Source organism: Pan paniscus, chromosome 16, assembly GCF_029289425.2.
Source record: "Pan paniscus chromosome 16, NHGRI_mPanPan1-v2.0_pri, whole genome shotgun sequence".
In the NCBI taxonomy this organism is placed as follows: domain Eukaryota; kingdom Metazoa; phylum Chordata; class Mammalia; order Primates; family Hominidae; genus Pan; species Pan paniscus.
Window position 1 is genome coordinate 79885604 of NC_073265.2, and position 288358 is coordinate 80173961.

Genomic DNA, 288358 nt, shown 5'->3' on the forward strand with positions numbered 1-288358 from the left:
GTACAGTCATGTGATCTCGTCTCACTGCAACCTCCGCCTCCCTGGTTCAAGTGATTCTCCCACCTCAGCCTCCTGAATAGCTGGGATTACAGGTGCCCGTCACTATGCCCGGCTAATTTTTGTATTTTTAGTAGAGGCAGGGTTTCACCATGTTAGCCAGGCTGGTTTCGAACTCCTGACCTCAGGTGATCCGCCCATCTCGGCCTCCCAAAGTGCTGGGATTACAGGCGTGAGCCACCATGCCCAGCCATTTTATTACCTTTTAACATCATTGAAATCAGGATTTATCTCACAATTGACAGAATGTCAGAGTTTAATAGGCAGTTTTGTTCCCTTTCTTGGTGGTACATAAGTGGCCTTCTAGATGAAATAAGGTAATGTATTTAGGCTGATGTGTACCAACGTGTCTCTTGATATCCTTGGCCCAGAAATGTTCTCACAAAAGAGGCACTGCCCATCTTCTATGAGAAAGACCCACAATGAGGAAGAGCAATTGGCAAATTCATAAGCCAGGGACGTTAGATTCCCATTGTCTGTAACAAGCATTCATTACAATTACCATTAATATGACTATTTGTTGCTTATAGATATTGGTGTTGAAATGTTTGCTAACGTCAAGCCCAGGCTGTGAAACAAAAGTTCATTCATGTGCTCATGATGAGCAATGGCTTTGGTTAGGTCAGAATTCAATGCTAAAAATCAGTACCTCATTAGTCTTGATAAAGGAAGTGTAATGGAGTGTTTCAGCAGAGCCCAGGCTGGGAATCAGTTGGTTGTATTTCGATCTGATGGGTCATGATGCTTTTGTGGATTTGTTTGCATGAATCATTATGTTCATAAATATGGTTAAGTTACAGAAGCAAGTTACTAAATAATATCAACAGCATGAGTTCATTATTGCTTGTTTGAAAAAACAAGTGTGTATATGTATGAGTGTGTTTAACCAGTGTGTTCCAGGTTCATGTCTACATTGATATCTTAAATCACTGTGCTCTAAAATGTAGACTTTGGTGTCTAAATCTTCACTACTCAAGGTGTTGTCCTTGAACCAGCAGTATCTCAAGCAACACCTGGGAAGTTACTAGAAATGCACAATCTCAAGCCCCATCCTAGACCGGCTGAATCGGAATACGGATTTAAAAATGCAAGCTCCCACATTAACTGACGAATGGATAAACAAAAATGGTACATTCAGCTGGATGTAGTGGCTCATGCCTGTGGTCCCAGCTACTCCAGAGATGGAGGCAAGAGGATCGCCTGACCCCAGAAGTTTGAGACCAGTCTGGGCAACATGGTGAGGCCTCACCTCTACTTAAAAAATGCAAAAATTAGCCAGGTGTGGTGGCGCGTGCCTCTGGAGTCCCAGCTACTTGGGAGGTTGAGGTGGGAGGATCGCTTGAGCCCTGCAGGTTGAAACTGTACATGATACAACATGGAGAAAGCTTGAAACATTACACTAAGTGAAAGAAGCCAGACACAAAAGGCCACATGTTGTGTGATTTCATTTGTGTAAAATGTCCAGAATAGGCAAAACTATACAGACAGAAAGTAGAGTAGTGTTTGCCAGGGGCTGGGAGAAGGGGGTAATTGGGAGGCACTGATAATGGGTACAGAGTTTCCTTTTGGGGTGATGGAAGTGTTGTGGAATTAGATGCTGGTGATGATTGCACAACATTAGGAATAAATTTAAAGACACTGGGCTGGGCGTGGTGGCTTATGCTTGTAATCCCAGCACTTTGGGAGGCCGAGGCAGGTGGATCACTTGAGGTCATGGGTTTGAGACCAGCCTGGCCAACATGGTGAAACTCTGTTTCTACCAAAAATACAAAAATTAGCCAGGCATCGTGGCACCTGCCTGTAATCCCAGCTACTCCGGAGGCTGAGGCAGGAGAATGGCTTGAACCCAGGAGGCAGAGGTTGCAGTGAGCCGAGATTGTGCCATTGCACTCTAGCCTGGGCGACGGAGTGAGACTCCACCTCAAAAAATAATAATAATAAATAACACACTGAACTGTACACTTCAAAAATGTGAATTTTATCTTGTGAATTTTTTCTCAAAAAAATTAAAAAACAAAACCAACTTAGCATATTGCCTGCAAACTTTTAAAAATAGCATATTGCTTTCTTTCGTTCCCACAAAGGAGGAAAAGAAAATGCTGTGAAAGCCATCATATTCCAAAAAATTGCCATATGATATTTAATGTTCCCTGGCCACTCAAAAATACTGTGGATTTATTTTGGATCACCTATGTAAGTGTAATGTACAAGGTTTCCTGAAAATACAATGCTGCTGCTAACGTCATTAAAAGTAAAAATGATCAAAGTAATAAAAGGCGTTTAAAAGTTTTTGGTTTTTTTTTAAATGCAAGCTCCCCAGGTGTTTGAGAAGCAATTTGAGAAACACCATCTCCTTAACTACATGGCCTCAGTGTTCTTTCTCACCCTCATTCGGAAAATCCTTCCCTTTTCGTTTGGGAATCTCTACAGGTGGCACTATTTCGCACATTAAGTACATCCCCTGCAGCCTCCACCTGCAGCCTCCTCCACCTCCCGGCTGCCTGCACTGCAGCAGCCCTGCTTAGGGGCGTGGCGCTACCATGGGGAACCACAGTCAGCAACTGATTAGGACATGGTGTCACCTGGGACCAAGGTCTCACTCCTTTGTTCTCAGTTGCTGTTATGGGCTGGCAGAAGAAACCAGCTGACACCAGACTGTTCACCAAAGTGTCCTTCTCTCTGCCTCCCTAGGCACCGCTGTACCAAAAATCTCCCCTCTCTTTAAACATAAAAGGGTTTACATTACAGGTTCATGCCTGTAATTCCTGTGCTATGGGAGGCCGAGGCAGGAGGATCTCTTGAGCTCGGGAGTTGAAGGCTGCAACGAGCCGTGATCAGTTTAAAAAGAAAAAAAACACCAGATGTCAACACACATAGAGGATCCAAATGGAGTAGGGAAAGAAAGGGAGTCTCTCCCTCTCTCCAGAGATGTCTGAACTCTAGCTTCTGCTCAGAGAAAATTTTCTATTGCACAGACTTGAAAGATATGTAACAATTTTTTTTTCTTGAGATGGAGTCTCACTCTGTCGCCCAGGCTGGAATGCAGTGGCAAGATCTCAGCTCACTGCAAACCTCCATCTGCCGGGTCCAAGCAATTCTCTTGCCTCAGCCTCCCGAGTAGCTGGGATTACAGGTGTGTGCCACCACACTAGGCTAATTTTTGTATTTTTATTTATTTATTTATTTATTTTCTTGAAACAGAGTCTCACTCTGTCTCCCAGGCTGGAGTGCAATGGCACGATCTCGGCCACTGCAACCTCCGCCTCCCAGGTTCAAGTGATTCTCCAGCCTCGGCCTCCTGAGTAGCTGGGATTATAGGCGCCCGCCATCACACTTGGCTAAGTTTTTTGTGTTTTTAGTAGAAATGGGGTTTCACCATGTCGGCCAGGCTGGTCTTGAACTTCTTACCTCAAATGATCTGCCCACCTCAGCCTCCCAAAGTGCTGGGATTACAGGGGTGAGCCACTGCACCCGGCCGTTACGTAACAAAATATTAATAGTGTTTTTGTACTGGACGGTAGGAATTTTCTCTTTATGTATATTTCTAGTTTTCTTTAAAAAAAGAATGTATATTATATAATCATAAAAATAAAGAAAAGTGTTAGAGGAAATGAGAAACTCCCCATGGTGATGGAATACGTGATTTCAACATGCATCTTTATTTTTTTTATTTTTATTTTTAAAATTCCTCCTACTTAGGAGGAAGGTAGGGTTTAGCAATGTGTTTTATTTTATTATTTATTTATTTATTTTTTGAGACAGAGTCTTGCTCTGTCATCTAGGCTGGAGTGCAGTGGCGTAATCCCAGCTCACCGCAAGCTCCGCCTCCCAGGTTCACGCCATTCTCCCGCCCCAGCCTCCCGAGTAGCTGGAACTACAGGCGCCTGTCACCATGCCCGGCTAATTTTTTCTTGTATTTTTAGTAGAGATGGGGTTTCACCATGTTAGCCAGGATGGTCTCGATCTCCTGACCTCGTGACCCACCCGCCTCGGCCTCCCAAAGTGCTGGGATTACAGGCGTGAGCCACCGCGTCCGGCTATTTTTTATTTTTTGAGAGGGAGTCTCACTCTGTCGCCCAAGCTGGAGTGCAGTGGCGCTATCCTGGCTCACTGCAACCTCCACCTCCTGGATTCAAGCAATTCTCCTGCCTCAACCTCCCGAGTACCTGGGATTATGAGAGCCCACCACCACGCTGGGCTAATTTTGTTTTGTTTTGAGATGAAGTCTAGCTCTGTCGCCCAGACTGGAGTGCAGTGACCTGATCTTGGTTCACTGCAACCTCTGCCTCCCAGGTTCAAGCGATTCTCTTGCCTCAGCCTCCTGAGTAGCTGGGATTACAGGCACCTGCCACCACGCCTGGCTAATTTTTGTATTTTTAGTAGAGACGGGGCTTCACTGTGTTGGCCATGCTGGTCTCAAATTCCTCACCTCGTGATCGCCCTGCCTTGTTCTCCCAAAGTGCTGGGATTACAAGCGTGAGCCACCGCACCTGTCCTGATTTTTGTATTTTAGTAGAGACGGGGTTTCACCATGTTGGTCAGGCTGGTCTTGAACTTCTGACCTCAAATGATCCAACTGCCTCGGCCTCCCAAAGTTCTGGGATTACAGGCGTGAGCCTTCAACATGCATCTTTAAATAGAGAATTTCTGTCTTGCAAAAATTAGTGTATGAAGGTCACAAAGCCTTCCTCATACGGTTCACAGCACACAGAACAGTCTTTTTATAAAGGATGTGGGGTTGCAGAAACAGGAAATGAAGTTGGTTCCCAGATCTTGGCAGGCATAGATGGGGAGTCCCTCCAGAAATCTACTCAGGCCTCCCTCCTGCAAATGTGGGCATGCTGACCCCTTGTTATCTGTAAAGAGGGAGCTCTTAAGATAACTGTCCATTATCAAACCAATTGGTGATAATCCCTGCCTCAGCCTTTTAAATCACTTAGACCTAGACATTAAGTACTTTGTTGTGAATTTCCACCAAGGAGTTGAATTGGTTAACTATCCTGGAAGTGGTTCAGCTTAAAAGGGTTTGAGATAATTTTGCTACTTTGTTATTATTAGCAAAGATGAAAACTGCTCATTTTGTTTCTAATTTTATTCACTTTTGGGTGAATTATCTGGATCCTTTACAATGAATAATTTTAAATGGGTAATTCTAAAAATTGGTATTAAAAATTAATGTGTTCTTTAAGGAAGATTTAAAATACAGATAAGAAAAATGTATTTCTGTACTGTATTTATGTACATATATGTGTATATGTGTGTACATATGCATGAAACAGAAATGATGGTGCATTAGTGGGAAATGTTTGAATTGCAAGTGCCTGGACTTTACCATTCACACTATCTTAGGCAAGATGGGAATATTTATTGACTCATAAAACAAACATAAGGAAAATTCAGAGTTATTTCTGGCCTCAGTGACCCAGGATTCAAAATGCTCTCAAAAGTTTTCCAGCTTCTGCCCTCTGCTTCCCTCTCTCTGCCTTCGTCTCATTCTCTTGGAATGCGGTCCAGCTGGCAGGAAATATGGCTGCCATGGCCTACACACTCACGTCTTCCCATCTTTACTTCTGGAAAGCATCAGGTCCTTTTCCTTTGGTTCCAGCTTACAAAGTCCCAGGAGAGGTCCCTGATAGGCTCAGCATGAGTCATCTGTGCTCTTCTTGACAAATCATCTTGGGCAAGATAGCACAGTTCTGCGGTAGGCTCAGTTTGGGTTGAGTGCTCACCTCCAAACCAGACCCTGTGATGGAGAGGAGGGATCAGGTAAGCAGATGGCAGCTCCCATCTGAACTATGCATGGGGTGCTGTTCTGTAAAGAAAAATCAGTTGCTATTTCCCCTAGAAGGATAGTGTGCTGGTAGACAAGTGACAGATATTCACCAGATGCAAATGGAATCATATTTCACATGTGTTTTGCCACACACTTTGTTACATCTTTCATTTGTCTGTGTTCCATGACATAATTTCAGTGACAATAACATTTAATGGCAGAGCATTCTATTGCTCTGGCAGAATATTCTATTCCGGAATACAGCCATGATGACTGGAAGTGACCATGAGGACAAGAGCCACCCATCAGGGTTGACAGAGCAGGAAGACAGAGAACACCCAGGTCCTTGACAGCATCCTGGAGTTACTTTACTAGCCAAGTATTACCAATCTCTAGACTTTTTTTTTTTTTTTTTTTTTTTTTGAGACAGAGTCTCTCTCTGTCATCCAGACTGGAGTGCAGTGGTGCAATCTCGGCTCACTGCAATCTCTAACTCCCAGGCTCAAGCGATTCTCTTGCCTCAGCCTCCTGAGTAGCTGGGATTACAGGCATGCACCACTATGGCCAGCTAACTTTTTTGTATTTTTAGTAGAGACAGGGTTTTGCCATGTTGGCCAGGCTGGTCTCAATCTCCTGGCCTCAAGTGACCCACCCACTTCAGCCTCCCAGATTGCTGGGATTACAGGTGTGAGCCACTGCAACCAGCCTTTTTAGACTTCTTGATACATGAGAAAAATAATCCCTGATTTGGATAAACCACAGTAGTCAGGGTTCTCTTGCATATGGACAAGTGCAGTTCCTAATAAATACACTTCTTGACAGCCTTCCATGATTAAAGGTAGGCCAGGGAAATTAACATCAATGGGAAAGGTACGGAAGGGTAATAATAGGAACCCCAGAGAGGTTGAGGGGAAGCTGAAATAAAGGAACTTGTAGCCTACTTCTTTTTTGAAGTGTTGAAGGAAACTGACCCATAGAGCATTCTGGAGCCAACATTCTATGGTTGCAACAGAGTAGAACTGGCAGTCATAGCTGAATTGAGTAGCAAGAAGGTAAGAGGTAGTACCCAAGACTTTGATCTTATGTAGCATGAAGGGTTGCAGAAGTCTCTAAGGCTCCTAGTTTGAGTAATGGGATCGTCTCCCCAGTTCCCCATACATAGAGATCTTTACTGTAAGTTTCCTTAAAGAGCTGTCATAGGAGCATGATGGAGTACATCACAAGGACAATGTCCTAAAGTCCTCTGTAGTCCCTGTGGTAGTCAGCCTCTAAGGTGGCCCACTATGATGGTTAATTTTAGGTGTCAGCTGGGTGTGGTGGTTCAAGCCTGTAATCCCAGCACTTTGGGAGACTGAGGCAGGGGGCTCACTTGAGCCCAGGAGTTCAAGACCAGCCTCAGCAACACAGCAAGACCCCCTCTCTACAAAAAATTTTAAAATTAGCCAAGTGCAGTAGCACATGCCTATAGTCCTAGCTGCTTGGGAGGCTGAGGTGGGAGGATCACTTGAACCTGGGAGTTTGAGGCTGCAATGAACTATGATCACACCACTGCATGGAAGCCTGGGTAAGAGAGTGAGACCCTATCTCTAAAAAAAAGTTTCAGGTGTCAACTTGACTAGATTAAGGAATACCCAGATAGCTGAGAAAGCTTTATAGTTATGTCTGTAAGTGTGTTTGGAAGAGACTGGCATTTAAATCAGTAGACTGATAAGGAAGATCTGCCCTCACCCAGGGTGGATGGTAGCATCCACTCAGCTGAGGGCCCAGATAGTGCAAAAGGGCAGAGGAAAGGTGAATTTTCTCTCTCTCTCTTCTGAGCTGGGACACCCTTCTCCTGATGTTAGACATCAGAACTCCAGGTTCTTCAGCCTTCAGACTTCAGGACTTGCACCAGCGGCCCCTCAAGTTCTTGGGCCTTTGAACTTAAACTGACTCACACTACTGGCTTCCCTCGTTCTCTATATCTATATATCCTATTGGTTCTTTCTCTCTGGAGAACCCAGACTAATACACTCACTGTGATCCTTGCCTCCAAGTATTCATACCTTTGTGTAGTCCCCTCCCACACTGTACCAGGGTTGGTCTGTGTGACCAAAGGAGTATGGCAGAAATGATGGTCTATCACTTCCAAGGTTAGATTGCAGCTTCTGTTTCTTTCTCTCAATCACTCACCCTGGGGAAGCCAGCTGACACGTTGTGAGGAGAAGCTACACGTGAGGAAACAGTCACATGAGGGAGCTTGGGAGCAAGCTGATCGTCCAGCCCCAGTCAATCCTACAGATAACTGTAGTCCCAGCCAGTGTCTAGACTGCAACCTTGTGAGAGACCTTCAATTAGAGATACTCACCTAGGCTGTTCCAGATTCCTAATCAACAGAAATAAAATAATTTTTTTTGAGACAGGGTTTCACTCTGTCTTCCAGGCCAGAGTGCAGTGGTGCCATCCTGGCTCACTGCAGCCTCAATCTCCCCAGGCTCAAGTGATCCTCTTACCTCAGCTTCCCAGGTAGCTGAGACTACACGTACGCATCACCAAACCCAGCTGATTTTTTTATTTTTAGTAGAGACGAGGCCTTGCCATGTTGCCCAGGCTGGTCTTGAACTCCTGGGCTCAAGCAATCCTCCTGCCTCAGCTTCCCAAAGTGCTGGGATTACAGGCATAAGCCACTGCACCTGGCAAATGTTTTGTTTTGTTTTTTAAGGTAAGCAATTATTTTATTTCCTTGGTGAAGGGGTGGCCTGCCCCTCCACACCTGTGGGTATTTCTAGTCGGGTGGGACAAGAGACTGAGAAAACAAATAAGACACAGAGACAAAGTATAGAGAAACAACAGTGGGCCCAGGGGACCGGCACTCAACACACCAAGGACCTGCACTGGCACTGGCCTCTGAGTTCCCTCAGTTTTTACTGATTATTATTTTCATTATTTCAGCAAAAAGGAATGTAGTAGGAGAGCAGGGTGATAATAAGGAGAAGGTCAGCAAAAAACATGTGAGCAAAGGACTCTATGTCATAATTAAGTTCAAGGGAAGGTACTATGGCTGGATGTGCACGTAGGCCAGATTTATGTTTCTCTCCACCCAAACATCTCAGTGGAGTAAAGAATAACAAGGCAGCATTACTGCAAACATATCTCGCCTCCCACCATAGGGCGGTTTTTCTCCTATCTCAGAACTGAACAAATGTACAATCGGGTTTTATACTGAGACATTCAGTTCCCAGGGGCAGGCAGGAGACAGTGGCCTTCCTCTATCTCAACTGCAAGAGGCTTTCCTCTTTTATTAATCCACCTCAGCACAGACCCTTTACGGGTGTCGGGCTGGGGGACAGTCAGGTCTTTCTCATCCCACGAGGCCATATTTCAGACTATCACATGGGGAGAAAACTTGGAAAATACCCCGCTTTCAAGGGCAGAGGTCCCTGCAGCTTTCCACAGTACATTGTGCCCATGGCTTATTGAGACTAGAGAATGGCGATGACTTTCACCAAGTATACTGCTTGTAAACATTTTGTTAACAAGGCACGTCCTGCACAGCCCTGGATCACTTAAACCTTGATTTTATACAACACATGTTTTTGTGAGCTCCAAGTTGGGTCAAAGTGGTTGGGTCAAAGTGGCTGGGGCAAAGCTACAAATTAACAACATCTCAGCAAAGCAATTGTTTAAAGTACAGGTCTTTTTCAAAATGGAGTCTCTTATGTCTTTCCTTTCTACATAGACACAGTAACAGTCTGATCTCTCTTTCTTTTCCCTTCACTTGGCCTGACAGCATTGACTTCATTACACAAGAACTTGCAGCTGACAGAACTGACACACAGATTTCCCCCAAGAGGAAGAACCCTTTTCATTTGCAGAGATGAATTGAAATGTCATGTCTGAGTGCAATTCCTGCTCCCCACTCCCACCCCACAAAATCCTATGTGATAATAAATCAATAAAATCCCCATGATTTACTAAAAGTCATCCCTGCAAACCTTTCTAACTAGCAGCTGCAGTGGATAACCAAGAAGGGAAGCAGCTGGCCATCACATAGCATTCCTGTGAGTGTGAGACTGAAGGGACAGCAGCTTGGGAGCGAGAATCCTGAATGAGTGAGAGGTATAGATAATCTACCTCACTTCATACCTGCCCCTTCCCTACATAAGACATCTCTGTCCTGATACATGGAAAATACTAGAGGAGATGGTAGAAGTGGTTTTAGTCTGCAATTGGAAATGCCTGAAGCTTATTAAATTCCAAGGTAGGGGTGAGATGAGGAGCACCAGAGAGAAAGAGCAGGTTAGACAGAGATGCTCAACTCACTCTGTCAATTCCAGTTTAATGCTATTTAACAACAAAATTATCTTCTTAATCATAACCACCCTCATGCCTAACCCCTATTTTCCAAAGATAAGAGATCCCTGTCTAAATTTCTGGGTTGGTGTCTACTGCCGCCCCTGGGGTGGCACTGTGATGTTTGTGAGTGAGATTGCAACTGGGATGGGAGAAAAGAAGTGTGGGACACGGAAGATCGGGGGCCACGATGCATCAATTACAGTGGGTCTCTTTTCGTCCCCAGGTATGGCCCACTACCACAAGTCCCCTTTCCCTACCTGTCTTGTGCAACTGTCAAAAACAGAATCTCTGCCCAAAGAGAAGGGAGCACAGGGAGTTGCTGCTGGACTGCCATCATCTCTGACCCCAACTTGTCCACCTCCTGACCGACCCTTCTATGAAACTGCACAAAAATTAAATCTCAGGAATGCCATAAAATTACATCATCCCCATTCCTCTATCAAAGCCAATCCAACAGCTCTGTCCTGACATGCTTTCTCCCTGGGCCAAGGAAGCAACAAAAAATATCAGTTGAGCATGTGAAAATGTGTTGACGGTGTGTGCGGTGTAAAGTTTCTATATGTCTTCACCTTCTGTCTCCTCGCGGTGGGAGCCGCCCTCTCTTTCCCCAAGTCACACACACACCCCTCCCCTACCCCTAAGTCCAGGGGCTTCCATCTGCTGGGCTTCCAACCACTCATTTCCCATAGACACTCTCATTACTGTAGGCCACATACAGAAAATCATCTTCCTCATGACTGTCCTCATATAGTTGGCCCATGGTAGCACTAGTGGGAGGGATAGTGTTGTTGACAAAGAAGAATAAGGCGTCCTCAGGTCTCAGGTGGATTCTCTTCCGGATTAAAAAGTAGAACTGGCCATCGGTAAGGTCGGAGGGCACTAGGTACTTCCTCTTGTCCAGATCAGGTACCCTTGCTTTTGGAGCCTTCTCTACAATCAAGGGGACCCTGTCCGGATATTTCTTCCGTATCTTTTCTCCTTCCTTTTTCCGATACTCAAAGGGATGGACCTCCTTGTACTGGAACTTCATGGTGAATCACAGGGCTTCTGTGATCCCCGCGCAGGGCCTGCCTCCTTCGCCGCTGACCGCTGGCCACGTCCCGCTCCCTCCGCCGACGTGTGCTTAGAATAGCTGCAGAAATGTCCGCTTCCGGGTCAACAGCGCTGGTCCAAGTGTGCGGGAGGGCAGAAGGTGGGGTGGGAGGGGGACCTCGGGTGCGCCTGCCTGGAGGTAGAGGAGAGCCAGGTGGAGAAATACCGGCGGCTTTTCCAAACAGCTGGGAGCACAAAAACCAAATATTTGGTTTTTTAAACCAATAAATTTTGGGGTAATTTGTTACATAGCAATAGATAATGATAGACTCTCTCTTTAAAAAAATCAGTTCTGGCAGGGTGCGATGGCTCACGCCTGTAGTTCCAGCACTATGGGAGGCCAAGGCGGGTGGATCACCTGAGGTCAGGAGTTCGAGACCAGCCTGGCCAACATGGTGAAACCCCCGTCTCTACTAAAGATACAAAAAATTAGCCGGGCGTGGTGGTGCACGCCTGTAATCCTAGCTACTTGGGAGGCTGAGGCAGGAGAATCGCTTGAAGCCAGGAGGCAGAGGTTGCAGTGAGCTGTGATGGTGCCATTGCACTCCAGCCTGGGCGACAGGGCAAGACTCTGTCTCAAAATAAATAAATAAATAAATAAATAAATAAATAAATAAATAAATAAATTCAGTTATAGCAACTGCTGAAGTCTTTCTGTCTTTTCATGCTCCTTGAAGTCCTTTCACAGTTTTTCCTGGCTCTTCTACGCCTCCTCTCGGCCACGCCCTTTAGCACCCAACCCCTCAACAGGTCATGATCCTCTCTTCACGTGGCCATTGCGGGTACATGATTGGTTTCCTGTACTGACTGCTCTTGTCGTGAGACCAAGCTTCCTTTCCCCTACTCCCCACACACCTGATCATTGTGAACAAACCGCCGAGAGAACAAGGTAAGGCAGAAGGAACAGAAGCTGGAGAGAGCGGCAGGGGATAGCCACCAGCCAGATTCTGTGACTCTTCATTCATCTCCCCACTCCAGTCCCAGATTGAAGAATAATCTTCATGATCTCCTTAATGGCAAAATGCTAGAAAGACTTACCAAGGGGTCTGAAGATGCCTTCGGTTCTCCAGGTCCTGAACTCTGTTCCAGTTACAGGAGGACTGGCAATCCCTAGGTTTCCTGGGTGTTACTTTGTTACTGACCTCCTCTGAGATTTCCATTTTCCTCAATTTCATCTAACTAAATCTAACTACGTCTAACTACCTCTGCTAACCAGACATTTGTTCATAGTCGACAGAGTTTCTGAAAATGCAATGTAGTTACCTTGCAGATGACTATAATTGTGTAGCAAAATAACTAAGATGCCACTGGCTATATGAAAAAAAAAATTACTTAGGATTTTGATACCTTTTATGGTTTATTTCCCCTTTTGGCCTGTGAACTTCATGAAGGTAATGGTTATGTATGATTCCCGAGTAATCACAGTTCCCAGAACGATCTTTTTTTTTCTTTCTTTCTTTCTTTCTTTTTTGAGACGGAGTCTTGCTCTGTCGCTCAGGATGGAGTCCAGTGGTGCGATCTCGGCTCACTGCAAGCTCCACCTCCCGGGTTCACATCATTCTCCTGCCTCAGCCTCCCGAGTAGCTGGGACTACAGGCGCCCGCCACCACGCCCGGCTAATTTTTTCTATATTTAGTAGAGACGGGGTTTCACCATGTTAGCCAGGATGGTCTCGATCTCCTGACCTCGTGATCCTCCCGCCTCGGCCTCCCAAGGTGCTGGGATTACAGGCGTGAGCCACCACGCCCTGCCCCCAGGACGATCTTGAGAATAGAATGTTCCCAATAAATATCCACTGGAAAATGCACCCTATTTTTGTTGAAGGAATGGTGGAATTAGCATCAAAGGGATCTTCAACATTAACTCGGGCCGGGCACGGTGGCTCACACCTGTAATCCCAGCACTTTAGGAAGCCGAGGCGGGCGGATCACGAGGTCAGGAGATGGAGACCATCCTGGCTAACATGGTGAAACCCCGTCTCTACTAAAAATACAAAAAATTAGCCGGGCGTGGTGGCGGGCGCCTGTAGTCCCAGCTACTCGGGAGGCTAAGGCAGGAGAATGGCGTGAACCTGGGAGGCGGAGCTTGCAGTGAGCCGAGATCGTGCCACTGCACTCCAGCCTGGGCGACAGAGCAAGACTCCGTCTAAAAAAAAAAAAAAAAAAAAAAAAACTCTATGGCTGGTAATTCTAAGCGTTTTATAATACATCACAAAATGTTCTTTTCTTTTTCTAAATTGCACTGAATCAACAAACGGAGTAGACAGGCACATTTTCTTCACTTTAAGGAAAGACTTTGTTGTTTTTTAGCTAGGGGCCGACCCAAAGTGATCACTGGCTCTCACATGAGACCCAGGAGCCTCCCCAGTTTGAAGCCCGATATCACATTTCCCAGAATACTTGATGCCCTCGCCCGCCTCCTCTGGCTATCAACCAGACGGAAAGGGGATGTGCCTGGGAGTTTGATGCCAAGGGAAGGATGCGGAATGTCTGTTTTCTACTAAGGGCTTCTGCTGGGCCTTTCTAATGTCCAGTTTGAGTTGGTCTGGGACCTGGCCTCCGCAAACACCCTGCAGGCTCCGGCCGCCGGGGATGAGGTGGAAGACTGGGCAGAAGAGAGGCCGCAAAGGCCCGAGGGCTGAGCTGCTCTGCGCTGGGGAGGGGCGAAGTGCCAGAGCGCGGGAGACCTCATGGTGGGCACCAGGCTGCTCTGCGGTAGGTGGGTGAGGCCAGGAGATTCACATCTGCAGATGCCACAGTGAGGATACAGCATTTAGATCCCTCGGCTCCAAACAGGCGGTTCCGGGGGACCGGTAGCTGGGGAATTGGGTTTAGCACTTTCCAACGCTTGGAACTGGACATCCACGGCTCCGAGTCCTTTGAGGTCTTGCTCGGGACTACGTTTCCCAGAAGGCTAGGCGATAATTGACAGCTCTGTCAGCCTATGGACAGAGAAAAATTCTAGCCATGGAAACTGAAAAGCCAATAGCAAGAGGACGGGGGCGGTACCTTCCGGCCGCTGGCTGTCGAAGCCGGAGTCCCACCTGTGTCCCCACAGCCCTGTCACGAATCTCGGTCGGGTTCTGGGAGGCACCGCCTCGGGGTTGCGGGCCGGGTGCGGCTCGGCGGTGGAGGACTCACTTCCTGCTCCATCCCCGGCTGGGCCCTGGGGCGGTGAGTGATTCAAGGAGGGAGACCGCGGCGGCAGCGGCGCGCTGCTGAGGGGCGTGGAGGGGGCTTGCCCGCCACCCAGACGTTTTCTCAGCGGGGTTCCCGCGCTGGCCTTTGGGAGCCCCCGGGTCTTGCTGGGGTGTGGGAGACGTAGCTGTGGTCTCTATACCGTCGGCGGGATAAGTCATTCTCTTAATCAGTTTTCTTGCTTCTCGATGGTGGTCCCAGGGTTTCAGCTGATCTGTGACCCTCTGACCGCCGCACCCCGGTTAGGGCGCGAGCACCGAGAAGAAGAACGGGGTTCGGCCCCACGCGTGCAGTCATGTTCCTATTAATAAACCCGGTGAACGCACTGGAGCTTCTCACAATGGCACTTAGTCACAGCCCCTCAGCGCTGTGGGGCCTTTGAGGTCACCTGTGCATGGGGAAAGGGACGGGCTGGGAAACAGGGTTTCTATAACCGTGGCTAAGACGTCTCCCCTCCTCAGTGGCGCTGTCTCCAGCAAGTGGGCCCTGCAGCTGTGTTTTGTAATGAATGTAGAAATAAAAATTATACTCAAAACTCTTTTTTTTTTTTTTTTTTTAGACGGAATTTCGCTCTTGTTGCCCAGGCTGGAATGCAATGGCGCTATCTCCTTTCACTGCAGTCTCCACCTCCCGGGTTCAGGCGATTCTCCTGCCTCAGCCTCCCAAGTAGTTGGGATTACAGGCGTGTGCCACCACACCCGGCTAATTTTGTATTCTTAGTAGAGACAGGGTTTCACCATGTTGGCCAGGCTGATCTCGAACTCCTGACCCCAGGTGATCCGCCCGTCTCGTCTTCCCAAAGTGCTGGGATTACAGTCATGAGCCACAGCACCTGGCCAATACTGAAAACTCTTATTACAATTTTTACTTTCTAATTACATTATTGTTGTTTGTTAAAGTTTTAAACCAGAGAGATGGTTTTTAGATCCTTAAAAACTCAATACTTTATAAATGACCAATAATAATGTCTGTAAATACAAAAATATTTCCCCCAAAAGTGTGTGTGTGTGTGTGTGTGTGTGTGTGTGTGTGTGTGTGTTCCAGTAGTAAATAGGTGATTTGTAGTGGGACAAAAGATGTGAAAGAGTAAAACTTCTTCACCCCAGTCTGGTCCTTCCTCCCTTGAAATGCAATATTCTTTGTAGTGGGTGGTCATGCTGGCTGCATTTTTTATTTTTTTTTAAGGGAGAGACAGGGGCTCACTCTGTTGCTAGGCTGGAGTGCAGTGGCGCCATCATAGCTCACTGCAGCCTGGAACTCCTGGGCTGAAGTGATCCTCCCACTTCAGCCTCCTGAGTAGCTGGGACCACAAGTGCATGCCACCATGCCTGGCTGATTTTTAAAAGTTCTTTGTAGAGAAAGAGGTCTCAATATGTTGCTGAGGCTGGTTTATTGGAAACTTTTTAAGGGAAAAAACATTATCTTGATTTCTATGTGACTCCTATGCCTGGCAACATATTAATTGTTGAATAAATGACTGATCCATCCAGTAATTCACTCTGACTATCCTCCAAAAAGTAATGTTTTTCATGATATTGCTGTCAATTTATTAATATATTAATGATTGGTTTCAGCCCCTAAGAGTTGGGTTTTGTGCTTATTCCCACTTTCACTTATTTTTACAACCTATCCATGTCTTCTTTTTTTTTAAAAAAAAATGTCTTTTTCAGTCTTATTTCTGACTCCATTAAGATCTTGAAATAGAATGGTATCCAACACAGTTCCCTTTGGGGTTCTGTATAATCTGTCCCTTGACGTTGACACCAAATCTGCAAGCCAAGAAGTTAGCTGTTCCCATAACTAATATGAGTATAGTTAAGGCCACAATTTCCTTGCTTGCTGAGGAAAATGAAGTTGGGGAGAATCAAAAGCTTTCCAGAAATCAAATTATACCTGCCAACTCTCTCCTTTGTTTACCTTGTTCATCGTGGACAATTTGTTCCTCAAAAAGTCAATGTGTCTAAAAGACTGGGTTCTGTCGATGTGTTTGGGAGGCCTAGGCCTCTCTTAGTAATGGGAAAGTTGGCCAGGAGAAGACGTATGTAAAAGCAGACTTAGAAAAGCACCCCTCTGTGGTTGACAGAATTTACCTCAGGACCATTCTGGTCAGGTGTGGGGGGTTGTTTGTGTACACTGGTGGCCATTTTTTGGCTTTCAGACAATGGTGAGAATATCTACGGAGCTACTGATGCACATTGAGGTCTCTTGCTTTAGGAACTGATGTCCCTTGATAATGTGGCTGGGGACTTCAGGGAAGAGTGGGTTACCTGGACACTGCTTAGAGAATCCTCTTCAGGAATGCCACCCAGCACAGTTAGAAGAATGGGCTCTCAAAGGGTAAGAATGCTACTCTCCTTTATTTTATTTATTTATCTTGTTTTTTTTGAGACGGGGTCTCGCTCTGTCATCCAGGCTGGAGTGCAGTGGCGCAATCTCGATTCACTGCAATCTGTGCCTCCTGGGCTCAAGCGATTCTCCCACCTCAACCTCCTGAGTAGCTGGGATCACAGGCATGTGCCACCATGCCTAGCTAATTTTTTGTGTTTTTAGTAGAGACAGGATTTTGCTATGTTGGCCAGGCTGGTCTCAAACTCCTGAGCTCAAGCAATCCACTGGCCTCCGCCTTCCAAAGTGCTGGGATTATGGGCGCCACCATGTCTGACCACTGCTCTCCTTTAATTTGAGACTTAGATATTTGGAGAGGGCCCAGGTCTGAGGAGTTTCTGGTATATTGGCATCTTAGAGCTCCAGACCTCTGTAAGATTAATTGTTGCCTCCTTGGGAGAAAAACAATTACTTCCTTATGCATTTTATGGTTTGCAAATGTCTTTGCTATTTATTGTCTTTTTAATATCTCATCATAACTTTTTGACTTATGTATTACTATTCCCCTTTTCCAGCCTGGGTTGGACTCTCACCTCTGCCACTTAACTTCTGAGACTTCTGAGGTCTTTGTGGAAAAGGAGGTAATTTTTTCTGTCACTTAAAAACAGGCTGGGGGCAGTGGCTCACGCCTGTAATCCCAGCACTTTGGTAGGCTGAGGTGGGCGGATCATAAGGTCAGGAGTTCGAGACCAGCCTGGCCAACATGATGAAACCCTGTCTCTACTAAAAATAAAAAAATTAGCTGGGTGTGATAGCGGGCGCCTGTAATCCCAGCTACTCTGGAGGTTGAGGCAGGAGAATTGCTTGAACCTGGGAGGCGGAGGTTGCAGTGAGCTGAGACCATGCCATTGCACTCCAGCCTGGGCAATAGAGCAAGACTCTGTCTCAAAAAAAAAAAAAAAACAACAACAAAAAACAAGGCTGGGCACGGTGGCTCATGCCTGTAATCCCAGCACTTTGGGAGGCCAAGGCAGGGAGATCACAAGGTCAGGAGATCAAGACCATCCTGGCTAACATGGTGAAACCCCGTCTTACTAAAAATACAAAAAATTAGCCAGGCATGGTGGTGGGCACCTGTAGTCCCAGCTACTCGGGAGGCTGAGGCAGGAGAACAGCGTGAACTGGGAGGCAGAGCTTGCAGTGAGCCAAGATCATGCCACTGCACTCCATCCTGGGTGACAGAGCAAGACTCCATCTCAAAAAAAAAAAAAAAAAAAACAACCCAAAAACACCTCCAATGCTCTTTCTCAAATATCATGGCTACCCTTCCTCCTGCTTTACTTCTTTCTTTCTTTTTTTTTTTTGTGGCAGAGTCTCGCTGTGTCGCCCAGGCTGGAGTGCCATGGCATGATCTCGGCTCACTACAACCTCTGCCTCCTAGGTTCAAGCGATTCCTGGATAATTTTTTGTATTTTTAGTAGAGATGGGTTATCTCCATGTGGTCAGGCTGGTCTCAAACTACTGACCTCAAGTGATCCGCTCACTTCGGCCTCCCAAAGTGCTGGGATTATAGGAGTGGGCCCAGCTCTAATTTTTGTATTTTTAGTGGAGTCAAGGTTTCACCATGTTGGCCAGGCTGGTCTCGAACTCCTGACCTCAAGTGATCCGCTGGCCTTGGCCTCCCAAAGTGCTGAGATTAGAGGTGTGAGCCACTGCGCCTGGCCTCCTTCATCTATTATACAAGTAATGTATACTCATTAAATAAAAAGTCAAGCAAAATGAAAACAAACATCATCCCTAATCCCACCAATGAAGAGTTACTATCCTACCAGCATTTTTCTAAGCATATATACAATTTTAAAAGAAGCACAAAAGAATAATATTGGGATTATGCTGTATATTCAGCTGTACATTCTTTCTTCCATGTTGTATTGTGAGTATATCTTTCTTTACATCACTTAAAATAACCACCTAGTATTTTGTTTTATGGAATACAATATTATTTTGTTGATGAAGTCAAACATTAGATTGAACCATATATCTGACCTTTTTTTAACCTATAAAAATAGCAATTGCCTGAGCTACTTGGGAGGCTGAGGCAGGAGGATCCCTTCAGCACAGGAGTTCGAGGCTGCAGTGAGCTATATAATTATTCCTTTGTTGTAGGACATTTAGGTCATTTCTAAACTTTCACCAGGTTGTGATAAACATCTTTTAGCTCGTTTTTTAAAAAGTATTTTTTATTGAAGTATAATTTTATCATTTTCTTAGAATTCTCAGAATTAGAATTGGTGGGTCAAAGAACAGATACATTTCTAAGGTATTTAATACTTTGTAAAATGCCTTCTAAGAAGATTGAATCAATTGATTTATTCCCACAAACATATGAAAGTGCGCATTTCTTTATATTCTACCTTTCACAGTGGGTATTATAATTTAAAGAGTCTGGGCCTGGGTGTGGCAGCTCATGTCTATAATCCCAGCATTTTGGGAGGCTGAGGCAGGAGGACCACTTGAGCTCTGGAGTTCCAGACCAGCCCGGGCAACATAATGAGACCCTGTCTCTACAAAAAGTTACATTAACCAGGTGTAGGGGCTTGTGCCTCTGGTCCCAGCTACTTGGGAGGCTGAGGTGAGAGAATCGCTTGAGCCAGGAGCTCGAGGATGCAGTTAACTGTGATTGTACCAGTGCTCTCCAGCCTGGGTGACAGAGCAAGAGCCTGTCTCAAAAACAAACAAACACACACACAAAACACAAAAAAAGAGTCTGGAAAAATAGCAATAATAGTTAACATTTATTGAAGTTTTTTTTGGAGATGGAGTCTCAATGTGTTGCCCAGGCTGGAATGCAGTGGTGCAATCTCAGCTCACTGCAACGTCCGCCTCCCAGGCTCAAGCAATTCCCATGCCTCAGCCTCCCAAGTAGCTGGGATTACAGGTGTGCACCACCACACGTGGCTAATTTTTGTATTTTTAGTAGAGACAGGATTTCTCCATGTTGGACAGGCTGGTCTTAAACTCCTGGCCTCACAAGTGATCCAACTGCCTTGGACTCCCAAAGTGCTGGGATTACAGGTGTGAGCTACTGCACCTGGCCAATGGATCTTATTCTTATCCCAATTTTTTTTTTTTTTTTTTTTTTTTGAGATGGAGTCTCTCTCTGTCGTCCAGGCTGGAGTGCAGTGGTGTGACCTCGATTCACCATAACCTCTGCCTCCCGGGTTCAAGCGATTCTCCTGCCTCAGCCTCCCGAGTAACTGGGACTACAGGCCTGTGCCACCATGCCTGGCTAATTTTTAGTAGAGACGGGGTTTCACTATGTTGGCCAGGCTGGTCTCAAACTCCTGACCTCGTAATCCGCCTGCCTCGGCCTCCCAAAGTTCTGGGATTATAGGTGTGAGCCACTGCGCCTGGCCTCTTATCCCTATTTTATTGATGAAGACATTGAGACACAGAGTTTAAGTAACTTTCTTAAGGCCACACAGCTTGTAAGAGGCAGGATGATGACTCAGACCCAGGCAGTGTGACTCTTGAGTTTGCACTCATTACCTCTACACTATATTGCCTCAGTGTATCATTGTTATAATGGAATTTCTTTGATTATAGTGAGGTTAAACATTTTTCGTATATTTACAGGCTACTTAACAAGTGTTTGTCTTTTTCTCATGGCTTTTTTGACTGCTGCCATTCTGGGAAAATTTTAAAGCCCAACATTATAGTTAACTTCCTTCATTGTTTCTAAGGGTGAGGTCATGGAGGCTTGGTTTCTGATAAAATCCTCTCCATATTTAGCTTTAGCTTTGTACCTTCAGAAATGGTTATTGTATTTACTTCAGAGTTTCTGTCACCTGAGTCTGGTTTTTTTTCTTTATGGGAGGAAAAGGGCTTTTTTTTCTTAACATTTTGGGGAAATCACCGTGTTTTATCACTGTACCATGGCTGCACTTTTTTAATGACACCAAATACACGTTAGAGCTCCCCAGGTGTTCTTCCATACCTAGGCAGGGAGTAGGGCTTGGATTTTGCACAGGCCTTGTGTGATTGGCTCAGACTCACATCCTATGTTTACATTCCTGTGTAGAATTTCCAGGCCTAGTGTAATCTCCCAGCTGGAGCAGAAAGAAGAGCAATGGGTCCTACCACTCCAAAACTTTGAGGCGAGGAAGATCCTGAGGGAAAGCCACACAGGTGAGATGTGAGTGCTCCCCAGTGGAAGGAAATCTAGCATTTCAGCCTTGTTTAGATGAAGAATTTGGAATGCTGCCCTAGAATTTTGTTCTTACTAGCAGACATTTAAATTTGACTTAATGGTCAGTAGTTGACTAAATAAAGTCTTCATTTTGATTAAGCATTTCACTTTTGTCTAACCTATGTTTTTTTTGAGATGGAGTCTCCCTCTGTCTCCCAGCCTGGAGTGCAGTGACACAATCTCTGCTCACTGCAACCTCCGCCTCCCGGGTTCAAGTGATTGTCCTGCCTCAGCCTCCCAAGTAGCTGGGACTATAGGCACCCGCCACCTCGCCCAGCTAATTTTCATATTTTTAGTAGGGATGGAGTTTCACCACGTTGGCCAGGCTGGTCTCGAACTCCCAACCTCAAGTGATCTGCCTGCCTCGGCCTCCCGAAGTGCTGAGATTATAGGCGTGAGCCACCACGCCTGGCCTAAACCTATAATATCTTCTAAAGAAACCGCACAATATTGACAATATGTGGTCTCCGCTTGAAGGATATCAAGATTCATCTGGCCATCTTAAAATTTAAAAAGTTTAGGAATTCATGTGTTCTGACAGCTCAATGAACCTCAATAAACTTTTCACAAAGTGAAAACAGAGCGGTTGAATTAAGTGCAGTCTGCTGCAGAAACAGGGATTTTAATCTTTTTCACTGCTTTCTGATATTCCTTCCTGATAACTGATAACTTTATTCTCTGTTACTTACATTAATTTTTCAGACTGTGAGCATCAGGTGGCAAAGCTCAATCAGGACAGTTCTGAAACAGCAGAACAATGTGGAACATCCTCAGAAAGGACCAATAAAGATCTTTCTCATACTCTTAGTTGGGGAGGAAACTGGGAGCAAGGCCTAGAATTAGAAGGGCAACATGGAACCCTTCCAGGAGAGGGCCAGCTGGAGTCCTTTTCACAGGAGAGGGATTTAAACAAGCTCCTGGATGGATATGTAGGAGAGAAGCCTATGTGTGCAGAATGCGGGAAAAGCTTTAACCAGAGTTCCTATCTCATAAGACACCTAAGAACCCACACTGGTGAGAGGCCCTATACGTGCATTGAGTGTGGGAAAGGCTTCAAACAGAGCTCAGACCTTGTCACCCATCGCAGAACACACACAGGAGAGAAGCCCTACCAATGCAAGGGGTGTGAGAAAAAATTCAGCGACAGCTCAACACTCATCAAACATCAGAGAACCCACACAGGGGAGAGACCCTATGAGTGCCCAGAGTGTGGAAAGACTTTTGGGCGGAAGCCACACCTCATAATGCACCAAAGAACCCACACAGGCGAGAAGCCCTACGCGTGCCTGGAATGTCACAAAAGCTTCAGTCGAAGCTCAAATTTCATCACTCACCAGAGGACCCACACAGGGGTGAAGCCTTACAGGTGTAATGACTGTGGGGACAGTTTTAGCCAGAGCTCGGATTTGATTAAGCACCAACGAACCCACACGGGAGAACGGCCCTTCAAATGCCCGGAGTGCGGGAAGGGCTTCAGAGATAGTTCTCATTTTGTAGCTCACATGAGCACTCATTCAGGAGAAAGGCCTTTCAGTTGTCCTGACTGCCACAAAAGCTTCAGTCAGAGCTCACATTTGGTCACGCACCAAAGAACACACACCGGTGAGAGACCTTTTAAGTGCGAAGACTGTGGGAAAGGATTCGCCGACAGCTCCGCCCTCATTAAGCACCAACGAATCCACACCGGAGAAAGACCCTACAAATGTGGAGAGTGTGGGAAGAGCTTCAGTCAGAGCTCCCACTTTATTACCCATCAGCGAATCCACTTAGGAGACAGGCCCTATCGATGTCCTGAGTGTGGCAAGACCTTCAATCAGCGTTCCCATTTCCTCACACACCAGAGAACGCATACAGGAGAAAAACCTTTCCACTGTAGTAAATGTAACAAGAGCTTCCGTCAGAAAGCGCATCTTTTATGCCATCAAAACACCCATTTGATTTAGGAAGTAGTCTTTGGTGTTCTGCTGCTCCCTTGCACATTTTCATTGCTACTGTCTTCAAGCACCCCAAATAGAGAAAACCTGGGCGTCAGTGGCTCAATTTGGGCCCTGATCTATTCTCCCTCTTTCTTGTCTATGTTATAACAGAGAGGATAAACTTAAAGGGTCCAAATAACGGTCCGAATACAAAAGGCATTCCTTCAGTGTGTGACTGACTCTTAGGGAAATGTGAGTTTAATAGTTGATGCCCGCCAGGCGTGGTGGCTCACCCCTGTAATCCCAGCACTTTTGGGAGGCCAAGGCGGGTGGATCACTTGAGGTCAGGAGTTGAGACCAGCCTGGTGAACATGGTGAAACCTCATCTCTACTAAAAATGCAAAAATTAGCTGGGCATGGTGGCACGTGCCTGTAGTCCCAGCTACTCGGGAGGCCGAGGCAGAAGAATCATTTGAACTCAGAAGGTGCAGGTTGCAGTGAGTTGAGATCACGCCACTGCACTCCAGCCTGGGCAACAGAGAGAGACTCTGTCTCCAAAAAAATTAAAAAGTCGATGCCTAGTTACTAAATGAGAAGTGAGAAAAATGTGGCCTAGAGATCACATGTTCACCACCTAGTACAGTGCCTGGCACAACATAGATGCTCAATAACTAAATGGTCCCATCATTATTAATGATTAATAGTTGAGGTCTTATATAAAGGCTTTAATGCAATACCTGGCCCTTAAAAGACACTCAGTACAAGATTGGTGGCTTTTATCAGTCTTATTACTCAATTAGAAATTTATTAGTGTAGTCCCCCCACCCCAAACTCAGAACGTGAAAGAAATTAGATTGGAACTAGAAGGTTTGGGGTTGGAATACACAAATTGAATAAAATGGAAATGCACTCCCAGTTCAGTGTTGTGCAGGCATTAGTCACCAGAGGTCTCACTGCCATGACAAGGCCAAATTATCGTAGAGGATGTTTGCGGTCTTGTGACTTGGAGGCTGAAAAAATTTCAGAAGCTCTTTGAAATGGCAGTGTATGGCAGTGTATCTACCGGAGGTTTGCTGTCATCTGACACAGAGAAAATATCCTACAATGAACAAGCCAGAGGGACCTGGTAGAGGACTATAAAATTGTGGAAGCAAAATTGCTGAGAATGTCAAATGATATTACAGGGATCCTCCCTGGCATTTAGCTGAAGGAAGCAACTCTTGTTTTCTAATTTGCTGGGTCATTGGCCATTTAGTTTTAGGTTAATATAATTCTCTGATCCTTTTAGGGCCATCCAGGTTATGCACTAGTACATTCCTACATTCAATTGAAATAAATTGAGGGACGGCAGTGTGTTGGAAAGAACACCGACTTCATTGAGAAGGTAAAGTATTTGAGTCCTGGCCCTGACGCTTAATTTGGCCGGACTTTCATCTTCTCCCAGCCTCAAGTTTTACCTACCTCACAAGGTTGTTGTGAGGATCTAAAAATACACACACACACACATACACACACACACACACACTTTGTTGGTTAACTATAAATGTAATATCTCTATGTTATAATTCTGTTGCTAACGTCTTTTTTCCAAGAAAGTTTTGGCTAATATTTCTTTAGGTATTCCTTTTTCTCTCATAGTGATGGATTTAAAAAAAACAAACTGTTGAAAAATTAGGGCGTAAAAATGCTAAATGACATGACTCATCATGGGCCACGTAGTTAACAGAAGAGCCAGATTTGGCTGCAAGTCACTAGATTTCCAGCCTGCAGTCCTCCTCTGCAACAACAGACCAGCTCTGGGATTTGTTACAGTGCCTGTGAGACACTACAGGACTGGAGGACCCATATTATATCCATTAAACCAGTCTGAATTTGGAAATGATGGAGGGTGTAGTCTAAGTTGTAGGGAGCTTTGCAAGATCCTGTGCTGGGGTCCTTGATCCTGGTGGAATGGGAGTGGAGGAGTAAGCGCAAATGCAAGGGGTTAAGGAGGGAGCTGGGTAGTTATCACTTTTTAGAGAGCAAAGTGGTGGGTTAAAGGTTTCTTTTCTTTCATTCTCTTCCATTATATGGAATGCCATCTGAGTGCTGTGGCTCATGAAGGATAGAACTCAGCTGATAACCTTACCTCAGTTTTTGAAAGCATCATTAGATAATTGACCAGAAAATCTTTTTTAGTTAATCCAGTGCAGTGGTTCTCAAACTGTGAGCCCAGTCCAGTAGCATCAGCATTATCTGGGAACTTTTTAGAAATGCAGATTCAGGCCGGGTGCAGTGGCTCACACCTGTAATCCCAGCATTCTGGGAGGCCGAGGCGGGTGGACCACCTGAGGTCAGGAGTTTGAGACCAGCCTGGCCAACATGGCAAAACCCCACCTATACTAAAAATACAAAAATTATCCAGGTGTGGTGGCATGTGCCTGTAATCCCACCAATTTCGGAGGCTGAGGCAGGAGAATCACTTGAACCCAGGAAATGGAGGCTGCAGTGAGCTGAGATCACACCTAGTCTCGAACTCCTCACCTCAGGTGATCTGCCTGCCTCAGCCTCCCAAAGTGCTGGGATTACAGGTGTGAGCCACCGTGCCTGGCCACCTATCATTTTGTTTGTTTTTCATGTTGTTCAGCTATTGTAAGATGTGAGGTTTTTTTTGTTTTTGTTTTTTTTTTGAGGTGAAGTCTTGCTCTGTTGCCCATGCTGGAGTGCAATGGCATGATCTTGGCTCACTGCAACCTCTGCCTCCCAGGTTCAAGCGATTCTCCTGCCTCAGCCTCCGGAGTAGCTGGGATTACAGATGCATGTCACCATGCCCAGCTAATTTTATATGTTAAGTAGAGACGGGGTTTCACCATGTTGGCCAGGCGGGTCTTGACCTCCTGACCTCAGGTGATCCACCTGCCTTGGCCTCCCAAAGTGCTGGGATTACAGGCGAGAGCCACCTCACCTGGCCACCTATCACTTTGATTTTCATGTTGTTTGGCTATGGTAAAATGTGAGCTCTCGAAGGGCAATGTGAGATTTGCTTTGTGGCCCTGCCAATCCCCTCCCTCCTCCCTGTCTTCCTGCCCACCCCCCCCCCAACTCCCCCGCCAGCCATGAGCAGGGAATATTTCAATGCTATTGCTGAGAGTGGAGGTAACCCTTTCTATAGTTTTCTTTTGTTTCTACCTCATGACTAGATGATTCACTGCTTGAACATGCTCCACACATCCGTTCTTTCTCACTCCAAAATTGAGGTCATCACCAAGCCCCATTAATTTTACCTCCCAGATTCCTCTCGAACCTATCTGTCAAATCTGTCCATCTTCACTGCCACCCTTCAGTACCAAATGACCAGTCTCTTACCTGAATTCCTGTAGCAGCCTCCAAACTGATCTTCCTGATATGATTTTTGCTCTGAAAAAACTGGTTTCACTCACAGAAACCAGAGTGAACTTTTAAAATCCTAAATCGAATCACATCACTTCTCAGCAGCTTTCCATTGCTTTTAGAATGAAGACCCAAATCCTTACCCAGGCCTAAGAGGCCCTTGTGGTTTTGTCCCCTCCCCCTCCATCCTCTTGTGATGTCCCCTTCCCTCTCCCTTGCCTCACCTCAGCACTCTTGAGTTCTCTGCTCCTTGGTCATGCCAAGGTTGTGTGCTCTTTAGACCCTTGGTACTAACTGTTCCCTCTGCCCAGAATGTTCCTCGCCCAGTCCTTTGTGTTGCCTCCTATTTGTCAACCAGGTTTCAGCCTAAACCTATCTCCTTAGGAAGACTTTCCCTAACTATCCCATCTAAATTAGTCACCCTCCATCACATTATCCTCTTTTTTCATCAAAGTCCTTACACCTGTCTGGTAATTTCTTATTAATTGATTTGTTTTTGGTAAACTCCACGAAAGGTGGGAGTCATTTCTCTTGTTTCCATTCTTCCCACAGCACTTAGAACAGTGCCTGGCACATGGTAGGTGCTCAATATGTGTTTACTGGATGAATTAATGAGTGCATGCTCATGGGCAAGGATCTCATTGTGCTAGAAAAGCAGCAGAGTGAGACAAAACTGGACAGGTGAGTGAAGGTCACACCAAGAAGGTTCTTAGCTGCCAAACTAAAGGGTTTGGATCTTACTGTCTGGAGAAAAGGGTGTAGCTAGTGGTTTTATAGGAGAGGAGAGGCGCGATCCGCACTTGAGAAGGTCAATTTGGCCGCTGCGTGTAGGTCATATTACGGAGAAAAAAACTAAAGGCTTTGAGACAATCCACGATGTCGAGGGCTTAGCACAGTGCCCAGCACGCAGTAGGTCTCCAGCGAGTCGTTATCACCAAGCACCAGGGCAGGCACCACAACAAAAAGATAAGATCCCTAACCCTTCTTTTACCTCGAAATAATTCCTCCTAGACCCTATCATCGCATTCCTTCTCTTCCCCTTTTGTCAAACTTCCACTCACATGTAGATATTCTCAGGGTTATCATGCCTAGGCCTTTTTAATAGGGCCACTTACCCTAGCATGCTTCTACAACTGGACCCTCAAAGGTCTTTTAGGGCTGAGTGTGGTGGCTCACACCTGTAATGCCAGCACTTTGGGAGGCCGAAGCCAGAGGACTGCTTGAGCCCAGAGGTTCAAGACCAGCCTGGGCACCATAGCCAGACCCTGTCTCTACAAAAAATAGTTTCAACAAATTAGCCAGGCATGGTGATGTGCGCCTGTCATCCCAAGTACTTGGGAGGCTGAGGTGGGAGGATTGCGGATTGCCTGAGCCCAGGAGTTCAAGGCTGCAGTGAGCTGTGATCATACCACCGTACTCCAGATTGCGTGACAGAGCTAGAACTTGTCTCTTAAAAAAAAAAAAAGACTTAATTTCCACATCTGAAGGCCTCTTGTTAGTCTTCTTCTGATTCAACAACTCTTTACTGTTTGATGCCATTTACATATGTTTATTATTTTTTAGAGATGGGGTCTCATTCTTTTGCTGAGGCTGGAGCGCAGTGGTGTGATCATGGCTCACTGCAGCCTCAACCTCCCAGACTCAAGCAATCCTCCTGTCTCAGCCTCCTGAGTAACAGCTAGGACTACAGGGACATGCCACCAAGCCCAGCCTTTTAAAATTTTTGGTAGAGGCCAGGTGTGGTGGCTCATGCTTGTAATCCCAGCACTTTGGGAGGCCAAGGCGAGTGGATCACCTGAGGTCAGGAGTTTGAGACCAGCATGGCTAATATGGTGAAACCCCGTCTCTAGTAAAAGTACAAAAATTAGCCGGGCATGGTGGTGGGCGCCTGTAATCCCAGCTACTCGGGAGACTGAGGCAGGAGAATCACTTGAACCTGGGAGGCGGAGGTTGCAGTGAGCTGAGATCGTGTCATTGCACTCCAGCCTAGGTGACAAGAGCGAAACTCCATCTCCAATAATAATAATAATAATAATAATAACTTTGCTAGAGACAGGGTTCCCCTATGTTGCCCAGGCTGGTCTTGAACTCCTGACCTCAAGCAACTCTCCCACCTTGGCCTCCCAAAGCGCTGGGATTACAGGTGTGAGCTACTGCACCAGGCCCATATGCCTTTTTAAAAAAATTATCTTTTCCATTGGTGACTATGAGGTTGTGAGATGATTCTCCTACATTTCTGGCTGCTCCTCTTCAAGTACCTTCCCTGGCTCCTCTGGATTTTTTTGTTTTGTTTTGTTTTGTTTTTGAGACAAAGTCTTGCTTTGTTGCCCAGGCTGGAGTGCAGTGGCAGGATCTTGGCTCACCAGCTCACTGCAACCTCCACCTCCCAGGTTCAAGGGATTCTGGTGCCTCAGCCTCCAGAGTAGCTGGGACTACAGGCCCAGCTAATTTTTGTACTTTTGGTAGAGATGGGGGTTTCACCAGGCTGGTCTTGAACTCCTGCCTCAGGTGATCTGCCCGCCTTGGCCTCCCAAAGTGCTGGGATTCTAGGCATGAGCCACCGCGCCCGGCCTGGCTCCTCTTCTTCTTCCACTCAGATATGTCTGACCCTGTCAACACTTTGGTTGAGGTCTTCTTTCTTCTTTCTTTTTTGCTCTGCACATTTAGCTTATGACTTCAACCATCATTTCTCAGAGCATGGGTCTGGCTCAACCTCTCTCCTGAATTTCAGACCTACAAGTCTAGCTACTTGGTGGAGACCTCCCCAGGATGACCTGCTGCTTCCCAAACGCAGACTCTCCAAATTACAGTCAGTATCTCCCCCAGAAGCATTCCCCCAGGCATTTCTCTTTCTGCCTTCAATTCCCCATTCTCCTACATTGCCTTGCCAGAAGCCTGCTGGTCAGCTTGGATTTCTTTTTGTCCTTTTTTTTCTATATTTTGCTGGTGCCTAGTCATGTAGTTGCTGCCTCTACACTTTCTCTTCTTTAAAAAAATTATAAAAGCACCACGTGCTTGTTGTAAACATTTCCAGAAAATACAGAAGTGCTCAAAGTGAAAAAATGGAAATGCCTTGTCCCTTCCTCATTCCCTGCCCTAACCTCACGCCCCAGATTCAGCTATGTAATAGTCTGTCATGCCAAGTCTTATTTCCAGCTCCTCTTTTCCATCCCCACTGCCATCATCTGAACTAAACGGATTGTTTTCCATCTGGTCTCCTTGGCTTTTCCTTTCAGTGCAGCTCAACAGACATTAATCAAGTGCCTTCCACACACCAAAGTCCTACCCTAGATCCTAGAGGTTCAAAGACAAGTAAGATAGTTAAAGAGATCCACATTCCAGAGCTGTTTAACTTTGGGCAAGTTACATAATCTCTCTGACCCTTACTTCCTTATCTGTAAAATGATGCTAATCCCAGCACCTTTTTCATGGGTTTGGACGAGCATTAATGAGATGATCCATGTAAAACTCTTTGTACTAACTACCTGGTACACTGTATCTGCTCCATAAATGTCAGTGACAACAATGATAATAATGATAATGTTTGGAGGAGTTTATAGCTTAATGGAGAGACTTAAAGCATAAGAATTATCTAGGTGAAGAATGATGAGAAAATATTTTTGGAAAAGGAAAACAAACAGTTCTACTAAAATTAAAAGGCTGATGTAGAGACTTGGGAAACTGGGAGGTAAGAGCTCGGACTGTGTCCTCTAAGACAGTAATTCCCAAAGTGTGAGCAAAAGTCCACCTGCATCAGTCTTACTTGGGGTGATTGCTCAAAATGAGGATTTAATGGCTGCACCTCCGAGCAAGTTGGTAATTTACATATCGGAATGCTATCCATCAAGGAAAATGGGCAGACTACAGTTACATGCATCAACACAGACAAGCTTCAAACAATATTGAGTGTAAAAAGCAAGACATAGAAATATATATTTAGTAAGAGTGAAAATACAGTAAAGGTAAAAAAGAGGCAAAACTAAACAATATGTTGCTTAAGCAATAAGGATACACAAACTAATGAAAATCAAAGGATTTACTAATACAAACTTCAGTATAGTAATTAATTGGAATGGGAGAGAAAGATGCAAAGTTTCTATTTCTTTTTTTGTTTTGTTTTGAGACAGTGTCTCATTCTGTTGCCAAGGCAGGAGTGCAGTGGCAGGATCTCAGATCACTGCAAGCTCCGCCTCCTGGGTTCAAGTGATTCTTCTGCCTCAGCCTCCCAAGTAGCTGGGATTACAAGCATGCACCACCACACCCAGCTAATTTTTGTAATTTTAGTAGAGATGGAGTTTCACCATGTTGGCCAGGCTGGTCTCGAACTCCTGGTCTTAAGTAATCTGCCCACCTCTGCCATCAAAGTTTCTGTTTCTTAAGTTGGCTGCTGAGTACACAGGTTTTCTTTGTAAAATAATTATTTAAATTGTTAATATGCATTACTTATATGCTTTTCATTTACAATGTATTTCACAAGAAAAATAAAACAAAGCAAATAAGAAAACAGAACACTTCTCCAGAGATTGATCTTTTTCACTCAAATCTCATTGAGTTATACTGAGGGGGAAAAAGAGTAATCTGAGTGCCTAGGCCCTGAACAGACACTAGATCAGTTCCTTCATTCCCAGTCAAACACATGCACACACACACATTTTCTTATATTTCCTTCAGCAAACCCCCCGCCCCGCCAACCAACCCCAAAACACCCTCTGCTCCTTTATGTATATAAATTAGAGCAGATAAATGTCCAGAAGAGTATAGGCCATCTTTCTATAAACAGCCAATCTTGGACCTGGTGTCTGAATGGGGGATGCCCTGCTGCATTAAAGATGCTCATGTGAACATTTTGTTGTTCCCCAGAAAAAAAGTTTCCACATTTTAGATTATTTTCACAGGGTGAGAACAATTTTACACCTCCCTTACTTGCTGCAGAATCTTTTTTTTTTTTTTTTTTTTTTTGAGACAGGTCTTGCTCTATCACTCAAGCTGGAGTGCAGTGGCACGATCTCGGCTCACTGCAACCTCCGCCTCCCAGGTTCAAGCAATTCTTCTGCCTCAGCCTCTCGAGTAGCTGGGATTACAGGTGTGCACCACCATGCCCAGCTAATTATTTGTATTTTTAGTAGAGATGGGGTTTCACCATGATGGCCAAGCTGGTTTCAAACTCCTGACCACAAGTGATCCGCCCACTTCGGCCTCCCAAAGGGCTAGGATTACAGGTGTGAGCCACCACGCCTGGCCGCTGTGGAATCATTTTTAAAGTGATTGTATCAATTTACAGTGTTCCGAACAGTAAATGGCTACTAGTCTCATCACACCCTCATCTTTAAAAAAGTTTTGCTAATTTAATAGACGTGAGTCTTACATATTGTCTTAATTTGCATTTCTTTGCTTACCAGTGAGGTTGAACATTTCTTTCTATGTTAGAATCTTTCTTGTATTTCTTCTGTTGTTTTCATTAGAGTAACTCAGAGCAGGATTGGGAATCTGAAAACGTGAACATTTGATTTTGAGGAAATCATTGTTTCCTGTTGTCTTCCTTCCCCCTCTCTGCTTTATTATTTTTTACTTCAGGTTCATTTATAGAAATATCAGAAAATACAATTAAGCAAACAGAGTAAATTCCACTTCCCAGAGATAACCACTACCGTTTGTTGTATATCCTTTTAAGCTTTTTCTCTGCCAAAAATATTCACAAATATATCGCTTATTCTTTCTGAGCCTGTTTCCTCATCTATCAAATGGAATACTTGTTCTTCAAGTTGATAATTAACTGGTGGGAGCACATGAAAGTATTTTATAAAGTGCACAAATGCAAGTTGCTGCTCTTATGACAAAGAAAAAATGTATTTTATTCTGCCAAGCAGAATGATGACACTTTGTTTCCTGAACACAGCCTGCTCTCTCCAGTACAATTTCTTCTCTCTAGAATAGCTTCTTGCTTCAATTCCTCCTGCTGAACTACTATCTACTCTTTTTTTAAAAAAATCAATATTAAAATATACAAAAATTAGTGTAAAGAGCAACCACGTACCCACTATACAGCTTAGGAAAAGAGTCTGGCATTTCTCACTCCTATGCCTTTATATATACTTGCTTTATTTCCTGTCTCTCTCTATATACATACATATATATTTAGTAAGAGCAAAAATACAGTAAAGATCAGGGAAGGTGTGGTGGCTCATGCCTGTAATCCCAGCACTTTGGGAGGCCGAGGCGGGCAGATCACGAGGTCAGGAGTTGGAAATCAGCTTGACCAACATGGTGAAACCATGTCTCTACTAAAAATACAAAAATTAGCCAGGCGTGGTGGCTCATGCGTGTAGTCCCAGCTACTCAGGAGGCTGAAGCAGAAAAATCCCCTGAACCTGGGAGGTGGAGGTTGCCGTGAGCCAAGATTGTGCCACTCACTCCAGCCTGGGAGACAGAGTGAGACTCCATGTCAGGGAAAAAAAAAATACAGTAAAGGTAAAAAACAGGCAAAACTAAATATATTGCTTAAGCAATAATGATACTCATACAAACTAATGAAAATCAAAGGATTTACTAATACAAACTTATAGTAGTTAATTGGAAGCATATGTATTATATACATATACATGTATTATACATATATGTATATATATAGAAAAAAGCAAATATATGTATATATACATATATATCTATGTATGTAAAATTTTTATTTATAAAATGTTTTTGAGCATGAAATGATATATCATTGTGGTGTTAATATGCGTCTTAGCTGGGCATAGTAGGTCACACCTGTAATCCCAACATTTTGGGAGGCTGAGGCAGGAGGATTTCTTGAGCTCAGGAGTTCAAGACCAGCCTGGACAGCATAGTGAGACCCCATCTCTAAAAAAAAATTAAAAATTATCTGGCCGTGGTGGCTGATGTCTGTAGTTCCAGCTACTCAGGAGGCTGAGGTGGGAGGATCACCTGAGCACTGGAGGTCAAGGCTGCAGTGAGCTATGATCATGCCACTGCACTCCAGCCTGGATGACAGAGCCAGATCCTGTTCCAAATAAATAAATTAAATTAAGTTAAAAAGTATCTCCCTGATTAGTGGGGAAGTTACCCAACTTTTTTTCTTTTTTTTAGACAGAGTCTCACTCTGTCTCCCAGGCTGGCATGCAGTGGCACGATCTTGTCTCACCGCAACCTCCACCTCCTGGGTTCAAGCAATTCTCCTGCCTCAGTCTCCCGAGTAGCTAGGATTACAGGCATGCGCCACCATACCCAGCTAATTTTTTGTATTTAGTCGAGATGGGGTTTCGCCATGTTGGGCAGACTGGTCTCGAACTCCCGACCTCAGGTGATCCTCCCACCTGGGCCTCCCAAAGTGCTGGGATTACAGGCGTGTGCCACCGTGCCCAGCAGTTACACAACTTTTACAAGTTTATTGTTGTTCATGTTGCCTCTTCAGGGAATTTTGTTTATAAAGTACCTATTCTTCAAGGCCCCATTAAAACACCTCCCTCTCCATAAAGTATTTGCAGATCTCCTCTATCAAGCAGATAGGATTTCCTTTGGACTTCTATAATCCTTTCTTTCTACATCTTGGGTTTCATTCACTTCTTATTTCATCTTGCATTAAAGTCACTTGTGTACTTGTCTAAAGGGCAGTGACTATGTTTAACTCAACTTTATGCCCTTGTTCATACTAGTACAAAAGTAAACATTTCATAAATCTTTGTTGAATCAAATCCTACTCCTCCCCTGCTTATAAAATCTTAAATCATTTCCTCTTGTCTACAGACGAAAGTGGAATCTCGTTTAATGTAGAATTTAAGACCCTTCCACGGGCTCTAGCATCAACCTTCCTTTCTTGCTCTTCTCCTGGGAGGACCTTGCTTTCCGCCCCAGATACTAGATTCTTCATCCACAGTAAGGTCCCAGTCCACTAATGTTTGGCTTTTCTCTCTGTAGCTGGGATGGCAGGTTGGTCCCACCCATTTTAGTTGCCTATAAAATTCTTTTTTTTTTTTTTTTTGAGATGGAGTCTTGCTCTGTTGCCCAGGCTGGTATGCAGTGGCATGATCTTGGCTCACTGCAACCTCCGCCTCCTGTATTCAGGCAATTCTCCTGCCTCAGCCTCCCGAGTAGCTGGGATTACAGGCAACTGCCACCATGCCCGGCTAATTTTTGTATTTTTAGAAGAGACGGGGTTTCACCATGTTGGCCAGGCTGGTCTCGAACTCCTGACCTCAGATGATCCGCCCTCCTCGGCCTCCCAAAGTGCTGGGATTACAGGCGTGAGCCACCGCGCCCAGTCTGAGCCATCACACCCGGTCTAATTTTTGTATTTTTAGTAGAGGTGGGGTTTCACCATTTTGGCCAGGCTGGTTTTGAACTCCTGACCTCGTGATCTGCCCGCCTCGGCCTCCCAAAGTGCTGGGATTACAGGCTTGAGCCACCACGTCCAGCCCAAACTCTTTAAGAGAAAATCTCTTGGGATCTTGAAGCCAGAAGCTTGCTTTTATTACTGAGTTTGCCCTGAATCTGTCACTTATGTACTAAAAATACATACATTTCCTTATCCAGGTGGCTTGGGCTCAACTGAAGGAAACCTGAAGCATCTAAGTGTTAGCACCTAAGCCTGAGTCTAGGTGCCAGCATAGCCTGTCTTCCCTCTCCAGAGTCAGAGGCATGTTACAAACAGAATATATGGACACACGTCGAACCCCACATTGTATGTCACTAATTTATTCAATTTAATTCAGTAAACACTCATTACCTCTTATATCCAGGCCTAGTTGAGGGTGCTGGGGATACAGATATAAACATGACAATTCTCTTGAGGAGCACAGAGTGGTTGTGGGAAACAGACATACAGACACACAGTTTCTTTCTTTCTTTTTTCTTTTTTTTTTTTTTTTGAGACAGAGTCTCACTCTGTCCTTCAGGCTGGAATGCAGTGAGGTATCTCAGCTCACCACAACCTCCACCTCCTGGGTTCAAGCGATTCTCCTGCCTCTGACTCCCCAGTAGCTGGGATTACAGTCATGCGCCACCACACCCACCTAATTTTTGTATTTTTAGTGGAGACAGGCTTTTGCCATGTTGGCCAGGCTGGTCTCAAACTCCTGAACTCAGGTGATCCGCCTGCCTCGGCCTCCCAAAGTGCTGGGATTACAGGTGTGAGCCACCATGCCCGGCCCAGACACATAGTTTCAATACAAGAAGTATATGTCAGCCAGAGAAGGGCTATCTTGAGAGTTAAGGAAGGCTCCCTGGAGGAGGTATCACTTATGCCAGTTGGTACATGAATGAGTAAATGCATACAAGCCATGATACTGAAATAAAGCTTTGTTTAATTAACCTTCACATGTAAATTCAGCCACAGAAGACATTCTGATACATGGGGGCATTGCCAGTGATTCCACGAAACTGGATAATGTCATTGATGCTTGTGGTTGAGAGAGCTTGTTTCTGTATTGTAAGGAAGGTGGTAGAACCTGGCCTTTCTTTTTTTAAAAAAAAAAATTCAAACTGGACATGTGTCAATGAACTGACTGGAGTCTTAGGGAGGAACATTGCTCCATAGCTATATGTCTCTCCCGTTTTTTCCTGTGTTAGTCTTTTTTTTTAATTTTTTTAAATTTTTTTGAGACAGAGTCTTGCTCTGTTGCCCAGGCTGGAGTGCAGTGGTGTGATCTTGGCTCGCTGCAAGCTCCGCCTCCCGGGTTCAAGCAATTCTCCTGCCTCAGCTTCCCAAATAGCTGGGACTACAGATGCATGCCACCATGCCTGGCTAATTTTTGTATTTTTAGTAGAGACAGAATTTCACCATGTTGGCTAGACTGGTCTGGACCTCCTGACCTGAGGGGTTCCACCTGCCTCGACCTCTCAAAGTGCTGAGATTACAGGAGTGAGCCACCTTGTCTAGCTCTTTTTTTTTTTTTTTTGAGACAAGTTCTTGCTCTGTCTCCCAGGCTGGAACGCAGTGGTGCAATCACAGCTCCCTGCAGCCTCGACCTCCCCAGCTCAAGTGATCTTCCCACCTCAGCCTCCCCAGTAGCTGGGGCCACAGGCATGCACCACTACGCCCAGCTAATTTTTTAAATTTTTTGTAGAGATGGTGTCTCACCATGTTGCACAGGCTGGTATCCAACTGCTGGGCTCAAGCAATCTTCCTGCCATGGCCTCCCAAAGTGCTAGGATTACAGGCGTGAGCCACTTTGCCCACGTGTTAGTCTTTACATAACTGAATAGTGACTGAAGTCTTGCAGTTTCTACCTTGCCCTGCACTGGCATTATAAGTTGTAGTAGAAATGTCACTCATTGCTTGTAATCTCATGAGAGGCCTAGTTAGATTTTTCTGTACTCTACTTCCAGAGGAGCTTATAGGAAGGTGACTTTCCATAAAGGATGTGAGCTTTCTACCACCCAAATATCAGTCGTAAAGAAAATGAGGAGTGATAAAGAAAGAAGGTATTGAGAGGTGAAGCCAGCTGGGCTTCTAGGTTGGGTGGGGACTTGGAGAACTTTTCTGTCTAGCTAGAGGATTAAAAACGCACCAATCAGCACTCTTTGTCTAGCTAAAGTATTGTAAATGCACCAATCAGCACACTGTAAAAACGCACCAATCAGCACTCTGTGTCTAGCTAAAGGACTGTAAACGCACCAGTCAGCACTCTGTAAAATGGACCAATCAGCAGGATGTGGGTGGGGCCAAATAAGGCAATAAAAGCTGGCCAGCGAAGCCAGCAGCAGGCAACCCACTCGGGTGCCCTTCCATGCTGTGGAAGCTTTGTTCTTTCGCTCTTCACAGTAAATCTTGCTGCTGCTCACTCTGGGTCCGCACTACCTTTATGAGCTGTAACACTCAACGCGAGGGTCTGCGGCTGCATTCCTGAAGTCAGCAAGACCACAAACCCACCGGGAGGAACAAACAACTCCAGATGAGCCACCTTTAAGAGCTGTAACACTCACTGCGAAGGTGTGCGGCTTCACTCCTGAAGTCAGCGAGACCACGAACCCACTGGAAGGAAGAAACTCCGGACACATCTGAACATCTGAAGGAACAAACTGTGGACACACCATCTTTAAGAGCTGTAACGCTCACCGTGAAGGTCCGTGGTTTCATTCTTGAAGTCAGCGAGACCAAGCATCCACCAAAAGGAATAAATTCCAGACGCAGTATTTACAGCCCAGTGTCCACCCATTCCCCATGTAGCAACCCCTGGTACCTGAGGAAAAAGGTCACAGCCTCTGCCAATGGTGGGGCATCTTTCCGAAGAGGTTCCACTTGGACTTTTTGAAACATCATGTGGCTGTGCTGTTTGAGAAGCTTGGGGTGAAATTAACTATACAAGAATCAGGGCATGATCACACACGCACACACCTTTGCAATTTTTCTGGCTTTGTTTACACTGTTACTGCAACTTGTGCCCTTTCTCACCCTTTCCATAGGTCTTCCCTGCAAAGTCTTTTTTTTTTTTTTTTTCTTGAGACGGAGTCTGGCTCTGTCGTTCAAGCTGGAGTGCAGTGGCGTGATCTCGGCTCACTGCAACCTCCGCCTCCTGGATTCACGCCATTCTCCCGCCTCAGCCTCCCAAAGTGTTAGGATTACAGGCCTGAGCCCCCGCACCCGACCCATCAACTGTTCTCTTATCTGTGCTCCTAGATCTCTATCTTGATGTCTGAAAGCTTCTTGAGAGTGCTTTGTCAGGTCCATGTCCATCACATTCTTTGGTGGATGTGGCCTCACAGATCTTTCAACTCAGCCCTCTAGGTCCTCATGTGCATTAGTGGAGAATAGCGTTCACATATGTGGGCTTTGCGTCCAATGCAGTTTGAATCCTGAGTATGTCACTAACTAGTTGTGTAATTTTTGGAACATTGTTAACCTTTCTGATTTCAGTTTCCTTATCCTTAAATTGAAAATTCTAGTAGTTCCTACCTCATAGGATTGTTGTGAAGGTCAAATGAGATCAAATACTTACAACTGGACCTAAGGGGCACTCATTATGAGTTAGCTGTTGTTACTAGTAACCCATTGTCATCCCTGTAGATGTTTCAGGGGTTTGCCGTGGGGAACCCTGCCATGCAGGCTTGTCTCAGGTTCTAACCCTGTGATGGGGTCTGGTGTTCCATGCCTCGTTTACCGCTCTTTCCCCATACTTTGGTCTGACTCTCCAATGAGCTCATGATTCCTATGAGCGATTTCTGTCTCTTGATGAGTCCTTAGATTTGTCCTTTGTCTTAGGCCTTGAGACTGCAGTAGAACCTTGTGGCCTATTCTAACCCCAGCCCGGAAACCAATGCCCCAACTCCATTCTGGGCTGACTTCCTGGCTTCCTCCCACAACTTCCGGGTCTCTGTTTTTGTATATTGTTCCTAGACTAGGATATGGGTGTTCACAAATGTTTGTTGAAAGGTTTTCAGAGGCAATTAGGCATATTTAAGAAGTGAATGAACACCTGCTCATTGATATGCTGTCCATAAACTAGGACACGGTGTTGAATGATGATTTGACAGAGATTTTAGAATCAGAGAGATGGAAGCTTGATCCTAACTCTGAATCTTATGGCCTTAAGCAAAATATCTAACCTCTTTGGGTCTGTTTTCTCATTTGTAAAATGAGGATAATTATATTTCCTCATAGGGTTATTGTGAAGATTAAATGAGACAATATAAATAAAGCACCTAGCATTTTCTGGAACATGGTAAGCAGTTGGTAAATAGCTGCAACTACCAACAGGTAGTTCAAAACTTTTCCTCCATCTGAAAAACCAAGAGTTGAAGAAATGGCTGAAGTTGGAATATCTGGCAGGAGCTGTGCTTAAACACAAGATCCGGAATATCTGAATATCTTTAGGACAAGATGAAATAGGTTTCTCTCAAATGAGTTGGTTAAGGAGTTAAGCAGTGATAGGTAACACTTGAAGTTTCACAAAGATGAAAACTGGTACTTGACAGACAGCCACTTGATGGTATTCTGAAGTTTACTGACCCTTTGTTCTATTTCTAGAACAAGGTGTTCTATCTCTTTGCCCAAGGTGTTCAAAGTATAGAGAAACAAAGAAGATCAGTAATTACATAGACCAAATGGAGTATCGGATTTATTACAGGCTACATCTGCTCAAAAGACTCATGAACTATATGGAGTTAGTCCTATCAGAGAGAAGCAGGGTGTCCAGCTAGCTCATAGGCCTTTTTATACAAAATTTTACCATTAACATGTTTGGCAACATTACTTGTAAGCCACCCCAACCCCCTCCCCACACACTCAAGTTTCCTTAAGTGTATGTATTAGTTTTCTATTGAAGTACAGGCAAGCTTGACTGGGTTCTTTGCTCAGAGTCTTACAAGGTCAAGATTAAAATATCCACTAGATTAAGGACTTATCTTGAGACTGTGAGGAGAATCTGCTTCCAGGCTCATTTAGGCTATAGGTAGAATCAAGTTCCTTGCAGTTATAGGTCTGAGGTCCCTGTTTCCTTGCTGACTATCAGTCAGGGGCCACTCTTAGCTTCTCGAGGCTGCTCTCAAGTCCTTTCCATGTGGACCCCTCCATATTCAATACCAGCAATGGCCCATTGAACCATCCCATGCTTTGAGTCTCTGACTTCTTTTACCAGCTAAAGGAATCTCTCTACTTATAAATGGCTCATGTGATGACCAGGATAATTTCCCCATCTTAAGATCAACTGTTTAGTGCCTTAATTGCATCTGCAAAATCCCTTCAAAATAGTGCCTAGATTAGTGTTTGATTGAATAGCCAAGGATTGGGAATCTTGGGCAGTCATCTCAGAATTCTGCCTACACAGCATGGTTACAATTTCCTGAAAAGCTATCCTGTGAGGCCTGACAGTTATAGTACAAGCATTGGATAAACATTCCCATTTCAAAATGGAGAAATCAGCCAACAAGAAAGGGGCTACAGGCCCCATGCAAGTTTGAAAGCTGGAAGGGCAGTCATTAAATCTTAAAGCTCTAACATAATCTTTGACTCCATGTCCCATATGCTGGGCATACTGGTGCAGTGGATGGGCTCCCAAGGCGTGGAGCAGCTCTGCCCCTGTGGCTTTGCAGGATTCATCACCCATGACTGCTCTCATGGGCTCGAGTTGAGTGCCTGTGGCTTTGCCAGGCACAGGGTGCAAGCTGCTGTTGGATCTACCATTCTTGGATCTGGAGGATGGTGGCCCTCTTCTCACAGCTCCACTAGGCAGTGTGCCCCATTGGGAACTCTGTGTGGGGAATGTGTATTAATCTGTTCTCACACTGCTAATAAAGACATACCCAAGACTGGGTAATTTATAAAGGAAAGGGGTTTAATTGACTCACAGTTCCACCCTGGGGTGGGGCTCACAACCATGGCAGAAGGCAAATGAGGGGCAAAGTCAAATCTTATATAGCAGCAGACAAGAGACCTTGTGCAGTGCAACTTCCATTTATAAAACCATCAGATCTCAGGGAACTTATTCACTACCACTAGAATAGTATGAGGGAAACCACTGCCACGATTTAATTATCTCCACCTGGCCCCACCCTTGACATGTGGAGATTGTTACAAGTCAAGGTGAGATTTGTGTGGGGACACAGCCAAACCATATCAGTGTGCCAACCTTACAATTCCCCTTAGCATTGACCTAGTAGAGGTTCTCTGTGAGGGCTCCACCCCTGCAGCAGTCTTCTGCCTGGACACCCAGACTTGTCCATACGTCCTCTGAAATCAAGATGGAGGGTGGCAAGCCTCAAGTCTTGTGCTCTGTACACCGCAGGCTTAACACTACATGGAAGCCACCAAGGCTTTTGGCTTCCACCATCTGGAACTGCAGCCCAAGCTGTACTTGGGCCCCTTTGAGCTGTGGGTAGAGGTGGAGCAGCCTGGATGTGGGAAGCAGTGTCCCAAGGCTGTGCAGGGCAGCAGGGCCCTGGGCTTGGTCCAGGAAACCATTCTTCCCTCCTAGGCCACTGGGCATATAATGGGAGAGGCTGCCATGAAGGTCTCTAAAATGCCTTTGAGGTCTTTTTCCCATTGTCTTTGGAATTAGTTCTTGGGTCCTTTTTAGTCAAGCAAATTTGTCTAGCAAATGGTGGCTCCACAGCCTGCTTGAATTCCTCTCCTGAAAAAGCTTTTTCTTTCTTTGCCACATAGCCAGGCTGCAAATTTTTCAAACTTTTATGCTGTGCTTCCTGTTTAAATATAAATTCCAACTTTAAGTCATTTCTTTGCTCCCACATTTAAGTTAGGCTGTCAGAAGCAGCCATGCCACAACTTCAATGCTTTGCTGCTGAGAAATTTCTTCTGCTGGCCAGGCGTGGTGGCTTACGCCTGTAATCCCAGCACTTTGGGAGGCTGAGGTGGGTGGATCACCTGAGGTTAGGAGTTCGAGACCAGCCTGGTCAACATGGTGAAATCTCATCTCTATTAAAAATACAAAAATTAGCTGGGCATGGTGGTGGGTGCCTGTAATCCCAGCTACTCAGGAGGCTGAGGCATGAGAATTGCTTGAACCCGGGAGGCAGAGGTTGCAGTGAGCCAAGATGCGCCACTGCACTCCAGCCTGGGTGACAGAGCGAGACTCAGTCTCAAAAAAAAAAAAAAATTCTTCTGTCAGACACTTAGATCATCACTCTTTAGTTAAAAGTTCCACAGATCCCTAGGGCGTGGACAGAACACAGCCAAGCTCTTTGCTAAGACACAACAAATGTGACCTTTGTTTTAGTTCTCAAGAAGTTTCTCACTTCCATCTGAGACCTTGTCAGCCTGGCCTTCATTGTCCATATCACTATCAGCATTTTGGTTGAAACCATTTAACCAATCTCTAAGAAGTTCCAAACTTTCCCTCACCTTCCTGTCTTCTTCTGAGCCCTCCAAACTCTTCCAACCTATACTTGTTACCCAGTTGCAAAGTCGGTTCCACATTTTCAGGTATCTTTATGGCAGTGCCCTACTCCTTGGTACCAATTTTCTGTGTTAGTCCATTTTTGCATTGCTAGAAAGAAATGCCTGAGACTGGGTAATTCCTTTTCTTTTTTCTGAGACAGAGTCTTGCTCTGTTACCCAGGCTGGAGTGCAGTGGTGCAGTCTTGGCTCACTGCAACTTCCACTTCCTGGGTTCAAGTGATCCTCCTGCCTCAGCCTCCCGAGTAGCTGGGATTATAGGCACACACCATCACACCTCGCTATTTTTTTTTCTTTTTTTAGTAGAGATGGGGTTTCATTGTGTTGATCAGGCTGGTCTTGAACTCCTGACCTCAAGACCTCAAGTGATCCACCCACCTCTGCCTCCCAAAGTGCTGGGATTATAGGTGTGAGCCACTGTGCCTGGCTGAGACTGGGTAATTTATAAGAAAAGAAATTTAATTGGCTCATGGTTCTGAAGACTGTACAGGAAGCATAGTGGCATCTGCTTCTGGGGAGGCCTCAGGAAGCTTCCAATCATGGTGGAAGGTGAATGGGGAGGAGGCGCATCACATGGTGAAATCAAGAGTGGGAGACAGAGTGCCACACACTTTTAAATGACCAGATCTCATGAAAACTCACTCACTATCACAAGAACAGCACCAAGGGGATGGTGCTAAACCATTCAAGAGAAAACCGCCCCCATGATCAAATCACTTCCCACCAGGCCCCATCTCCAACACTGGGGATTATAGTTCAACATGAGATTTGGATGGGGACAAATATCCAAACTATGTCAACAATTATGTTACTTCTCCATCTACTTTTCTCCTGGTAGCTGGCTAGTTTCTCTTAACACTGATTGTAAGACCTATCCTGATTTCAGAGGCATTTAAATATAAAAAAAATTGGGACTTATTTCTTGAAAATGTTGTACTTACTAGACAGTAAGACTTATTTCTGAAGATACCTGGTTTCTAAAGTACTACTGGGAAATATAATAAATGAGGAAGTGATTAATTTTGCCTGGGGAGTAGGTGACATTTGAATTGGGTCTGGGAAGTTGAGTAGGAGTTTCCCAGGCAGATAATAGGCTAAAAGGTATTCCAAGCAAGGGAAACTTCTATTATGGTGCTTATCTCAAGATATCCTGTTAATATTGCTTGACGACTCCTGGCTTGTAAATTCTTTGTGGTCATTAACCAATTTTGACTCCCAAAATGACCATTTACCTCATTATTTTGCCGTTTATTCATTTCATATTTACTAATTTTATTCATATTTATATTTGCTGACAAAATAGTATTTCCAGCAGCTCATTTTAAATACAGACAAGCAAGCAAGCAAACCCCACACAAATCCAGTGTAATAGCACTGCCTGGAGAAGCCACTGTTAATATATTGGTGTATATACTTCAAGGCTTTATCTATTCATATGCACACATCCATCAATGTATCTATCTATCTAGCTACATTTAAAACAAAATGGTATCATATTTATTAGTCATAATTTGATATTTTAACTTAACCACAATATTAAAATATTGTACTGCCAGCCTGTACATTTTTTGCCTGCCCAGCCTCCCACTGAAGGAAATAATGCCCAGCTCATAGTTCTCTATGCTTAATTATCTGTATCTCCTAATCATAGTTGTTTGAAGTAAAGGATCAGCATCCAATCTAAGGGCAGCCTGCCTGTGGGTGGTCAGAGATTTACCCACAGGGTGGAAAGCTGAGCTGGGTCAATCATATGCCACTCTATGGGTTATGGAGTTAGGCAATTGAGATGATCCTCAATGGAGCTGATGATGTAAGGATACCATGACCTTCAGTCAAAGCCATGGCAAGGCAAGCAGAAACAAGAGTTGTGAGGGAACAGAAAAAATTAAATGGAGTAAGCTGGTTAGCAAAGAGTGGAGAGTAGAGCCATCCTGTGGAAAAGCAGAGATGCCCAGAGGAATGAAACCATGACTTCAAGCTTTCATTAGTCCTGTTTTTTTTTTGTTTAGTGTAGTTTTGTTTTTGGTGCAGTTCCAGTCCATATAGGTCTTTATAAGAAAGGCCTCCCTTCCAGCCTTTTTTCCTCTAGAAGTAAAACTGTGCATGTCTGTTTCCTGTAGCCAGTCAAGCCTGACCAGACCACAGATCATCACTGTTCATGGCTATATGGCATTCTATTGTGTATAGCTGCCATCACTGATTTAAACACCTACTGATGGACATTTGAGTAATTTCCAAGGAGCATCTTCATGGATAATTTTTGCACATTTAATAAAAGCACGATATCCTTATGATACATTCCAAGAAGTGAAGTTTTTTGGTTGAAGAATAGATGCATAATGATAAGCTGGTCTTTAGAAAGACTATATTAATTTATTGCCTACTAACATTGCATAAGAGTGGTTGCTTTTTCACCCCCTTGCCAATAATATCAATTAAAAAGACAAACCAAAATGTTGCTACATATGATAGGCAAGAAGTGATATGTGGCATGTTATCTTTTCTTTTTTTTTTTTTTTTTTTTTTTTTTTTGGTGATGGGTCTCACTCTGTCTACCTGGGCAGGAGCACAGTGGCGGGATCACAGCTCACTGCAGCCTCAACTCCCAGGCTCAAGCGATCCTCCCACCTCAGCCTTTTGGGTAGCATGCCACCACGCTGGGCTAATTTTTTGTATTTTCTGTAGAGACGGGGTTTTTCATTTTGCCCAGGCTGGTCTTGAACTCCTGGCCTCAAGCAATCCTCTCTCCTCTGCTTCCCAAAGTGCTGGGGGGTATAGGTGTGAGCTGTTGTGCCTGGCCAGCATGTTATTATCTTAATGTCTATTTCTCTGAATCTTGAGTTTATTGACTAGGAATTGGGCTTTGTCATTAGACAGGCCTGGGTTTGAGTTCCAGCTCTGCCTCTTGCTGTGTGGCTTCAGGTAAGTAACCGAGTTCTCCATTTTCCCAAGTGTAAAATGGACATAATGGGATTATTACAAGGATCAGCTGAGAAAATAAATGTGCAACACTTAGTATAGTAAGGTATCAGTGCAGTTGGTAACTGTCTTAACATCTCTGTGGCTTTCACCTCAGACAAACTTTGTAATTAAGTAAAGAAAGCCTTTATGGAATAAACAATTGGATTAATATGTTGGAGTTAAGAAGAAATATTTCGGCTGGGCATGGTGGCTCACACCTATAACCCCAGCACATTGGGAGGCCAAGGTGGGCAGATCACTTGAGGTCAAGAGTTCGAGACCAGCCTGGCCAACATGGCAAAACCTCACCTCCAGTAAAAATACAAAAATTAGCCGGGTGTGGTCGTGTGCGCCTGTAAGCCCGGCTACTCAGGAGGCTGAGGCAGGATAATCACTTGAACTTGGGAGGCTGAGGTTGCAGTGAGCCGAAATCACGCCACTGCACTCCAGCCTGGGTGACAGAGTGAAACTCTGTCTCAAAAAAAAAAAAAAGAAGAAGAAGAAATATTTCACATTTTATGTATTCGCAATGTTTAAGAAAATTTGGCCGACTTGAATGATAGCTTTTTTGTAAATCATTTTAAATGTGTAATTGAGTTAGTTTTAGACTTAGGTTTTTGAGTTGAAAGCTTACTAAGTTTATACATGGAATCAGGCCATCTAAGAGAATGTTAGCTTTGTTATGCTTGTATGTTTATTTATAGGAATTACTAAGTTTTGAAAAAGTTTTAAACAATTGAATGAATTAAAAAGAAAATCTAGGCCAGGCACAGTGGTTCACGCCTGTAATCCAAGCAGTTTGGGAGGCAGAGGTGGGTGGATCACCTGAGGTCAGGAGTTCAAGACCAGCCTGGGCAACATGGTGAAATCCCGTCTCTACTAAAAATACAAAAATTAGCTGGGCGCGGTGGTGCGTGCCTGTAATCCCAGCTACTCAGGATGCTGAGGCAGGAGAATCGCTTGAGCCCAGGAGGCAGAGGTTGCAATGAGCCAAGATTGTGCCATTACACTCCAGCCTGTGCGACAGAGTGAGACTCCGTCTCAAAAAAAAAAAACAGTTTTGAAAAAGTTTTATACGATTGAATGAACTAAAAAGAAAATCTAGGCCGGGTGCGGTGGCTCATGCCTGTAATCTTAGCACTTTGGGAGGCCGAGGCCAGTGGATCACAAGGTCAGGAGTTTGAGACCAGCCTGGCCAACATAGTGAAACCCCATCTCTAATAAAAATATATATATATAAAAAAAATTAGCCAGGTGTGGTGGTGGGTGCCTGTAATTCCAGCCACTTGGGAGGCTGAGGCAGAAGAATCCCTTGAACCCGGGAGGCGGAGGTTGCAGTAAGCTGAGATTGCACCATTGCACTCCAGCCTGGGTGACAAGAGTGAAACTCCATCTCAAAAGAAAAGAAAAAAAGAAAATGTAATAGGAAATCTAATATAGACAATATAATAGGCACAATTTATTCTTTATTATTATTTTTTATTTTTATTTATTTATTTTTTTGAGATGGAGTCTCGCTCTATTGCCTAGGCTGGAGTGCAGCGGCATGATCTTGGCTCACTGCAAGCTCCGCCTCCAGGGTTCACGCCATTCTCCTGCCTCAGCCTCCCGAGTAGCTGGAATACAGGTGCCCGCCACCATGCCCGGCTAATTTTTTTTTTTTTTTTTTTGTATTTTTAATAGAGCTGGGGTTTCACCGTGTTAGCCTGGATGGTCTCAATATCCTGACCTCGTGATTCGCCCACCTCGGCCTCCGAAAGTGCTAGGATTACAGGCGTGAGCCACCGTGCCCGGCAATTATTATTATTATTTTTTAAAAGACAGTCTCGCTCCGTCAACCAGGCTGGATTGCAGGAGCACAATCTCGGCTCACTGCAACCTCTGCCTCCTGGGTTCAAGTGATTCTCCTGCCTTAGCCGCCTGAGTAGCTGGGACTACAGGCGTGTGTCACCATACTAAGCTAATTTTTTTGTATTTTAGTAGAGACGGGGGTTTCACCATGTTGGCCAGGCTGCTCTCGAACTCCTGACCTAAGGTGATCCACCCACCTTGACCTCCCAAAGTGCTCAGATTACAGGTGTGAGCCACTGTGCCTGCCCTAGTAGGCATAATTTTAAATATTTGAAGATGTTGAATTAACTGAGTGAAACTTAAAAAAAAAAATTTCAGGAAATTTCAGAATGCTCTATGTCCTCGTTGCCATTGCGGCTGCCTTTCTCAAGAATGCCTGGCCTAAGGAGCGGGTGCTGGTCCTGTTCCTCACCATCAGGGGCCTAGCTATAAATCTGACCCCAGTCTGCCCCTATACCATGTACTCCACCAGGATCAACCAGGCCACGCCCCACAACAACCCAGTGCCCCTCCGAGATGATGGGAACATGCTGGACATGCCCAGCCACCCCCAAGGCCCAAGCATGGAGTGGTTGAAGAAACTGCAAGCACTTCCATTGACATGGAGAAGACCATGTCCCCTGTGGCCCCCAATAAAAATGTGACCCCCCGCCTCCGAAATAAATAAATCATTCAGTTTCTGAAAAGTGTTTGGTAAAATGTGCTAGACTTATAAATAGAATAATACAATTTGTAAAGTGAACTTAAAAGCTTAAGAATGAAATAACTTTTTACTTTGTAGGCTTAATAAATGAAACCCTTGCCCATTTTTCTACAGGGGTGTTTTGTTCTTACAGGTTTTCAAGTATCTTTAATAGTTTGAAGGAAGAGTGAATACATTGAAAATAGCTGGAGCAAAACATCTGGAGTCAGGCTATGATTTGGCATGCTAAATCATGCTGAACTTGGCCCATTATCTTGAAGGGAGTAATAGAAAAAAAAATTTTTAAAGAGAAACACAATTGCATTTGCACTTTAGAGAGAACACCTTGATAACTGTGAGGATCTAGTTGGCAGAAGGGCGACTACAGTGTAATCACAACAGGGATGGAGACAAAAGTAGACATCTCAGAAATAAACACAGATTGGATGTAGGGTGCGAGGCAAGGAGCCTGGGGTATTCCCACTGGGAATTGAGTACTTCTGTGAATAGAGAATATAGCAGGAGCAGGGTCAGTATTTGACACGTGGGATTTGAAGTGTCTGCCCTATACACAGGTGAAAGTGTTCATTAGCTGAAAATACTGAGGGACTTCCAGACGATCTGGTCTGGTGATACATATCGAGGGGTCCTCAGCAGTTATAGGCGAGTGTAGAAAAGATTACTGAGTAGGCAAAGAATAAACGGCCGGGCGCAGTGGCTCACACCTGTACTCTCAGCACTTTGGGAGGCAGAAGCGGGTGGATTACCTGAGGTCAGGAGTTCGAGACCAGCCTGATCAACATGGTGAAACCCTGTCTCTACTAAAAATACAAAAAAAGTAGTTGGGCGTGGTGGCGGGCACCTATAATCCCAGCTACTTGGGAGGCTGAGGCGGGAGAGTCGCTTGAACCCGGGAGGCGGAGGTTGCAGTGAGCCGAGATCGCGCCACTGCACTCCAGCCTGAACGACTGAACAAAACTCCGTCTCAAAAAAAAAAAAAAAAAAAAAAAAAGGCCGGGCGCGGTGGCTCACGCCTGTAATCCCAGCACTGTGGGAGGCCGAGGCGGGCGGATCACGAGGTCAGGAAATCGAGACCATCCTGGCTAACACGGTGAAACCCCGTCTCTACTAAAAATACAAAAACTTAGCCGGGCGCGGTGGCGGGTGCCTGTAGACTCAGCTACTCGGGAGGCTGAGGCAGGAGAATGGCGCGAACCCGGGAGGCGGAGCTTGCAGTGAGCCGGGATCGCGCCACTGCACTCCAGCCTGGGCGACAGAGCGAGACTCCGTCTCAAAAAAAAAAAGAAAATAAAACAAAAGAAAGAAAAGAAAAAAGAATAAACAGAAGAGGGCTGCGGACAGAATACCGTTGAATACCAATATCTGAAGGGCAAGCCACAAGGTGCAGGGGGCAGAGGCATCCCTGATACGGGAAAAGAGTTATTTTAAAAAGAACTTGCAAAGAACAATGTCAAGGGATCTAAAGGTAGGGAATTTGGACAGAGTTCGGCTTTAGCATCCGCATCTCAAATACCTGGGTACCTGGGTAATCTGGTGACTGCTGCCGAATCTAAGAGGACTGAGGCCAGGTTGCCAAACTGCGGAGAGTGGGGTTGGAGGGCTTTCATGGCAGTTTGGGGCCTGCTTGTGTCCAACAAGACAACCTGGGTCACCTCAAAGGGTGCCTTCTCCAAATATTGGTGCAGAGGTTAGCTGGGCCGGCAAGAGAAGGGAGATGACCCACTATTTTGATTTCAGGCAGCAGACACCGGCAGCCTTTCGGTTAGAGTTGCGGATAGGGCAGTGGCCCTGGGGGCGGGGCTATAAACCTGGGCGGGCATTCCCGGCAGGGCAAGCTCAGCGTGAGCCCGATTGGAGGATGGGCTCTACCTTCTTCCTTCCGCCTACGGAGACCATAGCGGGATGCAGGGCGGGGCCGGGTTGAGGGGGCGGAGCTAGGGGCGGGGCATGGTGACTCTGGCCCCGCCTCTTTCCGGCCGCTCAGGGCGGTGTCGCTGGGGCGGTGCCGCTGGGGCGGTGCCTGCGGGGTGGGGCTGACGGCATGGGGCGGGGCCTGCGGGGTGGGGCTGACGGCATGGGGCGGGGCCTGCGGGGTGGGGCTGACGGCATGGGGCGGGGCCTCGGGGACCCCAGCAAGCCCGCGCACTTGGCAGGAGCTGTAGCTGCCGCCGTCCGCGCCTCCAAGGTTTCACGGCTTCCTCAGCAGAGACTCGGGCTCGTCCGCCATGTCCGCCGCAGACGAGGTTGACGGGCTGGGCGTGGCCCGGCCGCACTATGGCTGTGAGTGTGGGGCTCCGCGGCGCGGGGGCTTCGGGCTGGGCTAATTGCAGACGAGGCGCGATTTTCCTGGGGGCTCGGCCGGGCGGGTGGGGCAGGGCGGCTGCCGGCAGCTCGGACCCGGAAGAGCTGTCCCGGTGGGGCGGCGGGCGGCGGGCGGGGAGGCCCCTGGTTCGCGCCCCCTCGGGGTCCGAGGCGGCGGAGAGGACCCCCGAGGCCTCCCGCCTTAGCTGGGGCCGCGGTAGGGGGAGCCCCACCCAGCGCCTCTCGCCGCCCAGGCTCGGCCGAGATTGGGGAAGACGGCCTAGAGTGAGGTGGCAGGATGACCGCGCAGGGCGTGTCCCGGGGACTGGGGTCTGGGTACGCGGGCTCTGCCCGTTTCGTGGAAAGGCGCTGCCCTAGTGTTGCCTGCGGGGTAGACCCAAGGGATAGACCAGGGTCCAGACCTGTCCGGTCCCAGGCTAGCTACGAGGTGCCGTCCTGGGCAAGTCACTTCAGTTTTCTCGGGCTTAGTTCCCTCCTCAAGATTTCAAAAGTAAAATAGTAATAAAGAAAAAAAAGAAGCAGAAAATCCTCTGACTTCCTCATTTTCTGTTGTCGGCCCTGGACGTCATTGAACTGCAGGCAGGATTGGCTAAAGGAGGACCCTTTGGGATTTTGAGGTTTTCGGTTTTATTTTATATTCTGGGAATAATGTTCTTTTTTAAAGGATCAACATTTCACGCATCAACAGTTATACGTGAGGTATTGTGCCACGTTTGTGAAATTAAAGATGAGTAAGATCAGGCCCTGCCTCCAAAGAGCGTTTTAATCAGAGTCAGACAGGTGTGCAAGCTAATGATTATAAGGTGCAATAATGATAAAAGATGCTGAACTTACTAGCCATACAGAGTAATGTAGGTAAGGAGAAGGGGCCTGGGGAAGACAGTATGAGAACGGGAGGTGACTTTTTTTTTTTTTTTTTTTTTTTTTGGAGACAGGGTCTTGCTCTGGTCGCCCAGCCTGGAGTTCAGTGGTGCAATCTCAGCTCACTGCAAACTCCACCTCCCAGGTTCAAGCGATTCTCCTGCAGTCTCCCGAGTACAGGCGTCGGCCACCACACTGGCTGATTTTTGTATTTTTAGTAGAGACAGGGTTTCACTGTGTTGGTCAGGCTGGTCTCAAACTCCTGATCTCAAATGATCCCCACGCCTCCACCTCCCAAAGTGTGAGCCACTGCACCTGGCCTGAAGGTGACATTTGAACAGAGCCTTGAAGAATGCTGTGTAGAAAGTTTGACAGGTGGCCAGGCATAGTGACTCCTGCGTGTAATCCCAGCACTTTGGGAGTCCGAGGTGAGAGGATCGTTTGAGGCCTTGAGTTTGAGACCAGCCTGGGCAGCACAGTGAGACTCCATCTCTTAAAAAAAAAAAAATTAGCCAGGCGTGGTGGCCCATGCCTGTGGTCCCAGCTGCTTGGGGCTGAGGTAGGAGGATCATTTGAGCCCAGAAAGTCGAGGCTGCAATAAGCCATGATTGTGCCACTGCACTCGAGCCGGAGTGACAGAACAAGACCCTGTCTCAAAAAAAAAAAAAAAAAAAAGTTTGATAGGGCATGTGGAACAAGAGACAGGACCTGAGGGAAGAGCATAAACAAAGGTATTGAAAGTAGAGGGATACTGTGTTGGGAACTGAGTGGTGTGGACTGCACAGTGGTGGGAGGAAGGGAAGAGGAGAGTTTCCAAAAATAGTTGGGACCAGACTGGGAAAGGCCTTGAATGCCTTCCCAAGGAGTTAGGAATTTATTCCATACCTGGTGCCCATGAAGGAAGCAGATTGCTTCAAGGTTAAGCTCAGGCTTTGGAGACAGACTCTCCAGGTTTGGATTCAGGCCCTGTCACTTATTTGCCATGGGGCTGAGTTCAGCCAGCCTCAATTTCTTCGTCTGTAAAATAGGAGTGATAATCACAGGATTGTTGTGGGGTTTCAATGAGAGAATGCGTGTAAAATGCTTCATACAATTACTGCCACTTATTTCTCAATAATTGCTGGCTTTGGTCATTAATAAAAGAGGGAAACAACATTATCAGATCTGTATTTAGAAGGAGTTCTGGCAGATAGGGACAGATTTGGGCCAAAATCTCAAGCCAGTATTTTTCAAGGGTACACTGAAACTTAGTACATATTTATATTATCATACATTTTTAAAAAGGTCAAGATGATTATAGTTGAAACCACATAGTTCTTTTTTTAAGAAAGTCATTGTAGTACACCTGGCTGGCTACACACTCATTAGTTATCCTGACTTTCTAGGTGAGTGGCAGGAAATTGATTCTGTGGCAATCTTTTATCACTCAGGAAGGCTACAGATCCTGGTGTTTACATTCTTTCTTTTATGTTGTAGCTGTCCTGGATAATGAAAGACTTACTGCAGAGGAGATGGATGAAAGGAGACGGCAGAACGTGGCTTATGAGTACCTTTGTCATTTGGAAGAAGCGAAGAGGTAAAGATTGGCTGGCTGGAGAGAAGATTAAGAGAAGGGAACTGACAATAGTGTGAATACAAATAAAGATTGCTTTGAGGCTGAGCACAGTGGTCCATGCCTGTAATCCCAACACGTTGGGAGGCTGAGGTGGGGGGGAATCACTTGAACCCAGCTGTTTGAGACCAGATTGGGCAACATAGTGACACCCCATCTCTACAAAAAAATTTTAAAAATTAGCCAGGCATGGTGGTGCATGCCAGTAGTCCTAGCTACTCGGGAGACTGAGGAGGGAGGATCACTTGAGTCCGGGAGGTCGAGGCAGCAGTGAGCCGTGCTCTCACCACTGTGCTCTAGCCTGGGTGACAAAACTCCTGTTTTTGGTGGGGGGAAAAAAAAGAAAAGATTTATTTGAGTATGTTATAGATGTAACTGGGAAGCTGGTGGTTGAGGGAATAAGTATAGGTAGGGTATTTATTTATGGCAATAAGTAGCCTTGATGAGAGTTTATCATGAATCACTGTGATGGGCGTTTAAGTGTACTGAACGGTTTTCCAGGTTTCTATTGTTCAGTCTTATGCTTATTGTGCATGTTTTGGGCGTTACCAACTGTGGGTTGGAAATAGCATTTTTAGGGTTTGAAGTTATTGGCTTTAATGTTTCACTTATTCTTCGTGAATTTTGATTTATATATGAATTGAGTCTCCTCCTCCTATGACCTGCGGAGTGGCTGCTTGGTTTGGGAGGCTTAGAACCGTGGTGCTGTTGGTGTAGGTCCATCTGTTTGGCAATATTCAGAGTCAGCATCCTCTGCATTCTTTGTGAAGTGAATGTAAAGCTGCTCTTTTCCTTTTTCAGATGCCCCACAACCTTGTGGTCTTAATTTTAGAGTGTCATTTTGTTATCAGTGATTCATTTCTTTTGTTCTGGTGCTTGTGTTCTTTTGCAGAGTCCCAGGGTAGATGTAATTATAGATCATGTATTCTATAAGTGAGCTTTGGTGGAAAAGTCAAGTGAGGGATAATGAAATATTTGTAATTAACGTTTAATAAAAAGGGTGTTTGAAGTGGTGCTAATAAACAAGTGTGTGTGTATGTGTGTATTTTAATTCTGAAAATCTTAAAATTCTGCAAGAAAGTCCAGAGAACAGTACAACAAACATCAGTGTATTCCAGAACTAACAAATGTTAACATTTGAGATATTTCCCTTTCCTCTAAAAACAAAACAAAACAAAACCAACATCGCTACATTTAAAGTCTTTTTTGTGCCCCTCTGGTCCCATTCTTCCTTCTCCTGGGGCAAACACTAACCTGTATTTTGCATGCCCTCTTGTGTCTAGGCTTCTTTTCTGAGCTTAAAACTTCCAGGAAACTGGAGCTTGGGTTTCAGTGATGACTTAAGTGAGGAGGATAACACTTGTCTTTCTAAATAATAGAAGATGACATAGCAAGGCATGCTATATCACTAGAAAAGGGGGCATTTTCTCATATGAAGTTTATAAGAAAACAAAAACTGTAAGATCTCTGCCATTTAAATTGTGGATTTCAAGGTTTGGAAAGTCAAAGAATTTGGAAGCTGCAGCTGTTCTGAGAGACCATCTTGTGCTCTGTGGAGCTTTGGTGATTCCACTGAGGTGACCTGGGGGTGAGAGGGAAGAGCTTCAACACACCTTCCTTCCCCCATCCAAAGTAGCTCTGCTTTTGTTTTACTGTTGAATTTCTTGAATAAAATTCACTTGTTACAGAGGGTGTTTTGGCTAACACCTCCCCTCCCCCAAACACTACCACTAACTAGTTCAACTGCTAATCTAGTTCAACCATCTCATTTAATGAAGAAACTGAAGCCTGAGTTTTTTGGTCTACTTGTAGTTTTCTTGATTGAAGAATAGTTTCTATCTTTTTTTTTTTTTTTTTTGGTACAGCCTCGCTCTGTTGCCCAGGCTGGAGGGCAGTGGCGCAATCTTGGCTCATTGCAACCTCCACCTCCCGGGTTCAAGCGATTCTCCTGCCTCAGCCTCCTGAGTAGCTGGAATTACAGGCATCTGCCACTACGCCTGGCTAATTTTTGTATCTTTAGTAGAGACTGGGTTTCACCATAATGGCCAGGCTGGTCTCAAACTCCTGACCTCAGGTGATCCGCCCGCCTCAGCCTCCCAAAGTGCTAGAATTACAAACCTGAGCTGCTGCGCCTGGCCTCATCATTTTTTTAACTATGGTTGTTAACCAGGTGTGTGCATTAGAATCACCTGGGGAACTTAAAAAAAAAATACAGCTATCTGGGCCCTACCATAGAGATTGTGGTTCAGTAGGTCTGGGTGGGAGATCCAGACACATATAGTAGTCCCTTGGTATCTGTGGGGGTTTGGTTCCAGGACACCTGCAGATATCAGAATCCACAGTTGCTCAACTTCCTTATGTAAAATGGCATAGTATTTGCATATAACCTTAGCACATTGCATAATATATACTTGAAAACATCTCTAGATTACTTATCATACCTCTAGATTACTCTAGATATATCTCTAGATTACTTATCATACCTGATCCAATGTAAATGCTACATAAATAGTTGTTACACTATATTGTTTTATTTATATCTTTCTTTATTTTTTTCTGACTATTTTTGATCCATAGTTTGTTGAATCCATGGATGCAGAACCCATGGATAAGGAGGGCCGACTGTATTTTAAATGTCTCTAGTGATTCCGATGCTCCTTCCTTGGCCCCCACTCCTCCCCCTGTTGAGAAACAAGATTTAAAACTCTGCCTTATGCTGGGATATCATGACCTCAGTAAAATGTTACGCTTCATCCTATTTCTTCATCAGGTTCTGCATTAGCAAGGCATTTTATTTTCAGCTACTCTAGAGCATCTTTTTTTCTGTCAGGTGTTTTTTCCAGTATAGGAAAGTAGCCCATTTCCTTTAAAGACCACCCAGCAGGCATGATCCCCTGAGGTGTTTTTTAGTTGAGTGCTTTTGCATACTTAAGGAGTAACTGACCTGGCCCGGTGGCTCACGCCTGTAATCCCAGCACTTTGGAAAGCTGAGGTGGGCGGATCACCTGGAGGTCGGGAGTTCGAGACCAGACTGACCAACATGGAGAAACCCCCGTCTCTACTAAAAATACAAAATTAGTCGGGCGTGGTGGCGGGTGCCTGTAATCCCAGCTACTCGGGAGGCTGAGGCAGGAGAATTGCTTGAACCTGGGAGGCAGAGCTTGCGGTAAGCTGAGACAGTGCCATTGCACTCCAGCCTGGGCATCAAGAGTGAATCTCTGTCTCAAAAAGAAAAAAGGCAGTGGAGACATTTGTGATGATCTTCAGGTTTTTTTTTTTTTTTTTTTTAAGGGAGGGCATAATAGTGGCATATTACCCTAGCACACCCTGCCCATTGGCCTGGCATCGTGGAAAGGTGCCTGGTCTATTTTATGGAGGCAATCATAAAACTGGGTGTAGTGATTTTTGTTGTTGTTTAAGACTTTGATTTTAAAAAATCAAGGTTGGAAGCACCTATTTAGATTGTAAACTAGAGAGGACAAAGGAAAGAAGCCTGGGAATGTTATGGTGAGAAAAGAGGACTAGAATCCCTGTCAGCCACCTATGTGGCTGCTGCCACCCCTAAAAAGTGTTATGAGTGCACCAAGGACAAATGGCATGCTCTTCGTTATTAGTGAGCTATTAACCTCTTCCAGTTCTTTCTCCTACCTTGGTGAACCGGCCTGTATCTTGTGTGTTCCTAGGGCCCCTCTTTCCCCTCTAGCACTAGACCCAGTTTGCCTTTTTGGTTTGGTTCCATCCTGTTTCCTCCATAACCTCCACCCCTCCCAAGTTGGAGGAGCCCCAATATCTGGGATTTACAGTAACTCTAAGGCCAGGAATAAAGATCATAGAGATTGGAGGGAGAAAAGGTTCCCCTCTTCAGTTCTATTTATAATACCTCTACTCCTCCTACTAAAAGCTCCACCTTTTAGTACAGTGGCCCCATTGTGTATCCTAGGGCACTCCATTTTCTCCTCTGCCTGTAACAGAGCTCTTTCTTGGGAAAAGAGAGGAGTGTGTAGAGAGTGAATATGACTGTGTAGAGGCAGTGAGTATAAGTAAGAGAGTATAAGTGTAGAGAGACGAGAGTTTTCTGTGGCTGTGGGTTTGTGTTTCCCTGAAAGGTTAAGTGGGAAAATTTAGGGGTGATTCCTATAAATGAGCACTGGGAGTGGTTGAGAAATAGAAAATGTAGAGATTTCTGCTTTTCTTCATTGTTTGGAGAGCAGCTTCAATATTGAAATTAAGCCGCTGTTCTAATGAGATATCACTTAACGATTCAAGGCTTTTTGCTGAGGGCTGCACGATAGATCAAGGATACATCTTAAATTATTATTTATGCTTAAATTGAAGCTTATTTTTATCCTTTTGCCTGTTCTTATTGAGTTTTACATTTGTTTAGGCTAAGGAGCAGGGTTTTTTTTTGCTTTTTTGTTTTTTTTTGAAACGGAGTCTCGCTCTGTCGCCCGGGCCAGAGTGCAATGACGCTATCTCGGCTCACTGCAAGCTCCGCCTCCCAGGTTAACGCCATTCTCCTGGCTCAGCCTCCCGAGTAGCTGGGACTACAGGCGCCCACCACCACGCTTGGCTAATTTTTTGTATTTTTAGTAGAGACGGGGTTTCACCGTGTTAGCCAGGATAGTCTCGATCTCCTGACCTCGTGATCCGCCCGCCTTGGCCTCCCAAAGTGCTGGGATTACAGGCGTGAGCCACCGCGCCCGGCCGGCTAAAGAGCAGTTGTATAGGAGCAATGAATACCATTTCACTCAGTTGAAGGAGGTAACATTTAAATATGTGAGGTATGTTCAGTGCTTAGGTCTTGGACAGGAGGAAGTAACAGATCAGAATAAGGTTCAGGTGAAAAGAACCAAGAAGAGAACGTGTCAGGCAGGACAGAACAGGGAATTCTGCAAGTGAGAAGAAAGTACGATTAGTACTGGAAATGGAAGAAAATTCAGCTAGGTTAAAGGTCACAGGAAGAAAGTTAATTCCAGCATTCTCTGAGTTTCAGACAATTCCTGGTGTGCACTTTCAAGTCTGTCATGGGCCACCTTTCTGCTGCTGAGTGCCCGTACCCTAGCTCAAGGAATAGGGCACACCCCTCTTGTAGAAGGGAAGGTAGGAACGCTGGCTGGTTGGAGACTGTCAGCAACTCCACGGTGATAAGTCGAGCTTAGCACTAAGTAGAAGTATGTCACTTTCTGTAATTTAGAGGAATTGAAAAGGTATCTTGGAAAGAAATTAGTTCTTGGGAACAAAGTCTTTTTTGTGCATATGTCTTTACTGTTGGCATAGAGCATTTTCTGGGATGGGCTCTTCAGATCTCCTCTCCCTGTAAGTGATATCAGAATTCCATGAATGTTGGGATATGTCCAGGCTGGCACCCTGTGATCATGAAAATAGAAGTTAAGACATTTAAGAAGCAAGAAAACAAAATGGGTAGGTGAGGTGACTAGGAAGAATATCATGCCCAGCACTTCTAGAATTCTCAAAATGAGGAGCATCACTTAAATTTTGAGGGGGATCATTTTTAGGATGGTGATCCAAGCTCTCTTTGTACAGATGAGAAGTCTAGTTATCTCATGAGACCCAGTGTGACTAAAGGACCATAGCATATAGCTGCGTAATGGCACGGTGGCACTAGGAGCTGATCCATTCTTTTATTTATAATTACCAAGGGGAAGTATGGGGTGAGATTTATTCGTAACTCTTAAAATGGTGACATACACTATTTTAAGAATAAACCTCCATTCTTTTTTCGGATATTAATTTAGTGCAACGGCCTTGGACAGGCTCCACCATAAGAAGTGGGTTGCATTTAAAAGTGTATTTATTAAAAGTGGTTGAAGCTGAGTGCTTTTCTGTATTGTAACACTGTTGCAAATGGGGAGTATTCATTCCTAATGTGGCTGCCGAAAGCTTTTTATCCTACCATGTAGCTGAAAATTTAGCAAAAAAAAAATTTTTTTTTTTTTGGAGACAGAGTCTCGCTCTGTTGCCCAGGCTGGAGTGCAGTGGTGCGATCTGGGCTCACCACAACCTCTGCCTCCCGGGTTCAAACGATTCTCCTTCCTCAACCTCCCGAGTAGCTGGGATTACAGGTGCCCACTGCCATGCCTGGCTAATTTTTGTATTTTTAGTAGAGATGGAGTTTGACCATGTTGGCCAGGCTGGTCTCCAACTCCTGACCTCAAGTAATCCACCCGCCTCGGCCCCCGCAAAGTGCTGGGATTATAGGCGTGAGCCACTGCACCCAGCCTAGCAAAATTTAAAATTAAGAAATGTAAAGAGTTGAACTAGTTAGTACCCATTATTATTACTAAGAAAAGTCATGTGGCTCTATATTCTCATAGTACGAATAATTAAGTAAAATAGAAATTCAAAAGTATGAATAAAATTTCTTTGAAAATCTTGAATGTTGAGATATCTTGCCGCAGTGAAAAGAATCAGACTTTCTGTTTTGGCAGGTGTGAGTTCTGATTCTGGTTTTGCAAGTTGCTTAACGTCAGGGAGTGAGCCCAAATTTGTCCTTTGCAGAATGGGAACGCTATGCATCTTACAGAGCTGCTGTGATGGTTAATTGCTTGGCACAGTGAAATACAGTAGGCACTCAACAAACTTTTTTTTTTTTTTTTTTTTGAGACGGAGTCTTGCTCTGTCGCCCAGGCTGGAGTGCAGTGGTACAATCTCGGCTCACTGCAACCTCCGCCTCCCAGGTTCTCACCATTCTCCTGCCTCAGCCTCCCGAGTAGCTGGGACTACAGGCGCCTGCCACCACACCTGGCTATTTTTTTACATTTTTAGTAGAGATGGGGTTTCACTGTGTTAGCCAGGATGATCTCGATCTCCTGACCTCGTGATCCACCTGCCTCGGCCTCCCAAAGTGCTGGGATTATAGGCGTGAGCCACCACGCCCGGCCTGAACTCAATAAACTTTTATCCAAGCACCTGGATAAAGGATATCCTGAATTTTTTCTTTTCTTTTCTTTTTCTTTTTTTTTTTTTTTTTTTTTTTTGAGATGGAGTCTCACTCTTGTTGCCCAGGCTGGAGTGCAGTGGCACTATCTTGGCTCACTGTAACCTCCGCCTTCTGGGTTCAAACGATTCTCCTGCCTCAGCCTCCCAAGTAGCTGGGATTACAGGTGCCTACCACCATACCCAGCTAATTTTTGTATTTTTTAGTGGAGACGGGGGTTTCACCATGTTGGCCAGGCTGGTCTCGAACTCCTGACCTCAGGTGATCCACCCGCCTTGGCCTCCTAAAGTGCTGGGATTACAGACATGAGCCACTGTGCCCGGCCTCCTGAATTTTCACATTAAATCTGCAAAAGGAAAAGCAGATTTAATGTGAAGATGATAGGAATTTTCTGGGCACTTTCAAGGTCCTAAGGTTGGTAGCCCTAGTTTTTTCACTTCAGACCTTAGCTTTTATCTGAAGGAAAACACCAGAAACAGAAGATACTTCTAGGGAGTGGAATGGGGGTAGAGGGTGTGAGATTTCCTTTTTACTTAATACTGTACTATATATTTAAAATGCTTTTTACAGTGATAATTTTATAATAAAGGAAAAGAAGGGATTAAGTAAAAGGAAAAACTGTGTATATAATTTTTAGATATAATCACAAATTCAGATTTTTAAGTTACTACACAGATGTTCCTCGATTTAGGAGGGGGTTATATCCCAATATTGTAAGTCAAAATGCATTTAATACACCTAACCTACTGAGTATCATAGCCCAGTCCACCTTAATTGTGCTGAGAATACTGATGTTAGCTTACAGTTGGACAAAATTATCTAGCACAAAGCCTATATTACAATAAAGTATTAAGTATCTTGGCTGGGCGCGGTGGCTCACACCTGTAATCTCAGCACTTTGGGAGGCCAAGGCAGGTGGATCACTTGATGCCAGCAGTTCGAGACTAGCCTGGCCAACATGGTGAAACCTCATGTGTACTAAAAATACAAAAAACATTAGTTGGGTATGGTGGCGTGTGCTTGTAATCCCAGCTAGTCTGGAAGCTGAGGCACAAGAATCACTGGAACTGGAAGGTGGAGGTTGCAGTGAGCCGAGATCACGCCACTGTACTGCAGCCTGGGTGATAGAACCAGACGTTGTCTCAAAAAAAAAAAAAAAAAAAGTGAATATAGGAAATTTTCCTTGAAAAAACAAAGATACTCCTACCTCAGCTTCTCAAGTACCTGGGACTATAGGCCCACTTCACCTCACCTAACTAATAAAAAAAATTTTTTTTTTTTGTAGAGATGGGGTTTCTCTATGTTGCCAGGCTGGTCTTCATCTCCTGGGGCTCAGGCTATCCTTCGCTAAAGTGCTGGGATACAGGCGTGAGCAGCCACACCTGGCCTGTATTGTCTTAATTTACTATTTTCAGTGGCCATCTAATGTTCATAATTTATTTAGGTTTATTCCTGTTTAAAGTTCTATTGCTCTGATTGCTGGAGAGTTTAAACATTTTCTTACATATTTGTTTATCAGTATTATTTTCTTATGCAAATTTTCTGTTTTTGTTATGTGCCTGGCTTCTAGGGTCATGATGTTAACTTTTGTGAGCTCTTTTATAACATGGACTTGACTTTCTCTCGTATTTGCTGCAAACATTTTCCCTTGATGTTTCATTGTATTTGTTTTCTTCATTGTAGTTTTAAGTTTTATTGAGTTTAAATGTCAGTCTTTCGATTTGTAATTTCTTCTATCAACTCGAAGTCTAGATAGTTTAATTTCTCTAAAACCTTGCCAAAATTTTCAGTTTAATAATCGGTTGGCTTACTTTTTATATATTTGTAGAGATGGGGTCTTGTAATGTTGATTGTAAGGGGAACTTAGCCCGAACTTCTGGCCTTAGGTGATCCTCCTGCCTCAGCCTCCCAAAGTGATGGAATTACAGGCCTCTAATATCCTTTAAAAACCAGCTGTTTATTACCTATTAGCAATTCATGTCTGTTTTGTCAAATATTATGTATATATATATTTCTAGTTCTGGACTTTTAAATTATGGTGAACCATATTTCATTTTTTTGAGAAAAATATATATGACTTTGTTATACTTCTTATCATTGAGAAACAACATCTGAAGCTAGCTTAATTTTAACTCTATGACAAGTAACTTGATTTTTTTTTCCTTTTTTCGTGACTTGAAATTTGTAGAATTGTTGTTCCTTGAGGTATAAACATTTCCCCAGTTAACATGTTAGGGTTGCTATTGGCTTAGCAATTTTGCCTGCAATGTGGAGACTTTTCTTGGTTTATAATGTCTCTTGTTTGTTTATTTTAGCTTTAGGAAATTGTCCATTATGCCTGTGGTGATTAGTTAGATCTGTGTAGTCTATTTTATGACTCTTCTTCATTTTGTTTACGTTAAATAAGCGTTCTAGGTATGTGTCTCACATACATCTTTTGTTGCACTGACTTGATTTTCTACAGTCTTGATATTTTTTCCTTGGTTCTGTTAATGGTAGTTGCTTTGTCCTATTGTAGTTTATATTTTTAATTAATTCCTTTTCCATCTCCATTCTTGTTAATAGCTTAAATGATCTCTTTTTAGTTCATGAAGAAGAGTGTGGCACAAAAGATCCTTTCAAGGTGAAAAAAAGGAGCAGGTAGCCAAGAGAGTTGGGTTGCGTAGTTTACCACTTCCCCTTATAATCCGTAGGTGTTGAAATAGATGTGGCCATGAAAAACCAGTGTTAATCAGGCAGCTGAGTGTATGGATTGTCCACCAGTCAAGGTTGGGGAAAAAATCTGGCTGGGCTAAGTGTGGCCCGTTAGTTTGACCTCATTTGGCATGTATTTCTTCTGGTCTTACAGGTCAGAGCAACTGTTTTTATATATTTTAATGTCCCTAATGACAAAATAGTAAAAATACATTTGAGGACCCAAGTTGGCATGTTCTAGGAATTTCATTTTCCGGCTTAGTGTGGTGACCTGCCTCTGATTGCTGTACAATTCCTTCTGCTTCACAGTGTCACATCTGGGGATACCAGTTGGTAGTGGAACCTGTTTTGGACATTTTTAAGCCTTGTGGTATCTGATGGACTCTTGGTTGTTTCTAGCTGGTGCTAAATAAACCCCTTGACAAGAAGTATTTGTGTAAGAAAGCGCTGGTAGGCAAAGTGAGAACATCCGGAAGTGATTCATATTACTGTGGTTGTTTGCTTAATTCAGGACTTGGTTGCCTAGAGACCATATCTTTGAGCTAGCTGAGTGAAGTGCCAGTGGAACCTGGAGGGCCTGTGGCCTACCGGATCAAATCAGGGCTCTGCTCCTTAATTTTTCTCCTGAAGTCTCCTAGCAATCTGATTGATCTCTGTGGTTTGACAGTGCGTGAATTAAAAAAATCTTAAACATATTAATGTTTAAGAAAGATCTGGTTAATGGTTTATTTTGAAGAGTAAGAGTTTACTTGCTTAAGTTTGAATGTTGGGTTAAAATTTTTTAAAAAAATAGTTGTATGTTGGGAAGAATTAGTTATTTCAATAAGGCATTTTATTCTAGAAACCTCAGTACTTTAAGGCAGCTAAAGGAAAGCCAAAATAATCCCCCAAAACAAAAAACCAAAAACCTGCAATTTGCAAGGCAGTCATAATCTAAAATATTTTCTGTCTGTCCCAAAGTCAGTGTATTCCCCTTGCCTCTCCCCCTCTTCCTCATTGTCGTGATTAGTACCGTTTATTGCATACTTTCTACATGCAAGGCACTGTGCTAAGCACTTTATATGCTTTATCTAATTAGCTATTCTTGAAGCCCTGTGAGGTGCTTATTATCTACATTTAACAGATAAGAAAGCAAAGCTCAGAGAGGTTAACTCATTCATCTAATAAGTGGTTGATCCAGATTTCAGGTTTGGCAAGAACTCTGAAGTCCTTTCTCTTAACTGCCATGTTAGTCTGCTGCTGCTAAACTTCTGGTTCTAAAAATAATGACAACAGTAGTAACTACTGTTAGTTAAGCAGAATGATGATGAAATTTACATATTACATTATTGTGAGATAGGCATTATTTTTATTTTAAAGAGGGAAAAAAATAGAGTTGATAACACTTTTCCCAAGGTCATATATTGGAATTCAAGCCCAGGTTTGTGACACCAAAGCTGGTGCTCTTAACTTCTGCAGATGCTGAAGTGGCAACATTTAAGTCTAACCTCTTTAACTGGTGCCCAGAGACATTAAGTAACTTGTGTAGTTTTCAAGTCAGTGAGGGAACTCCATCAATTTCCTGCCACTTATTTTGGAGTCTCTTCCACCTGCCACCTGAGGGAAAGTCTCCAGTTGTCTTATGTATTTTTGTGTCTAACTAGCTTGTTGGACCCTTCCTAATTGCTTCCCTTCTTCATAACCTGGTATCTGCTTTGAATTCAGCTTAGAAAGGTGTTCCTTCCTACCACTTTCTTGTTTGTTAAAGAGTTACCTCATACAGACAGGAGTGGCAAATTGGATTGGAAATTGCCTTGGATCATTTGGCAAGAACTGTATTTTTGGGGTTGTGGGAGGAGGAGAGGCCTGTCTAAAAGCTCTATTTCTTCTTTACTCAGAATACCTTCCTGTTGACTCATTGGAAATCATAACAAAAAGCAGAAGGAACATTGGAGAGGCAGCTGCCAGCCCAGGGCTTGGCTTCTGTTGGGGCAGCTGTTTGGGGATTTAGACACACTGGGCTCTAAGAACTGTGAGGTTTCTGCAGCAGAAGGAAATAGTATTACTCTGATAGGTATTTATTCATAAGGTTAAAAAGTGTCAGACTATTGCTTGGGATTATTGATGAGCAACATAAGAAACTAAAAATATTTTCTCAAATAGAATTAACTGGTGATCCTAAAAACAGAATGAATTGAGGAATACAAGAGGGAATGGGGCAAAATTAGAAAAGGAAAAGTTGAAAAGAAGAGAAAAAAAAACTTACAATCATTAAAAACAGGAAAAAGATAACATTTAAATAGAAAAAGTCTCACAGATATGCATGCAGTAGGCATTAATCAGCAGGTCATTTTACTGTAAGTAACATACATCTCAGATGACCTTTAAAACAGCTAAAAGTAAACAAAATTTGTCTTTTATTTAAATGACTATTATAACAAAATGTTTTTTGGGGCTGGGCCCTGTGATTCACACCAGTAATCCCAACACTTACGGAGGCCGAGGAGGGAGGATAGCATCAGGCCGGGAGTTCATGACCAGCCTGGGCAACATATTAAGACCCTGTCTCTACAAAATATAAGAAATAAAAAAAAGCCAAACGTGGTGGCACACACCTGTAGTTCCAGCTACTCGGGAGGCTGAGGTGGGAGGATCACTTGAGCCCAAGAGTTCGAGGCTGCAGTGAGCTACGATCACACTGCTGCACAAAAATGTGTTTCTTCCCTGAAGACATGCTATGTCATTAGTTTGGGCAATACCTTTTCATAATTGATAGTTTAAAAAGGTAGTGTTTGACAATGGCTTGACTTTTGGGGTTTTCCTTAAAAATTTGAGAATTCCCATAGAAATGTTTTTTAGATAGATTTGGTCTTAATTTAAAATTTTTAAATTTAAAACATTTTTTTCTTAGAAATAGGTAATACACAGACATGATACATAATTCAGAGACTATGCAAGTATATAACACAAAAAAAGTCTATATCCTTAGTCTTCTTTCTCTAACTATTCAGTTATTTTCCCCACATGGAACTGCTATCATGATTGTGTCTCTTTCCAGAGATATTCTGTGCATGTAAATACAAATCACTTTGATTTGTTTAGAAGTGGTAGCACACTGTACATTTTGCTTTGCATCTTTTTGTTGTTGTTTTTTGAGATGGAGTCTTGCTCTGTTGCCCAGGCTGGAGTGCAGTGGTGTGATCTCGGCTCATTACAACCTCCACCTCCAGGGTTCAAGCGATTGTCCCGCCTCAGCCTCCCAAGTAGATGGGACCATCAGGCCTGGCTAATTTTTGTATTTTTAGTAGAGACAGGGTTTCACCATGTTGGCGAGGCTGGTCTTGAACTCCTGACCTCAGGTTATCTGCCCGCCTTGGCCTCCCTAAGTGTTGGGCTTACAGACATGAGCCACCGTTTTGCTTTGCATCTTAAAATTCATTCCATATGAGTGAGTGTGGAATGAAGTGCCTCTTTTTTTCCTTCACAGTTTTAGTTTTCGGTTTTGAAGTTAACCTGTCAACGGACATTTTCTCCTCAGCTTTTGCTGTTATAAAAAGTCACTTTGTAGGTATGCCATTGTGCATGTATGAGTATTCTTGCAGGATAAATTTCTAAAAGTGTAATTTCTGGGTCAAAGGGAATATGCATATTTAGTTCTCAAAAATATTGCCAATTTGCTCTCGTAAGAGGTTGTACCAGTTTGCACATCTGCCTGTCAATAATGTACATATAAGAAGGCTGTTTCCGCTTTAATTTTACCAACCCAGAGTATTACAGATTTTTTACATTTGCCAGTTTCATAGGTGAAAATGGTATTTCATTGTAGCTATTTTGGATTATCTAATTATGAGTGAAGATGAGCATCTTTACATGTGTTTAAAAGCCATTTGTATGTTCTTTTCTGTGAACTTTTTCGGTAGAATCCTTTGCTCATTTTTCTATTGGATTATTCATCTTTTTCTTATTCATTGTGGTAAGAGCTCTTTATATATTGAGGAAATTGGCTCGTTGTACACCGTGGGTGTTATAAATATTCATTCCACTTTGTCCTTTAATTTTTTTTTTTTTTGAGAAAGTCTCATTCTGTTGCCCAGCCTGGCGTGCAGTGGCCCGATCTCGGCCAGGTTCAAGCGATTCTTGTGCCTCATCCTCCCGAGGAACTGGGATTACAGGCGCGTATCACCACACTCGGCTAATTTTTGTATTTTTTAGTAGAGACAGGGTTTTGCCATGTTGGCCAGGCTGGTCTTGAACTCCTGATCTCGGGTGATCCACCCGCCTCGACCTCCCAAAGTGCTGGGATTACAGGCAAGAGCCACCTCACCTGGCCATTGTCCTTTAAATTTTGACTTTGTATTTCAAATAAAGTTTTAAAACATATTTGAACTTACTAATATTTTACTTTTAGCTTTTGAATTTTTTGCATGATTTTTAAAGAGTCTTATCTATACTGAGATTATATAAAAACATTCTCCCATGTTTTCCTCTAGTATGTTTAGGATGTAAAGTGTTTTAATATTTAACTCTTTGATCCATTTGGAATTTATTTTGGTGTGAGGAGTAAGATAGATCCTGCTTTTTTGACTTTTGAATCGTATTTTACATTTTGAGTCTTAGCAGTGTCTTAGGAAATGTGCTCTGGAGGGTGTCTTGTGCTCTAGTTTATGAACTGATATCTTAATTTTTTTCAGAACAAGGCAGCTTCAACTGTTGAGCTTTTTGAAACATATGGCTTAACTATCCTTTTAGGGAATTTGGTTAGGATTTTCCAGAGTGCTTTCAAGCAAGTTATATTGTAATGCTAAACAGATTAATATCGTGTAGTAAAGTTGGCATTGAGAAAACAGGTTTTGAATTAACAGCTTTGACATAAAGACTGTGAAGAGATTGCTAGACTTGCCAAACTAACATAATTTATTCTTTGTGTAAAGGAGAGTGCAAATTTGGAGTTTGAAAAACTGTGTGGCTGACTTTCTAGATCAGTATTTTTTGAGGTATATTGTGCTGTGACATTAAAGAAAGGGTTTAGTGGTGAAATAAGTTTCAGAAATACTGAGTTAAGCCAAGCCAAATATTATTCAAGTGGCAAATTATTTGGAATCTTTGTCATAGACTTGTAAATTCTGAGTCTCCAAGGCAAAGGATAGTGTATGCAATATTCCTCAAACCTACTTTATCAATAGTGTTCCAGGTTTTTTTTTTTTTTTTCTGGTTTGCGAACACTTTTTTTTCTATCAGAGTTACGGATTTGAGGGACTATTTTTTCTCTCTTTTACTTTATTTTTTATTTTTGGACTCTAAGACTTTCTTCAGAGACTATTTCAAATAAGAATTTGGGAGATGTTCATGGTCACTTCTCAGCTATTTTGTGTTTTATGATAGTTAGTTTACATTCTCCGTTGAGTTATCCTGTTCTTGGCTTATAGAGCTTAAATTAAAGCCATAATTGTACTAATTGGATAGGTATAATTGCTCGGTGATCTTTAAGGCATTGCGAAGGACGGGAGTGTGGTTTTTAAAAATGAGGGGTGCAAATGTACTAATTATTAAAAAGGAAAAGATAAATATGACAAATTCTGGTCTAGTAAACTAGTTTCTGGCAAAACATTGGACCAGAAAAATTCCAGAGCACATTGTCAGATGGATAACTTATGAACACTTAGCGAGAAAAGTGATGCTTGGGAGCCAACATGGGCTCCCTAAAAAAAGCCCTGTCACATTAACATCATTTCCTTTTGGACAGGGTCACCAGATTGGTGAATCAGAGAAAAACACACGCCTGGCAATTTTTTGTATTTTTAGTAGAGACGGGGTTTCACCGTGTTAACCAGGATAGTCTTGATCTCCTGACCTGGTGATCCACCCGCCTCAGCCTCCCAAAGTGCTGGGATTAGAGGCGTGAGCCACCGTGCCCGGCCGGGGTTTGTTTTTGGTTGATGAAAGTGTTCTGGAATTAGATAGTGATGACGGTTGTACAACATTGTGAATATTCTAAAAGCAACTGAATTGTATATTTTAAATGAGTTTACGTTACGAATCGTATCTCAGCAAAAACAGCTGCAGATTTTTAGTTCAGAGAAAGCACTTTTAGGGCATGTTATTTGTAAACATTTTTATTGGGACTTACTAGGGCGTCAGTGATGTGTCAGTGAAGTTAGGATTTTACTTGTTTCTGGAGAGATAGTTAATATATTGTAAGACACATTTTGCTTTCAATGTACCGTGAATCTAATAATGAAATTCAATAGTAATAAGTGTGATGTCCTACATTGGAGTTCAAACAGTGTATAGGATAAGGGAGAGAAGTAGCGTTAGTGGGAATAACGTTGGTGGGAAACGAAAACAAAATGAAAGAAACCTGAGAAGTTCATTAACTCATTAGTAGATATATGGTATATGCAGCCAAGGAAAAGATGGTTCCGCTATCCTCTGGACTAATCGGAGGCTTTCTGAAATTGGTGTTTAGCTCTGGAGGCCATACTTTAAGATGGATCTCGTAGTCTAGAGCAAGGATGTTAGATTTGTGGTAGGTTATTTTACACCCACAGCAAGCACTGCTGATAGATCAGAATCCTTTTCAACATAGAAGCTGAGGAACCACTCCCAATCAGGGGGTGTTGGTTGTCCATTAGTTGAGACTTAGTTGTTGCTCCGGGATGAGAGCGTGTTCGATGAGTATGACCAGGATGATAAAGGGTCTACCAATTATGATCTATGAAGAATAATTGAGAATACTGAGGCTATATAAAATGGAAACAAGATTTAGAAGAAATATAAGATCAGAATCTCAGAAGCTCAACCTTTCATCTGGTTTAGGAATTCAGTCAACTGTTATATTAACATTTTACCTACTTTACTAAAAAATTCCTGAGAGATCGGAGGGGAGTTCATTTTGTCAGATGTGGTGCCAGGGGAACAGAACTAGACAATGGAAATCTGCTTAATAGGAGGATAGTTTCTTATATAACAATAAGAAATTTCCAAACGGTGTCTGAGCTGCTTTGGGAAAACCCATGTTGCAGATTTTCAGGTTTAGACTGTGTAACAGTTTAATGGAAGATTGTTATGTTCTAACCTAAGTATTTTCTCATTATTTAAAAACAATTTTTATTTCATTTCCTGTGTTATTAAAAACTATTTTTATTTTGAATGACTTGATACTATTCCATTGCTCATTTTTTCTAACATGGCTAAGAAGTTGGGAAAATTCCTCCAATAAAATAATTACTTTAAAGCAAGTAAAACACGTTTTTAGCTCCTCCATTGTTCAGGACACTCTGGGAGAACTGAAGAAGATGCGAAAGTATAAAACAGTCCTGCCCTTAGGAGCTTACGGATTAATTGAAGACAGGGCATAAACATTTGAAAAGTTACCCAACATCAGAGAATGAGAGGTCTCAGTGTCACAAGGCAATATGTAATTGCTGAGGAAATGATGCAAATAGTTAATGTGTGAGAGTTTAGACAGGGAAAGATTATTTTATGGCTGGGTTTTGCAGGATAAGCTGACATTGTATGGTCAGTGAGCGTTTCCCTTTCAAGGGAAAGCATAACACTATGTATACTTGTCTTGTTCTCTGTGCTCCTTTAGAGTTGAAGCTCTTTCTACTTCCTGGTACCCAATGGCACCTCTCACCACAGTGCTTTTTACAAAGTAGGTGCTTGGGGATATTGTTAAGTTGAATGAGTACAGAGTTGTGTGGGATGTGGGAATTGTGGTAGGAAAAAGAATTTCAGTGTTATGGTGATAAGAGCTTGGGGTAATTTTCTGTTTTGGTTTTTGTTTTTCTTTTATTATTTGGTTATAATTGAGACCAGGAGTAATACGGTCCCTAAGTAAGAGAGAAAGAGCAGTGTGTGTCTTTTCAGTAGAGTCTTTCTAATTTATTCAAAGATAAATTAGAAAAGGATTCTACCCTTATGTACATAAATATTAGGCGATAAAGAGATATAAAGTGCCATAAGAAAGTTTAGAGGAAGTTTGGAACGAGAAGAGATTATTTCTGATGGTAGGTCATGAAAAGGTTCGTGGAGGAGAGGTGACTTTTGAAGGTAACATTTGAATTGGCAGGGATGGTTGGGGCTGATCACCTAAAAGTTATACTAAACCTTTTATTCTTTGTGGGCATCCCTGTCTCTACCTTCCTGCATCATGGCATGATGACATCTATTTTCTCTCAGAACTTCTTCACATTTTGGCCCTAACAAATTTACCCCATCTCATTTAACATGCTATCTCTTAAAAAATTAATTAATTAATTTTTAGAGAAAGGGTCTTGTCCTCTTGCCCAGGTTGGAGTGCAGGGGTGCAATCATAGCTCATGGCAGCCGGGAACTCTTGGGCTCCAGCCATCCCCAGACCTCAGCCTTGTGAGTAGCTGGGACTGCAGATGCATGCCACCATGCTGGCTTAACATGCCATCTTGACCTCTTTCCCTGTAGCAGTGGGAAAAACATATTTTTCTCCTAACACTTAACCTTCTATCTGTGATCTAGATCCTATCCCTTCTTGTCTTCTAGGGTTCTTATTCCAATGTTATTTTCCCAACTATAACTTGCACTTTTTTTCCTGCTGCTTCTTTCTCTTTAACACATGAACATCCTCACCCATTCAAGATACACTTCCTTACTCCTAGATACCCTGATTGTTTTCCCCTCTTTGTTCTTTCAAGGAAAATTTCCTATATTCACTTTTTTTTTTTTTTTTAGATAAGGTCTGGCTCTATCACTCAGGCTGGAGTGCAGTGGCACGATCTCGGTTCATTGCAACCTCCACCTCCCGGGTTCAAGCGATTCTCCTGCCTCAGCCTCCTGAGTAGCTGAGATTATGGGTGCCCGCCACAACAGCCAGCTAATTTTTGTATTTTTAGTAGAGATGGGGTCTTACCATGTTGGCCAGGCTGGTCTCGAACTCCTGACCTCAAATGATCCACCCGCCTTGGCCTCCCAAAGTGCTGGGATTACAGACGTGAGCCACTGCGCCAGGACTTAATTTTTACATTTTTTTGTAGAAACAGGTTTCACTGGGTTGCCCAGCCTGGCCTCGAACTCACGAACTCAAGTGTTCTACTCACCTTGGCTTCCCAAAATGCTGGGATTGCAAGTGTGAGCCACTGTGCCCTGCCCCTATATTCACTTCCTTATCTTAACTCATTTGGATGTAATTCCTGTGCCTTCCTTTTCCCCATTGAAATTTCTCTTGCTCAGTCCCACCAACAGTGTAAAAGTGTTCCTATTTCTCCACATCCTCTCCAGCACCTGTTGTTTCCTGACTTTTTAATGATCGGCATTCTAACTGGTGTGAGATGGCATCTCATTGTGGTTTTGATTTGCATTTCTCTGATGGCCAGTGATGAGGAGCATTTTTTCATGTGTCTCTTGCCTGCATAAATGTCTTCTTTTGAGAAGTGTCTGTTCATATCCTTTGCCCACTTTTTGATAGGGTTGTTTGTTTTTTTCTTGTAAATTTGTTTGAGTTCTTTGTAGGTTCTGGATATTAGCCCTTTGTCAGATGAGCAGATTGCAAAAATTTTCTCCCATTCTGTAGGTTGCCTGTTCACTGTGATGGTAGTTTCTTTTGCTGTGCAGAAGCTCTAGTTTAATTAGATCCCATTTGTCAATTTTGGCTTTTGTTGCCATTGCTTTTGGTGTTTTAGACATGAAGTCCTTGCCCATGCCTATGTCCTGAATGGTATTTCCTAGTTCAACCATTGTGGAAGACAGTGTGGCAATTCCTCAAGGATCTAGAACTAGAAATACCATTTGACCCAGCCATCCCATTACTGGGTATGTACCCAAAGGATTATAAATCATGCTGCTATAAAGACACATGCGCACGTATGTTTACTGCGGCACTATTCATGATAGCAAACACTTGGAACCAACCCAAATGTCCATCAATGATAGACTGGATTAAGAAAATGTGGCACATATACACCATGGAATACTATGAAGCCATAAAAAAGGATGAGTTCATGTCCTTTGTAGGGACATGGATGAAGCTGGAAACTATCATTCTCAGCAAACTATCACAAGGACAGAAAACCAAACACCGCATGTTCTCACTCATAGGTGGGAATTGAACAATGAAAACACATGGACACAGGGTGGGGAACATGACACACCGGGGCCTGTTGTGGGGTAGGGGGAGGGGGGAGGGACAGCATTAGGAGATATACCTAATGCTAAATGATGAGTTAATGGGTGCAGCACACCAACGTGGCACGTGTATACATCTGTAACAAACCTGCATGTTGTGCACATGTACCCTAGAACTTAAAGTATAATAAAAAAAAAAGAAAGAAAAAACATTCCCAAGATCCCCTCAAAAAAAAAAAAAAAAAAGAAAAAGAAAAAGAAATTTCTCTTGCTCATATCACCAATGGCCTAATTGCTATGTCCCATGGAAATTTTTCTAGTACTTAATCTCTGCAGCATATGTCACTCTTTCCTGTTCACTTCATGGAGTTTTCTTCCTTTTAATTGGGTATCTTTTTTATGCTTTTTGAATTTCGAACTGTGTATTGAAGTATTGACCTGTGTAAAAAATATATTGCCTATCTAAGAAAATCAGTTAGCATTCCTCTGGGAAACTCACTTGGCCATCCATCCTTACCCCAGGTCTAAGTTAGATGTTCCTCTCTCATGTATCTTTATTATAACTTTTCTCTTTCCTAATGCACTGTTAGCCTTAGAAGGCAAGTACTACATTCTTTCTTTCTTTCTTTTCTTTTCTTTTTTTTTGGAGACAGGGTCTCACTCTGTTACCCAGGCTGGAATGCAGTGGTGTGATCTGGGCTCACTGCTGCCACAACACCCCCAGGCTCAGATGATCCTCCTTGTCTCAGCCTCCCAAAGTGCTGGGATTATAGGCGTGAGCCACCTCACCTGGCAGTACTGTGTTCTTAATGCATATCATAATTAACCCCCACTCCCTTATTTTCTTACTAAATAATAGGTGTGAAATTTTCACCTATTTTTGACATATATGGCTCTAGCAGAGGATTGCTTTTACAGAGAAATAGGTACCTGTCTTCTACTTTGTAGAGGACTCTTACCTGTTGTTTTCTTCTCAAGAGCTGCTCACAGGTTAGTAATGATTAGGCTGTAGAGCTGCTCACAGCTTAGTAATGATTAGGCTGTAGCTTCTGAGACTTAGCTATCATCTAGATTTAACTCAGTTTTGGAATTTCATTTCATTTCATTTAAGATTAAAAGGTCTTTCATGCTCCATGATAAGTGGTAAACTAGGGATGGATGGATAGATAGACAGCTGACCATGGTAATGTTTCACCAGACTCTGGATCTGAAGACTTGATCAAGGAGTAAGTAATCTATTAGCCGAGACTTAAACAAACAAAAAACTTTATTGGAGTTTAATACACATCCCACAAAATCCACCTGTTTTTTTAATGTACAATTCAATAATATTTAGTAAATTTGCTGAGTCGTGCAACCCATCACTATGATCTAGTTTCCATTTCTCCAATAAGACCAGGGACTCTATTGAAATAAAACAATTAGACATGTAATTTTGACAAGTAGACTTGACCTATTCTATCTGATTATGCTAAGAATGAAGTGATTTGCTCAGGGGTCTGTATTAGATATAAATACACACAGAAGTTAAATATATAACTTGAAGCAAAAACATTTCCCTGTTTTTCACTTATTCCTATAGCTTTTCAGATTGGCCTAATTTATACTCAAGTTTCCTTTAAAACAGATACTATCAAGATTTCTCATTTTGCTTGTATGGTTTGAAAAACAAGCCTTTTTTGTTCCTTGGCTGGATTACTGCAATACTTTCTTTAGTGTCTCCTCACTTCTCTCTAGCCCTTTCTCCTACAACTGCTCAGAATGGTCTTTTGAATTAAATCTTATTCTTTAATTCCTGTGTAAATCCTTCCAAGGGTCTGCACATTCTCTGCCCTTGGCCTGACATATTCTCCCTTATCAGCACATACCACAAGTCTTTCAAGACCTATACAATCAGTACCATTTTCTCTGGGAAGTCATCCTGATTCCCCTCTTTCTGCGTATGGTGAAGAATGCTTTATGGAATACTCTGCATTCCTTTCTCTCAAGACTTAGATTTACCATTACCATATGGAAATTTCTAGGCTGTTTCCAATGCCTAGGTGGTGCTCAGAAGTGTTAGTGGTTTAGTAGAATCCTAATTGGGGAGAAAGCCAAATTTGGGAGGTTTTTTAGCATAGAGTAACCCTGGCATTTGGGGATGTTTGCTGTGCAAGATGGGTGTGGTACCAGAGGAGCAGTTCCTGGAGGAACTGAATCTCAATGGCTTGAAGTGGTCAGTTCCGGCATTGCTATGTTCCCCTTCTGTATTGCACAGAGCTGGGAAACCACTGAAGTCATGTGCTCTGCAGAACTTGTTCAACTGGTTTCCTCTCCACAGACCCCTAATTCAGATTTCCACCCTTATTCTTTTCTGCATATGCTCTTAGTCTGGGCTTGTTTTAAGGTTTACCACAGTAGAGTTCTCAGTATAGTTATTTATTTGTCTTGCTGAGTGTAGAGTGGGTAGGGCCAAGTATTTACTCCCTTTGAAAAGTGTTATCAGTAAGACAAGATAGACAGGTATTATGTAAATCATGGAGTGTCAGACTCCATTAGCAGGTTTATTTCTGTGGATCTAACCATTTCACCCCCACACTCATGTGTACATACACATATACATAGCTATCATTATTTAGAGCCTACTGCTAGTTGCTGGGTGAGGTGTCAGAGCCCCGGCATTGGAAAGTAGTCAACTCACAGGTTGGTAGGAAGAATTTACTGACAGCAGTATAGGTTTGAAAAAGGAAAGTTTTATTAGAAAGAAGGAACTCTGCAGAAGAATGCCTCAGCAAGAGAGAACTGAGCTCGCGGTGGATTTTTCCTTAGGGTATTTATGGAACTTAAAGCAGGAGCTTAAGGGTAGTTTGGACCATATTAGCCAATAGGTCATGATAAATGATTACATTTTTAGACGTAATGTCAGCAAGGGTTGCACAGTGAGTTTCGGCATGGCATTCCAGAGATGTATAGAAAGTCTAGTTGCTTACAAATTTTAGGTTGAAAAGAGAGCTGGAACCAGGTGCCGATTTTAGATAATAGGGAAGTTAATTACTTCTAAATTCCTCAGATAAGAAGTTTTGCCTCTGAATGGTCTCCTTAGTGGACTCCAGGTGATCACTAGTATTTGGTATATATCATCTCATTTAATCCTTACAACAACCTTATGAAGTTTGGTGTGTTGCTAATCCTGCTTTATATATGGGAAATGGAAGCTCAGAGAAGTTAGCGGGATAACATGTCATTCTTGGTTTTTCTTATGTCCTTCCCTCTTATCTCAGGGAGGAAGTGGGGTATATTCCTTTCTGTAGCTGGCTGCCGCCTCTGCTCTTCAGAACCTTGCTTTCTTTTGTTCTTATTCCTGTATCTTTAGCCCCTCCTTCACGTGTTCTTTTCTTGCAGACTATAAAAATATACTTTTTCCACAATCATTTAAAAAAAATAAAAAGACACTTTCCCAGGACATGTCACCATCTCAGACTAACTCCTTCTCCGTTCCCCCTAGTTTTTCCTCTTCCTTTCTTACACTTCTAGAAAAAGAAGTTGGCTGGGTGCAGTGACTCATGCCTGTAATCCCAGTACTTTGGGAGATGGAGAAGGGGGCGGGGGGGGAGTTGGGGGTTGGAAGTCAAGAATCTCTTGAGTTCAGGAGTTCCATACCAGCCTGGACAACATAGTGAAACCTTGTCTCCGTTATAAAAAAAGTAATAATAATAAAATAAAAATTAGAAAAAGAAGCCTACATTTGCTGCCTCTCCTTCCTACTTTTAGTTACTTTTCTAGTTATTTTAAATGGACTCCTGTGTCACCACTCCACTGAGACTCCCCTTACAGGAGCCAAAGATGACCTTCTTGCTTGTGTGCCACATTCTTTTCTCTTCACCACCTGCCTCTCTGCAGCATTGAAAGCTGGTGACCTCTACCAGTTTGCTGATTTTTTCCTTCCTTGACTGCCATTGTGTGATTCTCTCCTGGTTCTTAACTTGATCACAGACGCTATCTTTGTCTCTTTCACCTCTTAAGTGTTGGTGTTCTCTGAGGCACAGTGCTTCAGCTTTTACATTTTTCTCCACAGCCTCTTTCTCTGTGGGCTTATCTACTCTTGTGGTGCCATTTTCCAGATTTAGGTCTTCAGCAACAGGTCTCCCTCCTGAGACCTGTGTTTCCAACTGCCTACAAGATGCCACTGTCTGGATGTCCCGTTGACATTTCAGGCTGAACATGTTTCAACCATGAATTGCTCATCCTCTCCGGCTTTTGTGGGTGTCCCCAGTCTTGTTTAATGGCATCATCTTTTATGTAGTCATCCATGCCGCAAGTCACCAAATCATCTTTTAAAAAATAAGAAAAGAACCTTCTCTTTTCGTTTTATAGAAGTGTTTGTAAGTTTGCTGTAGATGGTATATGGTGCCAGATTTTCTCCTAGAATTGTGTGTCAGAATGTGGGGCTTCTCGACACACTGGACAACAATGTTATTTTAAAAAATCTTTGCTAGTCTGATAGCTGAAGATGGTGATATTGTTACTTTACTTTGCATTTCTTTGGTTAGTAGTAAGATTGAGAAATTTTCTTATAAATTACTGGCTATATGTATATTTTATGAATTTTTAAATTTGTGTTTCTAGCATATTTTTCTAGGGAAATGTTTGCCATTTTATTTCAAGTGTTTAAAATGTATATACATATAAAGATTATGGAATATTGTTAGCTCTTTGTTATATGTTGTGATTTTTTTCCTCCAGTAGCCTTTCCTGTTAAAGTTTTATTTAGTTTTTTAAAAATGGCCTTACAGAAGTTTAAATACTAGCCAATTTATCTTTTCCTTTCTGATTTCTGCTTCTGTAGTAGTGTTTGTAAACTTCTTTCTCATTTTAAGAGTATATAACTATTTTTTCTTTTTTAAAAGATTCTCTAATCCATTTGGTGTTTAATGTTAGTTGTGAACCGTGAGGTCTGGAGCTAACTGCTTCCCCACCCTCCGTGCCCCCTGCCTTTTCAGTCATCTGTGAGATTTCACATCTTTCCCACTGCCCTTCTAATCCCCATCCCTCATCTAACAGATTGTCAAATGGGGTCAATTCTACCTTTGTAATTGTTAATCATTCTCTTTCCACCATTGTCCCAGTTAAAGACTGTATTACCACTCACCTGGATTACCGAAATGTTTGCCTGATACTTCTCCCTTGAATCTGTCGTCCACGCTGCTGTCCAAGTTCTCCTTCTAAGTCTACTTGAAAACCTCCCATGGCTCCCATTCCTGCAGGTTAGATTACTAATCCAGATACTTTTACACCTACTTCTCTATCACAGTGACTTACCGTTCCCTGAATGTGCCATTTGTTTTCAGCCTTTTTTTTGTCCTTTGTATTATGCTGTTCCTTTTTTTTTTTTTAATTTTTTTATTTATTATACTTTAAGTTCCAGGGTACATGTGCACAACGTGCAGGTTTGTTACATAATGTATACAGGTGCCATGTTGATGTGCTGCACCCATTAACTCGTCATTTACATTAGGTATGTCTCCTAATGCTATCCCTCCCGCCTCCCCCTACCCCACAACAGGCCCCAGTGTGTGATGTTCCCATGTCCCTACAAAGGACATGAACTCATCCTTTTTTATGGCTTCATAGTATTCCATGGTGTATATGTGCCACATTTTCTTAATCCATTCTATCATTGATGGACATTTGGGTTGGTTCCAAGTCTTTGCTATTGTGAATAGTGCTGCAGTAAACATACGTGCGCATGTGTCTTTATAGCAGCATGATTTACAATCCTTTGGGTACATACCCAGTAATGGGATGGCTGGGTCAAATGGTATTTCTAGTTCTAGATCCTTGAGGAACTGCCACACTGTCTTCCCCAATGGTTGAAGCAGTTTACAGTCCCTCCAGCAGTGTAAAAGTGTTCCTATTTCTCCACATCCTCTCCAGCACCTGTTGTTTCCTGACTTTTTTTTTTTTTTTTTTTTTTTTTGAGACAGAGTCTTGCTCTGTCGCCCAGGCTGGAGTGCAGTGGCACAATCTTGGCTCACTGCAGGCTTCACCTCCCGTGTTCACGCCATTCTCCTGCCTCAGCCTCCCGAGTAGCTGGGATTACAGGCGCCCGCCACCACGCCCAGCTAATTTTTTGTATTTTTAGTAGAGATGGGATTTCTCCGTGTTAGCCAGGATGGTCTCGATCTCCTGACCTCATGATCCACCTGCCTTGGCCTCCCAAAGTGCTGGGATTACAGACGTGAGCCGCTGTGCCCAGCCTGTTTCCTAACTTTTTAATGATCACTATTCTAACTGGTGTGAGATGGTATCTCGTTGTGATTTTGATTTGCATTTCTCTGATGGCCAGTGATGACCATTTTTTCATGTGTCTGTTGGCTGCATAAATGTCTTCTTTTGCAAAGTATCTGTTCATATCCTTCCCCTACTTTGTGATGGGGTTGTTTGTTTCTTTTAAATTTGTTTGAGTTCTTTGTAGATTCTGGATATTAGCCCTTTGTCAGATAAGTATATTGCAAAAATTTTCTCCCATTCTGTAGGTTGCCTGTTCACTCTGATGGTAGTTTCTTTTGCTGTGCAGAAGCTCTTTCGTTTAATTAGATCCCATTTGTCAATTTTGGCTTTTGTTGCCATTGCTTTTGGTGTTTCAGACATGAAGTCCTTGCCCATGTCTGTGTCCTGAATGGTATTGCCTAGGTTTTCTTCTAGGGTTTTTATGGTTTTAGGTCTAACATTTAAGTCTTTAATCCATCTCGAATTAATTTTTGTATAAGGTGTAAGGAAGGGATCCAGTTTCAGCTTTCTACGTATGGCTAGCCAGTTTTCCCAGCACCATTTATTAAATAGGGAATCGTTTCCCCATTTCTTGTTTTGGTCAGGTTTGTCAAAGATCAGATGGTTGTGGATATGTGGTATTATTTCTGAGGGCTCTGTTCTGTTCCATTGGTCTATATCTCTGTTTTGGTACCAGTACCATACCATGCTGTTTTGGTTATTGTAGCCTTGTAGTATAGTTTGAAGTCAGGTAGCATGATGCTTCCAGCTTTGTTCTTTTGGCTTAGGATTGTCTTGGCAATGCGGGCTCTTTTTGGGTTCCATATGAACTTTAAAGTAGTTTTTTCCAATTCTGTGAAGAAAGTCATTGGTAGCTTGATGGGGATGGCATTAAATCTATAAATTACCTTGCTCAGTATGGCCATTTTCACGATATTGATTCTTCCTATCCATGAGCATGGAATGTTCTTCCATTTGTTTGTATCCTCTTTTATTTCCTTGAGCAGTGGTTTGTAGTTCTCCTTGAAGAGGTCCTTCACATCCCTTGTAAGTTGGATTCCTAAGTATTTTTATGCTGTTCCTTTATGTTACATGTCTCCTTTTCCCATTTTTCACTATTGTAAATAGAATTTATTTGAGCAAAGCCTAGTTCAAATATCATCTCCTATTGTAGCTAGCTGTTAAAGCATAACTGTTACCAGAGAGTAATTCCCTTGAAGGTGCTGACTGGTATTCAGCACAATGTTATACCACTGATAAGTGTTCCACAGAGTAGTCAGTTCGAAATGTTTCCTGAATGAATACGTGGGTGTCAGAATAGACACCTTTTTTTTTTTTTGAGGAATTGACTTAAAATACTTAGGAAAAAAACTTTAAAAAATAGAATAAATATGAAAGGGTATAAGAATTACTATGTAGGCTGAGCAGAGTGGCTCAAGCCTATAATCCTTGCACTTTGGGAGGCTGAGGTGGAAGGATCCCTTGAGCCCAGGAGTTGGAGACCAGCCTGAGTAACATAGGGAGTTGCTGTCTCTACAAATAATTTTAAAAATTAGCCTCGTGTGGTGGTACACACCTGTGGTCCCAGCTATCCCAGCTACTCAGGAGGCTGAGGTGGGAGCATCACTGATCCCAGGAGGTTGAGGCCACAGTGAGCCGTGATTGGGCCACTGAACTCCAGACTGGGTGGCAGAGCGAGACGCTGTCTCAAAAAAAAATTAAAAGACTGTAATTAAAGATAGCCTTTTGTATAAGCATTCATTTTTGTACTAATTGTATCAGCTTCACCAATATGTAATACTAGGCCTCTCCCTTAGTGCTTGATAGAAGTAAGGGTTGTTAATGAGGTTATATATTGTGGTGTGGGATACTTCAGGAAGCCCAATTTCAGAACTTGAGCATTTGTAAGGGAATGTTCAGTAGGTGGTAACTGTTGTTATTGTTGAAGGAGGAAGTATCCTGTAGCAATTAAGAGTATCAGCTTCAGGCTGGTTGGTGGCTCACGCCTGTAATCCCAGCACTTTGGGAGGGTAAGGCAGGTGGATGGCTTGAGCCCAGGAGTTTGGACCACCCTGGGTAACATGGTGAAACCCTTTCTCTACAAAAAAAGGCAAAAATTAGCCGGGTTTTGTGGCACATGCTTGTGACCCCAGCTTCTTGAGAGGCTAGGTAGGAGGATCCAGAGGATCGCTTGAACCCTGAAAGTCAAGGCTGCAGTGAGCCATGATCACACCACTACATAGACTCTGTCTCAAAAAAGAAAAAAAAAAAGCCAGAGTATGGGCTTCAGAATCACACCAACTTGGGTTCAAGTGAGAGCTTACTTGCCAGATAATCTTGGAATATACTTTTTGGAACCCACAGTTTATCTGTAAAATAATTACAATAATACTTCAGAGGTTGTTGCAAAGATTGAGATAATAATGCATGTAAAGTATTTGGCTTCATGTCTGCCACATGGTGTGAAGATTATTTTTTAAGTGTCATTTATATTGAAAATGAGTCATTTTATGTTACTTCTTTCCTGTTTAGTACTTGTGTTTCAGATCTGACATCACCTTTTTAAAAATTTTGCATTTGAGTGAGATTTGCTAAAGCAGTTCTGGGGTTAAACTTGAAGAGAAAATATTGAATATTTATATTTAATATTCCATGTGAGAGGAGAGATTAAGAACCCTGTTGTCTGCTTGTTACATCTCTTGTGAAAAACATAAAAAATATAAGAGTTTTGTTACTGAACTCTACTTGTGGTTTTGGTCGAGTCTATCATGAAGGTATGTTGTGGAGATTAGTGCAAATAATGATTTAAATATGGAATTATAAAGTTTAGCAGCTCTATATTCGCGGAAAAACGAGTCTCTGTTGATTGAAAAAGCATAATAAAATAATTTATTCTGAGGCTTTGTGGTTATGCAGTGTCAGAATGAAAAAGATGATACTCCTGTTCCATTTCAGGCTGGTCAGACCATACCTGGAACACAGTGTTCAGTTGGAGAAAGTTCAGAGATGAGCAAAAGACGTGAGGGGGCAGAGATGATGTCTAACACTGGTAATATAATACCTGGTAACGTTTTGAGTGCTTACTCTGTGCCAGGCACTGTTCTTAGTATGTTATATGTACTGTCATCTCTTTAATCCTCATAAACATTCTGTGGGTAGGTGCTATTATTATTCTGTTTTTATGACTAGTGCTTGAAGGAGCTGGAATCATTTTACTTATGGAATTGTCAGCATGTGACTCATCATGAGGGGATAGGAGGAAAGGCACAAATATTTTTTTCAATACCCAGCCAAGCACTGTGCTAGCTCTATTTCACTTGCAATCTTATTTAATCCTCAATGACAAACCTTGGAAGATCCTGTTAGCCTTTTTTAACAAATGAAAGAACTGGTTAAGTGGCTTGCTGTCTTTCTCGGTAAGTGCCAGAGACAGGACATAGAACCAGATCTTTCCAAGTCCATGGCCAGTGCTACTCACATTATGCTTTTATTTTTACGTTCTCTTGCTCCAGGAGGCAGCTTAGGGTGCCAGTAGAGAATTGATGCCGGCTTAGCAAAAACTTTCTGACTACTGGAGTCCAGAAATGAACTAGGTTACCTTGAATGTTTGATTCTCTGTCAGTATTCAGGCTCAGCCTGCTTCCTGATTTGGCTGAGATGTTTTGGGAACATCAAATTGGGGATGGAGTAGAACATGTGAGGGGAGTGGAGGAATTGAGATGGGCTGAAAGATCTTTAATGAGCCTTCCATCCTTGAGATTCTATGATTATTGCTAGGACAGGATTAAATATGAGAATTGGTAGAAAGTTGTGTTGGCCAGTGATTTTTCTTTTGTGCATAGATTGATTGATTTTGAGACAAGAGTTTCACTGTCGCCCAGGCTGGGAATGCAGTGGTATGATCACTGCTCACTGCCTCCTCAAACTCTCAGACTCAGGCAACCCTCCCACCTCAGCCATAGTTTTATTTTTAAATGTCTTTATAGGCCGGGCACAGTGGCTCACGCCTATAATCCCAGCACTTTGGGAGGCCAAGGTGGGCGGATCACTTGAGGTCAGGAGTTCAAGGCCAGCCTGGCCAACATGGTGAAACCCCGTCTCTACTAAGATATACAAAAACTAGCCAGGTGTGCTGATCCCAGCTACCCAGAGGAGACAGGAGAATTGCTTGAACCCGGAAGCCAGAGGTTGCAGTGAGCTGAGATCGTGCCATTGCACTCTAGCCTGGGCGACAAAGCGAGACTCCATCTCAAAGAAAAATTTTTTTTAATAAAGTCTTCATAAAGCTAAATTTATAAAAAAGCTAGAGGCCGGGCGTGGTGGCTCATGCCTGTAATCCCAGCACTTTGGGAGGCTGAGGCTGGTGGATCACCTGAGGTCAGGCGTTCAGGACCAACCTGGCCAACATGGTGAAACCCCATCTCTACTAAAAATATAAAAATTAGCCGGTTGTGGTGGCACAAGCCTGTAATCCCAGCCACTTGGGAGGCTGAGGCAGGAGAATTGCTTGAACTTGGGAGACGGAGGTTGCAGTGAGCTGAGATCATGCCACTGCACTTCAGCCTGGGCAACAGAGCGAGACTCCGTTTCAAAAAAAAAAAAAAAAGCTGGAGATATGGTTTAGCAGCTCTATATTTGGGGAAAAAAGGAGTCTCTTTTGATTGAAAAAGTGTAATAAAATAATTTAAGCTGAGGCTTTGTGGTTATGGAGTGTCATAATGAAGAAGGTGATAGTCCTGTTCCATTTCAGGCTGGTCAGACCATACTTGGAACACAGTATTCAGTAGGAGAATGAATTCAGCCAGGTTTGTTTGTTTGTCTTTTAAGACAGAGACTTGCTCTGCTGTTGCCCAGGCTGGAGTGCAGTGATGCAATCTCAGCTCATGCCTCAGTTTTCCAAGTAGTGGCTGGGATTACAGGCATACTCCACCACACTTGGCTAATTTTTGTATTTTTTGTAGAGACGGGGTCTCACCCTGTTGGCCAGGTTTTTCTCCAATTCCTGACCTCAAGTGATCCACCCGCGTTGGCCTCCCAAAGTGCTGGGATTACAGGCGTGAACCACTGCACCCTGCCAAACTTAACTGGTTCTAAATATTTAAGTTTTATAAGAAAAGTTTTGTGTCTAAGTTGAGAATCACTGGTGGATTTAGTTAAGCTAAAATACCTTTAATTATTAAAAAGTAGGCAGAATGTAGAGAGATACCAGCCTTTTTCCTTCTTGGTATTTCTGCGATTTTTCCCTTTTTAGACAGCCTGTGGAGCTCAACCCCTTTTGGCTTTTCAGGTGATATAGTGAGAGCAAGAGTGATACTGTGAGGAGGATTCTAAACCTAGCAATCAGTCTTGTTGTTCCATCTTTGCCACTAGCTATTGGATGACCTTGGATCAGCCTCATTCTTATTTGTAAATGGGAGGAAGTGCAAATAGATTATCAGCCTCTGAGCAGGCTTGTGGCCAGTTAGATTCTTTTTCAATGTTTATATTTTTAATTTTGGAGTTGTACTTCTAAGGACCTTTCCTGAGGAATTAATTCTAAATAAAGAAGAACACTGTGCACAAAGATATTCCTTGCACTATTATTTAATGGTTGAAAACATTTAGAAATGACACAAATGTCTAAGATAGGTGACTTATTAAGGACTTGGTTAAATTTTTATGTAAACTTAAAGTCTTCAGAAACTATATAATAACATGGAAAATATAAACATTTCAGAAATGTTTAATAATTGTCTCATTCATATATATATATATATATATATATATATATATATATATATAATTTTTGAGACAGAGTTTTGCTCTGTTGCCCAGGTTGGAGTATGGTGGCACGATCATAACTCACTGCAGCCTTGACCTCCTGGGCTCAAACGGTCCTCCTGCTGCAGCCTCTCAAGTAGCTAGGACTACAGGCACGTGCCACCACGCCTGGCTAATTTTTAAATTTTTTGTAGAGACAGGGTCTGGCTGTGTTGCCAGGCTGGTCCTGAACTCTTGGGCTCAAGCAATCCTCCTGCCTTGGCCTCCCAAAGTGCTGGGATTACAGGCGTGAGCTACTGTGCCTGGCCATTTTTAGATATATATTATATTTAAAACAAACAAAGGGATTTTCCCTAGAAGTGCATTTGCTTCCTGGCTCTCATGTTTTCTGATTCTGTGATTTAGTAGAAGAAGGGGAAATCTCATGTGAGCTGTAGAGAAAGACTGAAAGAAGTGTTTGTTGTGTCATCTTGGAATTCGAGTAGAATCCAAATTTCTGCTAACATTAAAAATGTTAACATGGCACTTTACTTTTCAAAGCAGTTGGGTCCTGATTTGTTCGTTTGTGACAGGGTTTCACTTTGTCACCCCAGTTAGAGTGCAGTGCCACCATCTCAACTCACTGCAGCTTCTACCTCCCAGGTTAAAGTGATCCTCCTGTCTTAGCCTCCCAAGTATCTGAGACTATAGGTGCACACCACCACACTGGCAAATTTTTGTATTTTTAGTAGAGATGGGGTTTCGCCATGTTGTCCAGGCTGGTCTGGAACTCCTGACCTCAAGTGTTCGGCCTGCCTTGCCCTTCCAAAGTGCTGGGATTACAGGTGTGAGCCACTGCATCCTACCTAGTCCTGATTTATTTTATAAACAAACCAGGTGATACTCCATTGTGAAATAGCTCAGATTGGTGGGCAAGCCACATATGTGGTGAGGTGACTTGGAAGGCAGCTTCAGGTTTGAGCAGTTGTTTAGAAACAAAGTATTTTGCCTCCCTGTTTATTCTAGCTCATTCTTTCTATTTAATAACTTTCACCAAATCACTGTTGGCCTTTCTTCTCTGACCTGACACCTGTGTTATATGAAGAGCATTCTACCCAGCTATAGGAAACATCTAAGTCAGGACTGTTTTATAGCAGTTGGACTAGGGAAAGGAAATATAAAGAATGCTGGGAGATGTTACCATGGGCTATCCTTTTATTTTTGTCTAGAAATCTCAGAAAAGAGGAAAACCTAAATACCTCTGGTAACTGGCTCTGATTCAAGGCAAAAGTATCTACTGTGCTCTTTATCCATAGTTTTCCCTGTGTGTTTACTTCATTTTAAAAAGAAAAATAAGTAACTTTTTTTTTTTTTTGGTATTGTTACGTGCTTGAGGGCCATTTTTGGCTTAGGCTGAGGTTGTTAGGTTTTTACTGTTAATGAGAACCCAAGTTAGATTGTCCCCTGAGAGCTGGAGTTGCCAGTAGTTGTTTGCCAGAATGATTTTATCAGCATCCTTTTTAGCAGTAAAAAGATGAGATGTGTCCTTGAACTACACTATTTTCCGTACCGACAACTGCCAATCTTTTCTACATTGCCCTTTGCATCTTTAGGCTCAATAGAGGTATAGTTTAGATTTTTGTAGCCATTTCAAATTGGTATCTCATTTATTATGACAACTCTTCTGGAAAACTCATTTGTTTCATTTTTCCCCTTTCTGACAATTTAAGTTCTACTATTTGAAAGAAAGAAAAGACAGCAGAGAAGCTTATCATCGAGTATAGGAAACAACCAGAAAATTATCTGGCCCATTCGTATACCCATCAGGCTTCATGTGTTAGAGAGTACGCTGGCTAATTTAAAGGTAGAGTAGATTTAAAAGCAAGACTGAGCTGGGAACGGTGGCTGACGCCTGTAATCCCAGCACTTTGGAAGGCCGAGGTGGGTGGATCACCTGAGGTCAGGAGTTCAAGACCAGCCTGACCAATATGGTGAAACCCCATCTCTACTAAAAATACCAAAAAATTAGCCAGGTGTGGTGGCACAGGCCTATAATCCCAGCAACTCGGGAGGCTGAGGCAGGAGAATTGCTTGAACCCAGGAGGCAGAGGTTGTAGTGAGCTGAGATTGTACCATTGCACTCCAGCCTGGGCAACAGAGTGAGACTCCAACTTAAAAAAAAAAAAAATTGAGTGAAATAATTTTAAATTAGGAGTTTTAAATCTAGGGTTCCTAGAGTCAATGAAGTCTCTGAAATTACATGTAAAATTTAAGTATATGTATATTTTTCCAGGGGAAGGTTCTATAGCTTTCCTTCGATATTCACAGGATTCTGTGGCTCAGTGGTTGGAAACTGTTGCCATGGTCCGGGTCCAGTGGCTCACACCTGTAATCCCAGCACTTTGGGAGGCTGAGGTGGGCGGATCACTTGAGGTCAGGAGTTTGAGACCAGCCTGGTCAATATGACGAAGCCCCGTCTCTACTAAAAATACAAAAATTAGCTGGGCATGGTGGTGCATGCCTGGAGTCCCAGCTACTCAGGAAGCTGAGGCAGGAGAATTGCTTGAACCCGGGAGGCGGAGGTTGCAGTGAGCTGAGATCATGCCACTGCACTCCAGCCTGGGCAATAGAGTGAGACTTTGTCTCAAAAGAAAAAAGAAGAAAAGGAAAAGAAAACCATTGCCATAAATGACCTTTAGTTACCTATGTTTCCGTTGGTAGAAAATACATGTAACTAAACTTTCCTTTGTTTTATCTTAGGCTTTCTTGAAATTTACTAAGATATTTGAAGGGGGAAATACAGTTTTCTTTTTTTCTTTGTTTTATTCTTTTTCTTTTTGGAAAATAGTTTTCTTTTCCTATCCTTTTTACAACCTCCTCCCTGCCTCCAAAAATCTGAGAATTCATTATTTACTGCTTCCATAGGAGTTTCTTTTAATATTTTAGCTGAAATAATTGAGTCTGTTTTGATAACCCCCAAGCAACCTTAAAACTTGGACCTAGAAATTCACTGTGGATTCTGAGTTCTGAAACTGGAAGAGAATGTCAGCAACAAATTAAAGCTTCTGAACAGTTGAAACGGTGGCTTCAGTTACAAATGGCTTTTCTTAGGATTTGTTAAAGAGCAACTTAAGGACTGAGGGAAAGGGTCTGAGGTTCTGGGAGCAGTCAGGATCTGGGGAGCCAGCTGGCTGTGTTGCTGCAGCAGAGGAAAGTGGGGTGGAGAAGAAAGTGGCATTCATGCTCAGGAATTTTCCTAAGTTCCCCGCCTCTGAGATCTGACTGGGCCAGGCAGGGTAAGGATGTGTGTGGAACTGATTGTAAAAGAGTGCTATTATGTTCAGTTTAAGCTTCTCCAAGGAGAATGGAAATTAAGCTTAAAATCTCTAAGGAAAAGTTCTGACCTTCCCTTTCTTTTTTTGCATCCTCTCTCCTTTTGTGCAGGTGGATGGAAGCATGCCTAGGGGAAGATCTGCCTCCCACCACAGAACTGGAGGAGGGGCTTAGGAATGGGGTCTACCTTGCCAAACTGGGGAACTTCTTCTCTCCCAAAGTAGTGTCCCTGAAAAAAATCTATGATCGAGAACAGACCAGATACAAGGTGAGTCCTTTCTTGCTTTGTGCTTAGATTTCTGTCAACTTGAGAAAGTTAGCATGTTTTATTTTGTGTAAGAGTTATTGAGAAGTATGTGTAAGGTGTGTTTGTTGCAACAAATTATAGCCTTGAAAATGCCTGGCAGAATGGAGAAATTTGTGCAAAGGCAATATGTACTAGGCAAATATTATTACATCTCTTTTAGAATTTATCTGGAAAGCCCGCCTCCCCCTTACCCTGTCCCCCCACAAAAAAATATGTACTAGGAAAAGAACTTTAGCTGTCTTTGTTTCTGGTAGAATTCTTATGATGTTATATATCTAGAAATTTTCCTACTTGTAGATGAATTTTTTAATTCTTTAGAAGGTAGAAGAAATAACTAGGGGAATTACTACTTTAAATCTAGTTTTGGGGCCGGGCGCGGTGGCTCACGCCGGTAATCCCAGCACTTTGGGAGGCTGAGGTGGGCGGATCACAAGGTCAGGAGTTCGAGACCAGCCTGACCAACATGGTGAAACCCCGTCTCTACCAAAAATACAAAAATTAGCCGGGCGTGGTGGTGCATGCCTGTAATCCCAGCTACTCAGGAGGCTGAGGCAGGAGAATCGCTTGAACCCGGGAGGCAGAGGTTGCAGTGAGCCGAGATCATGCCACTGCACTCCAGCCCTGGGTGTCAGAGTGAGACTCCATCTCAAAAAAAAAAAAAAAAAAAGAAAACCTAATTTTAGGCTGGGCACACTGATTCTCACCTGTAATCCCAGTACTTGGAAGGCCAAGGTGGTAGGATCACTTAAGACCAGGAGTTTGAGAGTAGCCTGGGCAATATAATGAGACCCTGTCTTACAAAAAAAAAAAATTAGCCAGACATGGTCACGCATGCTGTAGTCCTGGCTACTTGGGAGACTGAGGCAAGAGGATTGCTTGAGCCTAGGAGGTTGAGGCTGTAGGGAGTTAATATTGTGCCACTGCACTCCCACCTGTCTCTTAAAAAAAGAAATGAATTTTAAGCACTGAGATTTGTTGGCAAATTGAATGCAAAAGTAACTTCATGAAAAAACATCACCCTGTGTTGCTGGAGTTCAAGGTACAATGGGAAAGTGATTCAGTTTCAGAAAATTGAGATGAGAGGGTTTGATTCCTGTGTCTCAAGGTGCTATAAAAAAGAAGACTGACTGCTTAATTAAGTTGGAATGTTGGGCCAGGCCCAGTAGTTCATGCTTGTAATCCCAGCACTTTGGGAGGTTGAGGCGGGCGGATCACTTGAGGTCAGGAGTTCAAGACAAACCCGGCCAACTTGGTGAAACCCCATCTCTACTAAAAATATAAAAATCAGCCAGGCTTGGTGGCGCACACCTGTAATCCCAGCCACTCAGGAGGCTGAGGCAGGAGAATCACTTGAACCCAGGAGGCGGGGGTTACAGTGAGCTGAGATAGCACCACTGCACTCCAGCCTGGGCAACAGAGCAAGACTCTGTCTCCCAAAAAAAAAATGGGGATGTTGACAAGGACCAAATTTTCTTGTCTACAGAGGTTACCTGTGAACCCTTATTTGAAAAATGATGACTATGAAAGATAGTGGAGAATTGCATTACCAAGACCAAATGTAAGGGTGGTCAGCTGTAATAACTGGGCCCAGACTCAGAATGAGTAAGGCTACAATGTCAAAGAGATTTTTTATGTTTTATGTTTAAATTCAAGGGAAAACAAGGAACGGTATAGGTACTCAGCCAAAATTAACATCATAAACAGAAACTTTCCTTAATCAAAAAGACTTATATGTTCAGTGGGTTTTTTTGTTGTTGGTTGGTTGGTTGGTTTTTGTTTTGAGACAGGGTCTTGCTGTGTCACCCAGGCTAGAGTGCAGTAATGCCATCATGGCTCACTGCAGCCCTGACCTCCCTAGGCTCAAGCAATCCTCCCACCTCAGCCTCCCTAGTAGTTGGGACTATGGGAGCATGCTACTACACCAGGCTAATTTAAACAAATTTTAGTGTAGAGATGGGGGTCTCACTATGTTGCCCAGGTTGGTCTCCAACTCCTGGGCTTAAGTTATCCTCCCACCTTGGCCTCTCAAAGTGCCAGGATTACAGGCATGAGCCACTGTGCCCAGCCCTTTGCTCAGTTTTGAATACACAGTTATTCTGAAGACAACTCTGGAGCTATTCTGTAGGCAGAATGGGAAGATAGCGTAAAAGGAGAGTGGAGACTTTGCAGATAGTGTAAAAGGAGAGCGGAGACTGCGGCAACAATAAAAAAAAAAATGGCTGGGTGCAGTGGCTCATGCCTGTAATCCCAGCACTTTGGGAGGCTGAGGTGGGAGTCCTCACTTGAGTCTAGGAGTTTGAGATCAGCCTGGGCAACAAGGTGAAACCTCCGCTCTACAAAAAATAGAAAAACAATTAGATGGGCATGGTGACATGCACTCGTAGTCCCAGCCACTCAGGAGGCAAAGGTGAGAATATCGCTTGAGCCCAGGAGGTGAGGCTGCAGTGAGCCGATTGTGCCAGTGAGCCGATTGTGCCAGTGCACTGCAGCCTAGACAACAAAGTGGAGCCGTGTTTCAAAAAAAAGCAGACATTGAAGTTTAGAGGGGATATCTATATATATAGAATGAAAGCCCTGATTGATTTTTTTTAAGACAGAGTCTCGTTCTGTCGCCTAGGCTGGAGTGTAGTGGTGCCGTCTTGGCTCTCACTGCAACCTCTGCCTCCCAGGTTCAATGATTCTCCTGCCTCAGCCTCCCGAGTAGCTGGGATTACAGGTGTGCACCACCACACCTGGCTAATTTTTGTATTTTTAGTAGAGATGGGATTTCACCATGTTGGCCAGGCTGATCTCAAACTCCTGACCTCAGGTGATCTGTCCACCTCGGCCTCCCAATGTGCTGGGATTACAGGAATGAGCCACCGTCCCAGCGTGGTATTTTTATACAGCATTTTGTGAACATCTATGTATTCAGACACCATACTAATTTGTTTATGTGCATTATCTCACTTAGTTTTTATACATGCAAAGCAGCTGTTCTGGATGGTAAAACTCTGTCCCTAAAGGATGAAGTGGCTTTTCCAGTGTCACCAGTAGATTACTAAGCCAGTAATTGAATCGAAGATAATTTAACTCCAAAGACCACATGTTCTGTTGAGCACACTATACACAAGAAGGCTCTCCAGGTAGTTCCTAAGTGAGAGGAGCTGAGATGTGGATTTGGCTTTTTGGTATTGGAATGTGAGCATAATGACATCAAAATTAAGGAAAATTTGTCAAATCTCTTGAGGAAACTTTTGCGAAGAGAGTTTTTATTTAATATTTGCTTCAATACAGCCAATGATACCTAATTTTCTTTTTTTTTCTAGGCGACTGGCCTCCACTTTAGACACACTGATAATGTGATTCAGTGGTTGAATGCCATGGATGAGATTGGATTGCCTAAGGTAACTTACCTGAGATAATAGTTTAGGCTTTGTTCCAGCTGTTGTGGCATAACCCCCAAACAACCTGTTCTCATTCTACCTGTAAAATTATTCTCAGAATCTTTGGTGTTTTTTTAAATACTAAAAGATGTCTTTCTTTTTGACTTAGGAAATAGTTTTGTTCTTTTTCTTTTATAATCCTCATACCTGTTTCATCTTACCCTAGAGAAATTCCCTGTGATGATATCTACTTTTACTACATCAAATTGTAGACTTACATTTTACTATTTTTCCTTAGATAGAATTCACATGCTGTGAGATTCACCATTTTAAAGAATACCAAATCAGTGGTTTTTATTTATTCACAAAGTTGTTAACATTAAAATTTGACCTTTGGAAATATAAGGAAATATTTTAGAAATCTGTAGGGAGTATGAAGGGTCATTTTTTATTTTAAATTGTAGAGGTGGTAGAATGACGTTTACTTCCTGGATCTGTTTTTGGTCATGGCTGCAGTTTTGATTGGAGTGTACATCTTCTGGGTGTTCTGCTCAGGAGTTTATTTAATGTTGCTTTCAGTGAAATTGCCATCCCAGTCCTGTCTGAATCTATAACTGCCACACTGTATGGTCACTCTTGGAGACATGAATGGATTGATTGATTTCGTTCTTTCTTTTGTTCTCATTTTTTTCTGTTTATATCCTTTGACGTAAGAATTCCGCTTCTGGGAAGTTATCCCAAATAAATAATCAGAAAGCACCAAAAAAATGTATACAGAAGGATTTTTTAGCATTGATTATGATAGAAAAAATTGATAGCAAAGTACATGTTTCTTTACAAGGGGTATTAATTGTGTTACAGCCAAATACTAGTGCCATTTAAAAGGATATCAACCCAAGTAAAGGGCCTTTGATGTATTAAGTGGGGAAAAACGGTTGAAGGTTATAGGAGTTTGTGTTCAATCTAAGATCAGATCACTATTTTTGTGTAAAAATAAAGTGAGTGTTCTTGGGAAAAATTTGTAAGGAGATAAAATGGTTTTCATTTCTGTGTGATGGGATTAAGGGTGGTTTTAATTTTCCTTATACTTTCCTGTAGAGTTCAAATTTTTGTAACCAAAGGAAAATTTATTTTAAAAAAGTGAGGTGTAGGGTATCAGAAGGTGGCTAAAACCATTTTATATTTTGTATTTTGTTCAATATAGAAATATTGTATACATTTTATATTTTGTATTTTGTGCAATATATAAATATTGTATACAAATATGTATATTGTATAGATAAATATATGACTTATACAATATATTACAATATAGAATATATTGTAATATAATTTTACAATATTATATAATATACAATATATAATTACATATTGTAATATATAATCATATATACAATATATTATATATTATATATACACAATATATTACAATATGTAATTATATATTACGTATATAGTATATTGATATGTATACAATATACAACAGATATGCATTGTTGCATACATACCTGTCGAATTGTGTTAAATCAGAACTGAGTCTTTGCAGAAGACTAGCTTTTCTCCTCTTTTTTTCAGAGAAAGTTCTGAAGTTCTCTTCCTTGCCACTGGTATGTTTGAGAATTAGGCCCCACAATTGTTAGGAAATGCAGTACGTCAAGTTCTTACAGCTACGTGGCCTGTCTGTGCACCTGTAATTTCCTTTCCCTGTTTTTTAATATAGTATAAAATACTGTGCTGTATAGTGTAAAATATTACACTGTGCACCTGTAACTTCCTGTTTCTGTTTTTTATATAGTATATTGCCAGTGGGCAATGACAATAACCTCATTTGAATGATACTAAGAGCTTTGTTAATATTTGCAATTGCTAGTAGCATTGTTACTACGAGATGCTTTTTTAATGATGTAATTTTATTACCTTTTTTGGTTTACTAACAGTAGTATATTGTCCTGGACTACAGTTGCAACAAACACAGAATGTATTAAAGGCTTTCAGGAACAACTTGATAATCATGGCTGTAAGCCTTGAATTGTCCACCCTACATTTAGGCCCAGAAGACTTCTGAGTAATAAGAACTAATGATAACCTAAAAATGTATTGTTGTTCTTAATATAATGTATAATACGTAATTGACAATACATATATGGTGTTTATTGGGATGTCTTTTCTAATCTCTTTATATGGTACATGCTGGCCTATTATAGAAAATTCATGCAGTCATTTTTTGGTTCTTATCCTTTTTGACTCTTTATTATAATTGGTACTGTTGGCTGCCTTTTCCCTGAGATATTTCTTAGTTTGATTTTTAAAATTGTTTTTAATCTGCTCAACTAGTCCTGTTTTCTTTAATTATTCTACCTTCCATGTCCTAGTGATGGACATACTTTAAGATGCAATCCTTGTTAGATACATTTTCCCATTTTCATGGTTTCATTTATTCTCAAGACTTGCTGACATAAGATAAACACAGTATCTTCAGTTGGCTGCTGGACATTTCTCCTTGGATAGCTTTCTGTCACCTAGAATTTTTCATATCTAAAATTAAATCTACCTTTTCCCCAACTGAACTTCCCTTCCTCTATAATAAATGGTACCATGTCATCATTTTCCCAGTCATCCAGTCTCAAAACCTTGGAGATACCTTGAACTTCTAAATCTGGTCATTCCCTAAGCCTTCTCCATTTATTTGAAATATCTCTTTTATCCATCTACTGTTACAACAGCCTCCCAGCATACCTCCCCAGCTCCCATCTCCCATTATTCAACATATGCTGTGTCCTGTCTCCAGTCAGATCTCCCCAGGGCTCTATTTTTATCCTTAGCTCCAAAGCTAGGCTACTTCTTTATGTCCTGCTTATCAAGTTCAGACTTGTCTGACTTTCAAGTTGCTTATAATAATCTGATTTTATCCTACCTATCCAACCTTATTTTTCTGTTATTTTCTAGAACGTATTCTGTAGATTTTAAAAAACAATAGGGTATATTGCCTTACTGTCTCACAAACACATCATGATTATTTTTGCTTTATTTATTCTGGCTATTTCTCTTATTTGGAAGGCCTTTTGCTCTCTATCATGATTCACTCATTTCTTTAGTTTATGATTTCACAGTCTTAATATAGGCCTTTATTGCTTATCCAAATTCTTCTCACCTCATTATTCAGTCTTTTGCTTCTCCAAACCACTGTCACCCCTTATTTCCCTAAATTACAGATTGAATTGTATGGTGCCACATGACTGTGAGAATAGGTCTTGAAGTTCAAGGCTATTCCCAGTCTAAATCTACTCTGTTCCTATCCTACCTCATTCACTAACTCATCGAATGTAGAGCTTCCATGACCCTGGCTCTGGGCTTGATATCAAAGATATGGCAGTTAATAAATAACATAGATCTAGCCCTGCCTTCATGTGGCTTATAGTCTGTTGGAGTAGCCAAACAGATAAACACAAATGATCGATTTTGGTAAGTGCTACCATGGAAAAGTACTTGTCTTCCAAATTCCCTCATACATGCTCTATTCTAGCTACTTCATCTGTGTAGCTTCCCATTTCTCCTAAGCATTAAACACATTTTAATATTTTATAGTTTTTTTCAATGTCTAAATGTAGCAGGTTGCACAAACTAAAGCACTTAGTAAATGTTCATTGTTGAGTTGTTTCTCCATCTAGGCATGGTAGATAGTAACTAGGAGCATTGTAGTTCTGAAAGCCTCATACTTAGATCAGTCCAGTGATTTAAACTGGACTAGAACTTGGTCTTCATATGCCTGTGTCTGGGTCTGAAATAAGTAAATCACCTTCTCACACCTAATGAAATTCAGTGGGTTGTCCAAATAGAGATTTTCCAAGTAGTACTTTTTATTCTGTATTATAGCATTTTATTCCTTGCAATTCTTATGATGAAATGTCTGTTCACCCTAATGAAGTTATTTGCTGAATGCCACCGATGTTTTCTAAGAATGCCACTGATGTTTTCTAACTGTCCATAGTTTGATTTGTATTATTGATGATTGGTGAATGTCAGATGAACACAGGGAATGGATATCTTACTCTGTTTCTTTTATTTCTCCCTAGATTTTTTACCCAGAAACTACAGATATCTATGATCGAAAGAACATGCCAAGATGTATCTACTGTATCCATGCACTCAGGTAATCAAATTTTCTTGGCAAAATAAGGAAATTATGAATAACATCTGAATTGAGTGTGTAGTTTTTTATCCTTGAGGTAAGAATGAAAAAGTTTTTTGATTAGTTTCAAAAGTTCCAAATAGGATAAAATACTGTTATCCGAACAAAATGGTGAGAAACAGCTGTGTTTTTCTAGGGAGTTTGGAGAAGGGATTTATTTATTTAATAGCAGGTAATTTTCTTCTAAAAACATGGTATCTTTCATAATTGATCTAGTATTTCTGTGAACTATGCATTCACTTGGGGTGCAGTCTCTTGTTTAGTTATGTAGGTCCTTGCCATTGTTAAGCCATTTGTTCATTCATTCAATAATTTTTATAAGCCGGATGTGGTGGCTCACGCCTGTAATCCCAGCACTTTGGGAGGCCAAGGCGGGTGGATCACCTGAGGTCAGGAGTTCAAGACCAGCCTGGCCAACATAGTGAAACCCTGTCTCTACTAAAAATACAAAAAATTAGCTGGGCATGGTGGCGGGTGCCTGTAATCCCAGCTACTCGGGAGGCTGAGGCAGGAGAATTGCTTGAACCCAGAAGGCAGAGGTTGCAGTGAGCCAAGATTGCACCATTGCACTCCAGCCTGGGCAACAAGAACGAAACTCCATCTCAAAAAAAAAAAAAAAATAATAATAATAATAATAATAATTTTTGTACCAACACAAACATGATAGTAAGAAATGATACAAAATATATTTTTTTCCCATAATGTCATGGTAAATTTGGAATGTGACTTAATTTTCAGGTCCCCAGAACACTAAATTAAATAGGAAGGAAAAGATACAAGTCTGGAAGGATGGTGGGATGGCATATTAGTAGATGCTTATACAGGTTGAATATCCCTTATCTGAAATGCTTGGGACCAGAAGTGTTTTGGATTTTGAAGTATTTGCATTATACTTACCAGTTGAGCATGCCAAATCTGAAATGCAGAATGCTCCAATTATAGCATTGAGGGTCATGTTGGTGCTTAAAAATTTTTAGATTTTGGAGCATTTTGGATTTTGGATTTTCAGATTTGGTATACTCAGCCTGTGGTACAGTAGTATAGTGTTTTAGCAGATTTACTTGATGGCCACAGGACTAAAGAAGATGGCAGAGCAAGTGGGACATGAGTGAGATATTTGCTTGGGCTGCACTTCTTATATGGCATCCTCTATATGTGCTTGCTAAGTGTTAATTACATTGGAGTAGGTATATAATACTGATCTATAAGAAGACTATTGTCTCCAGTTTCTTGAGCAAACATGTACTAGATCTGTGGTATCATTGGAATCAGTGTGAAACATATGAAAGAATGAATATAGCTGAGAACTTGAGGATCTCGTGTTGAGAATGTAGCAATTTCAAATATGTGTCTGAGGCTGGGTAGGTACAGTGGCTCACACCTGTAATCCCAGTGCTTTGGGAGACCAAGGCGGGAGGATTGCTTGAAGCCAGGAGTTAGAGACCATCCTGGGCAACGTAGCGAGACCCCATTTCTACAAGAAATAAAAAATTAGCTGGGCATGGTGGCATACACCTGTAGTCCTAGCTACTCTGGAGGCTGAGGTGGGAGGATCACTTAAGCCGAGGAGTTTGAGACTGCAGTGAGCTATGATTGTGCTACTGCACTTCAGCCTGGATGACAGAGCGAGACTCTGTCTCTAAAAAACAAAACAAAACATTACCAAATATGTGTGTCTGAGTCCAGATCAGATTAATTCTGAGTATTTTGTTTGGCTTAGTGTTGCATGAGATTTGTCCATGTTGATAATCTTGTGAAGGCCTTACCTGCAATGGATATCTGAACGTGGAAGCAGAATTCCTCTCTGCTAGTTGTGTAGCCACTACTCTGCAGTGTAACCTGGGTTCCAGGCCCTCAAATTCTCTGTAGTAGAGCCTAAAGAATTAACTATGCCTTCCTAGTGGTAGAGTCAGAATGAGAAAGAGAGGAAGTCTGCTATTGTTTTCCATTTCTCTTGAATATGTAGTCTGTGCTTAGAAAGTATATATAGAGCAGTGTGTTTCGTGATTTATGGTTTCTTTTTTATGGTGTTTTTCCTGAAGGGTGGATTGGCAACATTTGATAATATGTAGGAAGTATTTATAATTGCTGAAAGTGCCTTCTTTTACCACAAAACACAGCCATGTTCAAAGCAGGTTCCTCACCTTGCTATATTGGATAAGGCTCCATCTCCCTTTGGATCAACAGTGACAGAAAAGTACTACCTCTCTGTCTCCTCCCTGCTTGCCTTTTTTTTTTTTTCCTCTAAAGTCTTGATTGGCATTATTCTAGAGATAGTCACTGTACTTTAATCATACTAAATTACTTTTGTAGATAACATTCCACTCTCAGATAAGACCCCAGTTTTCCATTCTCAAAATACTTGTATACTTTCTTCCTGTTTCCCCTGTTTTGTTATTCTAATAACTGATTTTGGGGTTAAACAGGTCCATAATCTCTTACCCTAAATTAAAACCCTAAACTATCTGAAATTTGATTTTAAGTTTGGTGTAAGCTCATTTGTCTCCTTAGTATGATTATGTTTGTGTGTTTCTCTGCAGAAAGTAATGGATTGGATTGAGGATGCTGCCCCAGGGCTTGCTGGGGATACTTTATGATACCATATACACTGTAAATAGAAATATACTTTCTAATATCTGAGAAATTCAACATTCAGACATATCTGGCTCCAAGAATTTGGATAAGGGACTGTGGACCTGTAGTAGATTCTGTTTCCTAATCACCTGCTGTGTTTCAGGGTCTTTATTAATAATCTTTGAGATTGGCATAGTGATTTCTAGGTTACTCACCATTCACAGAAAAGATAATTAGAATCCAGATAGGTTAACATAACTTCCTTCTGCCCATTGCTACAAAGTACAGCTTAAGTAGGAAATAAGAAAAATAAATCTAAGTGCAGTTACAGGCTGACGCATTATAGTGCCTAACAGTATATTTGTAGAAGTAGGCATGGGAGAGCAGGAGCAAAGATTGGAAAGTGCTGTTCACCATTAGGGTTTATAAGTTTCAGTGTGAAGCTAAGTACTTTTGATTGTGGGTAAGAGGACTTAACTGGCCGTTTTGAATCCTTTCATAGCTCCAGTGTCTCCATAAAATACTCGTAATAATTAAAGAGAGTTAAAAGAAAGATGGTGCCCATGTCTACTTTTTATATTAGCCAGTGATACGGTTGTAGCACCTTTAATTTACCATTGAAAGACATTAAAAGCTAAGTCAGTGTTCCTGGTACTGTGAAAGCAACTGTATTAGTCCGTTCTTGTACTGCTATAAAGAAATACCTGAGACTGGGTAATTCATAAAGAAAAGAGGTTTAATTGGCTTAAGGTTCCACAGCCTGTACAAGAAGCATGGCTGGGGAGACCTCAGGAAACTTACAATCATGGTAGAAGACAAAGAGGAAGCAGTCACGTCTCACATGGCAGGAACAAGAGGAAGAGAGAGGTGGGGAGGTGCTTACATACTTTTAAAAAACCAAATCTAGCGATAACTCACTCACTGTTAGGAGAACAGCACCAAGGGGGAAACCTGCCCCCATTGATCCAATCACCTCTCACCAGGCCCCCACCTGGGGATTACAATTTGACATGAGATTTGGACAGGGACACAGACCCAAACCATATCAGCAACATTCTTGAACTTTCTTAAAATTTCTTGTTCGCTATTTCCAAGTAGGAATAAATGAGAAAGAAATTCTTGGAGAAAAATATTCTCTTAATTAAGAATGCAGATGTGATGTATTAGTGAGAAAAATATATATAAAAATGTATAAAAATATATAGAAAGTTATTAGTTATTTTGCTTTGGAATTTCTTTTTTAAAGAGGCAGGGTCTTACTCTTTTGCCTAGGCTGGAACGCAGAGGTGTGATCTTGACTCATTGTAACAACCTCCCAGGCACAAGCTATCCTCCTGCCTTAGCCTCCCAAATGGCTAGGACTACAGGCATGCACCACCATACCTGGCTAATTAAAAAATTTTTTTTGTAGAGACAAGTCTTGCTATGTTGCTCAAGCTGTTTTGAATTCCTGACCTCAAGCTATCCTCCTGCCTCTCCTTCTCAAAGTACTGGAATTACAGGTGTGAGCCACTACACCCAGTCTGGAGAATTTTTTGAATACATTTAAAATCTTCTGAGACAGTCGCTTTATATATCCATCTTGAGTCTTTTACCTGAAAGAAAAGCATTTAATCATATACACATGACTTATACTTGCACTTCTCTGAGAAAATGATTAGCTTCTGTGGATGTATAAATTCTAGTGTGTTTTGAGAATACTTGATTTTTGTTTTTCTATTATACATTTGGGTTTATTATATACAATTTAAATTTTGATCAGTTCTGTGATTGCAGTGTACATGATGCGTGTTTGTATTTAGATGATATTGAGGTTTATAGATTATTTACAAAAACTGTATACCACTTTAAGTTTCTATGATTTATTTCTTATATATTTCTTATTTCCCTGCTTACTTTAAACTGTCAATATCTTGCTTTTGTCAGTATCTGTAAAGTACCCTTCTGATCTTTTCTAATTTATTGATTCTGATCAGTTAGGGCTTTAGAATCCACTTAATAACACAGGCTTATGGACATTAATTTATCCGTCCATCCATCTGTCAAATATTGATTAATGTTTATTAATATATGCTAGGCTCTGGGTAGACATTAGTGAATGAGCCCTGTATTGTCCCTGCTTTCATGAAGCTTAGAGTCTAGTTGATTTTTTTTTAAGTTTAAAAAGTAAAAATAATTTTCACCAACCTGATAATTAAAAAGTAAAAATATATGAAATATTCTTTATCTAAAACTGTTAAATTACCTGGATTAAACTTTTCCATCAGTAATATGAATTCAGTTTAAGTAAGATTTGCCATCTGAATCATTTTTATGAAGCTTTTCTAAAATGTCTTGTTATTTAAAACTTATTGATTACAGGAAGGCAAACAAATGAAGAGACACTTCACATTATATTAACATTAATGTTAACATCTTTTTTTTTTTTGAAACGGAGTCTCACACTGTTGCCCAGGCTGGAGTACAGTGGTGTGATCTCGGCTCACTGCAGCCTTTGCCTCCCAGGTTCAAGCAATTCTCCTGCCTCAGCCTCCTGAATAGCTGGGATTACAGGCACATGCCACCACGCCTGGCTAATTTTTGTATTTTTAGTAGAGACAGGGTTTTGTCATGTTGGCCAGGCTGGTCTCGAGCTCCTGATGTCAGGTGATCTGCCCACCTCAGCCTCCCAAAGTGCTGGGATTACAGGCATGAGCCACTGTGCCTGGCCATTAACATCTAATTATGCATTGAGTTTGTGCCAGAACCAGGACTTTAATTTGTGCCTACTGATTTCTCCCAGTCCAGTGCTCTTTGCATTGTGTTATGTGACTTTTTAGGGCAATGTTGTCATGTAAACTAAAAGAAAAAACTCTGAGGTAAATAGCTTATTGTAACTACAAAGGAGACTGTCGTAGGTACTGGGAGTCTCAGTGTTCAGAATGCTTCTATTTTATTCTTCATGCTGATTTTCCCCTTTTAAGGGTGGCAGCTAGGCACAGCTGGGAGGCCTAACCTTTTGCATATTGTATCTTCTAGTTTGTACCTGTTCAAGCTAGGACTGGCCCCTCAGATTCAAGACCTATATGGAAAGGTTGACTTCACAGGTAAGGAGTTAGATACTTGGCAGGAAATGCTTGAATTATGTGGAAATAGCCTGGAGAGCCAGCAGTACCAATTTTGAAGACCTAGGGCTTTAAAAATACACTGGCAGTGGAGGTGAAAAAAATATGAATAACTTGCTTCTCTAATGTGGGGTAAAGAACACTAAACTTGAAATTTCAAGCTCTGTTCTCTCACTTATAATGTGAACATGATTAGTGAGTCTCAGTTTTCTTATATGTAAATTGGGGATAACATTAACATATATAAAACATAATAATGTTAACACATAACATTAAATGTTCGGGTATGTTGAAAAATGCTTTATAACTATCTTTCCCTTTCCATTCCAGCAAGCATCTGTTGTGGGCAAAGCAAGAGGGAGAGTGGGGAGTGAGATGACACAAAGATGCCAATTTAGTAATTTTAAAATTTAAGCTTATTTGGGTGGGTGTTTCTATGTGTATTTGCTATAGCCAGATGCTTGAAGAGATGAGGGGTTGGGGAGAAAAAGGGCAGTGGTAATACTGTTTAAGGGTAAGATAGATTCAAGTCTTTCAAAGTGGTGATTATTTTGTAGGCTTGAAAGTTTAAAAATTGGTAAGAAAGTTTTTGTCCATGGTATTTTTCCTTCCAGGGAAGTTATTCACCAGACCTGGGGAAAGGACCAGACCTTACATGTTTTCTTTATCATTTGGCTTTCTGCCTTAGAAGTGAAATTGTTGAATAGCAGCTAATGATTGTAAAGACTGAGATAACTGACTTAGTTTGTGATTCACTTATTGTTGAGCTCACATTAAAGCTGTTCCATTTATAAGTTCATTGTAGGAAATGCCGTAAGTAGCAATTTTGAAAAACTATTTCCTGTAGGACCTTCTCACTTTATAGTTATTTTTGATGCCCTTGATAATAATAATGTTTGACTACATTTTATATACTAGTTACTGTGTTAAGTGCTTTCCATACATTGTATCTTTATATCCTTATAAAACCCTAAAAGTTAAATGCCATTTTATCCCATTGCATAGTTGAGGAATATGTTTCCTTCTCTTGGTTATGGAAGGGTGCTTAGCTTGATTGACTAATTATTAATTCCCTCCTGTAGAAGAAGAAATCAACAACATGAAGACTGAGTTGGAGAAGTATGGCATCCAGATGCCTGCCTTTAGCAAGATTGGGGGCATCTTGGCTAATGAACTGTCAGTGGATGAAGCCGCATGTAAGAAGAGAGAAATTTTGTGGGTTCAACTGGGATTGTTGCCACTATTTCCAATAATTAATTCTATAGTGATGATCTAGGACAGTATGAATCTTGCCAGCAAGTTTAAGTCCACAGATGTAGTTGTAAACACATAGTCTTCCATGCTGTTATTATTTGGAAATACATGATTAATTCTGATTAAAGTGAAAGCATTTAGAAAGGAAGTCCTGGCTGGGCGTGGTGGCTCACGCCTGTAATCCCAACACTTCGGGAGGCCAAGGCGGGTGGATCACCTGAGGTCAGGAGTTCAAGACCAGCCTGGCCATGGTGAAACCCCGTCTCTACTAAAAATACAAAAATTTAGCCGGGCATGGTGGTGTGCGCCTGTAATCCCAGCTACTCGGGAGGCTGAGGCAGGAGAATCACTTGAACCCAAGAGGCAGAGGTTGCAGTGAGCCGAGATCATGCCATTGCACTCCAGACTGGGCAACAAGAGTGAAACTCTGTCTCAAAAAAAAAGAAAAAAAAAGAAAGGAAGTCCTACATTTCCGTGGCTCATTGAGTTTCTTATTGTTTTATGGTGTTTACTTGGTAATTAAGGCAGATATCTCCAGAGCAAGTGTTCCTTGCAAGGCTCTCTTATGAGTGTTTCTCTGTGAGATTCCAAATTCACCATCCCAAACATGGATCACAGATGGAGCTGTGGCTTTGCATACTGTAAGGAAGAGGCTAGGCTCATAGCCTGGCCCAGGGAGCCAGTCTTCGAACCCCAGTTGTTATTTCTCTGTGAAAAGGAGCCTCTGTCTCTAATGGGGGGTGCAATGTTGCTTTCTGTTGTGATATACATCCTGTAATCTATATAATCTCAGTGTTTTTGTTGGTTTGTTTTTTTGTTTTTTTTTTTTAGTACATGCTGCTGTTATTGCTATTAATGAAGCTATTGACCGTAGAATTCCAGCTGACACATTTGCAGCTTTGAAAAATCCCAATGCCATGCTTGTAAATCTTGAAGAGCCCTTGGCATCCACTTACCAGGATATACTTTACCAGGCTAAGCAGGACAAAATGACAAATGCTAAAAACAGGGTAAAAATGCAACATCTATTCTTTCTAATTAATTTATATTATTCCATCATTTGATATGGCTCCAGTTTAAACATTAGTTTTATTGAGATGCAGTTTACATACAACAAAATTCACCGAATTTTAAATGTACAGTTTGAGTTTTGAAAAATATATGTGATTATTTAACCATCACCCCCAAAAAGTTCCTTAGTGCACTTTTGCAGTCAGTTTCCACCTTACCCACACCCCTGAGCCCAGGCAACTACCAGTCTATTTTCTATTGCTGCCATTGACCTTTTTAAGAATTTTATACAAATGGAATGATACAGTATCTAATCTTTTGGTGTGAGGCTCCATTTTGACCTCTGCTTCTTGAATTTTATAGAAATAAAATTCTAGAGCGTAGCCATTAAAATTAATAGTGCCCTTTGGAAAGATTATCTCTAAATATTAACATAGTCTTTCCTCTTTCCCAGATTCTCTGGGGTAAAATGTTTGTGTACAATTGTTATGGGTATGTGGAAGTTAGTTAAATGATTCTGACTTGAAAAAACTGAATCTGAGGATCTCATTTCCTGAGGTCAGGAGTTTGAGACCAGCCTGGCCAACATGGCGAAATCCCATCTATACTAAAAGTCAAAAATTAGCCCAGCGTTGTGTTGGGCTCCTGTAATCCCAGGTACTTGGGAGGCTGAGGCAGGAGAATCTATTGAACCTGGGAGGTGGAGGCTGCAGTGAGCCAGGATTGCACCAGCCAGGAGACAGAGCGAGACTCCGTCTCGGGGGGGAAAAAAAAAAACTTCACACAAATTTATCCACCCCTTGTTAAAATTAGTGGTTGATGACAAAACGAAGACAATCCTGCTCTCAGAACATTCTTTGTATCTCTTATCATAGAGCAGGGATTTCAGTTTCCCAGTTAGGTGCCAAACTGGCCTGCAGGCAAGTAGCTGCTGCCCTGCCTCTGCCTATGTCACCAGTGAGACTCCAAGATTGTGGATCTGTATGTGCCCGTTCTGTTCAGATCTGAGGCAAGGATGTGCTGCCCCTAATCCCAGCACTTTGGGAGGCCAAGGCGGGCAGATCACTTGAGGTTAGGAGTTCGAGACCAGCCTGGCCAATATGGTGAAACCCTATCTCTACTAAAAATACCAAAAAAATTAACTGGGCATGATGGTGCACGCCTGTAGTCCCAGCTACTCAGGAGGCTGAAGCAAGAGAATCACGTGAACCCAGGAGGCAGAGTTTTTAATAAGCCAAGATGGTGCCATTGCACTGCAGCCTGGGTGACAGAGTGAGACTCTGTCTCAAAAAAAAGACAGAATCTCGCTCAGTCACCTAGGCTGGAGTGCAGTGGCATGGTCATAACTCATTGCAGCCTTGAACTTCTGGGGAAAGCAATCTTACTGTCACAGCCTCCTGAGTAGCTGGGACTACAGGCATGTGCCACCACATTGGGCTAATAAAAAAAATTTTTTTGTAGAGATGGGGTCTCGCTATGTTGCCCAGGCTGATCTCAAACTCTTGGCTTCAAGCCATCTTCCCACCTTGGCCTTCCAAAGCACTGGGATTACAGGCATGAGTTACTGTGCCTGCTTTGTTCTTTATAAAGGGTCTTAAGCTACACCCATATTCTTGGTAGTGTTATGGTGCAGGAGGAGCACACGTGTATTTATGTGGTCTTCTTAGACACCTTAAGCTAACTTAATTACGCTTTTTACTCATCCTCAGACAGAAAACTCAGAGAGAGAAAGAGATGTTTATGAGGAGCTGCTCACGCAAGCTGAAATTCAAGGCAATATAAACAAAGTCAATAGTAAGTATGTTCCTGAATCAGGCACTTAAAGGGATATAATATAATGTGAATGTTGATCTATTCTGGGACTTACAACATAGTTTGATTTACTTACTTTAGACATTCATGGATTTGTTTAGCAATAATTGCTTATTAACAATCTTTTGTGTTTCTATGCCTCCGTTTTAATTATTTATCTTCAGTCAGCCGCTTGTTCCTACACTGACAGTAGCATCATAGTAGTCTTTTTGGCTACAGTTTCACTCTTTCACCCTATTACATGCTTTTAAATATTATTTTCCTGGCCAGGCACAGTGGCTGATTAATCCCAGCACTTACATATCTGTAATCCCAGGACTTTGGGAGGCTAAGGCGGGTGGATCACCTGAGGTCAGAAGTTCGAGACCAGCCTAGCCAATATGGTAAAACCCCATCTCTACTAAAAATACAAAAATTAGCCGGGCATGGTGGCGTGCTCTTGTAGTCCCAGCTACTTGGGAGGCTGAGGCAGGAGAATTGCTTGAACCTGGGAGGCATAGGTTGCAGTGAGCTGAGATGGTGCCACTGTACTCCAGACTGGGCAACAGTGAGACTCTGTCTCAAAAAAAAAAATTATTTTTCTATTTTTTTAAAGTAACATTATATTTTTGTTTTTCCTTTAAAGAATAATGCAAGCTGTCTAGAAATAAAAAATAAACCACAAAAATTAGACTCCTTCACTTAGAAATAATCATCACTTAGGAATAATCATTACTGGCATTTTTTTGTATGTCCTTCAAAACTGTGTGTGTGTGTGTGTGTGTGTGTGTGTGTGTGTGTATTTTTTTTTTTTCTTTAAGAGACAGAGTTACACTTTGTTGTTTAGGCTGCAGTTGCGATTATGGTTTACTGCAGCCTCAAACTCTTGGGCTCAAACCATCCTTCTGTTTCAAATTCTCTAGTAGCTAGGACTACAGTCATGCGCTGCCACACCCAGCTGATTTTTAAAATTTTTTTGAAGAGACAGGGTCTCGCCCTGTTGCCCAGGTTGGTGTCAAACTCCTGATCTCAAGTGATCCTGCCACCTTGGCCTCCCAAATTGCTGGGATTACAGGCATGAGCCACCTTGCCCAGCCTCCAAAACATATTTAAAGAAAAATGAGATTATACTTTTAATACTGACTTTTATATATGTGTTACTTTTGGGAAATTAATTTATTGAAATTATCATTTTGTCACTACTCTGCTAAAGAACTCACCATGACTACTTCATACTTGCCAGACAAAATGCAGATCCCTAGCCTAGTGCAGTTCTTTATGCAATATTTCATGCATACAGCTCTTTGTAGAAGCTCATTTGCCTAATTACCTCCCATACTCATTCTGTACATTTTATGACTTAAAAGGAATCTGGGCCAGGCAATTCCAGTATTTTGGAAGGCCAAGGCAGGTGGACTGCCTGAGCTTAGGTTTGAGACCAGCCTGGGCAATGTGGCGAAACCCTGTCTCTACAAAAAATACAAAAACTAGCTGGACGTGGTGACATGCGCCTGTAGTCCCAGCTACTTGGGGGCTGAAGCAGGAGGATTGCTTGAGCCCAGGTGGTTGAGACTACAGTGAGCTGTGTTCGCACCACTGCACTGTAGCCTGGGCAACAGAGTGAGACCCTGCCTCAAAAAATTAATTAATTAATTTTTTTTTTTTTTTTTAAAGAATCTGGCTCTGAAGTGGTACTGACCTGGTATTTGATCTCTTGTTCCTCTGTTAAAAGCTGTGTAACATTGGGCACCTGCAGTAGCGTTGTTAGACATATAATACGAGATAGTGTATGTAAATTGCCTGCTATTTAGTAAGTACTCAATGAACATTACTATTATCGCTTTGTCATGTAATCTCCCTACTGTAATGCCTTCATGCCTCATCTCTTCCTAATCCAAATTGTGCCCATCATTCAAGATCCAGTTCAATTTTCACTTCAGTGCCTGTCACAGTTCAATATGGTTGACTTTCAAATCTCCTGTGTTGTACACAGGCTCATCCCTATAAATTTGCACTTAATTATATATTGTCTTGTATTGCTTGATCTTTATTTCTGACATCTTTGTAAACTCCTTAAAGTAGAGATTACATATTCTGCTTCTTTTGAAGTCCTCCTAATTCCTAGCATAGGTTTAGACTCACCAAAAAAACTAAAAGGTTTGATTTCAACCAACTAGGTCAGGCTTAATCTTGTTTTGCTCAAGATACTCATAACAATAATAATAGTAATTGTTCTCATTGTTCATTTGGAGGGCCAAATTTCTCATTTGAACTAATACTAATAACTAGAGAGGATTTAGAAGATTTTACCAATTCCATAGGATTGGAGTTTTAAGTCCTGACCAGCATTCTTTTTTTTAGGGTTTTTTTTTTGGAGACAGAGCCCAGGCTGGAGTGTAGTGGCACGATCTCGGCTCACTGCAACCTCCGCCTCCTGGGTTCAAGAGATTTCTTCTGCCTCAACCTCCTGAGTGGATGACCAGCATTCTTTGTATTCTGCTACCTTCTGGTTCATTTAGGATAATGACCTTCCTAGCAGAATAATCCATTCAAGTGTGGATGGTATCTTGTGCTGAATCTGTATTAATCCTTAAGTCAGCAAATATAAACTGGAGTGTCCTTATGGTTGGTTCTCTGTGAGAAGAAAGTCCAGGATGTTTCCTGTTGCATAGAGTACATAAAATATTTTTTGTTTTACTGAGGGATTTTTCTCTACCTTACTGTTTGGTGTTTATAACCTTTATAGTTTTACCTTGCTAATTGTATAAGAATCAGTTGTGAGCACATGTAAGGAAATAATAATATGTTCTTAAAATGTCCTATTCATATTATTATTATGTAGTCAGAGGAGCAAAATAATAAAAATTCCCTCAAATACCTTTCAGTATAGTGGGGAAGATAGACATACAAATGAGTACTTTTAGGGCAGCTTGATTAGAGCAAGATGCCAAGAGCGCATGTGGTGCAGTCATAGAATAAAGAAGGGAATGATGACTTCTGCTTAGAAGTTTGAGCAGGTTTTCAGTGTACATGGATCTTCACAGGGATCCTTAGGATAGATAAGAGGGTGAGGATAAGGCAGAATTCCCTATAAAAGGACAGTCTTTTCCTAATTGTAGAGAAAGTCTTGAGGCAAAGGAAAGTTAGATGCCAGGAGGATATAGGGACTTCGGGTTCCAGGAATTAATGTAATTATAGATAAGATTCTTTGCCCAGAGCATTCGAAACAGCAATGAGGCCATTGATGCTGCCCCAGGAGAAAGCTGCAGGCCAAGCAGTTGAAAATTAGAAAAAGTTTTTATTTTATTTTTTGTTAAGTAGACTAAGGAAAATTAGAGTTATATAACTAAAGTTCAGTGAGAGAAAGTATTTAAGTAATGTTCCACACTTTATTATGTTTGCAATATAAATGTTTATAGATATTCATTCAATATTTACATATTTAAGTAGTATGTGTACACTTCTAGAAAAAGCAAAATTTACTAGATGCTTTTGTAGATAGATAATCTAAGATTCTATGCTATATACCTAGAGAAAGTCTAGTTTGTTATCTACATTGATTTTATTTTCTGTCCCTAGCTACTATGAAAGCTCCTTGAGGACAGGATATTTGTTTTTTTCACAATTATATTTGCAGCATATAGCAGATCCTCAGTAAATATCATTGAAGGAATGGATGATTAGTTGGCTAACAGCCACATATACCTGCAGACATGACTTGAGAAGCCACCACCTTGGTATGGTGCTCAGTTGAACGGCAGGTATGAATATTAGGAAGAAATAAACAGTATCTTAGGAGCCTACAGTGAGACCTCACATCCATACCAGTGTTTTAACCTTTTCTTCCGCCCTTTTTTTTAATAGTTCTAGTCTCCTCATTGCCCCTACTTCCCATTTTCTAGTTTGAGACTTTATTTTCCCTTGGGCTGTTTTGATTTTCTTTATAACAGCTTATTAATTTTATTTTGTTTTTTACTAATGAAAACATTTGCAATTGATAAGTACTATTATGCCCCAGATATTTTTATTTTTGGTATTTTATTGATTTCTTTTTGCTACTTTGATAAAATCAGATGTTTATCTGTGAGTGGTGGTAGGGACAGGCATTTTCTCTTCAAAAAATAAGGAAACGGAAAGTAAAAAAGTAATTATGATTCCTTAGTGGCTATCATTTCTGAAATCAGAAATTATCTTATTCTGTCTTTCAGGCTAAGAATACCTTTTTGGTTTTTTGTTTTTTTTTTTTACAATATATAAAGTGCTTTTATGTATATGATTTTATTTAATCTTAAAAATATTCCTATGACGGAAGGTATCTTCATTATCATTTTCAGATGAAGGAACATCTGGGTTTTCATTGTCATGTATTGTATTATAGAGCTTGTGTGACCTCAGGTTCTATGATTAGAAGAGAGAATGTGGAAAGGGGAAGATGACCCCTTTCACTCTGCACAGGTTGGACCACCCTTGATAGCTGGGCACTGACTGTTGTGGGTGGAGTGTGTTCAGGAAGTATCAGGGTAATGAGAGGATTCAAAATGGTGCTATGTAAGACATGGTTAAAGGAAATAAGGCTGCTAGTAAGGCATTTGCTGTCATAGGGAGGGGCAGTGGAATGTATTCAGTGTGAACTTTAGGGTTGGAGCTTTAAAAATATTTTTGAAACAAAATTGTCCAAAGATGTAGTAAGTGGCCATGGGAGATACTTTCTCCTGTTTGGTAGTCTGTAAGTATAATCTGGACAACTACTTGGCATTTTAAGGGAATTTAAGCGTCATGTTGGTCTGGATTGGTGGCTCCATATTGGTGCTGAGCTGTCTACATTTGGAAGTTTTTAAGTAGGCTGGGAGTGTGGCCCAGGAATCTGTATGAAATCTGATGAATAGCTTGTTGGGAACCCCTGGACTTGATGACTCTAAGGTTCTTTTCAAATCCCAAGATCTTATGCTTCTGAGAATCACAGAGTAAAGGCTCTCTGAGTTATATTTCCTTATCTGGAACTGAGATTGGTTTTGGGGAAGGAAAACTATTCTAGGCTCTTCTGTTAACATAGTCCTTTCACAAGCTTTTGCCTTTTTTCCTCAGCATTTTCTGCATTAGCAAATATCGACCTGGCTTTAGAACAAGGAGATGCACTGGCCTTGTTCAGGGCTCTGCAGTCACCAGCCCTGGGGCTTCGAGGACTGCAGCAACAGAATAGCGACTGGTACTTGAAGCAGCTCCTGAGTGATAAACAGCAGAAGAGACAGGTAAACATAGTGCAAGAGTTTGTATATATCCATTCGAATCCCATGCTGTCATTTAAAGATATATATGCTGCCTTTGTTTTTCCCCCAATACGACTTTTTCCTCTGCATATAAATTAGTTTAAAAAAAAATCCTCAGGTAAAATACACATTGTCTTCAGCTCACTTTTGCTTTTAGAGCTATGAATCCTCTTTTAAAATAAACAGACAATACCCACCCATCCCCAGTCTAATCACTCCTTCACTTCAGCTGTCTCTCTCTCCAACTAAAAGACATTGGGGAAAACCTGAATATTTTTGCATTCTTACGTCAGGAATTTGCACTTTAAAAAAAAACTGCACCTTATTAGTTTGCTCTGGCCAAAGCTGGAAAAGTACTTACTGTGCAGTCAGGGTAGCTTGTGTGGGATTGTATTTCGTGGGGTTTTTTTTTTAGAACAAACATGAGGGGCTTTCTTTTTTGTCTAAATAAGGGCAAGTATACATTTTACAAATATCCAGCGTACGTTGGTCAAAGTAAGTAGCATTAACGTGCTTAAGATTCTACAAACACTTTTTCCTTAGAACTTTTTGAGGCTTTTCATGTAATATGTTTAAGAATGTACTGGTATCTGTAAAGTCACTCTACCCCAGCTTTGGCAAAGGCATTTGGCTCTACCTGGGGCTGCCACCTTGGCTGCATGTAGCCTGAGCTGTCACTTTTGACTATGGCTCTCTGTCCCTAGTGACTGCTTTTGAGAGATGAGAACCTTAAGGCCTGGAGTCGTAGGAATGAGTAATCTTTACATAATTTTCTTTGCTTTGCTCAGAGTGGTCAGACTGACCCCCTGCAGAAGGAGGAGCTGCAGTCTGGAGTGGATGCTGCAAACAGTGCTGCCCAGCAATATCAGAGAAGTAAGAGTCCATTGAAATTGTATGGGAGGAAAGTTGTGGCTTTGTGTTATTGAAGGGTGTGAGGTTAGCTTCTGTCATCGTCATCCCCCACTCTGAGCCTACTAGCGATAACCAACTGCCAGGTACTTTTGGTGGCAGGAGGGTTCCTCCAGTTTGTTGTTGTGGTGGTTTTAATTGCTGTGTAATCGTTGTACATATTTTGAGGGTACATGTGTTTTGTTTTTTAAACCAACCAAGAAGCACTGACACCAACCAAGAAGCACTGACGTATGATATTTTGATACATGCATACAATGTGTTATGATCAAATCAGGGTAATTGGAATATTTGTCACCTAACACATTTATCTTTTGTTGGTGTTGGGAACATTCCAGTTCTTCTGTTTTGAACTATACATTATTGTTAACTATCATCATCCTACTGTGCTGTCTAACACTAGACCTATTCCTTGTATCTAATGGTAATTTTGTACCCATTAGCCAACCTCTCTATGTCCTCCTTCCCACTACCCTTCCCAGCTTCTGGGAACCACCAGTCAACTCTACCTCTGTGAGATCCACTTTTTTAGCTTCCATATATGAGTGAGATCAGGAGGTATTTGCCTTTCTGTGTCTGGCTTATTTCACTTAACATAATGACCTTCAGTTTTTATGGCTGAATAATATTCCATTATGTGTATACACTATTTTTTTTTTTTTTTTTTAACCATTTATTCATTGATGGACGCTTAGATTGATTTCATATCTTGGCTATTGTGAATACAGCTGCAATAAACTTGGGAGTGCTGATTTCCTTTCTTTTGGCCATATACCTAGCAATGGGATTGCTGAATCATATGTAGTTTTATTTTAATTTTTTGAGGACTCTCCATCCTGTTTTCCGTAGCGGCTATAGTAATTTACATTCCCATCAACAGTGTATGAGCCCTTTCTCTGCAGCCTTCCCAGCATTTGTTATTTTTTGTCTTTGATAAAAGCCATTTTAATTGGGGTGAGAAAGTATCTCATTGTGGTTTTGATGTGTATTTCCCTGATGATTAATGATGTTGAGCATTTTTTCATATACCTGTTGGCCATTTGTGTGTCTTCTTTTGATAAAAATCTATTCAGCTTATTTGCCCACGTAAAAATTGGATTATTTGTGGGGTTTTTTTTTTGGTTTTTTTTTTTTGGCTGTTGTTTGAATTTCTTATATATTCTGGTTATTGTTCTCTTCTCAGATGGATCGTTTGCAAATGTTTTCTCCTGTTCTATATGTTGTCTCTTCACTTTGTTGTTGGTTTCCTTTGCTGTGCAGAAGCTTTTTAGCTTGACATAGTCCTGTTTGTCTATTTTTGCTTTCGTTGCTTATGCTTTTAAGGTCTTAGCTAAATGGCTTTGCTTAGACCAGTGTCCTGAAGCATTTCCCCAATGTTTTCTTCCAGTCGCTTCATAGTTTCAGGTCTTAGATTTAAGTCTTTAATCTATTTTGATTTATTTTTGTATATTATGAGAGATAGGGATCTAGCTTTATTCTTCTGCATATGGTTATCCAGTTTTCTCAACACCATTTATTGAAGAGACTGTCTGTCTCAGCCCATTTTACGTGGCTATAAAGGAATACTTGAAGCGGGGTAATTTATTAGCTCACAGCTCTGCAGGCTGTGCAAGAAGCAAGGCACCAGCATCTGCTCAGCTTCTGGTGAGGGCTTTTGTGCTGCATCAAAATATGAAGGAGAAGATCAAAGGGCAAGTGGGCTCATGTGAAGAGAGACCGATCCCCGGGGTAGTGAGTAGGGGTCCTGGCTTTATAACAACCCATTCTAATGAGAACTAATCCATTCTCCCCAAGAACCAATCCAATCTTGCAAGAGCTCACTACCATGAGAATGGCACAAAGCCATTGATGAGACATTTGCTCCTATGACCCACACAGCTCCTACTAGGCCCTGCCTCCCAACACCACCACACTGGGGATCAAGTTTCTTCTTTTTTTTTTTTCATACCCTTAGGGTGATGTCAGGTATCAAATTTCAATGTGAGATTTGGTAGGGACAAATAAACCAATCCAAACCATAGCACTGTCTTTTCCCTGATGTGTGTTCTTGGTGCCTTTGTCAAAAAATGTTCTCCTCATGGCTGTAAATGTGTGGCTTTGTTTCTGAGTTCTCTATGGTGTTCTGTTGGTCTGTGTGCCCCCTTTTTTTTTTTTTTTTTGAGACGGAGTCTCACTCTGTTGCCAGGCTGGAGTGCAGTGGCACAATTTCAGCTCACTGCAACCTCTGACTCCCTGGTTCAAGCGATTCTCCTCTCTCAGCCTCCCGAGGAGCTGGGATTACAGGCACGTGCCACCACACCTAGCTCATTTTTGTATTTTTAGTAGAGACGGGGTTTCACCGTGTTGACCAGGATGGTCTCGATCTCCTGACCTCGTGATCCACCTGCCTTGGCCTCCCAAAGTGCTGGGATTACAAGCGTGAGCCACCGTGCCTGGCCAAGTTACTCCAGTTTTAAAGGTAGAACTGGAGTCAATATAGCCTCACTTTGGCTCGCACACACTTCATGATTTGTTAGGGAAATATCTGGAGGAGGTGAGACTTAAGGGATTGCTAAGATTTGGATGGTGAAAGAGGTGAGAAAAGAACGTCCTAGTGCAGGACAATGAGGGAAAAAGGAGGTGGGAGCCGAAGTACAGGTAGTGAAAGATGTCTTTGAGGAATGGTGGTTAGAATACAAATTTTGTAAATGTTTTGGGCTGAGTTGTGTAAGATCAAGGGGTGGAAAGATTGTAGAAAGCTTTGAATGGTAGCTTAAGAAGCCAGGCAGTAGGAGAAGGAAGAGGTGGTTTAGGTGGGAAGTAGTGGTAGCATATAGGATGAATTGAACGGGAAGAAAATAGGGATGAGGAGAACAGTTAGGAGGCTGCTTTTTGAAGAAAACATCTTGATTGAGACATGGTTCACATACCGTACAGTTCACCCTTCTTCATACAAAGGAGGCTGCTTTTTTAAAGACGAAAGTTCCACTTCAAACTTCATGGCTGATAGCCACAGAATGTGATATTTTTCCCGTGAAGATTGGCACCTTCTTCCCCCTGAGGGCTCTCTAAGCCCACTGCGTTTCTGACTCCTGTTTTTTACACAGGATTGGCAGCAGTAGCACTGATTAATGCTGCAATCCAGAAGGGTGTTGCTGAGAAGACTGTTTTGGAACTGATGAATCCCGAAGCCCAGCTGCCCCAGGTGTATCCATTTGCTGCCGATCTCTATCAGAAGGAGCTGGCTACCCTGCAGCGACAAAGTCCTGAAGTGAGTTCACTAAACCTGTCCTGTTTGTGAGCAAAGTTGGGTGGACGTGAGTGTAATACCCACTTCTTCCTGTGGTTAGGTAGAACTTTTTTGCATAAACTTGGTTTTCTTACGGTTTTATTAAACTTATAACTCCCTGGGTCTTGGAGAATGTCTTTCCTCACTGTTTTCCCTTCTGTCCCTTTCTGTACAGCATAATCTCACCCACCCAGAGCTCTCTGTCGCAGTGGAGATGTTGTCATCGGTGGCCCTGATCAACAGGGCATTGGAATCAGGAGATGTGAATACAGTGTGGAAGCAATTGAGCAGTTCAGTTACTGGTCTTACCAATATTGAGGAAGAAAACTGTCAGAGGTGGGTGTCCAGAGTGAAGGGAATAAATCCATTACGTAGCTGTTAACCTTGTCTTTTGTATGTCAGTGCTCCGATTTTCTTTGCAGGCATTATTACTTTATCATGGTCATACTTTTGTTTGGTTCTACTTTGATTCATTTAATTCTTTGTTATGCTGAAAAATATGACATTCCGTTCCTAAATATATAAGTAGGCTTATTGAAATATGTTACATAGTCAAAATAACACTATCTCTGACAAAGTTAAATAATACTTTTTAAATATCATCTAACCCTAGCTAGTTCATTTTCATTCTTCTTCAGTTGTTCCCAAACTGTCCTTTATAGCTGTTTTGTTGAAAACAAGTTCTAGCCTAGGAACATGTTTTATATCTGGCTGTTGTGTCCCTTGAGTATCTTTTAATCTAGAATTGTCCCTTTCTTCATGAGACTGACTTGTTAAAGGGATGGGACCAATTGCCTATTTTATGGATAGTTCTAGTTGCTTTCTCATATTTGCCTTATTCCTGTAAATTGGAAATTAAATTTCTAGGCTTGTCACGATTCAGTTCAACATTTTTGATGATGTGTATTTCATATTGCCTCATGTCAATAGGCATATAAAACCCACTTTTCCCACCATCCCACCATTAGAGATACTAAGATTGATCCCTGGATTAGGGAGACCACTTATACTTCCATTGCGTATTTACGTTTTTCCCTCATCACTAGAACATCATCTCTTTTGCACCGTCAAAATATCTAGTTTTCCATTAAGCATTCACCTGATATTTTTAACCCAATTGATAATCTTTCCTAAATCAGTACCTTCAGTAAAAGTTGCTGAATGATGATTTGTTGCTCTGTCATTCCTCCTGCATTTATTAGCTCATATGTAGCCTTTTTTTCTTGTCTATGGAGGAATTGCTTGAACTGCTGCCTTTAATTCTAGAGTTAGTCTTAACATGGAATTTAGAATATGTAACAGGATATTGAGAATAAGTGATTTCTGTTGCATTTTTGCACTTTGTTTAAAGTAACTATGCAGTTCCAAAACTGGTCTTGAGAATATATCAAATGGTTGGGATACCCTAGCAATCTTTGTTCCTTGAATATTTAAACATGCTGTGCTTAATGCTCTTTTTACTTGGGGGTCTGGGGCAGGTATCTCGATGAGTTGATGAAACTGAAGGCTCAGGCACATGCAGAGAATAATGAATTCATTACATGGAATGATATCCAAGCTTGCGTGGACCATGTGAACCTGGTGGTGCAAGAGGAACATGAGAGTGAGTTATCTTCCTGTCCTCCCCAAATAATGTCACCATTAATGATGATGTGATTCCATGAAGTGGTTCAAAATACTACTCCTAGAAGGATTTTTGGGTGAGAGATTGAAAATATCTATATAACACAAAAGGCTAAAGTTGGATATTGTTTTGAGAACACCAGGCAATTGCTATAATTAGGTATATGTCCAGTAAGAACTAAATTTTGGGGGAGGTGAATTGAACATGATCTGTTATTTTTAAATGCTGTTATAACAAGTAGTCCTGACACTACATGGAATTAGGTCAAATTGCACAGGTTGTAGGCATGGTCTTCCGCAAGACTCCTCTCACTTCAGACACAAGCTGAAAGCTGCAGGGTTCCCAGGCCACTGTACTTCTGAACAACTGGCTGCAAATTTGGAGGATCCTTCTACCCGCTCAGGTTTAATAATTTGCTAGAATGACTCACAGAACTCAAGAAAATGCTAGACTTACGATTAAAATTTTATTACAAAATATGTAAATCAGGATCAGCTGAAAGAAGAGAATCATCAGGCAATATCTGTGAGAGTCCCCAATATGAAGCTTCTGTGTTCTCAGGATGTGTCACTCTCCTGGCACATTGACGTGTATCACCAACCAGGGAAACTCACCTGAGTTTTGGGTGTCCAGAGTTTTTATTTGGGTTCGTTACATATGCGTGATTGATAGTATTGGCTTTGCGATTAAACTCAATTTTCATTTGGCCTCTGCTCCCTGGAGAATGGGAGGCCAGGCTGGTATCACGTGACTCTATACCTCAGTGGTTGATCTTTCCAGCATGGCCAGCCTCCATCCTTAAACTCTCATGAGGCCAACCAGGAGTCATTGGTTGGCATAAATTCAGGTGTGGGCGGAGGGGCCCACCATGAATCACAGAAACATACCTATCACTCAGGATATCCCAAGGGTCTTAGACGCTCCCCCAGAGACAAAGACCAGCCAGACTTTTTATTATACAGCAGAGTCCTTACAAAAGCAGTACGGCTGCCTAAGATACCTGGGGAGTGAACGTTTCTAATTTTAATTTGTATTTCCTGGGAGAAATATTCAACTGACTTGGTGGGAAGAGCCTTGCTTCGCATTAGGGAGCCCTGCGCTTGGATCTTTCTTCTGCCATTTGTTTGCTGTGTAATCTTGGAGAAGAGATTGCTAAGCCTTGTTATTCCTTCTATAAAAGTGTTGAATTAGATGACTTTTTAAGAACCCTTGAACCTTTTTAAGACTCTTCGTGAATCCTTTGTGACTCAAGAATGTTTTTGATTACACATTCCAGTGTACCTGAAAGCTATACAGTAAGGCCAGTTTCATAAAAATCCTCATCGCTTTTAAGTTAGAGCAATTAAAAATGAAACAAAAGGACTTGAGCATTCAATAGGAATATGAATACAAGCGAGTTTAGTTGAAATAAATACTAATTAAAAAATGAAAACAGTGCTGCTTAATGGATGGTAAGTTGCAGTTTGAATCATGGTTACTCTTAGGTGGATTTATGATTAGTTAGCATGTTCCATGATTGATTTGTTTATATACTTCCTTAATTAGAAAAAAAAAAACTTTCTGTCTCTTTATATTTAGGGATTTTAGCCATTGGTTTAATTAATGAAGCCCTGGATGAAGGTGATGCCCAAAGGACTCTGCAGGCCCTACAGATTCCTGCAGCTAAACTTGAGGGAGTCCTTGCAGAAGTGGCCCAGCATTACCAAGACACGCTGATTAGAGCGAAGAGAGAGAAAGCCCAGGTGAGTGGCATCGGAATTGTTCTTTATGTTGAGAGCACCTCAGCCCTCCTAGAACAAAGGTAGAGGTAGGAATATCTTCCTTGATTCATTCAGTGAATGCCTTCTGGGCACCCTTAGATTCAAAGCACTGGAGGGACACAAAAATGTGAGAGACATAGGCTCCACCTTCTAGGAGCTCATGCTGTTCTACACATTTGGGTTTTTGTTCTTTTGTTTGTTGTTGACAGTCTTTTGTGTCTCTTTCAGTAAATTCTTTACTGAAATATAAGATCCAGGGCTTGGTGCAGTGGCTCACGCCTTGTAATCCCACAGCACTTTGAGAGGCCAAGGCAGGCAGATCCCTTGAGGCCAGGAGTTCAAGACCAGCCTGGTCAACATGGTGAAACCTCATCTCTACTAAAAAAAAAAAAAAAAAATACAAAAATTAGCTGGGCGTGGTGGTGCATGCCTGTAATCCCAGCTACTTGGTAGGCTGAGGCACAGGAATTACTTGAGCCTGAGAGGTGGAGGTTGCAGTGAGCCGAGATTGCGCCACTGCACTCCAGTCTGGGGGACAGAGTAAGACTCCGTCTCAAAAAAATATATATATATATATGTGTGTGTGTGTGTGTGTATATATATACGTGTATATATATATATATATATACACGTATATATACATATATATGATCCAGAAAAAAAAAATATATATATATGATCCAGAAAAATGAACAAGGTAGATGGGTATGCAATTGCATAAATTTTCAAAAGGAGGCACACCTGTGTATTTGGCAGTCAGATTGTAGAACCCATTACCAGCACCACAGAGACCTTCCTCATATCCCCTTCCACCCTTAGCCACCCTCCATTTGGTGGTAAGCACTATTCTGATTTCTATTAATAACACCACAGTTCATTTCCGTCCACTTTTGAGCTGTATTTAAGTGGGATCATACCTTATGTGCTCTTTTGTGTCTGGCTTCTGTTGCCCTAAATAATGTTAATGATATGCATCCATGTGGTTGCATGGAGCCATCCTTTGCTCATTCTCATTGTTGTGTACTATTTCATTGTGTGGTTATATATTATTGGTGAAGTTTTTTGTTGTTTTGTTTGTTTTTTCAGACTGTTGTAAATAGGGCTTCTTTGTTTTTTTTTGAGACGGAGTCTTGCTCTGTCACCCAGGCTAGAGTGCAATGACGCAATCTCAGCTCACTGCAACTTCTGCCTCCCAGGTTCAAGCAATTCTCCTGCCTCTGCCTCCCCAGTACCTAGGATTACAGGCGAGAGCCACCATGCCCGGCTAAAATTTTTTTTTTTTTTTTTTGTATTTTTTGTATTTTTTGTAGAGATGGGGTTTCACCATGTTGGCCAGTTTGGTCTCGAACTCCTGACCTCAAGTGATCTGCCCGCCTCAGCCTCCCAAAGTGTTGGGAATTACAGGCATGAGCCACCGCCCATGGCCTGTAAATAGTGCTTCTATGAATTTTTAATTTTGGTTAAAAACATATATGTGCATTTCTGTTAGGTATACATTTTGGAGAGGAGTTATGGCCATAGGGAACACATATATGAAGCTTTAATAGATAATGTCATGAAGGTTTTTTGTGACAACTTAATTGAAACGTAATTCACATATCATGTAATTCAGCGTCAGTAGACTTTAGTACGTTGATAGAATTGTGCAGTCATCACCACAGTCAATTTTTGAACATTTCATCACCCCAAGAGAAACTCAGTACCCATTAGTAGTCACTCATTTTCCCTTAATCTCCCCCAGCCCTGGGCAACCATCAGACTGCTGGTTTGTCTATGGGTTTGTCTATTCTGAACATTTCATATAAATGGAGTTATGCAATGTATGGTCGTTTGTGACTGGCTTCTTTTAGCTTAGTTTATCCAAGCTGTAGCAGCAGCACTTCATTTCTTTTTGTTGCTGAATAATATTCCATTGTGTGACTGTACCACATTTTATTTATTCATGAGTTGATGACACATGGATTATTTCCACTTTACCACATTTTATTTATCCATTCATGAGTTGATGACATATGAATTATTTGCACTTTATTCGTGATTTGATAGACACTTAGCATGAGTGACAGCTATATAAGTTGTATCTTCAATGTACTTCCCTTTTTAGATACAGAAGCCGACCTAGCTTATTCTCCGAAACCCCACTCCTCTGACAGTCAGATATAAGGCTCCCTTTGGACTTTCTTAGCAGCAAAAACAAACATTACTACCACTAGCATACATAGAATCATTGCAGCCTGACACATTAGAGATTCTGAATCAGTAGAATTAGACTTTAAGCTTAGGAATCTGTATTTTAAAAATGACTTTTTCATTGTTCTGATGACCAGCCAAGTTTGGGAAACACTAATCTAATAAAATGAATCAAAGACAGAGACTTCCATTTCTAGCTTCCCTAGAGCCAACTACTTCTTATCCGAGTAAGTAAAATCAGTTGATCTCAATTTCCTGGCTATGAAATAGCAGTTGTGATTCAACCCTCTCCACAGCATCAAGTGACATTCTGCATAATTATATCTCTTAAATGAAACCTGGTAGTAACTATCAGATACTACGCTTACATGATTAGGACATGGTAATGTCAACTACTGCCATGCCAGTGTAATCAAAGGAGATCAGTCAACATCATAATATTACCAACATATAAAATTACCCACTCCTCTACCCTTCACCAAAACTTACAGAGCCCACATGAGTGTCAGTGTGCAAAAAGCTCCAGTACACTAAAGCCTTGGTCTGTTTTTATACGTCTGGCTACTCAGAATTAAAAATTTCTTTTAGCCCTTCCGCTTGCTGCCTCACTTCAGGAGTCTTCTGAAGGCTATCGTTCTATCCAGTTGTTGTTACTTAGTAAGCACTGAAAAGGAGATCAATCACAATTAGAAAACAGATGTTAATTATGCTTTAATCAACAATTATTTGAGGGCCTACTACATACAAGGCAACTTCCTAGACAGCAACAGCATAAAAAGAGGCATAAACCTTGTCAATTTCCTCAGCAAACTAGGTAGCGGGTAAGACAAACATTTTAAAAGATGAGTTTATGTTACAATTACTTTAACAACTTTATCTTCATAGTAGCATTATTCCTGATAGCCACAGTGGAAAAAAAACAGTATGTCTATCAAGTCAGGAATAGATAAAGTGTAAATAATTCAAAAGGCTGTGTGTGCGTTTTGTTTGGGTCATCGGAGTAAAACTTTTTGAGGATGTGACTATAGAGTTTGAAGCATTTCCTTTGCTGTGGAATAACTTTTCAGACTTCATCAAAGGCGGAGGAAGTCGGGGGAGTTAAAGGAAAAATTGCTTAACATTGCCAGGCCCAGCTGGGTGAACTACACATTGGGTGGAATTGTTTTTTGTTTGTTTGTTTTTGGTTTGGGTTTTTTTGTTTTGTTTTGTTTTGTTTTTTGTTTTTGGCATCACCTGAGCATCTAAGTCTCCATCAGCCATTTGGGAGTGTTTTTAAAAATGTTTATCACTGAGTTACAAATTTAGCGAGCAAAAGATCTTAATTTAAATTTGGTCTGTAGTTTTATTTTCTTCTGATATCTTTGTGTTTGGTTTTGGTATCAGGGTAATACTGGCCTCATGACTTGAAGTGTTCCTTTTATATTTTCAAAGAGTTTGTAAAGGATTAGCTAGTTCTTTAAACATTTGTTACAAGTCACCAGTGAGGCCACATGGTCCGGAGTTTTTTGTGTGGGGGATATTTTGTGTTTTGTTTTGAGCTGCAGTACTGTGTAGGAAAGGGGTCCCGATCCAGACCCCAAGAGATGGTTCTTGGATCTCACACAAGAAAGAATTCAGAGAGAGTCCATAGAGTGAAGTGGAAGCAAGTTTATTAAGAAAGTAAAGGAATAAAAGAATGGCTTCTCCATAGACAGAGCAGCCCTGAGGGCCGCTGGTTGCCCATTTTATATTTCATGATGATATGCTAAACAAGAGCTTTATCAGATCTTTTCTGAGCATGTGCACAGCCCACACATGCACTGTGGCCTCCTAGATCCCATCCAGGAATATGTCAAGTTGTCAGAGCTCTCCATGAACATCTCATTCTCCAGCTTTTCCTTATAAGGTTTTTAGTTAGTCTCTTGTTTGCCTAAACTGTTATCCTTAATGTTTTTGACAATTGCTTTTGGAGAAAAGGCTGTTTGCACTGGATGAGCTCTTGGTCAGGTCAAATAAAGACAGCCATGCGAGTGTGACCTCTGAACAGGTCAGCTAATGAGAGTTCTTTGGGAATGGGGCTTTGAAGGGATGGTAGGAGGGGCAGATTGGAATAGGGGAGTTTAAAGCACCACAGAACTCACTGTTCTTACTGAGTTTCAGCTGTTTTTCTTGAATGCATTCTCCAATTTCTGCAAGCCTTTGGTTAATTTCTACCGTATTGAAAAAACTGGCCGAGTGCAGTGGCTCATGCTTGTAATCCCAGCACGTTGGGATGCCAAGGCGGGTGGATAATTTGAGCCCAGGAATTTGAGACCAGGCTGGGCAAGATGGTAAAACCCTGTCTTAACGAAAAATAAAAATATTAGCTGGACATGGTGGTGTGCACCTGTGGTCCCAGGCACTTGGGAGGTTGAGATGGAAGGATCACTTGGGCCTAGGGGGCTGAGGTTGCAGTGAGCCAAGATTGCACCACTGCACTCCAGCCTGAGTGACAAAGCAAGACCCTGTCTTTAAAAAAAAAAAAAAGGGGCTGGGCGCAGTGCCTCATCCCTGTAATCCCAGCACGTTGGGAGTCCCAGGTGGGCAGATCACCTGTGGTCAGGAGTTCGAGACCAGCCTGGCCAACATGGTGAAACCCCATCTCTACTGAAAATACAAAAAATTAGCCAGGCGTGGTGGCAGGCACCTGTAATCGCAGCTACCCGGGAGGCTGAGGCAGGAGAATCACTTGAACCCAGGAGGTGGAGGTTGCAGTGAGCACCACTGCATTCCAGCTTGGGTGGCAAGAGTGAAACTCCATCTCAAAAAAAGAAAAACTGATGCTGGTGATTGTTTGCCAGTGTACCAATGTTTTTTGTTTGTTTTTCATGGTGGAGAGGATTTTCAGAGGTCTTTACCATTTTCACTAATGTCACGTCTCTCTTCATTAAATTTAGTGTTTGTGGGACTCTTGATAAAAGCGGATTACTAGTCATGAGTAGTACAGTCTGAATGCAAGACATGGATATCAGGGCTCCTCAAGAACTCATTTTATAATTAAGAATATGAATGACTTAGGCCGTATGTGGTGGCTTACGCCTATAATCCCGACACTTTGGGAGGTCAAGGCAGGCGGATCACTTGAGGTCAGGAGTTTGAGACCAGCCTGGCTGACATGGCGAAACTCCATCTCTACTAAAAATACAGGTGTGGTGTACACCCCTGTAGTCCCAGCTACTCAGGAGGCTGAGGCAGGAGGATTGCTTGAACCCGGGAGTAGGAGGTTGCAGTAAGCTGAGATCATACCACTGCACTCCAGCCTGGGTGACAGCGAAGCTGCATCTCAAAAAGGAAGAAAGAATAAGAATGACTTAAATCGGCTGGGTGCGGTGGCTTACACCTGCAATCTTTGTACTTTGGGAGGCCGAGGCAGGTGGATCACGAGGTCAGGAGATCAAGACCATCTTGGCTAACACAGTGAAACCCCATCTCTACTAAAAATACAAAAAAAAAAAAGAAAAAGAAAAAAAAAAATTAGCCCGGCATGGTGGTAGGCGCCTGCGCCTTTAGTCCCAGCTACTCGGGAGGCTGAGGCAGGAGAATGGCATGAACCCAGGAGGTGGAGCTTGCAGTGAGCCAAGATCGGGCCACTGCACTCCAGCCTGGGCGACAGAGCGAGACTCTGTCTCAAAAAAAAAGAATGACTTAAATCTCACTCTGACCTCCATGTGTGTATATGCACTTATGCACACATGCTTATATACATGTAGCTAGTAATCAGCTGGTTCACACCAGCACAGCTGTACCAGTTGTTAGGACATTGAAATTCTTTTATTTTGTTTGGTACATTGTTACTGTCCCAACCCTCCCATATCTGTGCCATCACTCCCCAACTCTAATTGAAATCCCACTATATGGCAACTAAACCAGCAGTGACCATAAGGACTCTGCTCCATCCTGATTGGTCAGTGCTTATGTTGTGTAGTTGATAAACGTGTTGTACAGATTTGTGTATGTGTGTTTATGTGTGTATGTGGTATATATGTGGTTATATATTTATATATGTAATATTGGGTCTATCATCACACATGCAAACCAAGCCACATAGTAAGTAAAGTCTTTTTAAAAAGTTTTGAGTGATGAGAAGTGCCCTTTAGAGGGGTGTGTGAGTGTGTGCTTTCCATATATACATGTACATAACATAGTCATTCCTTTGCCTCTTCCCCCTTTTCCTGTGTTTGTGGCTTCTTCACCTCTTCTACCTCCAATCATTGCCCACTCTTTTTTTAAATTCTGACTTCTGGTCCCTATCTCTTTACCTCTTCTGAAATGCAATCAGTGTGTTTCTAAGTGTCAGAGTTGTTAGGGAGCTGTGCTTGAATATATCTTAGATAGCATTTTTACAGCAAATCTGTTTTCTCTCCATAATATCTAGCCTGGGCTTTAACACTCTGCTCAGTCATTTGAGTTAATCTTTAGGTAATCTCTTTAAAACAAATTTTACCAGAAGGATTTGGGTTTTGTCATTTTATTCAGTCTAATTGGAGCAGAAAGAACCTGTTCTTTCTTCTTACACTGGGATGAGGTAGTGTATGCTGTCTCTCTTTCCTTCTTCATTCTGGTGAGGGGCTTTTCTGTATTAATGTTTCCCTGAAACACCTGACACACCCATCCATTCACTTTTTCTTGCCTTTCATACTATTGCTCTATTGCTTATTTCTTAAGGAGTATGTATGAAAGGTTTTACTTTAATCTGCATGGGGCAGGGAAGAAAGAATTCTGAATGCTTAGAAAGGTTCTGCCTTTCTCAATGCAAGGGAGGTTGTGCTAAGTCTCACAACTTTGCTTACAGCAGATTCTGCTCAGATATCTGTTGTATGATTATCCCAGAAGTGAACCAAAAATGGCTTGTTTCTGTGGAAATGCTTCTGTTTTTATGATACGAGGATTTTTCTGCTGCTTCTCTTGGAGACTAGACCATCAGCCCTCTCGCTTATGACTTCACAATTTAAGTTGTCACAAGCCTGCAGCTGACTCATTCATTGTATTGTCTCACATTGGAACTATTGTCTAGTATTTCCAGCAGTTATTCTTAGGACTCTAGGGGATAGTGTGTGGTCATTTTCTATTTTCAGTAATAGAAAGCGACTAGTGGTAGGAAGGTACTAGGTTCTGCAGCTTTTAAGTGATTTATTTGTTCTTGCATTCTATTTATCTGTTTACTCTTTCCCTTTCCCAAGACTGTGAGCTTCTTAAAATTGGGACAGTGCCTCTTAGAATTGTAAGGCCAGCACCTACCATAATTAGGTTAAATGATCTTTCTAAAAGACTGCATTTAAGAGAAATCACTGCTTTCAATTTCAGATGCTTTCCTTTGGCCTTATCCTGTCACCTGCACTCTTTATAAATTGCAGGGATTGTGGCTGCTTCACTATATGGAGTGAAATGTTGTGTCTTTCTCTAATAAAACAGGAGGAAAGCCAAGCCTTCCCTAAGGTTTTGTGACTTCAACTGTTGGGCAGTGAAACGTTTCACTTTGCGTCAAAGCTCAGACCCTGCCTCATTTGGGCACATAGTTATGGTGATTTACCAAGTTCTTTATTCTGCCTCATTCATGCCTTGGCAAATTATATTCACATCAAGCAATCTAAATGAATTTTTGAGCTGCTATTTATACCAACTGCTGTTAGCTCAAGCCTCAGGAGTATGTTAATTTTGTTGGGTCTGCGTAGATCACCACAAACATGACTCTCACAACCTGGCCACTTTAAAACCTGAAGTGCCTTGTCTTTTCTAGAGAAGATTGCCCCAGTAATCTGCTGAATTGATGCTTTCTGTAAAGACCTTACAGGCATCTTAATAAAGAACCCCCACTCTTTTGAGATCGTTGAAACCTACATAACCTCAGTATGACCATGGAAATCTAATGGGGTATCAGCAGTGGTTTCTGATTCTGACTATCACACTGAGAGTAGGTAGAAGTAGAATCCTATTGTGCTAACTCTCAGTAACAGTAGTGACTACCTGGGGCTAATCCATAAGCTACTTCCCCAAATTGAAATATGGCAGCCACATTCTTGAAAATTGGAAGATACGGCCAGGCGCAGTGGCTCACACCTGTAATCCCAGCACTATGGGAGGCCGGGACGTGCAGATCACAAGGTCGGGAGATTGAGACCATCCTGGCTAACATGGTGAAACCCCGTCTCTACTAAAAAAATACAAAAAATTAGCTGGGCGTGGTGGCGGGTGCACGTAGTCCCAGCTACTCGGGAGGCTGAGGCAGGAGAATGGCGTGAACCTGGAAGGCAGAGCTTGCAGTGAGCTGAGATCACGCCACTGCACTCCAGTCTGCGTGACAGAGCGAGACTCTGTCTCAAAAAAAAAAAAAAAATTGGAAGATATTAGAGGAAGGTATTTCTACTAATCTAATTCTGTTTAAAATGCCATTCAGAGCAAATGGTCACCAATAAGCGCCTTTAAAAAAGAAACTTGTCTTAACGAATTTAGGAAGAGGAAAGTAAGTCACCTCCACTACATCATACATCATCTCTATCCACAATAGTCAACTCAGACTATGCTGTGAGGCTTTTGTTAGCTGTACTAAGGAAAGTAATCACAACATTCATTATATTTCTGTGTGAAAATTTGCTTTTAAATTCACAGCAACTGATTTAACATTCAAGTTTTAGGATATCAGCTAGTGAGAAATGTAGATTGCCTGTAGTGACTTCTGGCTTTAAATGTGATAAGTCAAAGATTCTGGTTAAAGTAAGACTTGACAGTCTTAAAAACATTAGTAGTCATAGAGAACGTTAACTTCCTCTGAACATTGTTGGCAAAGGAGGCTTTCAAATAAGTACTGCATATTCATATATATACCCTGGCCCTTGTCACCCTGTTAAAGTCTCTGGACCCCTTCCCAGTCTGTCTGGGCCTCTTGCCCCTTCTAGCTGTTCACAACTTCCTGAACCACTTAAATTCATCTTTATATAATCTTCACCTACATGTGAGCCATTTCCCTTATCTTATGACCTTTACCAGTTTGTTTGTTTTTGGAGACCGGTCTATACTCTGACTGGAGTGCAGTGGTAAGAACACGGCTCACTGCAGCCTAACCTCCTGGGCTCAAGCAATCCTGCCTCAGCCTCCCTAGTAGCTGGGACTATAGGCATGCACCGCCATGCCTGGCCAAGTTATGTTTGTTTGTTTGTTTGTTTGTTTTTAGAGAGACGGGGTCTCACTATGTTGCCCAGGCTGGTCTCGAACTCCTGGGCTCAAGCATTCCTTCTGCCTCAGCGCCCCCAAAGTGTTGGATTACAGGTGTGAGTCACTGCATCCAACTTTTTACCAGTTTTTTGATGCCTCCTTCTTCCATTTGACTAACCCACGTGTCTCATATTTTTTAAGCCTGTTCTTCCATATTTAATTGAGTCTAGGAAGCCCCCTTCTTCACGTGTATGTTACATGTACCCCGATTTCATGACTTTAATATTTTGCTTTTAATGATATGTAGGAAATCCAGGATGAGTCAGCTGTGTTATGGTTGGATGAAATTCAAGGTGGAATCTGGCAGTCCAACAAAGACACCCAAGAAGCACAGAAGTGTATGTATCACCTGTTTTATTTCTGTTTTGGTGGAGGCTGGGGGTGACAAGGTGCTCCATACAGCTTGACCAAGATAGGTATGGGGGAACAATTTGCCAGTAGATATAGTTAGGTGAAGCAGTATGTGAATTTAGACACTCTCTAAACTATTCTGGTAACAATTCTTTCCCGAAATAGTTGCCTTAGGAATCTTTGCCATTAATGAGGCAGTAGAAAGTGGTGATGTTGGCAAAACACTGAGTGCCCTTCGTTCCCCTGATGTTGGCTTATATGGAGTTATCCCTGAATGTGGTGAAACTTACCAGAGTGACCTTGCTGAAGCCAAGAAGAAAAAACTGGCAGTAGGTGAGTTCTGGGATAATACATATGTGCCCTGAAGCTAACCCTTGAGTATATGAGGGGACAGATGTAGAGGAAAGGGATAAGCTATAGGGAAAGACCTTTTAGCATAGATGTACAGTACTTAGGCTCATTTTAATGGAGATAAAATCCCTATTTTTGCAAATATCCTCCCCCCCCCCCCCCGCTTGTGGACAGCTGTGTTAATAAGGCCAATTTTCTGAGAATGTGGGAAAGATTAAAATATTTAACTGTTTATCTTTCACAGAGTAGCAGTAGCTCTGATTAAGCCTATAGGCAATTAAAAGTAGTTTGTCTGTAAAAAGAGGGAAAGAAATAAGATTTCTTACCCCATTTTATGGACTTTTAAAAATTAAAAAACTGGGCCGGGTGCGGTGGCGCACGCCTGTAATCCCAGCACTTTGGGAGGCTGAGGCGGGCAGATCGCCTGAGGTCAGGAGTTCAAGACTAGCCTGGCCAACATGGTAAAACCCTGTCTCTACTAAAAATACAAAACTTAGCTGAGTGTGGTGGCGTGTGCCTGTAATCCCAGCTACCCGGGAGGCTGAGGCCGGAGAATCACCTGAACCCGGGAGGCAGAGGCTGCCGTGAGCCAAGATCATGCCACTGCACTCCAGCCTGGGCAACAGAGCAAGACTCTGTCTGAAAATAATAATAATAATAATAAATTGAAAAACTGGAGAGGCTGAATGGTTGTACATTTTTTAAGACAGACAGGCCTTAAACTTTGGCTTTGGAGTGAACAAAGTTAATCATGGTTAATTCCATAATTGGACTTCATAGGTATTTTCTTCTTATAGACATAAATGAGCTAAATTAGTCATTACAAAGCCATAATTTAATGGGAGCTTAGCATGCCCCTTTACTCTCACAGATCCAAGGAGCAGCTTTTGGAGTGGTCTTCATTTAGACTGTGAGACTAACTAATAATCCTGCAGTTCTGGATGTACAGCTGGGGAGTGTGGCTCTGGATGTCTTCTATCTTTCCTTTATTTTCTGCCAGGAGATAATAACAGCAAGTGGGTGAAGCACTGGGTAAAAGGTGGATATTATTATTACCACAATCTGGAGACCCAGGAAGGAGGATGGGATGAACCCCCAAATTTTGTGCAAAATTCTATGCAGCTTTCTCGGGAGGAGATCCAGGTAGGTCACCTTTCTTCACGTAAGAAGAAGCTGAGAGAAAGTGTTTTCAAGCTATAATATTAATTAAGAGGAACAGGGCATGTGGTCAGAAGCCCTAGACTAAAATTGAGGTTATGTAATGAGCTGTTTTGTGGTAATTTTTTTGTAGTAGTTGGGGGAGTGACTGAGGCCTGAATTTGTAAAACATCTGAATTATAGAATTAAGTGATATAAACCATATGCTAAGAAAAGTTAGATGATCTATAAAAGAAAAATGAAAAGTTGCTGACTCCATTAAATGCAACTATTTTAATCTCTCCCAGTTTATATTTTCAGTCTCTCTTCTAACTGTTCCACAAATTATATTAGCTACAACCTGCACTTTCAAATAAAGTTAGCATTTTCATAGAGCTTTTAAAGTACTTTTTCATCTTCTGTGTCTTCGTGTCTTTGCTTATGCTGTTCCATTCAACAGTTTTTGTTTGTTTGTTTGTTTTTTGTTTTTTTTTTAAACAGAGTCTCACTGTGTCACCTAGGCTGGAGTGCAGTGGTGCATTCTCGGCTCACTGCAACCTCCACCTCCCTGGGTTCAAGCGATTCTTCTGCCTCAGCCTCCCGAATACCTGGGATTACAGGCATGCACCACACCTGGCTAATTTTGTAATTTTAGTAGAGACGAGGTTTTGCCCTGTTGGCCAGGCTGGTCTTGAACTCCTGACCTCAAGTGATCCACCCGCCTCAGCCTCCCAAAGTACTGGGATTACAGGCGTGAGCCAGCACACCCAGCCCATTCAACAGTTATTTGTTGAATACCTCAAATGTGGCAGGTACTCTTCTAAGGAATGGGGATATAGTCATGAACCAAACAAAGTCTCTGTGTCATGAGATGTCTCTCCCCTGCCATCTATATCTGTCAAAATTCTTTCCTTCCCTTTGTACTGATTGTTGGTATCATAAAAGAAAAAAATTCAGGCTGGGCATGGTGGCTCACACCTGTAATCCCAGCACTTTGAGAGGCTAAGGCAAAAAGACTGCTTGAGCCCAGGAGTTCAAGACAAGCCTGGGCAACATGGTGAAACCTCATCTCTGCAAAAAATACAAAAATTAGCTGGGCATAGTGGTGTGTGTCTGTGATTCCAGCTACTTGGGAGGATGAGGCAGAAGGATCACTTGAGCCCGGGAGGTGAAGGCTGTAACGAGCCATGATCACAGCAGTGCACTCCAGCCTGGGCAACAGAGCAAGACCCTGTCTCAAAAAAAGGAATATTTAATTTAAAAATTCAGTCCTCCAAGCACACCCATCTCAAGTCACCTCCTCTATGAATCTTTTTAAAATTTACTTTCCTTACCCCCTTCATCTTCCTTTGAAGCTCCCAAAGAACTTGGTATTCATTCAGAATTTAATGTACTTGGATTCGAATTTTAGTGACATTTGTGCTTGTCTGTGCCCCCTAGTAGTTTTTAAGGTGAGCTGCTAAGTTTGCAGTACTTTCTCAAAGGGGAAGTTACATTGTCATTGATGGACTGTTGAGGACTTTTAAGTTTTAACTTGGTGCTGCACTCCTGTTACTTAAACCAGAGTTGTTTAATGAATGTTAAAGGGGAGGAATATATACTGGGGGAAGATGCTCAGTAAGCTCCTGTAGGTCATTAGACATATTACTAACAGACATTCAGGATTCCTAGAGAAAAACGACAGTAAAAGATTTTCAAAAGGTCATTTACTTCCCTTTGGCAATATTTCCCAAATCGTGTGTGGAACAAGTCAAAAATACACCTGTGGAAAAACTGAAATAGTCCCTTTATTTAGGAGTTAACATCAGATGGGTGATTTCTACCTTGTGGTTAAAGTTCTCTTTATATGGTGGGTTACAGTCTCTTACCCTTCCAGTGTTTCATCTTCATTGCTAATGATTTCACAGGTGATGAAATTTAAATTCATTGAACTCTGTTCTGGGCATTGAGAAGATAGAAATATGTATCAGAGAGTCTCTACCTTCCATTGTTTGACAGTGTTGTGAAAACAGCAGACACAAAACCGAGTACTGTAATGTAAGGCAGAGAGAAGTGGTGCTGTAATCACAGCACAATAAGGGAAGTCTTAAGGGAATTTTTCATTTTGTCCTGGAGTAACATATTTTAGCAGCTGAGGAAAAAAAGAAAAGGCTGTTCTAGACAGAAAGGGAAAGTTAAGGATGAGCTTGCTGAAATTATAAAAAGGAAGTAGGAGAGAAAATAGAAAAGGAAAAAGCACAGAGTACTGAAAGGACATGGACCACTGAAGGAGAGACGAATGGTGTATTACCTGGCACGTGGTAGGAGTGGCAGGACAAGAGGCCCAGGTTGAAGCTTGAGGGCCTAATGTGCTGTGCTAAGGAATTCAGGGTACAACTTCTAGCAGAGTGATTTTTAACTCTTGTTAGTTCAGGGACACCTTTGAGAATCTTATTAACCTCCACAGAAACACTCATGTTTGAATAGTGTTTTGCATATATGGACCTAAGAATTTAAACAGGGAAGGGATGCTACCTCATTTTCAGCATGTGACCTGACCTCTTACCTCCCCTGCCAACAATAGTGGCGATCACATATAGATCCTCCCACTCTACTCACCACTCTGTACTTTGAACTTACTTGGATTTTCACTGATTCCTTCTTCATTTTCTCTCTGGAGGAAACAGCTATCCTTTCTAAAGCTCATTATTGATCTTACTGCTTGATTTCATCCTCTCCCAGTTCCTTGCAGACCTTGTACTTTTCGTGCTCTTCCTCCAGTGCTTGTCAGGATTTAATGTCTGTCTGAATCACCTGGGATCTTGTTAAAATGAAGGCTCTGATTCTAGTGCGAGGTCTGAGAAAATCTATGTTTCTGACAAGCTTTCAGGTGATGTTGATGCTGCTGGCCCAAGGACTGTATTTTAAGTAGCAGCCTACATACTTAAGCACGTTTATTTCCCACATCTTTGAAAAAATAATAATACAAAATTATTTTAAAGCCCATGGAATTTCCCTGATCTGGCCTCACCTACATTCATACTCTTGCTAAGGGCCTTGAAAGTTAGTCTACTCGTCACTAATTCACTCTCTGTTACCATCCACTTTTTGGCTCACAGCAGTGTGGTTTCCTGTCCAGCTTTTACTTAGTAAAACTCTTATTTTAGAATTCATCAATAACCTTTTAATTGCCAAATTCAATTCTGAGCACTCATCATATTTGACTTGTCAAAAGTCTCTTCCTCAAACCCTCAATTCCTTTGGCTTCTGCCATACAACTCTCTTCTAATTTTCCTACTTCTAAATGTTCCTTCTTAATCTCTCTTGCTACCTTCCTTTCTCGACCTCTGCTTGAATTATACAAAGAGTCCATTGGCCGCCTTCTCCTACACATTCTTCCTGAGTGATCTCTTTCAAGCCTGTGGCTCCAGCCCTTACCCTTGTGCTTGTGACTCCTAAATCTGTACCTCCAGACGTTAGCCCTTTTCCCCACCACCAGGTTTTTGCCCTTCATTTTGCAGTCCAGAAGTCCAGCAGACACCTCAAACACAGTTTAACAGGAAAAAACCAGAGGCTGCAATAGTGTATAAGGTTGTATTTTTATCTCACATGAAATGATTCTGCAGTTCAGCAGTCCAGGGAAAATGTGGCTTGATGGTATCATCTGTCCCAGGATCCTTCATCTTTGTGCTCTGTCATTCTTAGCATGTGGCTTCCATTCTCAAGGTCACCTTGTCACCTATAATGACAGTTTGGAGCTTTGACCATCAAGTTAGCAGTCCAAGCAGGAAGTAGGAAGAAGGGGAAGGAGAGCAAAAAAGGTGTACTGTCAGCTGTCTGTTTCTCTCAAGGAGCTTTCTCAAAGGTCTTGCCATACTACTACTGCTCACAGCGCATGACCTCGCTCTACCTCATGAAGTCTTTTTTTTTTTTTTTTTTTGAGGCAGAGTTTCGCTCTTGTTGCCCAGGCTGGAATGCAATGGCGCGATCTTGGCTCACCACAACTTCCGCCTCCCAGGTTCAAGCGATTCTCCTGCCTCAGCCTCCCCAGTAGCTGGGATTACAGGCATGCGCCACCACACCTGGCTAATTTTTGTATTTTTAGTAGAGATGGGGTTTCTCCATGTTGGTCAGGCTGGTCTCGAACTCCTGACCTCAGGTGATCCACCCACCTCAGCCTCCCAAAGTGCTGGGATTACAGGCGTGAGCCACCACGCCTGGCCACTCGTGGAGTCTTTTAAGTGCATACAGTGTTGCCCAGAAAAAAAAAAAATCGAGGCTCTGGTACCAAGGAGAAAGGAGAAGGTAGATGTTGGATAAGTAACTAGATGTTCCTAACCATTCTTACTGCTGCTGCCCTTGTTCAAGCCCAGGCCATCTGTCACTTGGATCACAATAGCAGCATTGTAATTCACCCACTTGGTTGAAGTCTCTTCTCACTCTAATCTGTCAGCTGCTTTCCTAACAGTATTGTTTTTCTAAAAATAATCTCCACCCTGGGCAATATAATGAGGACTCACCTCTACAAAAAATATTTTTTAAAAAATTAAAATTAGCCAGGTGTGGTGGTACACTTGTAGCCCCAGCTACTCAGGAGGTGAGGTGGGAGGATTGCTTGAGCCCAGGAGTTTGAGGCTGCAGTGAGCTGAGATTGTACCACTGCACTCCAGCCTGGATGACAGAATGAAATCTTGTCTCTAAAATAAATAATAAACATCTGATTGTTTTATTCCTTTGCTTGACAAAGTTTCCTGGCTCTCCAGTATCTTTAGTAACAGTCCAAACCCTCTAGGCTACTTTTCAAGACCATTTGCAATCTGCCTGGAGAAGCAATTTTCAGTCGTCACCTCTGGTCTCTCCCCCTGAGATGTCCTGCATTGTGACATTCTAGGGGTCCCTCGGTACGTGGCACACAGCCCTGTTGGGTACCTGTCACTCTGTTCTTGTCTACAGTGACCCCAGATCAGCCAGCACAGTGCCCAGCCTAGTGAGTGTTGGATAGGTAGATAAGTGAGATGACATATGAAGTAAAAGAAGATCAAGTTTTTGTTTATGAAATGTTTTCTAGCTGGGAGGACGTGTGTGAGAACAACCTAGTCCTAAAGAACAGACCTGAGGGCTTTATTCCTGTTGTGTAGCTAATGATCTAGTGTAGACTTAGGAAGCAGGAGGTGTTAGCTTGTGTGCTGTGGATGAGACTTCGTGAAAACCTGCATCCATTCTTGCCTGTGAATGTCTTTGAATGTGACCACTGCTTTTTCAGAGTTCTATCTCTGGGGTGACTGCCGCATATAACCGAGAACAGCTGTGGCTGGCCAATGAAGGCCTGATCACCAGGCTGCAGGCTCGCTGCCGTGGATACTTAGTTCGACAGGAATTCCGATCCAGGATGAATTTCCTGAAGAAACAAATCCCTGCCATCACCTGCATTCAGGTATTTCAGAATCTATCACACAGACAGCAAGCGGGCATCTAGAGCAGGGGTAATAAACGGTCAGCTGTCACCATTGACTGTCTGAGTGTGTTTTTTGAGTGCTGGACTCTTAGTCTTCTCTTTCCTTTGACAGGTACCTCCTCTTTACTACCATATAACTGTAGTGTGCCTACAGGTGTTTAATGCTGGCACAGTGGCAGTTCTTGGGTACCTCTTCCTCTCTTCTTCTAAGACTGTACCTTTCTGTAAGATTTGAACCTTGAGGGAAACAACTGTGGTTTGGCTTCAATGATAAGGTAGCACAATGTCCTGGAAAGAATTCTGAGTTAGGAATGATGGCTGCACTGCTGCCAGACAGTGGTGAATCTCCAAGTCTGTGTCCCCATCTGTAAAAGGGGAATGCCCCATTGTATCTTATCTTCCTCACCTGGTTTGTTGTAAGAAGCCAGTAAATGAATCTGTATGGCTGCACTGTAAAAGGTGTGCAGGGCTGTGCTGACGTTGGGGACGTAGAATGTAGCCATCGTGTTCTTCCAGTGGAGGGATGGCCCGTGCCCTTGTTCCCCTGTCACTGCTGGAAGTGGTCCTTCCTAAAACTTCATCATGAAATTGCACTTGGATCATGTATCAAGATGAAAGTTTTTTTTTAACTTCCATTGATGCTTGGGAAGTAATATGTCTTCTGTAACATTTGATTGTTTCAGTCACAGTGGAGAGGATACAAGCAGAAGAAGGCATATCAAGATCGGTTAGCTTACCTGCGCTCCCACAAAGATGAAGTTGTAAAGGTATGGTAGCCTGAACAGGGTTTCTCCATGAGGGGCACAGGTATAACACGTGTTGAGATGAAGGACTCTTCTAATTTCCAGGATCCCTTTTCCACAGATTCAGTCCCTGGCAAGGATGCACCAAGCTCGAAAGCGCTATCGAGATCGCCTGCAGTACTTCCGGGACCATGTAAGCACCCTTGGATCATACAGGCCATTAGGAGCAATTTTGCCATATTTTTGGTAGACAGATGAACAGAGAAATTTCTTCTTCTTTTTTGTTCCTTAGATAAATGACATTATCAAAATCCAGGCTTTTATTCGGGCAAACAAAGCTCGGGATGACTACAAGACTCTCAGTGAGTAACTGGCTCCGCGTGAAGAGTTGAGGCAGTGGCTGGGAGCCACCAAGTTCAGGGTATTCTCCACAGACCTCTTTTGTTATCCTGAAGGCAAGGCTTGGGGGAGAGGGTGTGACCTGTGACATAAGCCCCTTTGCTAACATGTGGCTAGGTGTCTTGTTAGCTTGTTGCATTAACCTTTATCATAACATAGCAATAGCCTGACACAGAAGACTGCACCTGATAGTTGTCTTAGCACATCTCAAAATTAAATGTGTATGAATAGACTACTTTTTCAAGACAATGCTATTTCCTGAGACGTAGTACTTTTTCTGCTAACTCCATTCTTTGATGCATACTTTCTGTCAGTCAATGCTGAGGATCCTCCTATGGTTGTGGTCCGAAAATTTGTCCACCTGCTGGACCAAAGTGACCAGGATTTTCAGGAGGAGCTTGACCTTATGAAGATGCGGGAAGAGGTTATCACCCTCATTCGTTCTAACCAGCAGCTGGAGAATGACCTCAATCTCATGGATATCAAAATTGGACTGCTAGTGAAAAATAAGATTACGTTGCAGGTATGGCCCAGTGCCAGCGGGGGCCTTGGAACGGTTCATCCTGCTTTGTAACCCCTGCATTCCCCTTTCTGACTGGTGAGGAGGGTGGAGGCTGACTTTCTTCTCAGCTACTGCCATAAGAGCTTTTTTTTTTTCTTTTGACTGAGTCTCACTCTGTTGCCCAGGTTGTAGTGCGATGTGATCTCAGCTCACTGCAACCTCTGCCTCCCAGGTTCAAGCAATTCTCCTCCCTCAGCCTCCTAAGTATCTGGGGTTACAGGCACGTGACACTATACTTGGCTAATGTTTTTTGGTTTTTGGCTTTTTTTTTTTTTTTTTTTTTTGCTGATGGAGTTTCCCTCTTGTCGCTCAGGCTGGAGTGCAGTGGCGTGATCTCGGCTCACTGCAACCTCTGCCTCGCAGGTTCAGCGATTCTCCTGCCTCAGCCTCCCAAGTAGCTGGGATTACAGGCGCATGCCACTACACCCTGGTAATTTTTGTATTTTTACTGGAGATGGCGTTTCGCCATGTTGACCAGGCTGGTCTTGAAGTCCTGACCTCGGGTGATCCACCCGCCTCAGCCTCCCAAAGTGCTGGGATTACAGGCGTGAGCCACGACACCCGGCTTTTTTGCATTTTTAGTAGAGACGGGGGTTTCACCATGTTGGCCAGGCTGGTCTGGAGCTCCTGGCCTCAAGTGATTGATCCACTCACCTTGGCTTCCCAAAGTGCTGGGATTACAAACATGAGCCACCATGCCCGGCCATCATAAGCTTTTAAAAAAGTTATGTAAGACAGGTCAGGCATGATGGCTCACACCTATAATCCCAGCACTTTGGGAGGCCGAGAAGGGCGGATCACTTGAAGCCAGGAGTTTGAGACCAGCCAGGCCAACATGGTGAAACCCTGTCTCTACTAAAAATTTAAAAAAATTAGCTGGACATGGTAGTACATGCCTGTAATTTTAGCTACTCAGGAGGCTGAGGTGGAAGAATCGCTTGAACCTGGGAGGCAGAGGTTGCAGTGAGCCAAGATTGCATGACTGCACTCCGGACTGGGTGACAGAGTGAAACTCTATCTCCAAAAAAATAAAAATAAAAATAAAAATTATTTAAGACATAAAACAACTTAATTGACAAAATTTTGATAGAGAAAAGAAGATAAATGTCTTTTCCTAATTTCACCTACCCCAGTCATTTTGTATCTTACATTCTTACTTCATATTAAAGGATAAGACTCTTTCCCTATGATAAGTAGTCATAATTTTTTTTTATTTTTTATTTTTTTGAAACAGAGTTTCCCTCTGTACCCCAGGCTGGAGTGCAGTGGCATGATCATGACTCACTGCAACCTCGACCTCCTAGGCTCAAGTGATTCTCCCACTTCAGCCTCTCAAGTAGCTAGGACGACAGGTGCATGCCACCACGTCTGGCAAATTATATTTTTATAAGAGATAGAGTATCTTTGTATTGCCCAGGCTGGTCTCAAACTCCTGGGCTCAGGTGATCCTCCTGCCTCAGCCTCCCAAAGTGCTGGGATTACAGGTGTAAGCCGCTGCACCCAGCCATAAATATTATTTTTAACAGTAGCATAATAGATTTTTAGAAGATATACTATGATTTACCTCTTTTTCCCCTAGTATTTGACATTTAGGTTGTTTTCCAAGCGTTTATTATAAATAACATTGCAATTAATGTTTCAATATATATGTAGCTTTTATTGTATTTAAGACTTATTTTTATAATAGACTGCTGGAAGTTGGTTTCCCAATTCAGTGGACATTCTTATGGCTCAGATTCTTTGTTGGAACATAGGAATGGATTTGACTGGTGTACTGAAAACAGGATAAAGTGTAGTGGTTTTTAAATATTCAGTGGGAATCTGCCAGTGCAGTAGACCTTCATGTGAGTTTGCACGTGCTACAAAACCTTTCCTCAATGCCCAGAGGTTCATCTTTGAAAGCTTTCTGATCTATTTATTGGTTTTTGTTTATAGGATGTGGTTTCCCACAGTAAAAAACTTACCAAAAAAAATAAGGAACAGTTGTCTGATATGATGATGATAAATAAACAGAAGGGAGGTCTCAAGGCTTTGAGCAAGGAGAAGAGAGAGAAGTTGGAAGCTTACCAGCACCTGTTTTATTTATTGCAAGTAAGTGGCTCCTGGAATCCGTGTTATAAAAATTTAGTGAATTTATTTTTCCACAAGAAAGCTTTACCATCGATCTCTCTGGAAGTATTTTTGACTTCCACCGAGGGGTGAGTGACGGGCACTTTAACATGTTAATTTATTAATCTTTTTTCTCATATGTATTGTAGTCCTTCAATTTTAAATAATTGAATATATCTTGCCAGCCTTTATATTACCTACAAATGACTTATCCCTTGGTTTTATTTCAGACCAATCCCACCTATCTGGCCAAGCTAATTTTTCAGATGCCCCAGAACAAGTCCACCAAGTTCATGGACTCTGTAATCTTCACACTCTACAACTACGCGTCCAACCAGCGAGAGGAGTACCTGCTCCTGCGGCTCTTTAAGACAGCACTCCAAGAGGAAATCAAGTATGAACAGATTTCCTCAGGGCACAGGCCCCTTCCCACTATCAGAGGGGCTCCCAGTTTGAGATTCATGCCTTCCTGATCTTTTCTTGATCTCAATTAATTTATGAAAAATACTTACTCTAAAGAAGCATCTAATTTTTAAATAACTGATATAAAATCGTGCTGCTTCTAGGGAAGGGATAAATTAACTTTAGGAACATTCTGTATTAAGGTATAATTTCAAAAAGTAATCTGAACAGAAAGATTTCACATTTTTATCTAGTAGCAGACCCAATCATGACCACGATTGAGCGTGCAGCTGCAGGAACGTTCTGTGAGTGCCGGGGAATGTTTCGAGAGAAACTGTTTCAGGGAGATAGGATCTTTAAGCAGGAAGGATCTTTTAAGTTGATGGGTTTTGTGACAAGTTTAAATTTTTATCTGATGTTTTATAGGTCGAAGGTAGATCAGATTCAAGAGATTGTGACAGGAAATCCTACGGTTATTAAAATGGTTGTAAGTTTCAACCGTGGTGCCCGTGGCCAGAATGCCCTGAGACAGATCTTGGCCCCAGTCGTGAAGGAAATTATGGATGACAAATCTCTCAACATCAAAACTGACCCTGTGGATATTTACAAATCTTGGGTTAATCAGATGGAGTCTCAGACAGGAGAGGCAAGGTATGTTAACCATAATGACACTTTTCTTTCATGTTGTTATAGTCTTTCCCTCTTTTTTCCCCTCTCTTTATTTATAAACTAATATTAGTTCAAATAGTTTTTCTTTTCTTTTTTTTTTTTTTTTTTTTTTTTAGACAGAGTTTCACTCTTGTCGTCCAGGCTGGAGTACAGTGGCATAATCTCAGCTCACTGCAGCCTCCACCTCCCAGGTCTAAGCGATTCTCATGTCCCAGCCTCCCGAGTAGCTGGGATTACAGTTGCACGCTACCACACCTGTCTGATTTTTGTATTTTTAGTAAGACAGGGTTTCACCATGTTGGCCAGACTGGTCTCGAACTCCTGACCTCAGGCAATCCATCTACCTCGGCCTCCCAAAGTGCTGTGATTACAGCTGTGAGCCACCACACCCAGCCTCAAATAGTTTTTCTTTAGAAAACTGTGCTTTCTAAGTTGTTGACCTAGTAATAAATTCACTTATTTAGCAAATATTTATTGAGTATTAACTATGTGCCAGGCATTGTGTTAGAGATGTGTACAGTAATGCAATAATGAGTGAAACAGACATGCTTCCTGCCCTCTCTTCATAGTTCATTGGGTGGAAGAGACACCAACCAGGTACATAAAAATAAAAGCATAATTGAACATTGAAGAAAGTTTTATGAAGTTTTATGTACGGTTCTTTAATGGAGACTTTATAAGAGGGAGCTAACATAAGGTGGTTAGGGAAAGCCTATCCCTGGAGATAAAATTTCATTTAGCTGAGGCCCTAAAGCTAAGATGAACCCAGCCTTACTAAGAGCTAGGTGCAGAGTGTTTATGTCTGAACACTCTAAGCTGGAGGGTGTAGGACTTAAATGGACCCTGGCATAACTAGGGATACAGTTGAATGAGAAGGTTCATATAGATTGGGTGAGATCACTGTGTTTCATTAAAGGAAAAAGAAAATGGTGTGGAGTGAGCTTCCCTGAAATATCGTGAGTTGGGCTAATTAAATTAACGTATTACAGGAGATAGCTGAGCCAGGGCCATAGCGTAACCACCAACATTCATTTATCTAAAGCAAAAGTGTGCCAATCAAATATTGGTAATGCTGGGAAAAGGGAGTTCAGAATGCCAAAACGTTTCTGGTTTTATTTGTCTTGGGTGAGGACCCAGAGGGGTGGGAGATGGAGGTGTGAGCAGCATGGTCTGTTGTGGTTTTTTCTTGTTGTGGAGTAGAGTTAGATCATACATGAAGCTCTCTGGGCATAGGTGGAGTAGCAGCTGTCCACACCATTGCTATTCAAAGTGTGGTTTGCACACCAGTAATGGAAAATCATCTGTGCACACTGTTTAGTTCAACTGATACTTTTTTTTTCATAGCAAGATTTTCTTAATGAAGGAAGCAATGTATTGATTTACATTCTGACTCATTGTCTTTATCTTGTCTTTGATCAGTTTGTAGACTGGCACTGGTCCACACTTTGAATAACACTATTCTTCATTCTACTTTCCATGTACCCGGATGCCAGGCAAACAGGGAGTTTTACGCTGGGTGGAGAACGGAACATTCTGCTGACTCCTTGAAAGGGCTTATCTCACCAGGCATGGTAGCTTACGCCTGTAATCCCAGCTCTTTGGGAGGCTGAGGTGGGAGGATTGCTTGAGCTCAGGAGTTTGAGACCAGCCTGGGCAACATAGGGATACCTTGTCCCTACTTAAAAAAAAAAAAAAAAAAATTAGCTGGGTGTGGTTGTGCACACCTGTAGTTCCAGCTATTCCAGAGGCTGAGGCAGGAGGATCGGTTGAGCATGGGAGGTTGAGGCTGCAGTGTGCCTTGATGGCGCCACTGCACTCCATCCTGGTTGACAAAAAAAGAAAGAAAGGGCGTTTCCTTATTAGGAATCATTTGGCATCTGATTGGTTCTCAGTACCATGTAGGTCTGTTATCAGGACTCAGATCATTGCAAAAGTCTTTTTAATTTTTTTGCCTGCATACCTGAGGCCCACATCCAGGAATGTGGTCGGCCAAGTGCAATACTTGTCTGGGAAGTTTTGCCTGCAACCCAGGGCATTCCTTGCCGATAGCCCCATGTACACTGGCTCCGGGCTTCTCAGTTATTTCCTCTGATGGTCCATGAGTCAGTCATTTTCAGATCCAAAGCCCGCTGGACATTTCAGGATTGGTTTTCTTGTGGGTACCTATAAGAAACTGGTGTCTTATTTTGCCTTTCATAAAATGGAAATTGAGCCAGGCATGGTGGCATGCACCGGTAGTCCCAGTTGCTCAGGAGGCCAAGACAGGAAGATTGCTTGAGCCCAGGAGTTTGAGCACTGCCTGGGCAACGTAGACCCCATATCTAAAAAAAAAAAAAAAAAAAAAAAAGGAAATTGATTTGAACTCTTTTTAAGATACCAGTGACTGTGAGGGATGGTGGTGTGGTGGGGATCTGTCCTGCAGGTAAGCATCACAGGTCCCTTAGCTTTCTTCTTTTACTTCAGCCACCATACACGTAGCAAACTGGAATCTTGTCACCTCTTGGGAATGTTCTTTCCTAAAATCTCAAAGTTAATGTTCTGTTCTATCACCAACGTTTTTTAGCATATTGATTCCCTTGCTGGTTACTACTTTTAAAACTCATATAAATAATAAAATATACAATATTCTTTATTGTTAAGTTCCATGTATTTATTTATTTCTCATAGAATGTTTCTGTTGATTTTTGCAGAATTTTTGTGTTCATAGTCTACCAATTTTAATTTAGCCATGCTATGACAAATGAAGAGGGGTATCCCTATCTACTTGTATTTTTCTTTTTGTTGTTGTGGTTGAGACAGAGTCTCGTTCTGTTGGTCAGGCTGGAGTGCAATGGTGTAATCTCAGCTCACTGCAACCTCTGCCTCCCTGGTTCAAGCGATTCTGCTGCCTCAGCCTCCCGAATAGCTGGGATTACAGGCATGCGCCACAACGCCTGGCTAATTTTTGTATTTATAGTAAAGATGGGGTTTCTCCATGTTGGCCAGGCTGGTCTCAAACTCCTGACCTCAGGTGATCCACCCGCCTCGGCCTCCCAAAGTGCTAGGATGACAGGCGTGAGCCACCACACCCAGCCTCTACTTGTATTTTCTAAGGCTGCCATAACAAATCACCTCAAATTGGGTGGCTTAAAACAACCGAAAGTCATGGTCTCACAATTGTGGAGGCCAGAAATTTGAAACCATTATCATGAAGTCGAGGTGCTGGAAGAGCCACGCTCCCTGCAGAGGCTCTAGTGGAAACTCTGTTTCTTGACTCTTAGAGCTTGTGGTGACTGTTGACATCCCTCACCTTGTGGCTGTGTGGTTCCAGCCTCTGCCTTTGTGGTCACATTGCCTTCTCTTCCCCTTCTGTGTGTACCAAAGCTCTCTCTGCCTCTTTTTTTTTTTTTTTAAAGACAAGGTCTTGCTCAAGCAGTCCTCCCACCTCAGCCTTCCTAGTAGCTGGGAATGCTAGCATGTGCTGCTGTGCCTGGCATAGCACTCCTATCTTTGAAGACCTCCTTCTGGTTTCTAACAAAGTCCAGATTTGTCAGTATCATATACGGGGTCTGTCATGGCCTGCTCCCTGTCTGCTTTTCCACTGTCATTTCTCCTGTCTCCCCTTCCTTCCTAGAAGACTCTTCCTCTCCTTTTTTCCTGAGTTCAAGCATCCCTTCCTTTTGGAAGCTTTCCTTGCTTTTTCCATTCTGAGTTGAAGCCCTTTCCCTATGGTCCTGTAGCACTTTTGGTGAACTGATTTACAGCACAATAGGTTTATAATCATCTGTTTGTGTGTCGCTCCCACCAGACTGTAAAAGACTGAAGAGAAGGTGTCATGTCTTGTATAACTTTTATTCCCAAGTGCCTGTTATTGTGCCTGGCACACAATTCAGGCACCTGATTCACAGTTAAAAACCTGCGTTCAGATTCTAGACTTATCACTTACCAGCCCTGTGAGGATGAGCTTAAGCTATCTAATATTTCTGGGTCTTATAGTTTATGAAAGATAAGACACTTGCTTCAGGCTGTTCCTGGCTGTTAGTCTAACATAGTTGGGTATAATTTCTGTCTTCCCAGCAAACTGCCCTATGATGTGACCCCTGAGCAGGCGCTAGCTCATGAAGAAGTGAAGACACGGCTAGACAGCTCCATCAGGAACATGCGGGCTGTGACAGACAAGTTTCTCTCAGCCATTGTCAGCTCTGTGGACAAAATCCCGTGAGTGCCATCAGATGTCATGACCCCCAGTAGAACCCAGCACTAAGTGCCTTTCTGCTCCTTGGCCCTTCTCACTAAGTTTTGTCCATCCCGCAGTTATGGGATGCGCTTCATTGCCAAAGTGCTGAAGGACTCGTTGCATGAGAAGTTCCCTGATGCTGGTGAGGATGAGCTGCTGAAGGTAAGAATCTCATAGCCGGCAGACTCCTGCCCTTTGAGGACAAAGCAATAAAACCAGGGCTGACCATAGATCATTACTAACTGCCTAAGTGTAGGTTCTGGCAGTAGCTTACCATTGATTGTGAGCTTTTGAAAGCAATTGTAATTGGTAAATGGTACCTCTCTTAGGATGAAACACTTCCTATAGTTTGGCACACAAACATCAAACAAGTAGAAAGATGGATTTTTCCTGTTTTCAGATGAGTTTCTTTGAGTCCTATCTTTTCGCTGTAGTATTGTTCCCTCTGCTGGTGACCTGGCGAATAGTAGCAGGCACAATTGTTTCTGCTAAGGCTGTTGCTGATAACTCTTTCTTACTCAGCTATGCTCTTCTCTTTTCTTTTTTTTTTAATCTGAATGCTTTTTTCTTCTCTCTCCTAGTTCTGTGCTTTCCTACAGTGAGGCCTCGATTCTAGACTTTCTGTTCAGGTGAATTAATTTTATTTCTTCTGAATGAAACTCTAGGGGAAATGCTGTGACTGTCCCTGAATTCTTCTGTGGAAGAGATGTGTGTTAAGTGAATTTAATTTCAGAGGCATGAACTTGGCCTTTGAAGTCTGCAGCATGAGAATGTTGGGAGGTGGGGTTACTCTGTGCTGATTGGGTCATGTTAAGGAATTTAGCTATGTTTGTTAGCTTTTTATAAGGAAAGCCCATCTACATGAAAGTACAAAGTGCATGTGGGTGACAGCAGCCTTATTTGCTACCATGATATGTGAACAAAAGATGCCCTGAAATACTTAATAACAGACTTTAAGTGTGTCATTTTTACCTTCTGAATCTGCTCTTTCATTAACTACTGGCAGTAGTTTTCAGTTCTGTTCTCATTGTTTTCCTGTATTGAACAAAGGGATATTTCATTTAGTTCCAGGCCATGAGAGAGAGTGTGTATATGTGCATGCATGCATGTGTATATGTATTTTTTATTTATTTTTTCCTCATAGGACTGCATTTTCTGCTTTTCTTTGCTAGCAAAGTCATTTATGGCTTCCTTGGCGGTATGTCTTTTAATACCCATCTTTCTGTTTCGTCTGTTCCAGATTATTGGTAACTTGCTTTATTATCGATACATGAATCCAGCCATTGTTGCTCCTGATGCCTTTGACATCATTGACCTGTCAGCAGGAGGCCAGCTTACCACAGACCAACGCCGAAATCTGGGCTCCATTGCAAAAATGCTTCAGCATGCTGCTTCCAATAAGATGTTTCTGGGAGATAATGCCCACTTAAGCATCATTAATGAATATCTTTCCCAGTCCTACCAGAAATTCAGGTAAGGGGAAAGGCACAAGTGCTTAAGAGAGTCTGTGGATGTATTTTTATTGTTGAGGGGAAAAATAAGATTAAAAACCACCTCTCACTTTCCCCGGACTGCCATATTGTAGAAGACATGTTTGATGTGCCCAGGATTCCAGAAGATGATCCATTTACTTTGAAGAGAATTTTCATATGAAATAGATAGTAGTTAACACTTATGAAATAGATAGTAGTTAACATAAAAATAATGATGATTATGCATTTAGTACATGTTACCTTGTAATCAGAGAAGAATTGGAGAATGCTTTTAATTTTTGTAAATTAACATCTAGTTTTGAATTCAGTGCTTCAGAGCACTGTCTTAGAGATAGAATTTGTTCTCCTAATGGTGTCTGGAAACTTTTAAGTCATGGTGCAATGGTTCTTATGGGTAAAACTAAAACTACAAACTAGGTGGAGAAAGAAGTTATTCGAACCACTATCCCAAGGTTGTCAAGCACAGCAAACACACAGCACTTTCTCTTGAAGTAACTGTTGACTGGCTTCTGTTTGCACTCATTGTGTGAGAGGTTTGTGAAATGTCCTCTTGCCAACTTCATGTGTATGTCCCTTTTTCGGGGGCTGCCTCCTGTGCTTATTTCAGACGGTTTTTCCAAACTGCTTGTGATGTCCCAGAGCTTCAGGATAAATTTAATGTGGATGAGTACTCTGATTTAGTAACCCTCACCAAACCAGTAATCTACATTTCCATTGGTGAAATCATCAACACCCACACTGTAAGTATTTTTCTTTAATTACTTAATTTCATTGTCCTTAATTATTATCCCTGGCTGCTGCTTATCATCTCTGGTAGCCAGGTGTCTAACCTTCCTGTAATCTAACTGACAATGCATCTCCTTGATGTCTCTTTTTTTGCTTGTTATTCTTTTTTGTTTATTTATTTATTTTTTGAGACAGAGTCTCACTGTGTCGCCCAGGCTGGAGTGCAGTGGCGCGATCTCGGCTCACTGCAAGCTCCACCTCCTGGGTTCACACCATTCTCCTGCCTCAGCCTCCCGAGTAGCTGGGACTACAGGCACCCGCCACCGTGCCTGGCTAAATTTTTTGAACTTTTGGTAGAGACGGGGTTTCACTGTGTTAGCCAGCATGGTGTCGATATCCTGACCTCATGATCTGCCCACCTCGGCCCCCAAAAGTGCTGGGATTACAGGCGTGAGCCACCACGCCTGGCCTTTTGCTTGTTATTCTTAACAGTATCTACTGCTAAGTTTCTAAAAGGTCTTCCCAGGCCACCTGCATCAGAATCCTATGGGCTGATAGTTAAAAATGAAGTTTCCTGGACACCGCCCCAGGCCTACTGAATCAAAATCCCACTAAATTTATCTATTGCCTTAATAAAATAGTGCTTTTACTCTGCTTTCTTTTTACCCTAGCTCTCTGCGTTATTTTTCTAACATGATCTAGAATACTAGCTTTCTCTGTGTAGCCTTGGAGTGGATTTTTCCCTTGGAAGCTGGAGCTCCATGTTTCTTCAGATTTTTCAAATCATTTTTTCCCCTCTGGGGACATGGACATGTAAAACAGGAACAAGGACATATGTAAAAATGTAAATGAAATTTCAGGTTACTGTCATTTCTGAGGGCATCACTGGGGATAATGGCACCTTGAAGACTTTGTTGAGTGCCCCTACAATAATTATAACATTGATTTGGTATACTTTTCTCTGAATTAAATCATGTCATACACTGGAAACATTAAGTAAAAGCGTGCACGTGACTTATTTGAACTGGCAGTAGGGTACATTGATGACTTTGGGTATTGAACTTTGAGTTTCAATGTTTTGTGGGTTTTTTGTGTTTGTTTGTTTTGTTTTGTTTTTTGAGATGGAGTCTTGCTCTGTCACTCAGGCTGGAGTGCAATGGCGCAATCTTGGCTCACTGCAACCTCCACCTACTGGGTTCAAGCAATTCTTCTGCATCAGCCTCCCTAGTAGCTGGGATTACAGGCATGCACCAGCACGCCCAGCTAATTTTTGTATTTTTAGTAGAGACAGGGTTTCATCATGTTGTCCAGGCTGGTCTTGAACTCCTGACCTCAGGTGATCCACCCGCCTTGGCTTCCCAAAATGCTAGAATTACAGACGTGAGCCACTGCACCCAGCCAGTGTTCTTTCTCAAACAGGGCACATTTGAATCCTTTATGGCCATGAGGTTAAGAGAATACCAGCATTTCCTCTTCTTATATCATAACATAAGTCATTCAACAGAGCCTGGTGTGGTGCCTTATATATCATATTGTTTATTTGGGTTAGTTTGCTGAGGATTTGCTTGTTGTTTCTTTGAATATAGGAACTTTGTTGGAACCTCTTTGTGCAGATCATTGTTAGACATTCTAGGGAGGGACGGGCTGAAGAGTTGAATGTATAAATGGAGTTGATCATTGGTGTTTGCAGCTCCTGTTGGATCACCAGGATGCCATTGCTCCGGAGCACAATGATCCAATCCACGAGCTGCTGGACGACCTCGGCGAGGTGCCCACCATCGAGTCCCTGATAGGTAGAGTTCTAACTTTTGCCTGGAAGATCAAAAGGGAATGTGACAGAAAAGTGTTGTAATTGTCACCTCCTCTGTTTTTTGCACTATACCAAACTCTGGATATACATTGAGAAATAAAATAGATGTGATCCTGATAGTTTCATAAGAGAGAAAACAACAACAACAACAACAAAAGCCCAGATGTGATCAATATCTATAAGGAACTGGAGTCAGAGGAAAAGATCATTTTAAACGCAGATACATACTGCCAGCTTGTGTTTTTTTTTAAAAAAAATTGCAGATACATAAATTAAAAGTCCTCTAAAGGAAAGAATTTTTTTGTTTGTTTGTTATGAGACAGGGTCTCCCTCTGTTGCCCAGGCTGAAGTACAGTGGTGCAGTCATAGCTCACTGCAGCCTCAAATTCCTAGGCTCAAGTGATCCTCCTGAGTTTTTTTTTTTTTTTTTAATAGAGATGGGGGTCTCACTATGTTGCCCAGGCTGGTCTCGAACTCCTGGCCTCAAGCCATCCTCCTCCTTTAGCCTTCCAAAGTGCTGGGATTGCAGGACTGAGCCACTGCACCCAGCCAGAAAGAATGTTTTCAGAGAGAATTGTGATATTGTAGTGTTGAAATGATTTCTCAAACATTATGGAGTTGTTATGGATCCCTTGCCTTTATCATTTGGCATAACATTTTATTTCTCAGTAAAAGTTGTTCTCGTCACACTGTATGTGTTAGGTGATTCAAGTATTATCTTAGACTTGCATCATCTTATATTTGTATTATTTCCCCCCAATATCTCCTCTCTTTATTACGCTGACTCTTTCCACCCTCCCAAAACTTCAGGGGAAAGCTCTGGCAATTTAAATGACCCAAATAAGGAGGCACTGGCTAAGACGGAAGTGTCTCTCACCCTGACCAACAAGTTCGACGTGCCTGGAGATGAGAATGCAGAAATGGATGCTCGAACCATCTTACTGAAGTGAGTATCAAAAGAAGGAAGAATGAAATGAATGTAATCTAAAGGTTTCTTGGCCTTTGGAGAGGAACCTGCTGGGTCCTACCTGAAATGACCATCCTGACCTCTCATACTTGTCATAATCCCAGTCACCAATCACCTCGCATATTGTACTTGGTACAGGACTTATCTGCCTTATTTTGCTAATATGCTACAGTGAAATGTAAATCTTGGAAATCCTAACCCTCGTACCTACTTATGGAATGGCTGGGTAAATAAGCCTTGTGCCTTGAGTACTGTGTACTGGCAGCTGCCACTTGGGACTTCTGTGAGGTACTGTTTGTGCTGCTGCTGCTGCTGCTTCGGTCCACTTGAGAGGAACTAGAACACTGGTAATATTTAAATGCTTCCCCCATCTCGTTTCAGTACAAAACGTTTAATTGTGGATGTCATCCGGTTCCAGCCAGGAGAGACCTTGACTGAAATCCTAGAAACACCAGCCACCAGTGAACAGGTAAAATTTAGGGTCTAACATACTCCTTTGTTTGGTAGATAAGCTCTCCCTATAGGCGCATGTCAGAGAAAGGAGGGGAGACACAAATAACAGTTGGTAGCCTAGGGGTGAGCATGAATGTAACTGGGGGACAGTGGTAGTTATGGCTCGTCTGAGAAAGTTTTTGCTTCCTGAGTCCAGGTGATGTCCTTTGGACAGGAAGCTCACTGGCACTTGCACGCAGAATCATTGTGTCCGTCCCGTATATCCATCCCTTGGTATCCACAGGGGATTCTTTCCAGCACCCATTCTCCCCACCCCCGGCCAATACCAAAATCCATAGATGTTGAAGTCCCTTATATAAAATGGTGTAGTATTTGGCCGGGCATGGTGGCTCACGCCTGTAATCCCAGCACTTTGGGAGGCTGAGGTGGGTAGATCACGAGGTCAGGAGATTGTGACCATCCTGGCTAACACGTGAAACCCCGTCTCTACTAAAAATACAAAAAATTAGCCAGGCTAGGTGGTGGATGCCTGTAGTCCCAGCTACTCTGGAGGCTGAGGCAGGAGAATGGCATGTACCCGGGAGGCGGAGCTTGCAGTGAGCCAAGATCGCACCACTGCACTCCAGCCTGGGCGACAGAGCGAGACTCCGTCTCAAAAAATAATAAATAAATAAATAAATAAATAAAATGTTGTAGTATTTGCATATACTTACATTCTCCCATATACTTTAAATCATCTCTAGACTACTTATAATACCTACTACAATATAAATGCTGTGTAAATAGTTGTTACTGTATTTTTAAAATTTGTATTATTTTGTATTGTTGTATTTTTTTTTCAAACAGTTTCAGGGTTGGTTGAAACCATGAATGTGTAGGGTTCACTGCAATTTATTGAATATTATATATTTTGAATTCTGTTACATGCCTTGGTGGATAGAAGAAAAGTACAGAATGTGTCTCCTAAACTCAGTGAACCCATGGGCTTGTTGGGGAAATGTGACATATATACCTGAAACCGTGATGAACTGTTTCAAAATTAACTATGTTACTGACTGAAAAATAAGAGAAGTTTCAGGAAAGAGGCCAGTGAAGCAGTGCATTAGGAAGCTTCCTAAAAGAAGTGGAACCGGAGCCAGATGTATAAAGGTGGAAAGGATTTGGGTGTGCATGTAAGACAAGAGAGGGCATTCGAGGCAGGAGAGCGATGTGAACAAAGGTACAAAGGAGGGAAGAGCATGATGCGACTAGACTACATGTCTAGAATGGAGCTGTGGGTGGAGGTGAGTAGTGAGAAATAAAACATGAGACCAAATTATTTAGAACTCACAAACTAGATGGGAATTTGTCACTGCAGAGATAAGGAATAAAGAGCCTCTGTGAGGTTGAAGACCATTTAATAAAAGTTAATTAATTCAGCAGTGCTATTAGAGCAGATGTAGTTGAGTCATATAGGTGTGTGATAAGGTCCAGTGGGGTGGGCAGATGGTTGGGTCCTGGCATTTTGTAGGGTTGGATGAGTCATGTCGTATCTAAGACCCTTGTTTCTTTTTTTTTTTTTTTTTTAATTTGAGACAGAGTCTCACTCTCACTCAGGCTGGACTGGAGTGGCATGATCTTGGCTCACTGCAACCTCCGCCTCCTGGGTTCACGCGATTCTCCTGCCTCAGCCTCCCGAGTAGCTGGACTACAGGTGTGAACCACCACACCTGGCTAATTTTTGTATTTTTAGTAGAGATAGGGTTTCACGATGTTGGCCAGGCTGGTCTCAAACTCTTGACCTCAAATGACCCACCCACTGTGGCCTCTCAAAGTGCTGGGATTACAGGTGTGAGCCACTCCGCCCGGCCATAGACCTCTGTTCTCATTTGTCAAGTAAGGAAAGTAGGTCAAGTCATTCATTTTCAAATTTTAAGCATGGTAATCTGTTTCATTAAATGACAACTTAGCTAAAAGCCCAGTATATAGAGCAGGTACTCTGCTACTCTGGAGCTACTCTGATAGCCAGCAATAGGGCATCTGAAATCCAGCCCTATAGGACTCTGTAATGCCTCTGGCAAACTCTTGAGGCTGCACAGAGAACTATTTGGAAACCATTGTTTTCAGTGAAGTCTCAGCTGTCAGTTGCTATGACTGATTACTGATTAGATATGTGTGAAAGGCAAGTAAGGACATGTAAACCAATACTTGAAACATGTTGAACCTAGAAAGAAATTTGAAATAAGGAAGGAGGAGCCAGTCTTTATTGAGAACCTAGTATGTGTTTGGTGCTCTCACCTCTGTTCTTTAATTTAATCCTTAAAATATTCCCATGAGTCGAGTCTTTTCATCCTTATTTTGCAGATGAGGAAACCAAGACCCTTACAGGTTAACTGGCTAAGATCATCAGCTTGCAGTGACAGAACCAGAGGTGGATCCAGTTCTGTCTGCCTCCAAAGCTTATGCTGTTTACATTATGTGATGCAGAGTAGTCTTGACATTAGAAAAAAGGGGACTATTGGGAAAGGGAATTGCTCCAGTTAGGGGGAATTACAAGTTTGAACTATGAGCCATCCCGAATGTAAACATCCCAGTACAAACAGCTCAGAATATGGCACCAGAGCCATGGTCACAAAGATTTAGGATCTGTGAACACAGAGGCAGTCAATGAAGTATTGAGAGTAAACAGAGAGAAATGGTCACAGATCACATAGAAGTACCAAACCATGCATAGAGCAAGAAGACAGTGCAGAGAAGATGAGCAAGGTGACAGAAAAGGCTTTGGATTTTGGACAGGGGAATGGTAATTGGTGATAAGAGCAGTAAAGAAGAAAGTGCTGAAAGAACGAAACAGTGAGTGTAGATCATATGTTGGACAGGGACAGACAATGGACGGTGACTATGAAGGATGGCGACTATGAAGGATGGCAGTATCAAGGGAAGGTGTTTCCCTGTTAGATTGTGGTGTCTGCAGCATGTTTGAAAGCAGAGGCAAGGCTCGAGCATGATTCCACCTTGTGACAAAGTGACACAAAGAATTAGCAAGGATTTACTAAGCACTGGTCTTGTTGTATTAGTATAGTTATAACATTTATACAGCTATGTTTTTAATAAAATTAAATGGCTTCCATGTCTCAAAATGTGGTAGAGAAAAATGACTTTGTAGCCAGTAGAGTCCAGTCTCGGTGATTGTACCTGGAGTCCAGGAAAGAAGCCCTAAGCACCTAAGCAGTTGTGTGATTTGTTTGTTTGCTTGTTTTTTGTTTTTTTGAGACGGAGTCTCGCTCTGTCGCCCAGACTGGAGTGCAGTGGCGCGATCTTGGCTCACTGCAAGCTCCACCTCCTGGGTTCACGCCATTCTCCTGCCTCAGCCTCCTGAGTAGCTGGGACTACAGGCACTCGCCCCATGCTCGGCTAATTTTGTTTTTGTACTTTTAGTAGAGACGGTTTCACCGTGTTAGTCAGGATGGTCTTGAACTCCTGACCTCATGATCCGCCTACCTTGGCCTCCCAAAGTGCTGGGATTACAGGCGTGAGCCACCGCGCCTAGCCCAGTTGTGTGATTTTGTAGATATCGTCTCTTCTAGGTGGAAAGAGATGTGCCTCTGCTTCATGCAATTTTTCATCTATCATTTGGCAGGGGGCAGAATTTGTTCCCTTCTGTTTCGAGGTTGGAGTTTAAGAACTGTATAAGTTCAGGTGCAAATGTGCTATATAAATTCAAGTTTAGGATTAGTGTGGTAAACTTGCTAAGAACTTCTTTTTCCCATCTGTAGGAAGCAGAACATCAGAGAGCCATGCAGAGACGTGCTATCCGTGATGCCAAAACACCTGACAAGATGAAAAAGTCAAAATCTGTAAAGGAAGACAGCAACCTCACTCTTCAAGAGAAGAAAGAGAAGATCCAGACAGGTTTAAAGAAGCTAACAGAGCTTGGAACCGTGGACCCAAAGAACAAATACCAGGAACTGATCAACGACATTGCCAGGGTACTGCATTCGGGGGACAGAGGGGACCCGGCCTTGTTCAAAGCTGAGAGGCTCGAGAGACAGTAGCTGTTCACATAACAGCATAGCTTCAGTTCATGGGCAAATTAGTGCCCTCCTCTATGAGAAACCATATCTGACTCTCCAGCATGAGGGCCTTGCCCGACCTGAGGTGGCTTATTCCATGGCCTAAATTACTAGGGAGAGGACCTTAACTGGAGCCGCCTATGACCTTAAAGAATTTGTCTTCAGCCTTAAAGAATTCTTCCAGATCTTTTTCATGATTACTGTGAAATATAAATTCACATCAAGCTGATTAAATCGTTGATTTGTATGAATCATCTCAAGCGAGGGGCTTTGGTGAGGACTAAGAGTTTAGGTGTTCTGTGCTGTTGCACTAAGATAATATTATGCACACCTGAGAACTGGTAGTTGATGTATTATAGTTCTCTTTTTCTCCCTTTCCCAACAAAATATTTAAGAGGTCCAAACCAGCTTTGCAAGTAAATTCTAAAAATGTGTAAGTCTAAATGTAACACATTTCCCTGCTAGAAGATACAAATGGGGGAAGAAAATTTGAGATCTGAATTTCTCTGTTAATTTGTGAAAACAAATTACTGCCTGTTGAATGTATGGTTAGGTCAGGCACCGTGGCTCACATCTGGAATCTCAGCACTTTCTGAGTCCAAGGCAGGAGGATCGCTTGAGACCCTATCTCTACAAAAAAAAGTTTTTTAATTAGCCAGATATGGTGGCATGTGCCTGTAAGTCCTGGCTACTCTGGAGGCTGAGGTGGGAGGATCATTTTAGCCTGGGAGGCTGAGGCTACAAGAAGCCATCAACATCACTGCACACTCGAGCCTGGGCAACAGAGTGTCTAAAAAAAAAAAAAAAAAAGTAGGTAGTCATATTTAAGGCAGAGTTAAGCATTGCTGGGTTGTAGTGTGAAATGATAATGATAACTGTCGTTATTTTTCTAACTTTAATAATTATGTCTCAGGATATTCGGAATCAGCGGAGGTACCGACAGAGGAGAAAGGCCGAACTAGTGAAACTGCAACAGACATACGCTGCTCTGAACTCTAAGGCCACCTTTTATGGGGAGCAGGTGGATTACTATAAAAGCTATATCAAAACCTGCTTGGATAACTTAGCCAGCAAGGGCAAGTGAGTATTTTTTCTTTTTAAAGAATCACTGTCAGAATTAGAGTGAGGAAAAAGCAGAGGCAACTGAAATGACACTGGAAATTTTTACTTAAAATACACTGGATCTATTTATTGCATTAGTCTTTTATTTTACCTCTAATCATTTGTGTAATTGCCTAATTCCATTTTAAGTGTATGATGTGAATAGTGGGTGGGGGATTTCATGGATGCTTATCGCTAAGTATTCCTTTTGCAAAATATCTTCTTGGGGCCTGTCAAGGTGGCTCACACCTATAATCCCAGCACTTTGGGAGGCCGAGGCGGGTGTGTCACTTGAGGTCAGGAGTTCAAGACCAGCCTGGTCAACATGGTGATACCCCATCTCTACTAAAAATATACAAATTAGCTGGGTGTGGTGGCACGCACCTATAGTCCCAGCTACTTGGGAGGCTGAGGCAGGAGAATTACCTGAACCTGGGAGATGGAGGTTGCAGTGAGCCACGATTGCATCACTACACTCCAGCCTGGGCGACAGAGCAAGACTCTGGAAAAAACAAAAAAAAATCTTCTTGGCCTTAGAAATTAAAATCATGAAAGGAGATCATCTACTGGTCCCAGAATCACTTAAGGAATATTATACAAATTTGGATCCCCTTGCTCCTCTCTATACTTCCTGGGGACAAGATCACAGGCTCTGATTTTTTTTCCTGGGTGCTGAGGAAAGTCTGATCCAGCCTTCTTGGCACTGGCCACAAACTATCAGCATGCCCATGTTACAGGGAGGGAATTGAAAACCCAGAGAGGTGGGTGATAAGAGCAGGTTTTACTTGCAGGGTAGTTTATTATTTATTCCTAACTTTTTATTTTAAGAGTTTTCAAATCTCAGATCGAATGAATAGAACAATAAGCACCCATGTGCCCTTCACCTAGATTCACCCATTTTTAATATTTTGCCATATCTGCTTCCCATTTCCCTGGCTCGTGCATGTCCTCTGTTTCTCTCTTTCCATGGAAGACTCTCTGGGGTCAGGCATGGGTGATGGAAGGGATGAAAAACAGGCCCACCTAACCCTGCTTGCAGATCTGACTCCTGTGAGCTTTTGACGTGTTTTCATTGTTCTTTGTGCACTTCCTGACTTTCTGACACAAGATGTTTCATGTTCAACCTGTAGTTTCCCCTCCCCAGGACCAGAATGAACTGTTTCTCCAAGCATGCCTGGTTTCTTTGAATGAAGAATGGTATTTAGCAACCAAGATCTAGAACTAGGTGTGTTCACTGCCAGATTTGTCATGGCCTCCAGGCCTTCTAAGCAGACAGACCTAGATTCTCATTTTTTTTTAATGCTGCATATTATTCCATTATGCAGATAGATATAACAATTGACTTCAGCAGTTCTCCATTGATGGACATTTAAGTTGTTTCCAGTTGTTTGTTATTATTTTTTAAATTCTGCAGCAAATAACCTCTTGTACATATGTTATTTTGCAAATGTGGGCATATTTCTGAAGTTAGCACTTCTTGCCTTGATTATCCTAATAGCCTCCTAACCTGTTTCTTTTTCCTTATTCTCATTCATCTGTAATTGCTGTGCTGGCTTAAACGCTTTTAAAAAGTATTTATTTGATGACATTTTAATTTTTTCCCTACACAGCTGAGGGGCGTAGAGTAACTCCTTCACTCCTGGGATTCAGTACCATTCCCTCAGCTGGCATACGAAGCTCTCGTAGTTACTTGTTAGGTACTTAAGTTCCCAGAAGGACATGGGAGGATTAAGACACTGTTAAATTCATGGGAGTGTTCTCAAATATAATTTAAACTAAAAATAGAAGCAATTTAGTAATATTTCCCCTGTTTTGCAGAGATATTGCTTAGGCTAATTCTATCATTTGTTTGCCATTTTAGAGTTGGTATGTTACTTATGCTTATGTCTGGAAGTTTGGTTTCTGACATGTTTCCTTCAGTTACCAATGATGAAGATTCAGAGTAGATGGTTACTTATAGAAAGTGACATGATGTGATTTTTACAGAGTCTCCAAAAAGCCTAGGGAAATGAAAGGAAAGAAAAGCAAAAAGATTTCTCTGAAATATACAGCAGCAAGACTACATGAAAAAGGAGTTCTTCTGGAAATTGAGGACCTGCAAGTGAATCAGTGAGTCTTTGCTTTTTGTTTTATAAGTTGATTTTTATTTCTACATTTATCACATCTTTGCCTTTTTGTCTTCATTTCTCTTTTCTGGATGGTTACTTTTAGTATTTTTTATGTATTTATTTATTTTTATGTGTAGAATTAGGCCTCATACTCAGAGTTAATTTGTCATAAAAGAGTTTTTCTTTTCCTTGTTTGTAGAACATTTGTCTCAGGTCATGTTCACTTCTTTGGGTCTGATCTTAATTTTTCCTCATTAAAGCAGGAAGCCATTCCTTGGATTTCTTCTGTTTCTGAACCAAGAATAAATTAAGAGTAACAATAAGAGGAGTTTGCTTTATTCCACTTATAGCTAGGAACCAGGCACTTATCTTCATTTGCTTTTCTGGGAAGTATCAGCTTGCTTTGCACGTGGTTCATGGACCTGACACGTCATCCTCCCACAGGTCCTGGGCCCAGCGTCATTAGCAAGCATTTATTGAGCATCTGCTCAGTCAGCCCTGTGACCTCAGGCTACTGATCTTTCTCTTCTTTTGTCTGTTTGGGGGGGAAAAAAAACAACTTTTAAAAAAAGAACCTTTTACATTTTTCTAATTCTAAAATAATATGTATTCGTTATTAAACTTTGAAAATACAGTAAAGCATAAAAAAGAAAACACCTGTAATTCCACAAGCCAGAGATAACCACTGAAATCGTTTTAATGTATTTTTTTCTATTCACATAAAGATTATACACGACTCACCCACTTATGTATTTAACTACTTTATATATAAATACATATATATTTTTTTCTTCTTCTTTTTTTTCTTCTTCTTCTTTTTTTTTTTTTCACGGGGTCTCTCTGTCACCCAAGAGTACAGTGGCGCGATCTCAGCTCACTGCAGCCTTGGCCTCCCAGGTTCAAGCAATTCTCCCACCTCAGCCTCCCAATTAGGTGGGACTACAGGCATGCACCACCACACCCCGCTAAGTTTTTGTATTTTTAGTAGAGATGGGGTTTCACCATGTTGGCCAGGCTAATCTCAAACTCCTGACCTCATGTGATTCACCCACCTCAGCCTCCTTTGGGATTACAGGCCTTTATTATTATTTTATTATTTTTGTTATTATTATTTATTATTATAGGTCATTATTTTCCACTACTGTTCAAGTGCCTACCTCTATTTGCCTTTCTGTCTTCTTTTTAATTTGCTCCTATGGGCTTAGAAACTAAATAGCCAACTAAATCTGGTAAAATTATTTATCACTTAAGATAAATATGTTTAAGGAATAACCCGTGAGGCGTTCCAGTTGAATAAGATGCACGTGTGTTTCAGTGCGTGGGTTTTTGTGACTTCTTTAACTCTCAGTGACCTTTTTGCATCTTTCATGGTTCCAGCCCTGTTCGTAATAGGTAAGGCAGCTCCATAGTTGAGTTCTGGAAATCTGGGGTGCTGTACTTTGATCATCCAGAGAATAGCATAATCCCTTTTTTTTTTTTTTTTTTTTTTTTGAGACGGAGTCTCGCCCTGTCACCAGACTGGACTGCAGTGGCACTATCTCAGCTCACTACAACCTCTGCCTCCCGGGTTCAATCAATTCTCCTGCCTCAGCCTTCCGAGTAGCTGGGACTGCAGGTGCATGCCACTATGCCCAGCTAATTTTGGTATTTTTAATAGAGATGGGGTTTCACCATGTTGGCCAGGATGGCCTCGATCTGACCTCGTGATCCGCCCGCCTCGGTCTCCCAAACTGCTGGGATTACAGATGTGAGCCACTGTGCCCGGCTGCATAATACCTTTTCCTTTTGGCCCCCCAAAATTTCCTGGCACGTAACATGTTGTGAATGAGCGATAACTTAAATACGTTTAATAATAACAATTGATCTTTGGTAGTACTGAGTGTGCTTATATACACAGCACCCACTCTTCCTAGAAAACCTCCTCCCTTGGTGCTTTTTATACGGACCCCCTTTTGTTTATTTACTTCTCCCAGTCCTCAAACATGCATGTATTCAAACACGCACACCCTCTCCTTCCCCAGTGTCCTCCGTTTTCTCCTTTTATCATTAGGTTTCCTTTTTGGCCATGTGGAAGTGAAGAGAATTCCTATGATGTCATCCCTTCACACGCCACTTGTGGAACTCCTCAGTGGTTCCTCTTTGATAGGATGTAAGTGCTGCAGGCAGAGAGAGGTTGCCATTCCTCTCTCCAAGTCCCAGAGCAGATGGTACTTGGGCTTGGCAATCTGTGCTGCTTCAGCTGCAGAAGTACTTTTGACCTGTATTTTCTGCAGCCCTTTTCACTCTTGAAGACTTGGTTCATCTCCTTTCCCCATTTCACAGAATAGTTTTATATGAGAATATAAAAACCACACCCTTACGATGTTATCTTTCAACAGGTTTAAAAATGTTATATTTGAAATCAGTCCAACAGAAGAAGTTGGAGACTTCGAAGTGAAAGCCAAATTCATGGGAGTTCAAATGGAGACTTTTATGTTACATTATCAGGTGGGTATGCACCAGCAGGAACCAAAAACTTTCTGGATGAGATTCTTGTCCAAGTAGGAGAAATAGATAAAGAGGAGACTCATCTGAGGAAAACTGTCTACATTCAGCAGTGAGCTAGGCTCCACACTGGGGGGAAAGAAGCTGAGGGTTTCAGCATGTCTGGTTTGGTGTGTGCGCTCTGGAGAGCTTTTGCAGATGTCAATCTTCAGAAAACATTTAGCTGAAGCTTCCACTTAGTGCTGCCACTAAATCGAGCTGACACCTTGGACTTGAACAAAATGCAGAAGTACACATGCTGACACTGCAGAATTCTAAGCCCACTCAGTAGCTTGAAAACTTTTTTGTCATTTTGATTTGATATAGGTACTTAAAAGTTAGATGCATTCTGACAAGGTGTGTGTAAAGTTTATGTTTGTAAACTGAATTCTATCTTAAATCCAAAAAGAACTCGGGAGTAATTCATTTTTGTAACATAAAGATTCCTAAGTTTTATTTTGAAATATCTGATTTTTACGCGTTAAAAAATAACAGGGCATCGAGAGGATTCCTAGGTGACATCCAGACTCCTTTAGCTTTGTGTGTGTGGCACCGGTTAGTCTGCTTCTCTCTCCTTTCTTGCACTGCTTCACACAGCCATGCCCTGCCAGCCCGGGCAGGTGCCTTCCTGTGAATGTACATTTGGGCTTCTGCTCATGCTGCCCTCCCTCCCCTCCCCTGCCTCCCAACCCCACCCCTTTTGTTCCTCCATGGAGTACTTCCATGGGTGTGCCTCCCCCAGCCAAGCCATAATAGGTGGTTTCCCCTTCGCTTCTGTAGCCCTTGCAGACATCCTCTGTTTACAGTAGGTGTTGACTTACTTCCCCTCTCCCCGCTAAAGCCATAAACTCCTTAAGGACAGGTAGCATTTCTTAGTCATCTTCGTTTCCTTCTCAATGACCGGTAGACCATTAAAACATGTTAGCTAAACAAATGTGAAATGATTTTGTGATGCACACAGCTAACTAAAGTACTTCCATCAAAAAAAAAAAAAGAAAAGGAACCTCTTATTCCCTCAGTTTCACCAAATTATTTTTTTAATTTAAAATTTTTTATTTACGTGGAGTTATCACAACGTATTTTTATTTTTAAATTTTTTAACCAAATCATGTTAGGCCAACCAGTCTGCCTGTGGTAATTTATTAATTTATGTACAAATTCATTAAATGTGGGGTAACTGCCAGGTGTGGGGTATTCTGTTAGGCACAGGTCCCAGCAGCCCTCATGGAGCTGCTAGGATTTTTCCAACAGATAATTGAACTTGTGGGGTCCTTTCTTTTTTTGGAGGTGGGGGGCAGAGTCTCGCCCTGTCTCCCAGACTGGAGTGTAGTGGCGTGTTCTCCATTCACTGCAACCTCCACCTCATGGGTTCAAGTGATTCTCCTGCCTCAGCCTCCTGAGTGGCTGGGATTACAGGCACACACCATCACGCCCGGCTAATTTTTTTTTTTTTTTTTTGAGACAGTTTCGCTCTTATTGCCCAAGCTGCAGTGCAATGGCACAATCTCGGCTCACTGCAACCTCCGCCTCCCGGGTTCAAGTGATTCTCCTGCCTCAGCCTCCTGAGTAGCTGAGAATATAGGCGTGCACCACCACGCCCAACGCCCAGCTAATTTTTGTATTTTTAGTAGAAACAGGGTTTCACCATGTTGGCCAGGCTGGTCTCTAACTCCTGACTTCATGATTCGCCTGCCTCGGCCTCCCAAAGTGCTGGGATGACAGGCGTGAGCCACCACACCCGGCCTTGTGGGGTCCTTTCAAGCCTTTTGACCCTTGCTTTCTCATCACCACTCTTCTAAAGTTCAGAAGTGAGACCACTCAGATTTCTTAAACTTGTTCAGGACAATGGTGAAAGTAGCAGGAAAAGCGGGAGCATTGCAGTCAGATCTGGATTTACCGCCTCCATCTCTGTCCTGTTGTGCAAGTCATTTAACATCTGAGTCTCAGTAGCTCATCTTTAAAGTTAGAATAATCGCACCTCATAAAAATTTTTGTGAGGACTTTAAAAGATACTATGTAATGTGCTTACACAATGCCAAGCACATGGCAGACACCTAATAAAACATCAAGTTCTCTCTTTTCCCCTTGCCTTCGGGATAGAAAGTGTTCTCATGTGGAATAGAAATTAAGAATCTAGCAGATAGTATTAAGGTGACATTACTAGCCTTATCTCATTTCCCCGTGCTTAGTATATTTCATCATAGGTTTAAATGCTTCACCTTTTCCAGATTTATTAAAACTAGTGACCCATAACATGGATGAAATGGGAAAATGTCATTGTGACTTCTGAAATAAAAAGCTTAGATGTGTGTGGCAATTGAACATGTTTCTTTTTCTTTCCATGTATGATGAATTTTGATATGAACAACATGACTTCCTAACTCCAAATCAACCAGAAGCCTCCCTTGGCCAATGTGCCCTATTGCTCCAGCTCTCAGGCTGGTTGTGCAGTGGGTAGCTGCCTAGCGTGGAACTTTTCTTTCGCCCCAGTTCACATCTGGCACACAAGGCAGGCCTCAGTCCATCTGGATCCCTCCCTACATTGTGTCCTTTTTCCTTGTTCCACAGACTTGATTAACTGTCAAAATGTTTTGTTTTGTTGTGTTTTGTTTTGTTAATAGGACCTGCTGCAGCTACAGTATGAAGGAGTTGCAGTCATGAAATTATTTGATAGAGCTAAAGTAAATGTCAACCTCCTGATCTTCCTTCTCAACAAAAAGTTCTACGGGAAGTAATTGATCGTTTGCTGCCAGCCCAGAAGGATGAAGGAAAGAAGCACCTCACAGCTCCTTTCTAGGTCCTTCTTTACTCATTGGAAGCAAAGACCTAGCCAACAACAGCGCCTCAATCTGATACACTCCCGATGCCACATTTTTAACTCCTCTCGCTCTGATGGGACATTTGTTACCCTTTTTTCATAGTGAAATTGTGTTTCAGGCTTAGTCTGACCTTTCTGGTTTCTTCATTTTCTTCCATTACTTAGGAAAGAGTGGAAACTCCACTAAAATTTCTCTGTGTTGTTACAGTCTTAGAGGTTGCGTTACTATATTGCAAGCTTTGGTGTTTGTTTAATTAGCAATAGGGATGGTAGGATTCAAATGTGTGTCATTTAGAAGTGGAAGCTATTAGCACCAATGACATATAAATACATACAAGACACACAACTAAAATGTCATGTTATTAACAGTTATTAGGTTGTCATTTAAAAATAAAGTTCCTTTATATTTCTGTCCCATCAGGAAAACTGAAGGATATGGGGAATCATTGGTTATCTTCCATTGTGTTTTTCTTTATGGACAGGAGCTAATGGAAGTAACAGTCATGTTCAAAGGAAGCATTTCTAGAAAAAAGGAGATAATGTTTTTAAATTTCATTATCAAACTTGGGCAATTCTGTTTGTGTAACTCCCCGACTAGTGGATGGGAGATTCCCATTGCTAAAATTCAGCTACTCAGATAAATTCAGAATGGGTCAAGGCACCTGCCTGTTTGTGTTGGTGCACAGAGATTGACTTGATTCAGAGAGACAATTCACTCCATCCCTATGGCAGAGGAATGGGTTAGCCCTAATGTAGAATGTCATTGTTTTTAAAACTGTTTTATATCTTGAGTGCCTTATTAAAGTATAGATGTATGTCTTAAAATGTGGGTGATAGGAATTTTAAAGATTTATATAATGCATCAAAAGCCTTAGAATAAAAGCTTTTTTTAAATTGGTTTATCTGTATATCTGAACTCTTGAAACTTATAGCTAAAACACTAGGATTTATCTGCAGTGTTGCAGGGAGATAATTCTGCCTTAAATTGTCTAAAACAAAAACAAAACCAGCCAACCTATGTTACACGTGAGATTAAAACCAATTTTTTTCCCATTTTTTCTCTTGCTGCCCACATTGTGCCTTTATTTTATGAGCCCCAGTTTTCTGGGCTTAGTTTAAAAAAAAAAGTCTAAACATTGCATTTAGAAAGCTTTTGTTCTTGGATAAAAAGTCATACACTTTAAAAAAAAAAAAAAAAAAACTTTTTCCAGGAAAATATATTGAAATCATGCTGCTGAGCCTCTATTTTCTTTCTTTGATGTTTTGATTCGGTATTCTTTTATCATAAATTTTTAGCATTTAAAAATTCACTGATGTACATTAAGCCAATAAACTGCTTTAATGAATAACAAACTATGTAGTGTGTCCCTATTATAAATGCATTGGAGAAGTATTTTTATGAGACTCTTTACTCAGGTGCATGGTTACAGCCCACAGGGAGGCATGGAGTGCCATGGAAGGATTCGCCACTACCCAGACCTTGTTTTTTGTTGTATTTTGGAAGACAGGTTTTTTAAAATAAACATTTTCCTCAGATTAAAAGATGATGCTATTACAACTAGCATTGCCTCAAAAACTGGGACCAACCAAAGTGTGTCAACCCTGTTTCCTTAAAAGAGGCTATGAATCCCAAAGGCCACATCCAAGACAGGCAATAATGAGCAGAGTTTACAGCTCCTTTAATAAAATGTGTCAGTAATTTTAAGGTTTATAGTTCCCTCAACACAATTGCTAATGCAGAATAGTGTAAAATGCGCTTCAAGAATGTTGATGATGATGATATAGAATTATGGCTTTAGTAGCATAGAGGATGCCCCAACAAACTCATGGCGTTGAAACCACACAGTTCTCATCACTGTTATTTATTAGCTGTAGCATTCTCTGTCTCCTCTCTCTCCTTTGACCTTCTCCTCGACCAGCCATCATGACATTTACCATGAATTTACTTCCTCCCAAGAGTTTGAACTGCCCATCAGATTGTTGCTGCACACAGTTGCCTTTGTATCTCTGTATGAAATAAAAGGTCATTTGTTCATGTTTGTGTTTTTCTCAGTTTCATTGTTAACAGTTCCTGCTAAACACCTTGACTAGAGTGAGATGTAACAGTTAAAATCACAACAGCAGACAACCCCTTCCTTTTAAAGGAGAAAACGTAAGTCCACCATCAGATCACTGAATGTCTCAAAGTGACTTTTAATGTGTGAATGTGTGACTTTAGCCTTTTTAATGAATATGCTTAAGTTATCTTCACCATAAAAAGAAGGGTGTTGCGGGAAGCAAACATTATATGTCACTTAATTCTGATTGATGAACGGTGGAAAGTTTAAAATTGCAACAGCATTTAACCTTTTTTGACCAGCATACTGTTGTTGAGCACATAGACTGTGCCCCTCAGGGGGTTCCTATGTTACATGCAAGTCACCAGAAAAGACTAGGGGATGTTGAATGTGGAAAAAGTAAATCACAGCAGTAAAAAAAGAAGAAAAGGGGCCGGCGTAGTGGCTCACACCTGTAATCCCAACACTTTAGGAGGCCGAGGCGGGCCGGATCACCTGAGATCAGGAGTTTTAAGACCAGCCTGGCCAACATGACGAAACCCCTACTAAAAATACAAAAATTAGCTGGGTGTGGTGGCACACGCCTGTAATCCCAGCTACTCAGGAGGCTGAGGTAGGAGAATCACTTGAAGCTGGAGGCGGAGGTTGCAGTGAGCCAAGATCACACCACTGCTGTCCAGCCTGGGAGACAGAGCGAGACTCCATCTCAAAAAGAAAAGAAAAGGCTTCCTTGTCAGAGGGCAGCCTTACTTAAAAATACAAACATGTACATAAGCATCCTGTTGTGTTGGTAAACTGTGGCCAGACTATATTGGAAAATTAGTGACAGGTTGAAATAAGGGGGGAAACGGAATAATTCTAAAATAGGGAAAATGAAAAATTGGAGGTGATGGTTTGTGCGAGTGGTTGGAGATGACTGCATGCTCCTCTGAGGAAGAGTGAGGGGAAGAGCATGGCTCTCCTGGTGGGACTCTGGAAGGTACCCTTCTGAGCCCCAGGTTTCTCGTTCTGAAATGGAAAGGATGCTGTCTGGTAGCTTTGTTACTGAAACCTGAAATATTTTAATAATATGCTCTATATTGTCCTGCAAAGAAATCAAGGGAGTTAGAAAAGTGCTTATCAGGACTGGGTGCAGTGGCTCATGCCTGTAATCCCAGCACTTTGGGAGGCCAAGGCGGGTGGATCACAAGGTCTGGAGATCGAGACCATCCTGGCCAACATGGTGAAACCCTGTCTCTACTAAAAACTACAAAAAAAATTAGCTGGGCGTGGTGGCGCATGCCTGTAGTCCCAGCTACTCAGGAGACTGAGGCAGGAGAATCGCTTGAACCTGGGAGACAGAGGCTGCAGTGAGCCGAGATCATGCCACTGCACTCCAGCCTGGGGGACAGAGCGAGACTCTGTCTCAAAAAAAAAAAAAAAGAAAGAAAAGTGCTTATCGGCCGGGCACGGTGGCTCACACCTGTAATCCCAGCACTTTGGGAGGCCGAGGCAGGGAGATCACGAGGTCAAGAGATCGAGACCATCCTGGGTAACACGGTGAAACCCCATCTCTACTAAAAATGCAAAAAATCAGCTGGGCTTGGTAATGGGTGCCTGTAGTCGCAGCTACTCAGGAGGCTGAGGCAGAAGAATGGCATGAACCCGGGAGGTGGAGCTTGCAGTAAGCTGAGATCGTGCCACTGCACTCCAACCTGGGCAACAGAGTGAGACTCCATCTCAAAAAAAAAAGCTTATCAAGGTATAGCAACATTAAATAAGAAAAATAAGAGGGAAAATCAGAGTAGGGGCTGGACGTGGTGGCTCACACCTGTAATCCCAGCGCTTTGGGAAGCCAAGGCGGGTGGATCGCTTGAGATCAGAAGTTGGAGACAAGCCTGGCCAACATGTTGAAACCCTGTTTCTACCAAAGATACAAAAATTAGCCCGCGTGGTGGTGCGCACCTGTAGTCCCAACTACTTAAGAGGCTGAGGCAGAAGGATTGCTTGAGCCTAGGAGGTTGAGGCTTGTGGTAAGCCATGATTGCACCACTGCACTCCATCCTGAGTAACAGCAACACCCTGTCTCACAAAAAACAAAAAGAAAAAAAGTAGGAAAGTAAGATGGAACCCAGAGCAATGGCAGAGTGAATGCCATGGAGTCCCAGCTGCTGCTGGTGGTGCCACTGCACCAACGGGGAGGGAGACGGGGTTGTCACAGCCCTGCTGCTCATTCTTTTGCCTGTGTATCCCTGAAAATAATTTGGGAAAACGTATACATCCCTTCACACATTTTAAGTTTGCCAAATACACTTTTAATGTTTAAATCAAGAGTACCTGCTAGCATGTGAATTTTAATATAAAAATGACCTCATAAAAATATCGAATGGAACCCACCTTCATTCATTTTTAAAGGTACATGAACAAAGCTCTTAGTTGGAAATTTCTTTTTTATTTCTTTTTTATTTTATTTATTTTTGTTTGAGACAGAAGTCTTGCTCTGTCGCCCAGGCTGGAGTGCAGTGGCGTGTTCTCGGCTCACTGCAACCTCCACTTCCCAGGTTCAAGCAATTCTCCTGCCTCAGCCTCCTGAGTAGCTGGGACTACAGGCGGCTGCCACCACGCCTGGCTAATTTTTTGTGTTTTTAGTAGAGACGGAATTTCACCATGTTAGGCAGATCTCAAACTCCTGACCTCAAGTGATCCGCCCACCTCGGCCTCCCAAAGTGCTGGGATTACAGGTGTGAACCACTATGCCTGCCCCTGGAAATTTTAAATCTTTACAAATTTAACGTTTTTTTTCTCTACTCTGCTTCCTTCAGAATTTTACCCTAGTGAAATATTTTAAAGGACATCTTATTTTTGGTCATCTGTAACAAAAATAAAAATTTGTTTTCGTGACCATAAGCCTATTAACCCAATCTAGAAAAACATTTTGCATAGTTACAGTTATTAGTGCATATTTGATTGCAGTAATTTTTTTTTTTTTTTTTTTTTTTTTGAGTTGGAGTCTTGCTCTGTCGCCCAGGCTGGAGTACAATCTTGGCTCACCACAACCTCCACCTCCCAGGTTCAAGCAATTGTCCTGCCTCAGCCACCCGAGTAGCTGGGATTACAGGAGCCCTCCACCACGCCTGGCTAATTTTTGTATTTTTAGTAGAGATGAGGTTTCACCGTACTGGCCAGGCTGGTCTCTTGGCTAGGCTGGTCTCGAACTCCTGACCTCGTGATCCGCCCACCTCGGCCTCCCAAAGTGCTGTGATTACAGGCGTGAGCCACCGCACCCGGCCCAGTAATGTAATATTTTATCTTGACAATTCTAAAAGATATTTGAAATGCATTTTTTTATTTTGTCATTGGTATCTAATGAAGTGCATTTATTGATGAGATAAATGAAAGTCTTTTAAAATGAAGGTTTAAAAACATGGTAGACAAATATTCTTGCTAGAATGAGATGGGGCTCATGACCAATTCTATTTCTATTTTTCATTTTTATAACTGTAAGCTCCGAGAAACATTGGGGTGTTTCATTACAGCAGTGTCACACATTTCTCAGGACTCCTTAGTAACTAATCCAAAAGACTCAATGATTTATAATAAGTTATAACATGAATAGGTTCTCCAATTTTGTTGAAAGCAAAAGTTAAAAAAAGATAATTACCTAATTTGGAGAATTTATTATGCATGCAAACATTATTCACTTTCTCAGGACTTGGGAAGTAGACAAGGGGCTTTACCAAGACTTTTAAAGTAACACAATTATAACTCTTTTTTTCTTTTTTTTTTTTTTTGAGACGGAGTCTCGCTCTGTCGCCAGGCGGGAGTGCAGTGGCGTGATCTCGGCTCACTGCAATGTCTGCCTCCCGGGTTCAAGCCATTCTCCTGCCTCAGCCTCCAGAGTTGCTGGGATTACAGACGCCCGCCACCACGCCCAGCTAATTTTTGTATTTTTAGTAGAGATGGTGTTTCACCATGTTGGCCAGGATGGTCTCTATCTCCTGACCTCGTGATCTGCCCGCCTCGGCCTCCCAAAGTGCTGGGATTACAGGCATGAGCCGCGGCGCCAGCCTATACTCATAACTCTTTAACTTAAAGATAGCTTATTTAATCCAATATGTTGATACGCTTGGGAAAACAGAAATATTTTAATACTCCTTTGTACTATAATTTTTTAACTTTTATTGCAGGGAACTTTCAACATATAAACGGGGAATAATGTAATGAGCACGCATGTGTCCACCATGCAGCCCAGCAATTATCAACACACAGTTAAGCTTATTTCACCTGTACCTCTGCCCAAACCCTCTTGGGTTATTTTGACAAAACCCAGGTATAGTATCATTTCAACCATAGATACTGCAGTACATGTCTCTAACACAGTTTTTTTTTTTTAATCACAGAAGATATTTGGCTGTTTGGAAATATTTTTAATTGGCCTGACGAAAGAGGTGCTACTGGCATCTAGTGGGTAGAGGTGAGGGATGCCACTTGACATCTTTCAGTGCAACAGGACAGCCCACTGCAACCAAGAATGATCCAGCCTCAAATATTAATAATGCCTGGGGCGAGACGCTGCTCTTACAGATAAGGACTTAAAAAAAATCCCCATCCCATCATCACACCTAACAAATTATTTTAAAATATCAAATTATTTTAAAATATCACACCGTTTAAATATCGCCATTTACATTTTTAATTTAAATTTTTAAATTTTAAAATATCACCGTTTAAATTTCCCCATTCATCTTATCATTGTTCAGTTTGTATTTTTGAATCAGGTGCCAGACAAGATCCACGCATTACATTTAGTTGATAGGTCTCTTAAATATCTTTTCCTTTTCTTTTTTTTTGAGACAGAATCTCACTCTGTTGCCCAGGCTGGAGGGCAGTGGCTTGATCTCAGCTCACTGCAACCTCAGCCTCCCAGGTTCAAGTGATTCTCCTGCCTCAGCCTCCCGAGTACCTGGGATTACAGGTGACTGCCACCACACCCGGCTAATTTTTTATTATTTTTAGTACAGACGGGGTTTTGCCATATTGGCCAAGCTGGTCTCAAATTCCTGACCTCAAATGATCCGCCTGCCTTGGCCTCCCAAAGTGCTGGGATTTTACAGGTGTGAGCCACCACGCCCGGCCATATATAATTTTTTGAATGCTCAAATTGTCCCCTCTTTGACCAATAAATTTCCTTCACGGTGACTGTTGAGTACTTTTGACGTGACCCTAGTAATCTTTGATAGTTTCCTTGATTTCTAGCATAAGACGTTCCAGGCTCATCTTATTGCATTTCTCAACCCCAGACCTGGAATCCACCATTTTTCTGTGGAGCCCTGGTTACTGTTAGCGGGTAATGGTATTTCAAGGATGCAGTCTGGGTGGGTGCTAGGGGTGTTCCTCACCGTTAGATTGGTCATTGTGTCCTTTTTTTTTTTTTTTCTTGAGACAGGGTATCGTTCTGTCACCCAGGCTGGAGTTCAGTGGCGTGATCTTGGCTCACTGCTACTTCCACCTCCTGGGTTCAAGCAATTTTTCTGCCTCAGACTCCTCAGTAGCTGGGATACAGGCATGTGCCGCCATGTCCAGCTAATTTTTGTATTTTTTAGTAGAGATGGGGTTTCACTAAGTTGTCCAGGCTGATCTCAAACTCCTGACCTCAAGTGATCTCCCTGCCTCAGCCTCCCAAAGTGTTGGGATTATGGGTGTGAGCCACCGCACCCAGCCTTTTTTTTTTTTCCTTGCAATGTATTTGATGCTAATCCTGTAGAATCACATTCTGGGTTTCTCATGTCATCCTGTGGATCAGACTCAGTTTCAATCTTGTGGCAAGAATACTTTGGTTTTCCTATTACATCATGTCAGGGCTTATGTTTTTATGATGTAAAGGCTGATCTTTGGATTCAGATGTTGCCAGCTTGACCCATTCATTATAATTTCCCATCGGCTTTCACCACGTATCACATGGATTCAGCAGCCACTGGTAATGGCTGCCTACATTTATTTATTTATTTATTTTACTTTTTTTTTTTTTTTTTTTTGAGACAAAGTCTTGCTCTGTTGCCAGGCTGGAGTGCAGTGGCATGAGCTCAGCTAAGAGGCAGGTTCAAGTGATCCTCCTGCCTCAGCCTCCTGAGTAGCTGGAACTACAGGCACGTGCCACCATGCCCAGCTAATTTTTTGTATTTTTATTAGAAACAGGGTTTCACCACATTGGCCAGGATGGTTTCAATCTCTTGACCTCATGGTCCGCCCGACTTGGCCTCCCAAAGTGCTGGGATTACAGGCATAAGCCACTGCACCTGGCCTATTTTTTTTACTATTTTTTTACTTTTTTTAGAGACAAAGTCTCACTATGTTGCCCAGGCTAGTCTCAGACTCCTGTGCTCAAGTGGTCCTCCTGTCTTGGCCTCCCAAAGTCCTGGGATTACAGGCGTGAACCACCATGCCCAGCCTCTTATTTCATTGGGGGTTGCAAAATGGTGATATGCTATTAATATCATTCCTTCTTTATTTAACAGAATTCTCCTTAAAAAAAAAAAAAACTTCCTCTCTTCAACTATTTTGTTGCCTTGTAGAACATTCATTCAGGAACAGATGATGAGTGCTTGATTCTCTCCCTTTGTTTACTAGTTTTCAGAATGAGCTGCTTCCCTAGTGGGCTCTAAATGACCAGGGAGCCTTTGTTTCTCAAAAATCATAATGAACCCCTGGCTTTTTAATATATTCCATGTCTTTCAATCCATTGTATGTATATCGATATACATATTCATAAAAATTCTTTTTTTTCTTGAGATGGAGTCTCACTCTGTCTCCCAGGCTGGAGTGCAATGGCACGATCTCAGCTCACTGCAACCTCTGCCTCCCAAGTTCAGGTGATTTCTCCTGCCTCAGCCACCCGAGTAACTGGGATACAGGCATGTGCCACCAAGCCCAGCTAATTTTGTATTTTTAGTAGAGATGGGGTTTCACCATGTTGGCCAGGCTGGTCTCAAACTCCTGACCTCAGATGATCTTGGGATTGCTGGGATTATAGCCGTGAGCCACTGCACCTGGCCTCTAGCTTTTTCTTCTTTTTTTAAATTTTTATTTATTTATTTATTTATTTATTTATTTTTGAGACAGAGTTTCACTCTTGTTGCCCACAGCTGGAGTGCAATGGCACGATCTCGACTCACAGCAACCTCCGCCTCCCGGGTTCAAGCAATCCCGAGTAGCTGGGATTACAGACATGCGCCATCACGCCCGGCTACTTTTTTTTTTTTTTTAGTAGAGATGGGGGTTTCTCCATGTTGGTCAGGCTGGTCTCGAACCCCCCACCTCAGGTGATCCGCCCGCCTCGGCCTCCTAAAGTTCTGGGATTACAGGCATGAGCCACCTAAGCTTTTTCAATGGAAAATTTTTAAAAGAGAAAAACACTTCGTGAGTTTATGACAAAACAATTTTTTAATATAAAATACTTTTACCTAATATATGTGAGCTCAGTGAAAGGAAAAAGTGCCTTGAGTAGTAGCATTTGCCAATTCTGTGGTATAAATACTTCCCCAAAGCTGATTTCAAGCTACCAACTTGATGTTGTTGGTCACAGAAAGTAGAGCTGAGAAGAGACGCTTGCAATCAGCTCCCATGAGCTAGTATCAATTTTTTTTTTTTTTCTTTTTTTTGAGATGGAGTTTTGCTGTTGTCACCCAGGCTGGAGTGCAGTGGCACAATCTTGGCTCACTGCAACCTCTGCCTCCCAGGTTCAACAGATTCTCCTGCCTCAGCCTCCTGAGTAGCTGGAATTACAGGTGACTGCCACCACACCAAGCTAATTGTATTTCTAGTAGAGACTGGGTTTCACCATGTTGGCCAGGCTGGTCTCGAACTCCTGAACTCAGGTGATCCACCAGCCTTGGCCTCTCAAAGTGCTGAGATTACAGGCATGAGCCACCGCGCCTGGCCGAGTACCAACTTTTATTCCAAGGACGTGGGGCAGGGGGGCAATTGATGGATTTGAAGAAGAGCAAGAAGAGGTCAGAGATGTGCAGGATGGATGAGGGCGGGGAGGCTAGGTGCGAGGTTGTGCTGGATATCTCCTTTTTGTCCGTTGAGATCCATTCTCCACCCCTCACCCTCCCCTGTGCCCTGGGAAGCTGGCCACATGGACGGCATCACTGTCTCTCTCCAGCTTCTGCGTGGGTTTGGCCAACAGGAAGCACTACCAGGAGACCGGAGGTCTGGAAGAAACAATTCTGCCAGGTAACTAGGAATCAGCTGCCTCTCTCTACCAAAGGCCAGAGCTCCCGTCAGGCAGCTCCCTTCAGACAACCACCTCTCCCCACTGCAGTAAGCAATCCCCCACCCATCTCCCTTCAGGCCTAGAAAGCTAATGATTCCTGCTGTAACTAGCCTCAGGGGGTCCTGCCATATCGCTAAACCCCGCCCTGTCTCTTTATTAACTTCTCTTCAAATTACTCAATTGGATTATGCCACCTGTATTCTGCTGGGTCCCTGACTGATACACAAGAATGAGAGGTGACAGCGTGCTGGCAGTCCTCACAGCCCTTGCTCGCTCTCGGCACCTCCTCTGCCTGGGCTCCCACTTTGGCGGCACTTGAGGAGCCCTTCAGCCTGCTGCTGCACTGTGGGAGCCCCTTTCTGGGCTGGCCAAGGCCGGAGCCGGCTCCCTTAGCTTGCGGCGAGGTGTGGAGGGAGAGGCGCCTGCGGGAACCGGGGCTGCGTGCGGTGCTTGCCGGCCAGCGTGAGTTCTGGGTGGGCGTGAGCTCGGCGGACCCTGCGCTTGGAGCGGCCGGCTGGCCCCACCGCCCCGGGCAGTGAGGGGCTTAGCACCTGGGCCAGCAGCTTTGTGAATACACCAATCGACACTCTGTATCTAGCTACTCTGGTGGGGACTTGGAGAACCTTCGTGTAGACACTCTGTATCTAGCTAATCTAGTGGGGACATGGAGAACCTTTGTGTCTAGCTCAGGGATTGTAAACTCACCAATCAGCACCTTGTCAAAACAGACCACTGGGCTCTACCAATCAACAGGATGTGGGTGGGGCCAGATAAGAGAATAAAAGCAGGCTGCTGGAGCCAGCAGTGGCAACCCGTTCGGGTCTCCTTCCACACTGTGGAAGGTTTGTTCTTTTGCTCTTTGGGTCCCCACTGCTTTTATGAGCTGTAACACTCACCGCGAAGGTCTGCAGCTTCACTCCTGAAGACAGCGAGACCACGAGCCCACCGGCAGGAACGAACAACTCCATACGCGCCACCTTAAGAGATGTAACACTCACCGTGAAGGTCTGCAGCTTCACTCCTGAGCCAGCGAGACCACGAACCCACCAGAAGGAAGAAACTCCAAACACATCCGAACATCAGAAAGAACAAACTCCAGACGCGCCACTTTAAGAGCTGTAACGCTCACCGCGAGGGTCTGCGGCTTCATTCTTGAAGTCAGTGAGACCAAGAACCCACCAATTCCTGACACAAGAGGACCGATTAAGGCCTCAATTAGTGAGGGATTTGGTGGCCTGAATTAGACAGTGGTTGTTAGGATGGAAGAGGTGGTGGGAGAATTCTAGAGGTATTTAGGAAGTAGAATGGATTCACTGAACATTGGGGGAAGGAATAGTGGGGCATGGGGCCGGCAGGTGCTCCTGAAGGAGTATTTTGTGATCAAGGAAGTTTGGGAAATGCTGTATTCTGTCATATTTGGAAGTCACAACACATATGTAAAAGCCCTTAGGGCTGGGTATGGTGGCTCACGCCTGTAATTCCAACACTTTGGGAGGCTGAGGCAAGTGGATCACCTGAGGTCAAGAGTTTGAGAACAGCTTGGCCAACATGGTGAGACCTTGGCTCTACTAAAAATACAAAAAAATTAGCTGGGCATGGTAGCACGTGCCTGTAGTCTAAGCTACTCAGGAGGCTGAGGTAGGAGAATCTCTTGAACTCAGGAGGCAGATGTTGCAGTGAGCCAAGATCGTGCCATTGCACTCCAGCCTGGGCGAAAGAGTGAGACTCTGTCCAAAAAAAAAGAAAAGCTCTGAGAAGTTCTACAGCCAAGAAACTTGCTTAGCTTTGTGTAGCATAGCTTTCCCCAAATGTATCTGACCACACAATCCCCTCCCTCTTACCCTTTAGGAAGCTCCTATTAGCCATCAGTGAAACTCATGTTCCGTGGAACACATTCTTCGAAATCCTGGAGAAAAGAGGAAGCTAGAACAGAATCCGACTTTAAGCTTTCAACAAATGGTAAATATTACCTAGGAAACAGAAAAGCAAAAATGTGCATTTGTATGTCACATTTGTCAAAGAATTTTGGACTCCATTCTACATTTCTATTTTGGTAAGTTTGTTTAAAACTTTTGTTCTAAAATCGCAGATACTTGTTCTGTGTAAATTTTGCCCCCACTTGTCTAGAAAATAATTTTGATGTGATGTATAAGAATGTGCACTTGATAAACTTATGATAGTTGCTCATAGCCACTGGCCTTTGTTTCTGGAGAAAAATTTTCCCAATGCCTATGGGGACGGAGGTACAGAGACCTTTATGGTGGGAGCTGAAAAGGCACATGACAGAAAAAATAATGTGACAAGAATTAAAGTCGAACTCCTCCTGTTTACCGCTAACTGAGAGGCCGGGCACGGTGGCTCACGCCTGTAATCCCAGCACTTTGGGACATCAAGGCAGGTGGATCACCTGAGGTCAGGAGTTTGAGACCAGCCTGGCCAACATAATGAAACCCCGTCTGTACTAAAAATACAAAAACTTAGCTGGGTGTGGCAGTGCATGCCTGTAGTTCTAGCTACTCCGTAGGCTGAGGCAGGAGAATCACTTGAACCTGGGAGGGAGAGGTTGCAGTGAGCCGAGACCATGCCACTGCACTCCAGCCTGGGTGACAGTGAGACTCCGCCTCAGAAAAAAAAAAAAAGCAAAGCCAAAAAAAAAAGCTAACTCAGAACTAGCTCCCAGAAAAAAGGAGAACCAGCACCCAAACACCCTTCTCCACTAAAAGGAACCAGGGCTCCGTGGAGAAATGGCTGATTCTGGGGCCAAGCAGACAAAGTACAACATGAGCCTAAAATATTGGGCGCCTAGACAGGAAGAAATACTAAAAAAAAGAATGGAAACATGGTAAAAGGATGCAGACGGTAAATCTGGGGTAATTTTAAGTACTAAAATAATAACAGTAATTGCAGGGGTCTGTCCCACAGACCCAACAACAGATGAATAAAGTACACTGACACAGATATTCTGCTTTGCCAGTCCAGCTGAGCATCTGGGCCACTTTACAGACTCCAAGAAGAGTGCTATAAAGAGTAGCAGCTGTGGCCTCCACCATCCAGGGAGACTCACATTTGTTCAGTAAAGATTAATTGACAAAGGCTTGAGTCAACACTGCTAGAGGGTAATTGACATTGCCAACCTCCTGAGTAGAAAGAAATTAAGCACCCACAGTAGATAAAAGGTTAGTCTTAGGACCACATGAGTAAACAAGCTAGTTAGATAAACTCCCCCACATTTCTTTGTATCTACTTTAATCTATTTAAAGGTAAAGGGACTAGGCTGCCTTCAGCCAGATCTATTACCGAAATTATGCAAACTCTCAGGCCTTCCAAGAGGGTTTGTGGCTATTATAACTAAAATTTTTCCCACCAGCCTGACTGAACCCCAACCAGTAATGAATTATAACCCATTAAAATTAGAACTCATGAGTCCATTGTGATATAAACAAATAAATGGGAAAGGGGCAATAATTATCAATGGATACTAAAACTAGTGGGTACAAGCTTGTGGAATAACAGGATTTTTAATTTAATTTTATTTATTTATTTATTTTTGAGACAGGATCTAGCTCTGTCACCCAGGCTGGAGTGCAGTGGTGTGATCTCACCTCACTATAACCTCTACCTCCCAGGCTCAAACAATCCTCCCACCTCAGCCTCTTGAGTAGCTGGGACCACAGGCACATGCCACTGTGCCTGGATAATTTTTGTATTTTTTGTAGAGACGGGGTTTTGCCATCTTGCCCAGCCTGGTCTTGAACTGCTGAGCTCAAACAATCCTCCTGCCTCAGCCCGAATAACAGGATGTTTATATCATCTCAGATTATCCCCCTTCAAGATACTTACTGATTACAAAAAGAAATAATAGAAATTTTATAGTGGGCCGGGCGTGGGGGCTCACACCTCTAATCCTAGCACTTTGAGAGGCCGAGGTAGGTGGATCACGAGGTCAGGAGTTCAAGACCAGCCTGGCCAAGATGGTGAAACTCTGTCTCTACTAAAAATACAAAAAAATTGGCCAGGCGTGATGGCACGCACCTATATTCCCAGCTACTCAAGAGGCTGAGGCAGGAGAATTGCTTGAACCCGGAAGGTGGAGGTTGCAGTGAGCCGAGATCATGCCACTGTGCTCCAGCCAGGGCAACAGACAGACCAAGACTCTGTCTCAAAAAAAAAAAAAAAAAAAAAGAAATTCTATATTGGAGAAACCTGGCAGACATCACCTTAACCAAATGGTCTAAGTTTAATATCAGTAATGGGACACCTTGACATCGTGTCCCTCCTGATATGGCTAAAGTGAGAACACAGCGTTGCTCCTGTGTGATTCCTGCTAAAAGTGCATAATCTGAAAAGAATCATGAACAAACATAAGACAAACCCTAATTAAGGAATATTCTACAAAATAACTGACCTGTCACTTCAGAAATTTTTGGTCATAAAAGACAAATAGACTGAACAACTGTTCCAGATTAAAGTTTCCTAAAGAGACATGATACCTGAATATAATGAGTTGTCCTAGAGTGTCGTTTGCCATAAAGGATATTATTGGGGTGGGGCACAGTGGCTCATGCCTGTAACCCCAGCACTTTCGGAGGCTGAGGCTGGCAGATCACTTGAGGTTAGGAGTTTGAAACCAGCCTGGTCAACATGGTGAAACCCCGTCTCTACTAAAAATACAAAAATTAGTTGGGCATGGTGGCAGGCACCTGTAATCCCAGCTACTCGGGAGGCTGAGGCAGGAGAATTGTTTGAATCCAGGAGGCAAAGGTTGCAGTGAGCTGAGATCGTGCCACTGCACTCCAGCCTGGGTGACGGAGACTCCGTCTCAAGAAAAAAAAAAAAATATATATATATATATATTATTGGGAATTGAGACACTGAGCCAAAATTTTAATAATATCTATAAATTAGATAATACTATTATACAATGTTAATAATTTCCTGACTTTGATAATTATGCTGTGATTATGTAAGAGAATATTCTTGTTTTTATGAAATAAAGTAGGAGTAAAGGAGCATCGTATCAACTTACTCTTAAATGGTTTAGAAAAATGAACATATAGAGAGAGAAATGATAAAACTGGTACAGTAAAATGTTAACATTTGGAGGACGTGGGTGAAGAGTATATAGGAATTCTTTGTGTTATTGCAACTTTTCTTTAAGTCTGAAATTACATAAAAATAAAAAGTTTTGTTTTTGATTTTGTTTTTGTTTTGAGACGGAGTCTTGCTCTGTCATCCAGGCTGGAGTGCAGTGGCATAATCTCGGCTCCCTGCAACCTCTGCCTACTGGGTTCAAGTGATTCTCCTGCCTCAGCCTCCCGAGTAGCTGGAATTACAGGCACATGCCACCAAGCCCGGCTTATTTTTGTATTTTTAGTAGAGACGGAGTTTCATCATGTTGGCCAGTCTGGCGTCGAACTCCTGACCACAAGTGATCTGCCGGCTTCAGCCTCCCAAAGAGCTGGGATTACAAGTATGAACCACTGCGCCCAGCCAAATAAAAAGTTTTTAAAAGAAATGAGGATCTTTACCTAACCATATCAGGAATAGTTTGGCTACAAGAAATGCAAAAACCAGTGGGGCGTGGTCATGCACACCAGCTACTTGGGAGGCTGAGGCAGAACAATTGCTTGAGCCCAGGAGTTCAAGGCTGTGGTGCACTATGATCGTGCCTGTGGATAGCCACTGCTCTCCAGCCTGGGCTATGTAGTAAGATCTATCAGAAAGAAAGAAAAAGGAAGGAAGAAAGGAAGGAGGAAGGGGAGAAAGGGAGGGGGGTGGGAGAGAGAGAGAAAGAGAAGGAAGGAAGGAAAGAAGAAAAGGAAAACTCAGCAGTTTAAACAAACAGGGTTATCTTTATTTTACATAATAAGTTTACAAGAAAACAGTTACAAGTTGATTTAGCTACTCAAAATGTGAACACTGATCGAGCTTGTTTTCTATCATTCTGAATATTGAATGTTTTTATGCTCTCTCTTTTCATGGTTGCAAGGTGGCTCCATTGCTCCAGGCATCATATTTGCATTCAAGATAGAAAGCAGAAAGGGGCTGGTTGCAGCTGGATATGTTCCTTTTGTTTTGTTTTTTGTTTTTTGTTTTTTTTTGAGATGGAGCCTCGTTCTGTCACCCAGGCTGGAGTGCAATGGCGCGATCTCAGCTCACTGTAAGCTCCGCCTTCCGGGTTCATGCCATTCTCCTGCCTCAGCCTCCCGAATAGCTGGGACTACAGGCACCCGCCACCATGTCCGGCTAATTTTTTGTATTTTTTAGGAGAGACTGGGTTTCACCATGTTAGCCAGAATGGTCTCGATCTCCTGACCTTGTGATCCGCCTGCCTCAGCCTCCCAAAGTGCTGGGATTATAGGCGTGAGCCACCACGCCCGGCCGGATATGCTCCTTTTATCTGAAAACCAAAAGTTTCCTAGAAGCTTTCCAATGGGCTTTCCCCTAAGTCTCAATAACTATGCTGGTCACACTACCTACTCTGTGAGGTGAGGCTGAGAAGTGGTGTCTGCCTTTATGGTGGCTGCAACAGATTACAGGGAGTATTTGCATATCAAGAAGCTGATTATTTTCAATTTCAAAAGTACAGGCCATATTAGTTATTTAACCCAGTCTGTGATTCCATTCTTTTTCCTTTTTTTTTTTTTTTTTTTTTGAGACAGAGTATCACTCTGTTGCCCAGGCTGGAGTGCAGTGGCGTGATCTCCGCTCACTGCAACTTCTGCCTCCAGGGTTCAAACAATTCTCGTGCCTCAGCCTCCCAAGTAGCTCGGATTACAGGCGCCCACCACCTTGCCTGGCTAATTTTTGTATTTTTAGTAGAGATGGGGTTTCACCATGTTGGCCAGGCTGGTCTCAAACTCCTGACCTCAGTTGATCCACCCCTCTCAGCTTGGATTACAGGTGTGAGCCACTGCACCCATCCTCTATGATTCCTTTTTTTTTTTTTTTTTTTTTGAGACGGAGTCTCGCTCTTGTTGCCCAGGTTGGAATGCAATGGCACGATCTGGGCTCACCACAACCTCTGCCTCCCAGGTTCAAGCGATTCTTCTGCCTCGGCCTCTGGAGTAGCTAGGATTACAGGCATGCACCACGACGGCTGGCTAATTTGTTTTATTTATTTCTAGTAGAGACGGAGTTTCTCCATGTTGGTCAGGCTGGTCTCAAACTCCCGACCTCAGTTGATCCACCCACCTTGGCCTCCCAAAGTGTTGAGATTATAGGTGTGGGCCATCACGCCTGACTGATACCATTCTTAACAGCAGTATTTCCTAATGTTTGACCCATAGACCACCTATATCAGAATCATTTGTTATAAAGGCACAATCCTGTGCCCTAGATCAGTAAATCACGGTCTTTGGGTTTGGGAACTAGGAATACAAAATTTAAACAAACACCTGTATTCCAACAAGGTCATAGACCAAGGTAAAAGGAAACACCTAGAAATGCAGATCCAACATAATGCTGGTTCCAACACAATAGAAATGCACAGTTGAGGCTGGGCGTGGTGGCTCACGCCTGTAATCCCAGCACTTTGGGAGGCTGAGGCAGGTGGATCACCTGAGGTCAGGAGTTTGAGACCAGCCTGGCCAACATGGTGAAACCCTGTCTCTACTAAAAAGCAAAACCTAGCTGGGCGTGGCAGTGGGTGCCTGTAATCCCCGCTACTTGGGAGGCTGAGGCAGGAGAATCACTTGAACTTGGGAGGCGGAGGTTGCATTGAGCTGAGATCACGCCACTGCACTCTAGCCTGGGTGACAAAAGTGAAACTCTGTCTCAAAAGAAAAAAAAAAACTGCATAGTTGAGTTCACAAGGAAACCCTCAAGTGACTGAAAATCAAATGGTAAATATATGGTTATCTATCCAACAACCCGGGAACTTTAGGTTTTTGCTTGTTTGCTCGTTTTAAATGGACTAAAATCCATACGTTGTTCAGATTTCCCTAGTTTTTACCTTTTTCTCTTCTAGGATCCCACTCAGGATACATTACATTTAGTCATCATGTCATCTTAGGCCCCTCTTTGCTGTGACAGTTGGCGTTCAGTTTTTGACACCCACTTGGTAAAAGGAGATGATGGACTTGCATGAGTCAGGGAGTTAGACCTGGAACCCAAGCCAGGACCCTCAAAAGGTTATACTCAAGGAAAATGTGTGTTTGGGGAGGCAATCCTCTATGGCCCTTGAGAATTCCTGGGCATTCTTGCTAGTTATCCACAAATACAAAGCTCTGATCACACTTCACTGGGCCATTTATCAGAGTTGTGTTTGCAGTGAGCAACTTTGGGTAATGAGGTTATGTCTTCTTCTGGGACAAAAAGTAGGTTATTCCTCTCCCATAACAGAACAGAACCCATTGTATGTGTAGGCATCCATCTGTATCATTTCTGTGGGACTTGGTGGGCAAGAGGAATTGACACAAAAATGATCCTCATGCTACTTTGTAGTGAGTAATAAAGTCTTTGTCTCCGACCCAGGAATATCATGCCTCCTGCAATCATCCATGAAAATAGGAACAGGTGTAGGCTAAGTGCTGTGGCTCACACCTATAATCCCAGCACTTTGGGAGGCTGAGAGGGGGCTGATTGCTTGAGCCCAGGAGTTCAAGACCAGCCTGGGTGACATGTGAAACCCCATCTCTACAAAAAGCTACAAAAATTAGCCAGGCATGGTGGTGTGCACCTCTAGTCCCAGCTACTTGGGAGGCTGAGGTGGAAGGATCAGTTGTGCCTGGGAGGTTGAGGCTGCAATGAGCCATCATTGCACCACTGCACTTCAGCCTGGGTGATACAGCAAGAGACATAGCTATCTAAAAAAAAAAAAAAAAAAAAGTAACAGGTAATGTATTAGTTTGTAAGTAGAGTAAAATTCCAGATCCGAAAAGGTAAAAATCTATCCACTGGCAAAGTTAACATGGGAGCTTGACTGTCTCTGGCTGGGCTGTGGGAGGGAAAAAAATAAAAAGCCCCTTGAGAAATCAAAAATCTGCTGTGTATGGTGGCTCACACCTGTAATCTCAACACTTTGGGAAGCTGAGGTGGGAGGACTGCTTGAGCCCAGGAGTTCAAGACCAGCCTGGGCAGCATGGCACGATCCTGTCTCTACAAAAAATAAAAATAAATGAATTGAGAGTGGTGGTACATGTCTGTGCCCCCAGCTACTTGGGAGGCTGAGGTGGGAGGATTGCTTGATCCCAGAAGGTTGAGGCTGCAGTGAGCCATGTTCACACCACTGCATTCCAGCCTGGGTGACAGACAGACTCCACCTTTTAAAAAAATGGGTTTTTAGGTATGAATTTATAGGATCCACGTAATAAAATTCCTTTGTCTAGTAACTGATATCCTGTGACTCACGAAACAGAAACAAAACTATACTTGAGTCATATTCCTACTACCCAGGATTCTCACAAGAAAAAAAATTTAAGCCCCCTTAAAGATAGAAGCATAGTTAAAAACATTAGAAAACAATCCACCAGAAGCAACAGCCAGCAGATACAACAAATAGGTTTAGAGCTCCCAAATCCTGAGATAATAGAACTAGATGCTGAGAGAAAATTATAAAAATTAGTATAACTAAAAGCATAGAAGAATTTAAAAATAAGAACAGAGAAGCATTCTAAATAAAAAGGAGGCGGATTTGAAAAGGAATTAAATAGAATTTTCAGATGGGAAAACAGTCTGTGAAGAAGAAAAAATGGTTAAATGTGAACCTGAACATGGTTCACTGCAACCTTGAACTCCTGGGCTCAATAATCCTCCATCCTCAGCCCCCGAGTAGCTGGCACTATAGACATGCACCACCACACTCAGCTAATTATGTTTATTTTTTATTTTGTAGAAATGGGGTCTTGCTAGGTCCAGGCTGGTTTCAAACTCCTGGCCTCAAGTGATCCTCCTGCCTCAGCGTCCCAAAGTGCTGAGATTATAGGCTTGAGCCACTGTGCCCGGCCTGCCTTGACTTTTAACTTCTGTCCAGGTAGGGGCTTTCCAGGGGCAGGCCTAGCCATGGCCCGCCACACAAGGATCAATGGTAATCAACAAAGCAGAACATAGCAAGCTGACACCAAAGTGCCTGAGAACCAAAGTGAAGGGGAAAAGCTAATAAGAAGCAAGCTGATTTCCACTCGAGAACTTCAGAAGGACCAGAGGCACCAAAAGTGGGGAGCGACAGGGCTGAAAGCACAAAGATTGATGGAAACTGTGCAAGGAACAGTTAGATGCCCAGATCCACTCCCCAACTGCTCAAAGCTAGGTGACTACTTCTCCTCTCCCTAACTGTACACAAGATGTGAACTCTGGGGCAATTGAGCCAGAAAGTTTCTGCACTTAGGGTGAGACAGGGCAAAAGCTGGGATGGAGGTACCATCTGAAAACAGGGGGATTAAGAGAAAGTCTACACATCAAACACTGAGTCCTGCAGCTTCTCTTTTCTCTCTTCCCATTTAGCTCCCAGAACACTAGCAGCCAGGCTTACATACCTGGACAGAAGAATGGATGATTCTTCAGGCAGAAGAAAATTGACCTGTCTGAGAGAAAAATAAACAGAAAAACCCACATATAAACAAAAGAAAACCCAGACCAAACCCTAGAGATACCGATATTTGGGGGACATACGGTGCAAATAGGGCTGGGCGCAGTGGCTCATGCCTGTAATCCCAGCACTTTGTGAGGCCAAAGCAGGCAGATCATGAGGTCAGGAGTTCAAGACCAGCCTGGCCGACATGGTGGAAACCCGTCTCTACTAAAAATACAAAAATTAGCCGGGCATGGTGGCACGTGCAGGTGGTCCCAGCTGCTCGAGAGGCTGAGGCAGGAGAATCGCTTGAACCTGGGAGGTGGAGGTTGTGGTAAGCTGAGATCACGCCACTGCACTCCATCCTGGGTAACGGAGCGAGACTCCACCTCAAAAGAAAAAAAAAAAAAAAGCAAATAATTTAGAAATGTATAAAATAGAAGATAAAAGTTGCCCAGGAGTCCCTACATTCCCAAAGGCAACTATTGTGAGCCACATCTTGATATGTTTATAACAATTTTTCTATTTAAGTATAATGGGTCCGAGTTAAGTTCCTGTAACAAAGGCTAAAATAACAGGGCTTTAAACAAAATTGATGTTTATCTCTCAGTCACGTAACAGTCCAGAGGCAGCCCAGAGCTAATATTGTGGTTCCCCAGTGCTGGGGACCCAGGCTACTTTGCTACCATTGTGCTGGCATTCTCAACACATAGTTTTCATCTCATGGTCTAAGATGGCTGCTCTGTCTGTCAGTCTTTAGAGATGGGGTCTTGCTCTGTCACCCAGGCTAGAATACAGCGGCATAATCATAACTCACTGCAGCCTCAAACTCCTAGGCTCAAACCATCATCATTGCACAAACAGCAAAGCAATGCATTCAAAGATCTAAATGGAAAGCATTTCCAGGGAGGCTCTCTTCTTAGCCAAACTAACAATCAAATAGGAGGGTGAAATAAAACCGTCTTCACCAAAACCAGCCTCCTGGGTAGCTGGGACTACAGGTATGTGCCACCACCCCTGGCTAATTTTTATTTTGTAGAGATGGGGTCTCTCTTTGTTGCCCAGGATGGTCCCGAACTCCTGGGCTCAAGTGATCCTCCTGCCTCAGTCTCCCAAAGTGCTGGGATTATAGGCGTGAGCCACTGTGCCCAGCTGCTGCTCCCAATCCTGTCACAATATCCACATGGCAGTCAGTGAGAAGACAGAAGAGAAAAAAGAAGGCCATTTTTTCTTTCATATAAGGACAGAATCCCAGAGTTGTCCATATTACTTCTGCTCACACCCCAGTGGGCAGAACATAGTCGCATGACCATAGCTATTTGCAAGGGAGGATGGGAAATGTAGTCTTCAGCTGGCTTTAGTTGGGCCTAGATGTGCTCAGCTAAAGCTCAGGATTTCTTTTAAAAAAGGAAGAAGGGGCCGGGTGCAGTGGCTCACACCTGTAATCCCAGCACTTTGGGAGGCCGAAGCTGGTGGATCACCTGAGGTCAGAAGTTCGAGACCAGCCTGGCCGACATGGTGAAACCCCGTCTCTACTGAAAATACAAAAAATTGGCTGGGTGTGGTGGTGCACACCTGTAATCCCAGCTACTAGGGAGGCTGAGGAAGAAGAATCGCTTGAACTGAGGAGGCAGAGGTTGCAGTGAGCCAAGATCGTGCCACTGCACTCCAGCCTGGGTGACAGAGCAAGAATCCGTCTCAAAAAAAAAAAAAAAAAAAAAAAAAAGGAAGAAGGGGAGACAATCAGTGATCTTTGCTACAAAACAGACACACACACACACACACACACACACACACACACACGCACACACACACATATATTTGAGATGGAGTCCTGCTCTGTCGCCCAGGTTGGAGTGCAGTGGCACAACCATGACTCATTGCAACCTCCTCCTCCAGGATTCAAGCGATTCTCCTGCCTCAGCTTCCTGAGTAGCTGGGACTACAGCTGCTCGCCACCAGGCCCGGCTAATTTTTGTATTTTTAATAGAGAGAGGGTTTTGTCACGTCGGCCAGGCTGGTCTTGAACTCCTGACCTCAAGTGATCCACCCACCTCGGCCTCCCAAAGTGCTGGGATTACAGGCATGAGCCACTGCACCTGGCCAGATACACATATATATTTTAAAATCTTTTATTTCCAGAAACAATCTATACATATTTAGTGTCTCTGACTAATGGAGAGTCAAAGATCACCAGAGGTTTGAGGAAAGCCTGCAGAGGAAGATCAAAATGAACAAACAAATAAAAATGAATTCAGATAAAACAAAAGGTGACAATGTAAAAAGTAGAAAAAAAGTAAAAACAGAAGTAACCTAAAATTAATATCACATCCATGAAATGAGTACAGAATGCTATTCAAAAAAGAAATTTTAGGGAAACACAGAGAGTTCTTATTAATCCTTTTTTTTTTTTTTTTTTTGAGACAGGGTCTTGCTCTGTCACCCAGGCTGGAGTGCAGTGACAGAATTACAGCTCACTGCAACCTCAACCTCCCAGACTCAAGGGATCCTCCCACCTCAGACTCCTGAGTTGCTGTGACTACAGTCACATACCACCATGGCAGACTAACTTTTTTTTTTTTCCATAGAGACGAAGTCTCACTACGTTGCTCAGCCTTAATCTTTTCATTTGAAAGATAATGGTAGAGGCTGGGCACGGTGGCTTGCTCCTGTAATCCCAGCACTTCGGGAGGCCGAGGTGGGAGGATCACTTGAGGTCAGGAGTTCGAGATCAGCCTGGCCAGCATGGTGAAACCCTGTCTCTACTAAAAATACAAAAAAATTAGCTGGGCGTGGTAGCAGGCACCTGTAATCCCAGCTACTATGGAGGCTGAGGCAGGAGAATTGCTTGAACTCGGGAGGCAGAGGTTGCAGTGAGCTGAGATGGCACCATTGCACTACAGCCTGGGCGACAAGAGTGAAACTCCATCTCAAAAAAAAAAAAAAGATAATGGTAGAAATAAAAGTTTAACAGAAGGATTGGAAAATGAAGCTGAGAAAATATATCAGGAAATAGGAAAATAACAAAAGACAAGTAAATAGAAAATAGGAGACAAAAGATAAGAAAATTAGAAGAGCAATCTAGGAGGCCCATTAACTAACAAAAGTTCCAGAAAGATGCCAGGTGCTGTGACTCATGCCTGTAATCCCAGCACTTTCAGAGGCTGAGGAGGGTGAATCGCATGAGCCCAGGAGTTTGAGACCAGCCTGGGCAACATGGTGAAACCCTGTCTCCACTAAAAATACAAAAAAAATTAGCCAGGCATGGTGGTGCGTGCCTGTAATCCCAGGTACTCAGGAGGCTGAGGCAGGAGAACCGCTTGAACCCAAGAGGCAGAGGTTGCAGTGAGCTGAGATTGCGCCACTGCACTCCAGCCTAGGTGACAGAGCAAGACTCCATCTCAAAAACAAAAAACAATAAACAACCAAAAAAAAAAAAAACACCAAAAACAAACAAACAAAAAAAACAGGTCACCTACAAAGGAAAAGGAAACCGAATGTGAGTGGCCTTCTCAGTAGCAACACTGAAAGTGAGAAAACAGTGACCCAATGCATTCAAAGATCTAAATGAAAAGCATTTCCAGAGAAGCCCTACTCTTAGCCAAGCTAATCATCAAACAGGAGGGTAAAATAAAACCATCTTCACACACAGTCTCAGAGATTTTATCTTTCACGTACCCTTTTTCTCTCCAGGAAACTACTGGAGAATGTAATCCACCAGAATGAAGGTGTACACATGGCAAGACGACAACCTGGGGTCCGGGAAGCGGAGGTGAGAGCACAGGAGGCGGAGGGAAGCTTGGGGTGATGGTGAGGGGGACTGCACCACAGCGGTGCTGCAGGCTGGGGAACAGCCCAGGATGCAGCCAGAGGGCACAGCGCTCCAGAAAAGAAGCTTCCCCCAAAACCAGTCATTCATAGATTCAGTCATATGTTTCATAGCTCTGTCGGAGTTTGGGAAAGGATGAATAATGGCTTGAGAGAAATCTAAGCGAATCAACAACAGAGGCAATTTTTAACTCCAAAAAGAAATTTGTACCAAAATAGAACTATGCTACACCATGTGAACGCTTAATATTGCCAAGCACAGTGGCTCATACCTGTAATCCCAGCACTTTGGGAGGCCGAGGCGGGAGGATCCCTTGAGCCCAGGGGTTCGAGACCAGCCTGGGCAACATGGTAAGACTTCATCACTACAAAAGTTGAAGAAACTTAGCCAGGTGTGGTGGTGCGTGCCTGTAGTCCCAGCTACTTAGGAGGCTGAGGTGGGAGGATTGCTTGAGCCCAGAAGGTCGGAGCTGCAGTGAGCCAAGATCATGCCACTGTACTACAGCCTGGGTGACAGAGTGAGACCCTGTCTCAAAACAATAACAATAATAATTTAAAAACCACTTAATATTGATTTACCAAGAATGATCACATAACTACATTGAAAGAATGAGGTCAGGGAAAATTATATTTTTGTTGGGGCATAAAATGGCCAAATCATCATTTTCTGTGGTAGAAAATGAACAGTTAACTATCTAAAAATTTAAAATATCATAAAACAGCAGGATTAACTTCATTTAAAGTAGGACTCGGGGGCCACGTATGGTGGCTCATCCCTGTAATCCCAGCACTTTGGGAGGCTGAGGTTGGGGGATCACTTGAGCCCAGGAATTCAAGACTAGCCTGAGCAACATAGGAAGACCTTGTCTCTACTAAAATTAAAAAAAAAAAAAACAAGCCAGGGATGGTGCCACGCACCTGTAGTCCCAGCTACTGAGGAGGCGCTGAGGTGAGAGTGTCTGAGGCTGCAGTGAGCCCTGATCTTTCCACTCACTGCACTCCAGCTTGGGTAACAGAGCAAGAGACCCTGTCTCAAAAAAAAAAAAAAGGACTTGAGAAATCTTTTTATGATTGTAAGCCTATAAATTTCACTTCTTAAATAATTCACATGTTTTGATTAGAAAATTATCCCAGCTTCTCAGGAAACTGAGGCAGGAGGATGGCTTGAGCCCACAAGTTCAGGTCCAGCCTGGGCAACACAGTGAGACCCTGTCTCTAAAAAAAAAAAAAATGTAATATGATTAAGTTAATCAAATAAGAACAGAAGTAGAATGAATATACTCCAAATCAGATTCCAGAAACATGGAACCAGAGTGCAGCTATGACAGGTGCCTATGCTGGTGAATTGGTGGACAGATAATGGTAGATTTAGCTTAATACTCATCTCATCTCAATATATTTCTTTTTTTTTTTTTTTTTGTGAGACGGAGTCTCCCTCTGTCACCCAGGCTGGAGTGCAGTGGCGCGATCTCGGCTCACTGCAAGCTCCGCCTCTCGGGTTCACGCCATTCTCCTGCCTCAGCCTCCGGAGTAGCTGGGACTACAGGTGCCCGCCACCACCAAGCCCGGCTAAATTTTTTTGTATTTTTAGTAGAGACGGGGTTTCACCGTGTTAGCCAGGATGGTCTCGATCTCCTGACCTCATGATCTGCCCGCCTTGGCCTCCCAAAGTGCTGGGATTACAGGCGCGACCACCGCGCCCAGCCTTTCATCTCAATATCTTTCTACAGTCCTCCCTACATTGCACAAGCTGAAAGGTCGAACCTACATTTCCTAGATGACCTTGTGGCAGAGATTTTGGACACAATTTTGGTTTTTCCAATCATTTCCTCTCATGAGATGTATAAGGTGGAGGTGAAGTGAAGTCTGTGTGTGCTATTTATGCTGGGGAGTGCTGTGGTGGAGGTGTTTGATTTTTTTTTTTTTTTTTTTTTGAGACGGAGTCTCGCTTCATCGCCCAGGCTGGAGTGCAGTGGGGTGATCTTGGCTCACAGCAACCTCTGCTCCTGGGTTTAAGCAATTCTCCTGTCTCAGCCTCCTGAGTAGCTGGGACTATAGGCGCCTGCCACCACGCCCTGCTAATCTTTATATTTTTAGTAGAGTCCGGGTTTCACCTTGTTGGTCAGACTGGTCTCAAACTCCTGACCTCAGGTGACCCACCCACACCTCAGCCTCCCAAAGTGCTGGGATTACAGGTGTGAGCCGCTGAGCCTGGGCTTTTTTTTTTTTTTTTTTTTTTTTTTTTTGTGAGACGGAGTCTCCCTCTGTGGCCCAGGCTGGAGTGCAGTGGTGTGATCTTGGCTGACTGCAACCTCCCCCTCCCGGGTTTAAGCAATTCTCCTGCCTCAGCCTCCTGAGTAGCTGGGACTACAGGCACACGCCATCACACCTGGCTAATTTTTGTATTTTTAGTAGAGACGGGGTTTCACCATATTGGTCAGGGTGGTCTCAAACTCCTGACGTCAGGCGATCTGCCCGCCTTGGCCTCCCAGAATGCTGGGATTACAGGCGTGAGCCACTGCACCTGGCCGATGCTTGATATTTCTGCAGTGGCTTCTCATCATGATGATACCTGTATGGTTCAAGAGCTGGTAAGTGTAGAGACAGCTTTCCAATTTAGTAGATGGCTTCCTGATTTCAAAAGAGGCAGTGTCTCCTTCGGTGGCTCAGTATTGCAGCATAGCTCTCAAAGTCATTCCTCAAAGTTCAACCTGGAGTCGGTTGCTTCAGCCCTCCAAACAAGTCTGGAAGTCATTTTATACCCTGTAATATATTCTTTTGTACTTAAACCATCTAGAATGGTTCTGTTCTCTGAAACTTGACCCAAACAATGTAACAGAAAAGCAGAAATAAAATGTAAATAAAAATGCTAGGCGCGGTGGCTCACGCCTGCAATCCCAGCATTTTGGGAAGCCGAGACAGGTGGATCACCTGTGATCAGCAGTTTGAGACCAGCCTGACCAACATGGTGAAACCTCGTCTCTACAAAAAATACAAAAAATTAGCCTGCGTGGTGGCGTGTACCTGTAATCCCAGCTACTCAGGAGGCTGAGACAGGAGAATAGCTTGAACCCAGGAGGCAGAGATTGCAGTGAGCCGAGATTGCACCACTGCACTCCAGCCTGGGCGACAGAGCGCGACTCTGTCTTAAAAAAAAAAAAAAAAACTAGCCGGGCATGGTGGCGCAAGCCTGTAATCCCAGTTACTGGGGAGGCTGAGGCACAAGAATCACTTGAACTCAAGAGGCAGAGTTTGCAGTAAGCTGAGATCAGGCCACTGCACTCCAGCCTGGGTAACAGAGCAAGACTCCATCTCAAAAACAAGCCAACAACAAAAAAAAGGCATGGTAAATAACACAAAATACAACAGAAAAAAAATCCAATTATAATTAATAAAAATAGCTAAATTCTAGCTAACAGAGACATATTTTCAGAATACATTTTCTAAAAAGTCCAGTTATATGCTATGTCTGAGAGACAGGTGAAAAACATAATGGAATATTATCATATAAATGAATTGACACAAATATATCTCGAAAACATAATGGAGAATGAAAAAAGATGCAAAATGATTATTCAGTATGGTGTCATTTTTGTAAAGTTTAAAAACAAAAGTAGGTATTCCATATAGCATTGCTGGATCCCTACATCATATGTAATAAAAGTATAAAAACACAAACTGGAATGATATGTACCAACTTGAGCACGGTGACTATCTGTGGGGCGGAAGAAGAAATGAGCGTGGGGCCGCCGTTATGACTAATTTTGTATGTCTTTAATAAATCCCAAGTACATGCAGCAAAATGTATTGATGTCTGTTTAATCTTGATAGTGGGGGGCGTGGGTAGTATTAATATTATTTTCCGTACTCTTCCGTAGGCCTCTAATATTTCCCTCTTTACAGAACACTGACACACGCTCAGGGCTCCCCGGGACATCTTTGTGCACATCAACATTTATGCTGAGAGTAGCTTCTGGACTCCAAAGAGGAAACTCTCCGGGCACTGTGGCCCACGCCTGTTATCCCAGCACTTCGGGAGGCTGAGGTGGGCAGATCGCTTGAGCCCAGGCGTTCGAGACCAGCCTGGGCAAAATAGCGAGACACCCCCCCCCCCCCATTGCTACAAAAACATTTACAAACTAGCCGGGCGTGGTGACCCCCGCCTGTGGTCCCAGCTGGTCGGGAGGCTGAGGTGGCAGGATCTTTTGAGCCCGGGAGGTCAAGGCCGCGGTGAGTCGAGATCGCGCCACTACACTCCAGACCGGGCGACAGAGAAAGACATCCATCCACTCCCCCAAAAGAAGGGGAAATTCGCTGAGGCTGAGCGCTGGTTTCCCAAGATGGGGCTGGCACCTGCTGAAGCTGCCACAGGAGTGGAGAGGCCGTAGGGAGACTTGGAAAGAACCTGGAAAGGGGGCCGGGGCTATGGAGCCAAGGCTGCAGCAGGGCTGGATGGTGTTTGTAGTTTGTGCAGAATAGGAGGCAGTTTTTAAAGCCGAGATACAGCTCTGGTTGACTGGAGCGGGGAGGGGTGGGTGTGAGAGGTCAGGAAACCAGCGGCTGGAGGCCGGGGGCCTGGAGCGGCAGGGCTGGCGGGCAGACGTTAGGCCCCAGGCAAAATGGGCGCACCCCCTGCGGGGGCCCGAGGTGACCTGCTCGAGGTCCGGTCGCCCAGGTTCCACCTGGAGAAGAAAATCTTCGTAATTTGGCTGGGGGAGGGGGGATGCGGGCACAGGCTGTGTTCTCCACGTCGCGTAGACGCAGAGGCCATCCCTGGGTCGAAGAGTCTCCGTGGAGTGGCACCCCAGCGTTCCCCGTACGCCGGGGCCGCTTTGTCGGGCTGACGGGGGTCCCTCCGGGTGGCCGCCGCCGGCGGGTCCCGAGCCAGACCGGGAAGCGGGGAGCAGCCCTCAGCCCGCGAGCGCGGGGCCGGGGCAGACTGGAGGCCGGGCGGGCCCCGCCGAGGGCGGGGCGGGGCCGGGCGCACGGGGGCGGACCTCGGCGCGCTCCCGGCCGCTCGCTGGCTCCGGGGCCGCGGCGGCTCCTCTGCCGGGTCGCGCCGGACGACTGGCTTCGGGCGGCGGCCCCGGCGGCCTGTGGACGGACGGGTGGGCCGAGGTACAGGCCCCACGGCCGCCGTCTCCCGCTTCTGCCCGCGCAGAGTCCGCGCCATGGCCGCCTCGCCGGGCTCGGGCAGCGCCAACCCGCGGAAGTTCAGTGAGAAGATCGCGCTGCACACGCAGAGACAGGCCGAGGAGACGCGGGCCTTCGAGCAGCTCATGACCGACCTCACCCTGTCGCGGGTGAGGGCCCGGGCCGGCGCGGGCGGGGGCGGCCACGGCCGCGGGCGGGACCCGCGCGGCGGGTGAGAGGTTGCGGGGCCGAGGCGATGGCGGGGCCGGGCGGGGGCCGCGCCCGGGAACCGGCGGCTGGGAGGGGGACCGGAGCGGCCGCGGCCTCGGCGTTTCCCCGCCTGGCGACACCCGCTAGCCGTTCGCGATCCCGGGCTGAGGTGGGAGGGTCGCCCGGCCCCGCGTGCGGGAAGATGGGCAGGGGTGAAGCCCGTGGAGGCGGGCGGCCGTGCGAGGGCGGCCCGAGGGGGAGGAGGACGAGGAGCCCCGAGAGGAAATCGCAAACAGCTCGGAGGCCGGCCGGGTGGCGCGGCGCGGCTTCTGGTCGCTCCGAACATCCCCCACCATCGAGCCCTGCTGTTCTGCCGGCGTGGAAGGCCGCGGGCACCCCAGGGTCCCACGCGCTCGTGGGGGGAGCTCTGTGCACAAGTCCATCCAGGGCCCGGCCCTGGGGTGGCTCGGGTTGTTGGAACCACCACGGGATTCCGTGTCGAGTGTGAGGCTCTGCTCCTTTTACTCCTTGGAGGTGCTTTATCGGGTCCAGTTTACTTTGTTCGGCCCGGGATATTTAGTGAGAACTGACAAGCGTCGCTGGTGACTGGAGAGGGACCTGGAGGAATGAGTAAGGCGCGAGCCGGGACAAACACCTGGAGAGGTTAGGTCACCGCTGAGTGAGGCAGTGGAGGATGGAGAGCCAGCCGGAGTGTCCGCGCAGGGTTGCAGAGAAGGGGGGTCAGCAGGAGTGGGGCTGGCCTTGAGGATCCTGAATGCTGACCTTGGAGGACCATCGGGAGGATGGGGGAGGATCTGCAGATTCTGGGGGACTGAGGCGGGGGAGACAGTTTGAAGGAGAGCTGAGAGCAGAGTTGCAAACCAGCTGAGTTGCAGACACATTATTTTTTGGCCAGCGCAGTGTTTGGGAAAAATTATTGAATCTGTTGCCAGAATTTTTAAATTGGAAGACTTCCACACAAAATCCAAATTTCCGTATTATTTATTTATTATTATTTATATATGTTAAAAATTGGGAGACCTGGTAACACTAATCCTGAATTCCTACATGACAGCTACCGACCTGCTGGAGCTGGGTGATGATGAAAGGGAGCTGAGCTGAGCTCCCTTTCAAATGGAGCGAGAACTCTAGTTTGCCACCGTCCACTCTCTGTCACAGTCCCCCAAGGGGAGATTAGGTGACAGTTGCCATTTATACTCATGATGGTGTTTTCTTTCAGTGAAGTTAAGGAAAAAGTGAAATATTTCCTGTACTTACATTTCTGTTCACATTGAGAAAAAATATATATAGAGAGAGAGAAAGAAGCTGAAGATTTCAAGAAAATGTTTTCTTATACCCTATCTGCTTCACTCATTTTTTACCTGCCTGGCATCCACTGGCATTTACATCTGTGACCTTGGTTAGATTCAGAGATGAACTCGATAAGCTCAGAGCACGTTGAAAAGAATGGGTGGGTGAAAGCCGAGGATTAGTGTTGGGGCCTGTGTTGTTATGTGTTTTTAAATACATACTGTACATTGTTTATGTACAAATACATGCACTGTATATGTCTGTATACCTATGGCGGATCCAATCTTTCACCCAATTCATGAATCTCCTTTAAAATATCCCTGACAGGTGAGGTCATGAGTAATGTACAGACTCTCTTTTAAAAGCAAAAATTTTTCACAGATCCTCACTGTTTACTTACTTTCAAGTAAAAAAAAAGTGTTTACTTACTTTAGAGACCCTGCTATAGCTCAGGGTCTCTTGAATTTAGCAAGCCTAATCACCTGTGGCCCATATGATAATTCAGTCACCACTTTATTCTAATTACTACAAAATTAGGGTGTCATTTTGCCCTTCACCTGGTACAGGGAATCATTTACATATTAATTCTGCCCGTGTTTTCTTCTTGGCCAGTTACCAGTAAAGTAACACTGCTTGGCTCCACGGTGTTCATAAACACATCTGTAAATGATAACACTGAATTTGGCTACTAATGTTTGCTTATTTAAAAATCTTAAGGGTTATTTTCATAAAGAAATCACAAAATTATAACATTTCTCATAGAGAACTCTTAGATTCCCAGCATGTCTATGAAGAATGCGTCTCTAAGGATCCAAAGATCCCAGTTGGAGGAGTATCTGCCTAGTTCATAATTGGTAACTGGGTGGCAGATACACTGACTTTTCATTACTAGCCCGTGACAGACATGCTAATCGATAGGGCAGACATTACTGATCTATCCAGATGCTCTTTCCCCTCTGAGCCTGTGTTGGGATTCAAGTTCTTCTCTACATGATCAAAGCAATCCTTCAGAGTTGGCGGTACTTACCTATTCACCTAGGCGTTACTTATCCTATTCACCTAGTGGGTAGGATAGACTAGACTGTAGAGGATTTTCTCTAGCTTTAGAAGTCCGGCATTATCAGGAAGCAGTGGGAAAATTTTGAGAAGGGAGTACTAGGAGGAGGAGTTGAGTGGTGGTACCTGGAATGGTAAAGAGAGGGAAGAAAGTGGGGTCGGGCGTGGTGGTTCACGCCTGTAATCCCAGCACTTTGGGAGGCTGAGGCGGGCAGATCACGAGGTCAAGAGATCGAGACCATCCTGGCCAACATGGCGAAACTCCGTTTCTACTAAAAGTACAAAAATTAGCCTGGCATGGTGGCATGCGCCTGTAGTTCCAGCTACTCGGGAGGCTGAGGCAGGAGAATCGCTCGAACCCAGGAGGTGGAGGTTGCAGTGAGCCGGGATCGCACCGCTGCACTCCGGCCTGGGCGACAGAGCAAGACTTCATCTCAAAAAAAAAAAAAAAAAAAAAGGCCGGGCGCGGTGGGTCACGCCTGTAATCCCAGCACTTTGGAAGGCCGAGGCGGGCAGATCACGAGGTCAGGAGATCGAGACCATCCTTGCTAACACAGTGAAACCCCGTCTCTACTAAAAATACAAAAAAAAATTAGCCGGGCATGGTGGCGGTCGCCTGTAGTCCCAGCTACTCGGGAGGCTGCGGCAGGAGAATGGCGTGAACCCGGAAGGCGGAGCTTGCAGTGAGCCGAGATCGCGCCATTGCACTCCAGCCTGAGCGACAGAGCGAGACTCCGCCTCAAAAAAAAAAAAAAAAAAAAAAAAAAAAGGGTAGAAAGTGGTTGCAGGTATGCCTGGGAAGAGGCTGTTCTGTTGTTCATTTATTAACGTATTCATTTGTCAGTATTTGAGTGCCTACTTTGTTGTTAATGGGGTGTGTGTTTGTGAGGGAGAAGAGTGAAAACATGGGGCTGTCCTTTAAAGATCTTACTAATTTGTTCCACAAATTTACTTACTGAGTGAGTCCTTAGTGTGTGCCAGGGGTTAGGATGGACACTGGGTATATAGTAATGAGCAAGCAAAACACAGTGTCCCAATGGATTTTAGGATTTAATGAGGAAGACATTCATTTAATAAGTAAGGACACATTTTGGTGAATATCACCAAAACAGAAGTAGGTGGAGCTCTGGACCTGTATGGTAGGGAATTCTCACCTCTTCCAGTGGCCTAAAGGCTCAGGGGGAGTGGGGGAGGCATTCGAGGGTTTGTGTGTTGAGGGAGGGAATATGTTGCAGGTACAGAGAACAGAGATTCAGTAAAAGAGGATGAGGAGGGGATGTGAGATGAGGCTGGAGGCATTCATAGGGATCAGGTTGTAGAGACAGGATTTGGAACTTGATCTTAAGGACAATGGGAAGTCACTGAAGGGGTTAAACTATGTGAGATTTGCTTTTTTAAAAGATTCCTCTAGCTCCAGCGTGGTGGGTAGAAGAGAGGAGGAGGAGGATTTTAGTAGGAGATGTGATAGTGGCATTTACTAAGATGGTGGCAGTCGGGAGGCAGAGCGGTGAGCAGATTGATACTTAGGAGGTGGAAAGGGCCAGATTTTGTGAATGGGTGAGGAAGGTGAGAAAGAGGGAGGGCTGGAACCATTTCAGGGTGTTCTTCATTAAGTGGACACTGGCAGGAGGAGGTTTGTGCGGAAATGCTGAGTTTGAGGTGCCTGTGAGGCACATAAGTAGAGATGGTCCAGCAGGCAGCTGTTTAGATGGTTTTGCAGCTCGAGAAGGAAAGCTGAGCTACTGAGAAAAATGGGGGAATTTTTGTTATGTAGCCACAGAAGTAGATTTGGCTGCCTAGGAAGAATTGATGGAACAGATACTGTAAACTGGTGGCTTAAGTTCTGTATTTTGCCCTCTAACATGTTTTTGGTTTTGGCCCAAAATGTGGTTAGTTGGTTGGTTGGTTTGTTTTAATTAGGGCTAACAATGAATATTGGGATTTTATAGTAAAATCTGGACTTTGGTTTCTTTTGAAAAATGAGATCCAACGACACTCACCCGACATTTCTGGATGGCACCAGTTGCCTGGAGCTGAATGGTGGCTGCCCCATTAGAAAGGCCATGGATGTGGTCTTCAGTTTGCCACAGTCCCTACCACCCTCTAAGGTATTCTTTGCAGTGATCCCAGACTGCTTCACTTAGATTCCCTGCTTGGCAGCTGTAGGCATTTGAGTTTGTTACCCTTGTCAGAAGGTGAACTGTGAGGCCAGGCGCGGTGGCTTACGCCTGTAATCCCAGCACTTTGGGAGACCAAGGCGGGCGGATCACCTAAGGTCAGGAGTTTGAGACCAGCCTGACCAACATGGAGAAACCCCGTCTCTACTAAAAATACAAAAAATTAGCCGGGCATGGTGGCGAGTGCCTGTAATCCCAGCTACTCAGGAGACTGAGGCAAGAGAATCGCTTGAACCTGGGAGGCGGAGGTTGCAGTGAGCCGAGATTGTGCCATTGCACTCCAACCTGGGCAACAAGAGCGAAACTCCGTCTCAAAAAAGAAAGTGAACCATAAAGAGGGCCTAGGAGAAGCCCAAGGAACTAAGGAACTACACCATTTGAAAGGGAGGTGGAGGAGCTGGCCAAGAAGGCTTGAAGAGCAACCAGAGGGGCAGGAGAAAGCCAGGAGTACTTTTGTGAAGAGGAGGGAATGCCGACCGGCTGAGCCTAGTGCTGCTGACTTGGTCTGACACAAAAGATGTGTCCTTTGGTCTAGTCATGTGGAGGTCATCGGAGGAGGTCATCAGTAACCTCGGTGAGAGATGCTGCATTCTCAGGGTGCTGGGTGAAAGGCTAATTGTGAGACGTTGAGGAGTGGACGGGGGTGGGGAATGGAGATAGGGTTGGAAACTTATTCCAGAAGTTTGGCTGTGAAGAGCAACTTGTGTTGAGGAACCAGAGGACTAACTCAGCATATCACCCTGGAGTGTTGATTGGACTTGAATATTTGCGCAGAGTCATTATTTTCATGTGAAAATAAACCAGTGATAAGACAATAGATATGTCATAGATCAGCGAGCTCTCAGAATGGAGGAGAGAGAGAAGATGGAGATATTAGGTTTGGGCTAAATATTGAGGACTTTCCTTTTGCGAGGCACTGTAATCCCTTTCACATGTTGTTATCTCACATAGTCCTCAAAATGAGCCTATGGTGTGTATATCTGGAATTTTCCTCATTTTTGTGGATGAGTAAACTGAGGCTTAGAGAGGCATGGTTGCAGAGCTGGTAAGTGGTAGAGCCAGGGTTTGAATCTAGCTATCACAGTGAATGTCTGTATACTTAGCTACTTTAATTTCCCTCATAAGGATCTTCAGCTGCTTTTACTCCCTGCTGTAAGGTATCAGTATCATTTGTTGAAAAGACTTTTCTTTGCCCATTGAATTGCTGTGGCAATTTTGTTGCAATCAGTTGGCCATATAAGTGTTGGTTTATTTTTAGACTCTCTTTTCTGTTCCAGTGATTTGTATATCTGTCTTTTTGACAATAGCACACTGTCTGTATATTATAGCTTTATAATAAGGCTTAAAACCTGGTAATTTAAGTCCTCTAACTTACCTCTTTTTGAAAATTGCTCTGGCCAGGTGCCGTGGCTCATGCCTGTAATCCCAGCACTTCTGGAGGCTGAGGCGGGTAGATCGCTTGAGCCCAGGAATTCTAGACCAGCCTAGGTAACATGGTGAAATCCGTCTCTAAAAAAAAAAAAACAAAAAAAAAAAAAACGAAAATTAGCTGGGCGTGGTGGCGCGTGCCTGTATTTGGGAGGTGGAGGTTGCAGTGAGCTGTGATTGTGACACTGCACTCCAGCCTGGGCAACAGAGACCCTGTCTCAAAAAAAAAAAAAAAAAAATTGCTCCGACTATTCTAGGTCATTTGCACATCCATAAATTTTAGAATTATCTTGTCAATGTCTCTGAAAGGACCCGCTGGGATTTTGGATTGTAATCGTGTTGGCTATTGTGAGACTTTTCTCAAAAAGGAATTAACGAGGCCTGGATCTCATTTCCTGTAGGCATTAAAGAAAATTCCACTAAGATGTGTGACTGTAGGCCAAAGGTCACTAACTCAGTAAGTGAGGCAGGTAAGGAAAATGAATGGAGGGGCCAGGAATGAGATGATCACGGCAGCTGATCCTGGGCCATCGTGAAGGAATAATAGGGTACAGTGAGGACTTGGCAAACACGATCTAAGGGGGTGGCCTCTTCTCAGCTTCATCCAGCGATGCCATGTAAGAACATGGGTTCAGTGTTGTCTGACCTTTCAATCAGGAGAAGTTGGAAATCCATATTTTTATGCAGTGTCCTGATTTTTTCAATTGAAATTTAATACACTGAATGGGTCAACATCTGGTGGGTAAACAGAACACTCTCTAGGTGAAATGTGGCCTATGGGCTGCCAGTCTGTGACCTCGGCCTTAGGCTAATCATTCTTTGGTTCACATGTTCATCATCTGTAAACATGAAGGTGTTGAAGACAGTCTCAAAGTTCTTTTTCTAGCTCAATGAGTCTAAATTTCAAAAGAGGAAAATGTCAAAATAACTCAGAGTTTGAAGAGGTAGCTGAGATCAGCAATAATGATAATATCTTAAGAAGTTGTCCAGAGCTTTACATTTGGCATACCACTCTTGTGTCTGTGTCACTTAATCCTCACTTTATCTTGTGCAGGAGGCATCAGAGTTGTTTGCCCAACCACACGGGAGTTGCAGGTTACAAAGTCACATCATCTGATTCCAGGTCCAGTGCTTTTTGTTTTTTTACAGAGTCTCGCTCTGTCGCCCAGGCTGGAGTGCAATGGCGCCATCTCGGCTCACGGCAAGCTCCGCCTCCCGGGTTCATGCCATTCTCCTGCTTCAGCCTCCTGAGTAGTTGGGACTGCAGGCGCCCACCACCATGCCCGGCTAATTTTTTTGTACTTTTAGTAGAGACAGGGTTTCACCGTGTTAGCCAGGATGGTCTCGATCTCCTGACCTTGTGATCCGCCTGCCTCGGCCTCCCAAAATTCTGGGATTTACAGGTATGAGCCACTGCTTTTTTTTGAGACAGAGTCTCACTGTGTCACCCAGGCTGTAGTACAGTGGCGTGATCTTGGCTCACTGCAACCTCTGCTTCCTGGGTTCAAGCAATTCTTCTGCCTCATCCTCCCAAGTAGCTAGGATTGCAGGCATGCACCACCACAGCTGGCTAATAGTTAGTAGAGACGGGGTTTCACCGTGTTGGCCAGGCTAGCCATGTTCTTTTTTAACAGTCTTTGAAGGCTCCGGAAATAGGTGCTTTGGGAGGGAGAGCAGTTATGGGGGATTGTGAGATGGCCTTCAGCTCAGTTGAGGGCAGGTCCCTATCTGGATTTATAACTTAGTTTGGTTGAAGTGTCAAGGCTTTTCGGTAAGAGTTGAAGCCTTTGTGAGAACTCTCTGAAGGCAGGAACTTTAGCATACATTCATCTTAGTAAGCCAGTGCCTGGCATACTACCTGACACACAGTTAAGTTTTTGTATCAGTAAATCAATGGATAAATTGATCCTTCAAAAAAAAATCAAAGGCTTTAAATCAAGGTGGCTGAGAATTTTGTCCAGAGAATTTCAAGAATAGTCAGATGCTTCTGGTAAGTACTTTTAGAATGTTAAGATTGAAAGCTGAGAGACTTTATTCCTATAACTCCACTCCTAGGTGGAAAAAACTCACCATGTCGTCCTCCTCTTGTTTGACTCTGAGATTTGGGTTTTGATTAATAGGTTATAACTGTCTCCCTGTGCAGTACATTTAAGAAGTCAAATACAGCAGGTATAAGGGAAGTTAAAGCCACTAAAGGATTTCGTATGCCTTTAAAATTTCCAAACAGGTATAAATCTTTATCTTTTGAGAATACATATTGAAATATGGGTGATACCATGTCTGAGATTTCTTTCAGTGAGGCACTGCGGGTAGTGGAGAGGGTAAAGATGAAAGATGATTGTATGTAAGTTGGTAATTTTTAAGCTAGAAGATGGATAGATGGGGTTTTATTATACTTGTCTTTATTTCACATATACTATTTGAAATCTTTCATAATACATGTAAAAAGGAAATTATCAGAGAGCTTCATAGGTTCAACAATGCTTTTGGTAAACCAAACTTCACCTTTTTTTTTTTTTTTTGAGTTTGTAATTAGTATGATCATCGAGGGAAAGATGGGACAACGGAAAAGAGCATGGCAGAAATGGGCATATGGGCTTTGAGGCCGACAGCCGTGGCTCAGCCTCCTGCTAGCCACGTGGCAAGTCACTGAACTTCCGAGTCTGGGTCTCCAGGTCTGTAACAGCAGGAGAGTACAGTCTCATTTGCATGGTTGTGGGGAGGATTAGGGATGAAGTGGGCCAAGTGTCCGAGAACAGCACCTGGCCCATCCTGGGGGCTGAGATCTGGTAGTGTTTTATTATTGTTAGAGACAGAGAGTGATGAAGGGTACAAATCTGCCCCAGGGCTCTCGTCTATAACCCTTTCTTCTCTATATGAATTACAGTGCCAAGGGTTAGGTAACCATGGAGCTAATTTATTATTTTAGAAACAGAACTCTTAAAGACCAGATCAGACCACTTTGAGATTTACAAGAACTGTAACCAGTTTATTGCTTTTTGAAAAATGAAGTAAGGAAGAACTTACAAAGAAAGGCATATTAAAATGGTGGGATGCCATTTTATACCTATTGAATTGACCTCCTTCCTTACCCCAATTAATGGTAATATCCAATATCAATGAGTTTTTTTGGTGAAACTTTTCTCATATGTATATTAGTAAACTCTTTGGGAAATCATTTCGGCAGTATACGTTGAGAGCCACCAAAAGGCCCATATCCAGAGATTTAGTAATCACCCTTTGGAAGGTGTTCTAAGGAAATAATTCAGAAGAACGGTTATATACCCACTAAAAATTACTCTGTAATAGCATAGAAAAGGCTTATGATGAGCATGCTAGGTTGTACCTATCTTATGATCACAGCTATGCAGTTCTTACCATAAATGTAAACGGAGGCTAGAAAAGAGCATGAAGAAGGGAAAACAGCTAATGTGTTAGGGTTGTGGATAGTAGCTTAGTTTTTCTTTCAGAAATTCTTTTATTGTTGTTAAAGATTATGCCAGCGTATCCAAACATACACACTCAAAGACCTTGCAAGAGGACGTTACTATCATGGTATATGGGACATTTGGAACATGGGTAAGCTCTTTCTGAAAATAGAGTAATCAAAACCCAGAAAGCACCGGAAACCTTGAGGGTATGATCACTTACGTAGAGAAGAAATTGAAACAAGACTTTCATTCTTGAACCGTTCCCCTACAAAATACTATACTTTGATGCTTCTTTAGATCTTTGCTGTTACCTCTCAACGTTCTTAAATCACTTTGTTTCCAGGTTCAATTTCAGAAGCTTCAGCAACTGCGCCTTACACAGTACCATGGAGGATCCTTACCAAATGTGAGCCAGCTGCGGAGCAGTGCGTCAGAGTTTCAGGTACCTCCAGATATGTACTTTCTTGAAGCTGACTGGAGTGTAAAAAACAGACAAAGATTATCGCTAAAAAGATGAGATCTTGAAGGATAAGCTGGGCCTAGGTACAGTTCAGTCTTCTTTTGGAAAGTCCATTAATATTCTCTCTCATAGTTTCTACAGCATACGATAGTGTTATTTCACAAATGTCTGAACGCAGCACTGGCAAGTAGAATTATAACACAAGCATATGTAATTTAAAATGTTCTAGTAGCTACATTAAAGAAGAAGAAACACGTGGGGTTAATTTTAATATCTATATTTTTCAAAATGCAGCTTTCTCATCTATAATTTTAATATTACTTAAATAAATGTTTGGCTGGGCATGGTGGCTCACACCTGTAATCCTAGCACTTTGGGAGGCCAAGGCCGGCGGATCACCTGAGGTCAGGACTTCGAGACCAGCCCGGTCAACATGGTGAAGCCCCATCTCTACTAAAAATACAAAAATTAGCCAGGTGTGGTGGCTCACAGCTGTAGTCCCAGCTACTTGGGAAGCTGAGGCATGAGAATCGCTTGAACCCAGGAGGCGGAGGGTGCAGTGAGCAGAGATCATACCACTGCCCTCCAGCCTGGGCAACAGAGCGAGACTGTCTCAAAAAAAAATAAAAATAAAAATAAATATTGAATCCAGTATATCCAAAATATGATCATTTTAACATGCAGTCAGCATAAAAAACTGAGAAATCTCACATACTTTTTGTGTACTAAGTCTTTGAAATCTGTTGTGTATTTTATACTCAAAGCATACTTTAATTTGGACCAGCCGCATTTCACTAGTTTCATGTGGCTAGTGGCTACCACATGGCTCAGTGCAGGTGTAAGACACAGATAAGTAGTCTGTATTGCATGTAGATTACTGCAGTGTCCTAGGGTGCTTCCATCGTTCACATCAGTGGAAAGCCTTGTTCAAACCAATGTGGAATTGGTGTTTCAGACAATGGTATATGGCACTGTTGTTAAGACCTGAATTAGACCTGCTTAGATATCCCAGTCTGTGAAACATTAGGAGCCTGTCATTCTAATTATGCAATTTAAGATTCGGTGTTAAAGTTGAGATATAAACTTTAAGATGAAGCATTAATTGATTGTGTGGATGCCTGACCATTTTAAAAGCGCTGTCTTATTTCTTTGTGGTAGAAACTGGGTTCACTTTTTTGATGACGTCAAATAAAACCAAATGTATTATTTAAGTTGGGGACTTCGATTTGAGAGTGCTGATAGGAACTCCAAATATAATGGTGATTAGAAAAAGTACAACATGAACATATTTGTACCCTATTGCACCGGAATCTTGTCTTCAATATAATGACAATGGACTCTTTACCATATTACTGCCTGTATTAGAGATCTACCTTCATATATCAAATTACCTTATATATTAACCCACTGGGTTATTTAGTATCCGAGTAACATAGGTCTCTGCCTTATGCGGGATTTCATACTTCAGGAAATACAGCATTGTGCAAGTTTGCTGTGTCTGAGATCCCAATTTTGTGCTACTTTATTGTCAACTTTAGAGGAATATAGAATTTACTATGATGTTCCCCTCTGGTTGCACTGGGGAATGGGATAAAATGATAATCCTTTGCCTTCCCAGGATTCTTTTTTTTTTTTTTTTTTTTTTTGAGATGGAGTCTCACTCTGTCGCCCAGGCAGGAGTGCAGTAGCGCAATCTCAGCTCACTGCAACCTCCATCACCTGGGTTCAAGCATTCTCCTGCCTCAGCCTCCTGAGTAGCTGGGATTACAGGCATGCACTACCACGCCCAGCTAATTTTTATATTTTTAGTAGAGATGGGGTTTCACCATGTTGGTCAGTTGGTCTTGAACTCCTGACCTCAAGTAATCCACCCACCTTGGCCTCCCAAAGTGCTGGGATTACAGGCATGAGCCACCGTGCGTAGCCCCCAGGATTCTTTTCATACTGTTTTTGTTTTGTTTTGTTTTGTTTTTCTTTGCAACAGTCACAAACTTACAGAATACTTGGAAGTATAGTACACTTAATTTTTTTTTTTTTGAGACCGAGTCTCATTCTGTCGCCTAGGCTGGAGTGCAATAGCGCGATCTCAGCTTACTGCAACTTCCAGCTCCTGAGTTCAAGAGATTCTTCTGCCTCAGCCTCCCAAGTAGCTGGGATCATAGGCGTGCGTCACCACGCCTGGCTAATTTTTGTATTTTTAGTAGAGACAGTGTCTCACCATGTTGGCCAGGCTGGTCTCGAACTCCTGACCTCAGGTGATCCGCCCATCTCGTCCTCCCAAAGTGCTGGGATTACAGGCATGAACTACTGTGCCCTGCTGACATAACTTTTTTTTCACTTGGGAATAAGTTCCTGACCTGATGCCCTATCACCCCCTAATATTTCACTGTGTTTTTCCTACAAGCAAAGACGTTGTTCTATATAACCAAAATACAGCCATCAAGATAAGAAAATTAACAGTGATCCGTTATTACAATCTGATCTTCAGACCGCATTCACCAAATGTCCCCCTGCTGTCCTCTGTAGCAAAAGGATTCAGTTCAGAATCACATGCAGTTATTGTCTGCAGTCTCCTTCAGTCTGGAACAGCTTTTCAGCCTTTTATTTTTGACATTAATTCAAGTACTCTTAACTTTTGTGATCCTGTCACATTTGAAGATTACAGGCCAGTTTTTTTGTAGATATAACCCCTCAGCTGGGGTCTGCCTAATGTATCTTTGTGATTTGATTCAGACTATGCATCTTTGGCAGGAATAACGTAGAAGTGAGGCTGTTATGGTATCACATTAGGGACATGATTTTGATGTGTCCTGTTAATGATGATGTTCTCTTTTATCAATTAAGGTGGTGTCTACCAGGCATGGTGGCTCACGCCTGTAATCCCAGCATTTTGGGAGGCTGAGGCAGGCGGATCGCTTGAGCTCAGGAGTTTGAGCCAGCCTGGGCAACATGGCGAGACCCTGTCTCTACTGAAAAAAAAAAAAAAGGCCAGATGTGGTGGTGCACGCCTCTGGTCCCAGCTACTTGGGAAGCCGAAGTGGGAGGATTGAGTGCTTGAGTCCAGAGAGCAGAGATTTCAGTGAGCTCAGATGGGGCCACAGTACTCCAGCTTGGGTGACAGAGCCAAACCCTGTCTCAAAAAAAAAAAAAAAAAAAGGTGGCCTGTCTGTCAGGCTTCCCCATTTAAAGTAACTCTTTCCCCCTTTGTATTGAATAAATATTTTGCGAGGAGATACTTTATCCTGATCTTCATTAAACTTTCAATCTATACATTCATTTTTTATCTCTCGGTATATGGTTTTATGATTTTCTATTTTATTCAATCTATTATAATCTATTATTTTATTTATTCATTTTTCAAGCAATGAAAGCACAGATTTATTGAAATAAAAGTATGCTCTACAGAGTAAGAGTGGGCTTGAGCAAGCTAATCTATTATTTTTATTTTGATCTTCACATTCTCCCCAATTAGGCTGGTGGGAGCCCTCTTCCGAACTGAGAAAAATTCTTGAAAAACTGAGGAGAGTCCCAGAGCACAGATTTTTTTTAAGTAAATGTTTTTGAGGTATTATGTAAATACAATATAATTTATACCTTTTTTAGGTATACAGCTCTTTGCCATATACACACCACCACAGTGAAGATGTAGAATAGTTCCATTACCCCAAAAGGTTCCCTTGTGTCTGTTTGTAAGTATTCTCCATCCCCCACCTCCAGCCTCTGGAAACCACCATCTGTAGTTTTGACTCTTCCAGTGTCCTATTAGTGGAATCAAATGTCCGTAGTCTTTTGAGTTTTTCTCTCACTTAGCATTTGAGATTCATCTGGGTGGTTGCGTGTGTTAGTTTCCTAGGGCTGCTGTAACAAAGTACCACAAACTTAGTGCCTTAAAACAACAGAAATTTATTTTCTCATGTTCTCATGTTCTGAGTCCAGAAGTTGGAAATCAGCATGGTGTCAGCAGCACCATGAACGCTCTGGGGAAGAATCCCTCCTTGTCTCTTCCTAGCTTCCGTGGTCTGCGGCAGTCCTTAACTTGTAGCTGCATCACTTACTCTCTGCCTCTGTCATCACACAACTTTCTTCATTGTTTGTCTGTGTCTGTGTTTAAATCTTCCTCTCCTTTTTCTTATAAAGAACTAGTCATTGGATTTAGGGCCTACCCTAATTCAATATGATCTCACCTTTGCTTGATTACATCTGCAAAGATTCTGTTTTCAAATAAAGTCATATTCACAGGTTCTGGGGCTTAGGACTTGAAGATATCTCTTTTGGTGGCCATAATTTAACCCACTACGTTGCATTGATCAGTAGTTCATTTCTTTTTATTGCTGAGTAGAATTCCATTCTATGGATGTAGATAATTTATGCATTCATCAGTTAGTTGATGGGCATTTGGGTTGTTTCCACCTTTTGGCAATTATGAATAAATATTCTATAAACATTCACATACAGTTTTTATGTAAGTACCTAGTAGTGGAATTGCTAGATCATACAGTAAGTGTATATTAACTTTAGCTTTATAAGAAATCGCCAAGCTGTTCTCCAAAGTGGCTCTACTGTTTCACATTCTTACCAGCAGTGCATGAGAGTTCCAGCGACCCTGTATCTGCTCTAGCACTTGGTATTTCAGAGTTTCAAAAAAATGGTGGTTAAAAAACATAACATAAAATTTACCATCTTAACCATTTTTTAAAGTAGTTTATTGGTATCTTCTAAAACCATTTTTAAATGTATAGTTCAGTGGTATTATATACATTCATATTGTGCAACCAATCTCCAGAATTTTTTCATCTGACAAAACTGAAATTCTATGCCCATTCAATAAGAATTCTCCATGTTCCCTTCCCACCAGCCTCTGGCAACTACTGTTTTTTCTGTCTCTATGACTTTGACTATTCTAAGTGCCTCGTATGAGGGAAATCATATACTATTTGTCTTTTTTGTGACTGGCTTGTGCTTAGTATAATGTCTTCAGGGTTCACCCGTGTTATAGTCTGTGACATGATTTCTTCCTTTTCAAGGCTGAGTAACATTTCATTGTATGTGGATGCCACATTTTGTTCCATTCATCCACTAATGGATACTTGGGTTGCCGCCACCTCTTGGCTATTGTGAATAATGCTGCTATGAACATGGGTGTGCAAATATCTCTTCACGGCTCTGCTTTCAATTCTTTTGGGTACATACTCAGAAGTAGGATTGCTGGATCATATGACAATTCTGGTTTTAATTTTTTTTTTTTTTTTGAGACTGAATCTCGCTCTGTCGCCCAGGCTGGAGTGTAGTGGCGTGATCTCAGCTCACTGCAGCCTCCGCCTCCCAGGTTCAAGCAGTTCTACTGCCTGAGCCTCCTGAGTAGCTAGGATTACAGGCGCGCCCCACCACACCTGGCTAATTTTTGTTTGTTTTTTTTTTTCTTTTGAGATGGAGTCTCACTCTGTCGCCCAGGCTGGAGTGCAGTGGCGTGATCTCAGCTCACTGCAACCTCCGCCTCCTGGGTTCAAGCAATTCTCCTGCCTCAGCCTCCCAAGTAGCTGGGACTACAGGCACCTGCCACCACGCCCGGGTAATTTTTTTTGTATTTTTAGTAGAGACGGGGTTTCACTGTGTTAGCCAGGATGGTCTCGATCTCCTGACTTTGTGATCCACCCGCCTTGGCCTCCCAAAGTGCTGGGATTACAGGCGTGGGCCACTGCGCCTGGCCTTGTCTAGTTTTTAAATTGAGTTGTTAATTTTCTTAATCAGTTGTGAGAGTTGTTTGTATATTCTGGATACCAGTTCTTTATCAGATATGTATTTTACAAATATTTTCTCCCAGTCTGTGGCTTGTTTTTTCATTTTCTCAAGTCTCGAAGAGTAGAAGTTTTAAGTTTTGAAGTCTTGTTTATCAATTGTGTTATTTTATGATTTGTGCTTTTGTCTTATCTATTAATAAGAGTTCTTCATCTAACTCAAGTTCCCAAAGGTTTTTTTCCTATGTGTTTCTCTATTAGTTTTATAGCTCTGTCTTTTACACTTAAGTAAATAATGAGTTAATTTTTTTGTGTGGTACAGGGTTTGGGTTTGAGGCTCACTCATTTTGCATAGGGATGTTAAATTATTCTAGAACCATTTGATGAAGACTTTCTTTTCCCTATTGAATGCCTTGGTACCTTTGTTGAAAATCAATTGACCATATACATGTGGGTCTATTTCCGGACTCTTATCTTCTGTGTCATTGGTTTCTTTGTCTATCATTTTGCTAATACCATCTTCTGTGTCATTGGTTTCTTTGTCTATCATTTTGCTAATACCACACTGTCTTGATTACTGTACCTTGATAGGAAGGCTTGGAATTAGGTAATGAGAGTCGTCTTTGTTCTTTTTTGAAGCTGTTTTGCTTATTTTCATTCCTTTGCTTTTCCATAACATTTTAGAATCAGCTTGTTAATGTCTACAAAAACACCTGCTAGGATTTTATTTTTATTTTTTTGAGACGGAGTCTCACTCTGTTGCCCAGGCTGGAGTACAGTGGCACGATCTCCACTCACTGCAAGCTCTGCCCCCTGGGTTCATGCCATTCTCCTGCCTCAGCTTCCTGAGTAGCTGGGACTACAGGTGCCCGCCACCATGCCCGGCTAATTTTTCTGTATTTGTATTAGAGACGGGGTTTCACTGTGTTAGCCAGGATGGTCTCGATCTCCTGACCTCGTGATCCACCCGCCTCGGCCTCCCAGAGTGCTGGGATTACAGGCGTGAGCCACAACACCCGGCCAACACCTGCTAGGATTTTAAACAGGGTTGCATTGAATCTATAGATAGGTTGGGGATAATTGACATCTTTGTAATATGGAGTCTTCCACGAAGAAGACTTCCATGTACAGAAAAACAGATTTTTATTGAAGTTCAGTTGCTTATAATCATTTATATACAATTCTCCTTTTATTTTTATTATATTTATATATTTTTGATTGACAAAATTGTATATATTTATGGTATACAATACGATATTTTGATAAATGTATACCTTGTGGAATGGCTAAATCAGACAAACATATGCATCCTCTCACATCATTATCATTTCTTTTGTGGTGAGAATCTGCTCTCAGCAATTTGCAATATATGATACATTGTTATTAACTTTAGCAATCATGATGTACTATAGATATCTTGAACTTGTTCTTCCTGTCTACTCCTTTTATGTTTGTAAATCACTTTGGAGTTTACAAAATGCTTCCATATCTGTTATTTTACTTCATCCTCTTACTACAACATTGGTTGGTAAGTGTAGTACTGTTTTAATATACTAAAGACCAATTTTCTATCCTAATGGAGGATCTCAAAGTGCATTCTTTTTTTCTAACCCAATGAGCCCTTATGCAAAGAACATAGACTTATCAGATGAGTAAACAAAAGCCAACTTTTCAGGCTGCCTTCTGATAATCTTTAGCAAGGGGCAGACCATCAGTAAAGGGGTAGCTAGGGTTATAGCCCTCATGTCTCTAGGCAGGGCCTGGCACACATACACTGAGGGCAGAGAGGAGGAAGTGGGCATTATCTTCTTCTCTGAGAGCGAGGGCTAGGGCTGTCTCTTCTGCTTAGTGGAGGGATAGCATGTTCCAGCCTGTGTAACAGCTAGGGCACATGTTGACTGAATGGCTTGTCAGGCAGCTGTAGAGAGAGGGACAAAGGGCTTCTCTCTGTATAGGGCTTTGTAGGTATAGTTGTAGCTTTTCGTATCCTTTTTTTTTTTTTTTTTTTTTTGTGACAAGGTCTCAAGGTCACCCAGCTGGAGCGCAATGATGTGATCTTGGCTCACTGCAACCTCCACCTCCTGGGCTCAAGGGATCCTCCTGTCTCAGCCCCCCAGGGTAGCAGGGAGTACAGGCGTAAGCCACCACACCCGGCCAGTTTTTGTATTTTTGTAGAGATAGAGTTTCACTATGTTGCCCAGGCTGGTCTCGAACTCCTGAGCTCAAGCAATCCACCCGCCGTGGCCTCCCAAAGTGCTAGGATTACAGGTGTGAGCCACCACTCCCAGCCTCGTATCCTTTATATAACCTACCCTAGTCCTTTCAAATCATATCACTAAAAACTAATTGTACTTTTTACATCTCTGATTAACTACATTTTAACAAAATTGCATCATGTCATGTGTAACTGAGGGCTTTTAAGTTCTAATTTAGGGAACAATCTGATGGTCAAGGGAAGAAACCCTTATACCAAGGCAGTTTGCAAAGGCCTGGAGGGCCAGGTCCAGCAAGGTGGTTTTCCTGGGGCCCACTACCAATATGAGTAGTATAATGAGGCCCAGAGTTCGCATAGCAAGTAAGTAAGAGAACCAGGACTTAAAAATCATGTCTTTGACTTCCAGTTCCATTTCCATGGTTTTCCTTTACTGCATTTCCTTTCAAGTTTTCATAAGGTTCTTTAAAGGAAAAAAAAAGATTGGCAAAAAGATACATCAGTTAAACAAAAGAAAACCTAAGTAGCAGTATTAATCTCAAAATACCACTACTAACCACAGCTGACATTTATTGAGTATGTGCTATGTGCCAGACACTGTGTTAAGCTCTCTATGTAGATGGTAATTGTCATAGCATTATATGACTTTTATGTGATAAAACAACATAGCAACAAATTGCAAAAAGGAAAAACTCCAAGAAATGAGAATTCGACAATAGCACAATTCTAGATTTTTAATTCACTACGACTGAGCCAATATTCAAAATAAAGATAATAAAGAGTTACACCATTAACAAATCAGAATTACTGTATACCAAAATTTATTCCCTAGAGTTTATTCTCTAAAAAGGTAAGATACCTTTCTAGATATTTCTAGACTCATTTTAAAAGCAATACTTCTTTTTCTGATTATAAATGTAACACTTGCTTATTACAGAAAACTGGTTACATCTTTGTTTACCATTTGGCCTTTTCTTTCAGTAGTTTTGCAGTGACTATAAATATTTTTTAACAAAATCAGCCTCATATGTATGTATAGTTTTGTATTTTCCTTCTATGTGTTCAATGGTTTTCAGAAACAGTATTTCTAGTGACTACGTGCTATTCTGTCACGTGGATATGCCACAGTTTCACTGCCCCCTTATTGTTTGGGTTGTTTTCACTCTTTGTTCATGGTGTGTGTGTGTGTGTGTGTGTGTGTGTAGTGTAAATTGATCACATACTGGGCCAAATAAATTCTCAGTAAATTAAAAAAGGAGAAATTGAATCTGAACATAATTAATAAAATTGCAATTAATAATTAAATTTAAATTTAAAAATCCAGCTATTTGAAAATTTTAAAGCCTTTTTAATAACTATGAGATATACTATCAGGCAGGCTGGGTACCATGGCTCACGCCTGTAATCCTAGCACTTTAGGAGGCCGAGGCGGGCAGATTGCTTGAGCCCAGGAGTTGGAGAAAGATAGTGAAGAGCTAGAAGAATGCCTTCACTTTGAAAATCTGAGGAATGCCTTGGATCCCTCCTGAGGAAAATATGTAAATATGTATACATGCTCTTATTCACTTATTTTATTTTATTCTTTTTCTTTTTTTTTTTTTTTTTTTTTTGAGACAGGTCTTGCTCTGTCACCCAGGCTGGAGTGCAGAAGCGTGATCTCAGCTCATTGCAACTTCCGCCTCCCAGGTTCAAGCGATTCTGCTGCCTCAGCCTCCTGAGTAGCTGAGACTACAGGTGCCTGCCACCATGCCCGGCTCATTTTTTGTATTTTTAGTAGAGACAGGGTTTCACCATGTTGGTCACGCCAGTCTTAAACTCCTGACCTCAGGTGATTTGCCCGCCCTGGCCTCCCAAAGTGCTGGGATTACAGGCGTGAGCCACCACACCCGGCCCCATTCACTTCTTTTAAAAAAGTTTTATTAGTGAGAATTTCAAACAGATTACACTCATTTTTGCTTAAATTTTGATCCTGTGTCAAGAACTCTTGGCCTAGGATGACTTACATTTGTAAGTTTGTATTAAATATTTAAAAATTGGCTGGGTGTGGTGGCTCACGCCTGTAATCCCAGCACTTTGGGAGGCCGAGGTGGGCAGATCACCTGAGGTCGGGAGTTCAGGACCAACCTGACCAACATGGAGAAACCCCATCTCTACTAAAAATACAAAATTAGCCGGGCATGGTGGTGCATGCTGTAATCCCAGCTACTTGGGAGGCTTAAACCCGGGAGGTGGAAGTTGCGGTGTGCCGAGATCGCACCATTGCACTCCAGCCTGGGCAACAAGAGTGAAACTCCATCTCAAAAAAAAAAAAAAAAAATCATTTCCGTTATTTTCCTTTACCTGTTTTTTTTTTTTTTGAGTCTATAAAATGTATTTGATGGAAAATTGTGGAAAATGTTTTAGTAACTTAGTACAAGGTTAAACAAGCAGATGGCACTGTCATGGAGTTATTTGAAGTATATTTGCTGTTGCTATTGTCCCCTTTAATCCTCAAGCAGCCTTTTAGCAGCCTTTGAAATCTCATTTGTCCTCATGCAGATAATCCAGTTCTGTGTGCATATTTGCATGTCAGATCTCGAAACCTGCTTTTTTTGTTGTTATTTCAAGGTAATATAAAGTAGCATATAGGTACCACCATGCATAATCCAGAACACCTTTGCTTTCCATGGAAGCCAACCTCCCAGGGCTCCTGCCCCCTCACTGAGGATGCAGGCCTGGGAAAGGGGAGCAGAAACGGGTTTGTAGGGAAGGATGAGCTCTGCCTGTCCTGTTGCCCAGGGAGCACTCCTAATAATGCCAAGGAGCTCAGTTCCAAGCAGGTGAGAAGCTTACGGAATGAAACAAGAGAGGCTGATTCTCATTAAATATTTTCAGGTTGTGTAGGGCAGAACAATGAGATGAACAAAGCACCGATCTGTCCTCTACTTCCTTTTTCTGAAAGGAAGAGGTGAAGTTTCTTCATGCCATCTGGACAGTGTTGGGGTTACATAATTAGACTCCTCCCGACTGAGTCTCCTTAGGTAAATCACAGAATTCTCTGACTCATCTAGAAGTGATGATAATGACGGTTACTTGATAGAGTTGTTCATAAGGATCTAATGAATGCAGAATAAATGCATATCTCTGGAAACTAAAGTACTAAGCAAAAGTCAGTAGTATAGTAATACAAATCGTGCTTAGGAACAATTGTGAAGTAGGAAGTTTGTCTTTATCACTTTCTACCTCTTTTTTTCTGTGCTCTTCTTACTGTCTCCCCCTCACCGCTGCTGTCCAATATGTTAGTCACTAGTCATTTGTGGCTATTTCCATTAATTAAGATTAAATACAATTAAAAATTCAGTTCCTTGGTTGCATTAAGCCACATTTCAAGTGCTCAGAAGGCACATGTGGCTGGTGGCCACCGAACTGGACAGCACTGCCCCCTATTTTGAGAAGTGGGAGAGTTCTTGGAGGAGGTAGGCATTCTAATGCTGCATTCTAGGTCCCAGTTTCAGCACCGGATTAAGTCCTCACCTTCCCTTAAGAGCCCAGGGCTTTAAGGTGATCTTCCCTTCCCTGCTCGTCTTTATCAGCCAATCAGATTTCTATGCCTTGGTTGAAGTGTTTATTTGAGTGGTAAGCAAAGCACCCTGATTAAGTTCATATCAAAAACTTTGAACCTCCACTTAACTGCTCTGAGTACATGCATTTCAAAAAAGGATGCTCACAAAATCAGACCTCCGCTTGGTAGAATTTGTCACTGTAAAATATGGCGGTTCCTCCAAAAGGCTGTGTGGTAGGCGCGCCCTTACATTACACACACACACAGATTAGGTAGTCTTCTAAAGGAACAGACTGACCCCTGCATTTCAAAAGACAACGCCCACAAAATCAGATCTCCGCTTGGTAGAATTTCTCACTGTAAAATGTGGCGGTTCCTCTGAAAGGGTGTGTGGTAAGGCGCGCCCTTACATTACATTACATTACACACACGCGCGCGCGCGCACACACACACACACACACACACACACACACACACAAATGTCTTCTAAAGGAACAGACTGACCCTGTGAAGGTGTTGGGTGTCGTGGTCTTCTGCTCCCTCCCTACTCCAAGAGTGGTGTTAACTACTTTTCTTTTTCACTCTTCATTAATTGATTAATAAATAATTGAATTGGCAAATGTTTCCCGAGCGCCTGCTGTGGCAGCAGGTCTGTATTAGGCACAGGACACATAGAAAAGAAGAAATTGGCCCTTCCACAGAAGTCAGCAGCCCAGTTAGTCCTCGTTTAACACCATCAACTCTGTGTCCAGTACTGTGGCCCGAGCAGCTGGCATCTGGCCACTGCCCCTCGGTGAAGAAGGCTGCTCTGCCTTAAGCCACAAATGACCTTGGAATCTCAGAGACTATTCCAAAATGGTTCTGTCTTGAGTCACAGATCAGAGAGTCTCCACAGAGATCTCAAAGTAGCTTCTTGTGTCATCTAATGGTCTTCAGAAATTCTGTCTCTGTTTCTGTGGTCAGCTCCCAGCTGCTCATTATTCCTGATCACCCCTCATCTAGTTCTTTTGTCTCCTGGAGTATGGGCAGTGACTTGTGGAAACTCTGCTTCCTTTCGTACTCCCTAGGATGAGCTGTGGTGTGATAAAGATGACTCGGGCAGCAGGCAAACCTGGTTTGAGTCCTGGTTCTGCCACTCTTTTAATCTGTGATTTGGGCATTTCCTCAACTATCTCAGTCTAGTTTTTTGTATGTGAAGTGGGGATTATAATAGTAATTATCCATAGGATAAACTGAGCTAAGGGGAGGCATGAGGCCTTGACCAAGGGGATTTTGGAGCTGGATTGTGTTAAGGGAACTGGGGTGTAAAGAAAACTGATTCCTTCCCAAGCATCTAACTAAATTCTGATCATGTGTAGTCATTCTTCATAGTTTGTGGCATAGTTCTTTGCTCAGAACTTAAAAGTGAGAGGGAATTTTGTTCCCAAGGTTATAATGTTATATTTTTTCCCCTTAGCCAGCCTTACTCTTGGTACAGCATGCTTTCTGCCAGCCCTGAGACAATCTGCTTTTATCCAAATACTGTTAGATATAATGAGGCAGGGCGGTGACCTTGGGCTTCTGCATGAGATTTAGAAGGCCACATTTATAAATTACTTTAGCATGAATTATTTCCGGGAAAGATTTTTCACTGATTACTAATATCATCTATTTTATGTTGTTTCTTATTTTCTTTTTCAGAGACTGACATTTTTCTGACCTTGTCTGAATTCTTTTTAAGAGTTCGTACCTCCTGAACTACATGCACTTTGCAACTCTGATTTTTGTACTGTGTCTGTGTGTGATGTGCTCACTGGTTTGCCTTTGATTTTGACTTCCAGCAGCATGTCCTTCTATTCTGCCTAAGGAAATAGTGAGAAGCACAGAGAGTTAGGGGGTTACTTAATAGTTTTGGAATGTGCATCTGTCCCGAAATAGGAGCTGTGACCAAGAATATGGTTGTCGTATTTTTAATCCATATTCGAATCATTTTTCCCTTCCTTTTTATCTAGCCGTACATGTTGAATAGAAGACTTATAGAATGAGAGAGAAAAGTAGATAACTCATGAATCTCTAATCATCTGGGATAAAGCCTTTGTTTGAAATTATAGAAGGGGCGGGGAAACGTTGGTCCCACACAGTGAATTAGGAACATCTGTACCCATGAGAACTTGAGCAAGAGAACTGGAATATTGCCATTTTCATTCTGCCTCCCACGTGCTCTCAATTGTTCATGCAGTGGAGGGGCAGTGATAGCATGGATACTTGAGATCTTTAAAATACCCCTCCAAGTAATGTTTTAAAAGACTGAATCAGATTCCATTGATCAAAAATTTTCATGCCAGTAAAGTTGGAAGAGATGGGAATGTTTCCTGAGAAGTCTGTCCATGGGATAAAACCAATGATCTACTTGAAAAGAAATACCACAAGTACTAAAGTGACAACATATACTTTGCCTTAAAATATTATGGCAGAAGCTTTAGGGCAGTACAGAGGCTGCATAGTGTGATGGGCAAAAGGGTCATACTCTGAATCCAAATGTGGCCTCTGCCACTTTCTAGCTGTGTGACCTTGGGCAAACCACTTAGCATCTCTTTGCCTCATTTTTCTCACCTGTAAAATGGGCATAGTTCTAATGCCAATATCAGAGTTTTGTGGAGAAGGATAAATGAGTTGTTATATATAACACCCTTAGAACAGCGGTTGGCACAAGGCAAGCACATTAGAGGTGTTTCCTCTTTTTTTTTTTTTTTTTTTTTGAGACAGAGTCTTGCTCTGTCACCCAGGCTGAAGTGCAGTGGCGCGATCTTGGCTCACTGCAACCTCCCTCTCCCGGGCTCAAGCAGTTCTCCGCCTCAGCCTTCCGAGCAGCTGGAATTACAGGTGTGTGCCACCAAGCCCAGCTAATTTTTGTATTTTTAGTAGAGACGGGGTTTCACCATGTTGGCCAGGCTAGTCTCGATCTCCTGACCTCAGGTAATCCTCCCGCCTCGGCCTCCCAAAGTGCTGGGATTACAGGCATGAGCCACCATGACCAGCCAAGGTGTTTCCTCTTATAATTGTTCCTACTGCTCCTGCTTCCACTGCTGTAATTCCCTCTGCCATCACTGACACCTCTACTGCCACAACTACAGCGTAGGCTTGGGCATCAGCCTGGGTTTGAGTTCTAGCACTGCTGCTTACCTGTTTAAGTCCAAGTCCCATTTCTATATTTGTAAAGTAGGAGTGTTACTAGTACCTACTTCACAGGACCTGGTGAGGATGAAATCGGATAATACGTGTGAAGCGCCTGGTGCAGTAAATGCTTATGGTTTTGTTGTTACTGCGGCGGCTCTCAACCAGGGATCCTCCCACACCAGAGTGTTGTACTCCACTGTAAGTTGGGTTACAAGTTATGTTTCTTACTAAAAGTACCAATGGTTGGGAATTATTTTTTAAAATAATTAGAGTTAAATCAAGGGTATCCCCACCCTGACAATATTGCTGTTCACTTCTATTTTGAGAAGTGGGAGAGTGCCTGGAGGAGACAGCCCTGCCCTTCTAGGATTGGCCATACTCTGGCTATATCTACAGCTGTTGGGATATGCGGGTGGGGGATGCACATGTGAAAGGTGAGTGCTTTGTGTGGGGGCAGAAAACAAATTTGAGAGTTGCTGGCCTTAGGGTGCTGTCATTTCTGCTGCAGAAGGTACCACTCGTGCTCTTCCATGTGGCAGCCCCCCTTTTTAGTTGATTGCCCAGACCAAAGCATCATTATCCCCCAAAGCCCAACTGTTCTTATCTTGCCTAAACATATATAGATGCCAGGAAACATTTGTTCTGACTATTAAAATCACTTTTTATTATATTAAGCAGCTACTGTAACTTGCCCTGAATTTATTCATTAATAAGTATTTATCGAGTGCCTTTATGAGTAAGATATTATCGGGTTTATGAAGAAAATTCAGACACTATCAGTTTAAGAAGCTTATAATCAAGTATGATAGACTAGGAGGATATACAATAACTATAGCACAAAGACGTTAACTCTAGTGTTCTTTTTCTTTTTTCTTTTTCTTTTTATTTTATTTTTTATTTTCGAGATGGTGTCTTGCTCTGTCACCCAGGCTGGAGTGCAGTGGCATGATCTTGGCTAACCGCAACCTCCGCCTCCCAGGTTCAAGTGATTCTCCTGCTTCAGCATCCTGAGTAGCTGGGATTATAGGCATGCACTACCACGCCCAGTTAATTTTTGTGTTTTTAATAGAGACGGGGTGTCACCATGTTGGCAGGCTGGTCCGAGACTCCTGACCTCAAGTGATCTGCCTGCCTCGGCCTCCCAAAGTGCTGGGATTTCAAGTGCGAGCCACCATGCCTGGCCTCTTTTTCTTTTTTAGCTTCCATTTTTAAACCTTTACATTCAGGAAAATACATTGCATTTGTTTATAGCTTGTTCCTTAATTCTTTGTTTTTCATTATAAAAGTAATATGTGCTCATTGTGTAAAATTTGGAAAATATGTAAACATTAAAAAGGAACAGAAAAAATGAGCCATATTTCATCAACTAGAGATTACCATTTTAATGTTAAGTTTATTTTTCATGTATCTTTATACAGGTGATATCAGTCTTCATATTTATATTATTTTTTTCTTTTTCAACCATTATGTAATAATTATTTCCCTATGTCATTAAAATAGTTTATAAGTATAATTTTAATAGCTAAATAATATTTCATCATATATGACTTATAATTTACAAGCATTTCCCCAACGGACATTTTAGTTGATTCTGATTTTTTTAATGAATAATATGGTAATAAACACTTTTATGTATGAGTCATCCATATTTCTGATCATAGATTTCCACAAGTAGAATTCTGAAACCAAAGGGTAGAAATATTGCCACGGTTGTTAATAGATGTGGTTTCATTACTTCTTAGCAATGATATTTACCTTAGCAAAACTTCTGACACTGATGGATTTGGATATTTATTACCTTAAGGATAGGAGATCCTTAGCTTTTTCAGATCTGACATTCCAAGTGTATGTTGACTGTTCAACAATGACTCCAAAGTTCATGACATAAAGTAGTTTGCATATTTACTGAAACACAAAATTTAATCACACGGGCCTAGAGGCTGGTGAGTGACCAAGGCTGCCTAGCAAATGTTTCATTGGGGCTTCATGGATCTCTGTGTAATACCTCTTATATATTGACTTAAAAACTTAATTTGTTTGAAAATGGACAGCTTTTGTGAAAATCAAAAGGGCCATTAATTTATGGTATACAATTATGCACAGAAAATCTACAGCCGTCGGAGAAATATGACTCAAGAAAATACTGAGAGTTGATATAGATACTTTCATATTAAAATAGAAGGTTTACAACGGTCTACTACTTTTCAATGACTACTTTCTAATTGCTTAATAGTATGTATTGACTTGTCATTTCTAGAAAATAAATCTAATTTCATTTTTAGTGCCAACCATTGGAATTATTATTCTCTTTATAATCACCACATGGCTATATATATATATATATATATATAACTTTATAATAAAATATGAAAAATAAATACATTAATCAAATTATCAGACCGAGCTTCTACAGATGTTTGCCCCTTACTTGCTTTAATTTTAAAAGTTCTCTTTGGCAGGAATGTCTTATACTCTAGCTAGGGAAGAAAATGTGTAGAAAACAATTTTAATTAGTGTCTGGGAGTCTGAGAACAAACTTAGCAAATTTAGCTTAGAACAATCGCAAGTTTAGCTTAGCATCTTTCCTTAACCTTGTACTTCTAGGTAGGACCGCCTACCCTGCCAGCACCCCCTCACAGTCTAGGAGCAGCTTCTCTCTCCCCCACATTTTGAGCTGTTCCCCTTGAGGTTGCTTTCTCGCCCTTTGCTGACAGGGAGGTGGTGGTAGCTGCATTTGTCTCCCATCTGGTCCCCAGAACGTTTCTTGCTTTTGTTTTACAGTCTTGTGACAAACTAGCACGCCCCCTTCCTATCTCAGGGCCTGGCTTCCCCAGCCCCCAACCAAGGTCTCAGACACGTACAAATGGTGCCCCTCTTTGAGGGGCTCGTACATCTGCACATCTGGACCTTTCACATAGTGATCTGTTAAAGGCATAGAATCAGCCTGTAATATGCTGAGATCACCCTGGTAATATGGTGGAGTGCAGACAGAGCCGGGTCTGTCTGGTTTCTGGCTCTGTAGCCTTTTCCCCTGGGTCTCCTGGGGCCACTTGAACCTGACTTGCCAGCCTCTCACCCGTCTCTAGGACCCAGCCTGAACTGAGGCAGAGGGACTGAGGCTGCCTCACACTCTGTAATTTGGCCTCAAGTCACCATTGCTGGCCTTGTGCCTCAGCTCTGATAACTGGACTCTTGTCTGGCTCCTGCGTGCCAGAATCCCATGGTAACCTGCCTCGTTTCCCTGTGCCTTGTTTTTATCAGCCTGCCTCCCAGGGATTGAAATCGTGCCCTGAAACACAGTGACCAATGCACTTTCCTGATGTCAACCACCCCACTTGCCTTTCTGATTGGATTCCAGAGTACCTTAAATTTCTCGTTGTTCTGCAGTGCCTGTAGTCAGGAAACCTCTGTTCTGGACACTTTTCTCTGTAAATGGCAACTTAGTTCTTCCAGTTACTTGTGCCAAAACCTTGGAGTCACCCATAACTCCTTGCATTGTCTCACATCCCACAGCTAAGCCTTCAGCAAATTCTTGGTTCTGTTTTAAAAATGTGTCTAGAATCTGACTACCCTGGTCGGACCCGTTATCATTTTGTCCCTGGATTCTTGCAAGAGCCTCCTGACTGGGCTTCTGGCAGAGGAGTCCTGTCTTCTTTCAGTATATTCTCAACACTGCCACCTGACTGATCCTTTTAAAATATGAGCCAGATTATCTCACTCCCCACAGTCCTCCAGCGGCTTCCCGTTTCTCTCAGGGTAAAGGCAAAGTGCAAAGTGCAGGCAGTCCCCGTAGGGCCCCCATCATCTCTGCTCTTAGCTGTTTACCACACATCTCTCCAACACCCTCCCCACTCACTCCGTGCCAGCCACACTGGCCTTTTTCTCTGTTCCTTGAACCTTCCTTAGGATTTCTCTGCCAGGAATGCTTTTTTTCCAGATATGTGGATGGCTTACTTCCTCACTTCCCTCAGCTCCTCACTCAGATATCACCTGTCAGGGAGGCCTTGCCTCTCTAAAATCTAAATTCCCTCCACTGTCTTTCCTGCTTGATTTTTCTCCTCAGCACTTACCACGATCCAGTATACTATGTATATATACATATACACGTTTATTTTTTTTTGAGACTGAGTCTTGCTCTGTCGCCCAGGCTGGCGTGCAGTGGCGTGATCTCGGCTCACTGCAACCTCCACCTCCCGGGTTCAAGCCATTCTCCTGCCTCAGCCTCCTGAGTAGCTGGGACTACAGACGTGTGCTACCACGCCCGGCTAATTTTTGTATTTTTAGTAGAGACAGGATTTCACGATGTTGGCCAGGATGGTCTCGATCTCCTGGCCTCAAGTGATCTGCCCGCCTTGGCTTCCCAAAGTGCTGGGATTGCAGGTGTGAGCCACCGTGCCTGTCCTACTATGTATTTTTATTTATTTATCTCTTTTATATTCTGTCTCCTCCAAGCCCCCTGGGAGCAAGGGTGCTTTTGTTCACTGCTGTATTTCCAAAGTCTAGAGCAGTACCTGGCCAGGGTATGAGTTCCATAAATATTTCTTGAATGAATGAATCAAATAGTTGAGTATTAGCACTATTCTGAGAATTTTGTATGTATTATCTCATTGAATTCTTACAGTAACCTTATGTGATGGTACTTTTATGACTCCCATTTTACAGATGAGAAAACTGAGTCTTAAGAGGTTAGGCGACTTGCCCAAAAGGACCTGAGCCACCACACAAGTATTCGACTAGAGCAGCAAGTTAGAATAAACACAGACTTTATTATTATCCAGATTTATGTTCAAGTTGCAGCTCTGTCAATTACTGGTTGAATTAAAACCTCTCTAAACTTTAATATCCTTACTTATGAAATAATTATTCTACCTCCCAGGTTATTGGAAGAATTAGATGAGATCATGGGTGCATTATTTTCATGTATATTTTCCTGATTGCTGGAAAAGTTGAAATTTTTTCATTTTGTGGTTGTTGTTTGTTTGTTTGTTTTTCGAGGCAAGGTCTCACTCTGTCACTCAGGCTGGTGTGCAATAGTGTGATCTTGGCTCACTGCAACCTCTGCTTCCCGGGCTCAAGTGATCCTCCCACCTCAGCCCCCCAAGTAGCTGGCACCACCGGCGCATGCCACCACACTCGGCTAATTTTTGTTACCCGGCTCATTTTTATGTTTTTGGTAGAGATGGGGTTTTGCCTTGATGGCCAGGTTGGTCTCGAACTCCTGGGTGCAAGTGATCCATCCGCCTTGGCCTCCCAAAGTGTTGGGATTACAGGCGTGAGCCACCATGTCTGGCCTTTTTCATGTATTTACCGGCCATTCTGGTTTCCTCTTCTGTGAATTTCCTGTTCATAACCTTTTCTCAGTTTTTTTTCTTATCAAATTGTAGGAGTTCTTCGAATGTTAGAGATACATGTTGTCTTATATGTTATAAATAGCTTTCCTCATACCATCATTTGTTGTTTGATGATGTTTTTTGGAACCTTCTTTTATTCATCTAGTCAGCGCTCCAGGTTTGGTGGTTGATCAAATACTTGAGAATAGGGATTTATTCATTCAGCTAGTATTTGTTGAGGGCTGGAACTTTGTGGGATGTCCATTCAGTCAGGACAGCTCTAAATCCTGACTTCCAGTTTACGTCACTGATGATGGCTCTCATCCTTGGTTCTACCAGATTCTTGAAAGAGAATGTGTTTTCTCAGAGCCAAGTAGACCCAAACATTTCCCAGACTTTGGCCACATAATCAGAAATTTCAAAAGAGTTCTGGAATTTGTGGGCTTAGCTCCAAGTTACCAGGCATCCGTTGTCTTCCCTGTGGGCAGAGTTTGCTTTTAGCTTACTCCACCCTCCTCAGCTACGCAGCATGATCGGGGCAGATGATGAATACTTCAGATATCCCCTGTGGGGTCAACTCCAGAGGCAGCCTCAGAAACTAGACACATAATTCATATGGTCAAAACCTGGCAGGCTCTTCTGAAATCGTGTGACTTCCTATCAGGCCACCAGCTCTGCAGATCCTCAAAGGTCTGGCTGTCAGAACAATAGGGAATGAGAGCAGCGCCCAGATGCTGCCTGCTGGAGCTGCAGGTCCTGTTTGAGTCTGAACAATAAAAGTCCTGGAATGAATTACCAAGGCTCCTGATTGCACCCTGCAGGTTCAGGTTTAGTTTGTGGAGATGTCTCACATAAGAACTGTCTTATAAGCCGCTTGCGGGGCTCAACAAAATTGGTCAACAAAATTTAATACCATACAAGCCCTTTTCTTGATCAAGCAATTTAATAAGTCTCTGTCATAAGTCTCTATGACCTGCCATCCAATATGTCAAAATAAACAAAATTTTCATGTTGATGGTCACAAGTGCAGTCCCTAGAGTGGGGATCTGGTGACCACTTCCACCACTAACTAGCACTGGATCGTAGATAAGATCGTTAGTCTCTCTGTGTCTCAGCTCACTCATCTGCAAGATGTGGCTACTAATAGTACCTAAGATAGAGCTATTGGGAGGATTAAGTTAGGTAATGCATGTAAATCCTTAGAATAATGCCCAGCACAGTTGTTGTTCAATACATATTGCAAAGTTCCTAGTATAAACTCCCTGTTGCAGCCTTCTAATTTGACTTCAATAGATTGTTGGTACCATTTCCCTCTTTCTTTGCAGGTATCCTACCTAGGCCTAGAGAACTAAGCTTTTGCTGTTCATTATATGAAGCTTCTTTTTTTTTTTTTTTTTTTTTTTGAGACGGAGTCTCGCTCTGTCGCCCAGGCTAGAGTGCAGTGGCGCGATCTCGGCTCACTGCAAGCTCCGCCTCCCGGGTTCACGCCATTCTCCTGCCTCAGCCTCCCGAGTAGCTGGGACTACAGGCGCCCGCTACCACGCCCGGCTAATTTTTTGTATTTTTAGTAGAGACGGGGTTTCACCGTGTTAGCCAGGATGGTCTCGATCTCCTGACCTCGTGATCCGCCCGCCTCGGCCTCCCGAAGTGCTGGGATTACAGGCGTGAGCCACCGCGCTATATGAAGCTTCTTAAATGTCATACAGGCTAGTTGCATCCTACTAATTCTTCACAGACTAGATAAAAATACTTTTGCTGAAGTCTTAATCGGCCTGTCCTGAAGTCAACCAGGCTGCATGTTAGTGCCTTGACTCAGTGCAGCTTTCAAGAGAGGCAGAAAGAATACCCACAGAGAAGGCACATGTGGGCGGTGGCAGTGTAGGACCAGGAAAGAAGCTAGGTCTCTATATTCCCTTGCATTTTGAATCTGTGTTAAATTCAATCATATTAGTATGAAGCAATCCTCTTACCTATCTCCTTAATCCAGCCTCTGACTGCCAGCTCACAAAAGAGGGAGAAGAGGCACTACATTTAAAGTAGTGATTATCTCTAACTAGAATTTTAAGTCCCTACATGTTTTGGCTGTAGAACTAGCCAAAGTTTTGTTCCAATTCCCTACAAAATTTCACAATAGTCAGGAGTTAGAATTGGTCCCTATGTTATGAAACAGCTAGTTTTTATACTTTAAACTTAAAATGAAGCTTTAGTTGTTTATTATTACTGTGGATATTTTCCAAGAGACAGAATAACATCTGTGGAAGATTCTACACAGGCCTTGATGCCAGACACTGTAATTATTTCCCTGCTCAAAGGCAATAGTCAGTGCCTCAAGGAACTCCCTGGCTATAAGCAGTTGGCTGCCTCGACAACAGATAGCTAATGTCTTAGCTCTTTTCTGTCTCTACCACCAGCCTCTTGGGGATGTGACTTGAGAAAGCTCTCCCCTCCCCATTTTCTCTTGTAACCTCTTTGGAGGAAGTCACCAGAGTAACCACTTTCTTTTATGCTAGTTTTCTTGAGTGCAAGGGAAAACACTTCCCCACAGACATATGACAGAAGTTTAAGAGTGGTGAGGAGAAGAACACGAACAGTTACTGAGTACCTGAGCTATGCTTTGTGTACCTGATATCATTGAGTTCCCACATCAACCTTCTGAGATAGGCATTATCATCCCCATTTTACTGATGCTTAAACAGTAACATGCCCAAGGTCACACAAGTGGCAAGTGACAGTCAGGACTCAAACCCAGGTTTATCTTTCTCAGGCCTTTGCTCTTATTTTGCAAATTAAGCAAGTGTAGACACACAAAACCAATTTGTTTTTACCTAGGAAACGTGTTTTATGCTTTGTTTTTCTCAGTCTGGATAGATGCCGTTTTCTAGTCCCCTGGAACCATCGTATGCCCAGTTTAGTACCACTTTTGTTTGGTTTCTCGTCTTAGAATATATTCTGCTTATTCACTCCCCCGGCCACCTGAGAAATCTTTTTACTACTTTTAGTCCAAATCAAACTTTCCTTCCCTTGACTACCTAGGAAGTCTCTCCTTGGGTGAGTCTTAACTCCCCTGAACTGAGAGTCTCACCCTGGAACTTGGTTAAGAAAGGCCAGAGTTGGGAGGCAACAGCCTGGATGGAAGAGGGGGTCAGTTGACACTGGAGGGGGCAAGCCAGACCAGCCGCAAGCAGGAGCCAAAAGGTCAGAAAGCCAGTGAGAATGGAGTGAGCCAACAGGAGCAGACCAGGCCACACAGGCTGTGACTCCCCCTTGCAGTGGCTGCTGGGCACTGGCCATGCCTGTGCTTGTCTCTCTCAGTATCTCTTACTCTGCCATCTTGTCATTCATGAAATTGCTCAAGAGACGCTTTCTACCAGTCCGTGCCTGCTTAGTCTCCAAGAGGTTTTGGGGGTTCATTTAGAATTAATTAATTTAGAACTAGCATTTAAAAGTTAAACGGGCTGGGCATGATGGCTCATGCTTGTAATCCCAGCACTTTGGGGGACTGAGGCGGGCGGATCACTTGAGGTCAGAAGTTTGAGACCAGCCTGGCAAACATTGAGAAACCCTGTCTCTACTAAAAATACAAAAATTAGCCAGATGGAGTGGTGCATGCCGGTAATCCCAGCTACTCGGGAGGCTGAGGCAGGAGAGTCACTTGAACCGAGGAGGCGGAGGTTGCAGTGAGTAGAGATCACTCCACTGCACTCTAGCCTGGGCAACAGAGTGAGACTCTGTATCAAAAAATAAATAAATAAATAAAATAAAAATAAAAGTTTTAAAACAGCTTATAAACTTGAGTTAAAATATAACTCAAGTGAAGCAGAGAGAAGAATATTAAAGGGGAAACATTTAATGAGGAGCAAAGCATAGCCTTGACCGAGCTTCTGCTAAGAGTGGATGGCTCTCACTTGGCACAGACATCTTTCTGTATTGCACTACTTGCCCTGGCAGAGGCATCAGAACTGTTAGAACCACAATGGACTGTGCAGCACTTTTCATGCAACACTCCCCCTTTAAGGTTAGCCGACCGAGAGCAAGAAAAAAATAGATAATAAGCTCAACATTACTCAGCTAGTAAGTGGCTGGTACAGGAATCAAGTTCTGCTTACTTAGTCTGAAGGTTTTCAGCCACTTCATACCATTTGATCAACATATTTGCCCTTTGTTTCTGAATGAAATAGAAAAAATAATTTCCTTCTTTCCTTCTTTCTTCCCGCCTTCCTTCCTTTTTTTCAAACAAAATTACTGCCACTTATATTAGTGTTTCTACCACTTCTATCACGACCACTGCTGGCGAAAATGTACTGAACTTTTGCTGTGCATCAGGCATTATGGCTAACTAAGGCTTTGCATACATCATCTACTCTTTCTAGTAACCCCAGAGTAGGTACTATTACTGTCTCTATTTACAGGGAAGACTGTGGAGGCCAAGAAGGGTTAAACAATTTCCCTGCATCACACAGCCAAAAATGGTAAAGCCAGATTTGAAGTCCAGGCTCTTTGATTCTGGAGTTCATGCTAGTAACTACCAGCTCTCCGTCTGGCAGTGTTTTGTTCTTTTGTTGAATTACTAAAACAGAACTATTTTCTCTGAATGCAGAAGTTGAAACCTGTTGAGGAAATTCAACCAGAGTATTTCTTGAAGAAAAAAGAAACCATTTCCTGATTTCTTTATTTGTTAACCCTATGACATCATTAGGGTTGGTAGTAGCTGCTCCTTTGCCTTCACACACAAGAAAAAAGTGTGCAAATAGTTCCTTAGGAACTACTGAAGCTGTTCAGAGGACCAGAAGCTAGACCCTCCTCTATTATTTTCTCTGCCCTACGTCTGGCCTTTTTAGCTTGTGGAACTTATCATCCCCGCCATCCAGTAAAGGCTACAAAGGCCCCAAGACTAGTCCCTGCAGTTACTACTGATGTTCTTTTCTTGCTTCTCATCTGCTTTTACTACCGGTTCTGTCTTGCCCATGGTCAAACCATTATCTCGAAAACTCCACCTTCTAAGCTACCTCTGACCCTTTGAATTTGCCATGGTTAGAAAAATCAGGAAAATAGGAAACCTAACCAGCAAAGAAACATCTGGGAGTGTATTTGTTGTCGCTCTCAGCAATGACACATAGATTAAAACAATAATAAGATACCATAGGCAGGAATGGATAGAGTATGGACTCAAGAGTAAGGCAGCTTGGGTTCAAAGCCTGTCTCTACCCATTACAAGCCTTGCGTTCAACAATTTAACCAACCTTCCTTCTTTCCCTCCTTCCTTCCTTCCTTCTTTTCATGGAGTTTCGCTCTTTTTGCCCAGGCTGGAGTGCAATGGTGCGATCTTGGCTCACCGCAACCTCTGCCTCCCGGGTTCAAGCGATTCTCCTGCCACAGCCTCCCGAGTAGGTGGGATTACAGGCATGCGTGACCACTCTGGCTAATTTTGTATTTTTAGTTTTTAGTAGAGACGGGGTTTCTCCATGTTGGTCAGGCTGGTGTTGAACTCCCGACCTCATGTGATCCTCCCACCTCAGCCTCCCAAAGTACTGGGATTACAGGTGTGAGCCACCGTGCCTGGCCAATGTAAGCTTTCTAAGCCTCGGTTTCTTAATCTGTAAGGTGGGGATAATAATAGTAGCACTTCACAGTGTCGTGAGGATTAAACGAGATAATGTATACGAAGCATCTAACACTGTACCTAGAGCATATAAATGCCAATAAAGGCTAATTATCAAAGTCATAACTTAGCCTTTTTACCCATTAAATTAGGACAAATTTTTGAATGATATTCAGTGTTGGTGAGTGGGTAATGCAATGTGCTCTTGTATACAGGCACACCTTGTTTTATTGTGGTTTGCTTTTTCTGCTTTACAGATACTGTGCTTTTTACAAGTTGAAGGTTTGTGGCAAACCTGCATGGAGCAAGTCTATTGGTGCCATTTTTCAATGGCATGTGGCTCACTTCATGTCTCTGTTGCATTTCAGTAAATCTTGCAACATTCCAAACTTTTTCATTATTATATCTGTTATGGTGATCTGTGATCGGTGATCTTTGGTATTACTGTTGTAATTGTTTTGGGGTCCCGTGAACATCACCCACATAAGTTGGTGAACTTAATCAAGAGAAATGTTGTGTGTCTTCTGACTGCTCCATTGATCAGCCATTCCTGTGTCTCTCCCCCTCCTTGGGCCTCCCTCTTCCCTGAGATAACAATATTGAAATTAGGCCTCTAAGTGTTCAAGTGAAAGAAAGAGTTGCATGTCTTTCACTTTAAATAAAAAGCTGCAAATGATTGAGCTTAGTGAGGAAAGCATGTTGAAAGCCAAGGTAGGACAAATTCTTGAAGGAAATTAAGTGCTATTCTGATGAACACACAAATGATAAGAAAGTGAAACAGCCTTATTTGCTCATAAGGAGAAAGTTTAAGTGGTCTGGATAGATCAAACCAGCCACCACATTCCCTTAAGCCAAAGCCTAATCTAGAGCAAAGCCTAACTCTCTTCTGTTCTATGAAGACTGAGAGAGCTGAGGAAGCTACAAAAGAAAAGTTTGAAGCTAGCAGAGGTTGGTTCATGAGGTTTAAGGAAAGAAGCCATCTCACCCAGGCGCAGTTTCTCATGCCTGTAATCCCAGCATTTTGGGAGGCTGAGGTGGGTGGATCGCTTGAGGTCAGGAGTTTGAGACCATCCTGGCCAATATTGTGAAACCCCATCTCTACTAAAAATACAAAAATTAGCCGGGCATGGTGGCTTGTGCCTGTAGTCATAGCTACTTGGAAGGCTGAGGCAGGAGAATCGCTTGAACCCAGGAGGCGGAGGTTGCAGTGAGCCGAGATCATGCCACTGCGCTCCAGCCTGGGTGACAGACCAAGACTCTATTAAAAAAAAAAAAGAGGAAGAAGAAGCCAACTCCATAACATAAAAGTACAGGATGAAGCAAGAATTGCTGCTATAGAGGCTGCAGCAAGTTATCCAGAAGATCTGGCTGAGGTCATTGCTGAATGTGGCTGCACTCAGCCACAGATTTTCTTTCCTCCTTTCTTTTCTTTTTTTTTTTTGAGACAGAGTCTTGCTCTGTCGCCCAGGCTGGAGTGCAATGACACAATCTCAGCTCACTGCAACATCCACCTCCCAAGTTCAAGCAATTCTCTTGCTTCAGCCTCCCGAGTAGCTGGGATTATAGGCGCCCGCCACCACACCTGGCTAATTTTTGTATTTTTAGCAGAGACAGGGTTTCACTATGTTGGTCAGGCTGGTCTCGAACTCCTGACCTCAGGTGACTCACCCTTCTTGGCCTCCTGAAGTGCTGGGATTGCAGGTGTGAGCCACCGTGCCCAGCCTGCATTTTCAACATAGATGAAAGAGTCTCTTTTGGAAGCAGATGCCATCTAGGACTTTAATTCCTGGCTTCAAAGCTCCAAAGGACACATCGATTCTGTTTTTAGAGACTAATGCAGCTGGTGACTTGAAGTGGTTTCAAAATCAACGCTTATTACCATTCCTAAAATCCTAGGGCCCTTAAGAATTATGTTAAATATACTCTGCCTGTGCAGTATGAGTGGAATAACAAAGCCAGGATGACGGTACATGTGTTTGCAGCATGGTTTACTGTACATTTTAAGCCCACTGTTGAGACCTACTGCTCAGAAAAAAAAGATTCCTTTCAAAATATTGCTGTTCAATTCAGTGCTTTTTCTTGGTTGATAAAAAACAAACAACTAAAATATTACTCCTGGCTGGGCTTGGTGGCTCACGTCTATAATCCCAGCACTTTGGGAGGCTGAGGCAGGTGGATCACCTGAGGTCAGGAGTTCAAGAACAGCCTGGCCAACATGGTGAAACCCTGTCTCCACTAAAAATACAAAAAATTAGCCGGGCATGGTGGCGCATGCCTGTAATCCCAGCTACTCGGGAAGCTGAGGCAGGAGAATTGCTTGAACCCAGGAGGCAGAGGTTGCAGTGAGCCAAAATTGTGCCATTGTACTCCAGCCAGGGCAACAAGAGTGAAACTGCATCTCAAAAAATAAATAAATAAGTAAATAAATAAATAAATAAATAAAATATCACTCCTCGTTGACAGTGCACCTAATCATCCAGGAGCTCTGATGGAAATGTACAAGATTAGTGTTTTTATGCCTTCTAACACAACATCTGTTCTGCAGCCCATGGATCAAGAAGTAATTTCAACTTTCAAGTCTTATTATTTAAGAAATACATTTCATAAGGCTATATATAGCTGTCATAGATAGTGATTCCGCTGATGGATCATGGCACAAAGCATACTGAAAACCTTCTGGAAAGGGTTCACTCTTTTAGATGCCATTAAGAACATTCATGGTTCGTAGGAAGAGGTCACAACCTTATCAACATGAGCAAGAGTTTAGATGAAGTTGCTTCTAACCCTATTGGATGACTTTGAGGGGTTCAAGACTTCAGTGGAAGAAGTAACTGCAGATGTGATTGAAATAGCCAGAGATCTAGAATTAGAAGTGGAGCCTGAAGATGTGACTGAATTGCTGCAATCTCATAAAACTTGAAGGGATGAGGAATTGCTTCTTGTGGATGAGCAAAGAAAGTGGTTTCTAGAGATGGAATGTACTCCTGGTGAAGATGTTGTGACCATTGTTAAAATGACAAAGGATTTTAAAATACCACATAAGTTTATTAAATCAGAAGTAGAGTTTGAGAGGATTGACTCCAATTTTTTTTTTTTTTTAAATAGTCTCGCTCTGTCACCCACGCTGGAGTGCAGTGGTGCAATCTCAGCCTACTGCAACCTCTGCCTCATGGGTTCAAGCGATTCTCCTGCCTCAGCCTCCCGAGTAGCTAGGATTACAGGCACATGCTACCATGCCTGGCTAATTTTTGTATTTTTAGTAGAGATGGGGTTTCATCATATTGGCCAGGCTGGTCTTGAACTCCTGGCCTTAAGTGTTCCACCTGCCTTGGCCTCTTAAAGTGCTGGGATTACAGACCTATTGACTCCAATTTTGAAACAAGTTCTACTGTGGGTAAAAGTGTTACCCAGCAGCATCACATGGTACAGAGAAATCTTTTGTGAAAGGAAGTTGATACAGCCAACTTCGTTGTTGTCATATTTTAAGAAATTTCCACAGCCACCCCAACGTAAAGCAACCACCACTGATCAATCAGTGGCCTTCAACATCGAGGCAAGACCCTCTACTAGGCAAAAGATTACAACTCACTGAAGGCTCAAATGATCCTTAGCATTTTTTAGCAATAAAGTATTTTTAAATTAAAGTGTATGTATTTTTCATACATAATGCTATTGCACACTTAATAGACTACAGTATGGTGTAAACAAGTGTAGCGAAACTTTTTTTTTTTTTTTTTAAAGAGACAGAGTTTCGCCCGGTCACCCAGGCGAGAGTGCAGTGGTGCAATCATAGCTCACTGTAGCCTTGAACTCCTGGGCTCAAGCAGTCTTCCCATTCCAGCCTCCTGAGTAGCTGGAACTACAGGCATATGCCACCATGCCCAGCTAATAATTTTCATTTGAAAAATTTTTTTGTAGAGATAGAGTTTTTCTTTTTGGCCCAGGCTGGTCTCAAACTCCTGGCTTTAAGCCGTCTTCCTGCCTTGGCCTCCCAAAGTGCTAGGATTATAGGCATGAGCCACCATACATGGCCTGTAAACAAAACCTTTTTTTTTTTTTTCTTGAGATGGAATTTTGCTCTTGTTGCCCAGGCCGAAGTGCAGTGGTGTGATGTTGACTCCCTGCAGCCTCTGCCTCCCTGGTTCAAACGATTCTCCTGCCACAGCCTCCCATGTAGCTGAGATCACAGGCATGCGCCACCACACCTGGCTAATTTTGTATTTTTAGTAGAGATGGGGTTTCACCATGTTGGCCAGGCTGGTCTCAAACTCCTGACCTCAGGTGATCCACCTGCCTCAGCCTACCAAAGTGCTGGGATTATAGGCGTGAGCCACTGTGCCTGGCCAAACATAACTTTTATATGCACTGGGAAACCAAAAAATTAATGTGACTTACTTTATTGTGATATTCATTTTATTGCAGTGGTCTGGAACTGAACCTGCAAAATCTCCCAAGTATACCTGTATGTTGTTATAGACATTGTAAATTGGTATACGTCTTTTTTGCTTTTTGTTTTAGAAACAGGATCTTGCTCTGTCACGCAGGCTGGAGTGCATAGGTGTGATCATAGCTCACTGCAACCTCAAATTTCAAGATTCAAGCAATCCTCCCATCTTAGCTTCTGAAGTAGCTGGGACTGTAGGTTCACCCCGCCATGCCTGGCTAACTTTTTATTTTTTGTAGAGACAGAGTCTCACTATATTGCCTAGGCTGACATCTTTTCAAAAACAGTTTTGGAATATATATAAAGGATGTTAAGATAGTAATATTATTTGACAGATTCTACTTTGGGGACACTATCCTAAGAAAGTAATTTAATATCTGAAAAGAAAACCTGAAGCCTGATAATGTTGTAATATTATTTATTATAGTGAGTAATTGATTTCAGTAAAATATGATCTATCAGCTCAGTGCAGTTTGAAATTATGAATGTAAAGACTTCAGCTACATGAAAAAATATATTACTATGTTGAACAAAATACTTAAAAAGGAATACAATTATATGGACTGATGGTTATAGGAGTATATGAAGTTTTCACACAGTTGCTAGGACATAACTTGTTTGTCTTTAGTGTCTTTTTGACATTGCCAAAAAGCTTCTGACACTACTTTTTTTAAAATGTGGCTTAAAAAATTGTCAAGTAATGAGCAAAACAGAGACTCTACTTCTGTGCCGTAGTCTCATTGCCAATTGCCAGCCTCTGATTTCAGGTGGGTGTGAGGGATGGAGGGACAATGAGGGATGAGGCAGGGCTCGGAGATGGTCTAAGAAGTCACTTGTATCTCATGTGGGTTTCTTCTCTCAAATTCTTGAGTTTCTCTTTATAGACCCTCATTAGAAAAGTCGGTTATGTCGGCATCAGTATGAGCCCTTACTCTTGACTCCACCACTGTTAGGGACATCCTCAGTGAAATCCCTGACAATTTCTTCAGTAATACATATGTTATATAACACTCCTTTATAATGATTTTTTTGGGGAAAGAATAGTAATTCTTTAGATGCTAACCCAGCCGGCTATAAACAAATCATGGTTCTTTAAAAACCATGGCTCACACCTGTAATCCCAGCACTTTGGGAGGCTGAGGCAGGTGAATTACCTGAGGTCAGGATAACAGTAATGCATCCTCATAAGAGTTCAAGCCAGTAATTAATGAAATACAAAGCCAAAGTCCCCAGAAATGAGAGATGGTTTGTGATGAGAGAGGATCTGGGGTGTCTGTGGTCTGTTACACACATTACTTGATGATAAAAACAGTGATCTTTACTTTGGCTTACAAAAGGCTTGTGCTTCAGCAGAGTGCAGCAAAATGTTCCCGGACCAAAACGACTGTGTCTGAAGGGCACAGCTTGGGGGAATACAGCTATGAAAAAAACTACACAAGGAACAAAAACATTGAATGAAAATAGTGGTTGTATTTGGAAGGTAGAATTATAATCCTCCCCTTTTCTACGTTCCTAAATTGTCCATAATGTGGTTATTTTTTTTAATAATAAAAGTCCAACTTAACAAATATTTATTGGACACTGCGTGTCAGACACTATGCTTGATGCTGGAGATACAATGACCCAGACAGGCACAGTCACTTCTTGGCGGAACTTCAGTCCAGTGGGAGAGGCAGATGATTTTACAAGTCATTGTGACACCATGTGACAAACCCACAATAGAGGAGTTCAGAGAGTGGCTGGATTGTGTCCGAGTGGTGCCTAACCCAAACGGGTTGGGGGGAGGTCCCAGGAAAGGCTTCCTGGAGGAAGAGGTGACTAAGCTGGGACCTGAGGGCTGTATAACTGAAGATTGGAGTGAGGAGTGTTCTAAGCAAAAGAAGCTGCATTTGGCAAAGCTTGGAGGAACTGAAAGTTTGGTGACACTGGAGCGTAGATTGAGCATGAGAAGGGAGTGGTGAGAGATGAGGCTGGAGCGTGAAGTAGGAACCAGATCACAAAGGACTTTGCTTTCTTATTAAGGAATTTGGATTTTGTCCTAAGGCGGTGTAAAGCTATTGGAAGGATATTCATTTGCTTGCCTGCTTGCTCACTTATTTATTCTTCCAAATTTGTTGTAGAAACTCAAATAATATGGAAGCATGAAACATGAAAAGTAAAAGTCTCCCCTTCTCTACTTCACACCCTCCCCCCAGTTCTAATCCCCATGGTACCTATTGCTAAGTGTTTCATTTGCACCCTTTCTGCAGTTTTCTGGGAAGTATATGCAAGCGTGTGTGTGTATATACATATTTTCTTTCTACACAAATGGAATCATGCTATACTGAATAACTCCCATCTTAAAAGCAAAACTTGACTGGGTGCAGTGGCTCACACCTGTAATCCCAGCACTTTGGGAGGCCGAGGCAGGTGGATTACCTGAGGTCAGGAGTTCAAGACCAGCCTGGCCAACATGGTGAAATCCCATCTCTACTGAAAATACAAAAATTAGCTGGGCATGGTGGTGTGTGCCTGTAATCCCAGCTACTTGGGAGGCTGAGGCAGGAGAATTGCCTGAGCCCAAGAGGCGGAGGTTGCAGTGAGCCAAGATTGCGCCATCGTACTCCAGCGTGGCTGACAGAGCGAGATTCTTTCTCAAAAAAAAAAAAAAAAAAAAAAAAAAAGGCAGAACTTGATACACCTTAGATATCTTTCTATGTCAGTACCTAAAGATATATATTCTTTCTAATGACAGCAGCACAGCCATTTATGTAGCTATCCCATCATTTATATAACCAGTCTCTTATTGAGAGACAATTAGATTATGTCTAGTTTTTCACTATTACAGAGGAAAACTGCAGGGAACATTCTTGTTATGATATCGTGTTGGATATTTACATAAGGGTATTTGTGAGATATGTTCCTAGAAGTAAAATAGCTGGATAAGAAGGGTTGTACATTTAAAATTAAGGTAGATATTACCGTATTATTCCCTGTTAAGGTAATATCAATTTCTACTCTCACCAACATATGAGTGTCTGTTCTTTCATATACTCTTCCCCATTGGATATATCCTTTTTTTTTATTTCTATTTTTTGAGATGGAGTCTCACTCTGTCACCCAGGCTGGAGTGCAGTAGTGCAATCTTGGCTTACTGTAACTTCCACCTCCCGGGTTCAAGCAGTTCTCCTGCCTCAGCCTCCTGAGTAGCTGGGATTACAGCTGTGCGTCACAATACCCAGCTAATTTTTGTATTTTTAGTAGAGACGGGGTTTCACCATGTTGGCCAGGCTGGTCTTAAACTCCTGACCTCAGGTGATCTGCCCACCTTGGCCTCCCAAAGTGCTGGGATTACAGGCGTGAACCACCATGCCCGGCCAATATATCCATTTTTTTAAAAAACTGTGGTTAAAAAACACATAACTTAAAACTTACCATCTTGATTTATTTTTAAGTTTACAGTTCATTAGTGTTAAGTATATTCACATTGTTGTGTAAAACAGATCTCCAGAACTTTTTCATCTTGCAAAGCAGAAACTCTGTACCTATTAACAACTCCCCATGCCACCTCCCACTAGCTCCTGAATCACCATTCTACTTTCTGTTTCTATGAATTTAACTATTCTAGGTGTCTCATACAAGTTAAATTACACACTAGTTGTCTTTTTGTACCAGCTTATTTCACTTAGCATAATGGGTAGAAACAAGTCACAGGTGTTGCCTCTACTCAAGGGCGGGGATTCCACAAAGGCGTGAACACCAGGAGGTGGACATCATTGTGGGATACCTTGGAGTCTGTCTACCATAATCTTCCTTGTATATTCCAAATATTTTCTCCATCTAGTAGTTTTTGTTTGGGAGTTTTATGCTCTAATTTGTATGAGTTAAATGTGTTGGTCTTTCTGTGACTGCTGTGTTACAATTTCTAGTATGTTTAGAGTGGCCTTAATCATGCCAAGATTTCTTAAACATTCACCCGTTTTTCATCCATATTGTATTCTAATGCTATTATTACTTTGGAATTTATTTTGATGTGAGATTTGAGAGAGGGTTCCCATTTTTTTTTCCTCTGTAGCTAATCTGTTGTCTCAATTCTTGAATAATTTCTTTTTTACATAGCTTGTTCTGTTTTTTACTGTTTTTTTCCCATTGATATGGCTACCTATTCCTCTGTCCATTTCCACATCAGTATATTATTGTAACTTTGTAATATGTTCTTTGATTTTACTTTTAGTTATGTTTTTAGGCAGATACATATGAACATACATTCATGTGGTCTAAGATTAAAGATAAGCAAAAGAGTGCAGTGAACAGTATCCTCTCCATCTCTGTCCTAGCCACCCAGTTCACTCCCCACAGGTGCAACCACTGTTGTCACGTTTATTTATTCCTTCAGGAATATTTTATGTATGTATCAGCAAATGTGAATATATAGTCCACCTCATGCCACACTTTTCTCTGAAGATAGTTGACCATACACATGTCTGTACCTTGCTTGAATGAAGTTAAGTGAATAAAGTTAAGTGAATAATACATCTTGGAGATCTTCCCATGTCAGTTCACAAAGTACACCTTTATCTGTTTTAAAAATTAGTACACAGTATTCTTTTATATGACTTTGTCATAATTTATTCAACTAGTTCCCTATTAATGAACATTTAAGTAATTTACAGATTTTTTAAAAATATATAAACTATTGGCTGGGCGTGGTGGCTCACACCTGTAATCCCAGCACTTTGGGAGGCCGAGGTTGGTAGATCACGAGGTCAAGAGATCGAGAGCATCCTGGTCAACATGGTGAAACCCTGTCTCTACTAAAAATACAAAAAATTAGCTGGGTGTGGTGGCGCGCACCTGTAGTCCCAGCTACTCAGGAGGCTGAGGCAGGAGGATAGCTTGAACCTGAGAGGCGGAGGTTGCAGTGAGCCGAGATCGCGCCACTGTACTCTAGCCTGGTGACAGAGCGAGACTCTGTCTCAAAACAAAACAAAACAAAACAAAAAAAAACTATGCTTCAATGAACAACATTATGCACATACGGTTTCATACATATACAGGTATAGCTGCAAGAAAAATGACTAGAAGTGAAGTTGCTGGGCCACAAGCATATGCATGTGTAGTTTTAGTAGATATTGTCAGTTCACCCTCCCTAGAAGTTGTACATTCCTCTCTGCTGTATATGAAAGTGCCTGTTTGCCCACATCCTCCCCAACTCAGTGTTTTGTCAAACTTTTTGATCTTTGTTAGTCTACATAGTAGAAAAATTATGTTTCTGTTTAGTTTTAATTTGTGCGTTTTTCTTATGAGTAAGGTGTGTTTTTTTCCTGTTTATGAACCATTTGTATTATGTTTACCGTGAACAATCTGTTCATATCTTTTGCCTTTAATTCTTTTGTGTGGTTGATCTTTTTCTTACTGATTTTTAGGAGTTTTTATATATTAGAAAAACTAGCCATTTATCTGTGATATGAGATGTAAATATTTTCCACATTTGCCACTTGTCATTTGACTTTCTTTATACTGAAATTTTTTTTTCTAACAGACATTACAATTTTTTCATGTATCAAAAGTTAATGTTGGCCGGATGCAGTGGCTCACTCCTGTAATCCCAGCACTTTGGGAGGCTGAGGTGGGTGGATCACCTGAGGTCAGCAGTTCGAGACCAGCCTGGCCAACTGAGTGAAACCCCGTCTCTGCTAAAAATACAAAAATTAGACGGGCGTTGTGGCAGGTGCCTGCAATTCCAGCTACTCAAGAGGCTGAGGCAGGAAAATCGCTTGAACCCGGGAGGCGGAGGTTGCAGTGAGCCAAGATTGTGCCATTGCACTCCAGCCTGGGCTAGAAGGATGAAACTCCGTCTCAAAAAAAAGAAAAGTTAATGCCTTTTTGGTTGCTCCCAGGTTTTTTGTTATAGTTAGAAAGTTATCTTCTTTTGTTTTTGCTAACACTTTATACCTTTATTTTCAAATATAAAATCTTTGATCCATCATGAGCTTATGCCAGTGTAAGGTATGCAGTGTGAATCTGGCTTATTTTTTTTCCACTTTGCTAGCTAGTTGTCTCAACACTATTTATGAATAATCATCTTTTCTCCGATAGTTTAAATGCTACTTCCATCATAAACTAAATTCTCATAGTTTGATTGTATTTTGAGACTTCCTATTCTCTTTTATTAATCTGCGTGTCAATTCATACACCAGAATCACACTATTTTAATTAATGATTATAGCTTCATATTATATTTTAGAAACCTGGTAAGATTAATTCACTTTCATGCTGCTTTTCAGTGATTTTTCTAGGCTATTCTTGCATGTTTATTTTTCCAGATGAACTTTATTTATTTATTTATTCATTTTACACCAGTGTTACTGCCAACCAAATGAACTTTAAAATCGGCTTGTTAAGGTCTTTTTAAAAAATGCTTTTATTATTGGGTTTTATGCAGCTAAGGATATGATCAGATTTGTGTTTTAGGAAGATTATTCTGACTGCAGGGTAGAACTAGGTTGGAGGAAACAAGATTAGAGACAAAAAGACCAATGACAAGATTGTTGCAGTAATCCAGGGGAGAATGGATAGATGAGGAGTTGAGGATAGTATTGGGTTCAAGAGGTGTTTAGAAAGTCAGAATGGCCAGGTGCACTGGCCTGCATCTGTAGTCCCAGCTACTCAGGAGGCTGAGGTGGGAGGACCACTTGAGCCCAGGAAATTGAGGCCAGCCTAGGCAACACAATGAGACTCCATCTCTAAAATATAAATAAATAATACAATACAATAAATAAAAATAAATAGATGGTCAAAATGACCAGACTTGGTGATGACTGAGATGTGCAGGGATGAGGAGGAAGCACTCAAGGATGACCCCAAACTTTCTGGGTTAGGCCGTCGAGTGGCGCCATTCCCAGCGATTTGAAACACACGAGATAGGGGCTGGTTTAGGAGGAAGATGGCAAATTCACTTCTAAATATATTGAGTTTGAAGTGCCTGCAGGTAGTCCTAGAAGAGTGTGGTCCAGTGGGCTGTTGAATGTATAAGTCTGAAGCTCTGGAGAGACATCTGGGCTAGAGAGATGGAGTGATATGACAGAGCCCTGAGGAACCCCAGCACTAAAGGATGGTCAGGAAGTTCAGGAGTGTGCGAAGAAGACTGGAAAGAAACACTCAGAGAGGTAGGAGAAAAATGGGACGGCATGGAGCCCCAGGAGCCAGGAGAAGAATGTTTTCAATAGAGCAAACTGTCAGTAATTTCCAGTGTTCCAAGAGGTCAGGAGCTGAAAATGCCCATTTGGATTTAGTAGCGTGCAAAGTCTGTGGTTATCTTGGGAAATTTCGGTGGAGCAGAGGGATGGGGGCTGAGGTCTGTGGGAGTTGAGGAAGTGGAGTTGAGGCAACTCCTTCATCACAAAGCTTGGCTGTGAAGAGGAGAGACACCGGGACACCGGGGCAAGGAGGAGGAATAGGATGATGCAACAAGTTAGCGACTTTTGTGTCTCCTCCCTCCCCAGCTTTACGTGGGAGAGGCTGGGCCATTTGTTTGTTTTTTGTTTTGTTTTGTTTTGTTTTTTTGAGATAGAATATTGCCCTCTTGCTCAGGCTGCCATGCAGTGGCTCACACTGGCTCTCCTCTTCCCAGCTGTGGCACATCCCAGCGGCAGTTAATCTTGCCACTTTCAATCTCCCCATTACCATTATAAGTGCTGGGATTACAGGCAGGAGCCACCAGGCCCAGCCTTTGGCCCACATTTAAATGCAGATGGAAAGAGCTAATAGAGGAGAGGAGGAAGCAGTCTGTGATCCTGTTCTTTGAGGACCAAGTAATACTGAGAAGGATATAAGGGGTTGGAGAAGTTGGCCAAATCAGTCTGGCAGAGAGTAAGTCAATTATAATGTTGGTATATGTTCCCTGACAGTTTTGACTTTTAATTTTGTTGAGCTGTCTAATATTTTTGCTTGGCTATTTTGAGAAGGAGCCTCTAAGAAATTGGATTCAGGTTTAGAAATTTAGTTGAAGATTAAGTTTAAAAAGTAAGGTACAGACAGTGTATCAGTAAGTTACCATTTGTGTAAAAAGGGAGGAAATATCTGCACTCCCATGTTTATTGCAGCACTATTTACAATATGGAATCAACCTAACTGTCCATCAACAGATGAATGGATAAAGAAAACAGGTTATGTATACACAATGGAATATCATCCAGCCATAAAAAAGAGTGAAATCCTATCATTTACAGCAACACTGATGGAACTGGAGGCCATTTATGTTAAGTGAAATAAGAGAAAGACAAATATCGCATGTTCTCACTCATATGTCGGAGCTAAAAAAGTAGATACCACAATGACACACAGTTAGATTGGTGGCTACCAGAGGCCAGGAAAGGGAGAGGGGGATGAAGGAGGAAAAGGGATATTTATTTATTTATTTATTTATTTTTAAATTTTTGAGATGGAGTCTCGCTCTGCTGCCCAGACTGGAGTGCAGTGGCACGATCTGGGCTCACTGCAACCTCCATCTCCCGGATTCAGCAGTTCTCCTGTCTCAGCCTCCCGAGTAGCTAGTAGCTTGGATTACAGGCATGCGCCACCAGGTCCAGCTAATTTTTTGTATTTTTAGTAGAGATGAGGTTTCACCATGTTGGTCAAGCTGGTCTGGAACTCCTGACCTCAGGTGATCCACCTGCCTCGGCCTCCCAAAGTGCTGGGATTACAGGCATGAGCCACCGCACCTGGCCAAATGTATTTATTACCACTGAACTGTACATTTAAAAATGGTAAAGATGGGCTGGGCACGGTGGCTCAGCCCTGTAATCCCAGCACTTTGGAAGGCTGAGGTGGGCAGATCATCTGAGATTAGGAGTTCGAGACCAGCCTGGCCAACATAGCAAAACCCCGTCTCTACTAAAAATACAAAAATTAGCGAGGCGTGGTGGCGTACACCTGTAATCCCAGCTACTAACTACTCGGGAGGCTGAGACAGGAGAATTGCTTGAACCCGGGAGACAGAGGGTATAGTAAGCTGAGATCGCAACATTGCACTTCAGGCTGGGCAACAGAGCGAGACTCCATCTCAAAAAAAAAAAGAAGGTAAAGATGGTAAATTATAAATGCATATATAGAGTTATACACATATGTTTAATAAAGAGCAGCAGTAATATGTATTCTTATTTGCTGTACATGCATAATCAGTATTTCAAAGGACTCACAAGAAGCAAAAAATCTGGTATCGATTGTGAGGTGGGAACTGGGTCGAAGGGGAACAAGAATTGAGGATGCCTTGTCACTCTCCACTGTTATATAGTGTATTTGTTGAGAATGCCAATATATTACTTATTTAAATAATGTGATGTAAACTGTTTAGTTATCTTTAAAAGTAATGGTTACAACAGGGCCTGAATTTTCTTATTTACTAATGATTCTAAGCATCTGTAATCTGTCCGTTCTGTGTCTAAGAAGCTAAATCTTGCTGTGTGCCTGTGAGGTGTGGATCTTTGCCTGTACAGTTGGTCCTCCATTATCTCATTATCTGAGGGTTGGTTTTGCATATGTAGATTCAACCAATTACAGATCAAAAATATTAGAAAAAAAATTGCATCCTTACTAAACATGTTTTTTCTTTGTCATTATCCCCTAAACAATACAGTATGACAACTATTTACATAGTATTTGCTTTGTATTAGGTATTATAAATAATTTGGAGGTGATTTATAGTATATGGAAGGATGTTTGTAGGTTACATACAAGTACTGTGCCCTTTTATATCAGGGATTTGAGTATGCATAGATGTTGGTGTCTGTAGGGGGCCCTGGAACCAATCCCCCTGTGTACTGAGGGACAGCTGTGCTCCACTCTTCCCCACTGGGGACCGACAGCCTTGGGGAAGTGGACAGTCCTGGTTCTTGGGTCAAGGAAGAGGACCATGGCCTGGAACATCCTGGCCCTATCCACTATAGCTTGACCGAGTGGGCTCTAAGGCTGGTTTATAGGGAAGGAAAGAGGAAATGGGGTAGTAATTATTGTGTCATAGGCAAAAGCCTCACACTGGCTGTCCTCTTCCCCTGGGAAAAAATTCTTTAGCATTTCTCTGTAAATTTCATTGTGATTTTAGAGCATGTGTCTGAATGATTACATGGATTAAACGTATTTCACTTTTTTTTTTTTTTTTTTTTTTTTGAGACAGAGCCTTGTTCTGTTGCCCAGGCTGGAGTGCAATGGCACAATCTTGGCTCACTGCAACCTCTGCCTCCTGGGTTTAAGCAATTCTCCTACATCAGCCTCCCCAGTAGCTGGGAGCACAGGCACCCGCCACCATGCCCAGCTAATTTTTGTATTTTCAGTAGAGACAGGGTTTTACCATGTTTGCCAGGCTGGTCTTGAACTCCTGACCTCAGGTGATCCACCCGCCTCGGCCTCCCAAAGTGCTGGGATTACAGGCATGAGCCACCTGCCCAGACACGTATTTTACTTTTAATCTCTAGTTTTATATTACATGCTGATTGCACATCCCCACTCAGGAACATCAGAAGAAATACAAAAAGAGGAAATATTTCAAAACTTTGAAATCCCACAAAAATAATCACATTCACTAATAAATATTTCTCCTTATTTATTTTTTAGGGTACCAGGTAAGGAGACTCTCCAGTTTAGTTAGGACTATGCCTAATCTGAGTTCCCATAAATCCTCAAATGAACTATATATGTTATTCTTCTGGAGACTGAGGAAGCTGGTTAATCACTGTTCCCTTGTCTGGGTTCTCAAAGGTTCAGCACTGAAGCCGGGAGCCAGGAGAGGATAGCATTATGACCTTTACTCCTCAGTAACTCCTAAGGCTCACAGAGTGGTTAGTTTTCCCTCCCCTGTCTGTAGGCAAAAGTGGGGACTTGCAGATAGGAAGAATAGGCTTCCTTAGTGTCAGTCCCGCTGGTTTTTCTTCTTCTTTTTTTTTTTTTTTTCCTGAGACGAGTCTTGCTCGCTCTGTCACCCAGATTGGAGTGCAGTGGCGTGATCTCGGCTCACTGCACCTCTGCCTCCCGGGTTCAAGCGATTCTCCTGCCTTAGATTCCAGAGTAGCTGGGATTACAGGCACGTGCATGACCACACCCAGCTAATTTTTATGTTTTTAGTAGAGATGGGGTTCGTCATCTGGCCAGGCTGTTCTCAAACTCCTGACCCCAGGTGATCCACCCGTCTCAGCCTCCCAAAGTGCTGTGATTATAGGCGTGAGCCACTGCACCCGGCCCACTGGTTTTTCTGTTTGTTTGACAAAAGGAATGCCAGACCAACTCAGTCTCCAAACAAGCGCCCAGATCCAGTTATGGCTTTAACTGAGATTAAATGGAGAATCTGGTTTCAGGGACCAGTTCTTCCATTTTTGGTAGCTTGGTTTGTTATGGAGACTAAAGTTCTTACCATGATGAATTAAAAAAAAAAATTTATTTTTGTATTTTTCTGCTATTTAAACCATGATGAATTTTTAGCAACCTCATCTGGGCAGATTCTCCCAAGAGATAGTGAATGCTTAGGAACACTTTACAGCTCAGCCTAAGGGAGAACATACCAGAAGCATGGCTGGATGAGAAAGGAGTGGCCTGCCTGGGAAAGTACTCCGTTCCCATCTTCAGAGGGGTCTGGTGGCGGCTAGATGGCCTTTGGTGAGGATGCTGTCTGGTTGCATTGGCTGGCCCGGAAGATCATTCCAAACTCTGTGGCTTATGAGTCCAGACAGAACAGGACAAGGACACTGTGTGTGTCTTTTCATGAGCTAGTGGCCAGATGAGGAAAAGTACCCTATGCTCTTTTAAATAAAAAACAGGATGTAAGTTTTTTTAAAAATTCAATATGCTTTGTTTAGAATTACCATGTGCTTTATCTAACTAAATATTCCAGAGCATTTTATTCTTTCCAGACATGTTTTCTCTTATACTTTCCTAGTTCCTTTGTGACATCGTATGCTTATTTTGTCCTTTAAAGTTATCAACAGTGTGAAAAAAAGTTGTTTTGTTTGCTGGCTATATGGTAGAAAACACAGCCTTCATCTCTTTTTTTGGCATATATGTAGAAGTTATTGAGTTAAAACTGAAAAGGCACCTTTAATTTATGACAGTATCATAATTTTAATTAAAAAATCAAACTTGTTATTTGGAAATGTAAAATCTTCCCCAAAGTAGAATAAAGAACCCCCATAGACTCATCACCAGATTCAATATTTTTCAACATTTTGCCACTCTTGTTTCATCTGTCCCCTCCCCTTTGTTTTTTCTCTTTTAATTCCAAATTACAATCTCTTCTAAACTCAGTGAAGTGTCCTACCAAGTTGAATCACAGCGGTGGATCTGGTGTGATTCAGAATGCTGTGGGGGTGAAAGGAGGGAGTAGGCAGGCTGACAGGTGCCTGTCTTTTACATATATTTCCTACGGCAGGAAGAGGTTGGTGTGGGATGAACAGAGGCTCAGGCACTTTGTCTCCTTTCCTGCTTGGCCTGAAGTGCCTACCTGACCCTTGTGGCCTCCAAGGGTGCCTTTGGCCAGTTGCCTTACCAGCCACTAGGCCGGACTCCTGTCACTGCTCAACTCTTAGTTGATCAAAAGCCAGTTCTTCCCTTCTGCAGTTCCTTTCTATCACCATAAGAAGCAAATCAGCTTCCTCTGGAGGAGATAAATGGGCAAACCTGATTTACCCAGAACATATTTCTCTAGTCATTGTCTTATTAGCATTAAAGTTAAAAGGAGAACTACACTCAACGGAAGGCCTCCCTCACCACCAAAGGCCTCCCTCACCACCACACCAGGTGGGGAGGTGGGGATGGGAACAGGCAGTTTAAAACTTCTACTTCTGTGGAGGCTTGGGTGGCGCTCGTGGAAAGACAGTAAAGTGCCTTTAGAGGCTTGGGCCTGCATTCACCCTGCCATGCCATCCCTGAGAACTTGAAGCTGAAATTCTTCATTTTATCGTGGAAATTTGTAGCTGTACAGAAAAGTAGGAGTAGAATAAGAAGCTCCCATATAGCCCTCACCAGTTTTTAATAATGATCAACACTTTGCATTTAAACTTTTTGATTATGCAGCCTAGTAGTAAAAAGAGTTTTATATCCCCAATTTGGGTATGTTCTTTGTTTTTTAAATTATGTACATATAACACTGTATTGCTAATATTAAGTATACAAAAAAATAGAAAGCTAAGTGGAAACAGAACTTCTAATGTTTTCCCCATACCCTATGCCATCCTGTAAATCCCCTGGGGGTACACATTCCTCTTTGGAGCCAAATCATTTAGAAACATTATGTAATTCAGCAAACACGGTTGGAGCCCACTGTGTGGCTGACGCTGTGCAAATGCTGGAGGGAAGATGCTGGGGGAGGTCTCACTGCTTACAGCCTGCTCCATCAGGGTCAGGGAATGAACGTCATCCATCTTCTCCAGGTGAGAAGCCCTGCCTGAGACATAGACCTTATTCTCTGCCTTTTCTTGAGCAGGATCCCCCAGCATGAACTCTGGGCGTGTTTTATGCATTGTCGTTATTTCTTCTTCTTTTTTTTAGAGATGGGGTCTCATTATGTTGCCCAGGCTGGCCTCGTATTCTTGAGCTCCAGCGATCCTCCCACCTCGGCCTCCCAAAGTGCTGGGATTACACGTGTGAGCCACCACCACACCCAGCCATTATTTCTTATTTTGAGAAATTATTTTGCCTGGCCCTCTGTGATCATTTTGATTGGTCTGATTTTGACTTTACCTGCTAAAAACAAAACAACCCCAAAACTGTTTTATCTCTATCATTTTCTGGAGTCACCTTTTAACTTAGTTTATCTGTTAACTTTACTTCCCTTTTATCTTTCATTTAAAAATACAGACTAGGAAGGGGCAACACAAGGGCCACAGACATGGTGATAGGCCAGGTCCTAAATCAGCAGGTTGGGTGCTAGTGCCTTCTCTGGTCTGTTCTGCTCTTCATCTCTTCTTTTCATGCCTCACAGCAAGACTTATTTGGTCCTTTGGAGAAGATTGGATCCCCAAATCAGCTGGTCAAAAAAGGCATAGCCTCCAGGTTAAAAACAAACAAAAAACCCATCTAGGTGGTTCAAGGGCTCTGAAAGTCTAATCACTTCTGCGAGACTGGAATAGACTAGCCCCAAAGATAGTGTAGTGCTGGCAGGCTGCTGGGGGAAAAGCCTTCCAAAACCCAGAACAGCTGGGAGCCTCACAGGAGTTTTGTGAACTGAAGCCCCTGCCTGCTGGCATACCTAAGCACTGCAGAGGGCAAAGGAAGAGTGTTGGGGGCTGCTGTCACAGAGGCTGGCTGGGTGCTGGCAGGTCTGACGCTGGAGATTTGTTATACATTTTGAACTTCTCTTGAAGTTTCTCTTTTCTTTTTTTTTGAATGATGTTATAATAGGGTATTTAACCAAGTATGACATCCTTTTTTATTCCGCTTAGTTTGTAAGGTAGACTTAAATGATCCATTTAACCCCAAGGCAGTGTGAATTAATAGCAGCCCCTTTGTTGTGGACAGGCCTTCACGACTCCCCCACTTGTCATGAGAATCAAAGGAGGTGCTGGCAGTGCCTAGAATGATCTCCAGCTGGGTTCCCAAGAGAGGCACAGTTGTTCCTTTGTTATTTAGACTTGTCCTTTTTAAAAGAGGGGGGCTATAACATCTTCCATTAGCTTCAGTCTGCATATAAGTAAAGAGCCCTGCAAGCTTCAGGAACCTGCCTTACTTCCTAAACTTGATAAATTTCCACTCTTCACCAACGCTTTTTTTTTTTTTTTTTTTTTTTGAGATGGAGTTTCTTTCCTGTTGCCCAGGCTGGAGTGCAGTGGCACGATCTCAGCTCCCTACACCCTCCACCTCCTGGATTCAAACAATTCTCCTGCCTCAGCCTCCCCAGTAGCTGGGATTACAGGCATGTACCACCATGCTTGGCTAATCTTGTATTTTTAGTAGACATGGGGTTTCACCATGTTGGTCAGGCTGGTCTCAAACTCCTGACCTCAGGTGATCCTCCCGCCTCAGCCTCCCAAAGTACTGGGATTACAGGCATGAGCCACGGTGCCCGGCCCCCAGCGGAATTTTTAAAAAAGAGTTGTGGTCTCATTATGTCATCCAGGCTGGACACCAACAGAAATTTATTTAGTACTGGTGGCCAATCTGTCGCACATTTGTCGAGAACTAAAGAAGTAAACTAAAGAAGAACCAAGCAGCATCATGGGCAAGCTGGAGGCCCAGTAGAGCTAAATGATGAGTTTAAGGATGCCGTTAGAGCCAAGCATTAATGGCAGATAGGGTAGATAGACACTACCCTATCTAGTGTCTCTACTACCAGCTATGTTTCCAACCAGTCTCCTCTCCTACCCAAGCTCTGTTGGAAACAGATACAAACCCAAGTATACAGAGGAATTAAGAAGGGTTGGGGTAGCATTTTAGTTCTATCAGAGGAAGCATTATCGTCAATAAATAGCTTTGTGACTTTTAGCTAACCATTTACATAAATATTAAGTTAGATACTTACTCCAAATGAGACTACTGGAGCCAGCGTCAATTTGTAGGTGTGTCGTTTGTATTGCATCATAGTCAGGTGTCTTAGCAAGACTGTTATCCTGTAATTGAATCTTAAATCTTCAGTGGATTTAGAAGAATGTAATACAATTTATCTGGAGAATTTCTTTTTCATTTTTCTTTTTTGAAACAACAAGGTCTCGCTCTGTGCCCCAGGCTGGAGTGCGGTGGTATGATCATAGCTCACTGCAGCCTCCACCTCCTGTGCTCAAGGGATCTTCCCACCTCAGCCTCCCAAGTAGCTGGGACTACAGGTGTGTGCCACTGTGGCTAGCTAGTTTTTAAATTCTTAGCAGAGACAAGGTCTGGCTGTGCGGCCCAGGCTGGTCTCGAACTCCTGGGCTCAAGCAGTCCTCCCACTATGAGCTCCCAAAGTACTGGGATTACAGGCATGAGCCATGGTGCCCAGTCTGGAAAATTTCTTAATTTTTTTTTTTTTTTTTTTTACTTCTCTATATATCAGTACAAATCTGTGTAAAATCTCAAAAAGAATTGATTTTATGTAGGCTATATAGCAAAGGAGGCAAAGCGGTGAGGTAAAGAGAATACTGAATGAGGCTCGGGATCCTGAGTTTTAGTTTTTAGGCTGCTACAAACTAGCTCTGCAATCTTGAGAAGAATCACTTCAGCTCTCTGTACCTTGGTTTCCCATCTGTAGAAGGAAAGAGCAGAATTCCACTCCCTCTTGCTTTTACTTGTGTTGCTTTCTCTGCTAAGCCAGCAACTCCAGTTCCCTTCCTTTGCCTATCCCCACCTTATTTTCACCTACTGCAAGCTGGAAAATGAGATGCCTCAGTTTGTTAGACCTGGGTGGGGTGTGATGCAGAACTGGAGGGGTTCCTTTCTAACTGCTGTCCTCTGGGGTTCTTATCCATTTTTGTTATTTAGGGGCTTTCTTTGCTTTCTGGCTCACCACTGAGATGGTTGAAATTGCCACATAAATGACCCCTGGCTCAAGCTAGCACATTGTCCTCATAGCATAAAATAATGGTGACATCACATTCCGCTGCAGTCCTCTGTAATATTGAAGCTTCATGCAAGTACACATTCCCAGTGTTGACGATGGTATTCCAGGAAAATATGTGTTGCTCTTGCAGGAGTTTTATCACTTTTTTTCTTGATCACGAGTCATCATGAGGTCTGTCATTGAAGCTACTAAGAGTTGTCTTATGTAGAATTGCTTCTGTTTGAGAATATCAATTAGGCACCCCTTTGTACAGATGCTGAGGTTGTGGTATTCTGGATCAATACTTTTTCAAAGTATTAACCATTTATATGCTTAATCCTGGTTTTCTGCATGTTTTTAATATATTTTTTAAAACTTGGTAGAACTTTTTTTTTTTTTTTTTTTTGAGATGGAGTCTCGCTTTGTCGTCCAGGCTGGAATGCAGTGGCACAATCTCAGCTCACTGCAACATCTGCCCCCTGGGTTCGAGCAATTCTTCTGCCTTAGCCTCCCGGTAGCTGGGACTACGGACTCTCACTGCCATGCCCAGCTAATTTTTGTGTTTTTAGTAGAGACGGGGTTTCTGTTGGCCATGGCTGGTCTCGAACTCCTGACCTCATGATCACCCACCTTGGCCTCCCAAAGTGCTGGGATTATAGGTGTGAGCCACCGTGCCTGGCCCTGTAGAACTTCTTACATGGAAGGATGTATTTGGTCATACCATTAGCATTTAGAAACCCATATTTCACTTCAAGGTATTTGGAAATTACATTTCTCCTGTTTTTAATAACTGTATAAAAATACAACTATAAGCTAGGATTTATTTTTCTACTTAGCTGCAGAAGAAAAATGTATGTCTTGATTGTTCACACATAAAGAATATACTGTACCATATATACTTTTGATAATGATAATCTTCCTAGTTGATAATAAACAACAACTCTCCAATTCTTGGACTTCAGCTCATTTCCTAACTTAGCATGGGCTTATGTAGGAATCTGCTTATGGTTTACCAGTCAAGTAAGATCTGGGGTTTCTAATTAACCACAAACATAATGATATGCCAACAGTATGGTACATCTACCCAAATAGTTAATGCAAATGTAGGTCACATTGATAGATCAATAGTGTCTAAATTAGAGGAAGTAATTTCCCCCCTAGGTGACGAAATCTAGTTGCAACTTTTCAGCCATTCATCCCAGGCTGCAGCTTTCAGATGCTATGTGATAGGTAGGTGTGCACCTACACGTAACTGATATCTCATCTAACTGAGCTCTAGGTCCCTTGGGGAAGTACTCCGGGAGTATGGTACTGTCTGCCGTTAGCTCTAAACTTCTACCTGGAAATCCACAACTCTGCTTCTTTTGGAAGATTCACACGTCCTGTTTCATTACAGAAAGAGTTCTGCCGTTAGCATTAGCCATGTCACTCCCCTCCCCGGTCTATCTAGCACTGGATCCCAGACACTGATGTGGAGAACCATTTCTGTATGGAGGCACAGAAGCCTTCTCTTCCTCATTTGATGTCTAGGTCCCATGTTCTGAAACAGGAGAGTGCTTTTCAGATCCTGAGCCTAAGGCCCTCCTTAAAAAACGTAGAGTCCTATTTACAGGTCCATTTCTTTCTTGCTTGCTTTCTGTATTTATTTACTAGAGACAAGGTCTCCCCTCTGTCACCCAGTCTGGAGTGTAGTGGCAGGATCTCAGTTCACTGCAACCTCTGCCTCCCAGGCTCAAGTGATCCTCCTGCCTCAGCCTCCCAAGTAGCTGGGACTACAAGCGTGAACCACCACACCTGACAAATTTTTGTATTTTTTGTAAAGATGGGGTTTTGCCATATTGCCAAGGCTGGTCTCAAACTTGTGAGCTCAAATGATCCACCCACATCAGCCTCCCAAAGTGCTGGGATTACAGGCCTGAGCCACTATGCCTGGCTCCCATTTGCAGGTTCTTTTGACTTATACCTCCCTTGTTCTTCAAGAAAATGGGGCCAGGCACAATGGCTCATGCCTGTGATCCCAGCACTTTGGGAGGCCGAGGGGGTGGATCACTTGAGGCCAGGAGATCGAGATCAGCCTGGGCAACATGGCAAAACCATCTCTACTAAACATAAAAATAAAAAAATTAAAAAATTAGCCAGGCATGGTAGCACATGCCTGTAATCCTAGCTACTCAAGAGGCTGAGGCAGGAGAATTGCTCGAACTTGGGAGGCAGAGGTTACAGTGAGCTGAGATCACGCCACTGCACTGCAGCCTGGGTGACAGAGTGCGACTCTGTCTCAAAAAAAAAAAAAAAAAAAAGGTAAGAAAAATGGGACTCTCTATTTCATTCAGTCTCTCTCTGTCATCACTACCATATCAGCCAGCTTTGCTTTAGTAACAATCCAAAAACTCAGACTCTCAACAAACATTTATTTTTCACTCATATTACTTGTCCGTGGTGCTGGAATACCTTCTACGTCTCTCCTCTGTGTATCTTCTCCGTCTGCAACTGAGGCTGAAGGAGCATCCCCTACTTAAGACATGATAGTCTCATGACAGAAGGAAAAGAGTATGAGAGTTTCTGTTTGAACAATATGAACATCACATTTGCTCATAAGCCATTGGCCAAAGCAAGTCACATGGGCCAGTCAACTTTTTTTAGCCATTCATCCCAGGCTGCAGCTGGGTGACGTCAGAGGTGACTTGGAATGGCAACAGATGGTGCCTGAGCTGTAGGACCGTTGGGGAGCACTGTGGGAGGCTCAGAATGCTGGGGCAGTCCCTAATAGTGATGCTGCTGCTCCTGACCACGAAAGGACTCTGCAGGTCAGCCCCACCTTTGACAAGATGCTTCCCAGGGTTCCGCCTTGCAGACACTCATCCTCCTTTCCAATGTCCGGGTATCCCTGGGACAAGCAGCTCTTACGTATGTAACATCATTTTGTCTTCTCAACAAGCCTGTGGAAGTTATTATCATTTCCACTTTTTAGATAAGGAAGATGCAGTAACTTGTTAATAAGTGGAACATCCTGAACTTGAACTGTTTCTTTGACTCCGAATCATATGTGTTTTTGGGGTTTTGTTGTTGTTGTCGTCGTTATTTTTATTTTTATTTTTTTTCTGAGACAGAGTCTTACTCTGTCACCCAGGCTGGAGTGCAGTGGCGCGATCTCAGCTCACTGCAACCTCCGCCTCCCGGGTTCAAGCGATTCTCCTGCCTCAGCCTCCTGAGTAGCTAGGATTACAGGCATGCACCACCATGCCCAGCTAATTTTTCTATTTTTAGTAGAGATGGGGTTTCACCGTGTTGACCAGGCTGGTCTTGAACTCCTGACCTCATGATCCACCTGCGTAGGCCTCCCAAAGTGCTGGGATTATAGGCGTGAGCCATGGTGCCCAGCCTGTTGTTATTTTTAAGAGACAGGGTCTTGTTCTGTCGCCCAGGCTGGAGTACAGTGGCTCAATCATAGTTCACTGTAGCCTGACATTCCTGGGGTCAAGGGATCCTGAGCCTCAGCCTCGGCCTCCTGAGTAGCTAGCACTACAGGTGCACATCACCACACCAGCTAATTTAACAAAAATTTTTCTAGAGACAGGGTCTCACACTGTGTTGTCCAGGCTGGACTCAAACTCCTGGCCTCAAGTGACCCTCCCCTTTGGCCTCCCGCAGTGCTAGGATTATAGGCGTGAGCCACTACAACCAGCCCAAATGATATATTCTTTGAATGGCAACGTGCAATGTTTAAAATACTGGCTGGGTGCAGTTGCTCACCCCTGTAATCCCAGTACTTTGGGAGGCCGAGGCATGTGGATCACTTGAGGTCAGGAGTTCAAGACCAGTGTGGCCAACATGGTGAAACCCCATCTCTACTAAAAATACAAAAATTGGCCGGGTGTGGTGGCATGTGCCTGTAATCCCAGCTACTCAGGAAACTAAGGCAGGAGAATCGCTTGAACCCAGGAGGCGGAGGTTGCAGCGAGCCAAGATTGCACCACACTCCATCCTGGGCAACAGAGAGAGACTCCATCTCAAAAAATAAAAAAATTAAGTAAATAGGCTGGGTGTAGTGGCTCATGCCTGTAATCCCAGTACTTTGGGAGGCTGAGGCGGGCGGATTGCCTGAGGTCAGGAGTTCGAGACCAGTCTGGCCAACATGGTGAATCCCCATCTCTACTAAAAATACAAAAAATTAGCCGGGAGTGGTGGCATGTTCCTGTAATCCCAGCTACTGGGGAGGCTGAGGCAGGGGAATTGCTTGAACCAAGGAAGTGGAGGCTGCAGTGAGCCGAGATCATACCACTTCACTCCAGCCTGGGTGACACAGCAAGACTCCGTCTCAAAAAAATAATAATAAAATAAATAAAAGAAAATACTGTATGTACTCTGCAGATACAACCATGTAAGAACTTACATGGATAAAACTTGAAAAGGAGTAGAAAAAGTGAAGTGCTTGGCCTTTTGAGTGGCACGTAGTATTTCTTTGTCACCCAGGCTGGAGTGCAGTGGCATGATCTTGGCTCACTGCAACCTCTGCCACCTGAGTTCAAGTGATTCTAGTGCCACCATGCCTAATTTTTGTATTTTTAGTAGAGGCAGGGTTTTGCCATGTTGCCCAGGCAGATCTCAAATTCTTGACCTCAGACGATCCACCTGCCTCGGCCTCCCAAAGTGCTGGGATTACAGGTCTGAGCCACTGCACCCGGCCCAGACTTAGCTCCTTCAGTTTCTGGCTTCCCTGACTGAACAGCCACTCTAATTCATTTGATGAGGAGGATCTTTGAGAAGTAATTGAGAAGGTTAAGCCAAATATAGTTTGGAGTAAGATCAGATACTGCAGGGGCAGAGAGTTGAGATTAGGCCACAGTAAAGAAGAGAAGAAAATATCAAATGTAAGCAGAGATTAACACCCCACAACTGAATACCAGCAGTAATACAGGATTTGGGCCAGCAGCAGGGTTAATGCAAAAGAGGCAGCTGTTAAATCGAAAATAAGAGCTTTTGTTTTGTTTTTTGTTTTAGAGACAAGGTCTTGCTCTGTTGCTCAGGCTGGAGTGCGGTGGTGTGATCATAGTTCACTGCAGCCTCGAACACCTGGGTTCAAGTGATCCTCCTGCCTCAGCCTCCCCAGTAGCTAGGACTACAGGTGGGCACCACCACGCCCCACTATTTTTTTTTTTAATTTTTTTTTGTAGAAGTGAGGGCTTGCAATGTTACCCAGGCTGGTCTTGAACTCCTGGCCTCAAGTGGTCCTCCCACCTCATGCTCCCAAAGTGCTGGGACTGCAGGCATGTACCACCATGCCTAGCTAATTTGTTTGTTTGTAGAGCTAATTTTTCTTTCTTTTGTAGAGACAGGGTCTCACTATGTTTCCCAGGCTGGTCTCAAACTCCTGGCCTCAAGCAATTCTCCCACCTCCGCCTCCCAAAGTGCTGGGACTCTAGACAGGAGCCACTGCACCCAGCTAGAAAATTTAATAGGAAGTCTAAAAGACATTTCAGGAACTCTCTGCTTTTGGGAACGCCTTCTAAAGACCCTTCTCCCCACCTTGTGGACTGGCCTTCAGGAGCCCAGTTTGGCAGTAATTGTGCAGTGGCTCAGGCATGTAATCCCAACACTTTGGGAGGCCAAGGTGGGTAGATAACTTGAGGTCAGGAGTTCAAGACCAGTCTGGCCAAAATGGCGAGACCTTGTCTCTACAAAAAAATAAAAATGTAGCCAGCATGTTGGCATGCACTGTAGTCCCAGCTACTCAGGAGGCTGAGCCTGGGAAGTGGAGGTTGCATTGAGCCAAGATTGTGCCACTGCACTCCAGCCTGGGCAACAGAGTGAGACCCTGTCTCAAAAAAAAGAGATCCTGTGTCCTCATTGCATCTTGCCAAGAAGCACCTGATGTCAGTTTGTCCCATTATTTTTCAGGTATTTCAATATATTATTCTCTAGAATAGAGTATTCCATTGTCTGAGATAAATCTAGCTTCCCTATATCATAGTGGCTATTTTTCTTCCAGCCCAGAAGTTTTTCCTTGGTAAGATAACTTTATTTTGTGAGTTTATAGATTTGGATTATAAAAATAGATCGGAACTGTTAGACTAATTTGGCCCAGAGATTTTATGAGTCCACTTGGGAGAAATAGGAGTAATTCTCAAAATCAAAATGAGAAAATCCATGTTTAACAAAGAAAAATTAGTTTTTAGCTGAAGGAAGTCCCCTATAAAAACATTGTGTCACAGTATTCCTTTCACAGTAAGCTACCAATTTTATATGTGACTCAATTGACGTAAAACTCTGTTTTAAATGAATAGTATGTGAGGTGATCGATATGTTAATAACTTGATTTCATCATTTTGCTATGTATACATATATCAAAACGTCATGTTGTACAGTGTAAATATATACAATTTTTCTTTGTCAGTAACACCTTAATGCTGGAGGGGATGGGAGAAGAAAATCTGTTTTCTATATTTCACAAGCATATCTGTTGCACAATGTATACACATTGCCTCATTATGTGAGATTTATTGGCCCAGCCTAGGATTTGGCTTTTGACAACCAAAAAGGTTGCCCTTTGTGATGCCAGTCTCAAAAATGTTAAGAACGTACCCCAAGCATCTCTTTAAAAAGGATTTTGGATTTATTGACCATGAATTTATCTAGAATCTGTTTCTGCTTTCATTTGTACCATTTAGGGACTGATGATTTGTATGTTTTCCACTTGTATTTACATAGCATTCCTTTTTTCCACTTTAACTCAGGGGTTACACACTCTGAATGTCTAAAATGATGAGTCAGTGAAATGGTTTGTGTGTAAGGATTCATAGTAAGAGAGTGGGTGTCCCATCTACAGGGAGCAGCCATGCTCAACCTCAGCCTGAGATGAGTGCGGCTCATTGTGGCCAAGATATTTTGATTTATGGGTGGGTGCGGTGGCTCATACGCCTGTAATCCCAGCACTTTGGGAGGCTGAGGTGGGCTGATCACCTGAGGTCAGGAGTTTGAGACCAGCCTGGCCAACATGGTGCAACCCCGTCTCTACTAAAAATACAAAAATTAGCTGGGCGTGGTGGCGCACATCTGTAATCCCAGCTACTTGGGAGGCTGAGGCAGGAGAATCACTTGAACCTGGGAGGCGGAGGTTGCAGTGAGCTGAGATCACGCCATTGCACTCCAGCCTGGGCAACAGAGCAAGACTCCATCTCAAAAAACAAACAAACAAACAAAATTCTGACTTTTCCCTAGAATCCTCAAGTCTGAATTTTCAAACATTATGAATTCAATCAAAAATTTTAAAAGACACTGTGCAGAACAAATAGGTGCCTCGTGGCTTGCCAGTTTCTTTCTTTAATATACCTCTTTTACATTTCAAAGTGTCCTTTCTAGTTTTCTGGGATTTAGTATATGAGTTCACCGTCTTCTGATTCTCCTCCCCCAATTGCATGACAACTTTTATTATTCTTTCAGCTTTCCTCTTAACACACTACAGATTATTTGTCATTATTTTATGGTTATTATAAAGAAATAGTTGCATATACTACTTTATTTACCTTGACCCAAGGCCCACTAATGTATAATAAGTAAAACTGTAAAATCGGTCCTTTCATCTCCTGTTGTTATCAGTTGTTCTTGAGGGTGAGTGTCAATTTCATGGTTGGAGGCCAACTCTTCTTCCCTTCTCTCTGCAGCCGTCATTTCACCAAGCTGATAATGTTCGGGGAACCCGCCATCACGGGCTGGTGGAGAGGCCATCCAGGAACCGCTTCCACCCCCTCCACCGAAGGTCTGGGGACAAGCCGGGGCGACAAATATCCTTTTTTACTCTTCAAAGGGAGTGTGCATTCTGAAATGTTTGAAAAGTTTTCAGGATTTATCTTCCCTGCAATTCTCCTTTGGCCTCAAAATCTTCATTTATCTGATTAAAGGAGGCAATACAAATAAATGAGTTGGAAACTAGAAACATCTCTGCAGTCAACATTTGGAAACATCATTGTAGGTGTTTATGAAAGCATCAATAAAGTTCAGTTTAATGAAATAACAACAAAAACAACCTGTAATTCGGTCCCATTGCAGGGTGTTCTGAGCATTTTCTCCAGAAATTGGCCAAGTTAGAGTTAAACCTGACTTTGAATCAGGTTAGAGAGACTTAGTCTCTCTAGCAAAAATGGACATAGAGATATGTGATTTATTTGTACTTCTTTTGATCTGCTGACCTGCTTTTGGAACTTACAGACAAAATTTCATATGATTTTCTATTTGTGATGTTTCAAACTCAGTAAGTGATAACTAAAATAAACCTAGAATATAGGAAAATCTCATGCAGTGATGTACAGTCACACCAAACTCTGCTGTTAAGTAGAAATAAAGGAAAGGAAATGGTGAATTCACCTGACAGTTTCATTTAATCAGTCCTGTTTACGGGGCGGCAGTGGTGGGTGCAGCTGTGTGACCAGCATTGTGCCGAAGGCTTTGGGGAACAGAACTGAGCTGGATTTTTTGGGAGAGGACACAGAAGTGTGCCAGGAGGGCCCGTGCTCTCACTTCATTCTTCTCAGTACTCGGGCTCGGGTGGAGGAAGGAGAAGAAAGGCGGGGTGGGTCTCGCTGCGGAGAGCTGAATTCCTGGCAGTGATGGTAGAGTTGGCTTCACAAGCCTAGAAACCAGGAAGTGGGGGCAGGGCACTCATGTTTACTGAGCACCTACCCATGCCAGGCGCTGTGCTGGGTAATTTATGTGTCATTTAGTCCTCAAAAACTCACTGAGTCGTTAATTTTTTTAACCCTCATTTTCTGATGAGGAAACTGAGTGTGTGGTGAAGTAACCCAGGATTCAGACCAGGCCCAGCTGATGGCCCAGCCTGTGCTCTCCCCTCCCTATGCCACCTGCGACCACTCGCAGTGATGAGGACCTTGTACAAGGGAGCCAGGAGTTGTGGGGGCACTCTAGGGAAACCCCAACTTTTCTTGCCTTCAAGCTTCTTGCAGTTTTTAGTCTATTTGGAGGCAAGGATAATGACCCCAGGGAATGTTTTTCTCTCCCCTTTCTCCCGCCCCCAGGAACACACCACATTTGGTCCACAGAAGGACTGACTTCTGATTTTGTATATTACGTGGCTGTTATCAAGGAAAGTAAAGATGATAAATGATCTTGAGAATCTATTCTGGAATGTGTGATAACTTTGACATTGAATGAAAAAGGCAAAAGGAAATGGAGGCAATTCATCAGCAAATTTGTACATGTCAGGATGGAGTGGTACATCCAACCGTTGTCCAAATTGCCAAGAATATTCAGGCAAAAGACTTGGAGTGTTTCTTTGATTGATTTAACAATGTATTTTTTTTTGGCTGGGCATGGTGGCTCACGCCTGTAATCCCAGCACTTTGGGAGGCCGAGGTGGGCAGATCACGAGGTCAGGAGATTGAGACCATCCTGGCTAACGTGGTGAAACCCCGTCTCTACTAAAATTACAAAAAATTAGCCAGGCTTGGTGGTGGGCACCTATAGTCCCAGGCTGAGGCAGGAGAATGGTGTGAACCCGGGAGGTGGAGCTTGCGGTGAACCGAGATCGCGCCACTGCACTCCAGCCTGGGCAACAGAGCAAGACTCCGTCTCAAAAAAAAAAAAAAAAAACCAATGTATATTTTTTCAGTTCTCAGTTCCCTCTTTTTCCTGTCAGTGCTCTCATTTCTATATATTAGATTAAACATTATGCTATATATGCGTGTGTGTATGTATGTGTGGCTATCTCAGATACTTTGGAAGTACGGTCTAAATGTATAAGCATGCATATAGTTTTACTAACCAAAATAGAGGAGGGAATTGAAGAAAAAAGAGGAGAATGTTTATTCACTTATAAAAATTATTTGTTAAGTATGTGCTAGTGGTCAGACACCGTTTTAGACATTTTAATTCACTGTAACAGTAAACAGCATGGTCCCTGACCTCAAGTTGCCCAGGGTTCAGTGGGAGAGGCTACTCAGCAAACAAGCAGCCACGGCAGGTATGGCGTCTGCAGGGAGGCAGCTCAGGGGCTGTGGGAGCACGTCGGAGGTGCAGCTTGAACCAGTCTGGGGAAACGAAGAAGGCATCCTGGGGGAACATCTGAGGCTTGAAGGATAAGAAGTAAGAGAATAAAGTGTTCATTCAGCAGATCTTTACAGAGCCCCGTCTCTGTGCCAGGCACTGTTCTAAGCACTGGGGACCCAGTGATGAATAAGGGAGGCATACTTCCTGCTTTCTTGAGTTCACAGTCCTGTGGGAGATGACAGCAAACAGGCAATAAGAAAGGAAAATGGTTTTAGATGGTAATGAGTGAGATTTAAGAGAGTAAAGCAGTTGGGAGGTATGTTCCAGGCAGAGGGAAGAGAATGTGGTGCAAAGTCCTACCCAGAAAGGGAGATGACTTCTTGTGTTCAGGGGACCCTATCTCTTATGACAGGGTATAATCTGGCACTGTACGGATCAACTTGAGAGCATAAGCAAAGCTAGTCAACTCCTAAAGGAAGGAGAAACAAAAACCAAGTTGATATGCAGAGAAATTAAAGTTGTTAGACAGTATGAGTCAGATTCACTGATCATGAGCCATGTCTCTGTGGTCTCCTAAGCCCCTAAATTGGGGTCCTGGGACTGGACATCGGTTGATGCAAAGAAAGTTCTTTAGCCCAGTCTCTTCTGAGGAATCAAGGGTCCGTGAAATGGGATGATTTTATTTTGGTGTTAATCTATTCCACTTGGAGGAGGAGGGCTGTGATTCCGTCTTTGCTTTCACGACCTGCATTCTGTTGGTTGTGAAATAATCTGCTTAAAATTGTGGCCTTGAACATTTGTCTATGACTTTTTTAATGAAGTTTCTTCATTTGAAAGTATAAAACACTAGTTTGAATCTTTGTTAGAACAAAAGGAAAAAATCAGAATTATCTTATTATAGCTGTTTCTTGGCTTGGATGTTATTTAAGACACACTGGCTTAGACAAGGGTTTTAAGGGTTCACTCCTATGATAGGGTGATCTCAAATAAAACGAACATTGTTTAACAAATATTCTGGCTTCCTCTCAGAGTGGGCAGCCACAGCACGCAGAGCTCTGCCACAGGAGATTCCTTCTGGAGTGGGCTTTGCCCTTGGCATGGGTGGCCACACAAGACCAAGGCACAGCTGCAGCTGGGCCCTGGCCTAGCCCCACACAGGCAGAGGAGAGGCACTGCCAGGGCTTGCTCCTGGCTGGGGGCCTGGGCTCGGGCACTTGGAACAGAAGCTCTTCTGCCCTTCTGCATATGTGCAGTCTGTAGCAGCCCTTCTTACTCCCACTCATCAAGGTTGGCAGACGTGCCGTGTCCCAAACACCATTGCTAAACTTCTGAACTATTAACATAAATTTATAGCAAATAAAATATTTTCTCAGCCTTGTGGGTAACACACTCAGAAAGAAGGAAACGTGCTGAAGAAACGTAGGAAATGCCTTCCTTGAAAGGAAGTCAAGAGTTCACCAGCGTGAAGGGTCGTGAAGAGATGCCTAAGACCTACTAGAATTAGGAATGATTCTCCTCTCTGGGCTGGGCCTTGCTTTGATTCTTTTCATCATAATGAGATGAAAATGTTAGGACATTGGTTTATAGGACACTGTTTCTTTGAGATGCATGGCCTATTACATTTGAGAAACACCATACTCTGTATCACCTCTTGGAGCCTGACCGTATATATCAGGGCTCTGAAAAGTCCTGCAGTTAACAAACTTCTTATCTTTAACCCAGAATTTCAAAACTTAAGTGATCACAAAATCCAACTTTTACCTAACACCCGTCTTATCTTGAAGGACAAGGAAACATTGGTCTTTAGAATTTTAAGGGGGAAATATTCTGACTTCACAATACCACATGCAACCTGTTTGCCTCTCATTTACTGAGGGAAACAGGATGTTCTTATAAATGCGAGGACTCAGAAAGATGCCACTCATATCCTCCCTTCCAGTTTCACTTTAAGATGTCTTCTAGTGGGACATAGTTAGAGGTAAAGGGACAAAAGGAAGTAGAATGACAATAAACACATGGCTGAGAAATCAGGAAGGAGCCAAATTGTGGCCAGTTTTCTATATTAAATCTGACCCTGAAACTTGTCTTGGTAGGTGGGTTCTGTTAACCAGACTCCGAGTCCACTTACCCCACCAGCTACATGGAAGGTCTCAGGCCTGCCCCACAAACTGTGTCCCTGGCAGAACACAGAGTTCCAGAGCAGGAGAGAAATGACTGGCTTCCAGGCTGCCCCGACAAGGCAGTTCCTGAGCCCTGCCCAGGTACACTGACCGCATAGGGACGGGAAGCCAAGAGAAGGGAACCCTGGGCCTGCTCACCCAGCCGCAGGTCAAGCAGCACAAAGAAAGGGACAGGGCGGGTCTTGTTTTCAGCTTCTGTGGCTCAGTAACCCCACCCACTGGTAAACGGGCCAACTGATGTCCTCTCTTATCAGCCCAAGAAGAGCTGCTCCCCTTCCTTTGGTGAAGAGTAAGAACTGTTCCCTCTCACACTCCACAGGTTGAGAGGAACAGCAGTCCCTGTGTTGATGGATTGAGGCAGTAACTCGAGGAGGAAGATTTTCCTGCACAGAACTGCAGAGGCTTGGGGAGAGAGAGAACACACTGGGATGACTCTGAGATCCTAACCTGAGTGTCTTGGTGGACGGTGGCCTCACTAAATGAGATGGACTATAAGAAGAGGAACAGATTAAGGGGACAGTGATTGGTTGGATTTTTGGTAGAATTTGAGCTGTCTTGGGTACTTTTGGCAGAGAACTTGAGTAGGCAGTTGGAAGTATGCACTTGGAGTTCACAAAAGAACTGTTGGGAGCTGGAGGTGTCGATTTATGAGTTACTGGACTGTGGGTGACAGTGGGGCCGAGGGAAGGATGCGATTGGCCAAGGCGAGCATGGAGGACAGGGGCTCTCTACCAGGAAGATGGGCACTGGCCCTGAGGCTCTTAGGAAGCGCCTCCTAAAGCTCCTGTGCCCGGAGGCTCCCGCCACCCCCTCCACCTGCTCGCACTCTGCCTGGTGCCCAGGGATCCTGAGAGCATCCTTTGCCTCTCAGAGCAATGCAGGCAGGTGTGGCCTGAGGCTGCGAGGCCACAGGACCCCAGGGAACATCAGGACGGAAGGCAAAGGGGCGGAAAGGAGTGCACAGAGGGATAAGAAAAGATCCATGTGAGTGTGGGGATTTTTTTTTTAACTTTAATTTTTGTTTCCGTCCATTGCAGCCACCTCTTCTTTGTTTATCTTTTTCATCATCCCTCCTCCCTGCCTTCCTTTTTTAATGTGGAAATCTTCCTTGAGCCAAAGGCTTCACTAAGCTTAACTAAGGAAGCAATGGAGGAGGCGCTGATGTGGTTGTTAAAAGCCCTGTGACCTGTGCTGCCCTTCCGCTGGCACGCTGGTACCTGGCAGGGATGCCAGAAATGTTTCTTGAGTAAATGGTAAATTCAAGTTTATAAATAAGAGTTTTTCCCTTGTCTCGAGGTTGTTACTTAGGGCATGTCAGTGTTGTGGAGTAGTTTAAAGCCACCTGAATGAAGTTTTCTGAAGTTTTCCAAAGAACAAATAAACTTCTAGATTTTCCTTGCATTAAGTATAAGTGTATAACATGAGTGGTTCTCTTGGGTTTTCAAATATCCACTAAATTAGATGAGAGTGAAAATTAAGAGAGCTCAGAGGTCACATCTTTCAACTTTTGATGCCTCAACCTAATTATATTAAAATTTTCCAGGAATTTACTATATTTTCATGTTGTTAATATCAGGAAGGTTAAAATGCTAACTTACACCTCAACATTGAAATCACCAGCGTTTGATGATTACGTGACTATTACACCACTGCATTCTAATTTGTATTATCAGTACTATGAAATCAGAGATACTGAGTTTAAAGATGGCAGTGTACTGAGAAAAATGGTAAACTTCTACTTCCTGAAATTAAGCGTTTCTGAACAGAGATTCATCAAATCTGCAGAAAAGAGAAAGGCAGATAACCGTAGGTTCTGAGGCTCGGTGTTTCCTCCCTAATGGCTTTGCCAACAGAAATACTGACAGGTTTTGTCTGTCACGGGCCTTCCTATTTATCACCTTTTCCTCTCCTACCTCCTACTGTGGTCTTGCCTCATCTGTACTTCATGTACCTTAAGCCTAATAGTGAATGTTGAAGAAATGTCTCTCTTTGGAAATTATCTGTTTTATTTTATTGATTTAAGGTCAAATTAAGAAATAAGACAATGAGACTTGTCAAAGAAAACTAATACGTAGAAGATGAAACTTGCAATCCTAATGCCTCTCCTGGCAAAGAAGACATTTCCTACCAAATCACTAAGAACTCATGAGAGCCTCCGTTTTCCTAATTCCAGATTCTGTATTTATTTGAGCTGCCCAGCCCAGGCCTGCAGGATAGGGCCCCACTCCATCAAGGCTCCTGTTTCCTCCTGAGCCCGAGCAGATGATACCTTCTCTTATAGCCTCCATCCTTCTTCCCAGAACACTCCAGGTACTATTTTCTATTTTCTGGGGGCATTTGGCATAGTTCACTGTTTCCTGAGAGGCAGCATAGCTTAGCGGAGAGCTCTCAGGCTTTGGTGTCAGTGATTTGTGGGTCTGACCCCTGATCCACCAGGCGTGCTATCTGATCTTGGATTTCTCAGCTCTTCTAGAACTGAGCCTCAGTTTCTTCAGCTATAAAATGGGGAAAATATCTGCCTCTCAGGATTGAGATTAAATAAAGTGTGAACTCAGCACAGGCCTGGCACACAGTAGGTGCTTAGATATCTGTTTTCAAATTTCTGTCTTAATGTGTAGTTTGTATCTTCTTTATTATTTCCACCTTAAGAAATAAAAGTTTGGGATGAAAAGTATTATTGGTAACTGCCGAATGTATATTTAATCCAGGAGACAAAAGGAATGGGCTTGGTTTGGGTGAGTGATAAGGAGGCAACCTTCCACATAGGAGGTGAGAAAGGGGAAATGGCCTTAGCAAAGGCAGAGGGGCAGGAAAATACAGGCTGTGTTTGTGGAACTCAGAAAGCTGGAGGGAAGACAAGAGCAGAAGAGACCATTGTCCCCAAATTGTGGATCACCGCAATTACTAAGCCAGTAAGTTTTGATTTTGCCTTTTAGGCTGAACAAAATCATTGAAGATTTCTTAGCAGAATAATATGATTAACAGTGTCTTCAGAAGGCTATTGTGTGGGAACAATTAACTAAACGAATGAAAACAGCGCCCCTCTGCTCGGTGTGTAGTGCAGCATCCCATTTGTGTCTCCGTGCGTCCAGAACATGCTCCAAGGCATGCTAGACCCAGTGAACAACACAAGACTGATAAGACAGTGCCCCCAACAACACTGGAAAGTTTACCTTTCTTCACACATCTAATGCGCCTCTTTTTTGGTTATAAATACCAGGAACCGCCGGGCGCAGTGGCTCACACCTGTAATCCCAGCAATTTGGGAGGCCGAGGTGGGTGGATCACCTGAGGTTCAGGAGTTCAAGACCAGCCTGGCCAACGTGGAGAAACCTTGTCTCTAATTAAAAAAAATACAAAATTAGCTGGGTATGGTGGCGCATGCCTGTAATCCCAGCTACTCGGGAGGCTGAGGCAGGAGAATTGCTTGAACCTGGGAGGTGGAGGTTGCAGTGAGCCGAGATTGCGCCATTGCACTCCAGCCTGGGCCAAAAAAAAGAGTGAAACTCCGTCTCAAAAAATAAATAAATACCAGGAACCCACCTTAACTTAAAAAAAGAAAATGTATTGGCATATGTCACTGGAAGCCCAAGGGCTAGATCCAAGGGGTCATACAATGTCATTGAGACCTACCTCTGTGGTACCACTTCTGAGATGACTTCAGGCATAACAGACAGGCTTTCTCCAAGGCAAAGACCCCCAGGTTCAGACGGCCCTCGGGCTTACCAGCCCTATTGGGGCACTCCTTTTTTTCCACTCAAAAGCACTCTCCTTGGTTCTGTTTGCGTCGTGAGCCGATCCCTGAGCCAAACACTGTTTCCAGGGGGTGAAGTACCTAGACTAGAATCCTGGGCCTGGGTCCCTCACATGTGGCACAGAGGGAATGGCAATGTTACCAGATTTGGAGCTAGAGTGGAGACAGTTCCTGAAAACAAAAGTTGCCGGACAGGCAAAAAATAATAAACACCCCACAAAAAATCATGCAAAGAAAATACCGGTTAGAAGACAGCAGAATAGACTTGTCCTCAAGGAGGGAGATAAGAGAAAGCATGAAGGAAGAGCTGTCAGGTACAGGGATAAGGAACCAAAAACTCAGTTGTTTAACTCTCTGTGAGTCCACCTTGTTAATTCTGCTTCATCTTTCCATTAATTTTTATTTTTCCTTTATTAAAAATTCTACTTTGATGGTAGTGCTTTTGGAGCCAATTATTCCTCACAGCCTCTGGATGAGAGTTGGCCAAGGTAAGCAAGACATACTTTAAAAGATATGATGGGCATGTGTTATTTTTAGATAATTTCACTTTATCCACTTTGAATGTTGTTTAGAAATTTCTAATATAAAGCATAGAATCCTGTTTTCTCTTATAACATTTAATTTCAGTGGGAGGATCACTTGAGACCAGGAGTTTTGAGGCTGTTGTGTGCGATGATGGGGCCTGTGAATAGCTACTGCACTCCAGCCTGGGCAGCATAGCAAGACGCCATCTCTTAAAAACAAACAAACAAACAAAACAACAACAACAACAACAACAACAAAACACCTTATTGGCCGGGCATGGTGGCTTATGCCTGTAATCCCAGTACTTTGGGAGGCTGAGGCGGGCAGATCACAAGGTCAGGAGATTGAGACCATCCTGGCCAACATCATGAAACCCCGTCTCTACTAAAAATACAAAAATTAGCTGGGCATGACAGCACATGCCTGTAATCCCAGCTACTTGGGAGGCTGAAGCAGGAGAATTGCTTGAACCAGAGAGTCGGAGGTTGCAGTGAGCTGAGATCACGCCACAGCACTCCAGCCTGGTAACAGAGTGAGACTGCATCTCAAAAAACAAAAACAAACACCTAAGCATTTCCAATGATAGGCTAATATGAAAGTCTAAAATGAAAAGTTATTTAAAGAAGTCTAGATCTTCATATTTAAAACCAAATAGAAACACTTTTGGAATATATTTACCAGCAGAATACTCAGATATGGCATTCTTATGTTTGAGACTTAGAAAAATAAGCATCTTGGCCAGGCACGGTGGCTCATGCCTGTAATCCCAGCACTTTGGGAGGCCAAGGCGGGCAGATCACAAGGTCAGGAGATCGAGACCATCCTCGCTAACACGGTGAAACCCCATCTCTACTAAAAATATAAAAAAGTAGCCGGGCGTGGTGGCAGGCGCCTGTAGTCCCAGCTACTTGGGAGGCTGAGGCAGGAGAATGGCGTGAACCCAGGAGGCAGAGCTTGCAGTGAGCTGAGATCACGCCACTGCACTCCAGCCTGGGTGACAGAGCGAGACTCCATCTCAAAAAAAAAAGAAAGAAAAATAAGCATCTTTTCTCAGAGTGTCTTAGTAAGCTGCTGAAAAGGACAAAAGACTCTTAAAATGGTAATTTGCACAGTGTATTTGATTTAAGGTCTCTGAGTATTTTTGTACCCAATACAGAGGGTAACAGGAAATAGAATTAACTGAGAAAAAGCCCCTGCTGCATCTGTTGTGTGCCTAGTATCATTTTCAGATCACCAAGTCAGATTTAGGACGCATTTAAAATGTGTGTATCAAAAATATTTAGCTCTCCGGATTGAAGTCTACTCTCCATCCATTCTCTGGGCAAATACTGACTGAGAACTTACTGTGTATAATGTAGTCTGGATCTGGGAAAGGAAATAAAGATGGTTAACAGTGGGTCCCCACCTCAGGTAGGTTTTCAGCTGCCCTCAAGAATCTTGGGATCCAGGGTTGTAGAATAAATACAATATTTTATTACATCAGTAAAAGTCATCTCCAAACTGTTATTTTTCTTTTATGTATCCAAGAAATGTCTTCTGCTTTTCAGAGCACCAGGACTGGTTAGACTTAATATTTTCATACCCTGGGCAACTGTAACAATTCTATTCCTCTTCATGGCCATTGGTAGGGGAATGCAAAATTTTGCATCCAAGATTGCCACGGCGCCCCCTACATGCACACTGAACTCCTCATCTGCCCAGCTAGCTAATCCTGTGCCTTATGGGTTTGTAGTAGTTTTTATACTGGAAATCAGAGATCACAGGACTGGAAGGATCATGGAGTCTTACCTCATTTTAACAATGATGAGCAAAATGAGCGAGGTGTGGGGTATTTTTAAGTAACTCTTGCAGAGCGAGGTGAGTAGAAGAGCCAGTTCTCAAATGCAAGTGCTGAGGCCCTCCTTTGCTGTCTGTGGATTGACTTCTTTTCCTTTTATGTTGTTCTGGTTTTTAAAGGCAGCAGCCTCCTTGGAAAGATGAAAAGCATCCTGGGTTCAGGCTGACATCTGCACTTAACAGGTACATGGGTTGTTTCCTGGTAGGAGTAGATTTTAAAGCAATTTAACTGTCCTGATATTTTTTACATAGCATCCAGTTGCCAGAGTGTGTTTATGTAAGCTGTGTTGATATGACATGTTCAAAACAAAACCCACCATTTTTTGAGTGTCTACAGGGGAAAGTATAGAGCACACGAGGTCTGGGATGAGACTCCCAGGGTTTGCATCTTGCTGTATGACCTTGAGTAGATTTTTAAACTTCTGATTGCCTCAGTTTACTCATATGAAAAATGGAGATAATGCTACCTAGATCATGGGTTGGTTGTGAGGGTTGAATAAATAATACCTGGGAAGCATACGTGCTGAATAAACATCAGCTATTATCATGATCACTTTGGGCCAGACTCCAGGAGTGAGAGTTCTACCTCAGCCATTTGTTTTCAATCCTGACAACACCCTACAAGAATGAGTAGTATTTTCCATTCTAAAAGGTTAAGTGACTTGTTTAAGGGCCTTAGCTAATAGGTGAAGGACTAGGATTTAAAAAAATGCAGCTGAGCACGGTGGCTCACGCCTGTAGTCCCAACATTTTGGGAGGCTGAGGCCAGAGGATCGCGTGAGCCCAGCAGTTTGAGGCCAGCCTGGGCAAGATGGTGAGATTCTGTCTCTATGAAAAAAAAAAAGGCGTGGTGGCACGTGCCTGTGGTTCCAGCTACACAGGAGGCTGAGGTGGGGAGGATCACCTAAGCCCAAGGAGGTTGAGGCTGCAGTGAGCCATGTTTGCGCCATTGCATTCCAGCCTGGGCAAGAGAGAGATGCTGTCTCAAAATAAAAAAGAAACCCGATGAATGGTGCAAAATTTTAAATATACTCAAACAGAAGAGTTATAAAAGGCCTGTGGTGCCCATCCTCAGCTTCACTCATTATCAGCATTCTGCCAGTCTCTCCAAACCTACCTCCCACCTCAATCCCGTGACTGGCTAGTATAGTATTGTACCTTGAAATGTCTCCAGCAGTGTAAGGCCGACGAGAACCTTTTTTAAAAAACATAACCACGATGCCGCTATTACACTTAACAAAATTAAAAATAACTCCTTAATATAATTCAATGCCTGGTCTGTATTTAGATTTTCCCAGTTGGCTCTGCATTCGTTTGATATTCTCTTGAGTCTCTTTGAATCTGTAAAGAGGCTGGAATCTGAACCCAGGTCTCTCTGATCTCAGCGGCCACGCTTTTTCTGTTGCAATGTGGGTTCTGCCCTTGTCTGCCTCTTCCCTCCTCTGAAGCCACGTGGCTTCATAGCCACCTGAGGCTGTCACTGGAATGAACCACAAAGAAGCACTGTAGGCTAATGAAGTTGCTTACCGTAAAGTCCTTTCTATGGCCGACAGTTTGACCTTATGATGAGATAAATAAATAATCATCTCTTGCAACCAAAGCTGTGTAGACATTGAAGCTATCTGGGAGAATTTCAGAAATTTGCTATACATTAGTGGCTCCCACATTTTCTTTTAGGACTACTTTACAGTCTTAAAAAACATGGAGGCCTGGCGCAGTGGCTCATGCCTGTAATCCCAGCATTTTGGGAGGCCAAGGCAGACGAATCACCTGAGGTCAGGAGTTCAAGACCAGCCTGGCCAACATGGTGAAACACCGTCTCTACTAAAAATACAGAAATTAGCCAGGCATGGTAGCGGGTTCCTGTAATCCCAGCTACTTGAGAGGCTGAGGCGAGAGAGTCGCTTGAACCCGGGAGGCAGAGGTTGCAGTGAGCACCACTGTACTGCAGCCTGGGCGACAAGAGTGAAATTCCATCTCAAAAAGTAACACTAGTAAAATAAAATAAAATAGGCCAGGCACAGTGGCTCATGCCTGTAATCCCAGCACTTTGGGAGGCTGAGGCAGGTGGATCACCCGAGGTCGGGAGTTCGAGACCAGCCTGGCCAACATGGTGAAACCCCGTCTCTACTAAAAATACAAAAGTTAGCTGGGCATGGTGACGCACGTCTATAATCCCAGCTACACGGGAGGCTGAGGGAGAAGAATTTCTTGAACACGGGAGGCGGATGTTGCAGTGAGCCGAGATCACACCACTGCACTCCAGCCTGGGCAACAGAGCGAGACTCTGTCTCAAAAAAAAATAATAAAATAAAATAAAAAAAATATTGAGGCCCTCAAAGAGTATTTGTTTATGTGAGAATATCTATTGATATTAGAAATTAAACTGAGAGATTTTTTAAAGATACTAGTGAATTAAAAAAATAATAAGCCCATTACATGTTAACATAAATTATATCTTTTTGAAAAGAAACACAAAAAAAGTATTGAAAATAGTGGCAATGTTCACCTTTTACAAATCCCTCCAAGGCAGCTGGGTGGTCTGTGCCTGCGCTCAGCAGTGGGGGCATCACACCTCACGTGGCCGCTGGGGAAGCCCGCCGTGTTTGGGAGAGAGCGAGAGTGAAAAAACAGAGGACACTTTACTATCATTTTGAGAATAGTCTTGATCTTACCTTCTCCCTGGAAGGGTTTTGCAAACCACTGCTCTAAGTGATCCTTTACTTAGAAACAGCTACTCTCAGGTGGAGAAAACCTAGTGCAGCCACAGGCTAAACTGGCCACAGCCAGCTTCCGAGCTGGGAAGAATAGGAAGCTCTTAGACGGAAGCCATGAATCCGAGGCCCACCTCGTTGAACTTGATCGCCATGCCATCAGCTTCAGCATATAAGGCTATATGAGTCTAAGTTAAAATATTCTGGAGTGTGGGTGATCCTCAGAGGCTGTTAATTGATATAAAGAACTTCAGGTAGGTCCTAACCCCTTATTTGATGGTTGATTATAAATCAGTTATTCTTGCCTTCTTTCCTGTTGGTAATATTCAACAAAGACTATTGCATTTTCACTAAGGAAAACGGATTTTCAGCCAGACTCTCTCCTCCCCCTCCTTAGGACCAATTCTGATTCTGCTCTTCACACGAGTGCTCTGAGCACCAAGCCCCAGGACCCCTATGGAGGAGGGGGCCAGTCGGCCTGGCCTGCCCCATACATGGGTAAGACACACAGGCCACTGCTGACAGCAGCTGTGCTTGCTCATTCTGTCCTAGGAACCAAGGGAGAGAGAAGATGAAGTGGTGTTTGCGCTTCCCGGTTCAGTGGTCTTAGAGAGGCAGCTCGTGGCAGGGAAGCGTGTGTGTCCATGATGCAGTCAGGATGGATGGAGCTCCCAGCGTCCCCTGCCTCTGCCCTGCTTCCTCCACAGCACGCTCTCCCTCTTGGTGTCTCTTGGCCCTCTTCTGGGCACTCGTCATCTTCTAATAACTTCCTGACTGGTCTCCTGATTTCCAGTCTCACATCCCTTCAATCCAGTTTTATGTTAAGTTCCCCAAGAGTCCTCTTTCCCCACCCAGGATCTGAACAAACTGAGAAGTACAACTAGAAGTGACAGTCAGAGCTAGATATCACCTTTATTACTACTAAGACCAGGTTGGAGGAAGTGACTGTCTCTGTAGGTTGGTGGGCCTGCTGAGACTGAACCCCAGCATGAGGCTGACTCCCCCTGAGTGGCTGGCAGCACTGGCCAGTGTGGTCCCCTGGGAGGAGGGGTCAGGCAAGCCTGGGGGAGGGAGGGTGGAGCAGAGGCCTGCTGCCTTGAGATGGGGAAGAGGAGGTCGGGCTGGAACTGTGCATCACCTGCTCAGTTGCCCCCTGGCCACTGTGAGTAAGGGGATGGAGAGAGGCCAGGAGTAACCCGGAGTGGGGAAGAGGCCCACTCATGCCATCTCACAGCTCTGCTTCCAGAGCGAACCCAAACCTGATCATCTTGCTCTCCCACTTAAAATCCTCAGTGCCACCCCTCACCTTCAGGAGAAAGAGCCCAGATCTTCTTTGGAATGACATGAGCCCCAAGGCCTGGCTCCTGTCTGCCTCTCTCCCTTTTCTCTCTGCTCCCCCGCCTCACACCCAAGGTAGCCATGCGAACCACTTTGGATTCTACTAGTGTTTCTTCCTGTTCCTGTCTCTTCCTCTCTCTCTCACTCCTGGCCTTCCTGGCCAGCACCCTCTCCATCCGTAAGCCTCAGCTTGTGTGTGTCCTCATGTCTGTGGAGCCATCCTTGACCTTCCTTCCTCTCAGCTCAGAGTTATCGTGTCCTTCTAACATCCCAGACTGCTCTCTTAGCACCTGCAGTGCTTGGCTGCTTTTTTATGTGAACATGCATCTCTTTCTCTGCTCAGTGTAGATTTCTTGAAGGCAGCATCTTAATGGTCTTGTTCTCTCCAGCCCGTAGCACAGTGCCCGGCACAGAGGAGCCCGTACTGATGGAGAAGTGTGAAGAATCACACACTGGCTCACATGTGCACGGCATTTGCCAAAACACCTTCTCGGTGCTGGCACCTGACCTGTACATGAAGTGAGGCTGGTCATTCAGACACATTTCAAGCCTACCTTTCTGGGGTTTATAATCTAGAAAGAACAATGGTCTTGAATTATCCATTCCATATGCAGATTGACCCTTGCCCAGAAACTTTCAGGGCTGTGTATTTGTTCTTGAAACAGGAATAAATAAATCTTTAGCCAAGAAACCAGCTTTTCTGGTTTTCTTTGCTTTTTGGACAATTTAAAGCCTAAATGGCCTCTGTTCCTTCCAGGAGAACACTTATGATCGTATTTCTTTGTATATAGCAGGGATAGGATTGAATAATAATTGTTGCTATATTTGTTCTATTGGTGCAATTCAGAGAAGACTACATTTGCTTAAATGATTGTTTGCTTGTAAACTATGGGAGCTTTCAGAATTGGTTAGGGACATCTACCCATGCTTCCATACATGGGAATATGAAAGTTGGCAGTGATGTTGAAATTGATGTTGGAATTGGATATGGGTGCACTGCTCACTGCTTAGAGGAGTGGGGTGTGTGGGAAGAGGGATGAGTTTAGTTTCAGGATAGGTAGAGATGGGAATATGTAAACAAAGCCTAAAAAAAGCAGAGGCTGTAATCAGTGGGGGTGCCTGTGAGCACAGCAGGATCCTAATCTCCATGGACCGGGAGCCAGCTAGACAGACAAATTTTTACCCTGGAGCTCCTGCATTTCTGCCTCTGCCGTTCCTTCATTTACATTACCCTCTGCAAAGTTTACGCTTCTCTAGAAAGGGCCAAAGGCCTAGAGAAACAAGGCAATCACAGGTAATTCAAGTGAGGATTTTTTGAGGCTTGCATGCTAAGAAAAAGAAAGTAACTGAAGAAAGAAGTTACCTGAGCTGAAGTATTCATTCTTAGCGATGTAGCCTCTGAGAGAAGAGGTGAGAAATGTCAGAAGGGGTAAGTGAGGATGGAATAAGAAAAGCAAAGGAATGTAAACATTGGTCCAGGTAGACAGAGCAATGAGAAAAACAGGAAGAAAGAAAGAAATCCTGGATCAGGGTTCCTGCGTTGACTTGAGAATCGTGGTGGTCTCTCCTTTTCAAATCAGCAGTTAGAAATTGTTGGGCTACAATATCTGACAACCATGGAGGGTAGGCTGGCCTCCAACTCAGATGTCTGAACTGTGTGCCTGCTCCTGCAGTTGCCTTGCAAGTATAGCAGAACTCAGAAACACATCCTAATATGGATGTGTTTACATGGGAAAGCCAGTGTTTAAAATATTATTCAAGTCTCCAAGGATGGAAATTATTTCTGGAGAATTATATTTGTTGGTGGGAGCTATTTTAAATAGTTTCATGTATTTTCCTCCTGTGTTTCATTAAAGTTTTTCATTTTCTTTCCTTTTGGATTTTAAAAATATCAACTGGCTTTGCAAAAAGGTATTTCTTATAGGACCAACCAAAGAAAGATTTAAACAGTGATGGGAAAATATAATTGAAGCCCAGAACTGGGTTCTGTGTTCGAAGCAATAATAACTCTTCTTTCCCTGGGAATCTCTCCTGGGCAGACTGATGCAGCCACACTTTTTTGTTATTGTTGTTGCTGTTGCTGTGAGCCCATGAGGAGAGCATCTGCTCACGGCTTAACTACATGAGCAATAAACTATGATACATTCATGAGTGGAGATTTGTGTCACAAGGAGACAAAGCCTGATACATGTTGAGTAATTTTCATAATAGCTGTTGAGTTCCATGACAATTAGGCATAAATGATAAGCAGTTGGTATAAATGATAGAAATAAATTTTTATGGAACCAAACAGGATTTTTATAATTTCTCTCTTTTTGTTTAATTATTCAGAATCTATAAAGAGGGAATGTTGGCCATTTCCCTGGCAGCATGTGCAGCTTAATGACCATTTCACACATACATGCAGATAGGGAAGCACAGGACTCTGTGGGACATGTGCCCTGTCCCATAGCCTAGGACTGTCTCCGAACACCCCTCCTGTCATCGGGCATGTGGAGGAGGGACTGGGGTGGTCCTCTTCCTTTCAGGGAACAGTCTAGAGCTAAGGGGAGAAGAGTGCATAACAGTTGTCTTCTCTGCATCCAGGGCTGTAGATGCTGAATATTGCCATCTTTGGGGACCACAGTACTCAGCTCCTTAGGGTGGAGGGGGCTTGGCATGCCTTGGACCTGGTGACCTTTCACCTGCCAATAAGCTTTGACCTGCAGAGTTAAGGAGAAGGTTTACAATGCAAAGAACCTTGAAAGATGTAAGCCTGTTAATTGCATGGATTGGGCGGGGGTACAGTGGCAGGTACAAGCATCCCAGATCTGAAAAGGGGCAAAAAGAGTGTCACCCAGGGACAGGAGGGCCCAGAGTGGGGAGGCTGAAACACCAGAGGCCTCCTTTAGGACACTGGTTAAGGGGTCTTCCCCTTGCCTTCCCTTCTACTTAGCAAATCAAGGCTGTGTAGGGAGTTATTTTAGATTTGCCAGGCATGGGAGCACACAGAAGGAACATGGTCTCGGTTCCCTTAGTTAGAAGAGACCAGCTCTCGGTGGCTCTGAGGTTTCCTGGAACACAGTTGCAGCCTTGGTCATCGCTGTCCCATCCCTGTGGGACTGATAAAATTAGTGTCCTGTTTCCAGATAGCCAGTCACAACTCATTCCTTTTTCTTTTTAACCCTTTATTTGTAGTGCTATCTTGTGGGTTTTCAATTTAGTAGTAAAAATCCAGGCTTGGATATTTTGATACACGTTAGCTTGGTGCCAGTATATCAGTCATTGCCACCACCATCCTTCTGGTCACCGCAGCCCAGACCCTGAGAGTTGCATCTGATTACTCCCATTCCCATGCCCCTACGCCCATTCAGTAGCCGAGTCCTGTTCATTTTATCCCAGCAGTATGTCTCAAATCTGCCTCTGGTTTTCTGTCCTCACTGCCAGTATCCTACTTGGTTCCTGTTTGCCTTGGACTATTGCATTGGTTTTCTAGTCGGCCTCCCTGCCTTAAGGCTTTCTCCTTTTTTTTTTTTTTTTATTTTCTTAAAAAATGTTTATTTGGAAAAGTCAGCCTCTTACACAAGGTTTTGTATCTATACTTTTACTCTGTCAATTACAGTGGTATTTTAAATGCATTGAATATAATTCATTGAATGTCTATATCTTTCTGCCTCGATTTAAGTGATATTAGGTTAAAAAAATATTTACAGTTTTCATTCTGGTCCACCTTCCCTCCTTATCCTTATACTGAATCCATTTCTCTACTTCTCAGGTAAGTGAAAGGGGTCACAAAATTTTTAGGTTTGTGTGGAGAGTTTCAATCCACCTCCTACTCTGCTGCAAGAGCAGTCTCTGAAGCTTAACTCTGATCATGTCACTTCTCCAACTGAAACCTTCCATCCCCTACATCCTGCCAAATGACCAGCAGCCTCCTTCGGTCCAGCCCATCTCCCAGTCCTCCCACCATGTGCTGCAGCCACACTCTTCCATCTTCCTTCTCCTTCTTATCCTTCCCCAACCACCCCCCACTCCTCCTCCTCCTCCTCCGCCTCCTCCTCCTCCTCCTCCTCCTCCTCCTCCTCCTCCTCCTCCTCCGCCTCCTCACACTGGGCATCCCCTTCAGCTTCGCTTCCGGTTGTCTAAATCTTCCAGGTACTACAGCAAATTGGTTAGGGACATGAACATTCTGAAGACACACGGGTCAGAATTCTAGTCCCAGAACTTACTAGCAGTGTGATCTTGGGGATGATAATAGCATCTACGTCGCAGAGTTGCTGTGGGGATCCCATGAGATCACCTGTGTAAAGCGCCTGGCACGTAGTAAGTGAGCAGTCAGGTTGGCTGTTGGTTATCCTCTTCTTCACCATTATCCTTCAGTGAATGGCGCTTCAGGTGCCACCTACTCCATGAAGCCTTCCTTCTGTTCCAGTCTGAGGAGAGCATGCACTAATGGGGCTGTCACATGGGGTATCTGCCAGCCACTCAGGCAGTTTCACATGGTAGCCCTCAGTTGAGTCCTCATGTTTCAGGGACAGGTCAGGCTTAATAATTAAACCTCGAGTGACTGGTATCTTGATGATGAAGAGATGCTTCAACACGCCATACCAGATTGCTGTATAAAACCTAGTTTTTAGTTTTTAACAGGATAGTCACTTTTTAGTAATCAGAATGAAGTTCCCTGCCCTTTCTTAATATGAGGGTCTCAGGAAAGCCAAAATAGGAATCCGCAACTCCTGTCCTTTTGACGGTGCTGGTTGTAGAGCCACAGCTTCCACAGCTTTTCTCTCTCTGCACCTCAGTGTTCACCTGTTCACACTGCCTGTCTTTTGATGGGTTAAATGGCTGATGAAGTAAGAATGGGCCAAGGACCTTCTGCAATAGAGTCTCCTGAGACGACGATTAAAAATGTAGGCTGGGCGTGGTGGCTCACACCTGTAATCCCAGCACTTTGGGAGGCTGAGGCAGACAGATTACCTGAGGTCAGGAGGTTAAGACCAGCCTGGCCATCATGGTGAAACCCCGTCTCTACCAAAAAATAGAAAAATTAGCCGGGCCTGGTGGCACGCGCCTGTAATCCCAGCTACTGGGGAGGCTGAGGCGGGGGAATCACTTGAACCCAGGAGGTGGAGGTTGCAGTGAGCCAAGATCACGCCACCGCACTCCACCCTGGGCAACAAAGTGAGACTCTGTCTCGGGGAAAAAAAAAAAAAAAAAAAATGTAGATTCCTTGGCCGATTCTCACACCTTCTGAATCAAAATCTTTGAGGGTTGGGCCCAAGAATCTGCATTTTAGCAGGCTCACCCAAGGGCTCTTTATGTGCTCTAAAATAAACCTTTCAGTCACTTACTTAGAGTCTGGTTCTGTGGGCCTGAAATAAATTCTGTCTTTGTGTGTCTGCTTCATTTATCGACCTCTTCGTATTCCTGGGCACTCTTCCTGTTGCCCCTGGGCTCTGTTAAAATGTTATATCTTCTACCTGTGTTACAGAATGTGCTACCGTGTTACCCTGATCTGTCTTCTCACCTACACTGTATCACCCGGCCCCACCTAGCACTTAATGCAGAAACTTATTAAATATGGGTTGAGTGAATGGTTATTAGAATTTCATTCAAATTGTATAGACTAATCAGGTTAACCTATAGGTTAACCTTAGCCAAAAACTCATCTAAAATGTAAGTAAGCTATACTTAAAGGCTTAGAACTTTATAATAATGTATCCTGATTCTGTACTGAAAACTTATTTGGTATATTTGATTGCTCTTAAGGGAATGCTAAGATATTACATTCTTGGCACGGTTCTTTAGTTTTAGCTTAGAGCAATAGGAAATACTATACTTTGTCATCTGCAGTATAATTTATGGATTAAAAATACTTCATTCAGCCAGAATTTATTCCAAGTCAAAGTTTTAAAACTTTGTGAATAGCTATCTCATGTACCCTTTAAATTAACTTAGACTCCAGATACATCTTCTTCTTAAAATAACTTCACTGCATAAGAAATATATATAATATCATACAGCATGAAACTTCGGATTTGTTCCTGTAGACACCCATGGTAAGTATCAAACAGTGATGTAGGCTTTTTGAGTTACCTGCTCTTACCCCCATGATGAAGCATTTGGAAGAGAATTTCCATCTATACTTCTTTACTTTGTGGTTTGAATAGAGATTCTCAGGCTTTGTAAAAATTGTTCTCCTCTCAGGACAGTGACAGTAAGAAAATTTCAGACAGACAATTTTAAAGGAAAAGAAAAAGGAACCAAATTTAGTTTCAAATTAGCTATACCTATTTTTAGTATAAATGATAAAGCACCTTAAATGAAAATCAGTGTATCAAAAGTGCCTTAGAATTTTCAAAATTCTATTTCAAATCATAAAGAGTTACTGATTCATAAATTCATGAAAATGAAAGTACCACATAAAAGTGTTTTCTTTTTTTCTTTTTCCTTTCCCGCTAGGTTTCTGTGATGGTGAGAATAATGGACATGGGGAAGGTATGAACTGATTTTACCTACCTATATTGGAGTGGGATGCTGAGTAGTGGACATAACCTTTCAATAGCTTTACTAATAAATATTCATGTTTTCAGGACTCCCCCAAATGCTGACAACTGCTGATTGGCTTACTTTTCAGAGAGCCTCTAGAAAATTAAGGCTAGCCATGTTCAGGGCCAGGAGAAAGGAAATATGTGGTTGCATTACAAAGGTTCCTTTTTATCTAGGTCCCCACAGTCACAAGGTTGAGCAAGGAAGCAAAAATTGTAATCACATGAAAATATGAATGAATTGGCCTGGCACAGTGGCTCATGCCTGTAATCCCAGCACTTTGGGAGGCTGAGGTAGGTGGATCACTTGAAGTCAGGAGTTCGAGACCAGCCTGACCAACATGGTGAAACCCCGTCTCTACTAAAAATACAAAAATTAGCTGGGCGTGGTGGCACGTGCCTGTGGTCCCAGATACTCAGGAGGCTGAGGCAGGAGAATCGCTTGAACACGGGAGGCGGAGGTTACAGTGAGTTGAGATTGTGCCACTGCACTCCAGTCTGGCGACCGAGCGAGACTCCGTCTAAAAATAAATAAATAAATTAATTAATTAATTAATTGATCACTTAAACAATTAGTTATTCCAGTAGTCTACCCATTTAGAACGTCTTCGTTGACAGATAACAATGCCAGGAAAATGCAAATTGGTTATGAAATGAAAATGCAAACCTTACATAAGATACTGAGTTTCGTAAAGCCAATTAAAACATTGTTGGAGATCTATGGAAATGACACTCAAAGCCATTGACAAATGAGGGTCGGACACAGTTCATTTATTTACTCAGTACCAGGGACTGTTTTCTTTTCTCTAAATCTTTATAATCTGGAATTTAATTTTTATAATCTAAAAATAAACAACTAAATTAGGTTTATATGTCACAGAGGTGAGACTCTAGCGGGGACATGATGAATGAGGAGCATCTTGCAAGACGCACAGCTCTCTGTCATCATCCTGCAGCTCCTTTTCTGGGCAAGCCCTTTTACGCCATGAATAAAATCACAAAAAGTTAAAACATCAATAAACATCTAATCCACTAGAACAGAAATTAATAAATGGCTTCAAGGTTGATTGCATTCCTTCAGTGCTTCGAAGAATTCCCAACAAATCTTGGATATGAAAAGGGACTAAAAACAATGAACTCTAAGAAAACAGTCCCCATTAAGGCACTGGAGTCTGCCCCAACCATGTTCTTATAATCAACCTCTTTTGAGAAGTAGCCTTGAGCTGTGTGTGATGCCACCTTACTCAGTCCTTCAAACTTTTCCCAGCATTTGACAGTACCTTTCAGGGCAATTTTTATTTTTATTTTTTTATTTATTTATTTTTATTTATTTATTTTTTTGGAGACGGAGTCTCGCTCTGTCGCCAGGCTGGAGTGCAGTGGTGTGACCTCAGCTCACTGCAAACCTCCGCCTCCTGGGTTCAAGCGATTCTCCTGCCTCAGCCTCCCGAGTAGCTGGGACTACAGGCACCCACCACCACACCCGGCTAATTTTTTTTTTTGTATTTTTAGTAGAGATGGAATTTTGCCACGTTGTCCAGGCTGGTCTCAATGATTATCATTATATTAATGATTAAGTCAGGTAACATTTGAAGAAAAGAGAATCAACAAGGATGTTGACAAAATACGCTCTTCAAAAGAGAGTGATGGAAATATCAGGATTGAGAGAGACACCTGGGGACACTGACAAAGCATGGCCTGGTTTAGCAGAAATGACTGCTGCCCTGGTGGTACTGGGCAGGTTGCCTGAAGAGCATTGTATCCTCCCCTTACCGTGCTGTCAAATAAGTTAGACCCCTACCCATACTTAATTCATTCTAGAAGTCCACAACTGCATTTATATCATCAGTTTTATTAAATACAAGATAAACTTATTTTAGAGTTTTTGTTTCAAACTCTTTCCTCAAAATTTACTAGGAAAGTTTGGGCCCTGTTTCATGTGACTTCTTTCTGGGGTCCATTATTCTTGGGTACCCGGCCATCTTGTGTGGGGCTAAGACAGGATAGTCACGACAGTCACACTGGAGCTTCTGTGGCCACTGGAACTCAACAGCATTCCTGGTTCTGAGTAGTCACTGGTGTCCCTAACTTGGAATCCCCTTCCTGACATCAGATCACTTAACTCCTGAGGGCTGGCCCTTGTTTTCTGGTCTCTTTCTGAGAACAAAAAGTATTTACTTGTTCTGTGACCCAGCATTCTTGTTTTACCTGGCACGACTGAGAGAGTTAAAGCAGAAAGCCCTGGAATGGTCCCTTTATACAGGTTGTTTCATAGCATTAAAGAGCCAACAGCAGTCCTGGCAGCTGCCCAGCCTCAGATCCTCTTGGTTGTTGGTTCCTCTTTGTCCCCCACTTCCATCCCACAACCAAGGAGCTTCACTGCCACCATGTCTTCCAGCTAATACTCCTCTTCTCAATACTTTCCCCATTTCATCATTGTTGCAGGTTCTCTCCTCATCCCTCTTCTTCCATTCTCTCCTTTGCCAAGCCTGCAGAGCCCCCCTGCCCTGGCCTCAATCGTCTACATTTTACTTCCTACCATCCCCTTGACTCAGCCTACACTCCAGTTGAAAAGAGTTGCTCCACTCTTACCTTCCTCTCTCTTGGAATTCCCTTCTCCTGTGTCTCTAAAGGGCTCCCCCCAGTGCCCAGCTCCAAAGCCCTCCTGGCCTCTTCCTCTTCTGCACTTCACCTCTCAGCAGCATCATACCCTCGGCTCTCTCGGGCTTCCACTCGTTTTTTCCTTCAGTGATCGTTATTTATGTGTTGCCCTTATCCACTGACTAGATTACACATTCGTGAAAGGTTGAATCCATGTCTTACTCATTTCTGCAACTCCCACAGTAGTGCCCAAAGTGGCTTCCCTAGTAGACAGTCCATAAATGAGTCATTTTTGTGTGTTAAATAAGTCAAACATTTTATTTCTTAAATCAGTTTTTACAAAGATAATTTGTTCAGCCAAAGGTAGGTAGGATGGATGCTTTCTCTTTTTGTTGCTGTTTTTGTTTTTTTGGGACAGGGTCTTGTTCTGTTGCCCAGCCTGGAGTGCAGTGGCACCGTCATGACTCAGTGCAGCCTCAGCCTCTCAGGCTCAAGGAGACCTCCCACCTCAGCCTCCCAAGTAGTTGGGACTACAGGTGTGAGCCGCCACACCCAGCTAATTTTTAAATTTTTTGTAGAGACGGGGGTCTCACTGTGTTGCCCAGGCTTGTCTCAAACTCCTGGGCTCAAGCGATCCTCCTGCCTCAGCCCCATAAAGTGCTAGGATTATAGGCGTGAGCCACCGTGCCCGGCCTGGATTCCTGCCTTCTCATGCAATGACTGTGCTGCTTTTTTTTCCCCTTTAGTAGCATCTTTCCCTGGCCCATTGAAAGAAGAGAATCTGTTAAATGTTCCGAAGCCACTGCCAAAACAACTGTGGGAGACCAAGGAGGTGGGTGAACAGTACTCAGCTATGTTTGTTGTCACTGAATGTTTGTACTTAGAGGTCATTGAAAAATCCTGCAGAGGTGAAAGCAAGAGGAACTGGGGGAAAAGGAGAAGATCTGTCTGAGAACAGAGATAAGAATATACAAGGGAAGGACGTTTCAAGTAAAAATTATCGTGTTTGTGTCAATGAATTAGCACATTGATCTCTTGGCTTCCTAATTTTCATATGAATTGACTTATTTTTTAAAAAAAAACCCTGCTAAGTCCTCCATATCTTATTTGTTTTGCTAAAAGCTCTGAAACCTGGTTGTAAGTCATAGGCAGATTTTTCTGTTTTTTTTAGCCAGCACTTTATACCAGTCTCCAGCTTCTGTCCAGAATTACTGATATACCAGATAGCTCTTTTTAACTCAAGGGCATTTGACCTGAGTCCTCCAAGAGTCAGTAGACAAGTCATCTGTTTTACTATGATTTCCATGCGCCTTTGAGAATTTGTATCTAAAATTGTGCTAGCTGACCTCCACCTCGGCTCTCTGTAAACCTCACCCACTGTGGAAGAAAGGGGAGGTCCCACGGTACTTGCCTTGGCCTTTCTTCCCAGAGGGAAGCTGTGTTGACTTTGAAAGAAAACAGTTAATCTGTTCCAGCCCTTAAGGATGCTCTATTGCAATTGCTTGTATTGCCTGTGTACTTAACTATCCCCACCTGTTTAGGATCCCTTTGGCCCAGTTCCATTTTCTTCTGCCAAGTCTATCAGAGTCACCATTAGCATTAGTTGTCTTAAAAGGCTTTTTGTAAAAGCAAGATGTATTTGATGTTTAATCATTTGGGAAGTAAAAAAGAGATATGATTTAAAATTTACATATTTAAACACAGGAGAAGCAACCACACTGTCTTTTGGCTGTGAGAGGCACATGTGGTTGTGGAGGCTTTTATCAGAGGATAACTATGTCTTCTCCACCAAAGAGGGCAGTGGTATGCCCTCCTCCCTGAGTACCAGGGACTGGTCTCTGGAAAGATGTTCATCTCCCTTGGTTCTTGTGGATTTGTAATACTCATTCCTGTCCCTCTGGAGCTTATATTCTAGTTGAAATAGCTTAGTTTCTTCTGACATTCATTTCTTTTTTCACCCTGTTTTTTTCTTTTATTTATTTCATTTCCTCTCAAGCCAATTGGAAAAGAAATGTTTATTTAAAAGCTCTATGTCGTCCAGACCCAGTGGCTCATGCCTGTAATCCCAGCACTTTGGGAGGCCGAGGCGGGTGGATCACCTGAGGTCGGGAGTTTGAGACCAGCCTGGCCAACATGGTGAAACCCTGTCTCTACTAAAAATACAAAAATTAGCCGAGTGTGGTGGTGCATGCCTGTGATCCCAGCTACTCGGGAGGCTGAGGCAGGAGAATCGCTTGAACCCAGGAAGCGGAGGTTGCAGTGAGCTGAGATGTGCCACTGCCACTCCAGCCTGGATGACAAGAGTGAAACTCCGTAAAAAGCTCTATGTGTAAAACATTGGTCTTTTAATATTAATCCAGAAGGTAAATTGAGAAGGCATCAAATTAGGAAAATGTATTAATATTATGCCTCCCTTAGGCCTGGAAGTTTGAGTTTTAAAAAGTCATGCCAAAACCTAAAAGGCTGCTCTGTGAGGACTCTGTCGACATGCAAGCTCTCACTTGCGCCCACTAGAGCCTCAAGGTCCTTACGAAGACACTTTTCAAAAACTTGAATTTGGCTTTACAGCGAGTAAGCCCAGCTTTCATTGTCTCTTCTCAGATTCAGTCCCTGTCAGGACGCCCTCGATCCTGTGATGTTGGAGGTGGCAAGTAAGTAATATTCTTTCTGTTCGTGTTTCAGGGACTGTCCTGAAGGTTTTTCCCAAAAGTCTCGCTGCTTTGTTACAGAACTCTCAGAAATGTAACTGGCTATGCATAAATTGAAAGTCAACTGCATTTTCATAAAAACAGCCACTCTCTTTTGATACTCATATTTCATCTGTTTAAACTAATTAAATTACATAACTATAATAACAAATAAAACTTACATAAGTATGTTTGAGAATCACACAACTGACTCTTGGTAAATACACAACTCTCCGGGTAGAAGCAGTGTCAGAAGCAGAAACGTGCAGGAATCGAGAGGAGCCTACCAGCCCCGAGCTGTGGCAGGCTGTGGGCATCGGTGACATCCTGGCCAGGGGAAAAGGGAAGCATCAGTTCACCTGGCAGCTTAATGGCACAGAAGTTAATTAAGAGAGTTTCTGTGAATGTACTTAATGTCACTGAACTGTACACACAGAAATGGTTAAAATGGTAAATTTTATGGTATATTTATTTTACAACAATTTAAAAACATAAATGGAAGATAAATATATTTTCCATTTGCAATACAAAAAAGTTTCTATGAAACCATTAATTTGTTAGTGGATTTAATAGTATGCAACTTCACTCCCTAAAAGGTTTGAGACAACTTACAAAAATATATATAGTACAAGCAAATGAAAAAGGAAGTTCATGAGGAAGTTGAGTCTAAGAGAGAACGAGGAGATGAGAGAGATAATGAGGCCCTTGCCTTAACAGAAACTGCCTTGGGAGGGCCGGCTGGTATGCTGCGTGGGACGGTACAGACAGCTGCTGGGGAGGTTCACAGAGAGGACCCCTTGGAACTCGATGGGCTGTGTCCTGAGAGAGCCCCAAGGAGGCTTCCTGGGGCTGTTTATCATAGTGTCCGTGAGAGCAGTCCCACCACTTGGAACTGAAGCCAATTCAGAAACAGCAAGGCTGCAGGGCCAAAATAATGTGGTTTGGAAATGGGATTCTTGCATGATCTGACTTAGTACATACAATCACCAGTGGGTCAGTGGGTGAACTAAATCCACTTCAAGCAGTCATTGAATGTGATTTCCCCCAACAGAGCTTCCTGTGAGTATCTCACAGCAGCGCAGTCAAGGCACTCTCTACTGAGTACCTGGAGCTCAGACATTCTTTTTGGCAGGTTAAACATAAACTCAGGTAATTTGCTGAGCTGCGCCACGGGTTGATGTTCGCTTCAGAAAGTGGGAAAGCCTGCCAGGACACGTGCCTAACGAAAGACAGGCCGCCGAGAGGTGCAGGACATTCCCATGGAAGGGGCAAGGTTTTCCTCAAGGGAGTCTCCCTCAACCTAGTCTGGTTCAGGGGCTTCCTGGTAAAATGGAAATTTGGAAAAAAAAACAAAAACAAACATTTTCCTCAAGAATCAATTTTGGCTTAACCATCAGATAACCTTCAGGCTCTGAAAGCCTAACATTATAGAATTGGGCTGCAGTACTTTAGCCCTCAAGAGGTTTTTGTTGTTGTTGTTTAGTTTGTTTGTTTGTATTTATTTATTTATTTATTTGAGATGGAGTATCGCTCTGTCGCTCAGGCTGGAGTGCAGTGGCATGCTCTTGGCTCACAGCAACCTCTGCCTCCCAGGTTCAAGCGATTCTCCTACCTCAGCCTCCCAAGTAGCTGGAATTACAGACGTGCACCACCATACCTGGCTAATTTTTTTATTTATAGAAAAGATAGGGTTTCACCATATTGGCCAGGCTGGTCTTGAACTCCTGACCTCAGGTGATCCACCCACTTTGGCCTCCCAAAGTGCTAGGATTACAGGCATGAGCCACCATGCCCAGCCTGTTTTGTTTTTAAAGATAGGGTCTTGCTATGTTGGCCAGGTTGGTCTTGAACTCCTAGTCTCAAGTGATCTTCCCAAAGCACTGGGATTACAGGTGTGAGCCACCATGCCTGGCCAACCTGGAGAGTTTTAAAGCAGGTGTTTCTTGAGTAGAGAAAGTTGCTTTCTTGCTCTTACATTACAGATAGAATTCCATTCAGTGACTTCTAGTCATGCAGATATTTATTGACCCCCTAATTCTTGGCACTGGGTTAAACAATGAACAAAACAGATCAAGTTCCTGCTTTCGAGGAGCTAATAATCTAGTAGAGCAAGATGGGCAGAAACAAATAAGCAAAGCACAGCAAAAGTCATGTGTGGGTAAATGCACTGAAGGAGACGCAACTGTGGCAGGTGGACAGGCAGCCACCGGTGGGCGTTGAGGAAACCTTTCTGATAGTGTGAAGCGACGCGGAGAGGGCTCCAGGCATCAGGAAGAGCAAGTGCAAAGACCCCAAGGCAGGAGTGGGCCTGGAGCTCAAGGAGGCTTGTATTGCTTGGATCTGACGCAGAGAAGATGGGAGTCGTTAGAGGGTCTTGAACCGGGGGGCGCATTACTTTCCTTAGATCAGTGATGACTCCGTTAGGTAGTAACTATATTTAGAAAGGAACCACCTGTATTTCTCCCAGCTGCAGAGGAATTGTGTGAACTATTCCTCTATTACTAATGACCTGGTTCACAGTGGTCACATTTTTTCCATCCTTGCTCTGTGCTGTTGGACGCTTCTCCCTGCCGCGCCCCTGCTCTCTCTGCCTTCACTCCCACCTGATCACCCATGGATCTTTCTTCTCAGTCAGAAAGCCCATCTGCTGTCACGTTGAGGGCTCTGAGGTCTCAATTTTATTTTTCTAGTTCTTGATCTTTAACCCTATAAACAGTTCCATACTTCCAGCCATCTAAGACAAAATTCAGGCTGGGCGCAGTGGCTCATGCCTGTAATCGCAACACTTTGGGAGGCTGAGGCAGGCCGATCACTTGAGGTCAGGAGTTCAAGACCAGCCTGGCCAACATGGCGAAACCCTGTCTCTACTAAAAATACAAAAATTTGCTGGGTATGGTAGTACATGCCTGTAATCCCAGCTACTCGGGAGGCTGAGGCAGGAGAATTGTTTGAACCCGGGAGGCAGAGGTTGCAGTGAGCCAAGATCGCATCACTGCACTCCAGCCTGGGCGACAGAGCAAGACTCTGTCTCAAAAAACACAAAATAAAATAAAAAGACAAAATTTATATTCAGTTTTTCTACAACCAAAATGATCCTTCTTCCTCACCCTCTGGTTGGACACCTCTCCTGCTGCCTCATTTCTTTCCAAAACTCCACAGTTCGCCCAGTCCTACTTTTACCAAGAAAAGTGAGGCGAGGCTGGCAGGAGTGAGTGCTCAGCTCTCTTCTGCCACTGATTCCCCCGTCACCACCCTTCTCTAGTCCTAGGGACACCGGGGTCCCTCCTAATCAGGCTGGCCACTTTACCCCTCCCTGGCCCTCCTCCCGCTGGATTTGTGGAGGCCTTTCTCTGCTAGTTAACTGTCCCTCATCTCCAGAATTCTCCGCCATGCTTTCTGAAAGCATATTTACTCTCAGGTGTTCCTTCCTGCTTACCCATCCTCAGCCCACCATGCCCTGGCTTCCACCTCTGCTGTTCAGTGGAACCTTGAGAATGTCAGTTGCCTCCTGTACGTAACTGAGAGAGAAATATCCCTGCTGCATGTCTTCCTAGTCAGCAAAAACTCAAAGCCAAAATAGAATTCGTGATCTCATCCATACCCCTGCCCTCATTCCCAATCTGCTCACATCTTCAGTGTCCCCTGTCTCAGTGAGGGGCTCCACCAGTCCCCAGGCCAAAGGCCCCAGAGTTGTTCTTGAGTCCTACTTCCCTGTCTCTAGAGTCTAGCCTGCCTCTCCCTCCCTGCGCTCGTGGCCTCCTGCTGGACCGTTCAGCAGAGTCATAGCTTGCCTCTCCACCTCCAGGTCTGCTCCTTGCACCCCAGGACCCCTTCCCCAAGTCTGTTAGCCATGCTGTCCTAAGAAAAGCTGATACCTCTCCCCCACCACACTGCCCACCCCGCTTCCAGCCTTCCACTGGCGTCGTGTCATCCTCTCATCAGTCCCAGCCTCGGGTGCTCTCTACCTGCTTTTCCAGTTCCATCTCCCACCACTAACCAGCCCTCCTAAACTCAACCTCCCGTGGTCTGAATCCTCACAGTTCTGAGGGCACACCGTGTGGTCTCACACCTCCCTGCTTTTGCGCATGCTGTGAGCTTTGCCTGAAATCTTTTTCCTGACTAGATCACCTGAATTCTTTAGCCTTTAAACTAAGCTCAGATGTCCTCCAAGGAAGCCTCCCCAGGTCAGCTGGGCTTCCCTCCACATGGCCTCCCTCCAGGCTCTATCACTGCACTACTGAATTGTATTATGTTGCCGGTTATGCTCCTTATGGCTCAGTCTCTTGAAGCCCTGATGCCAGTGGCTGGCCCCTGGGAGGTGCTCTGCTGATGTGTGCAGGAGGGAATGAAGTGTCCTCAGGATTCATGACTTCCCCTGCTCCTGGCTGGTGGCACCTTCTCCCGCATTCTCCTCCACGTCACCCTCACTGCTCTTTTCCTAGGTCACCCCTGGACCACTGCAGGTGGTCCTTCTAATTGGTTCTCCCTGCCTCTCCTTCTGCCTGCTGAGGCCATCCTCCACACTGGAACCACAGTGACATTTCTGAAATGCCATTCTCCAGCTTAACCTGGCCTCCCTCTTTCCACAGTCCCTGATCCAGACTCCTGAGAACAGCACATTCTCTCCCTCCTGCCTCTCCCTCCCCATCTGCCACCCTCCCTCCTCACCCTCTGCCCTGACACCTCAGCCATGCCCAGCTACTCTTAATTCCACGCACACACTGTGTCACATCCATGGCAAACCCGTCCCCTCCACAGCCCATCCTGACATGGACAACTCCTGCTTTTTTGCTCCCGGTGTCACTTATATGCACTGGTTACATGCACCCCTTCTCAAACCCAGCATAGCACGCTTCCTGCCATGTTGCAGTTACTTGCTTTCCCAGGCTGTCTCTCCTGCCCATCTGTGAATTCCAAAACAAGGTCCTCTCAGACCTGGCTAGCAGGCCCCTCCCTGGGCCCCGCCCCTGAGAGGGCTTCATTCCCAAAGGGAACATACCACCAGTGTATACGCACTAGGCCTGGGGGGTGGCTAGAGAGTCAGCAGGGTGTGGACAGAGTTTGGCTGCATAGGCTGGGATAGCTATGTGCGTACTGCAGTACAGAACAGAACTAGGGGGAAGAGAAGGGGACGTGGACTGAGGGCCAGGCTGTCTCTCCCTGTGCATTCTGGCACAGAACTCCAAGAAGTCTGAGAATTCTACATGTAAATCTGGCTTCACAGGCTATTATGAAGGTATAATATGTCAGGATAGACACATAGAACAAAGTTCAGGTAAGGGTTTGTTCATTTGATTTATAACTTTTAAAAATGGAAACAGATGGTATGCGGGCCTTCTTTTATACTCTTGCTCCAGGCCTGTACATTTCAGGAGTAGGCCTGACCCCAGCCACACTCGCCCTGCTTGTTCATCATGGTGCCGCCAACATGCGGCCCGCTGCCTGGCACACAGTGCCTAGCCCATAGATTGTGATGAATGAATGGCAACATCTCTTTGTCACTTTAAAGTTTATGAAGACTGTAATTTTAAAAATATATCTTGGAAGGTATATTGGAAGGTAGCTAGTTACTCAGAGATGCTTTTTCTGGTAGCAAAGATAACTTAAAAATCTAGCAAAAAGAACTACATAAATAGCAGTGCCTCACATTTTATAGAGTGGTTTATAATTTTCAGAATACTTTTGCATCCATAATCTAATCTGGTCTTGATTATTCTAGACTCTAATCTAGTATTCCTGTAATGTGGGCACAGGTAGTGGGTGAGGATATGTGTTTCGGAGAGGTTAAGCCGAGCACCAGTGTTCTCAGAATCAGAGAGGCCGCACCAGGACCTCGGTCTTTTGTACCCACTGCTCTTATTTGACAAGGAAAAGGTTTCAGCCATGTTTGGTTTCCCAACAGCCAAATACATTGTAGAAAGTCATTCTTAATCTTTCTTTTTTCAGTGCTTTTCCACATAATGGTCAAAACCTAGGCCTCTCACCCTTCTTGGGGACCTTGAACACTGGAGGGTCATTGCCAGATCTAACCAACCTCCACTACTCGACACCCCTG

At 42.9% G+C, this 288358-nt stretch overlaps 4 protein-coding genes across 15 annotated transcripts in view; 3 read left to right on the forward strand and 1 right to left on the reverse strand.

The window, feature by feature from the left end:
- Positions 1-8233: 8233 nt before the first annotated feature.
- On the reverse strand, positions 8234-11446 carry LOC100980803 (gamma-aminobutyric acid receptor-associated protein-like 3). The gene has a single exon (XM_008959861.5). The coding sequence runs from the start codon at positions 11193-11195 to the stop codon at positions 10842-10844; it is 354 nt and encodes a 117-aa protein (XP_008958109.1). The 5' UTR covers positions 11196-11446; the 3' UTR covers positions 8234-10841.
- Positions 11447-14075: 2629 nt separating this feature from the next.
- On the forward strand, positions 14076-47788 carry ZNF774 (zinc finger protein 774). 5 transcript variants are annotated; one of them, XR_008621093.2, is made up of 5 exons: positions 14076-14430; positions 15014-16791; positions 20861-20967; positions 21731-24328; positions 37088-47788. XR_008621093.2 is itself a non-coding variant. In XM_055098523.2 (5 exons), the coding sequence occupies exons 3-5, from the start codon at positions 16688-16690 to the stop codon at positions 22969-22971; spliced, it is 1452 nt and encodes a 483-aa protein (XP_054954498.1). In that variant the 5' UTR covers positions 14076-14430; positions 15014-15228; positions 16669-16687; the 3' UTR covers positions 22972-29522. The 5 variants fall into 5 exon arrangements, 2 of the variants coding, with proteins under 2 accessions (XP_054954498.1, XP_003807770.2); XR_008621095.2 differs by having other exon boundaries at positions 46817-47788; XR_008621094.2 differs by lacking the exon at positions 37088-47788 and adding an exon at positions 30441-32120.
- Positions 47789-49758: 1970 nt separating this feature from the next.
- Positions 49759-163831, forward strand: IQGAP1 (IQ motif containing GTPase activating protein 1). 2 transcript variants are annotated; one of them, XM_008959859.4, is made up of 38 exons: positions 49759-49967; positions 52347-52446; positions 87644-87800; positions 91148-91225; positions 95278-95354; positions 100986-101053; positions 102154-102267; positions 103157-103335; positions 105046-105130; positions 110213-110376; positions 111183-111267; positions 114390-114553; positions 114747-114907; positions 116050-116174; positions 117774-117937; positions 127620-127710; positions 127889-128056; positions 129075-129217; positions 134454-134624; positions 135329-135412; positions 135510-135581; positions 135681-135750; positions 136102-136310; positions 138285-138440; positions 138689-138852; positions 139287-139511; positions 143586-143726; positions 143823-143907; positions 144986-145218; positions 145846-145978; positions 147655-147757; positions 148585-148720; positions 149123-149210; positions 152950-153162; positions 154160-154326; positions 156334-156456; positions 158834-158942; positions 161600-163831. In XM_008959859.4, the coding sequence occupies exons 1-38, from the start codon at positions 49913-49915 to the stop codon at positions 161711-161713; spliced, it is 4974 nt and encodes a 1657-aa protein (XP_008958107.2). In that variant the 5' UTR covers positions 49759-49912; the 3' UTR covers positions 161714-163831. The 2 variants fall into 2 exon arrangements, with proteins under 2 accessions (XP_008958107.2, XP_034795315.1); XM_034939424.4 differs by lacking the exons at positions 49759-49967; positions 52347-52446; positions 87644-87800; positions 91148-91225 and adding an exon at positions 92780-92811.
- A 27598-nt stretch (positions 163832-191429) lies between these two features.
- The window catches only part of CRTC3 (CREB regulated transcription coactivator 3), a 116224-nt gene continuing 19295 nt past the window's right edge, over positions 191430-288358 (forward strand). For 4 of the 7 annotated variants that reach the window (XR_004666687.3, XR_008621189.2, XM_034939425.3 and 1 more), the window contains exons 1-10: positions 191430-191748; positions 201535-201633; positions 255804-255923; positions 264502-264563; positions 266557-266619; positions 269548-269648; positions 276930-276965; positions 280363-280448; positions 282218-282267; positions 288250-288358. The exon at positions 288250-288358 is cut by the window's right edge and continues 109 nt beyond it. Coding sequence is in view for 5 of the 7 variants with exons in the window: in XM_034939425.3 (XP_034795316.1) it covers positions 191617-191748; positions 201535-201633; positions 255804-255923; positions 264502-264563; positions 266557-266619; positions 269548-269648; positions 276930-276965; positions 280363-280448; positions 282218-282267; positions 288250-288358 (858 nt within the window). In the remaining 2 variants the exon portion in view is untranslated. The remainder of the gene's footprint in view (positions 191749-201534; positions 201634-255803; positions 255924-264501; positions 264564-266556; positions 266620-269547; positions 269649-276929; positions 276966-280362; positions 280449-282217; positions 282268-288249) is intronic. The other 3 variants (XM_034939427.3, XM_055098847.2, XM_034939428.3) reach the window with 2 other exon arrangements.

Excerpts from the sequence above, each read along its gene's own strand:
- IQGAP1 (XM_008959859.4), top strand. The coding sequence starts at position 49,913 with ATGTCCGCCGCAGACGAGGTTGACGGGCTGGGCGTGGCCCGGCCGCAC. Across the intron at positions 156,457-158,833 it reads GAGGACCTGCAAGTGAATCA|GTTTAAAAATGTTATATTTG; the intron begins GTGAGTCTTTGC and ends ATCTTTCAACAG. Across the intron at positions 158,943-161,599 it reads CTTTTATGTTACATTATCAG|GACCTGCTGCAGCTACAGTA; the intron begins GTGGGTATGCAC and ends TTTTGTTAATAG.
- ZNF774 (XM_055098523.2), top strand. The coding sequence starts at position 16,688 with ATGTGGCTGGGGACTTCAGGGAAGAGTGGGTTACCTGGACACTGCTTA. Across the intron at positions 16,792-20,860 it reads GAAGAATGGGCTCTCAAAGG|AATTTCCAGGCCTAGTGTAA; the intron begins GTAAGAATGCTA and ends ATTCCTGTGTAG. Across the intron at positions 20,968-21,730 it reads CCTGAGGGAAAGCCACACAG|ACTGTGAGCATCAGGTGGCA; the intron begins GTGAGATGTGAG and ends TTAATTTTTCAG.
- LOC100980803 (XM_008959861.5), bottom strand. The coding sequence starts at position 11,195 with ATGAAGTTCCAGTACAAGGAGGTCCATCCCTTTGAGTATCGGAAAAAG.